We start from the raw sequence: 288,358 nt of genomic DNA, 5'->3' as shown, positions 1-288,358 counted from the left end.
GGCAAACTTAAGACGGGCCTTGACATGTGCTGGTTTAAGCAGGGGAACCTTCCGTGTCATGCATGATTTCAAACCATGACGTCTTAGTGTATTACCAACAGTAACCTTGGAAACGGTGGTCCCAGCTCTTTTCAGGTCATTGACCACCTCCTCCCGTGTAGTTCTGGGCTGATTTCTCACCTTTCTTAGGATCATTGAGACCCCACGAGGTGAAATCTTGCATGGAGCCCCAGTCCGAGGGAGATTGACAGTCATGTTTAGGTTCTTCCATTTTCTAATGATTGCTCCAACAGTGGACCTTTTTTCACCAAGCTGCTTGGCAATTTCCCCGTAGCCCTTTCCAGCCTTGTGGAGGTGTACAATTTTGTCTTTAGTGTCTTTGGACAGCTCTTTGGTCTTGGCCATGTTAGTAGTTGGATTCTTACTGATTGTATGGGGTGGACAGGTGTCTTTATGCAGCTAACGACCTCAAACAGGTGCATCTAATTTAGGATAATAAATGGAGTGGAGGTGGACATTTTAAAGGCAGACTAACAGGTCTTTGAGGGTCAGAATTCTAGCCGATAGACAGTTAAAAAATAATATATTGTGATTTCTGGATTTTCTTTTTTAGATTATGTCTCTCACAGTGGACATGCACCTACGATGACAATTTCAGGACCGCTGCTGTTCACTCTGTACATGCTACCATTAGGAGATATCATTAGGAAACATGGAATTAGCTTCCACTGTTATGCTGACGATACTCAGCTCTATATTTCTTCAAAACCTAACGAAACTTACCAATTCACTAAATTAACAGAATGCATAGCTGATATAAAAAATTGGATGACTCGTAATTTCCTACTTCTAAATTCTGAAAAAACAGAGATTCTAATTATTGGACAAAAAACTTCCTCACGTAATAACCTAGAATACTGTCTAACGCTTGATGGCTGCTCTGTTAAGTCTTCGTCGTCGGTTAGGAACCTGGGTGTGCTCTTTGATACCAATCTTTCATTTGAAAGTCACGTGTCTAGTATCTGTAAATATTCAAATACTTATTTTCCTCACTGTATATACAAGCACAATGCAAAAGAAAAAGCACCCCTGTGTGTTCAGACTGTCCTGCGTGCTTTATGGTTGAAAGAAGCCACTCTTGCGGTGCTGAGATGGTTTTTGGTATTCCATCAGCATATCTCTAGTGCAAGAGCTGAGACTATTTAGACCGTTACAAACACAATACAAAACACACAGAAACAACCCTGGGCTACAACTGCATACAAGGAGCAAAAGATGGAATGACAGAGTGAGATAGAAATCAAGAGAGAGGTAACAACAAGAGATTGAAGAATGTATTTAAAGAGATAGATCATCTAAAAATTTTAATTCTGTCATTTACTCACCATACACACTCATGTCATTCCAAACCTGCATGCTATTATTCTTCCGAATAAGCACCACCGTTCAAAAGTTTAGGGTCGGTAACATTTTTTTATGTATTTAAAAGTCGTCTCTTACGTTCAACAAGGCTGCACTTATTCAATCAAAAATACAGTAAAACAGTAATGCAGTTTAAAATATTGAAATAGATTGCAATAATATTTCAAAGTAATTTATTCCTGTGATAGCAAAGCTGTATTTTCAGCATCATTACTCCAATCTTCAGTGCCACATGGTCCTTCAGAAATCATTCTAATATGCTCATTAGGTGCTCAAGAAACATTTCAAAGAATGAAGATTTTCATTTTTGAGTGAACGATCCCTTTAAGGCAATGTGTTTATATTTAGTCTACCACAGTTTCATGGTCCAACATTAATTATCAAAGAAGGTGTTAGGTTACTGACTCCCACAGGACAGAATATTTCCTGTATTACAATAGGTGCAGTTTAATCACATCGGCTAAAGCCCTAAAACACCTGGGTTGATCCCTGGAGAAAGTGTGTCCTCACTAGATGGTGCCTTCAGGACTTTTCCAATCGCCTCAGCAGGAAAGGCTAACAGCTCAGAGATTTTATAAGGTTTTGGGGTGTCGGTCGTGCTGCTGTCTGAGAAAGGCTTATGGGAGTAGCTTATATTTGGGATGAAAGAGATGGAGCAGCCCAGTCTAAATACCACAGGGCGGTCTGTGAGAGCATATATGTGGATCAGTGCGTGTTCACATGTTTGGACCACAGCATCTCATTTGCTAGTCCATGGATGTCGCTCCCCATCATCCTGCTCTTGCTAGCCATGTGCAGTGAGGAGCAGCCGCCTGTTAAAGCGGTGTCCCCTCAGGCCACGCCAAAGGGATTGCCTTTACCGCGCCACATCACCAGGAGGGGATCAATGTAACCGCCCTCCAAAGAATGTCATCCTCATCAGGCCCCAAGGGGAAAGTGAGTCCCAGTGAAAATGGATCAACAAAAACCTTGCTTTCAGGGCGCAGACATGAACAGGCATATCAAATCACAACCAGGATTCGGCTGGTGAGACTAGAATGAATGAAAAAGCTTATGATGATGTAGGTGTATAATTTACAATACCGGTTGAGTCGTTTCAGTGTTTTCAATGTAAGAATGCATATTACAATACATTGGCACAATTTCTTAAAGTTCTGTCTTTGACATTTATTCCAGTTATGGTATAAATCCTTCTTTTGACCACTGTGTATAATGTTATTATATCTTTTTTGCTCCTTACTCCATCAACCCTTCCTTCCTTCCACCCTTCCATCTTTTCATTCATTCATTCATTCATTCATTCATCTAACCATCCATCATCCCTGCCTTTTTCCATCCATGCAACCACCCTTCCACAAAACCAACCACCCATTCATCCAACCTTCCATTCATTCATCCTATCTTTCTTCCTTCATCTATCATTCTATCCATCCTTTCTTCCTTCCTTGCTTACAACCATCTATCTTTCCTTCCTTCATTCCATCCATCCATCCTCCTTTCCTTTCTTTCCTTTTCCTATATTTCCTTCCTTTATCCCTCTTTATCGTCTGTCTATCAGTTCCTTCCTTTCTTATATCCATCCTTATATCCTTCCTTCCTACCTCTCATCCTTCCGTCCTCTTCTCTTCCAACTCTTAAGCTTTCCATCTATCCATCCAATCATCCATCCATCCTCCCTTCCTTTCTCCATATTTCTTTCCCTTCCTTCTTTACTTGCTTCCTTCTACCCACCCACCTATCCATTCATCCATCCTTACTTACACCCACCCATCCACCCATCCATCCATCCTTCCTTTCTTCCACCCACCCTCTCACCCATCCATCCATCCATGTTTCCTTTCTCGATTCTTTCTTTAAATCTTTCTGCCTTACTCAACCATGACAGACGCATATAAAAGCATTGGGTGTGATCATCAGACTCTTTCTGGAGATTTGAGAGTTCTCTCAAAGTGTCTGGAGGGATTAAAATGGGACGTTTATGCATTTATGCAAATGTATCTAGTTTCAAAGTGGTTCCATACTGGACTGGGCCATGCAAGAGTACCTTGGGAGGTGCGTCAGAGCCGGGGTACTCGCGCTGGTCCAACTTGTTCCAGCGCTGCATGAGTTTAATAACCATGGGATTGCTGAAGTCCACCAGCTGAAAGCCTGTCACATTGGCTCCCCCATGCATGAAACGCTCCAGATTGATGTCCTTAAAACCCTGCCAGAGCAAAGAAGGGGAAATAGTAAGAAATACAGAGAGAGAGAGAGAGAGAGAGAGCGAGAGAGAGAGAGAGAGAGAGAGAGAGAGAGAGAGAGAGAGAGAGAGAGATTATTAAAATGTAGTTGGCAATGCAGCGCTACGATAAGAGAAATTCCACAAACATTCATATCCAGCTCGCCTCTGTGAGCCAATTCCGTGCACAGCCAGAGAGCAGAGAGAGAGAGAGCATGCTCTGCAGCTCCCAGCATCATTAAAACACTGTCACAACCGCTCACTGGAATACGAATTAGTCTCTCAAATTGATGTATCTTGCTTAAAGAAAAGCGAGGATTAAGAAAGAAGAAGAATGAGGGAGGGCAGGAGACAGCAAGGCCAAGACAACTAGAGAGAGAGAGAGAGAGAGAAGGAGAGACCAGTAGAGTGGAATATGTAGAAAGTAAGAGATAAAGCAGAATATGAAAGGCAGACAAGCTGACAGGGAGAATAAGGCGATAAAGGAATAACATTTAGCTCACCAAATTTGCCATGATGTAATGGTAGCCTTTGACATGCTTGCCGACACTCACAATCTGTGGAGATAAACCAGACATTTGTAGTGAGGGCAAATTCTAAAAGCAAATACATTTGTCAGCATTCATCCAGCATATGAGTGTACAGCAGAGCTGTAAGCCATTGGGAAAGCAGAATTCCGCTGTTATTAATTATTTCTAATCAAACACGCTGCCTTTTTCCAATACCACGCTGAAATTTGATGAATATTAACGCAAACACCAGCTAGAATATCTTAAAATGACTTTGACAGCTACAAAATAAAATATTAAGGGATCAGTTTGTAGGGAATAAAGAAATATGCCTGTCTAATTTGCCATTTCTGCAACAGAGTTAGTTGAGGAAATGTGTTGTTTTTTTCCCTCAGGACCTTGAGCATATTTAATTCTCTTTAGTGAACTCTGATGCACAGTGTTCAGTACAGTGTACAGACCTTCAAAAACATTTTTAACCATTCAGGGTATAGTGTTGCATTACCTTTACCTCTTCCTTACAATTCTCTCTGACTGTGCTTTTTATGTAGTATTGTGCTATTTTTACAATGAAATTTAAAACACACATTTCAAATCAAATACAATAAATGTACATCAATTATGTTGTCAACCCCAAATTATTTTCAGGAGATTTAAAGAAATATTTTCATACAGGAATTACCATATTTTTGTAGCTTGAAAATTATGTCCACTCCAATTAAATAAAGTAAAAAAAATAAAAATAAATACATTTTGGTTTGACTCTCTCTCTCTCTCTCTCTCTCTCTCTCTCTCTCTCTATATATATATATATATATATATACACAGTCAAACCAAAATTTATTCAGACACTTTCAACATTTCTCAGATTATCACAGTTTATACGCTATAGTTTAGAAAATGGTAATAAAATATGACAAGAACTCAGAGTTATCAAATCAGTTGATATTTCACTGGTTTTGGCCATCCTTTTGTTAGAGATTCACAAATGAATTAGGTTGAATATCTGTCAGCTGTTAAATTTAAGTACACAATTAGATGATACCAATTTAGGTCAACTAATTACCAAGCAATGCTTAACTTTGTTCAGTCTGTGGTGTAAAAAGGTTGCATTAGCAATTAAAGAAAAAAAAAAAACGCAAAACATGGTCAGGTCAAAGTGTCTGAATTATTTTTGGTCCCAAATTGTCCCACTGTATAATGAATTTTATATGTCACAGGTTACTTTATTTTGCTATCCTCACTTACATAAATGAACTATAGTGTCCTGCACCCACTGGTAAATAAATATCACAAATAATATATGGTGTCTGAATAATTTTTGGTTTGACTATATATAAAATATTAATATATTTCATGTTATTTTACAATAATGCATGCATCAGAGGGCAAAAGGGGACACTTTTTATATCGACCTGAAAATGTCCCCTTATCTCACCTGTTCCAGCATGTTGTTCAGTCTCTCTGCCTCCAGGTCTATGACAAACGTCTTTTCCTGCCTACGGTCCAGGTCTTCGAGAAGCTGTCGGTAACTGGCATCATTAAAGTTCTCAACACATATAGCGCTGACCTGCCAACCGTTCTGGCCAGCCTTTTCCATGATGGCCTGTAGTATGGAATAACCTATGACAAAAAAGGGACAGTGAGGCATTTGATCAGCATGTGCATCAAACCACCGAAGGCTTGAACCGTTGAGCCACGGCTCCAATTTATCTGAAAGAATGTGATTTGTGGCATTGTCAGTGAGTCATTCCTGCACCAGTGCGATGTGAGCGATCACGTGGCACAGATCGTAGGGCGCTGATACCAACCTCCTGTCCTTTCATGCAGACTCATTTTAGGCCTCAATTCCAATCCATGGAAGCTTACAGTCCCAGAAGCCTCAACAGTGCTCAGAGAAATGAAAAAAAAACACCCTTCTTCATGAAACTAATCTCCTGCATCCTTAAAATAGAAGCCAACATCATGCAGGCGTGCCGGTAAAATTGGAAGTCAGAAAGAGATGATTTTTGTCACCTTCTCCAAGGTGTGATTGAGGCTTCTTGAGAGCTCCATTACAGTGCTTGTGATTCCAGCTACAGTCCTCAGTGCTGCTTGTACTAATCAGACAGGGATGGTGTTGGATATGTTAATCTAGCTGTTTGAAATAGGCACTAGGAGCCGCTGAGGCCCACTTGACTCCAAGATGAGCAGATGTCCCTGCAAAACGGACCCTTATGGTCACAATCAGAATTTGGCAACGCAGCTCGCTCAGTTCCACTATTTAATAGATTAACCTGTGCTTGATCTGGCAACTCTTTAGCTCATTCGGGTGTTTGTAACCTAAATGTTAAATGGGAAGGTATTTATGTTAGTATATGGGTCTATCACAGATGACAATAAAGAAAAAGAAAAAATCTTATTTTTTAATCTAACCCAAGCGTGCCGCACAAGCCCTGAAAAGTCAAGCCAAAACGTCTCGATCAATTAATTATTTCACACCGAGAGTGAGGACGGGGCCTTGATTTCGCGGCTTTACTTCCTGCTCACTAACTGCGCAGGTCTGGTCCCGAAATCGCTACTGCGCAGACTCAAGCCCCAAGATGTCAGAGCCATATCGGGACACTGGCGGCTTCACTTCTCACCAATGGAAGAGAGCGAAAGGTCGTCGTCCATATTTTTTTACAGTCTATGATCTAACCCAGTAAAATTTAAAAATGTTTCCTTACCCCTATATACATTTTCACACATCTCAAAGTGATAGTTTACCCAAAAATTAAAATTGTCAAAATTTATTCACCCTCACATTGTTTCAAACCTGCATGACTTTCCATATTCTGTGGAACACCAAATAAGATCATTTGAAAAAGTCTAAAAAGTGTTTTTTTTCCGTTCTTTTTCTACAATTCAGTGTTATTTTGGGCCAAACTGACTTTCACTGAATAGACGAAAACACAAAAATGTTTTTTTTTATATGTATCTTTGTTTTGCATTCTGCAGAAGAAAGAAAGAAATACAGGTTAGGAATGACATGAGGGTGAGTAAATGATGACAGAATGAATCATTATTTTAATAGGTAAAAAGTATTTTTGCAAATTTTATGAAATGCGTTAGTAGCATTACAACCTGAACTAACAAACAAACAAATAAATATATTTATAATAATAATATATATAAAATTGTATTTATTTCAGAAATTAAAAACATGCACCTTTAATGCAAAAAAAAAAAAAAAAGATGCACTAGGATGTGTTAAAACTGTGTATTTAATCCATTCATGCAACTGGCATATACTTTTATCCATAGCATTTCAAGGTATGCGTTTTATCGGCATTTGTGAAAATCAAATCCACAACCCTGTTTGCAGCATCATGCTTGTACCATGAACATTATGCATTAAATGCTGGTTGAGCAACAATGGTGTTTACCAATGCCCTGATGCTCTCGGGACACGTGTAACACAAATAGTCATGAATTAACATATCAAAGCACTGTATATGATGGCTGATGTGGACATTTTAACATGCCAGTGTGTTAAACAAACAGCAATCAGTGAAGTAGCCTGATTACATACACATTCACAAGCAACACACTAAACCTGCACTGCACTCAATATCTGCAGACACCTGCAGTATCGACCACGAACTCGGAGCTAAAATTCATCTGCCATCTATTTCAAATCTCAGCCTCTGCTGCTAATAATTCAAGCCCCCAGTGAAGAATCGAGCTCTGATTAATAGCTGATAAATCAGTAGCTTGGGGTGTCATGTGCATATGTGAAATATCCATGAGTGTGCAAGAACCAACGAGATCCAAAATCAGCTGCCAGCATCCACCCTCCCCCCCCTCATCTTCCATCCAGCCCAGCAGGGGGAAGCAGCCGTGTGTGTGTGTGTGTGTGTGTGTGTGTGTGTGTGTGTGTGTGTGTGTGTGTGTTTGTGTGTGTTTGTGCGTGTGTGCGCATATGGGGTAGGCATAGACAGAGAGAGAAGAGAAGGACAACAGACCATGAAAATGTAGTGAAGTGCCAACCTTTTACACTAAACCATTCATCATGTCCACATCCCAGTCAGATTGTATCTGCTCAGAAGCTCTCACAGCAGACTGAATCTAAAACAACTCAGCCAGTAGTCTAAACAAGGACCATCAGGACAAATCTGTGCTTTTCAAGACCATAAAAGCACTAATATTGGCCAACCAGATTAAAATGATAATCTGAATGTCTTTTCTGACAGTTGTCGCAATCATTTCAGAAGTGACGGGGGCACTGATCAAGTTTTGGAAAATCATTTTCTATTTTTCTTAAAGGAATAGTTCACCCCAAAAGTAACTGAATAATCCATATTACACTATATAATCACTCCAGTACTTTTCAAACACCTTTATCTATCAGTCTTGGTTTATGCCTCACTCAAATGTACCCTTTTATAAGTATAGTTCTCTGTCTCTAAATTATGTCTGAATAAGCTGTTATCAATGCTTGCCATTTTTAAACATTGAAAATATAAATGATTATTAATTTATATGTATATATTTAAAAAAATAAATAAATAATAAAAACACAAGAATAACAAAATTGTTAATAATAATATTAATTTACAATAATAAATTATTGTTAATATTAATACTAATAAAATACTAATATATTATTATTATTATATATGTACACTCACCTAAAGGATTATTAGGAACACCTGTTCAATTTCTCATTAATGCAATTATCTAATCAACCAATCACATGGCAGTTGCTTCAATGCATTTAGGGGTGTGGTCCTGGTCAAGACAATCTCCTGAACTCCAAACTGAATGTCAGAATGGGAAAGAAAGGTGATTTAAGCAATTTTGAGCGTGGCATGGATGTTGGTGCCAGACGGGCCAGTCTGAGTATTTCACAATCTGCTCAGTTACTGGGATTTTCACGCACAACCATTTCTAGGGTTTACAAAGAATGGTGTGAAAAGGGAAAAACATCCAGTATGCGGCAGTCCTGTGGGCGAAAATGCCTTGTTGATGCTAGAGGTCAGAGGAGAATGGGCCGACTGATTCAAGCTGATAGAATAGCAACTTTGACTGAAATAACCACTCGTTACAACCGAGGTATGCAGCAAAGCATTTGTGAAGCCACAAAACGCGCAACCTTGAGGCGGATGGGCTACAACAGCAGAAGACCCCACCGGGTACCACTCATCTCCACTACAAATAGGAAAAAGAGGCTACAATTTGCACAAGCTCACCAAAATTGGACAGTTGAAGACTGGAAAATGTTGTCTGGTCTGATAAGTCTCGATTTCTGTTGAGACATTCAGATGGTAGAGTCAGAATTTGGCGTAAACAGAATGAGAACATGGATCCATCATGCCTTGTTACCACTGTGCAGGCTGGTGGTGGTGGTGTAATGGTGTGGGGGATGTTTTCTTGGCACACTTTAGGCCCCTTAGTGCCAATTGGGCATCGTTTAAATGCCACGGCCTACCTGAGCATTGTTTCTGACCATGTCCATCCCTTTATGACCACCATGTACCCATCCTCTGATGGCTACTTCCAGCAGGATAATGCACCATGTCACAAAGCTCGTATCATTTCAAATTGGTTTCTTGAACATGACAATGAGTTCACTGTACTAAAATGGCCCCCACAGTCACCAGATCTCAACCCAATATAGCATCTTTGGGATGTGGTGGAACGGGAGCTTAGTGCCCTGGATGTGTATCCCACAAATCTCCATCAACTGCAAGATGCTATCCTATCAATATGGGCCAACATTTCTAAAGAATGCTTTCAGCACCTTGCTGAATCAATGCCACGTAGAATTAAGGCAGTTCTGAAGGCGAAAGGGGGTCAAACACAGTATTAGTATGGTGTTCCTAATAATCCTTTAGGTGAGTGTATTTGTTGTTTGTTACTTCAGGACAGGTTGTAATACCGGTATATGTGTGTGTGTGTGTGTGTGTGTGTGTGTGTGTGTGTACAATTATTTATAAATAAGAATAACAATAATACTTTTTAAATTATTATTATTACAAACAACAACAACAATGTATTAATAATAATAATCTAAATAATAATAATAATACATTTTTGCCTTCTTTTATAATATTGCTGATGCTGCAATAGTGCAATAAGCCTCTCAAGGCTGTGCATTACAGTAAGCATCTCCAATAACTTGAACGGAATGTATTTTTCGAGATGACACAAAATCTATTTTAAACATGTTTTTAAAAGAAATAAAGTATATGGATGTGTGGAGGAGGACATAAACTGCAATCTGCAGTTGGTCCATCCTCCAACTATGGATTTTACAGTGTTTACAGGCACAACATAAAAGTGGATGGGTGCACATCACTAAGGCCCATCTTTAAAAAAAAATTCACTGTAACGTGGAGTCTCTCTTGTGGCTTCATTGCTTTATGTAAAAAAATGCCTTATTTACTGTATAAACACTTGATGAAATAGATACAAGGATATTGAATGCTCTGATTTTGCTAACATTTAAAAAAAAAACTTGATTTAGCTCACCATATGGAAACTTTGCAAATAAGTGGCATATGGGATGTGAAAAAAAAAAAAAACATGCCTGTGGCAGATGTGAGAGGACCAATCATAGAAACTCCAAGAAATCTGCATGTCAGGAACATCCGTGATATGACAGAGAACAGCGCATCTTATACTTGCACGGGACAACACAGATCAGTTGTGTTATTTATAGGATATTTTGCAATGAGCCCTTATGAATTACAGTCTCAGATGACAGTAGGAAATTGTGCTCATCTTTCAAAGGAAGTCTGTGCATGCATTTCAGAAGTGTGTTAGACCTAAAGCCACAGCTCACCTCCGAGGCTCCTGGGATAGTCTCAGTCTAACACAGCAGAACAAGACGAGAAAAGAAAAAACATTGATGGAGAGGATAGGGGAGAGAGACATGCAAGCAAAAAAGAGAGTGGCTGTTTCTGGCCAACAAACTGCTCATAAGAGTATCTGTGAGTTTAAGACCTGACCCCATCTCCAGAGAATAAGGCTCTCTTTTAATAACAAGCTCCCTGGAAACAAAATTCTGATCATTTCTAGTCACCTGACTCCATGAGACAACCAATAATGTAGTAGTTATATTGATTTAGGTGAAAAATGCTCTTCAACATAGCTGACTTCTACATTTACATTGCATATCCAATATCATTGGATACACCCACACATTGATCCAAACCTGTATGACTCTCTTTCTTCTGTGAAACATAAAAGGTTTCTTGTGTAAAACATCACATTTCATAAAATTGATTCATATTACTTAAACACTAAATTCCAAGTTCTCTGAAGTCATTTGACATATTTTTGTGAGGAACAGGCCAACATTTTCTTTGTTAGATGTTTTTAAAGTTCAAGACAGTTAATTAGAGAACTAGCAATGACTAATTCAAGAAAAAAAATCATTTTCTTTTGAGTCATATCTTTTTAATGAATCATTTACTCCAGTTCTGAATGAATCCTCATTGATTCTGTTCTCAAATTCAACTTGGACAGACACTGACTCACTTATCCGTTTGCAACAACTAACAGCTGTTGGAGAGGAAGATTATCAGTGAATAAGTCCTTAAATTTTGGTCTGTTCATCACATATGTTATTGTATGGAATTAGAAGACTTTGAATATAGTGCATGATTCATATGGACCACTTTTATGATAACTTTACAATGCTTTTGAATCACATTTAAACCTTGAAATCTCCAGTTCATTGTAACTGCCTGAAAAAAGTGACCAGTCTGATTTGTAAATCAGATCAACTGGTTCATTAAAAGAACTGACTTAATAACTGACTTAAAAGAACGATTTGGTCTCAAAACAGACTGAAGTATGGCTCACTAAATAAAAAACAAAACAAAACAAATTTCAGTCTGTTGTATATAAAATTTGTATAGCTTCAGACTTGTATGGTGATTTTTATTTTTATTGTGATTTTTGTCCTCTTTGGACCTTGACAGACGTTTTCACTATGAACCGCTGCTGTATGTAAAATAGGTCTGTGAAGATTCTTTAAAATGTATCTTAAAGGTGGTATCAGCGATTTCAGGCCCAAACATAAATGATCACATTCATCTAATATTTCGCTAGCTGCACGCCCCATAAGCATGCTGTCAAAAAAACGCGTCTCTCTAGGTAGCCTAGGCTCTGAGATCTGCACACAAAAACAGTTGGTATCAACATCACTCAAAACCAAAATAAATAGTGTTCCAACCAATCATCGACAGGGGCGGGTGTTGTGAGGTTTTGCGCTCGTGCACGGCTGCCTATGACGGCTGCACGCGAAAACCTCACAACACCCGCCCCTGTCGGTGATTGGTTGGAACACTATTTGTTTGGGTTTTGATTATTTGGCCAAACAGACTGAAAACAGCTGTTTTTGTGTGCAGATCTCAGAGCCTAGGCTACCTAGAGAGACGCGTTTTTTTGACAGCATGCTTATGGGCGTGCAGCTAGCGAAATATTAGATGAATGTGATCATTTATGTTTGGGCCTGAAATCGCTGATACCACCTTTAATGTGTTTCATAGAAGATAGAAAGTCATGCAAGATTGGAACAACATGAGATCAGCATATTCATTTTTGGGAAAACTATTCCTTCATGACATTATGCAGAATATTAGTATATACACCTACTGTATTAAACATGGCACTTAATAACATTTCTCTGATCTAACTAGCAAATGGTCATGTGTATTAGTATGAGTAGGTGTGTTTCTGGGCTTTTTATTGTCTTACCCCTGTCGGTATCGTAGAGAAAGACGAAGCGATTCCATTCGTAGTGGTCTAGCAGGCTGAGAAGGGCTCCTCGTATGGATGGCCGCAGCTGTAAGACAAACTGGCTCTCGCCCTCGGTGGGGAAACTGGGTGTGATGAGGGAGATGTGCAGTGCGCCGCAGAAGGAAGTTAGCGTGTGAACCGACCTCTTGTCGTACAGGCCGAAAATGGCGAACACGCCCCGTGAGTACTGCGAGCAGACTGCAAAGCAAAACAAAGAGAAAGAGAGTGAGATGCTTAAAACATTAATTACACAAAACCTGAGGGAGTACTGAACATTTAATTGACTTTAGAGCATTAGGACCCAGCTGATGTTAGTGTTCTGGTACAGGGCTTTTCTGTGGGTGTTTGAAACATTAATGAAACAGCCTGGGAGACCCTTCCACCACCTGAACAAGTACATTTATTGTCTACATGAATTCTATTACCAGGTCAGCTCATTTGAGCATCATAGTTTTGAATGTTACACAAGAATGGCAAATTAAGAAAACAAAATACAAAAGCCATTGTTTAACACAAGGAGGGAAATGATATCTGGAGAAAGTTATGCCTCATCTCAATCTCAAAGGCAGTTTCTCAGCTGGCAGAGAAGCCCTGGAAGTTTGTGATTTGAAATCTTTATCGGGACAATAGGACCAAGGTTATTTTTGAACCAATCACATGAGCTGTAAATATCATGTGAGTAATTACTCTGGGGTAATTAATGACAACACTGATTATATTAATTAGATATTAAAAACCTGGCCAATACAATAACCGAATAATTATTTTCATCTTATAGCTGACAACCAGTAACGGACAATATTCAAATTCTATACTTTTTTAAAAAGTACAATAAAAAACGTATGTGTATAAATAAATATGTAAAAAAAAGTTAAATCGTTAAATAAGTTTTTGCTCTATATTGCTCTATAATAAGTATATTTAGACATCAAAACATTATGATATAAAGTATGATACATTTATATTCATTTTGAGAATTGCTAAAGATTACATTAAAAGTATTATTAAATTATTATAGTTTTTAAAGATTAACTTTAAGACAGCATTACAGGACAGCAAAAAAACTCAATTTATAGAGTATGTAATACAATTTTATAAGTATGTAATATTGGCTAATATAAATCCCAAATGTACTGATAAAATAAAATTTAAAATAATAAATTTCACAATGACATTTGAGTTCATGATTTTAATGTTGTTTTTTTTGTGGAAGACTAAAGACTAATGACAGACTGTTGATCTTTGAATAAAAATATGTTTGTTTCAGGTTTGAAATTCATTATCTTTTATTATAGGATATGTAGTCTAATATCATATATATCTGAACACCGTCCCAAATTTCAGCCAATCGCATCTGGTCACCCTAACCTTGCCCCTTGATTTAACATTGGAAAAGCTACAGGGTGCTTGCTTTCTAAATGGACTTTTCAGAAAAAAAAAAAAAAAAAAAATTGAAAATTGAAAATTGGATCAGTTCTATGTAGACTTGCTCATTATTGAGTCAGAGCTTCAGCTGTAAGTGCCAGCAGTTTCCAATATACACTTTATATGCTGTATGATAATGAGCTCCACGCTGCCTCTCCTTGTGTTTTTGCAATGCTGAGAAACTTAAGTCGCTGCTGAACGAAACGTCTGATCTACTGCCTCAGTCTGAAGTGAGTAGTTAAGCAGGCCCTTCTCTGAAAATGTCTCTCACGTCTGACAGTTTTGCAGTTATTGTCAGTTTTCCCCTTTTCATATTTCTTTCTTGCACCAAGTCCGACTTCTCAGCTTTGAAGCTTAACTGCGTTACGCTAAATGGAAAAACCAATTGGCTTTGATGATTTTTGCTTTCCGGTTTCTGTTCCGAATAAACAGCCAAAAAGACTTTCCATGTTTTATGGGGACTTTCCATAAACATCATCATTTTTAGACTGTAAAAACTAAATATTCCCCTAGAACCCAACCCTTACAGAAAACTCTCTGCATTTTTACATAAAAAAAAAAAATGGACATGGTTTGGTTTATGATATCTATTTCCTCATGGGGCCCAAAAAATGTCTCCAAAAGGTGAAATATTTCTTGTATTACAACAAATGTCCCCACACACAGAGAGAGAGAGAGCTAGACAAGACCATTAAATGTTTCTGAACCTTTTTTGTCTTATGCACATGTAAAGCCATATTTTTAAGGCACAAGAACTTCTTCATTGACAAAAAAAAAATTCAGTAATGTGTTCATACTAGGGCTGGTGCAAATACCATTCTTTGAGCTTCGAAGCTTCGGTAGTAATCAACACCGAATATTCGAAACTTCAGAGGGAGGGGCTGAACATATTCTTTTCTCTAATAAAGGCAGGAATCTCTGTGTGTCTGTCTGTCTGTGTGTTTGCATTTTTATTATGCCGAGAACCGTTCATCCAACCGACTTCACACTTGGCGGGTGTGTTGCTGTGGACCAAAGTGCAGTGTCGCATTTGGTGCAATATGGTTAATAAACAATTAATAAACCACAAAACAGTGCAAACCGGAAGCAGCGCGCCTCACCCTCAAAAATAATTTCTGGAAGCAATTATATTCAGGCTGTATTCTATGGAAGCCCTGAACCGCATGGTGAAAAAAAAAAAAAGAAAACTTATTTTGTTATTTCGAGATATTAAGTCGTTATTTCGACATAAGTCATTTCGACATAATATCTCATTATTTCGACATAATATCTCATTATTTCGACATAACTCGTTATTTCGACATAATAAGGGGACATTCTAATCTGCATTAAGCCACATTAAGCGTTCTTATAATGGTTTTCTATGGGAGGAAAATGCTTAACATGTAATTAAACACGTTTGCGTTCATATTCTGGGCTCATCTGATTTTTTGTACATTGTATAGCCTACTTTATTATGATTTTAGTATCATAATGATTAATAAATGCACGCACAATTATCTGTGAACTTGATAAATGTTGCAGATATGTTTTACTATGCACAAACAAATGCCTTTCAACAATTAAAGGGTTAGTTCACCCAAAAATGAAAATTATGTCATTAATGACTCACCCTCATGTCGTTCCAAGCCCGTAAGACCTCCGTTCATCTTCGGAACACAGTTTAAGATATTTTAGATTTAGTCCGAGAGCTTTTTGTTCCTCCATTGAAAGTCAATGGACGGCATACTGTTCACGTCCAGAAAGGCAATACAGACATCATCAAAGTAGTCCATGTGACATCAGTGGCTCAATCTTAAGTTTATCAAGCGACGAGAATACTTTTTGTGCGCAAAAAGTAAACAAATATAACGACTTTATTCCACTATTCATTTCCTTCTCTCTGGGCCTAGAGCTATTTCACGTAGTGTAACTGCGTAGCGCGTCTGTGTTGTACGTCACTAGCATCACACATGACCAGCGTCGGCCAATAGTGAGCCTACGTGTGACGTACAACACAGACGCGCTACGCAGTTACACTACGTAAAAAGACTCGAGGTCCAGAGAGAAGGAAATGAATAGTGGAATAAAGTCGTTATTTTTGTTTACTTTTTGCGCACAAAAGTATTCTCGTCGCTTTATAAACTTAAGATCGAGCCACTGATGTCACATGGACTACTTTGATGATGTCTGTATTGCCTTTCTGGACATGGACAGTATGCCGTCCATTGACTTTCAATGGAGGAACAGAAAGCTCTCGGACTAAATATAAAATATCTTTAACTGTGTTCCGAAGATGAACGAAGGTCTTACGGGCTTGGAACGACATGAGGGTGAGTCATTAATGACATAATTTTCATTTTTGGGTGAACTAACCCTTTAAATGAATGTGCAGAAATTTGTACAAATAGAGAATCTGTAGGCCTACTATACGTGTTGTAGCCATTAAATAAGCGCATTTAGTTTATTTGAAGAGTTCAGATGCAAAGCCTCTAAGTGCCATCTGAAATGTTCTTCTAGAATGATCATTTTTATCAAGCTCGTATATTTAAGTTCAATAATTTCACTTAAATGGCAATGCAAATTACCTATTAATTGTCATTTAAGTGAAATTACTAAACTTAAATATACAAGCTTTATAAAAATGATCATTCTAGAAGAAAATTTTAGATGGCACTTAGAGGCTTTTGCATCTGAACTCTTCATTTGTAGTCTGCACTGGTGATACAAAACACAGTTGTCTGTTGAGAACAATAATTTTACTAAGGTAGCCTAACATTTTTCTGACAAACAAATCACTCCCAAATCAGAAAGTTGCAGTAATTACTGACACAGTAAAGGGTAGGCTATTTAAAAAAAAAAAAAAACCCAAAACAAAACAAATATTCGAATCCCAAAATTGAAAATTTTGAATGGGTTCAGCCCTTATTCATATGGCACTATACTTGATATAATTTAATATCATCGACAATATTATTAAATAAGACCTTTTAAACAACAGCAACAAAAACATTGTGAGAGGAAAAAACTCAAAGTAGCATAACTGTTTTCTATTTTAATATATTTTAAAATGTAATTTATTTCTGTGATGGTAAAGCTGAATTTTCAGCATCATTACTCCAGTCTTCAGTGTCACATGATCCTTCAGAAATCATTTTAATATGCTGATTTGCTGCTCAAGAAACATTTATTATTTTTATCAATGTTGAAAACAGTCGAGCTGCTTAATATTTTTGTGGAAATAGAAATGTATTCTGCCACAAATGCTATACAAACAAGTTTTAAAATAAATTTGTACATTATTTTCTCTTTCCTCAAAAAAGGACAGAAAAATCATTTGATTAATATTATTTGAATCTATTACCATTCAGTTTTAAATAATTTAATTCATTGTTTCTTAATTATATATTATTATTATTATTATATCCATGGTTGGGAATCACCGCTTTAAGAAAACCATTTTTTTTCTCCTTATTATATTTACCCACCAGTGGAAACCACACACTCACACAATCAGCTCACATCGTCATGCCCTTCAACATCTGAACTCCACTTAAACAATTTTGTCTGAGACCTGCATACCAAGTCACAACGCCATAGGCTAGATGTTTATCCAATCAGAGAGAGAAACAAGATTGCGGCAGATTTTTCACACTGCAGTCTTTCTGTTCCACCTGATTTGCACAGTTAACCCTCTTTTGAATGCTGCTCAATACATTCTCTCTCAGTGCATGCCACACCACACATCCCAAATGAATATCTGCCACAAAATTGAGCACAAAGAGAACAGTATTGTCAACTTCCCCAATTTTACTGTCGGTTTCCTGTCTTCCTATAATCCACACAGCACCAGAACACAGAAACTGTATTCCAGCATTCACATCACTGAATTGATTGTTTGTTTTTTTTAAATGTATGTGTATAAGCCAACCCTATTTCTGAAATTAAATATAGTTCTGTGGCCAATATATAACTGAAAGGTCTATTGTTGTTATCTATGAATGATTGATATGAATGCGATTAAGTATTGTATATAATAGTGTCAGACTACACTAAAATACATCACACTTCTTAATTGGCACCCTTGTTGCTTTAAATTAATGCTTGTCGACTGATCATGACATTACGTGCATTCAAAACAATGCAGGAGCGCTGATAGTTGCTACACTGAATTGCTATCTAACACATATTTGAAATTGCTTATCTTTATAGGGACAATGCATATTTGACATTTTTGACATATTTGACTAGCCTAATTAATCTGGGGCTACTGGAAAATGACATGATGACAACATCGATTATAAAAAATAAGATGGCCAATACAATAACCCGATAATTATTTTCATGTTATGGTTGATGAGCAATAAATGCAAAGTTTTAAAACTCTATACTTTAAGAAATAAAATGTTTTAAATAATTTTAGGCATCAAAACATTACGATGTAAAGTATGAAAACTGATATTCATTTTGACATTCTGGATATTAATTTTGACATTTGCTAAAGAGTACATTTAGCAGTGTTAATAAAAAAAAAAAAACATTTTTTTCCAAAGATTACCTTTAAGAGAGCATTGGATTATGGCAAAATAATCTCTAATATCTAAATACAAACAATATTACAATTGTCTGATATTTATCTAATATCTACCTATAAAATAAGTTTAAAATTCTGAAATTCTATTATGTTAGTTAATAATTGATATTGTAGCACTATGTTGCACATTCAAAATACACCTATATATAAAACTTATGCTCAAACTAATTCTTATTGACCAATCGAGACATGAGTACACATCCAAAACAATGCATGACCGCTTACAGCTGCTGCACTGAACTGCTATATAAAGCCACTAAATGCAATCAATAACAATCATCAAATAAATACAAGAGGAACAGAGACTGGTAAATAATAAATATGAGACCTTTTGTAGAATTATAGCCCAAAAAACAGAGAGGAATTTGAAAGGACAGCTCCAGCCAAGGGAAAGGCCAAAAAATAGGGATGTTTTCTCACCCTAGTGTCAAATGCATCATCAGCGACAATGGGAATTTAATGTTTTTGTAAAGTAGAAGTTTTCTGACCAGACAGGCCTTTGGAGGAAACCGCAGTTAGATGTTTGATCTCGTCTTGGTCTTGAGACTACATAAAAGTGTTACAGTCACACTTCTTCTTTCTGCAGGGCTGGATATCTTCCAAAGTCATCATATATATCCCTGGGGGGAAAGGAAGTGGGGGTGGGGTGGAGGTAGTTGCGCTAAAAGGAACATGGAGACTGCTTGTAGCAATCAAGGCCGCAAATTATGTAAGCAAGATTCGCACCAAACACACCTCCAATCCAGCAACCCCCTCGAAACAACCGAAACTCCAGCTTGGCTGTTTTCTCTGTCAGCCCGACCTTTTTAAAGAGACCACGTCTGTTTAGGAAAACAACCCAAGGAAGGTTTTATTTGACATTTTCAAAAAGCCACAGCTCAGATGCCCTTTGTGTGTACTCAGGATACTGTAATCACACAGCGTTTCAAGCGGAGCCGTATGTTTCCCCTTAGGAGTGAAAAGAAGGGTTGGTATTTAATAGGCTAGATTTTATCAACTGTTCTATTAGAGTTCCGTTTGTGATGATGCAGCTCAGTGATTGGCAGTTTCCCCACTGCAGCGGTCCATTTCACTACGGCCCACACTAACAATGACCCCTAAAGCGCCTCTACCAACATTCCACACAAATGAACAAGCAGGTCAGTGCAGTTATCCCGCACTTCTAAAATCGATGAATGTCTCTGTGTGTGTGGATAGCACAATCTCCATTCTGTTTTATATAACATCAAGCACATTTAAAGGGGAGGTTCACCATAGTCATAATTATGTCATTAATTTATTACCATCATGTCATTCCAAACCTGTATATCTTACTTTCTTCTGCAGAGAACAAAAGAACAGATTCAGAAGAATGTTTTCGTCCATACAATGAAAGTCAATGGGGTCCAAAACAACATTGGACTTTTATTGTATGGTCTGAAAAAAAGCATCTTCAAAATATCTATTCTTTAAGTTCCACAGAAGAAGAAAAAAAACATAGGTACAGAACTACACGAAGGTGAGTAAATAATGACAATTTTTTAATTGTCCCTTTAATCTGACCTTGCCGCCTTTTTCCATTACATTCTTATTTTTATTTTTTTTAAACGACCCAACCAGAAAGTGCATTTAGGACATGCTTAACTCTATTCAGGCTTATAGCCAGATTCTTGACATCACCAATAGCTAGCTTGGATATTTTATAGGAGGGTTTCAGATTAACATCTGTGCATCTGCAAAATGAATGTTCCCCAAAGGTGAAATAAACCTGCTTTGCTTAATTCATTTGATCTATACAGGATTCTCAAACGAAGGGATTTATGACGCAATAACGGCTTGCAGGTCTTGCCTTCTGACCCCCCTAGTTGGACACCTAAAAGCCTAGCATACATAAGTAGGCGAGGGGCGGGGAATAAGTGAGGCTCGACTGGCTCCTGATTCTATGTAAACCATGAACTGCAGAAAAACAGATCCCGCTTTCCGCTTCACGCATCACCGCCGCTGACAGCTTCACTCGCAGTGCGCTTGACGTCATCTCCCACAATGCCTCTGGGACAGAAAAGATGGATTAGTTGTCCCTGTCTGCCTGGTCACTCTTCTTCAGACCAGAACCTTAAAGATTATGACAAAAATGTGGGAAAATATGGCAAAAAAGAAGCAACCATTCAATAATGGAGAAAACTGTAGAAAGGTGAGGGAGGATCTTGATTTCATACCATTTTAGAGGTGCTTTAGTTTGAGGGTAATGGCTCTTATTTCAGTGTGGGAGGCCATGGAGAGCATCCTTCAGTGCATGAGTGCTTTATCAATACTAATAGCCTAACCCATCCTCTGGTCACATAAGGAAAACTAACCTTTCTAAGGGCTAAATGCTGCCAGTCACTACATAAGAGATGTGGATATTCCCACTACAGAATCTGTTCTTTTCCCCCTTATTTTATTGTCGGGTGACTTGGGATTGATATAACATGGGATGACTTGTAACATTATCAGTTTAATGAATTAAGTCACCATCAAATTAAGGAAGTTTTGTGGGCAAAAATGATCCATTGTCTGTTGTCAACAGCGTAGCAATGTATAAAGCAATGTTCACACAGAAGTCACTTTCAGTCTATTTAGAAAAGAGCCACAGGAGTGAAATCACATGATAGTAGAAGGTGAAAGTCTGTGTAAATAAACATTTTGATGAAAGAAAATGTATTTTCATGCTTATAAATGGATGTTAAAAGTCAGAAAAATAGTCATGAGTCTCTTGTTTGATTTGATATAAAACATCCACATAAGCTTTTCATGTACATGCTAAAAATCCAAGTTGAATAGAAATCCTATCTTCTGTTACTTAGTTACACCCACCTGGTAAAAAAGATTAATTTCTCTCCCGAGATTGGCGTGCTCTATATTTATAGATTTTTTTTTTATTTTTTATTTTTTTTAATGGGAGACGTTGAAGCACAACTGCACAGACAGAGACAAGAGAGAGTGTCGGCGTCACTCACGCACTCAAATGCGCACTGTGACTAATGCTGGGTGGCAAATGAATAAACTAACACTTGTCAGTGACATTTACAAAATTCGTCATCACAAGCATTAATGGTGAGAGGCGAAAGAGAGAGAAAACCTTTGTGCAGTCTGTTCTGGAAGCAACGGGAATCACATCAATGAAGCTTGAGGTGTATACCTGTAACATTAAGCACTGCGTTTAATTCCCATGACCTCACATCCTGTTGATGTCACACTCACTGCTGCTATTTGTTAAAACACACAAAACACAAGTGTGATGAAGCTGCTATGCAAGATACCTTGTTTTAGACAAATTCTTAAGGGAAACACAATCCAATGCTACATTAGATGCTATATACAAGGCAGTTGTACTATATATATATACACACACACACACATACACACATCTGCAGTACTCAAGCCTCCTGCAGCAGGTCTATAGCATATTATTCTTTCTTCTGGTGATTTTCAGAGTCTGTGGAAAGGTCTCTTTAGTGTCTATTTGGGGTTGGGTAACTTGGGTTAGGGGTAACTATTCTCAGTAAAAAATTTAAACGTACCGTTCTCCTCCCAGGGTTCGGCACACACTTGCACCGCGGTTCATCTTAAATCTGACGACGCATCTATAATATGGTTTTTGGTTTGTTGAAAACCAAAAACCATATTATCACCGCCCGGGTGTTGATAGCGCGCCAGCGCAGGTAAGACCTGAACAGCACATGTTGCTATCTGTGTTTAAACTAAACTCATTTAAGCCTTGCCAGTTTAAACATTCAAGCGCAACAACATGCGAAAGAGAGCTCGCGTATGCTGTGAGAAGATTTGTGTGCGCTCATCCCAAGCGCGCACACGGACAGCACGCAAATATTGAGTTCTCTTTCAAGTCTTGCGCTTGATTGGACATACCGGTATTCACACAAAAATGATGTCAACATGCCCGTCTTGGCAAGTATCCTAGGCTTGCTGCGATAGTTGGTGTTGCCGGTGTTACATGGTGTTCCATCACTTGCCCACCGCGGCACCACCCCCCACCATAGTTTTGATTTTTTATAGTAATAAAAATGACTTAATTCAGTTAGAGAACAGACAGAATATGTTAAAAAATAATAAACATTTTGCAGATTTTGCAAGGTATATGTAAACTTTTGAGCACGACTGTATATAAACTGTACAAGTCTAAAATACAATTCAGCAACCATCTACCCTCCTAAAAGAGAGACTGGCTGTCCTGTCCCATAATTCAGTCTGTTTTATGGTATCATACACCAGTAAAACAGCTGTGAATACTTTTGGAACTGTGTGTGCTTGTGCTGCACAATATAGTTCTTCCTCTGTTCCGTCAGACCTAGACATCAGTAAATCATTGGCACGCTGATGTTTATCCAAGCAATCAGACGATACATATTCATATCCTTGCAATGCTGACATAACACAAGCAAATGCGCCTGAGATGATAGCTAAGGTTGGCATCTACATATCACAGCTTATTCCTAAAAGCCACTTCCTGTACAGAGTCTCTGAGACGTGTCGTCTCTCTGTCTCTTTTCCTGACACTGCACAGACGCTGTTTCCTCAGTTCTCGACAAATACAGTTCTCTCTCTTTCAACATTTCTCCTGCTCTCCTCTACGGCTGAATGCCAGGGTGTGCCTTGCAGGGGAGAGTTGGCCCATTTCTCTCTCTCTCTTTCCTCTTCCATCCCTCGCTCTGGTCTCGGCCGTGGTTGACGCCTCTCTTGTTCCTTCTGTTGCCTGTCTTGTGTCTCTATCCTTCACTCCTATTCTTTTGTTGTAACTCTCTGTATCCTTTGTGACTCCATTTTTCATCCGCTATCTTTGTGTTCTTTCTGTCTTTTCTTTTGTGCCCGACTGCTCCTCCTCCTCCTCTCCCTTTTTCGCTCTCACTCTCTCATGTTCGCATTCACATGCACTTCCTCAGAGAATTCTCTCTCTTTATTTACTCATTCATACAGCCTTAAACTGTACACTGAGCTTAAGAGAGAGCGAGAGAAGCAGTCGACAAAAATATTACACCTAGTCTGGCCTCTATTTTAACCATGAGTCCATTTACAGACACAAAACACAGTATCAGTGTCCTGCACCTAAACCAGAAGCAGGATTATCTGTCAATGAATGAAAGGAAAAAAAAACAGAGCAGATACTGTTATAATGAAACATTTCCCCAGATAAAACTACTTTTCTAGGAACAGGTAAAATCAAAAGTTAGTTAGCTGATGCATAAAAAAAATCCATGGACATGTTATGCGTCAGCTACTTAACATTAACTTAACTTAAAAATCTGATATGCATTAAATAATAAAATTGAAATGTAAAAATGTAATTCCCGATCAGATGTATTTGGAAAGATTTCAATTTGCTTAATTCTCTCTATAAAACAGATTTATTTTAAAGTGCATCCATTATGCTATTTTAAAGGTTCCTAATTTGATATTGGAGGTACTGTATTCATTTTCTCATAATATACATTCCACATGACCTCATTTCTCAAAGAGTCTAACAACGGTTTGTTTGAAAATTCAGTCTCTCTAAACCCCTCCTTTCCAAGAGCCTACTCTGCTCTGATTGGTCAGATGGCCCATTCTGTTGTGATTGGTCTACCAATCTATTACATAAAGAATAATTGATGATGGACTGTTGAATTTTTAGAAAGAAAAATAATGCATTCCCGAGGTGGTAATGCAGCCATGACGCAAACAGCCGACACACCTCAGGTGTGCATTATTTTTCAATACTTGAACAATAATTAAACAGTGATATGAACATGAAAGATGGCGTCGATTTTTCCGTATCAATTCCAGCGCAAGTCCTGAAGTGGATTTGCAGTCCTGAAAATGGCCTCTTCTCGACATTTCGACAGCACAAACCAAAATCTAAGCTACAATATCAAAGTAGATGTTGTTTATAGGCAGCCAATGAAGGCCAATGAAGATTTTTTCATGGAGCATAAATTCTGAATTATTTAAATTATTATAATTAAATTAGAAAGGAGACATGTTTCATTACATCACCTACTATTTACTACCAACCATTTAGTTATCAAAATGGTAAAATATCATGTTAAATGTTATGCATGACTTAATGCATATTTATAAGACACGTCCACTTTTAAAACAAAGTGACAACTATGATGTCAACTTCTCAATATTATTTAAACTACGCCGCTCCTTAAAAAGGTGCAAGTTGCAGTGTTTGGCAAGACACAGGAGGGATGTAAAAGAACTGCATATGAATATTATTGGTGAGTAAATATGAGAAAGGTTCTTTTAGGATGCCCTGTGCGCCTTTGGGACGTTAGTAATTCAACCCACTCTTACATTAAAGCAGCACAAAAGAGTGGAGGAGGAGGATGTTAGTCTGCAATGCTTTGGGATTTGGGTCCAGACACACACAAACACACACACACACGCACACGCACACACACACACACACACACACACACACACACACACACACACACACACACACACACACACACACACACACACACACACACACACACACACACACACACACACACTCCTCTGTCCGAGGACGTTGGGTTTTTACAACACAAACTGTCAGACCCATTCACCCTCAAAGGTACAACTCCTCTTACACACACACACACTTTCCCAGAGCACTGTAGGAGAAACATTTATGAAATTATTTATGTCTTTAAGAGTAATATGTTAGCATTATGTTAACATATACAGTATATGTTCATCTCTGTCAATGTTCCAAAACAGCCAAAGTGACAATCAAAATGGAATAGATGGTTCAAGTATAAGCATTCAATTACACCAGCAGTATCTACTGCAGTATAAGGTGCTGCTTTTCAGAAGAAACATGGAGAGGTTAAGGCTTCAGTGGCACAAATCAGATCTAGTGTGATAATCTTTTAACCTCATACACAGGCAGTGTTCCATGACAGCGATCAGAGAGTGAAGAACAAATTATACCAGCCATCATGTTTCACAGCCCTCCTCCACCAGCCAATCACTTACCCTCATTCCCCAGAGTCACACGCTGTCATTCTTTTCAACCTGTCAATCAGAACTGCAGTGTGATGCTGCATATACAGTCAGGACCTTGTTATTTTACAGAGACAAATGTAAAACACGCAGACATGCAGACTTTCAGAGACCCAACCGAATCAGAATGACATGGTAAAGGAATCAAACATTCAGATCACATCGTTTTGCTGAAATGTCTGAAAACTAAAAACATTTTGGTGCACATAAAACTAGTATTTAGGTGAGTATAAATAGCTAATACGTTATTTAAAAAAATCCCTTCCAACAGTTTAAAAGAAAAATTATAATAAACTGCAACCAAATATGCCATCATAAGAAATACATGTCTAAAAAAAAGACAAAGTCATGCAAGATTCAAACATGTTACATCTTAAGGCAAGAAATATTCCTCTGAGCTACATGAACGCTTGATCAGGAAGGGGACTGAAAATATTCAGTTATTAAAATATTGAAAATGATTATTTTATTATTTTTATTATTTTATTATAGTTTTGTTATTATTAAGGATTATAAAACTGTGCAAATTCAATCAGAGGCCTTGTTTGAGTCAATTAGTGCAAACATCTGAGCAAAACCTTACTTCATAATAAGAAAGATTAATCTTTTAGGATTATTTCAGTCATTAGATAAAAAAACAGCAGGTTGTGTCTCACCCATTTTTAAACGTGAATAGCAATGCAAAATTCATTTGCGCTTGTGTCACTAATTCAAATAAATCCATGATACTTTATTTCAATCCTTGCTAATTACAGTCACAGTAATTAGCTGGGAATACAAACAGCACAAGGCTGCGATATTTACAAAACCACAGAAAGGAGAACAAAGGGACGCATGGCATTTTTTGACACTGGCACACAGCCACGCTGCTTTCCTCAGCTATCAGGATGAATTTCTGGCCTATTTCTGTCCAGTCTGCTAGTCTTCTATAAAACATTTCTGAGACTGTATATATTTCCTTTCACATCTATCTCTGTGCTTCCTCTTGGCCTTGCCTCCCTCTATATTCTCTTTTTTTTCTGTCATCTTTTCTCTTTCGGCACTCTCCCTCTCTTGTTTTCCATTTCTGCCTCTCAAGTTTAGATAAACGTGACAATCCATGTCAGCGCTCGCTCTCAACCCTCTTATAAACTTCAACCATTCAATGGTCCTCTCAGAGAGAACATCGTAATGGCAGTGGAAACAGAGAGATCCAGGCCTGTCTCGCTCTGTGTGGATCATTAAGGCCCCATTGACACACACCATCCCGATCTACTGATGTACAGAGGCACACAGCCACTCAACGCAGTAGGTCGCACTTAGCTTGATTAGAACTGCCTGTTCTAATTAGCGCAGGAAGAGGGGCAGCGATACACCTCCTGCCTCAGTTTATCCAGCTCAAACTGTAAACTGTGATGCGTCACAATCAAGTGCCAGGGATTACACGACTGATCCAGATATTATTTAGCAGGAGTTGACTGTTACTGCACTGTGCCAACACTTACAGATACATATGAGAGTTGTGCGTCATTTACAATTGGATTTCAATTGAGTAAGCATTGCAACAAGACAGCAGCAGAATTCAAATGAAATCCGATTCAAAGAAAATCACATAACTGCTGTATATGTAATTTGTAACTGGAAAAGTTTGAGACAGAATAATGTCTGACAGTTTACAGATATTTACAGTAAAAATGATTGAAGTATATGCCTTGCAGACAGACAGAATGGTGGACAAAATGATAGAATGATTGAGACAGACAGACAGATAGACAGACTTATAAAATGATAGATAGAATGTTAGAATGATAGAACGTTAGATAGAACGACAGTTAGAATGACAGATACAACCATGTAATGATAGATAGAACGAGAGAATCAAAGAATGATAGATAGAATGAAAGATTGATAAAACCATAGAATGATACATAGAACATTAGACCGATGATAGATAGAACAATAGAACCAATAAATGTCTGATAGAATAGAACAAGAAAGATAGAACTAACCCTAACAATAAAACGAATGAATGATGGAACAAAAGATAATAAGACGATAGATATAAGAATGATAGATAGCATGATAGATTAAACAATAGACAGAATGATAAAATGATGGAATGATAAAACAATAGATATAATGTTAGAAAGAATAATATAACAAATTAATATAATAGATTTACAGACATAAAGAAGGATATGATGTTACGACAGACAGATAGAAAGACAGATAGACAGACACAAGTAAGGTCATTTGTTTAAACAGTAATGAGCAAAAGAGAATCAATGTTCGCTTAGAAGGAAACACAAATATAAATCTAAAAAATCAGATTTATTTTATTTTTTTCTAACAAAAACAGTAAATAAGCAAGAAATAACTAAAAATAATAAAATTAATGGATAACGTAGTAGCAAATTTAGACCAATCAAATCACTTCCACAGTGGGCCCTAGCTATATTTTGATATCAAATGGTGGTTTGCACTTTGCAGTCATTGATCAATTTGATTGGGCTTCAAATTTGATCAATGAGATAATGTAATATTTAAAGGGATACTTCACCTCTGGAAAGATGAATGTGTATTTAAAATTATTTTTGAATTTGGAGCTTTCTAGACTAAGAAAAGCCAGAAAATGTATTTTTGGCTTATGTGGATGAAAGACAACAACTCCCAGAATGCACTTGCTTCGCTGCCCTAGGAGGCCACTCCCAAGCCACGCCTATTGGTAAGAGAGGGCAGTTAAAAACAACAAAGCTAAGCTACTAGCGAGTCTCCGTGAGGAGTTTGCCCTGGATTTCGAGATCGCCCAAAATGTCCGGGATTCGGCTTTTGCGTTCTACAGTCGCCATTCATCAAGAGTCGCGCGGGAGAACGGCGCAAGGCCGGTGGCGTCATTACTGAGACGCACCGGTCTCGCATCTCTCAACGGAGGAGAAGGAATTTTCTTAGCAATGTTAAAACGCACATCAACCGATCACTTGTTTAGCGTTCATGTAAACACTACATTCAGATTCACCAATCGGAATGAATTCAGCTAGATTGAAACAAAAGGTGTGCATGTAAACAATGAATGGCGACTGCAGAAAGCAAAAGCCGAATCCCGGACATTTTGGACAATCTCGACGGCTGGACATGTCCGGGAAAAAGAGGATGGCATTGGAAACGCACTGGCACTGATCTGTGATAGGTCTGTTAGCGCATTAGGTCCAACCCCCTATGGGCGTGTTTGAAAGGGTGGGAACTAGTGCTTGTAGTCTTAACAGAAATCCGCCCCTCTTACACTTCCTCCGACAATGACGCAAAATTACGATTTTTGCGTCATTGTGGGAGGAAGTGTAAGAGATAAATACGGATTTCTCCCGTCTCAGGGGAAAATGAGAGAGTGTTGCACGACCATTCAATAGTATGACTGGGTTTCTAACAATGCAAAGCTTAATGCAAATGGGTGGAGTGTTCCTTTAAAGAAAGTGGAAAGGGACTAAATAATGTTACTTCTCGGTGACAAAATTTAACGTAATGGGAAAAGCTAAATATTTTGTAAGAAGCTACATGTATAATGTATTAAATGTATATTTAAATATTAAAATAAGTAAATACATCATTTCTGAAGTGGGGAGAAAGAAGACCTAATGTTTGGACTGAGCCGAATGACTAAAAAACTGTGACCACAGCCTGACATCAGCGCTCTGATACAGCACAGACATTAGTGCTACTGACTGAACAGACTCCCACATCATTTGATCCCAGTCAGTGAGGGAACATTGAATGAGCATGACCAATAACACATCGTACACAGACACAAGAGAGAGAGTGAGAGAGAGCTGCATCCCTTGACAGCTCTCTTTCTGATTCATAGGAGCCTTTGTAGAACAATATGCACTCCTGCATTCACCAGATTACCACATTAGACAGAGGTATTGTTGAGGAGGTTTTGAATACATTTAAAGCAGAAAACCCCTCTGTGTTCCAATAAAGAGCCAAACAGGCTCTAATCTCTAACATTTCCTCTTTCTGACTCGATGCCTGATTTAATGCCTGACTCCAATATGTTATGCTCTGTAAAGTTGTTGAAGGAACAGCATGTTAAAGAAAGATATGACTGTATCATGTTTGTTATTACATCAAAGTGGTGGGAACTTCTCTCAGTCAGTGCAGAGATAAAGGTTTGAGATTCCTTTGCGTTTCGGTTACAAGCACAGGGGTGCACTCAAGGAATGCAGGGGGAAAGAAAAGCCTCAAATGAATAACCAGAAAAGAGTGCATCATTTATGAGATGAATCTGGATTTCTTGCCCTGTCAACATTTTATATACACTCACAGGCCACATTATTAGGTACACCCTGCTAGTACCGAGTTGGATCCACTTTTGCCTTCAGAACTGCCTTAATTCTTTGTGGCATGGATTAAACAAGGAGCTGAAAACATTCCTCAGAGATTTTGGTCCATATTGACATGATCGCATCACGCAGTTGCTGCAGATTTGTCGGCTGCACATCCATGATGCGAATCTCCTGTTCCACCACATCCCAAAGGAGCTCTATTGGATTGAGATCTGGTGACTGTGGAGGTCTTTTAAATATAGTTTACTCATTGTCATGTTCAAGAAACCAGTTTGAGATGATTTGAGCTTTGTGACATGGTGTGTTATCCAGCTGGAAGTATTGATCAGAAGATGATACACTGTGGTCATAAAGGGATGGACATGGCCAGAAACAACACTCAGGTAGGCTGTGGCGTTTAAATGATGCTCAATTGGTACTAAGGGGCCCAAAGTGTGCCAAGAAAATATCCCCTCACACCATTACACCACCAGCCTGAACCGTTTATACAAGGTAGGATTGAGCCATGCTTTCAGGTTGTTGTTACACGGAATTCTAACCCTACCATCTGAATGTCACAGCAGAAATTGAGACTCATCAGACCAGGCAACATTTTTCAAATCTTCTATTGTCCAATTTTGGTGAGTTTGTGCAAACTGTATCCTCAGAATCCTGTTCTTAGCTGACAGGTGTGTGAAACCAGTGTTGTCTTCTGCTGCTGTAGGCCATCTGCTTCAAGGTTTGACGTGTTGAGCGTTCAGAGATGCACTTAGCTCTCAGTAGTAACGATTGTTTATTTTATTTACTGTTGCCTTTCTATCAGCTCAAACCAGTCTGGCCATTCTCAACAAGGCATTTTTACCCACAGAACTTGCTCACTGGATATTTTCTCTTTTTCTGACCATTCTCTATAAACCCTAGAAATGGTTGAGCGAGAAAATCCCAGCAGATCAGCAGTTTTTGAAATACTCAGACCAGCCCATATGGCACCAAAAACCACGCCACGTTCAAAGTCGCTTAAATCACCTTTCTTCCCCATTCTGATGCTCCGTTTGAAATCTAGCAGATCATATTGACCATAGTTGATGCCATGTGATTGGCTGATGAGTAAGAACACCACAGACACTGTACAATCAACATTGGAAAATCTCACAGTAAAACAAGCAGCTGTAAAAAATATGATACACTGGTGTTTTGCCAGATGAGAAGTTTATCTATGTATCATATTTTTACTCTTTTAATTCCTTTTATAACGGTTATAATTTTCCTTGCTTTTATTTTGTGATTATTTTAATTCCTTTCTGTTTAAAGCACTTTGAATTACCACAGTGTATGAAATATAATAGTGTATGCTATATAAATAAACTTGCCTTGCCTATATATAGGCTGAAAAAACTCAAGCTTCAAAAGTCGCATTCCAAGAGAATTTTTTTTTACTCGTTTATAACCATTTATATTGTATGTTAGCAACAGAGCCAAGTCACCATCAACTGGCCTCAAACTGGCCTGGTAACCATCCATACAGTTTAGTCTTAATATTAGTGCTATATTAGACTCTTTCACTCCATATACTAAAATAAAAAGCTCCTAAACACATGGATTTAACCTCAAATAGTCATTGCCCTGATTGTTCCTCTCATCATTCAGTTAAACACACTGCATGTGTGTCTAATTATCTACATGATCTCCACAGGATTTAATTATGTAGCAGCTCTGCAGGAGAAAACAGAGATATTTTGTTTGTCTGTAGCACCACAGCATAACTAAAGTCGATGTGGGGCTCCTAGCTACTGGCAATCTGAGGCGAAGAATGAGAATAAATCAGGTGTGTCTGGAACACCAAATTAGGCCACAGCAATGACCTAATGAGAGCAACATCCCCCAAAAACATTTTGCTTCATTGTTTCTCTTTTTTAAATCTTAAAATAAGAAGCCCTCATGGGTTTGGTTTTTCAGAGCAGTGCCTTCTGTATTTTAGTATTTGCTTATTTGTGTGTATTGTGCACTGTGTGTAAATAATAAGCTGTGTAGTACACTTGTGTGTATGCGAGTCTGAGGATATGCCATTCATATGATTGATTCTAGCACGCACCAACAGGTTTGCCCCATGGCTGAATAACTATGTGTGTTTCCTCCTGCTGATCTTGGCCCAGTGTGTAGTACATGTGCAGGAGAAGGTGGGGAGCAGCAGCATCTCCTGGCAGTGTACACTGCTGATCACCTCTAAAAGAAGCGCTCAGGGCATTTCCTACATAAAACAAAGCATTTGCACAAACATGAATACGTCCCACTGCAAAAATGTCTGAGAAGGAAATCACACTGGCTTGATGTTAATCCTGCAGCTTTTATTCCAAGCATAATGAGGAAAAGCAATTTATCTTATAGGATCCAATAATACTGGCAGAAGCGGTACTGCTGAAAATAAAGAATAAACACGAGAAATTCAGCAGAAAGCAGAAAATAGAAATGTACAGCTACAAAACCGTATTTATTTACCATATTTACAATTGGTTGTTGACATCAAAATTAAGAATGTTTGACAGAAACTAAAAAGACGCTGGGCTGGCGCGCTGACAAGCTGTTCAGATACTTGCGACAGATTTCATGCGGACACATTGTTCCATCACATCTCTCTCTGTGTGTCACAGATGAGGACTGAACCTTGTGCAGGTTCTGTACAGATCATTAGCTGAAAACATTTCATGGTCAAGGACAGCTGTCTCAACCAAGCAGACTGCTCTTTAGCACAAGTCTCAGGAAACAGCACTCTTAAGCCCCGTTCACACCGCCAGCAACTTTGTCGCTGTATGTCGCTAGTCTCTGTACTGTGAAGTTGCTTGTGGGCGTTCATTGTGCTGTTGCTCTAATGGTATTGGTAGACTGCACGTCTGGCCATATCTATACAAAATACCATCACAAGTGATATATACAACTATAATTTTAATTTAACTAGGAATTAGGCTCACAAGAAACAGTATGATGTTGGGAGTGTGCTTTCCACAGCAGTGTTCAGTGGATTAAATCATTTAGCCTACTAGATTAACGATCGTTCAATCAACAAATTAACTCATACTGTCATAAATTGCTAAAACGTATTTTTCTTGAGAAAATTTTCTTGTCCCTAATAGTCAACATAATGCAGGGGAAACTGTAAAATGAACTGCAGCAGTGCTAAACTTGCATCATAAAATTACAACACTCAAACTAAATGTGTGAATTAAACTCACTGAGACTGTCGACAGTTTCGATCATTTTATTATATCCATGTATGTGGTTACAGTCAAATCATATAAAACAGTGAAATCACCCTAGAACTCTTCTGTCTTGCCTGCACTCCAGACGGTAACGTGAGCTGAGCTCAACTGAAAGCCTTCTTTCCTATTGGTTGTCGCTCGCGAAATATCGCTACTCATTTGCATAAAGTTGAAATTTCTGAACTTTTGTCGCGTCTTGCGTCGCTTGACACCCATTCTGTCGCCAACGGTCACTGTCGCTTGTGTCGCCGGAACGGGGTCTGAACGGGGCTTTACACTACAACTCGGTGGTGTACATTTTCAACATTTTCCACGAATAGGGTATAAATAAGGCCTGAAACTTATGTTTTCAAATTGTCAGTGAAAGGAGGCCCTTAACCTTCAGAAAATCTTGATAATCAACCACAGGACCATGTTGTCATATGAATTTTACATGATGTTTGCCATTTCTGAAACCTTTGTGAGATGTCAACATGCAGATTTCTACATACAGATTCCAATTTCTAGCAATATACATTCAAATTAAAAAAGACAAAAGTTGTATAATATAAATCTGTTATATTTATTATATTATTTTTATATAAATAATTGTATATTCATTCAATTATTATTTATTTTATATATTATTTTATATATTATATTTGAACAAAAATATATAAATAAATAAAATCTTGAAGCAATTATTTTACATTGTAATAATATTTGACAATATTACTGTTTTTACTGTATTTTTAATCAAATAGATGCAGCCTTTGGTGAGCGAAGAGCACCCAAACTTTTGAACAATTTACATTATAATAATAATTTATATAAATACATTTTCAAAACAAGCTACATTTCATGCTTGGTTAATTTTTTGTTATATAATATATCTAGCATGATTCTTAAAAAATAAAATAAAATGAGATTTCTGCCTCTAGGCTAATGCTTTTAAAAAAGTAAAGGGACACTAATTTGGATCCTCTTCATGGAAAGCATCAGCAATAGCACACGAGTTCAATTCCAGCGAAAGCAGCAGGGCGCCCAGCGTGTCTCAGCGAGCACTTCCTGTGTCCAGCGGTGGCAGTGCTGCACAGCACGGGCCGGATACAGAGGGACTCCAATGAGTCGCAGCCTCTATAAATCTTTATCAGGGCCAGACAGTGCGCCTGTGACCTCATTATGGACTGTAACGAGCATTATCGACACCGTTTGGGCCCGGAATTTATCTCTCTCTGTACCGCTGGCCTAAGCTCATAAACACACACAACGCCAGGGCTTTACAAAGACCGAGGAGTGTAAGTCAGCCTTTACTGGAACTCCACTGAGCCAGTAAAGTACTATGTCAACCCCTAACTGTGCGACGACCATTCACGGACCCAGCACAATGAGACTAGCCCTGCTGTTGCCTATTCTTTTGTCTGTGACTAATGATAAAAAACCCATTTATCCGAATGGCCTTTTCTCTTTCGAAAACCGAGCGAGCTGGGCTAAAAATAAACATTGATTACATGAAGCATGGCGAGACTCCTGCCGCTCTGGAATGGAAGAAACGGGAGGCTACATGCAGCATCTCTACTTCCGCTTAGTTTCGAGTCATGCTAACTGGGGTTCAAAGAAGACAAGAAAGAGAAGACAAGAAAGAAAATCGCATTCATACAGAGATGCAATACCTAGGGATCCTCATGTCTTAACACCTGCACTTTACCCCCCAGGCTGGCGAGAGGTGACCGACTCAAACTATTAGAGTTCTCCACCCTCTTTGGTCCTGACCCCATCACCATGGAAACACTCTTTACGGCTCGAAAAGGAGTGCTTTTTGTACCTGTGATTACCCCGTGTGTATTCGACCGACCCACAGCACTCACAACACACAGATTCACACTTGCACACTCACATCATTATTCACGTTCAGCTGCTCTCTCTCACACATACAAATAACACTGTCTTAATATAGAAAAATCACTCTCCTTGCCGTACGTTTTCCACCGCATTTTTGCCAAATGAGCTCTTACATGCACATCTAACAAAAAGCAACATCTGTGTAGCGAAGGCTGAGTTTGAGTAATTGAGAGAGGCAGGCAATGATCTTTGTTTGGAAATTGTTTTTAAAAAATCTGCAAGAATAGATCAAATTTCAAGTGTAATTGTTTGGAATTCATTTTATATAAAGAAAAACTGTTGCTAATAAATGTCATGTAAAACATAAAATTGCGATCTGTCATAAAATATCTTCTTCCTTTAAAGGCCCCCTGAAGTTAAAATGTAAGTTTTTTAACTTTTAGTTTGAATATGTTAGCCTTAAGGTTATGAAAAAGCAGGTGTATTCCAAAACAATGACAAAATTCGCATTTAGGAGATATAAGCATTCAAAACTTAAATCCCTCACTTCCGCTAAAATTGATCACAGATTTTTATTACATCACCGCGGACTTCATCTTCTCATCACATCTGTCCAATCAAATGCTCTCTAGAATCTAAAGCGTCCCGCGACTCCCGCCCCATTATGCTATAAATACCACCTGGTCAAAGCGACCGTTCACACTTCACAGAGCAATATGGGTTGGAGATGTGTGTTTGGTTGCTCAAACGTTCGAGTTTTATTCCGTTTTCTAACTGTACGTTGGTTAAGAATGAAATGTCTAGAATTTATTCACAACTCTACTATTAAATCCAACGTATCATCAGTGCTCGGATTCGCTTCCATGGTGCTGTCAAGTACGAGTTGCAGTTTGTGAGGTAAACTAAACGCTATTGGCTATTTGAAAGGGGGAGGAGCCAATCAATATGTCCCGCCTTAGCTTCCTGTTTCAGAGGAAATTACGTCAACACATCATACAAAGCTGCGCGTTCCAAAGCACTTCAGTGGGCCTTTAAATTTGAAGGGTTTGTTCCTTGCTGTTATCTGCAGGTCAACACTTACAAGCAGGAGAATGACTGAGTCATACAGCGATCTGTCAGGGTAATTTGTCCCACAGGTCGAGTCTTTTTGTACAAATGTGTGTCAGGGAGGCTTTGATTGACAGCTCTTTTCTAAGGGCAGAATGGAACAGAATACTGAAATAGAACGAAGCCCGATTATGACCTCACTGTGTTCAGAGTAACCAGAAGCGTTATGTCCGTTCAAACTGAAGGATGTGAACCACATGCCCCCACAGATTTCTGAGACAAATACACTTTGAAAGCAAATTTATTTTTTAAAAAGTGTCTTTGATAATTATGTTTAATTAAGCTCAATTAAAGTAATTTAAATGGTGTTTTCTAAAATGTTGTGAAAGAATTCAAGTTCATGTGTTTAAATTTGACTTGTCCAATTGAGTTGTCCCATTTAGCAACCCTCTGATTATCCAAAGTATGACCTTATAATATAGTATTTTTTTTTAAATATTTTTTAGAATTACTCTTTTCATATTAAAATAATTAATACACTTGCTAAATATAATGTTTACTTCTAATATAATTTAGTTTTTATATACAATACTGTACGAAGGTTTGGGGTCGGTTTGATTTTTTTTTAAATACATTAAAGGGTTGGTTGATTATGATTTCACTTTTCTAACTTTAGTTAGTGTTTAATGTTGCTGTTTAAGCATAAACAACATCTGTAAAGTTACGAAGCTCAAGGTTTAAAGCAAAGGGAGATATTTCCTTTTAAAGAAATTGCTTTTTAAGGACTACAGCAAAAGGCTGGTAGGGACTACACGACATTCCTCCCGTTAGTGACATCACAAACCCTGAAATTTACATAAACCCCGCCCCCAGGAATGAGATTTATAGATTATCAAGACAGAATATGTTAATCAATGATTAGAAGACAACTACACATAAGCTACATAAAATCATCAACTAACCATTCAGAAATGTCCTGTTGCATTCTATGTTGTCACTTCTTCTTGAGTCTCTCCATCATTGTCTGACTCCGGTTTGAACGTAAAAGGCTAAAAGTTTTTGAAATTTTCAGTGCATGTCTGTGTGAGGTAAAAGGACATAAGCTGTTGTAGCTCCGCCCTCTGTGCCAGGAGCAGCAGCTCATTTACTTTTCAAGGGACAGACAAAAAAACGGTGCGTTTTTGCTCATCCTCAAAAAGTGACATTTTAACATGCTATTTAAAAATATCTGTGGGGTATTTTGAGCTAAAACTTCACATACACACTCTGGGGACAAAGACTTATTTTACATCTTGTGAAAAGGGCATTATACCACCCCTTCAATACTTCTATTCAGCAGGGATGCATTCAATTGAACAAAACTGACAATAAATAAATATATAAAGTTGCAAAAGTTATTTCAAATAGGCTAAATATTTTTTAAACTGCTCTATCAATAAATAAATGTGAAATATATGAAATTTCTATACATCAAAGAATCCTGAAAAAAAATGTATCACAGTTTCCACTAAAGTATTAGGCAGCACAACCGTTTTCAGCATTGATAATAAATCAAAGTGTATCAAATAAATGCGGCCGTTACTCACTTTCTGTGATATATTCAATGGTAGCGGACTGTGCACATTTCAGGATATTCAAATGGACTACTACTTGTCAGGTACCTTCTTTTTTATGTATTTGAAGTTAAGGTCTGCAGTGAAAGTGTATGGTGTGCCCTGGAATTCTGGCTTGGATGATCACCCATTGTTAAAGTGGATCAAACACACTAAAAACTTTCGTGGCACAGTCTCTTTGATCTATAAGCAACTACTAGTACTTGTTCATATAAATCCTTGAAGGTACTAGCTGTATAGGATACAGAACTCTCCTGGTTGGGTTACAGTCCTGATTGGAATAGAGTTTGGTTAAATCTCTGCCTCACCTCCAAAAAACCCTCGCACATTCTTATGCATTTCAAAACTGTACACAAAATGTATAGTACCCCATATAGGTGATACCTGATGAAACTCTCATCAAATCCTAATGTAGTCAATGTAATATTCTAAAGGTACCTTTTTGCATGTGTTTTGGGATATCCCATTTCTGGAAACATGTAGTTCAAGTGCTAAACTACTTCACAAAGTTGCAGTTTGACCTCAATCCTTGTCTTTTGTTTCAGTATTAGTTCAGAGAAGACGGTTAATATTTGGCTTCACTGATGCTAAAAAAAAAAACAATATTACAGCAATGATTTACACTATACATGGACCTTAAAAGATTCTGTCTGCTTTCATTTTATAATAAAGTTTGTTTAGAATGCAACACTTTAAGGATTAATGGGGCTAGAATACATACTGCTACCTATTGGGAGTAAAATAGCCCAAGCTTTTAAATAATAATTTTAAATGTGATCATTTGCTGCCATGGTTTATTTTTATGTTGCTTTTAATTTACTCTGAAGTATTATTTTCTGTACTTATGTGTGTGTGTGTTTTTTGTTTGTCATTTATTATTTTATAAATCCCAAATAAATGCAGCCTTGGTGAGCATAAGAGACTTATTTCAAAAACTTTTTTTTTTTTACTCTTACCGTTCCCCAAACGTTTGAATAGTAGTGTATATTTCAAATATACTGTATAAAAATATTTTACTTATAAGGTCAGAAAGTAAGCCCCCTTACATGCAAAACAAAATACTGTATATATAACAACAAATTATAGATTATATATAAATGCAACAAATAATTTTCTTCCCTTTGGGCCATGTTTTATCTCACTATAGAGCACAGAATACCTTTTTAATTCTGACAAAACGAGTAACCAGTGCTAAGTCGACTATTGAAACCCATTAAAACCACCGGATTAGATCTCCTGTAATTTTCTCCTTTCATAGAATGCAGGGAGCAAGAACCTTAAACTAATCAATAAGCACTCTATAAAGTTTCTCCCTAGTCAGGCTAACAAACCTCAGTAGAGAATCATAATGGCTTTAAAATTCTCAAACACAAACCATCATTTGACACATACACTTCATTAGCTGAGAAAGTGATTACACTGAAAGCTATTCCTGATGTTAAACACATCCCTATAAAGCCAGTTGTGCGATCGGTCACGGCACCCTCGCACGCAAGCCTGTGTGTGGGCTAAAAACGTAAGCGTGCCTGTGTATTCGGCCGAAGCTCATTCACTTTGCAGCCGAGTCCTGCCGTGTAATTGGAAAGCACCCATCTCTACACAGCCTGGCGCCCTGCCCACGGCCCACATAATTGAAAGTGTGCTGTGCGTCGTAAGTCCAGCATGGCTGTGGAACACAGGCCTCTCACAGCAGCTGTTCGTCTGCCTGTACCGTAATGACAAAGCATTGTGGACCTGGAGCGCACGGATGCCGTTCCTCTTCCTTTTGATGTGTGGACTCATAAACTCAGCAATCTAGAGTCATATATACAGTTCTGCCGTATATACACACATTACATACTGAAGTGTTAAGATTATAACATTATTATCTTTATACTTAAGTCCTCATAACACTGTACCTATTAAACAGATCATAAAAACAAGGCATAATTTACAAAGTAATGTAATTGAACAAAAGCCCTAATTGTCTGATAACAAATGCAGCTTAATTATGGCATGCAGATTAATTGTTGACATTGCTTTTATCAATATTTGCTTGAAAATGAAGATAATTCAAATCCATTATTTGATTGTGACAGATAAAACACTTTTACATTTAGAAGTAACATTTTATAATATAGAATATGCTATTCTTCTTTTCCACTTTCCGGTCAAGTTTGCAATATTTTTTAATTGTTGCATTGCATTTTTGTTTTTCATCATCTCATTTAATAAGTGCCAGATTTTTAAGATGCAGTGTGACATTTTTTGTGCTTATTTTTCCACGTTTAAAAAACAACAACATTGCATTACATTATGCCCTGAAAACCCCCAATGATAAATGAGTTGTAATAAAAGGCCAAGTAGAAAATGGCTGCACAGGGACCGAGGTCAAAGTTCAGACCTCACACTCATTTACTACAGTGCCTCTATTTATTGGCTGGATTTAGTGAGAGAAGGACACTTGGGATCGCAGCAGGCCACTGAAGACATCCCGCCAGTCATCCGGAATGTCATGAGATAAAACCATAGACTGTGGTCGTTTATCAATGTAACGCGATGATTTAGGAGTGCAATTCGTGGGATCTTCAAAAGAACAAATGAATTCATATCGCTCAATAAAAGGACATACCGCAATGACCGCGGAATGGATTAGGAAACATCTGAGTTTTCCACAGCAGAGGGTCCAAAAGAAATCATAAATAAAAGAGACAGACGATGCCTTAATATGCTTATATTTAGGATTGCCTATGCAGCATTATAACAGAAGTGATTACCGTGCAGAAGAGACGGTTGCTTTGTGTACAGGATGACACAGCAAAACAAGCTTCTCCCCTGATAGCTTATTTAGCCAACTCTTGAGCGTAGGCTATAAATGTCCATTCTCCTAAGGTCTATTTGAGCTAATCTAGAGTATTTTAAGTCATAATAAGCCAAGATGGATAATTAGGAACCACACTTCCCTGAAGACGCCAGAGGAATAATAATATCTACAGGGTGTGTATACTGTATTAATGCCTTGATCAATACAGCCAAAGCTGGGATAAAATACAACTTGGTGGATGGACTGAAATAACTATATTATAATGTCCTCAAACCCAAATCAATAAGCCACATTTGGTTGTTATTAAGCAATAGGATATTGCTTTAATATAACAAGTCATTAAACAAGAAGTTAATTCTGACTTGAGGCCTATTCAGCTAATACTTTACTACAGAAATTGAAAATTATTCAGTCAAGAGCAGAGAGTGATTATCTCTTGTTCTTTTTTTTTTAATCAACATTATTGACAGAGACTGCAGCAAGTATGTTAGGCTGCCGTCACTTTAATACCTAAAGTACTAATCTAAAATACTGACACACATTCAATTTTCCTAACTGTTTATGTTCATTTAAGACATGAAAACTCGCCAAGTTGGGTACTATTTTTTGTGTTTGTGTGTAACTGACTGTTTAGGTGCGTACCCAAAGTTTAAAGTAGCCTTGCTTGTTGCTCTGTCTCTGACTGCACACAGAAAGCCACCTAGGGAACAGTGTGAGAACTCAGCTTTGAGGGGCAATAAGCCATTTCTGAGAAACACTGTTGAAAGTGGATCGGACCCTGCACCACTAGGGCTGGGTATCATTCAAAAATATTCAATATCGATACCGATACAGATACCATGACTTCGATACTGATACCGATACCATGAATTCGATATTGGTTCCTGAAAGACACTTTTTTCGATACCAATTTTAAGGAACAGATAATGTTATAGCAGAGGCTGTAACATTAATGTGAAGAGGGGGAAAAAAACAAGAAAGCTAAACTGTTAATGCAGCCAACCTTAAGGATAAGCAGACTTTACAAGATTTTTCCCGTTTAAATTATTCATCAAAAAGCATGTGTTATTAATTTAAATCATGAAACTTGTTAAACTTAACAGCATTTTTTTAACAGTTTAACAAAAATTGCATTCTTTAATGTTTTTTTTTTTTTTCAAATTCCATTTTATTTTTACCCAGTTCTGTGCTTTCCGTTTTATTTTGTCTATATTCCATTTTGATGTTTAATCAAAAACATATCTAATTAATTGAATTCATGAAAACAACTTAATTTATTAATTTGTATACAATAATAGGGCCCTAAGAAATGTTTTTAAATTTTTTTTTTGTGTGTGTGTGTGTGTATTTAATTTTTTTTTTCTGGTAATCAAATGAAGGCATAGCACATTAATTTATCTTTTATTAAAGGGGGGGTGAAATGCTCATTTTCACTCAATCTCCTGTTAATCTTGAGTTCCTATAGAGTAGTATTGCATCCTTCATATCTCCAAAAAGTCTTTAGTTTTATTATATTTATAAAAGAAAGATAGGCTGTACCGAGTCGTCCCGGAAAAAAACGAGCGGCTGAAGGCGAGGCGTGTGGGCGAAGCTAAAGCTGTGCTAACGCGCCAAGCTAACAACACAGAGACATTTTTGAAGCAGTTTTACTCACCGTCCGGTTCCAACGCACGACCGCGAACCTTTATCATTGTGACTGCTCGATCCTTAAGCATTAGACGATCTGCAAATCCGTCGATCTGGGCTTTGTTTATAAAACAATCATCGTCGAAATGCAGGGAACAAACAGTCTTGCACAACCTCTGTTGATGCTCTGGAAAAACAAACTCCATCCACTGGTCCCTGTGCAGGGTTGTCTTGCCCTGGCAACCAAAAACCCACTTCTTTGGTGACATTGACTTCCAAAAGCCGAACAGAGCGCTTTGATGGGCGTACTACTTTCGCTCTCTTCTCTCTCTGTCTGGTCTACAAGCGCGCGCGCGCCCGTGGAGAAGTGCCCTTAGGACCCATACAAGGAAATTCCGCTACATCTGACGTCACACATGCCCATACTCGAAAAAAACTTTCCGAAACTTTTGACAAACCGGAAGGAGCATTTTTGGAACAGAAATACTCCTTCAAACGCACAATTTAATTTTTTAAACTTTGTCCATGTTTAGCATGGGAATCCAACTCTTTAACAGTGTAAAAAACTCAGTATGCATGAAATAGCATTTCACCCCCCCTTTAAAATGAAAATTAACCCTCTGGGGACCAAAAACGCGCCCGCGCGTTTTGCTAGTTTTTTTTTTTTTTTTGCAATGAAAATAAACACTAAATGCTCTGTTAATTTTGATCTTTCATTTTCGTGTAATACATCAATCGATCCTGTTCAGTTTCTATTTTTTTCTGTATACTCATAATAAAAATAAAGTGTTTTGCTTTTTGACAAATAAAGAAAAATTTACATGATGCGATTTCTGCCTTCTCTCTGTCAGTAAACTCCCATTTGAAACGCGTTCGAAAATGATCTATAACTCCGCGAAAATTCAGTCAAACAGGCAAACAGACCCACGGGCATAAAGCTTGAGATCGCATCTGTTAAATGAAGTAACTTGTATAAAAAACAAATATTCTCAGCTTCTGTAATCTGTATAAAAAGAGAGCGACTCCAGTCGAGCTCATTACGAGCCATTCAAAAGTAATGTGACCACTCCCCGGAGAGCGCGTGCTATTCAAACGCAAATTCTGAGAACCATTTCACACCTGTGAAACGCCCACATCAGCTGTAAACAAAGCGCGTCGCGATCAAGTGAGGCATAATATAGCCTACCTTATGGAGAAAATATGTTGCTGATATGAGGAGCAATATATCCTGATATGAGGAGCAGATCCCGCTGAGGAGTGAGGTAGGCTGTTTTCTTTTCTCAAGTGTGGAATACGTTAGTGTAGGCCTATGCAAACTGCAAAAAGATGAATCGCATTTCTATAATATGACTCGCCTTTCTGTGAGATGAATGAAGGGTACATATTTGTAAAGACTGTTTAGCCTAAATATGAATCGCGCGTCTGTGTGTGAAAGAATAAACTGCTTTGCTATAGCCTACTGAGATGAGTAAAAATCGACTGGAATATGTTGAAATAAAATTTATTTGTATAAGCAACGTATTAAACTGCAAATTAGCATTTATATGCCCTAATATTTCATAAAAACAACGTTACAGTCAGTCACTTGTTGACTAGATTTGGGTACAGTTTTTAGGCTACTGTAGAATATACTGCCACATCAATTAAGCTTTTGTTTAGCAATTTCTGCTCATATCTAACGCGTTATATATATATATATATATATATATATATATATATATATATATATATATATATATATATATATATATATATATATATATATATATATATATAATTGTCAAAAATAAAGTCATAGACTAAGATGTTAGATGTTCCAATGTTGGCTATATTCAAACTAATGAATACATATGATAAAATGTAGGCCTATAATCTTTTTTCTTTTTCTTTTTTATAAAGAAAGAGTACACTTGAAATATTGTTGAAATTGTAATTATTGTTGTAATTGTAACATTTTTAATAAAATAACAAAACATATTTACAAGAGAGATGTAAGCGAAATCTTAAATGGTCAATATAAGTCTTCTTCTAAATACATCTTTTGTCCTTGCATTTTGGCTCAGTCAGTGTCACACCTGAAAGAATGGCTCATTAGGCAGAGTCATTATGCAGAGTGGGTGGGACATTGAAATCTAAGGTGTAAACTACTCCTCCCCCTCGCATATTGGCTTTCCAAGCAAAACCTGTTTTACACAATTTAAATCAATGTATTGTTTTATGTGAACGATAAAGCAAGACTATTTTCACATAATTTTGAAGCTAGAACTCAAAGGGATAACATCCATTAGTCAAAAGTCTTGTGGACACATATTTAATATGTGTTTTGTGGTCTTAATTCAGCAACTTTCATTTTAATTTTTTCCAATAACCACGCATAGACATTATTCTCTTAAAATTACAAACATCTACATACACGTTGCTCGCATATTATGGTAGCCCTGTTTGTGCTATATAGAGTGAATTTACACCTTTGCCATTAACATGTTTATAAATAACTGAAAAAAGCACAAATCGTCCCCTTGGAATTATAAGGTTCTATCTGACATTTTTGTCAAAATTGAGTTATTCACATATTCTTATCCTGTGACAACTTATTTACATTATGTGATGTGTTTTTTTAAGTTGTGTACATTTTGGGACTTTTTATTGAAAAAACAAAAAGGTTCTATCTACAAAGTCGAACTCTAACTTGGCTCTATAAGGTTCTATCTGCGTGAGCCAATCACTTCGAATGGACAGAAGAGGACCAATCAAAAAATGAGTCATAGAGAGTATAAGTCTGTGTTTTAAAAAATGAGTCACAGAGAGTATTATAGTTCTGTGTTTTAAAAAATGAGTTTTTGAGACCTTGAAAAAAAGAAAAAAATGAGACCTTTTTGTGATTATAGTATAGTCAGTGAATCATTTTTCAATGATTATTAAACTTTATGAATTCATTTGCTGATGCATGTCTGTTTTCTTGCAGTTTTTAAAGTCTTAAAATGTCTTAATTTTTACAATATTAAGCCTTAAAGGTTAAATAGTCAACAATTTAATTGATGGCGTCTTAATTACAACAATAAACCTTAGCATGTTATTTCAGCCATACTGATGTCTCTAGAGAGAAAGCCATTTTACCTGGCCCACTGTAGGTGGAATAAAGTCCTGCTCAGATGTATAACAGTAGCTGCTTTTTGTCTAAACAAAAGAAAGATTAAAGTAACAATTTCTGCAATAATGTGTTTAATTACCCACCCAATTGGTACCAAAAATTAACATCTGCACTGGACAAAATATTTAGACCTACCTTGCTTAATTTGAAATGTCCTAATTACATGGAAGTGCTAAAAATATTAAATAAATGTCATAGAAAGAATCAAATTTTACTTTCTAACACATGTTGAGACATTGTTACAACATTAATAATTTTATATTTAGTGTTCAAATAATGTTTTGGCAGATAGAACCTTATAATTCTAAGCGAAAAGTGTTTTTTTAGAATTATAAGGTTCTATCTGCATTTGACCCATTCCAAAAATCCCCATTTACAAATTTGAGAGGATTTTGAAATTGTATATTTAGAATACATTTAGGGTCCCTGTTATTTTCATGTTTGAAAGAAACTTGTTCCCCATATACATTTTCCTATATGTAATGCAAAAACTTTGAAGCTCAATATCTCAAAACTGCTCAGAACGCAGATAGAACCTTATAATTCCAAGGGGGCGAAATGTGAAGGCATGTCAGAACATCCCAAGGACCCCAAAAACAGCTTGGTCCCCAGAGGGTTAAACAAGCCCTTTAATTTTTTGGCAAACAAGTGTTACACAACAGAGGTTTACTGTTAAAATTATAACACAGAAGAAAATGTGTTTTAATTATAATTGTATTATTATTAGTAGTAGTAGTAGTAGTTAATTTGGGCACATCATACATGTTGCATGCTTAGTTTCACTGACGTTGACAAGATTAACCCCTCAGGTATCGAAATTTGGTACCGAATGACAAGACATTTTTTGATACTCGATGGTAACGAGGCAATTCGGTCGGTGCCTAAAAAGTATCGAACTCCATACCCAGCCCTATGAACCACAACACACTTGTAGGCAATCAGCAATACTCATGACTCACTCATGATGGGGGTGAAGAGAGAGTGAGCAAGAGGGAGATTTGAAGAAAAATAAATGGCTGAGAGACATTACAAAAGAGAAAAGTCAGAGGAATATCACTGGAAAAAGAATGGTTATGAACAGACAAGAGCTATAAGGCTTTACTTTAATTATAGGTGCAGTAAGCAAATTTTCAAAAACGGTAAGGAAAAGTTGTCAGACCAAGCACCACAACAACATACTGCACCTTTTATATATCAGAAAAGCTTAATTTTTCACAAAGCATTATTTTGGTTCGCTTCAGCTATTATAGAGACATCCACTTTTGCATTGTGTGTTTGTGCATTTGGGGGCGGAGCACTGAAGGGAGGGGTGTGTTTGTTGGGTTGATTTCAAATATCAACTGTGTTTCTCAGAAATCGCTTACTGTTCCTTTAATGCACTTTTACTAACTATTTTGTAATACCAAGCACGTCCCGTATTATTACGAGTCAAGTTACATGATTTGACTGATTTGGACGATAAGCGCACCGCTTTATGGGAAAGGAACTTAATTTATCATGATCGTTGGAAGGCGAATTCGATTCGAAATTCATTCAATCACACAGCCCTATAAATAATGTTAATTAATTTCAGAAACCTTGCACTTTTAAATTCCTTTTTAAACACTGAATTCAAATTAAGCATGGTCCAAAAGTCTGTGCACATGAGTTGGATACGATACAAAAGCAGCTGTATCAATATTCATATCAGAAAGGAGTATGTGACGATACATTGTCATATCGAGATTTTTAAAACAGCCCCAAAAACAACTTTGGAACGATACCATTAGAATTGCTTTCAGAAAGAATTTTTTCCAGCTGATGAATGATAAAAACATAGACAGCGAATCAGAATCCACCCAGCTGAACCATTTATATAGGCAGATTGAAGCATGCGCTTAGCCACTTACAAAAAACAGAACATAAGTGTGCTGTGCATTGGTGTGGAAGCTAATATGGTTAGCATTATAGTTATCTTTATAGATTTCGTTCTAGGTGTGAACAAGCCTTAACTCACATTTGAGCACAGAAACATTTCTTAAAACAAGTTTAAGAATGCAGTATGTAATGTGCAAACAGACAAGTGGAGTGAAACAAACAGTGAAACATCCCAGTGCTGTTGCATTGTTATATCAGATCTTTTGGAAAGCTGCTGAAACAATCAAATTTGAGGACTGGAACTAATAGATTATTTTTCAATAGCAATTCAGAAAGGGCCATGTTCAATGAGGTATAGAGAGCCGACAGGAACAGGAACTTCTGTTCAGCCTGATCTGTGAACACGAAAATTCACTAACAGCATTACTGATCAAATCCCATCTTGCATCTCTATTGCTTCGCTCCTTTCAATTAAAAGCTGCAAATTATGTGTCAACCTCTTTGTACCCCCTTTTAGATTACTGTTTCATTGCATCTTCCTGTCTAATTTTAGTCAAGAAATGATGCTGCCAAGGGGGGGAACAGCACAAAAATGAGAAACAGCAATGAGAAAGATTGGGGCAGTACACAAGAGAGGCTTCTAGTCTAACTATCCAAGTAATTAACAGTAAGCAACAGAGTTCACACAAGTCCTCCTCCCGTCTACACCTCCCCCATTAAGAGTGTCAAGGGAAAGGGTAGTTACATAACCAACTCAGCAAGATGGGATAAAAAAAAAAAATACAGCATAAATACAACATAAAAATAAATTAAACACTTCTTCCCTAAAATAAACAGTGGACAACAGTTTAACATTTAATCAAAATGCCTAAAAATGTGCAAGTCAAAACTGGAGTTAAAATGGTTAATAGAAGCAGAAAGAAGTACACAGGCAAAAGCAATCGATAAAATGGGGAAAATAATCTGCAAATTATTTTAAAGGTTATAAAAAAATTGTGATTTTTTTTTTATGATTTAATGTTAAAGGATACAAAAATCTGTTTTCTGTTTTTTAAATCACATTACCGTAACACTTCAATAATAAAATGTAAACATTAGATGAAAAACTTAAACTTGGAAATGTATAAAATTATAAATGTTGTCTTGTCAACTAACTGAAATAAGATTTACTACAAAAATAAAAATAAAACTGAAATAAAAAATAAATTAATATATTTGTTTTTAATGACCCAAATTTGATTAAACCATCAAAATAAGTTGATTTTAAAATCCATTAAATATTAGAGGGAAACAAAACACTAAACTTGGTTTTATTTATCTGACAAAAAAAAAGTAAACTACAGCTACAGGTTTTATTTTACTATATGCAAAAACAAATGCATAGGAAAAACAAAAAGTTCACAGGAAAAGCATACATTGACTACAACATAATCAGAAATCAATCATTTATTTGTTCTCTCTTGTTTTTGCATATGTTCATAATTTCTATCTGTAGGCAGTCTGGCTATGTGTGGACAATTTGGCATGTTTCATTGCATTATTATCACAAATAAAACAATTGACTCCAAGCGCAATTACACAATATGCTTACAAAATCTTTAACAAATTTTGAATAATTTGAATAAAGATGTCTTTGATAAAGAATTTTCTCCAGGCATAACTTTTGGTCACTAATGTAAATAGACATAAAAAAAAGAATAAAAATGACAAAAGCACATACAATTAATAAAAATAAAACAATTTAACTCAAATAAAAAAATAAAATATTGAACTGATTCAAAATATTAATAAATACTACACTGATCTTGACCAAAAATTGATGCACCTCTTGATAGAAATAAATGTTGTGATGTTATTTCCATCAAGAGGTGCATCAATTTTTGGTCAAGATCTTGTATTGACAATGCAAAAGTCAAGCACTCCACACATCCCAAAGACTTTCAATGAATTTAAGGTCTGGACTCAGAGGTTCCAATTCATGTGTGAAAATTATTCTTCATTTTAAGCCTGTTGAATCTTGGCTTTGTCATCCTGGAATATGGCCATGATGTGTCTTCCTACATGGTTGTTTAAGAAATGAAAAGCTACACACTCCATCGATTAGGGTTAGAAGAACTGTTGCATGCTAGAAACATGCTAGAAACATAATAATCACTGCAATAATGATCCAATCATAGACTCTTAAGCATTTGCCAATTTAAATCCAAACAGTGACTTTTTTTTGGCTGGGCAGTGTATAGTATACAGTATAAATAAATAACACTGAATTCCTACAGCCGACACATTGAGCGTTACGGCTTCTCCCATTCAAATTTCTACATTTTCTCCTTCCATATTTACACTCATAAGAAGTCAATGTCACATCCTTGTTTGTTGTTACTCTTTGTTGGTCAAATTTCAAAGGGAAAATATTAAAATTCCAGTGTACATAACAGGGAAATCTAAACAATTCCTGGAATAATAAAACTGTCTGGTCTTGTACTCTGCGCCATTCCTCACCACCAGGCACTTCTTCATCTTTTCTCCTGTGTCAGCTCTTTGTTGCGTTATCCATCCTTCCATCCATAGCTTTTCATTTCGCTGTCTACACCTCTCCATCATTCTGACTCGCTAATACGCAGAGGTGGCTGACTGACTTATCAAGATGGAGGTGTGTAGTGCTGATACAGTCACTGCAGACGAGGTTGGGGCTACAGGCCATGACCGATCAAACGTTTTGGCTGTGCCATATGGCAAATGACAGATCTAACAAACAAATAAAAGCGATCTTGCTTCGTAGCAAAACATGCTGCATATGTGTAAAGCTTTTATCTCATTACCCGAGAAATAAGATTCAGCGCTAAAAAATGATCAGATATGATGCATATATCTTACTTATCAATTGCTGCTATCAGAAGCACAAGGCAAATCGGGACAGCTGGGAATATAAGGAGATCATATTCTTTTCCTAATCCTTTAAAGAAAAGTGACTCAAATGGAGGTAAGTCAGCAGAGGCCATATTTTGTTGAGATTTTTGACTCCATTTTGTTCAGTCATCTTTAGTCATGGAAAATATATTCATAATCAGAATTCTTAATTGCATTGATGATGACAATCCAAAGACCTCATCAAACATGATTTTACCAATCTCATTGTACTGATTCTGCCAAGCTTCCTGGTGTATAAAATGCAAGGAAGGACAAGGACTCATTAAGGAGCTAATGATTAAGGAAGCGTCACTTTAGCAACTTTTATCTAGCATCACCAAAATGACACTCTTTATATTGTGCTATATAGGATTCCATTGCTTATAAAGGCATGTTCGCATTAAGGATGATAACTGTAACTATAAAGTTGTAATAATCATTATAATTGTTTGAGTCCACACTAAGCAGCAGCCATATCACCCAGTAGCCCCAAACTGGTTGCACACTGAAGCTAAGTAGGGCTGAGCCTGGTCAGTACCTGGATGGGAGACCTTCTGGGAAAACCAGGTTGCTGCTGGAAGAGGTGTTCGTGAGGCCAGCAGGGGGCACTCACCCTGTGGTCTGTGTGGGTCCTAACGCCCCAGTAGTGATGAGGACACTATACTGTCAAAAAGCACCGTCCTTCGGATGAGACGTTAAACCGAGGTCCTGACTCTCTGTGGTCATTAAAAAATACCTTCGAAAAAGAGTAGGGGTGTAACCTGGCATCCTGGCCAAATTTGCCCATTGGCCTCTGTCCAAATATATACTGATTAGCTTCATCACTCTGTCTCCTCTCCACCAATAAGCTGGCGTGTGGTGGGCGTTCTGGTGCAATATGGCTGCCGTCGCATCATCCAGATGGATGCTGCACATTGGTGGCGGTTGAGGAGATTCCCTCCTTCCATATGTAAAGCGCTTTGAGTGCAGAGAAAAGGGCTATATAAATGTAACTGATTATTACTAAAGCCATCCACCTATTTTTTAACGTAAGAGTGGACATTTCTAAATTAAATATGCAAGGCTTTACTGCACTTTGTTATTCTTCTAGATATTTACCTATAGTAGCTAATGAATCAGAAGTCTCAAACATTCACCTTGACCATGTACTTGAAAAATTACATGGATGATGATAACAACACAGAGGAAAGATATCATTGGATTCACTTTCAGAATGCTTTTTCCAGGTAATAAATCAGAATCCAGTCTTTTTTTTAAAGAGTTGGGGCATTTAAAGTGGCGGACCCCAATGCTTGTAATTGCATTGTAAATACGCTTATAATAAACAGAACGTTATGGTGCATTGGTGTGAAATATGCTAATATAGTTTTCTTTATAGTTAATTGCATATCCTGCTCCATCCACTAACCCTAACCTTCACTATAACTATAAGCTCTAACTTAAGCTGGGGCAACACTAAAAGATTTTTTAAATCTTATAAGATTTTCAAAATGTGAGAAACCACAAACATGACGATAAGAAATCATAGATTTAATCGTTTTGTTCCTCAAATGTGTGGAGTGCTGCGATGTGTTCAGGAAAGCACACCACACACTAACAGATTCCATTAGCAAACATCCAGAGTCCCGTCTGTGAACATGAGAAATCTCGCAAAATCTCTCGCATCAAATGTGACTTTAAAGTAAACAAACATGGTGGACTGCTTTTGAAACGATTGTTTCGTTTCAACATGTTGAATATTTACGATTCGAGATCAGGACGGCTCCGACGTTCTACAAAGCAGATTTAGTCACTCTTGACAAACCTCACACCACAGGAAAATCTAATAAGATGATCTGTAGAACCATCAAGATAATGGGACTTTACCTAGGATTGTCAGAAGGGGAGAAATCGTCCCAAACTTGCGCTGAATATCTTGTAGTGTGTATTAACGAATGGCCAACCCCACCCAACCGCTAAACCTACCCTTAATGACGCTATAAGCTCCACCCCAACATCGACCTGAGACTGCTGGCCTGGCGCTGCTGTCCTCAGACTGCTTTGACGTATGGCTCTGCGGTTCTGCAGTTGGTTATTATTGCATGAGACTGCCCTGGCCCCTCCTAACATCCACAACCACGTCTCTATTTCCCATGTAGCGGTGGTTTGATCCACTGGCAAAAAATTATGAAAGAAGGCTGACAAAGCACTGGACCTGCCAGAGGAGAGTTGAGGGACAGCCACCCCTTCCCCAGCATCAGCCCATCCCTCCCTGCCTGTCGTCCTTGTGCGTGGGTCTAAGGTGATCCATCATTCCAGCCCCGTCGTGTTTCTGAAGCACAGCTTGAAGGACAGAGGAAGACGCCATAGGTAAGAATCCCACGGGGAGAGAAAGGGACTTTGAAAGAGGTTCAGAGGATTTCCAATCTATCGGCTCTACCTGGCCTCGACGGAGACAGTTGCTCAGTGAAGCGAACACTTTGAGGCAGATACAAAGGCTCTAATCTGTGGAGATATTGGCGCAGCGTTAAGATAGATGCAGCAGAACACATTGAAAAGAAACCATAGAAAATATCTGGCCTCTGCACTAGTTAAAGAATTTCTCGAGAACTCTTTGGTAGAAAACCAAGAATTTTTTTTAAACATGGGGAAAATTGAATTTTGATAAAAGCAACTGCTCTGTGAAATCCAAATACAAGAAAAAAAGGACTAATAATAGTATAAATGTGAAGACATACTGTCCAAATATTTTTTTGTATCAGACCTGAGTAGTACCACCTCTAAAACCTAAACTCATCTCATACAGTACCGTTCAAAAGTTTAGGGTGGGTATGATTTTTGAAATACAATAAGAGCTGTATTACTGTGAAAAATTACAATATAAAATAATTGTTTTCACTTTTAAAATATTTATAAAATTTATTTATTATTGCAATGGCAATGGCTGAATTGTAAGCATCATTACTCCAGTCTTCAGTGCCCCATGATCCTTCAGAAATCATTCTAATATGCTGATTCAGAGTCCTGCACGGGTCCATTTTTGGAGACCCGCCCCCGTCCGTACCCGCAAAGTTCAGCACCAGATCCGTTCTGGTGAAAAAATGAAAAATCAAAATGAAATCCGCACCCGCCCAGACCCGTTAATATTCGGCCCGTTACCCGACCCGTGCCCGCGATAAATCACACACAAGCTAAAATCTATCGAGCGGTGGGGACGCGTTCATAGGGTGCGCTGCCAATAACGCACCTAAAAGCTGTCACAAAGAACTGGGAAAAGTAATGATTATTAATGTCAAATATATCAAGGAGACATTTCATTTTTTTGTGTCAAAGTTGAAGTTGACGATGCTGACTGACTCGCGATCTTCGCAGTAGTGAGCGCGCCAGAGAGAAATTCACATTACGGATTGCATAAGCAGAGAGCAGTCGGGTTTTTTTTTTTTTTTTTTTTTTTTTTTTAATTGTTTTGTTTAAAAGTAGACATTTCATGATTTCTATTTCTCAGGTCTGTGAGGCAAGTAGCTTATACGCTGAGTTTCGGTTCATTTAAGAGACGAGCCTCAAGTTCACGCGCCCGCGCCTCCGTGTCGTGATTATTGCCTGCTATATTTACCTCTTATTTATTTAATTCAAGAAATTGGTTGATGAAACATTGATTAAAATTAAGATACAATTAATACGAAACGAAATTCACTTTAAAGAAAGGTTTTCTACATAAACAAACTTAATGAAATGTTCAAAATCATGTCTGCCCACTGCATTTGTCTCCCGATATTCGGGATCATCTTATCTTATCAAGGGCGTAGATTTGGTTTGAACATTGGGGGGGTTGAAGTTTGGGTTCTGCATATTTTTCATGTGATCATGGTATACATATTGAGGGGGTTGTAATGCATAGATTTAAATATTGGGGGGGTTATCTCCCCCCTAACCCCCCCACAAATTACGCCCCTGTATCTTATTCATGCTTTTCACTTTTCATATTATTAACATGAAATTTTTAAAAAATATATTATTTTATTTAAACATGAATATGAAACTAAATCGTTTTTAATGACAGGGCTACAACACATACAGTACAGAGAAATTTAATGTCGGAGCATTGCCGGTGAGCATGTGGAGGGGGAGATAGGCTACAATTTTCGATCATTTATCTAATATTATTTTGCTTGATATGCCAATTCTTAATATTTGGTGTTTTTAATGTCTGTTTGAGATCTCTGTGAAAGTTTTAATTGTAGGTTCGTGGCCCTGAGTGTCGCGATTTCGGTTTCATTTCGCATATAGCCTACAGCCCTTATAATCATAGATGACGCCACTGGTTTTTATTTAAAAGAAAGACCGTATATGTTTGTATGTAGGCCTATATATGGGCAATGTATATACACAATACTTACTAAAATATAATTAATATCATTTTATTGCATTTGTATTAGTTGTTTGAGGAGTAAAAAAAAAAATCGGTAGGTCTTAACACAAGTTCACTACCGGCAAGTCGGTCGGACTAAAAAGGAAAAAATAAATAAATAATTGGGTCGGTCCTAAATTGACAGGGTCGGTCGGGTTACGGCAAACAAGAATATTTTTAAGGACGGCCTGACTAAAACACATATTTGCGTATGTGTAATGGTAATTTAGACATACAAATATTGCACATATTTTTCATCCGTTACCCGCCCGCAAGGAGTTCATTATCCGCCTGCGTCCCCGCCCGTGAATTTTAGGAATGTCACAATCCACCCGTTTTAGCCACTTTTATGCGGGTACCCGCGGGTCCTTCGGATGCCGACCCGTTGCAGGACTCTGTGCTGATTTGCTGTTCAGGAATAATTTCTAATTATTAACAACATTGAAAACAGTTGTGCTGCTTCATATTTTTGTGGAAACAGTGATACTGGAAACAGATATACTTTATTGTATTGTAAATGTATTCTACTCACTTTTGAACAATTAAATGTCTCCTTGCTGAATAAAAGCATACATTTCTTTAAAAAAAAGAAAAAAAAGAAGTAGTTTATATAGAGCCAAGAAGTCATATTCACTGTACTGAAACTGTTCATGTGCATAGTTTGTGTAAATAAACAACTCAACGATCTAAACAATTTACTGATCAAATAAATGATTCACTGACTCATTTAAGTTCTTGCATCTTCTTTTTGTGACAAAATAAATAAAAAATCACTTCCGTTCATCACTTTTTTAAATAAATTTAGAAAAAATACTCTTATTTAAATCACAATATCTTCATTAATAAATATTTAGATATTGTGCCATTAAATAGCTTCAGTATGGTTAGCATTTTTTGTTAGTAGTTTGTGATGTTTTGGACATCCCTGTGTGTTCTCTTGCACTGTCTGGCCATATTAATGTCTTGTTCAAGGAAACCCTGCACCACTACACACTCCTCCTTCCCAATGGCCCAAACAGTCCCCTCCATCCCTTCATGATTTACAGATCCTAACCGGAACTCATTCAGAGGCAGGAAGATTGAACCTAACCCAAAAATACACCCCCAAGATCCTCAGAGAGCCAGCCGCCCGAGACTTTAAATCAAAAGGTGAATCCCAACCACTCAAAGGGTGTCCAGAGCCCTGCCTCCAGGGGAGAAGAGAGGAAATGGCCCAGCAGAGTGCAAAAATACATTCTTCCACGCATTTACTAAAACATGTTGGCACACTGCAGACTTTTGATGAGGACAAAATAAGTAATGAATACACAATGTAGATATTCTGTCTAAACAACAACATCGACCAGAGGTTTTCAAACTGGGGTTCGAGACAAATGGGTACAAATTGGATACATTTATTTTATACATCTTTTCTCTAAATAAGTTTGCATTACATCAAATTTGACATTATGTTTTCAAAGACTGCTTGGATATCATGAGATTAAATCACAATTATTTTACTCTATTGACTGTACATGTACACTAATGGAGAGTACTGGGTAGAAAAACATACAGTGTCAAAATAATAAAAAGTAAATATTTTTCAGATAATATTGTACAAATTTATAATATTAAAATATTCATAAACACATATTTTGACAGTATAAATGGGCCTTTATATATACAAATACATATGCCTTCATATTTTAGCAAAGAGGTCCCTCGCAAGGAGATCCTCATATTTGAGGCTCCGTAGCATCAAAAAGTTTGAAAACCCCTAATATAGACAAAAGATTTTCTTATTTTGTCACAGCTTCATATTATTGACGAATCTTTGTCAATACAGATATCATTCTGTCAATAAAAGGAGAATTGGAGCTGCAAGTAGGAAGCATGACTCTCCATCAAACAACTCAAGATCACTGGAGATTTTCACTCTCTTTTCACTCTCGCTGCAGATGGCTGCTGGAAACAACTATTGATTCAGGAATTACAGCGAGACTTAGGCAAACACCAGACCCACGCATTAATGAGCAAGTTGGAGGAAAGACAGATAGAAAGTTACCGTGTTGAAATACTCTATCCATGAGATAGAAAGAGTGAGGCAGAGGGAGAATCAGCGATACGGGATGGTTTCTGTTCACAGAGGGATCCAATCTGGAGAAACAGTCCCTACAAGCCCCTGGCTATTTTCGTCACCGCTTGGCTTATGCGGTTTTCTGTCTCTTTTTTTTCTTTTTGGATAGCCAAACCCCTTGGAAGAGAAAGCCTTCTGAGAGAATGATGGGGACAGAGGGACATTGTGGCTTTAAACACACATATGGACACAGCCCTATCTGTTTGCCACATAATCTTCTCTGTTGACAGACCAAACAAAGCAAAGAGACTCTTGCAGTGTTCATAGGGGCCTGATTGAAAGCTTCAAACATTTGAAAACCAGATGGAACATAAAAAAGGCACTAGCTGAAGACATTATTTTGCACACTGTTTCCATACAGCATAATTCCCTCAAACAATCTTTTCTGAGCATCCTGTCTCTGATACGTGCTAATAAAAAACAAAGAGTACAGTGAATGAAAGAGCATACTGTACACTTGAACACAGTATTTTAAAAGTGCAGTTTAAAGTATATTGTGCCACTAGCAAACAGAACTGCAAATTTAATTAGTATGCTGGGCAAAAGGGCGAATCAAGGGCACACTCAAGGGGGTCTGAAAAATAGTGACTCACCCTAAACTCACACCACTGGATGAGCCAGAGTAAGGTAGCTTGTAGTGCTGCTGCTAGTGTTGCAGATGTAAAAATTTTTGACAAAAATCAAGGTTAATGAAAAATTAAGAATCAGTCTATAGGGATCTAGGCTAAAAAGATGGGGGGGGGGGGGGGACCGGGAGCCACACTAGAGATGCACGGTTGGCGGTTACAGCCGCGGACTCCGCAGATAAACCGCGGATCGGGTGGATGATGTAACGGAAAAAAATATTTTAATTAAATTCGGGCGGGTGGCGGGCAGTTGAACCAATCAAATGAAAAATATACGTATACATTGTTAAATATTGTTTTCTGACTATACCTACATCCAAAAAAAAAAATCGAGCACACTTTGAAATAGTCAAATTTTCATCAGGCAGTAATATGGCCTAGTCGAGTCTATGCAGATTGCTTGTTATTATCAGAGATGGCCTGGTCAGACTTTATGTTCGTTCAAAGGGGGATGGCATATAAGGCTTAGCTACGATATGCCGTTTTTTTTTTTTTTTTTTTTACTGTTTGCCAAAACATGCGGCTATAGCCTATGCCTACTACATTAGGATATTTATTTATTTATTTTAATCATTTTTTACTGCCTGTTGTTTCTTTTGGCATATAAAATAGGCATTGTCTGATAGAGATATCAATAAATGTTCATCTGTGTCGCAGAATTGGTGTCCGATTTCTACAAGCTCAATAACATCCACAGCAAAAAAAAAAAAAAAGGAAAATAGTCGGAAACCTGTGCCCATTAATGGGATAGTTCACTTTGAAATTAAATTTTGGTATGTTTTAGCTTACCTCAAGGGCATCCAAGATGTAGGTGTCTTTTTTTCCGCAGTAGTTTCAATTTTTATATTTTTAGGTCAAACCTTTCTTGTCTGTCAGTCATATAATGCAGGTCTATGGTCACTGTCTCAAAGAGCATGCACAGAGTCCAAATTAAAACAATTCCCCATCGTCCTAATTAAACAAATCCCCATCAGGCGCGCGCGCATCCTGGTGTGTGACGTGTACGCAGACTGGTGCATAGATGTATACACTAGATGTCGCCTTAAAGACATTCGTTCCAATGAACTGCCGTAGACAAGGCGACATCTAGTGTACATATTTATGCACCAGTCTGCGTACACGTCACACACCAGGATGCGCTCGCGCCCTCAGATCACTTGGACGTGGCTGTGTATAAGAGGTAAAAACGATATAAATACCGTTCGTTTTCTCACACAAACCACTCGTTTCGTGTCTTAGGCCATCAATGTGTACTTACGATGGGGAATTGTTTAATTTGGACGATGGGGAATTGTTTTAATTTGAACTCTGTGCATGCTCTTTGAGACAGTGACCACAGACCTGCATTAAATGACTGACAGACAAGAACGGTTTGACCTAAAAATATCAAAATTGAAACTACTGCCGAAACAAAGACACCTACATCTTGGATGCCCTTGAGGTAAGCTAAAACATACCAAAATTTAATTTCAAAGTGAACTAGGCCTATCCCTTTAATTAGATGTGCAAGCCAAGCAGGTAAGTTTTTGGGGTTGTTATGGACAATTACAAATGTGAAAATGTGCGGTGGAATTTCATCGAATTTCGGAATGAATAGAGTCGCCGTTTCTTTAATATCGAGGCTCTATAGTTTATTATATGATTGTTAGGCCTGTTGTTGGTATAAAATGAATTGCACTGTGCCTGAAAAAGACGCGCTCTCTGCGCTCTTCCCGTGCATTCAAAATTAACGGGAGTCTTCAGAACAGGCTTGTCCTATAGTCGTCACCCTGACATGACAGTGCGTAGAGTTAATTAGCCTATAATGTAAATGACTTGTTATTTTATTCGAGCTTTCTATCTATTTGCTAAAAAATAAAGTTAAATAGGCATTCATTAGTAGTAGGCTAAATAGCAGCATGTTGAAATGATGTGCCAAAATGCGTTTTCTTTTAGGCTACAATGAAAATATTGTACAGTAGCCTATCAGATAAGGTCAGGTTTGCCGAAGTGCGTTTAATTTAGGCTAGTTATTTATTTTTGTCCCTGTGCGCCAATCAGAGACGGAGTTCACTGCTGATATTCTGAGGTAAGAGCTTTCTAGTCTCGCGGCTGTCATCAGCAGCGCCTTGCAATGCCCAATCAGCGGATGGCGGGCGGGTGCGGTTTTGAAAATTGGTCAAAAACATTGGTGCGGATGGATGGCAGACGGATGATGAGTTTTGTGATGTGGTTGCGGATGAAATAATAGCCCATCCGCGCATGTCTAAGCCACACACTTCTAAAACGAAAAATTGTCAAACTGACATTTTTATTTTTCAAAGTTTCAATAGTGATGAACTGAATTTTTAATTTTTTTTTACAGAAACACTGAAACTGAAATTAGAGTTTTCATTTAAAAATGCAATTGCTTTATATAATGACCATATTTAATTAGGGCTTTTATTTACATCTAAATACCTTTTTGGATCTTCTAAGTTTTGGTTATTCTGGACATTAAATTTGAGTAACACTGCTCAATATGATGTTCAGGTTGTCATGTTCAGAGGTGATAAACTACCTCTAGATATTTCAGACCTGATATTTCAGACTCAATATGTCAGCCCTCCAAAACTATTTTGGCAGAAATCATAAATTCATTATTTGTGCTGTTTCAGACGAATATTTTCGGTTGCCGAAATTTTGGTGCATCACTAGTTTTCAAATTACAGAATCAGTCTAATTCAAACCACTAAGTCAGGAACCTGAACCAGTTTATAAAAGTCAATTGTCGCATTTGTGACCATTTTACTCCAAGCCCTGCTCTAGTGGCACAACAATATTTCAGACATATTTAAGATATCTGATACAACAAGAGACTCTCTGAGGCTAGAACAACTGGAAAAGTAAACATCACAAATGTTTTACTTGCTGACCTCTTAAAAAACGGTTTAAAAGCACCAATATCACCTCATCCAGCTGCCATGCTCCTATTATAAAGCAGCGTTCACTCATGTGGTGCTGTGTGTAAATAGGTTGAGTGTAGCTCTGCGGAGAGGGGCATATGCCCATGTGGCGATGCTATCATGCACACTGATGCGACAGTAGGAAACAAACTTGTCTCGGCTATGACTGAATTACACAAAAAGAGACTTGTATCAGCACTATGCTGCTGAGTTGACATACCCACTGCTGAGAAGCTGAAAACATGCCCACTTGCATGACTGTCCTAGAGGTCACACAAATCCCTACTATGCAAAATTGTCCTTCACCCTCCCCAAAAACACGCATTTGTCATTCCCCGCTTAATTTAACCATTGACTGTGTAAAATAACACTGCAGAACTGAGAGGATGGAGGGAAAGAAACAGGCGGCTGAAGGCAGAAAGATCATTGGGAGCGAATAATCTGTCCTCTACTCATCCTCCCATGGCAGCGATGGCTCCCCAGTGAGGAATAAAAGCCATCATGTGCAACACACTGCAAACAGAGCTGCAGACAGCCACAGAGGAAGGAAGGAAAGGATGAGATGCCGAGGATGAGGCACACCACATCAGATCGCTAGTAGTCTGACTACTATATAAGTAGGGCTGCCGCTCCACTGCAGTGATTTACACTGCACTCAAAATGGCGAGTGACGGACCGGGCGATTAATCTGTTTAACTGAAACCGATTGTTCATACACAGTAATAGGACAGGAACTTATCAGGCTGGCTCAAATTACCACGACGATGCTGCGTTAATCTGCTGAGAAGGTTAAACGGGCTATATAAATTTCAGACAAATTCATCTTTATCATTCAAGGGGCCAACTCAATCATCAGGGAACAGGGACTATCATCAATGTAGAGAACACAGCCTGTTATGATAACAGATTAGGAGTACAAGTGTACGTTTATACGACAATAGTGATGTACTAAAAACTGAAAAGTTCTTCCTTTGCATTATTCGCGTATAGATGACAACATTGTCAAAACGATCGCCATTCACACAGATCCGCGAAAACGGCTAAAACCGCTGTATTATGCATGCTAGGCCAGTAGTTGGCGATGTCACTTTGTAAAGAAACATCACGCGTCTATATACTGAACGCGTAATACGCATGCACATGACATCATCATTTTCACAAATTTGTGTTTTTGTAGTTAACATGGAGACAATAACATAAGCAGTACATTTTTTTCTTCTGGCCCAGTTGGGTCAGTAGTTCAGATTTTCACTGGCATAAAGACACACCCAAAAAATAAATATATATACATATTTTTATACAGTTGTAATCAAAATTATCCAACCCCCATTGCAGGTTTATTGGCAAGATTTACAGACTTTCAGCTCTTTGCAATGAACAAATCAAACAAAGGTAATTGAAATAGCTCAACAAAACAAATGTTTAAAGTGGTTTCCTCAAATTCAACTGAAAATGCAACTTTTAATGACTTCTGCAGTCTCAAAATTATTCAACCCCTTCATGGCAAGCATCTTTAGTACTTAGTAGAACACCAATTTGCTGTTATGACCGGCTGCAATCGAGATGTATGACCAGACACCAGCTTCTGGCAGTGTTTCTGAGGAATCTTTAGCCCATTCCGCATGAGCAATGTCCACTAGTTCAGTAATATTCTTGGGTTTGCGTGCTGCAACTGCCTTCAAATCCCAACAGAGATTTTCTATGGGGTTCAAGTCAGGTGACTATGATGGCCACTGTAGAATCTTCCAAGACTTCTTCTGAAACCAGGCCTTGGTTGAATTTGAGGTATGCTTGGGATCATTGTCCTGTTGGAAGGTCCAATGATCCCCAAGCTTCAGCTTCTTCGCTGACAGCATGACATTTTCTCCTAGGATTTCCTGATACTTTAAATGAATCCATCTTGCCTTCCACATGCTGTGATCTCGATTCAAACACCCACGCGATCTTCCAATTTGTCTGTCTATTAAACCTTTGACAAAATAATATCGCAACATTCAAATCTGCTTTGGCGCTGCCGCTGACCCAGAGAGAGTTGTCATGAAACAGCTTCACAAAAGGTCTTTTCAACCTCATAATAGTATCATTATTTCTGTTATACAATAGTTCAAATTATCATAGAAGAACTTGGATAAAAGCTTAAAGTTCAAATATAAACACTGATGTCTACGGTAGCGATCAAAATAGAGTAAATCAGCTTTTGACAGAAACTTGGCGCTTAAAATAACGCATTTATCGATTACATTGTTTCGTCACTAGGTGGTGACAATTGACTGTTAAAAATGTATCTGTTATTGAATCATTAAAGAGAATGTAGCCTAGTACTGTATGATGCTTCTAAAATAAAAGTCAGAAAGATGTGATGAATTGTTTCTGTAAATATGACTCATCTTTATACATAATGTACAGTCTGTATAAGTGTATTATTTAACTTTTCCCCATGGTCTAGTGTTAAATTTAGTATTTTTTTTAGCGCAATATATTGCAGTATCGAATCGCAATACATATCGTATCGGCACCCAAGTATCATGATAGCATTGAATCGGGAGATAGGTGTATCATCCCAACCCTAATGCTTAACTGTAGACAGTGTTCTTTTCAGCATATGCTTCATTCTTCTTCCTCCAAACATACCGCTGATCCATAGTGCCGAAAAGTTCCCAGTTTTGTTTCATCGCTCCACAAACAGAATCCAAAAAAATCTGTGGCGTCTCTGACATGGAAACCATCTGAGTTTAGTACGTGCCTTACTGTGCAAGCTGAAATCTCAGTGCCTGTTGCCACCAAGTCTTGCTGCAGGTCTTTTGCAGTCACTTGAGTGTTTTTTATGAACCTACCTTCTCAGAAAACCGGTTGCATCCATTGATAGCTTCCTTTTCTGCCCCATCCAGGTAGTGATCCAGCTTTGAACTTGCGAACTATGCTTCCAGCGGTGTCTCTATGACCATTTAGTGCCTTCGATATCTTTTTGGATCATGTTCCTTGTTTGTGAAGGGCGATGATATCTTCTCTTAACTTTTTGGACAATTCTTTTGACTTTGCCATATTTCTAACATGCAGTTAAACGGGACACTCAATAAGCCTAGCCAGTTCAAGAATTTCATGTGTTCTAGCTCAAGCAAACCTGGTGCAACTAATGAAGCCCTTGATTACCGGCATGAAATGTGCTTGAGACAACACCTGTTTTGCAGATTTGTGCTGCTGTGAGGGATTCTATTCAGGGGGTTGAATAATTTTGAGACTGCAGAAGTCATTAAAAGTTGCATTTTCAGTTGAATTTGGGGAAACCACTTACCAGCTATTTCAATTAGTTTTGTTTGATTTGTTCATTGCAAACAGCTGAATGTCTGTAAATTTTGCCAATAAACCTGATTTGCAATGGGGGTTAAATAATTTTGATTACAATTATACAGCATTATACAAAATTATACAGCAAAAACCTTAAATTCATATTTGTATCCAACTGAAAAACAGAGGCATACAGTTCAAAACACTTCTGACATCCTTATTGTTGAGCTCTGCAGGTGATATTAGAGGGAAGGTCATTTTCTCTAGAGATAATTTAATTGGACAAAAACTGTAGTGAAATAGGAGTTATCAAAATATTCGTCCAATTTCCCTGAAAGAGACTGTCAATTTTAAATGTGTGCATCTGCTTCAATCAGTTTTTAAAAGGCTTTAAAAGTAACAGGAAAGCTGCAATTCTCCAATTTTGATTTCATGAGGTTTATGATGCTGTCTCTGTAAGAAGTTAAAGAGAAACATTTCTTGTATAGCATATTTTCAAACTTTCCACAAAGCACAAATACCTGGGAAGCACAGGTCGTCATATCACTTCATCACAGCACAGTAGATAAGGAAGTAGAAAATAAGGAACACTGTATGCTGTGGTTAGATAGCCTGACTACGTCAGACTTCGTATTTCCGCTAAATTTCAGTTCACTTCTGTACTCAGTCTGAGATAGCGACTTACAGTGCTATGCATAAGTTTAGACACCCATGCTAAAGTTGACTAAAAAGAGGAATAAAAAATCATCTTTTGGAAATTGAACTTAATGCCTTAATTTAAAAAATTAGGAAAAATCCAACCTTTAAAGGGGGGGTGAAATGCTCATTTTCACTCAATCTCCTGTTAATCCGAGTCTTTCCGGAAAAAAACGAGCGGCTGGGGGCGGGCCGTGTGGGCGATGTGTTAAAGCTGTGCTAACGCGCCGAGCTAGTAACGTTAACAACACACAGAGACATTTGTTCAACAGTTTTACTCACCGCCTGCGGTTCCAACGCACGACTGCGGACCTTTATCATTGTGACTGCTCGATCCTTAAGCATTAGACGATCTGCAAATCCGTGATCTGGGCTTTGTTTATAAAACAATCATCGTCGAAATGCAGGGAAACAGTCTTGCTCAACTCGTTTTTGCCCGGAAAAACAAACTGCATCCACTATTCCCTTAACGCTGGGTTCTTTGGGAATCTGTGCAGGTTTGTCTTGCCCTGGCAACCAAAAACCCACTTCTTTGGTGACACTGACTTCCCTAAAGCCGTGCAGAGCGCTTAGATGAGGTACTGCTTTCGCTCTCTTGCTCTGGTGTATGAGTGCGCGCGCGCCCGCGATCTTACCGGAGAAGTGCCCTTAGGACCCGTATAAGGAAATTCCGTTACATCTGACGTCACACATGCCCATACTCGAAAAAAACTTTCCGAAACTTGTGACAAACCGGAAGGACAATTTTTGGCACAGAAATACTCCTTCAAACGTACAATTTAATTTTTGAAACTTTGTCCATGTTTAGCATGGGAATCCAACTCTTTAACAGTGTAAAAAACTCAGTATGCATGAAATAGCATTTCACCCCCCCTTTAAGGACACCAATTTTCTTTGTGAATGAATAATGTATCGTAAATAAATAAATGTTCTTCCTTAAAATATAGGGTGCATAAGTTTGGACACCCCTATGTTAAATTCCCATAGAGGCAGGCAGATTTTTATTTTTAAGTATTTTTTTTTTTTTTTTTTTTTTTTTTTTTAGGATACTATGCATCCTGATAAAGTTCCCTTGGCCTTTGGAATTAAAATAGCCCCACATCATCACATAGCCTTCACCATACCTAGAGATTGGCATGGGGTACTTTCCATAAGATCATCTCTCAATGCAAATCAAACTAGCTATTAGGCTAACTGAAATAAAACCATGCCAATCTCTAGGTATGGTGAAGGCCGTGTGATGATGTGGGGCTATTTTAATTCCAAAGGCCAAGGGAACTTTATCAGGATGCATAGTATCCTAAAAAAATAATAAAAAAAAAATACTTAAAAATAAAAATCTGCCTGCCTCTATGGGAATTTAACATAGGGGTGTCCAAACTTATGCACCCTGTATTTTAAGGAAGAACATTTATTTATTTACGATACATTATTCTTTCACAAAGAAAATTGGTGTCCTTAAAGGTTGGATTTTTCCTAATTTTTTAAATTAAGGCATTAAGTTCAGTTTCCAAAAGATGATTTTATTCCTCTTTTTAGTCAACTTTAGTATGGGTGTCTAAACTTATGCATAGCACTGTATGTCCCAGTTTTCCTCCGGCCTCAAAACAGCCGGCCAATCAACAAACAGAGGAGCGGGCTAAGAGCCGTGACGTAGACGCTAAGATTGTACCATGGATGCGTAGATTTACTTCACATAATCTGCTAAAGTCGTTCACAGCCATGTTCACTCAGGTATTTCGCTCGATGGTTTTGTTTTCACATCATACATGTGTTTACAGTGGAAGTTCGATGCGGCTGAGCCGGCGCATAACACACGTCATAACCAAACATTATGTGATTGGCTTACGGGTAACCAATGATTTTAAACTTCAGACAAGCGCCTCCCCGCGAGAAAGAAAACGCTTTTCAATTATGCCCTTCCAGACTCTGTCTACGAAGCAAAGCGAAGTAGCAGAGTTTGGTATTACCAGGCTAGTGGTTAGAGCCGAGCACTGAAAATTACGTGAAGGAAATAACAAGTGAACTGGGCACAAAGAGGAAGTACCAGAAGTCCAGGCACAACGTGGCTGAGCTGCACGATTACCCTCTGACCCTATGTCAAAAAATACTGAGCATGATCCAAGTGACAAAAAAAAAATTCTGAAAGTATGGAGCACCTCAATGTGACATCATCACCTTTATTGTTGTATCCTATACATGGGACCACACAGAAGACATACCAGAAGGGTTTTATAAACAAACTATGGCAGACCTAGACTGTATTATTGCAAAATCCAAACACAATTTATGCAATGCCAGCACATATGTCAGCAGAATGCACACAAATGCATTCAAACATTCACACACATGAACACACAGTGAGAATACCCGGCTCACGGCATTGGGGGAAGGGTGCATACACAAACATATCGTACACTCCCTACATGCACTTAGCCTGTATTTGTGCCAGTTGAGAGCCGGAGGACAGATTTCACAAAGACACACCAGTGCTGACTGGATGGAAGGCCTTTAGTGCTTCTGTTCAGTTTATGTAGCCAGTATGATTCTCATTAGCCGAAACTGTTTACTATTCATATTGGAAGTGGGACTTGATCTGAACCAACTATATTTCCATCAACATAAGCAATCACCCACTATCCTCTCACAACCCTATTTCTGTTGCTAATTAAGCAGCATTCATGTAAATAGCCAGTATAAGCAGGTTGAACTCACAGGCATTGGTCACGGCAAAGCTGTTGGCTGTCTCAATGTTGTCCACGTGGGGTACCAGGTTAAAAGGGGCCTCGGATGCATTAGGGCTTGTGTTGTGAAGAAAAATGGCCAACCGAAATGCAGTGTACTCCTGATCTGTGTTCCTGATGAACAGCCCGCCTGCAGGAAAGAGGGAGAGACGTAGCGAGAAAGAAAGAAGTCAGGAGAAGAAAAATAACACATTGCACCAAAGACGTCAAATAGGAAATCGGCTATTTGATTAAGAGGAAAAAGAGATATATGGGTACAAAAATACACATGGTTCAAGGATTTTGAGATTCAAGTAACATATGCCATGTCAGATGAGTCAAGTGCACACTCTAGTGAGCTTTCACAGGCGAATAACCCCATTATGCACATATACAGTACGTCTCTCTGGAATATTAAAATGTATGTTTTGGACCATAAAAATACTTGACAAAAAAAAAAAAAAAAATATATATATATATATATATATATATATATATATATATATATATATATATATATATATATATATATATATAGAAAAGTAAAAATTTTTTTTTTTTTTTTTTAATTGTCAATTATTTACATTATGGATTAGTCATAGTGGCCCTTTAGGCCTGCCTTCATGTCTAGGCTAATCCATAATGTAAATAATAGGAGGAGAAATTCCATCAGTGACGTCACTTTACAAGAACGCATTTTATACAAAAATGCATTAACAATAATCAATGGCAGAAGAAGCCGCAAAGCAGACAAACCGCTGTGTGGCAAGCGCACGACCTGTTATCCAAAGCACGAGAGAACTCTAACGTTATATTAAACGATTTCAATGAGCTCATAAACACAGGTTGATGTAGCAAGTATTTGGCAGATATTGTGCTGTAACTTGACTCGAGAGTTGTCTTCCCCCGCGCATAACTTGCCATTTGCGATTATATTATTTTCTGTAGATGTCAGATTCAGAAAATAAAATGTATTTCTGTTTTGTTTTTGTCCTGAGAGCAAACGCGACGCTTCTCAGCGTGAAGCCCGCGAACGCATGAAAAAAAAATGCGCATAAACCAGATGGAGTGCAACTGCACAATACTAGACTAAATTACATCCTATGTATGTAGCAAATTATATTTTTGTGAGAACAGTTACTTTAATGGGATTATAACATCCAATATTTAATGAGATCTTAAAATGTCCCTTGATTACATTTAGGGGAGAATGGCGTAAGATGAGCCAATTTTTACTTATGTGGTCCTCAAAATAAGGGAAAATGAGACAGAAGTACAATGAAAGTATCTAAAGTAATTTCAGGATGTTTACCATCATTTTAAATGATCAGAATGCATCTATGACAAAGGATTCTAAAAATACGTCTTCTTATAAAAAAGTGTTCCTGTGGCTCAATTTTCCCCCATAAGGGGTAAGTCAGTGGGTAAGTTGAACATTCTGCACTGACCATCTAAATGAATCTGATTCAAACCCATGTGAAAATTTAAAGAATTTACCTCTTTTAAAAACTAATTTATTAATCAAATTTCCTTTTACAAATAGTCATATTTCTTTTCTTAATGCTAACTTAAACAACATAAAACCAACCAAATTAAGTTTAAATTTCAATATCTTTAATTGTTTGCATTTCTGAAACAATATCTTGAACACCAAAGTTGTAACCTTCCCAAACACAGACTAAATAGAGAGTTTGTTGAGTAAAATTAAATAAAAGATTAATTAGAATGAATAAATGAATGTCACTGAAACAGTCAAAAGATTATTGTAGCTTTTTGACAATGTCGAACATGTTAGGCCATTAGGGACTACAGGTGGAAAGATAAATATGGTTATGGTGAAAAGCATAATCTGGTTCTCATCAGAAAATGATTTGGAGATTTGCTGTCCCTATAAATACATATAAATACACATATTAAATACATATAGGCCTTTATAAATATATATATATATATATATATATATATATATATATATATATATAGGCCTATATGTATTAATAAGGCTTAATTAAGGTTATAATATATATATATATGATAAACTAAAAGATTTGCATAATATTACATTGTGTGTTACCAGTGTTTACATTTCAGAGATTTAATTTAACTTCAGTGTCTAAATGGTGGGGTAAGTTAAAACGCTGACTCAACTTACCCCACAGCAGCATTTGGCTCACTTTGCCCAAAGCTAAATAATTTGCATGGTTTTATACGTTGCTAAATCACCAACATGCATCATAAATATTTTTAGACCTGGACAAATTTGCTTTGATGTAACAGCCATTACATCTGCTATGCTCACATTTTACTTTGACAAGCCAAAAACAGTTTTTAAAGTAAATGGGTGCTTTCCACTCCTCCCAGGTGCTTCTCCTTTTCACAGTCTGGCAGAAATAATGGGTGGTTCCAATAAAAGTGTACAGTTGCCAAGATACAGGCTCAACCCACTGGCTCATCTTACCCCATTCCCCCCACACAGTCCCTCCTCTGAACCTTGTAACGCTCTAACCGTTTTCCTGGGTGTAAAACGGTAAGAGCGTTACAGAGGAGGGACTGTGTGAGTTCCTGCAAAACGTTCTACCTTTTTTTGCAGTCCTTTATAAAACATTATAAAGGACTGCAGCTTTTTAGTGTTCACTGTCCTGCTTTTAAACATTGAATAAGCAGTAGTTGTTTTATGGTGTATTGTTTTAAGCTTTTTCTAAAATGCAAAATAGCCAACATTTATAGGCTACATATTATTTGAAGGAGAACAATGGGCAGGATGCGAAATACAAAAAGTAAAATGTAGCTAACATGGGGACATTCTAAATTTATTTAAAAAAAAATATATATATATTACATATATATGTATTTTATACATATTACATATATTTGTTTGATTGTTTTGATAGCACTGCAGGGTTCAGGATGGAAAGTCCAACTATGATTTATTTGATTTTCTGTTGACTTTTATAGTTTCTGGTGGTATGATAAATAAAATAAAAAGATTTTTGTTATTCAACATTTGTGGGTTTCTCTCACTAGTGGGCGGGAAGCGTGACATGTAAAACCCAGAGTGGAGCTAGCTAGTGATTACAGAATGCTTTGAGCAAATAAATATCTATTGCTCCATTCCACTATAGGCAGCTCCATTCTGGATTTTAGTCTGTGCATTGCTCGGTGACACGCAAGACTTGACACTTTGGCTACTTTTGGAACTATTTTTGTTGGCTAAAAAGAAATATATGTAGACAGCTAACTGCATAGGCCTATTTTCTTTCCAAGCTACTCAATATTAATTAAATAGTTTCAATAATAACTTAATAATAAAACCTATACAAAATGTAAAATGCAACAAAACTCCTCCCTTAATGCCTGAAACGTCACCATATTGAATTTCACAAAATCACAGCTGCTAGTAGTTGCTTTTTTTACTGTAAATTTTATGCAATTTTTACAGTGTTATTAAGGCATTACATTCCTTAGACAATGGCACACTTTACATCATTTCGGTAAAATAACAGGCTAAGAGAGATCATGTATCTCACAGGCACCAGGAGTCTCAGAGCTTATGACACAGGGCTTGATGCAGTATTGGAATAAATTAAGCCACTTTCTATTCACGAGGTGGTGAATTAATATTTAAGTCGCTTTGTGATCATTTATCCGTACTATTTTGATTTCACAAAGCATTCATTAATAAATAAATAAACTTTCATTGCGTTTGTGCCCTTGTTCAGAATGATTCATCTCCAGAACAACATCCCGTTAGAGGCACGGAGAGCACTGCAGTGGTGCCATAACCAAAACGTGGCACGCTGATCTGTTTGACAGCTAAAAACAAACAATCAAAAAGTATACCCCCCAAAAAAACTATTTGCCTCTTAAATGATCCTTTGCTGTCATTCAACAAATCTACTTCCAACCGCATTATTTGCGCACTGACATTCGCAGTTGACCCCCACTGCAGACGGTCTTATTTGTGTCATTCATTTGCCACTGTTTTAAACGTGAAGCGCGTGTCTTTGACAAGCATCGCCGTACTTACCGATTTGAACGCTGCTCGGAAAAGCACCCATAGTGAGTCCCCAAACGCAAGAGAATAGCAGTAAGAGCTGATTACAAGAAATCCTCATTTTGTTAGTTCAAATTTGTGAGAGACATTGAGGATGACGTCAGTTGGGTAAAGGACAGAAAGGAGAAACGTTGTTAGAAATCCATTCTTGCCGGGTTTTTCCCCTGCAGTGGCACGAACCCTGGTGCGACTCCGTCCGGCGGTAGACGGTCCACATGCAAGATGGGGGGAGCGCGACAGCGGTGGGCAGTGTCTGCATACACATACACACTTATCACACATGCGCCTTCTCTACACCATCAAACACACTCTTTCTCGCCGGGGTTCGTGTGTTCTTTCTCTTTCAATGCCGTATTCCGAGACAGCATACTTCTCCTCAGCCGAGTGAAAGCTCATTTATAACGCGACCACCCTTTCGATTGGACTATCCCATTGAAACAAAAGCTAAGTTGGACTAGTCAGAGAAGCGACTAATGTGGTGCACACAGGTGAATGATACGTCGTGTTTTTGCTGTTATATGTGCAGTCCAGAATGTTTTAAGTGCGTTATTTTGCCTTAAAAATTTGTTAAACAAGTGTCTAACAGCATTGGCTAATACTATTAACAGGAGAAAAATACCGTCAGGTAAACAAATTACAGTTAAGGGGAAAACACAACCTCATGAGGTAGTTGAGAGATTTTGCAAAACAGGATTTATGGAACAAACAAACTATTCTGTGGTAAGATAGCCTAGCCTATAATTTCACATTGAATTGGGATCATGCTGAGGGATGTTATTAAATAATCTGAATTAGGAGGGTCTTTTTAATTTTGATATCCACAACATTCACACAAGCTTTTCATTTACATGTTAAAAAAACTAGAAAAATCATGGCTGACCATAAAGGAGAGTTGTGACAGTGTATTTCTACTAGTAGACAATATATCAACGTTTGAGACACAAATCCTAAATGTGCACTGAAACAAGATTTTAAAGGGGAATTAAGCAAATGCCAGACATGAGTCTTTGAAAGAGACTAAAGACATTTAACACATTTTGTTGACATTTAATGAATGACCACTGAGTTTTCATTTTCTGGTATTTAACTCCCATTCTGTTCAGCCCCATTAATCATACTGTTCATCACAATCTCAATTTCCTCCTTTTCTATATCACTCTACGGCTTCAGCCTCTAGTCTTTAAGTTTAAGGAACGCTGTCTGTGAAAAATGAGCAGTGGGTTAGTGACATTTGGTTTTGTACAAATGTATTGATTGTACTGCTGTCAACAAGCGGCACTTTAAAAAAAAAAAAATATTACAGTTAAAACAAAAGGGAGTTTAATGTCACAACTTGTTAAGTTCTAGAGTTCTTTAGAAAACTATTTACTGATGCTTTAGGGAACCCAGAAGCAATACGCTAATCTGGATAACAAAAAGTATTAACTCTTTTTTACAGGTGAATGTTGTTGACCCAATGACCCTCTGATTGTACTCTCTCAAAAATGGTCTATGATGGCTTTAATTTGAGAAAATACTTGCAAAAGTGACTTTTAAATGTCATTTGGTTGTTTGTCCTCTATCAGATTTGAATGGCTGAATCAATTACGCAGCTTTAACCAACCATGGCATTCACTGTGCGTGAACAGACATGAGTGGCGTCAACTGCAGTGTCTCTGTCCAAGGTCCTGGATCTATGCAGCCCCATTGAAATTTAACAGAGCATGTGCAGAAAATACTTCAACCTCTATGTTATCTCTATAAAGAAGCTTACGTGTGTACATTTTTGACACGCTTTTATGTTTTGAAAAGCTGTGGTTTCATATTGTATGTATATGCTCCAAATAACATTTCACAACGTTTAATTAGCAATTATGGAGCAACTCTGTGAAAATTGACTTAACTGGAGCACAGGGCATCTCATTAACAGACACACATTTTCCTAAACAGGGAAAAATATATATTTATACACACACATGTATGTATATATTGTGACTACATTCCCTGCAGGTCATCATAATATTTTTTCCCATGCATGATAGGTTCAATTATATTTGTTCGCAGTTAAAGATCATGGACACAAACTTTTTTCTTTATCAGGCTGGTTGTAAATGAGGTGTCCAAAACCATTAGTCTCTCTGCTTTTTTCATATACCCATATGCTGGTATCTCAGCAACTCTCAGGAAGTCAATTGCATCGCCTGTTTGGTTGAAGTACAAAATTAAATTGGCTCGACTGGGTCGTGAGACTGGGTCAGTGCAACATCACAGAGACTGCTGAAGGTTCATATTATATTCCTCAGTTTTGTTGACTAACTGGCATCCCATTGGCTTCCTCAGACTGAGGAGTCTGTTCCATTTTGGAGCTATTCGTATTGATACAGTGCATTATCTTTTGGGCTCTGTAATGGCTTAGCATCACGATTCCATTTGATCTTGACACTGACTCTCGCACGAAAGCTGCGCTGCGACACAGAGACGAATCTAAACAATTGATGAATCATTGTTTTTAAGGACTTACATCTTTGTCTGAAAATCAAGGCAAAGTGCAAAGCCAAGAGAGATCAAGTGACACTGAGCGCAATGAGTCTTCCTATCTTAAACATCCTCATATTCCTAATATTTAGCCTGCGGACAAACCCAGAACTGAAATGAGATCAGTCAGTTTGCACTGAGAAGGATGGATCAATGATTAATTGAATTTCCTTGCATTTTTGAGGAATGTCTTTAAAAATTCAGGGGTAATTCTATTGACGGCACCCTATTGTGAATGCATGATCAGTTGGGAGCTTGTTATGGGCATATGTGCAATGTCAAGTGTGCTTTAGTCTGAAACAAGGACTTCTGGTGATGAAGGGAGAGTGGAAAAGTCTGCCTGCTCGATCTCAAATAAATCCTTTTGCTGCAGAAAGTACTGATGCAGAAATAGTTACCGCACAACAGAAGCCTTATGGACTTGAGATGGATAATACAAATGGATTTGTACCAACCTGCAACTGATAGGTGCAAAAAACAAAAAACAAAAATGCAATGTTAGTAAGCTGATGTAAATTCATAACCATCAACAGATTCTTTGGAATTACAGTCACTAAAGTAAATCAATGATTGTTGTGGGCCTCATGAGGGTTTCCTCAGTGCAGATGGCTAGAAATGTTGCGGTAGGTCTATGGTGCGGCCCCTCGGGGGCCTGTGGGGGAGCGAGTGGCTTTTGATTAGCAATCGGTGCTCAGGGGTCTTCTCTCGGACATAGGGCAGATTAATATAGGGAAAAGAGCAAACGCTCTAATTTCATGCATTGATCCACTGTAGCCCACTACTGATTCTCACACAAATGAACTTTTTGCCACAACTGCCAATGAGAAACATTTTCAGCCATCAGTTTTTTTGCTGCATCATATACCATAAGCCAATCTCTCAGTGAACCAGCACCTGATTTCCATGTCTATAAAAATGTGTGTATATGCATGTGGGTGTGTTCACATCTGCTCTTTCTCCCCTTTTCATAAACAATAACTCCACGAATCCCTTCTGTTTAGAGAGCCAGGCTGGCCAAGCAGTATTTTAAACACATGACATTTTCCCTGGAAATGTGTTATTGTACCAGTGTCGTCACTCTTCAATTTTCTCGCTCATTTTTGCTGGTTACTCCAAGGGACGAGCTGAGTCAGACGAGGAAAGGGGAGGGATTGGGGGGGTGGGGTATTTTTAGATGGCATTTACCATTTTCCCACCCCACTCAGGGATCAGCACCTGCATGGTAAATACAAACAGTGATGTATATGAAAGGAGGAGCAGTAATCAGTCAAATAAACAAAGAAAGGAATAATGTGCAGGCAAGGGTAAAGAATAACACAATGTATAATTAGGTGGGATGGGAGGTGCAGAGGACAATTAAAGGCCTTATTGAACAGCTACGCAATTCATACATTGAGAACACTAATTCTGAAAACGAGACGAGGACATTAGGACAATCTGCTCATCTTATCAGAGACACAAGCAGTCGTTACCTCATGAACCTTACACCTATTTTTGTCTTGTTCACTGTAAAAAATGGTATGATCATATAACATGTTTTATCATTACTTTCTGTTACCTCATCAAAATAATTAACCAATTTCAACTTATTGTAAGTTATACAAAATTAGACAAGATTAATTTGACAATTAAAAAAAATTGTTGAAAATGAGTAGTACAACCAATTTGATTATACTTAAACGTAAGGAAGCAACTGAACTTATATTTAGTTGAATTAGGTGGATTTTTTTTTTTTTACAAATTAATAGTGTTATTATTTCTTAAAATGAATAAATAAATAATATTCATCAATAAACAATTAATAATATTTGTTATTTATTAAATAATAAAATTTGTTTTATTTCATAAATACAAAAACATTTTTTGCATACATGTAGGCTAATATTTTTTAAAATATCACAATATTTCATGAATATTACATGGTGTATATAATTAACTATTTATTTATGTATTTATTATATAAAATAAAATAAATGTTTCAACATTATAAAGGAAATCATTGAAGAAAATGGTGTATATAATTAACTATTTATTTATGTAATTATTATATAAAATAAAATAAATGTTTCAACATTATAAAGGAAATCATTGAAGAAACTTTTATCATAGCAGTATTTTTTGCAGCTAAAATTATTTCTGCATTCATGCTTAAATTAATTTCTTCTCAGCATAAACATCAAAGCTAAAATAAAATGTGTCAGTATGAAACTTCTCGTTTATCTTCATTGTGATGTCAGTCTAACCCCTTCTCATCTCTGGATCTCTGAGTGAGTGTATGAGGAGAGTTAACGTAGCACTTGCTTGGCACACTTAACGATTTATTGACTGACTGATTGATTGCTTCAGTCTCGCACCCACAGGCTAACACCTGCTATACACGCAGTGTTCTTCTGTGAAGCGTAACATTTTAATTGAAGTCTTTTAGACTCTTGCACTCTCTTTCTTGCACTAACTACCGGAAGCCACCACCGTTGTCCGTCAGCAACCGAGTTCCTCATTCACAGATTTCCATTTCCACACGAATCTGTGGCCTTGTTTTTTACAATGAAAGGAAATAAGGCCTTACCTTTGCTGCCTGTCAGAGAAGCTTACTAGCTTTGTCGCCTCTGAAGACAGGAGATAATGCGCAAGAGAGAATGAGGCAGCCGTGTGTCAGAACGCAGCAGAGACGCATTAACCTCTGCAAGTCACGGGCGCAGCAAAGGCAAGCCTCTTTCTCTCTCCCTCTCCTTGTCACTTTTTCTCTTATTTCCTTTCTATCTCTCTGATAACAAATCAGCACTTCTTGCAAGACTAAAAAGCATCCCCATTGGCACACTGCAGTTCTGTACAATTCCAAAATGACCTTCAAAGGGTGAGACAACATAATCAGCAAGCATGCAGGACGGTGTTTCACATGATGTGATACTCGAATCAGTTCCTTCAAACATGTCTTTCTATCTCCCAAGACTGCCAGACATAACGCAGGGTGGATGAAGAATAATCTAGATATATCTGCTGGCACTACTTCACTTCCATGTTTTTAAGAGTTTTTCTTATCAGCGGACAGCTGGCTCGCCGACGCTCTGCTGCCAGGTTAGTAGACAGTTCAGTGGGGGTTTCTGTTCGCCTCAACCCTCTCTTTTATCTGAACCTTCTTTTCTGTTACAACTTATTTTGAATACTGTGGGCATGTTAACCTGTGACAGACTGGGCAAAAAATGGATAAAGTGCAATGAAAATTTCAAGAAACAAAAGGAAACTGATGGAAAATGGACAGATTGTGCATGATGATTTTTATTCATTTCATTAAGGCTATTTTTCGACCCATTTCATTAAGTAATATTATAGCACTATTGATTACACAGCTATCTAGAAAGCTTGATTCTCATTGCTCAGTCGTGTCATCCATCGGTCTGAAAATGTATTACTCACTGTCATCCATGGCAACAACACTAGCATATCATTCCACTCATCCAAGCTTAAATTGGTGATATAGCGACAGATCTTTTCATCCACACTTAAGTAGCTATATTCGAGGGAAATAGATTATCAAAAAAGAAAAAATGTAGAATCAATCCGCTTGTCAAGCCTGATGTCACGCGTCGCAGTTTCTGGGTCCAAGCCAAAAGCAAACAAATGGTATTAATATACACTCACAGTGTGCTCCAAAACAACTGAAAAAATCATGATCCTAACTGGGAAAACTAATTGCGTTACTTAGTTACTTTTTATGGAAAGTAATGCGTTACTTTTTGTCACCTGGACTGGGCTTGCTTGTTTGTGTTTTATTAATACCCCAGTAGAGGGCGCAGCTCAAACCTTTCTGCTGTGCTGACATTCTGGATCGAAAATGTAATGTTTGGTCATGTGAAGTAATTTTTCATTAAGGAAAAATTGACTGACAGAAAAGCTGTCAGTCAATAAAAAAGAACACAAATAATAATAATAACTTGCGCTACTTATTTGAAAAAGTAATTTAAAAGTAATCCATTACTTTACTAGTTACTTGAAAAAAGTAATCTGACTACGTAATTTGCATTACTTGTAGTACGTTTTCCCCAACACAGATTCTAACCTTTATCTCCATATCCTAGATGGCCAATGATTCATCTTTTGTGAAAGACCCCTAAACTTAACTGTCAGAGTAGCAGATTGTACGAAAATGTACAAATGAGATTGTGCGAATTCAAAGGAATTAGCCATTATGTATCCCAAAATGTAAAATAGTTATGATCCACGAGAGTGTGTTGAATATTTCTGTCATACTGACTTTAAGAAAAGCAGGGCTACAGGTATGTGTGTACAGCACTTGCATACTCTCACAAAATGTACATACGCTAGTATGCTCAAAAACGTCTCGGTTACGTATGGTAACCCTCGTTCCCAGAGGAGGGAACGGAGACGTACGGCTAACTGACAAAGGAGAACCAAAGTATACTTTGAACACTATACTTTCATATCTCTACTAACACACCACGGACTTGCTCTTGTTTCAACTGCTGTCATCTTGCATCTCAATTATTGTACTGTATGTATTGAAAATGACCTTTGGCATTCATATTACTGTAAAAATGTTGCAGTATTTTGACTTTGTCTGTGCATTATAGTGTGGATTTAAGATGATATAAAGATAACACAATAAAATAATTTCAGCATAATTCAACTAGCCATGAAATATGATTAATAATGTACACACAGACAGAAATTATCGCAAAATAAACCCCTTTAGGGCGATAGAAGACCATTTATTATCCACCAGTGGTTTAACTTGCTTCTTAGTTGGCCAGCATCCATTAAAGTTCTCCTATTGTTATCATTAGTATCTTTTTCTCACATTCTCTTTCGCTCCTTGTATTTCTGACCTCAATACCCTCTAATATGCTTTCTATTTTTTAATCACTCATTGCTATTCACTCGGTCTATTAACATTCTACACTTAAAAGTGCTTGCAAAGACATTTTTCTTTCCTTTCATGTTCAAAACATGAACTACAGTCATATGGAAATACATTGCGGATGCACACAGGGAGAAATGCAGTAAAATTGAGGCGGATTTGTCGTGTTCATTTCAAATTCAAAGTAATTTTGCTGATTCAATCAAATCCCTGCGGAAGCGGCGAGCACAGTTTTAGCTATGCATGTCTTCCAGATCTGCAATGGTAATACAAAATGCCACAATTTTTTTTTTAAAAAGAACACATAAGGCACTCATCCTAAAATAGTTGATATTATAGGCAGAATTCACACTCAGCACTTATTACAATGCCATCTGCTGACTGTTAAAACTAATTTTGAAAAATTGCTCATTTATGACCTAACAATTGGGACTAGATGAGGTCATTTCATTTAAGATGAAATACAGTAAGAAATGACTCAGAGGAGATGCAGAAACACACCCTCTATCCTACCAAACGAAACGAAAATGTTTTATTCTACATTATCCTTTACATGCTCCTCTCACAGGGGGTGGTCCTGCTCAGAGGGAATTCAGCCCTGCACTCATTCTTCTTTCTCTTTTCTCATTCTTAGGCCAAAGATGAGATCCAAATAGGTCAATAAAGTACGGGTTTATGCTCCCCACCACCACCACTACTGCATTAATATTCAGACCATCTGCACAGCTAAATGTGCAAACACACAAATGCATATATCCCTTTCCCTCAGATAATCCACTTCTTACCTGAATAATCATGGGCAGATTCAAACAAAAGCTAATTACTTTTCTTCTTCTCACTGAAGGAAGAGTGCTCCATGCAGGGCTTGAATTGATCTTTCAATGCTTTTGTTACACCTATTTCAATTGTTACTCGGTTACTAAAGTAACTCAGTATGTCATTCTGGACCAGTGTGGTTAGGTTCGGCTAAGGAGATGGAGTGTTATGTCAAAAATCACAGAAATGGGATGATTAAATAAATTTAGCTTTCCTCTTAAATTATCAACTCTGGTTTTATCACATTTTCATAACACTCTCAACATCGTGCAAGGTAAATAAGAGGATTACATCTAGTGGAGAAGACTAGTAATACGATTAACGTCAATCAGCTATTATGTTCAATGTTTGCGGAAATAAATACGGAAAAAAGATCGATTCATGGCTTTTGAGATATCGAATCAACCGCCCCCCCCCCCCCCCCCCCCCCAAAAAAAAAAAGATTTGTCGAAAAATTACAATTTTTGCCCAGCCCTAATATATATATAATATTTAGTTATATGCAATGGAGGTATACTTGCGAATGGAGGTTCGGGTTGATCAACTAGCTCTTTCAATGTTTCATCATCGGACTGAATTGATATCTTAAAATTGACGGCATCTGTACTGTCCTTACAGTGTGAACAATAGCTGAGAAATGAGGAGGTCTCCGGAGCTGAAATTCAGATATAGTAATGGCCGTTTCGTTTCTGACACGTGCTATAAGCGGTAGAACAATCACAACAGACTGGGCCATCTGACCAATCAGAGCAGAGTAGGCTCTCAGAAAGGAGAGGTTTAGAGAGACTGAATTTTCCAATTAATCATTTCAGACTCTTTGAGAAACGAGGTGATGTGTAATGTATATTATGAGAAAATTAAAGTGTTTTTTTACCTTGGATGCATTTAAACCTATTGTAGTAGACCTCCAAAACCAAATTACAAACCTTTAAAATAGCATAATTACTTTAAGTTACATTTTTAGAGTGATACACGATGTTGGGTCTCCTTGGCTAAAAAATATGGGAGCTGTCACACACTGCAGAGGTTTATATATGTGTATGTGTCAGGAACGAAGCTGAGGGGACAAAATTGAGTCTTACAGATCTATAGTGGACTACTACTGCAGAAAATGAAGAAGCCACCCATTTCAGATAACACTAGAGCCTCTTTTTCAGTTTGTGTTTTTGTTCCTCTCTTTTCTATATTAAAAGACCTATTTCAACTCGACAATAACACTGCTTTAAAATATGCAAACATCCCCAGACATTTGTTAGACGCAGTGTCGCTAAAGCATAGAGTGTCCATTTGTAATTTTCCATAAACCTCCTTTAAGAGGAGCTTCAATTTGCATTGAAATAGAATTGTTCACTCTCAATGCATTCTAAATGCAATACAGAAGATAAATATGTATGACGTGAATTGTGTGGATTGACAGTCTTTGTAAGTCATAAATAACATTTTCTTTAAGTTTTCTCTCCTAAGGATTTACGCATCCTGTTTGCAAAGGAACATTCATACTATACGTATATGTATCGAGTACACATTTCACATTCACATAAAAGGAATGAGGAAAATAGTGAGCCTGAATCTAAATATTCATGGCAATCTTTTATTTAATTTTTTCAAAAACCTAAAAAGATCACTATAGCTGGATTCCTGTTGAAAAGTAAGTGTGTGTGTGTGTGTGTGTGTGTGTGTGTGTGTGTGTGTGTGTGTGTGTGTGTGTGTGTGTGTGTGTGTGTGTGTGTGTGTGTGTGTGTGTGTGTGTGTGTGTGTGTGTGTGTGTGTGTGTGTGTGTGTGTGTGTGAGAGAGAGAGAGAGAGCGACTGAGAGAGTGTCTGGTCTGGCTGAATTGGACAGGGTTGGCAAAATTGACTACACTGAGTAAATGATGGATGGAACAGAGAGAGGAGAACCTATGAGCTAGACATATGGAGTTGGACAAACAGTGAAGGAAAAGCCAATAAAGAGAAGTATCTATTGGCCACGGCAGGAAATATTATTGGCCTGGATGACCTCTTTATAAAGTTCCCTGCACTTTTGCAACAAGACCAGAGAGATTAGCACAGAGCAATGGTAGATGGTAAAATGCTTATGGTCCAGAAATTGAGATTTTATTGATCTTTCACAATATCTTTCATTTACACAGCTCTATCTTAATAAAACTTAAGCTATCTCTTGATAATATAAATCTCAAATCTGCTGACCTTAAAGCAGTGCACATTTCTCTGAGAATAAGAAATTTGAATATTGTTTACTCTCTATGCTGATGTGCAAGCATGCAGGGAGGAGTTTCGTTGTTCCACAGAATAATTTATTAGGGATTTAATGGAGCCTGTTCTGCTTCGGGGATTTGCGTGAATAGTTGGACTCTTATTAGGTTTTATTTTCATTTTCTGGAATAAGTTTTATGGGAAAAATATGAAAACAGCTAGGGCACGGCTTGTCTGATTTAATTTCCATTGTATTTCCCATTTAGGTTGCTATACAGTGTCCAACACTGGTCTGAAAGTGCTTGAGTGGTAGACTGTTAGTGGACCTCTATTTATTGCATGGACAAACTTTTTACATACATTTTGTGGTTACTAAAATATTTCTACATCTACACCCAGTACCTTCCTCAGTGAGACCCATTGTTATCAAGTAATTTACTTAAATTTAGCACTTTTTGAAAATAGAATGTTTTCATTCTGACTTGCTGTACCAGCATGGCCCCTTTTACCAGGTCTTTTTAATTTGGCTGGAGGTAATTATGATTGTACAGTTAAGAAGCCTGGGAACCCTCTTAATTAATAAGACAAAGTATTAAAGTGGGAAAGCTAAATGTGCATTGTTTAATATTTCATTGTCACTTAAATTGCTCTCTACCCATAAGATATTCCCTTCTTGCTGCTAAAATGCAAGACTTTACACCCCTTGTATCACATAATTATTTTTTGCCTTAAAATGGATAAAACCCCAAAGCCATGGAATAACAACAGAGAGAGAGAGAGAGAGAGAGAGAGAGAGAGAGAGAGAGAGAGAGAGAGAGAGAGAGAGAGAGAGAGAGTACTGAAAATTTGTACTCAAGTACAAGTACCGTTACATTGCTGAAATAATACTCAATTACAAGTAAAAGTACTGGTGTCAAAAAAGTAATTAAGTAAAAGTACAAATTACTCTTCTCAAAAACTACTCAGAGTACTAGTTACTAATTACTTTTTAGCTGGCGATAGTTAATGCATTACCAATAAAAATATACAACCAAATCATAGATTAATGTAGAAAATAGCTACTTTTAACACATTTTTACCTTATTGTCGAAGGACATGAATTAGTGGATACTGGAATTTCTAACTTCAATATGACACCTTGAAATATGTCAATATTCAGTAGGCCTAGCCTATAATTTTTAATACCATCGGGAAAACTACTTAGGCTACTAAATATTTTAATATCTATCTACATTTTTGTCCATCCATTTTGTCAAGGCAATCATTATTTTCAAGAATTGAAAAGCACAACACTCATTGTAGCAGTAATCTATTTGAATGGAAAAGTTTAATTCAAGTCTTCTGAAGAGACACGTCCACTTTATAAGGTGAGATTTTAATTTAGGCTTACATATTTAAACATTGATCAATAACCATTACAATAATCTAATATTTACTCACTCAGTGTATTTGTCTTTACAATAGGATAACGTGAACTGTTGCAGTAGCTCAGCACACAGCACAAGGAAGCTTGATTTCAATTCAAACTGAATTTAATTTGCAAAAAGACTAGATTTTTCATAACTTTTGACAGCGTTTAATTCAAGAGCATGGAGAGATTGGAGCTGGACGTCATTTGAGTCTGCAGTGAGTACCACTTGGAGAGATTCGCGATTGCACATGATATGACACAGTCCGAGAGCGCACACTCAATATCCGAGTCCAGTTCATAGTCTACATTTGAGAGCTCGCGTCCAGTTTTCTGCGATTACATGAATGTGCCCTCGCGTTATAATATTGTTCGTGACATTTGCCATTAAAATATGCCATAGAAACTTGCAGGTATTAATAAAATTATGCGTAATAGGCCTACCTGCAATCCCGCGGTGAGAGGAGGCGGGTGTGTCAAACTCGCTGTCGTTGAGATGAGAGAATGAGAACGCGCAGCTGGTATCGTATTGGTGTATAGGCCAAAATGAGTATTGACAGATATTTCAGTATTGATATGTATCAAAATATAGATATTTTGACAATAGTACTATGTAGTTTGTTGTTCCAAACTTTCAGTCCAGCCATTAATCACTCTGAGCTCCTCGCCTCCTTCATGATCAGCTCTTCAAAACCTGCTGCGACTGCGGCGGCTTTCATTCAGTCCAAATATCAGGGGTTTTATTGGTCCGTTTACGATCGAATATTTTTATTGGCTACCGAAATGCCATTCAAAGATTTGAATATCAATTCAAATTGTACTCAGTAACGAAATGTGATTTTACAAGTAGCGAAGTAGATTACTTAGCTTAATATGTACTTGAGTACAAGTAAAATGACAGATTTAAAAATATACTCAAAAAAGTACAAGTACCCAAAAAAACTACTTAATTACAGTAACGTGAGTAGTTGTAATTCGTTACTTCCACCTCTGGAGAGAGATACCTCAGCTCTTTCCATTGAAGCCTTTGGTAGAACAAACAGGGCCCAGATCTGCTGAGGTGTTACATCTAAAGGTGCTACTTATTCCTATAAATAGGAAGAAACAATCTAAATAATATAAAACTGTTGAAAACTAGAACGTGACATTATATTTCCCTGCCTTTTATTCTTGTATACTTCTGAAAGCGTCTTCAATTAAAAAAGATTGGGGTTTAAGTTTTTCCTCTGTTGCTTTGGAAGAGGTAAATGCAGAAATCCGCAATGCACTGGGATTAGAGCTTGGCAAGAGTAGTCGAATAATTGTCTGTTTCTTAAGAACTCAAGGAACAAACTTGCAGAAGTGCATCATTACTCAAAATCGATGTGCTATTAGAGCGGCGATAACATGATTTATTTTTCTGTTTTTGTCTCTGCTTTGTTGTTGTAATTGTTCTGGAGATCTGCTTTATAAAATTCTCTAGAGAAGGTGAAATGATGAGAGCGATGCCTCATTAAATGAACAAAACTGTTTTCTGTTGTCCCAAACAGCTGTCCCCAAAGACCTTATTGATCGTAATAAGATTATAAAAACACTGCTGTAGTTTCATAAGCTGTGATATCTCACAAGTTATAAAAACAGGCAAATCTTGTTTGGTGGAGAATATAGTTAGGTCTTTTGATATCTTATTGCCAATCCTTGTTAATCAGCTAAGAACAAAAAAAGGACATCAATACGACTTTCAAAAACATTTTTTTTTTAAAATCTTCCTGATCCCAAACCTTTGAATTGTAGTCTATTTCATGAAAAACATAAGACATGACTATTGTACTGTGATAAAAGACTGAGTTTCCATTTTCTCATTGTGAGAAAATCACATTGCAGTGTGCGGCGTACTACATTCAAATACATAAACCAAAACGTAATACACGGCTATGCTGTGTTTCATAATGAAACACATTTTTTAGTCACAGCACAAAAGAATATGTCTGTGTCCTTTGTTGAACTCCTTCAGTTTCACAATGACCGTCTGAACATGTGCCATAAAAGGAACAAAGACTGTTTATTGGTTACATCACGCAATCTGGGACATAACACATAAACTGCAGATCCTTCTTTTCAAAAAACTAAAAAAGGATAAGCACTTTTCCAGTGACCACAACTAAAGTCAATAACAGTTGTGCCATCACCTGCTTGAGGATAAGGTGTTGGAGAATGGCAGAGTGTAATGAAGAACAGCTAGCTTTCTTCAGGTGCAGTTGCACTATCTTCTAACAGAATCAAAAGCCTCTAATAGGCCCTTTTCACATGACGTCACGCAACTTCCGTTCCGACTCAAAGCAGTGTATGGTTACTTCCGCCAGCATAGTGGAACGCTATGGAGTTTACCCAGTCCCTTCTACACCTGCCAGAAATACATCTAGATGATGTACAGCGACTTGCAGACAAATTTTCACTTACGATACATTCCAAACTTGATAAAGGATGCAAATTCTTCATTGAGCAGTACCTGTCTGCATATGAAGGTAAGCATTTTGTATTGTCCTGCCCAACTTACGTTAGCAGAGGAGTTAGGATAATGGTAGTTGTTAGCTTTCTCTTCTGCAGTGAAAGTCTTTAAGTCCATATTCTTGATTTATTTACTGTAATACAGACCTGCAAACTCTTGTTGCAATCGTGTTTATTACTGATGTTAGCTATAGATTGTGTATTGTTAGATAAAAGTCAGTAACACATTCATGGTTAATGTTGTGCCTTTTCTCCAAAACATTGCATTGGAATAGTTTTGAATGTAGTTGTCGATGAGGTGACAGCGAGAGAGCGTCGTCACAGGTCCATGAGGAAAAATGAGGAGGCCTTCAGGTTTTTCTGATTTTCATAACATTCTTAACATTCATTACATTTAATGATGTTGGACTAGAATTTTGTAATGACTTTTGTCAATGAATCATTTATCATCAATATATTACAGGATAGCTCCTGAGGCAACAAATGGCATGGTAGTGTGTAAACGAGTACCAAAGACCAAGGATCATGCCCGAACTGGTGTGAAATGTACACTGTACAGAGCATATGGAGGTAAGTCTGAATGAACACCTGTCCACATATTTTAATTTATAACAGAACAATGATTAGTATCTTTTCCCTTTAAGCCTTCAGTTGATATTATCGTATGCAAATTATGAACATTTCTTAATATAAGGGTTTGGGGCAGCTCAAAGCATTTCCATGTGTAGTTATAGAGAGGTGACGTGTTGGTGTCTGTTAAAATATGAAAGGTCAGGTGACAAGGATATGTAAATTTAACTTGACATATCTCACTTTTTTGTCAGGGCCTCTTCCAGATCCTCACATCATTGCCAGTGGTGAGAAACTGCAAGACAAATGCCCACAACCAGGCATTTGCTGCACGGGCTCGAGGCCCTTAATTTTGTGGACTCTAAATTTGGCCCTGTGCCATTTGGGTCTTTACTCTCTTACCAGTGCCCTCCTGAGATAAGTAGAGACATTATTAAACACGCTGGTGCCCCTGGATTTCCTCAGTTGCCTGTTGAAGGTTACAAATTTGAGCCTAACTACAAGCAACAATGCCACTTAGAGAGCCTTAAGGTGTCAAGGGAGATCTCTGCTGCTATTAAGGCAGAAACACGACTGGAGTCAGAATGTCAGCTGTGGACCCAGGTACGCAAAAACCAACGTACAGCCAGCAGATTTGGTGAAATATGCCATGTCCGTGGAGAGTCTACTGCTAAATCCTTAGCTGCTCGCATTCTGAGAGGAACTCCGCAGACAGCTGCTATGAAAAGAGGGCTGGACTTGGAACCTGATATACTGAGGCAATATTCAGATTTTTGTGATGTCTCTGTGACACAGTGTGGGGTCATCATCGACCCTGATGCACCTCAACTTGCAGTCAGCCCTGATGCTAAAGTCTTCAACCCCAGAGAAACACCGCCATTTGGGTTGGCAGAAGTAATGTGAATGTGAGTTGTGATGTTGAAGATGTTGCTCAAGTTAAACACCTGATCACTGTTCGAGGCCAGGCTTACCTTAAGAAAAGCCACAAATATTATTATCAGGTTCAAGGCCAGCTGGCCTTAAGCAGACTTCAGTGGTGTGATTTCATAACAGATACCCACACTGACTTTACAGTTGAAAGAATATTTAGGGATGAGGAGATCATCAACTCAATACGACAGAAGCTGGATTATTATTATCACAACATCTACATGGATGTATTATTACGTCGAGACAGAATTTTCAAAAGTAAATAGTTCTATATACATCTGTGATGCATGTAATTCCTGTTGTAAATACTTTTCTCAATTTACAGCTTTACAACTAGTCAATGTTGCATTGTATGTAAATATATATGTGCTTTATTGTCTGTCATTGGTCCCTTTTTGCTTATGTTCCATGGTTGCAAGGAACTGATTAAAACCTAAAGGCTCTGAGACTGGTGTCTGTCCATTCTGAGGACCGATTTCAGCTTATCAGGGGACTTCGGTGTCTTTGCTGTTGCCTTCTCTTCTGTTTATCCTCCAAGTTTTTGTACACTCCACCGAGAGGGGGAAAATGATTTAGACAGAGACATGTTGACAACTATGAACAGTGCAGTTCCTCAAAAAGACAGGCAGAGACAACATCACATTTAAGAGTGTGTTTGTAACACTATAAGAGCCCTCTCTTCTTTTCACTAATACATCATCCAGGTCTATCATCCCCTTAGACAGTAACCATTTAAGCCATTCATTTTTACAGTTTAAGCCACAAGAACAGATTCTTCTCACGGATCTTAAGAGCCACCGAGCCATTCTATTCTAAGCTTAAAAAGATTGATTGTCACTGCCTCTGGATATTTTGGCGTGATGCAAGGCTATACAAAGCTGTCGTAACATAAAGAAATGCTACGTGGTAGAAAAGAAAACACTGGAATTGACCTTATTTCAACATCATGAGCAAAGCTCGAACAGTGAGTTTCTTGAATATTGAGAAATACAAAGAGGTGAGAGATACACACACACACACACACACACACACACACACACAACACACAACACACAGCACACACACACACACACACACACACACACACACACACACACACACACACACACACACACACACACACACACACACACACACACACACACACACACACACACACACACACACACACACACACACACATATATGGTGCAAGAAAAACATGCTGTTAGAATATGTGGAGGGGCGTGGAACGCTGCTATGGCTGCCACATAAACCTTGAGCGTGGAGGGAGTGCATCCCTTATCTACACTGTAAAAAATAAAATCGTAAAAAAACAGTCATTGACTGTCAGCTACGGCTGCCAAACAAAAACCGTAAAAATAAAGTAAAATATCCTAATTTAAATTAAGTGCAAAAAACTTTTACAGAAATTTTCCTTAAATGTTTTACGGAAAAACAGTGTTAATTTACAGCTATTTCCTGAATTATTACGATCAAATGCCTTCATTGTAAAAAAATCCCATAAAAAACAGTCAAATGACTGTCAGCAATGGCTACCATACAAAAAACGTAAAATTAATTTAAAAATTCCTAATTTAAATAAGTGCAATATACTTTTACCGAAATCTTCATTAATCTTTTTTAACAGAAACACACAGTTAATTCACATTTTTTCTGATTTTTTACTGAAAAACATGCAGTTAATTATATGCATGATTTGCTGTGACTATACATCACTGCATCAGCAACTACACAGTTACTGTCTGTTAAATAAAGCAACATGCAGCATTTCATCAGTGTTTCTCTGCTCATCCTGGACTGAAGCTCAGGCTCTACTCTTCAATACAATGGTGACACACGAAACACACCATACAGAAACACTTTAAACCCCAACAGAACATTAAACACTATCAGGATCTCAGCATCTTCATTTTTTTTTAACTTTATTTCTTTCATACTAACATTCTTATTGAGAATTAACGGAGGTTTAGAAGTTGAAGCTTTATTGAAAAGAATAAAGTTTGATGTCACCATGATGGAGATTAGTGTTTGTTTTAGTTGATCTCTTGACCTTTTAGTGTTTAACTTAAGTTTTTCTCTCTCTGCCTTAACTGTGTGTCTTTGATGCATATTATGGTAGGAATCCAAGAGAAACTCAGATTAGATAATGTTGGCCTCTTTTTAGTGATAATAGTCATCATGTAGTGTCCTGCTTCATTGATACCACCTGAAGGGTAAATCTGATTAACTAATTAAATATTAGTTGTTAATTTTTGCATGATAAAACTGCTATAGGAGATCCTGCAGTGCTGTGATACTCAGATTTTATGATGTCATTATACAGAAAATGTTTTGACAGGATCATATAGACTCACTCAGACATCAATAATCAGCGTATGAATCACAACAATGGTGACAACGAAAAAAAATCTGAACTACTATAAAGTCACAAAAAGGCTTTGTTGGTTGTCACCATTGCTGAGATTCATATGTTGATTCTTGATGTCTATACTACAAAAAAAAAATAATTAACCAGCTCAAAACTTTTCCCATAAAATATATATGTTTTTAAATTTCAGATTTTTACAATATTGTTGCCAAGGATCATGTGAGAAATTATGACATTATAGACTTTGTATAAAGCTAAATTCCATCTTCATATTATGTAATCTAAACTAATATATTCAGAGATTTGGCTGTCATATCAGTGAATCAGATCATCACGATGACTGTAACATCACTGATGAATGAAAAGATCATCTGATATTTCTCCTGCATTTATTGCTATAACAAATGTGTATTAAACACAGTTAAAGCAGCATGAGAAAACTAAAGTTAAAAATTCACGGGTCATGAGCCCAACTAAAGCAGACACTGATCTCAATCATGGTGATATCAAATTTATTTTAAAGCTGTCAGCTGCGGCTGTTAAACAAAAACCGTAAAAATAAAGTAAAATATCCTATTTTAGAAGTGCAAAACACTTTTACAGAAATTTTCCTTAAATGTTTTACAGAAAAACACTTATTTTATAGCTATTACCTGAATTATTACGATTGTAAAAAATTATATGCATGTGAGAAATTATGACATTATAGACTTTGTATAAAGCTAAATTCCATCTACATGTAATCTAAGCTAATATATTCATATTTTTGACTGTCATATCAGAGAATCAAGCCATCATATGATGACATCATCAAAGAATGACCAAAATCATCTGAAATTTTCTCCAGCAGTTATTGCTATAACAAATGTGCATCAAATACACAGTTAAAGCAGCCAGAGAAAACCGTAAGTTAAAAATTGAAGTCATGAGCCCAACTAAAGCAGACACTAATCTCAATCATGGTGACATCAAATTTATTTTAAAGTTTTTTACAATTTATTTAAATTAGCATATTTTACTTTAATTTTAGGGTTTTTGTTTGGCAGCCGCAGCTGCCAGTCATTTGACCCTTTTTTTACGATTCTTTTACAATGAAGGTATTTGATCATAATAATGCAGGAAATACCTGTGAAATAACAGTGTTTTTTCGGTTTATTTAAATTACCATATTTGACTTTAATTTTAAGTTTTTTGTTTGGCAGCCGCAGCTGCCAGTCATTTGACCCATTTTTTACGATTTTTGTACAATGAAGGGATATGATCGTGATTATTCAGGAAATACCTGTAAAATAACAGTGTTTTTCAGTTTATTTAATTTAGGATGTTTTACAGTTTTTTGGGGAGCTGACAGTCATTTGACCATTTTATCATTTAACTGTTTTCTTTCTGTTAAATTACAGATTATATTTGTAATTTTACATACATTTTTATGTAATTTAAGAAAACAGAAAAAATACTGTATGAAAAATACAATACATTTTCTGTATAAAAAGTGTGAATTACTGTAATTTGTCATTAATGTCACAATACCTAAAATAACAGCTGAATTTTTATTTTACAGATATTATTTGTAATTTTACAGTGTTTTGAGTACAATTTAAAATTAAAGAAAATGATCGTAAAAAAATCACAGTTATTTTCTGTAAAATTAGGATTTTTTTTACAGTGTAGCAGCTCCTGTTGGAAAGACAATATCAGAGATTTGCCGCAAGAGAGGGGGTCTGCGCACCGGGCTGTGCACCAGGCGGATAACACAGACCATTTAAGGGCATAGAGGCGTCGTGTAGATGGGGCTCTAGCCTCGGAAATGGTGTTTAAGACTCTCTCTGGGAGGTTCATAGGCTCGCATCGAAAGGCCAAAGGTGCAGTGCCCACAACTCGGGATGGGGGTGCCAAATCATCCGGTTCGCCTGAGAGAGGAGGTCTCGTCTCAGAGGGATGGGCCACGGGGCTGCTGTGAGCAGCTGCGTCAGTTCTGAGAACCAAGGTTAGTTCCTCCAAAAGGGGTACATGTTTGTATTTCCAGATTCATCTGATGACCTGAGGGATCAGTGCGAACGGGGGAAAAGCATATAGAAGAAGGCTGGGCCAGTCGTGGGCCAGCGCATCCCTGCTCTTTGAAAAATAAGTTGGGCAGTGAGAGTTGTCTTCTGAGGCGAAGAGGTCGACCTCTGCCTCCCCGAAGATCTCCCATATTTTGTGAACCGTGTGGGGATGAAGGATCCACTCCTCCGAGGGGATGTTGCTTCAAGACAGCATGTCTGCCCCTTGGTGCAGTTTGCCCGGCACGTGTGCTACTCTCAGAGAGTGCAGGTTGTGGTGTGCCCATACCAGGAGATGTTTCACCAGTTTGAGCCTGCCTTGGTGATTTATGTAAGATACCACTGTCATGCTGTCCGATCGGACCAATATCCCGGACGTGGTATCCCTTCAAATGTGGTAGGAAAGTCTGAAAGGCTCAACAGACTGCCAGCATTTCCAGGCAGTTGATGTGTAGCCAACTTTCTTCGTTCGACCAGGAGCCAAAGGCCAGTTTGCCTTCGCACAGAGCTCCCCAACCTGTGTTGGAAGCATCTGTCGAGACTACTTTCCTTCTGGTATCCGCCCCCAGTGCCACGCCAGACTGGAACCTATGAGGATTCCTCCAAGGGGCCAGGACTGACACACAGGCCTGACTCACCCTGATACGTAGGCGTCCGTGACACCAGGCATGGGCTGGTACTCGAGGTTTCATCCAGTACTGTAGGGGCCGCATGTGCAGCAGACCTAGCTGAAGTACTGGAGATGCAGAGGCCATGAGGCCCAGCATCCTCTGAAAAGATCTGACGATGGGAGAACCTCCGATTTTGAAGGAGGCCGCGAGCTGCTGAATGGTCAGAGCGAAGCAAAATGAAGACTGTTTTCAGAAATGAAATCCGTTGGCTGGAGGACAGCGAGCTCTTGGCGAAATTGACCCTGAGTCCCAGGCACTCCAAGTGGCTGAGGAGCACGGATCTGTGCGAGTTTAGCTCCGCCTCCGACTGGGCCAAAATGAGCCAGTCGTCGAGATAGTTCAGAATGCGGATTCCCATCTGTCTCAGAGGGGAGAGGGCCGCATCCATGCACTTCCTGAAAGTGCGAGGAGCCAGGGACAGACCGAACGGGAGGACCGGATACTGAAATGCCACTCCCTCGAAGGCGAATCTCAAGAATCGCCTGTGATGGGGGGCTATCTGGATGTGAAAGTATTCGTCTTTCAAGTCCAGAGAGAAGAACCAGTCCCCTGGGCATATTTGCGAGAGGATCTGCTTCAAACTAATTATCCTGAACAGAGGACGAGAGCTTCGTTGCTCCTTACCGAGGTGGGAACCACAACACTGAAAGCAGGGGTCTGCGAGCGAATTGTAGCGAGTAACCTCATTTTATTATCCCAAAGCCCATTCTGACACTCCGGGGATGGCCTCCCAGGCTTCGGTCCGTGTGGCAAGCAGTTCTATTAGTGTGAGCAATAGACCGCTGTGTAGGGGCCTAGGGCTCGTGGTAAGTGGAAGAGGAAAGAGCTCTCTTTTTGAGTATGTTTTGTTTTGTTCGCTATAACAGCGTTTATTTGCATGGGAACATGAAACTGAATGGGCCCAGAGGCTGCAACACACACACTGCCTCCAGCACCGAGAACTGAACTGGGTGCTAGGGGGCATAAATGAGGCTTTCTGGAGGGTGGTCCGGCCACAGCAAGACATAGCCTCCTCCTCTTCATTCCTGGCAGATCAGGACGACTTCTGAGGCACTGGGTCCAGCGTTATCTTAGGCCGGGGTCCCTGGCGCCCAGAACGTGAGCACTGCCAAAGCTCAAGCTGTGGTGCAGGCTGAGCAGTCAAGGGCGCGGGCTTTACAGCATGCTGAGTCGGTGCAGTACTGGGGCGACTCAGAGCAATATGGGAGCTTGAATGCTTGGGCAGGAAGAGTCGCATTGCCTGGGACGACTTCTGTGCCGTGGTGAAGTGCTCTGCGAAGCCTTCAACGGCGGGTCCGAAGAGGCCGATAGGGGAGACTGGACAGTCCAGGAAGGTGGTTTTGTCCGGCTTCTTAATCTCTGTCAAGTTAAGCCACAGGTGGTGCTCCAGCACCACCATGGTGGCCATGGATCTCCCAATAGCCTGTGCCGTCTTTTTAGTAGCGCAGGGCCAGGTCAGTTGCACTGCGCATCTCTCTATATGCGGCCGGGTCGGGTCCAGACTCGTCCATGCTGCGGAGGAGTTTAGCCTGGTAGACCTGTAGCATGGCCATAGAATGTAGTGTGGAAGCTGCCTGTCCACCCGAAGAGTAGGCTCGTCCAGCGAGGGCTGAAATGCTCCTTCAGGGCTTAGATGGATGAACCACCTTCGCTTTCTATCTGATGGCCGTGGGAGGGCAGAGGTGTGCGGCTACAGCTTCATCGAGGAGGGGCAGCTTCTCATAGCCTTTTTCTTCTGCGCCGTCAACACTGGTGAGAGTGGAAGAAGAGGAAGTTCGCAGACGGGCCAAGTAGGGGGGGCGCCATGACTTTGGGAGCTCGTCGTGGACTCGTCGCTGCTCACTGACGAGGGGCCTGATGGCGCCCCATTTGCATCAACATTGCAATTTGCTCTTTTAGAAAAAAACTAAGGCTCTTTTAGACTCGTCGGATGGTGGCAGGGGATCGCTGAATCAGCTGCTTGCAGACGCAGAGCGGCTCGCGAGCAGTGGGCGGGATCGGCGAAGAGCTGATGCCGGCGCGCTGATTCAGCTGGATGCACTGCTTTGGTGGTCAACAGCGAATAGGCTTGAATCCTCTGAGTATCAGTGAAGAGAAGTGTCGTCGCTGAAGGAGAATTGATCTGTGTATCCAATGCCAGATCGCCTGCTTTTATAGCCAGATGCCGCGCTCATATTGCCAATGTCACGCACATATGCCACGCACATATGGCTTCTCTGCCATAGGCTCGTGCAGCTCTGCTGCTTCGCCATTGATTCGTTTTATTACTTTGCACAAACCAATGGCCGTGCAGTTTCACTGCATGATTAAAAAGGCTTCAGAAGTATTCAGAAAAGGATTCAAAAGGAGTTTTCCCCATAACAGCGTCTAGCGACACAGCACAAGTAAAGTATCGAAAGGGAACTTTCTATGTAGGCATGATTTTGCTAAAAAACTTTTTCCCAAATTTGTTTAAACTGTCTTTATATACCAATACATAATTAAAATGTAAGTACTCTGAAAAAGAGATTATAAAAATCGAGTGTCTGTAGTCCTCTCAGGGCTGCAATAAACACAGCTACTTATTCCATTCACTCCCACCCCCTCCCTTCTGGGCTCCTTCCAAAGCCACGCCCCCAAAACACATGCGCGATGTCGACCGCTCAGCTGGAGGAGGACGCGTTAGCCAGCGCCGAGCGGAGAGGAGAGCAGTGCATGTAGAATTTTGACTGCTCTTTCTCTGCCATAATTGTGATTTTTCCTAGCTTCTGTGCCTCTCTCCGTGCCTCTTCCCCTCCTCGAGTCAAACGGGTGCGCGCATGTGGGCAGCTCCTGTAGCGGCAGGGGTGGTAGCAATGGTAGCGAGGGAGAGTGACAGTCGCCCAGCCAATCATTTCATTCGTTCCGAATGGAAATAAGTAGCTGTGTTTATTGCAGCCCTGAGAGGTTATAGACACTCGATATTTATACTCTCTTTTTCAGAGTACTTAAATTTTTATTATGTATTGGTATATAAAGACAGTTTAAACAAATTTGGGAAAAAGTTTTTTTAGAAAAATCCTGCCTACCCTGCCTGGATTCAGGGCTCCCATTTGATTAATCTAAGCATGACTGAAAGGTTATTTAACTTTCATCTTCTAATAAATCTCACTTTCAAATACTTTATCCAGAACATAACTGTGAGATTACAAAGAGATTCATTTAAATCGTTTAATCAAAAATAGCTAAAACTGCAGTCTCGGTCATGCAATATTGAGTAGAGGCAAATTCATCTAAAAATACGAAATGCATTTGTTTGAGTAGCTCTACTGAAGCCGACTTCAATATGACGTAGGAGATTTTTTATGCTCATAAAAACGCTTTGTAAAACAACTGTATAAAGAGCTAAATTAAACAAAAATGAAGTTGTTTTCCTTTTCCGCATACCGAGCCTTCATTCATTCCCAGCATGATTGGAACAACAGCAAGCAGATGTTGCAGTTTGATGAGCAGACACACAGCTCTTGTGGAGGGGGTCCGAGCCCTGTGTTTGTGTAATCAGCAATGAACAAGCGGCTGACTGCTGGAATGATGCTCTCCCAGGCTCACATCTCAGGAAAAAAACCTGAGCTTGGAACAGATGGACGCTTCAGAGAGGCAACTCAGATAGTAAGGTAACGAAGATGCAAGATACTGTAGTCTACATTCTTTTCATCTGAAATTTCATCTTTTGCTCTAAATGAAGAGAGTGACACCAGTTATCAAAGTGTCATGTTGCTTTCAAACATCACAATGCCTGTGGAGAAAATGTGACATTGACAGCAACGATCTTTTATGAATGACAGTGTAACAAAACTGACAGCATTTTATGATGGTGCAGCAACAGACCTTGGAAAAACAGCAAAGGCAAAATCGATCTATTTCCTGCGGGTTCTTTTACTGTGCTCTAGTCAGGGATGGTTGATATTACCTAAAACACAGAGCCACATTGTACTCACAAGTATACAATACATATATATACAGACACACACATGTCACACACAAAAAAATTAAGAGACCACTGCAAAATGAGCAGTTTCTCTTTTAAGTATAAATTGACTATGTGTTTGAGTAAAATTAACATTTTTGTTTTATTCTATAAACTACTGACAACATTTATTATCAAATATTGTCAATATGAATATATATTAGCAGAAAATGACAACTAGTCAAACTAAAACAAAACAAAAAAAGCCATGTTTTTAGACCTTGAATAACGCAAAGAAAGAAAAGAAGTTTATATTAATTTAACGATACAATACTAATGTTTTAACTTCAGAAGTGTTCAGAAATCAATATTTGGTGGTGCTCTCTATCAATCAATCAATCAACATTTATTTGTTAAGCACATTTAAAAACAACACAAGTTGGCCAAAGTGCTGTACATGTCTAAAAATTACTCAATAAACACTCAACAAAAAAGTCGGTCACATTAATGTTGGGTGACTTTATGCCACAAAAATTCAAGCAGCTGAGCTTGGTTTGACGGCTTGTGACCTTCCATCTTCCTCACATTCCAGAGGTTTTCAATGGGGTTCAGGTCTGGAGATTGGGCTGGCCATGATAGGGTCTTGATCTGGTGGTCCTCTATCCACACCTTGATTGGCCTGGCTGTGTGGCATGGAGCATTGTCCTGTGAAAAAAAAAAAAAAAAAAACACTTTGGGGAACATTGTCAGAGTAGAAGGAAGCAAGTTTTCTTCTAGGATAACCTTGTACCTGGCTTGAATCACGTGTCCTTCACAGGCGGATCTGCACTATTCTGATCTTTTTTTATGTGTCCAGCTTTCAGCTTTGCCCAACACATGGTCCTCTTAGACAGAGACCTGGAGAGACCAACAATACACAAGGTCTCTCTGTGAAATTTGATGGAGGATTAGTGATGATCTGGGGGTTCTTCAGCAAGGCTGGAATCAAGCCGAACCATTTTCTGCAAATAACGTTCTAAATGACAATATTTAATTTGAAATTTGGAAGAAATGTTATCAGTAGTTTTAGTTTATAGAATTAAAACAAAAATGTTCATTTTACCCAAACACATACATAGTAAGTAGTAAATCCAGAGAAACTGCAAATTTTGCAGTGGTCTCTTTTTCCAGAGCTATGTAAGTAGTCTACTTGTAATTTGATTATACTACATTTTAAAATACTGGTAATCAGACTACAGTTACTTTTTTGATGACATGATCACAAGTTATTCTCACGTTGACAGTAAATTATTTATAAGTCATTGATTCTCCCTACTACTTTTTTATCTTTTAAATAAAATTTTCCTTTCTAAAAATGCTTATATACGCTCAGAAGTGTTCACTGTATTTTTAATCAAACAAATGCAGCTTTCTGAGCATAAGAGGATGGATGGATGGATGGATGGATGGATATTTTCCATATCTATACGATTAAGACCACAGATTCAAGTGCATAAAAATAAACATACAGTATAGATTTAAAGTGGTTATACATATTTTCTACAATCTCTAAATATAAGTAACTTTCAAAAACAGTGTGATTACAGTCCTAAACTGTCCCAAAACGTTCCCATTACTGTCAGTCAAATAGGCCCAGCTGAGTGTGGGGAAAAACTAACTTTGAGTCTCCTGCCAGGTGAGGCAATACCTCAAACACACCGAGCAGATGGACCGATTACATGCCGACAGTGCTCACAAAGGGGGAACCGACAGATCAGGTGAGCCATCACAACTTACAGCCCAGAATTAAATCTCTACAGGGAGGTGCGAACTGTCCCGCCGAAAGATCCGGAATACTTAAAAATGTCTATCTCTCTCTGGAGGAGGCACCAGACTCACCGTGTAAGTCAGACCTTGATAACTCTGAGCTTAGTTGCACTTGCTGCTCTGCTCATGTTGTTGAGATAAAACAGCTGTGCCTCGGTGTCTCCCGAGACAACAAAACTGTTGGAAAGGTTTATACTGCCTCAAAGGGATGTACACTTCTGAGAAAACGACAATCCCAACCTCGTTAAAACCGTGGCAGTATGGGTAATGATTGAGTAACTGTAGCCTGGAGAAATCATCACTTCCACGGTCTGCAGATGCACGCAGGTTGAGCTGAACTCGCTGCACAGCTGTGGAGTTCATTAGAAAATATGAACAACAATTTTAAGCAAAGTTGCTCTCTATGTTAATGCATGGGTGAAGAAAAAAGTGAATATTTTCTTAGTAGTCCTCTGTAGTGCTTCAATGATGGTTCAAGCTAAATAAATCTTGGAAATTTAAAAGCAATATATTTAGTATGACCGGCAAGATCAGGATGAAAATCACAGCTGTGAGTTAGACCACAAAGCGTTTTGCCTTTATTTCCGAAGACATAGTTTCTTGATAGACACGTTTTTATCTGCAAGTTCCATAATCAATAATGTATAAGCTATTCTAATACTTTACCTATACTGTAAAACCAGCAAATCAATTATTTATTGAAACGAAGCCTGTGCCTGAACCTGAATACCTTATTCAAAAAGACATGAATAATCACATCAAGATGGATAATGAATACCAAAAAATAAATGTCTGACAAAGAATAGGAGTGATTTCTTTCTAAAACAATTTGAAGTCACCCGCAAACTGCGCAAAAAAAAAACATATACTATTATGCCATTAAGAAGCTTTCTTTGTCAGATTTTGTTTTCCAGATTTTTTTTATACTTTATGAATGGAACAGAGTTACATAAATAGGCTCTTCATTCTGTTTCAACACACTTTCCATGTATGCTATCTGAATACAGACACAAATCATTTTGTCATTGTAACCAACACAAAAACAGACAGAGATAATGGTGTCGCTGGACACTCCTAATTGAAACCATTCTTTTTCATAACAAAAGACAATCCATTTCAGACCAGAGACTAGTGGAGTTTTTAAAAATCTGCACTCACAATACATTAATCATAGAGTCAAATAACATGTATACCAATATATTTTAGAGATGAATTTCATGATTAAATGCAAGAAAATTAATTTAGCACATTTCATTTCTCTATCACTGGCTTGTTTTCTACAATGCTGGTTGTGATGGCGATGGGGTTTGCTGTTGGCACCTCTGACTCAGCTAAAATGGATTGATTCTGGGTCTAACAGCCAGATGTTATAATGCCAAGTCAGATCCCTCAATAAGCCAGTGGCTGGAAGGATTAACTCATAATAAGAGAGCATGCAAATTATTTAGAGGGAGCATATTGTGTGATTTGTATAAATCAGTTTCATCAATTTCAATGCACATTACCTCCTGGATTTAGTCAACCCACCTGGAAGGTTCCATTGTCACCTAATAATGTAGTGGGAATTGTTCCTTTTATAAGTGTGACCAAAGCATCCAATAATTTACTCTGAGTCATACGACCAGTGAGATTCATGAGAAAAGTGCTATGTAACCTTTTGAAATGTTTTAAATTGTGAAATTGCAGTGGCATTTCATTCTAGCCAGCAACACTGATTACTCACTGATTCGCTTGAAATTATTATCAGCTTTTTCGTGACCTTATCAGTTTCTTGCACCAGGTTCCAGCTGCTGTGGAACACTATGGCTGGCAGGGCACACTTACTCTGGCTGGATTAATGCTGGTTTTCTAAGCTTGTTCACCACCGCAACTGAACTGATTTCATGGTAGCACACATTTTAAATTAAACATGGCTACTTCTAATTTGCTGTAGGCTTGCTTCTTTATCTGTTCCTTTTCTACCCAGTCTCTAGTACATTCATGGATTCACTTAAACATTCATCATGCCTAAACTGAGGGGATTCTGGCTGTCACTTAATTTGCGTGAGATAAGATCCATTATTCAGGAGCTGATTTAAGAATCATCTAAAGGTAAAGAGGGGAACCGGAATTCGAGGAAAACAATCCTCCTTTGTAGCCAGGTAATCCTGGCAGGTTATAAACTGTATTCCTAAAACAGTGGTTTCTAACCCTGGCCATGAGTAGGCTACCCTCAATAGTACACATTTTTATTTTTAATACTGAAGTACACTAAAAATCAAGTACTTTTGTACTTTTACTAAAATTGAATAGTAGTAGGCCCTACTTAATACTTTTACTGGAGTATTATTTTATTAGGGTATGATCTGTACTTTTACTCAAGTACTCAATTTGGGTCCACCGATGCAGATGGAAATATGCTTCCTGAACAACTCTGAGTCAGCGGCACTGCACATTTTTGGCGCCTTCTACATGAAACTACAGTGCGTACATTACTGGTTCTTTTTAGTGAATCAAACAGCACTACCATTGTGGTCCGTTTCTTAAACGAACGACTTGGTTCTTTTCACTAGACTTGGATTAACTGCTTGATTCTTTGATTCGTTTTAACGAAAACTTATAACCCTTTTGGATTACCTTAGGCCCAGGGCCGGCTCTGTAAATCTGGGGGCCCTAAGCAGGATAATTTTGGGGCCCTGCCTTGCAGTGAATAATGGAGTATTGCCACCGCAAACCAGCAACTGTATACAATCTAACCCTTACACATTTTATCTGTACCTCTTTAAACATGATTGCCCACAATTATTTTACTGCTTATTAAAGTACACTCACTGAAATAGTAAAAGTAAAGATTACAGATTTGCCAAATTTCTACATCTACTTTATTACTCTGAATGCTTTGTAAATTTTAAAACAGCACTAACTGTTTTTGTCCACTAGGCAGCTTAAAACCTTTAGTATTAAAAAAGCTTCAATAAAGTTGTTGCATAGGCCTACTACAGGTGATGCTGGAGTCTCGATCTTTGAACTTCTTTTCCCTTTTCCACACTTTAAAAAGAGGGAGAAGTTGGACCAGTAATTTCTTTGCTTCCTTCTAAAGTGATTTAAACATATTCTTCTATATTGATGTATCAAAGAGATTAAAAATTCTGCAAAAGATTCTAGTTTGAGTTGATATTTATTTTTTATATATCCCAACTACAAAAACACTACTTCAGCAAACAATCATTATCCAAATGTGTATATAAAATGTTTAGTTATAAAATATATATACATAGCCTAAATCTAATAAAAACTCTATGTAACACTTTTCACATTTTACAGAGTCATTGTTGCACATTACTGTACATGTAGTTCATACAAAAATAATTCTACAGTTAAAACTGCTTAAAATGTGGATTTCGTTGGAGTAGTGCCTCTACTATAATATGGGATAATGTCCAATTTAACGCACCCTTCGAGGCTGCTGTTAGCCTGGGAAAACCCAGACAACTTCCGGCAAATTTAGATTTGCTCTGCAAGTAAGTCTGGCAAAGAGCTTATTCAAGTCCATTTCCCCATGCCGAGAAATCAAGGCACCAATCAGAAACGTTGGGGCGGGCTTTACACATGACGATCGCTCTGATTGGTTTTAGGTCTAACCTATCGCGCCCAGAGGCATTTGAGCGACGTCCACTCCGACGTCCGTTGGTGAAGCGCACCAACTTTTAAATGCATTATTATATTCAAATTGCAAACACATGAGGACAGTCTCCATGAAAGACCCACTGGCAGATGAACCTGTTACTACATTTCTCTCTGAAACAGTAGGAAATTAAATTAGATTTAATAGAGGATTTTAACCGTGACAAGATGATTGACAAGGCAGTTTACGTGACAGGATGCACGCGACAGATCCGTCCGTTAAAGATGACGAAGTAGTATGTCCCAAAGTTGCCTACTTTTTTGCTACACATACAAAAGTATGTTTCCTAAATGTTTCCTTTTAGTTTCCTATACTAAAAGTATAGTTTGCTAAACATTTTCTTCACAAAAAGAGTACATATGGCGTAGTGTAACATAGGCGAATTGGACGCAGCATATGGCTTTACACATGACGATCTCTGATTGGTTTTAGGAGTTTTAGGTCTATCCAATTGTGCCCAGAGGCATTTGAGCAACGTCCGTTGGTGACGCCCCTTTGGAAATGAGTTATTAAAGGAGCTTTGCCAGACCATAACTCACTTACTACTGAGAATGGTCTGGTTTTAACCAGGCTAGGTTAACAGGCTAGGTTAACCGTGAATTGTGCAGAAAATGCACAATTTGTGCAGTGTAATGTGCCAAGTTAAAAAATTTATGCAAAAATAATTCTACAGTAAAAACTTCTTAAAATTTGGATTTCGTTAGAGTAGTAGCTCTAGTATAATGGGATTTTTTTCTCCTTTTTTCTGCACCCGATGTCATTTTTTGCGGTCAAATTTCCAAGTCCAGGGAAGCCAACGATTTTACACGGTTGGTTGACTGTTAAGGCCTCATTATACTTCTGCGTCGGACCTACGCCGGAGCCTATACGCCGTAGGCAACGTGTTGGTTTTAATTTATACTTCTGTGTCGTTGTCCGTGTTGACGCGCACCTAGGGAGCATGTGAAACCCCGAGGGAGGGCTTCTGGCAGACCAATCACCGCGCTTGTGTCCGCGTAGAATTGACGCGTTGTTACATTTTTGGAGAGGTGCACGTCAGGGTACGCCGTAGGGTACGCGCGCTACACACAGCCTACGACGTAGCTACAGCGGCAGTTCGACGCAGAAGTATAAAACAGGCTTTAAACTGTGGCGACACCGGTGAGTACCATCTGTAGTTAGGGGGCCCCCTTGTGGCGGCGGGGCCCTAAGCAGCTGCTTAGTTCGCTTATAGGGAGAGCCGGCTCTGCTTGGGCCTATGGCATGATGGTAGTTGTTGGACAAACTCAATCAGGCTTTGTTGGTGTAATGCTTTGAGTTCAATGAAGATGAGAAAAGATCAAAAAAGCTTCGTTTTAATAAACAAAGTAAGGCAGGTAGCCTAATCCATATGAGAGAAACACACAGTGACAGTGTGCTAGCACAAACAATACCGGACAAAGACTGCGCTGAGGAGGAACGTAAATAAACATGGAGATGAACTAATTACAGACAGATGTGATCGTTAATTAATGTCCATGCTGGTGACAAATAGTTCAGGAAACTAGAACAAAGGAAACATGTGACTGAAGACAAACAAACTAAAAGTCCATGAAAATGAAACTAGCTGAACATAAATGTACCCATTCGCTGATCATCAACTTTATCTGTTAACTCAGGCTTTGATCCTGAGTTCATGCAGAGCTTGCACATATGTGACATCAGTGGCGAACAGCCAATCACATGCCTTGAAACATAGAGAATTCACGATTCACCTGCGCCTTGCCTCACCTGAAATGTAGTCGAGAGTAGGCGGCTGCAATGAGGGGAGGAGTGAAAAAAGTGCAGGTAAGAAGGACAGATCTTCTTCTTCTTCTTCTTCTTCTTCTTGTTACTGGCCGCTCACTTCTTAGGAGTATTACCACCACCTACTGTACATCCTATGGTTGATGCATCTGTATATTCCTTTTATTTTATATACATTCTCTCATTTAATTTGTGGATGTAGGCCTAATGCCTCACCCACCTTCTGTTCAGCTCCTCCAACGTCCGCCCTGGGCTCCTCAACCGTCAAGGTGGGCAGAAGCATCACAATCCCCATACACTATATCCTATACTCTAATCCTGTAGGCTACTCTTTAAAAAGGTCAATATAGCCCCATGTATCTGAAAATCTCTCAATCCCTTTCCCAAGAGGTCCGTGATATTTACTGGTCTATCCTTTATTATTGAATAAAAAGACGGGCAGATCTCTCTTCTCGCAGTGGATCAGACACCTGTGAGATATCACGGATATCGCGGGATTCACGCTATTCACGCTCGTGCTCAGTGTTGCTAATAAACTGGATGTGATTTAAGTTCTGTTGCTTTTATATGAAAATAAATATAATGAACTAGACACCCAAAGTGCTTGTTATTTAATTTCATTCCATACGCCTTCATCAATAATTTTTACTTTAATACAGACACATGTTTAGAGTAGGCTAGCCTAACTGTGAGAGAACTTTTCTCTCCTCTGTCGAACGTTTGCGAATATGAAGAATACAAAGTAGCCTAGGCTACATAAATGCATTTACACAACAACAAGAAAATATCTTGTTACATCAGTGCAAGTGAAAGTTGTGAAGTTAGTTTATATAGTTGTTAATGTAGGTATACAATTTTAAATCTTATTTATATTACATATTATCAGTAACCTATATTTATGTTAATTTAAACTAAATGTTTAATAATAATTGTTAAACTAAAATTGCACATGTTGATTAGGGGTATAATAATTATATAAATCCTATAAAATAATTATAATAAATGATCATTGCTAAAAGCCAGGCATTTTTGTATTTAAAAATCTTTTACTACCTTTGTATTTGGAGCAAGAGAAACGGGGAAACTTTATTTTGTCAGGGTGTGTCAATTTGCTCACAGCTGATTGGTCTAATTTCAGACAGAAACCTCTCAGGTTTCATAAAATATATCTAAATTTGTGTTTTGAAGATTAACCAAAGCCTTATGGGTTTGGGATGACATGAGTTATGATGATGACAGAATGTTCATTTTTGGGTGAAATACCCCTTTATAAATCAGTTTTGTTGCTGACTCGTTGTATGACAAGTGTAGCCTGTTAAGATACACAAGTTTTGTTAGAAGTACTATTTTATAAAAAACAAAACAAAAACAAATTTAATTTTCTATTAAATATTTCCTTCTCAAATCAGATCTTTACAATTATATTACAGCTCAAACCTGGCTGCAAGACTGTAAAATTGTCTTTGAGGGCAAGCACGATGCCCTCTCATGCCTTTCAGTGCTACCCTCCTTTCTCTGCTTTGTTTCTGTGCTCTCCTCTCATAATGATCTCCCATGAGGCAGAGTATAAAAAAGAATCAGAACTTGAAGGAAAGAAGGATCAGTATGCAAAAGAGCCTGGTATTCTTGTCTGTTTGTGATTCAGCGAAGAGCTTGTCAACAAAAGCTGGTTTGCTCCAGTAGAGGGAAATCAGAAGCCAGTGAGGAGGTGCAAATGCGTGCCAAAACAGGTTCAACATGACCGACATTTCTGTTCCTGTTCAACCTGAACCCCTTAAAGAAAATATTTCATTAGTTAAGGATAATAAATTACACATTAGGCTCTTGGCAGTGCACATCAAGTGAGACATTAACTCATTGTTGAAATTGTTTTTCTTGCATCCTGATACTTCTTGCTGCTTTTATTATGTGATGCTACGTCCAAAGTGGGAGTATGGTTGAGTGACACTATACGCTGTGTGCTGGTAAAAAATGAATCAAACATTCAAAAATCTGCTGTTTATATTGTGATATCCATGGGACAATTTAGAAATCAAAACACTAAGCAAACCAGTAACTTATTCTCCAAGCTGTTGCAGATGGGCACTTCGTGCGCAGACTACTTTGTTGATTATAATGGGAGCAATTCAGTTGAGCTGTGCCACGCGTGATGCTTCCAGAGGTTACATTTAAAAGCTGAAAATGTGTCATCTGAAAGCAGTATATGGAGGTAGGAAGGTATCAAGACCCATCAAATGTGGCTCAGACAATATTATAATTGATTATTGTTTTGAGTCTTTATAGCTCTGGTGTTACTTAAAGGTGACATATTATGCCCCTTTTCACAAGATGTAATAGAAATCTATGGTGTCCCCTGAATGTGTGTCTGAAATTTCAGCTCAAAATATCCCCTAGATCATTTATTATAGCTTGTCAAATTTGCCCTTTTTTGGGTGTGAGCAAAAACGTTTTTGTGTGTATCCCTTTAAATGCAAATGAGCTACTGCTCCCCACTTCCTTTCAGAAGAGGGCCGATCCCAAGCTTCGGATACAAAACACACAAAGAATCTCACTCATCCTTCTTATGGAGAGACTCAGGAAGAGATTGCAACTTTTAGACTGCACCTGGACATTTCTGAATGGTTAGTGGATACATTTATGTAGTTGTTGTGGAGTTACATTGATTCATCTCATTGACTTGCATGTACAGTCATGTTTAACTTTTACACAAGTTGACATAGTTCCCAGAGGTCTGTATAAGACAGCTCTGACATTATTTGGTCAAATAGTGTCCTGTGCTCATCTGTGCAGCCAACGATAGAACAGTTTGCATGCTTTGCTCGAAGTTTTGCCATTGCGTTAGAACTGGTTACACTGTAGTCGCTTGCGAAAACCAAATGGCGACTCCATGGGTGGAAACGTGCAGATTAAGGGGTAGTAATATTATAATAAGATCCCCTTCCTACATCAGAGGGGAGCGAAATCTGATCGGCTTATTTTTGGACATGCTTGCAGATAAAAGGCGTACCAAAACAAAGTTAATGGGCTGTCATTTTTCTGGGTTGGTAGATGCACCTGGGACCAGATCATAGCACTTAAACACTGAAAAATTCAGATTTTCATGATATGTCCCCTTTGACATGAACATACATTTTTTTAATGATGCTAGACTAATAAATTTGTTATGAATAATATTAATATTCTACATAAAATAACTTTATACACACATAATAATACTCATACCGTGCATGGTGTAAGATTTGGTCATACACCCACCCCTATATGGAGTTGAAATTTGATTTATCATTATGACCATGTCACCACATAAAAGCTCTATAGCCTATAAGTAACCTCACAGGGTTCATGTCATTCATTTAAATCATCCCCTCTTTCCTAAAGGAGGTGTGGTGAAAAGATAGCCCATTGATATTCAAATGAGGGACAAAGAGGCTTCTGTTAGATTTGATGGGCCATCAAACAGCATCAGTGTCTTACAGAAATGTCATGTAAGGCTTTGAAGGAGCAGGCCTGAGCGACGGTTTCACAGCATGGCCGGTGGAAATGCACTGTGTGCCCTTTTGAAGACGCTGACACAGTCCCTGAGCAGTCCGGAGCTGTTTCCACCAACCTGTCATGCTTCTTCTGGATGTTCTCCTGATTAAAGGAGGGGAGTAAGTATAAAAGACAGGGTGACTGCACATACAGTCATAAGCTGTTTTATACAGCAGCCTAGATGGATCCCATAAGTCTCACATTCAGCTCCTTATTAATTTAATCACTGTACAATGTTTAGGCCCGTTTCACACCGCATGTATACAGCCTGTAAGCGGCACATAGTGTAACTGCAACATGCTTTCTCTCTAAGCGTTTCTCCTTTTTCTGTCTTTTAAAGGAGTCATGACCGATTTTTAAAATTATTTCAACAATTTCCCCGCCATTGACGAAAATTTCCGGCTTTCCATGTTTTCACTGTTCTACAGTAGGGAGCGCTGTTACACATCTTCTGATAGAGTATTGAATCTCCTGATCAAAACACATGCGAAGAAGAAGCAGAAACAAGAAATAGCATATGTAATCATATGCATATGTAAAATGACGCGATCATAAACAGCATATAAATCAAAACTGCCTAATGTTACCGAATGAAATGTCGACCCAGGACGAGCTATAGGTCTGTGCAAGCATTAGTTGTGTGGATGGACTCGACCGACTCCATCTATGTTTTGATCATCGTATCCAGATGTAGTCTTTTACAAAAACGTGATTTTCTCAGCTTTTTGCTCAAAATGTAACTTTTTTTATGATAACTTACCCACATTCAAGTGTTACCCACATTCAGGCATCGCACCTTTTTTTTTTTTTGCGTATTCCGTGGTCGGGAATTATCTAAAGGAGTGACGTTGTGACTTCACAAGATCCGGAAAAAACACATTGTAGTCAAAACCATGTTCATTGTAATTCTTGGAAAGTGGATTCTGTTAAAGGGATACTTCACCTCTGGGAAGATGAATGTGTATTTAAAATAGGTCATTTAAGTAGAAGAAATGTGGAGAAATTTTTGAATTTGGAGCTTTCTAGACTGAGAAAAGCCAGAAAATGTATTTTTGGCTTATGTGGATGAAAGACAACAACTCCCAGAAAGCACTTGCTTCGCTGCCTTAGGAGGCCACGCCTACCGGTTAGAGAGCACAGTTGAAAACAACAAGGCTAGCCTAAGTAAGTGATGAGTTTGCCAGGGATTTAGAGACCCAAAATGTCCGGGATTCGGCTTTTGCGTTCTACAGTCGCCATTCATCATGTTTACTGTGGCGAGCAGGACGAGGCTGACGGCCGCGGGAGAACGGCGCGAGGCCGGTGGCTTCATTACTGAGACGCGCCGGGTCTCGCATCTCTCACGGAGGAGCGGAAATTTTCTTAGCAAGGGTAAAGCGCACATCAACCGATCACTTGTTTAGCGTTCATGTAAACACTACAGTCAGATTCACCGATCGGAATTAATTCAGTTAGATTGAAACGAGAGGTGTGCATGTAAACAATGAATGGCGACCGCAGAACGCAAAAGCCGAATCCCGGACATTTTTAACAGTCTCGCCCGCCGGACAAGTCCGGGAAAAGGAAGATGGTAACCCCTACTTACTCAACTTTCTCCTATTATTCAGCTTTCTCCACAGAACAAGAGCATGCTAGCTTAGCTTCCAAAGAAAGACGGCTGATACTGTGTACATTCTGTGAGTGAGATCCCACCCTGTATGGGCGGGTTGTAAACATGCGGAACAACGCCATCTACTGGCTGTAGTCTTTAGCCTCTGGACAGAAAATCCTCCGATGACGCAAAATGACGATTTTTGCTTCATCGGAGTATTTTTTCCAGACAAAAAAATACATAAATCTCTCCTCTCAGGGGGATATGAGGGGGGAAAGCATGGTAATTCGAAAATACTACAGGTTTTCTACTAATACAAAGCTTAATGCTAAATCCTGAAGTAACCCTTTAAAGGGGTCATATGACAGTTCTAAAAAGAACATTATTTTGTGTATTTGGTTTAATGCAATGTCTTTTACATGGTTTTAGGTTAAAAAAACGTTTTTTTGTTGCTTTTGTTGCCCTGCCTTTCTGAAACGTGACGATTTTTACAAAGCTCATCGTTCTGAAAAGCGCGGTGTGCTCTGATTGGCCAGCGATCCATTGCATTGTGATTGGCCCGAAAAGCGTGTGAGGGAAATGTTACGCCCCTTACCATATTTGGAACATTAGCTCCCAAAGCAATAATGACAGTTGATAATGTCGGTACTACCTTATCAATTCGAGCCCGAATCTGATCCAGAAAATCCAGATGACCAAGCTGATCGATCAACTTTGCCAGCACGACTGGACCAGAACGTATCAGATTGTAAAAGTTTTATTTCATTGGGGACATAATTACTGATTATAATGACTTTGGAGTGGACTTAGAGCTTTGTAACCTTGCAGATGTTTTTTATGCTCAAACAGCAACAAAGTGAAAAAGCATAATTGACCCCTATAACTACATCTGCTTGCAATCACATCATACTCTATAGGACACAGCTGATTGGTTCCTGCCGTATCACATCAGTAGCCAATGAAATTGCAGCTCAACTTTCAAATAATTGGTCAACATCTGCTGGAGAATTTTGCAGCATTGAAACCCTCCATCTTCCCCAGCTCCACCTGTAAAGATCTGCTATGGGTAATTCACGTATCCTTAGTCTAGCAGCAGGATGTCGTGTGTGTATTGGCAGTAGCAAGTCCTGTACTTGCTCTGCAGCAGCAATAATCAACAGCAGCAGCAGGGTTGCAGATCTATTCCACCAAGACCAAACATTGTCATATCCATGCCAAACACTCTGAGAGTTGTCATGACAGAAATGCTATGTCAATAAAACTGCATCACCTTTAAGCCCTCGAAAATGAATCATTTTGCGAATCAATTGCTTAAGTTAATTCATATGACTTGCAAGAAAAATATGAAAAATATGCAAATTAACAGGTAACAACGAGTGAATATGCATGTGCGTGCTTGCAAATAAATAAACGCTATGTCAATAAAACTGCAGCACCTTTTAACCACAATCTGCCGCCTTTATTTTGCTGAGACTTCCAGGGGACTTAGCACCTTACCGAAAGACTCAGATCCTGCAGAGAGCTCACCATTACAGCACATCAGTAAAAACTCATGTGCAACTGAACCGCTCTGATTACTGAATGGGGATTGCCCAGTGTGACTGGCAGCTCACATGGTGGTTTGTTAAATAGACGAGAATTATTTGTATAAAAAAGCATAGTGGGGGGTGTGGGGGATGTGTGGTTGTAAGAGTCAAAAGTAACACATGTGTGAGAGATAGAGAGAGAGGAGAGGGAAGGAGTAAGGACAGTAATAACCATGCAGGAAGCATGCAGGGCCCAAAGGATACAATTAGCAATCAGGACATAGTGCTGTAGGCCTGATTACAAATGCAAACCATGTCTTCCTACAAATCCGGGGGTTATCAAACACCATGCAGCCTTTGGTGAAGCCAAAGATGAGCTGTGCCCTCTGCATTGGACACGCTACTAACCGCATTCCATTTTACAAACACAGCTCTTTATAGGGCCGGGTAGACAATGAACATTTTCATTTGTTTATTGCTTGGAGCGGATTCACTACCAAAGGACCGTCAAAGAGTGATCCTCACATTTTTATTTATGAAGGTTAAGTAATAAGAAAGCATATGGGACTAGTGTGAACATAATGCTTTATATACTGCAGATGTTTTATGTCGAAATCAACGCTGTCAATTTAATGTGTTATTTTTGTGATTACTTAAATGTTATTAATAATAAAAAGGATAAAATGTAATTTATCATGCCCCTGACATAATCTTTAAAATCTGTATTAAATGGAAATTCACCGAATCTATCTAAATGCATCTTAATGATCTTATTGTGAACAAGACATCCTTGCATTTGTTTCATTTAAAAAAAAAAAAAAATAGACCACATAATTTTTGATCAAAATACAGTACCTTAACCGGATCTTTCAGGCTTTTCCAATCACAAAATTCCAATTAAAAAAGTCTAGGTGTTTCTCAATGTCAAGGATACTTCCTTGGCAGGACTGGTCCTTCCAAGTCACTTCCTTCAGAGGCTAGGCGAGGCTCCTCTTTAGCATTCGGAGAACACGTAAATGGAACAGGCTAGCAAGTGCACGTCAGTGCGTCATTACGTCAGTGAAAATGAAAAACAGCGTTGCTACGGACGCAGTTCTGTTCACTCAGGCAATATAATCGTTTTTAAATCAATAAACTCCTTTTTAATCCTATTGATTATTTGACTGTCAAGTGTGTTTAAACAGTGCGGGTCAATTTGACCCATAACATAATGGATGTAATTATTTTTTAAAACAAATGTTTGGTAACGTAAATATATTTACATTTGAAAGCATATTGACCCGTTAACGCTCCGACTCCGTTAACGTCCAACATTTTGAATTTTTTGAACAAGATAGCAAAGCTGCGCGCATAGGATTGGGGGTGATTTGAGAGCGCGAAGAGCGCGAAGGCTACACATATGCATCCTTTCCTGTATATGGGATATTTTTCGAACCAAGGACTCAGTCCTTGGTGGAAATTCCGAGGATCCTCAACATTGGAACAGTCCTTAGACGGATGTCGATGACGTAGCATCCTCGAAATTCTGGCTTCCGAGGATCCTTCCTTGACATTGAGAAACGCCTTCTGTTTCACTTGGACGTGTCACAATATGGAAGAAATTATCTGTTGCTACTTCAATTACATGTCACCTTTAAAGTCTAAAATGATTAATTATTATGTTTGAAATTTCACCTTTTGAAACTTTATAGTATACATTTATCTAATATTTTTTAGGCCAAGAACATTTAATTTCCCAGAATGCATTATGTATGTGTAATTTAGCTGTATTTAAAGAATGAATTAGTTCTGTATTATTAATTGGACAAACCATAATTTGTCTTTTAAAGTAAAATCAAATCCTTAAATAATCCCAGTGTACTCTGTTTTTTTTTTTGTTTTTTTTGCCTAATGGCAGATTCCCATAAATACCTCTGAGCATATCTCTATTGGCCGAGTTTCTGAACCCAAGCACAGCTTAATTCCTTCAGTATCTCCCTCCCGAAGAGCCAGTATTTTGACTAATGTCCCTTGACACCTTGAACTCCATATTGTGTGTTCCAAACTCCCTCTTTAATTTGTGAGGGAGGAAAAAGAACGACAGCTCACTAAGAAACATCAAAGCTCTCTTCTGCCCTCTGAGAACCCGAAACTAATTTCTCCATACTTAAATTGCTTAAAATGTAAAATGGACTGAACGTTTATTTCAAATTAGCCATAAGTTTGTTGAACATTCCCGAGACTCAACAGCACTGACCTAGGCAGAGTAGCAGAAACTACGTGTGAAAAAAAGGCCAGAGTTTTCATGTTATTCCATTTTTAACAAAAATTGAATTTGTACCAAGGGGGCGTTATTGCCCCACAGGTGGGGTAAAATGCCCCCTTTCTGAAAAAAACAACAACAATTTGCTTTATACTTTTACAGCAAATTCATAGTGCAAGCAGTTTTAGCTTACAATTAAAAAGACAAGGCAAAATATTGTCTATATATAAATATAAATGTGTCTTTGCAGTGTGTGGACACAACCACCATACAATGAAACAAATCCATTCACTCCTTTTTTTTAATCCTCAAAAAGTCTAAACATAATAATCAGGCCGTTTGGATTTTCTGAGCACTATGATGTCATTATGCTCATGCTCCACCCACGACCGCTTACGGACTGTCCCGTATTAGCATATTTCTGCCCTTAGCCATTCGACACCCCCCATGGAAGAGAGGGATGGGGTTAGCAGTTGCTCATTATCATTCAAAGAGACATGCTCAAACAGGTCACTGTGAACAAAGCTGTTTTTGAGGAGGTAAAAAGGGTGTTGTTTTACACAACCATTGAGGAATTTTAACCAAAGTATATTACAAACTTTACATGAACACCCTAAAGAATCATACCAACTTGTGGAAAATGGACATCCATGACCCCTTTAATGAACCATGCTGAAAAATATTGTTAGTTGATGCTAACTGGCTAGCTAACTTGAGGTAATTTTTAAATATACAGTCCAAATATTTTTATTCAACAACCTAGTTAGATTACATTTGATGGAAAAACAAAGGATGTGATGTTCAGACCATACAGTAATTATGATAGTGGGAAGTGATGCCCCCTGGGGCGTTTTACCCCACAGACTAGGTTGGATTTTTTTTTTTATGTCATTCTAAAAATATAATTATATTTTCCTTAAATAACATGTAATCCCTAACTACAGGCCTTATTCTAATATCATAAACTGTGATGTTCTACAAAACAACAAGCTTTAAAACACTTTTTTTAAAAACACTTACTGCTGAAAATTAGATCACTTACTGTGAAATCTGTTTCTCTGGTACGTCGCCAGTGTAAGCTTCACAGTCAATACTTCTATATCACTCTTGTCAACTTAGTCATAGCAACAAAGTATCTTGTCTTTATCTATTGGTTATTTTGGGAAAAACAGTAGGAAGAGGTTACCCCTAGAGGGCGTTTTCCCCAACTCTGCCTTATATTGCTAATACAGTTTTCTTCAGTCGCTTGACCAGTGTACATTTCTCAAAACAGCACCAATAATAGATCACACACAGCCTGTAACTTGATCAAAATCTCTCAAAGGTAAGTATTTTATTTATGAAAATGAAAATGAAAATGAAGAATGAATCAGAATGAAAAGTCCTTTTGTCATTGATCACAAACAAGATAGTCAAAATGATTAGTCATGTTGTCAATATAACAGTGTACTCTGTCAGTATTTTCAGATGTAAACTATGGCTACGATTTTGATGACAATGATTGAAAATGCAAAAGACTGCTATCTATCTATCTATCTATCTATCTATCTATCTATCTATCTATCTATCTATCTATCTATCTATCTATCTATCTATCTATCTATCTATCTATCTATCTATCTATCTATCTATCTATCTATCTATCTATCTATCTATCTATCTATCTATCTATCTATCTATATATCTACTGTATATAAATTTACACTCTATGTGGGATATTGATTGCAAGAGACTGGACAGGATTCACAGTTACACTTTTACTGTTGGTCTGTCGACAAATTACAGTAAAATGTCATTGTGATATAAAGAAAAATACAAGACTATATATATATATATATATATATATATATATATATATATATACACATATATACACACACTCTCTCACACACACACTGTATATATACGTGTGTGTTTGTGTTACATTGATTTTGTCTCTATAAAGTATATTTACTGTATAATGTAAAATGCAAGAAATATAGCATTACAGTAAGTATACAGTATCACAGTATAGTGAACATTGTCTGACTACATACAGTACCTGTTCTGTCTACGCTTGAATGATTGAGTGATTGTTCTCCCAACATTCGACTGCACCTTTCGACCCGATATCTAGCCCTTTACATTTCCTTTCATTAGTGAAATTCAAAATGCACCTCTTTAATACAACAATTCAGGACACATTACAAAAAAAATTCTCATAGAAATGTGTAGAAAATATGCTTGACAGTTTATGGCAACTAGATCAACCATTTTGCAACTATGTTTTGAGGTGTAAGACTATTGCACAGAGAACTATTTAATATATTTTGAGCAACATGGCATTAGCAACTGATAATGTAGCAAACCACAGACAATTGTACATAATCAATTGCATGAATGTACCAGAGAAATCGCAACTTGTTCAAAAGAATGAGAAACTGCTTTTATTATGTGCACAAGTGACTAGATGATGTGGAGGTTGAACAAGTAGTTTTGAGTATTTCATTTCTGATCTAAGAAATGCACCAAAGCGACTGAGAAAAACTGTAATGACATATTTTGATCAACATGACATAAGCAATTGATAATGTAGGAAACAGCAGACACTTGTACATAGTCTAACTGTACATAATTGCATGAATGTACCAAAGCATTTGCAATTAGTTCAAAAGAATGTGAATTTGCATGCTTTACAAAAACTGCATAGACAGTGGGTCTCATTAACCAATAATTGCGTGGATTATTTCGTATTTGTACGTACAGGAGTACTTCTCACGAAAAATCTCTGCCTAATTCACAACACGTTCGTACACACATTAATTTGTTCTTAAAATCGTTAGTATGCACAATTCACGCACAAATTTGTGCATACACACACATGCTTAGTGAATGAGACCCATTGTCTAAATGCAATGATAGATAGATAGATAGATAGATAGATAGATAGATAGATAGATAGATAGATAGATAGATAGATAGATAGATAGATAGATAGATAGATAGATAGATAGATAGATAGATAGATAGATAGATAGTGTTATCCTTGAATGCAATATGAAAGTGTCAGATGCAAATATTTAGTAGGAGATTTAGAACCGAAAAAAATGATAACAGTAGTGATGATGATGATGCTATCTTGGTGAGAAATTAGAACACTTTCCTGTTAATAGACATCTCTATGATGGGATGCAGTTGTCAGATTATGTAAATCATGCACAAAAGCTCTTGGCTCCCTTGAACACTTCAAAGTAGCAGGGTTAGAGAGGGAATTAGTTTGCTGGCTAATCTCAGCTGAAGGAATGGAAGTTTCACTTTGTTAATATACCCGCATTTAATGGGAGAGAGAGAGAGAGAGAGAGAGAGAGAGAGAGAGAGAGAGAGAGAGAGAGAGAGAGAGAGAGAGAGAGAGAGAGAGAGAGAGAGAGAGAGAGAGAGAGAGAGAGAGAGAGAGAGAGAGAGAGAGAGAGAGAGAGAGAGAGAGAGAGAGAGAGAGAGAGAGAGAGAGAGAGAGAGAGAGAGAGAGAGAGAGTGAGATCAAAGTGGAGCAATATTAATTTTTTTTCAGAGACCTTCCCTTTGATTTGTGAATGAGTTTTCACACGGGCAACACTTCTTATTCTATAACATTAATGCTGTCACTGTTAAATCTAGAAAAATATTATTTTATATACCGTATTTAATGAAGGATTTTAGTCACGGCTAATCTAATTGTTAATCTTACAAATTACTCGTGAAAAGGTCTGGAACGAGAGCCAAACTGATTTTTCCACTGTGTACTAAATATTCATGCTACAAATGTAACCGTTTCCCAAAGTCATTTTCATTTTCTTCTGTGCAATTTATAAAGAGCCCCTAACTGAAATTACATGAAGACCCTAACTGAAATTTAGCGAATCATAATTGCTGGAAGAATACAAACATACAGACCTTTTAGAAGTCGTTTCAATGTTCCTGAGCGTCGTTTTAAGTCTCCAGTAGTGTGATTGACACTTGACATTTTATTCTATGAAGAACATTTCCTGTACAGGTTTGAGGCAGTCCATTAGATAATCATGTGACCAGTTTTAATAAGTTTGACCCTTGAATTCTAGTTCTCTAAATTAGTTATGCAAGGACAGCATATGGCACCTCAATGTGTCATTTCAGTATTATGAAAGTCCAATCTGACTGTGCTTCGAAAATTTATATTGAAATTACATTTTAAAACTACATAGGATGGATGTAACCCCATGCAAAATCCAAATGTAGAAATTTTAGCATTAGGCTACATGTTAGATGACCCAATTGAAGGAATAATTGCTGTCATGTTGATAGAGTGATATTGATTTTTAAGATGATATTGGAGTTCTGACACAATTAAAGGGAACATATACTATTTTTTAATCATTTTATTTTTCCCCTTAGGTCAACATGCTTGTCAAGGGTTGTTTTCTGCATCAAAAATAGATGCAATTTAGCTTTACATGACAACTTTAAGACATCTTTTCCCTTTAGAATTAAAATCAAGACACTACAGGCAACACCATTGTTTTTTGTTTTTCATGCACTGGCAAATTGAGATTTGGTCTTTGCTTCCATAACATGTTTTTCTTTCAGACTAGTGGAAAAACATCCAAAATACACATTTAAACCTTCATTTTATTGCACTTTATCTATTTGCATCTGTAGATTTCAACTTCAATGCATATCTTTAAAAGGCTAGTTTGCCCCAAAAAAATAAAAAATGCACTGATATATATATAATTTTAAAAGTAATGCGTTACTTTACTAGTAACTAGTTAAAAAGTAATCTGATTACGTAACTGAAGTTACTTGTAATGAGTTACCCCATTGAGTGTTTTAGTCCACATTTTCTGAAGAGACACAATCGTTTTTTATGATAAACAGATTTAATTTAGGCTTTTATTCAAACATAAGCATTGATCAGTGAACATAAACAGAAGCTTTGCAGTATTTAGCCTACTATAAATGATTTATCCCGCACAAAATAATAATGTGCCCTCGTAAATCTTTAATAAAATTAACTGATGACGTGTTTACTGGTGCAGGACAACCTGTCACTCACTTGAGATCACAGCAACAGCAAACCTGGGGTAAACATTGTTAGCCAACTGGATGCAACTTCCGTTGAATTGTATTGGTAACAACAGAACTTGTGACAGTAGATAGCTTCGGGAAGCGCAACAATCCAATCAATTCCTGATGGACAAAACCAAGTCTGGCCCTACATTTTTTTCTTGTTTGAGAAGCCGTTTCACTTGGATATGTCACAATAGGGAAGAAAGACTTCCGTTTCATTCGGACTTTAACAACAGAAAGAAAAGAATGACTCATATGATCTAGTCTGAAAAGATCAATGAATATTTGATTATTTATGACATGAACCCAAATATGAAGAGACGTGGGAAGACTGAAAATGAGCAATAGAGACAGTCATCACGAGAGGACACGTCAGAACAACTTTGTTATTGTGTGTTGCATAAAAGTACGTTTTCTGAGAACTTTGAACTGTAACCCAATCATCATTGTTTTGACATTTAACAAGTGCTGCAGGAAAAAAGCTCTGGAGTCAAAACTACAATATACGACAAACCATTCTGCTACATCATTTCATGGTCATAATTACAGCATGACTGACAGGAGGGACGACTCTTTTCATTTGTGGCTGTGTGTGTGTGAGTGTGTGTGTGAACAAAAAGTCTCCCCATGAGTTCATCATCCAACATCATGTCAAAGCACATAGTGGCGATGACGCATTTCAAATCCATCCTGGTGTTTAAAAAAATCACATTTGTGACATTTGCAGAAAATCTTTGTGTCTTTATTTTGGTTTTTATGAATTGTCATTTAAATGTCCTCATTTTGCATCAGACTGTCCTTAGCATCAGATTTGAAGGGGACTTCCGAGTTTGAAAGCAAGGTCAGTTGTGCTCTCATTGTCGTGACTCAAGGCACTTCAACCTTCTCCACGGTATATCAGGAAGCCGTTGGCTCCATTTTTTTCCTCTTTTATGTCGGGCAGTATGTGGGAGATGCAGTCGCCATGGTTTCCCCCATCTGAAATAAAGGTAGACTAAAAACACAGGGAAATGTGACCATTAGCAGACACAGAAAGCTTAAAAGCCTGTCACATTGCATAATTGTCTATTATGTATAATTTTCCTCAGCAGTAAGGCAAAGTCAGAAACAAAGTGTCTGTAACCACATGCGTGTGCACCTTAGAGAAGTTTTAAACCAGTATATTTTTCCCAAACTGAATCTGTTTCAGTCCTTAGACCCAAAAACAACAGTGAGATCAATTTCAAATCTCTCTAACGTTCCCTTCTGTCTCCAGGGGGAATGTTTTTGTATTTGGTCACTCCATAATGGCCTTGTGATGCATTAGATGACGCACATTAGAAAAAGGCTAATAATGCCGTGACCCATTTTCACTCTTTTTAGCAACTTAACTCGCTTTAACTCATACTGTACAATTCCCCATAAGCTGCGCTCTCTCTTCTAAAGGATGTGGTTTTTACCCTCATTTCACTGAACAATGTGAGAACCATGAATAATCTGCTTTAATAACAGATAAGACTGTTTAATTGCTATCATGAACACATCAAGGAAGCTAGCTGAAATTCCTGCAGAAAAAAGAAATGGGAGGTGTGCTAAGATTTGATTTAAATAAAACAATACAGCTTTATTAAAGAACATATTTTGTACTCATATAATTTGTATTCCCATAAATGAACGGTTTTATGAAACATACTGAGACAAAAAGTGAATTTTAAATCCATAATCAATTTAGTGACATTCATATTTGCTCCTTGACTTTTAAAGTTGCAGTGACATCTGCTGGTTCATTCATAAAACACATTTTTCAGGCTAAACAGAGATCATCCAAGAAAGGTTGGCTGATATTAATTCAGTAACTAATTTATCCTTAAAATCAAACAATACATACATTATAAGTCTGTGTGTTTAGGTATATAGGCTATGAGGGACTTAAGTTTACTGGCAGCATGAATATGGTCTCTAAATATTTATTCCACCATATAATTTAGAATGGAAAAGACTATAGCTTTAGATAAAAATTCTTCTGACAATCCTGTACTTTGAATAACACTGCTTTTTTAGATGCCATAGACCTCAGTTGCAGGCTCAGGCCAGCAGTTTTCCTGGACAAAATCTATTCTCCTCATTTTAAGACACTTTTTCTGGAAAGTGTAAAGCTCTAAAGCTCCTCCCCTTTGCCTCAATGTATAAATGAAACATTGGCACTGCCATCAACACAGCCGAAGAGGCTGAGACTGTAAAACTATGAAGAAACTTGCCATGATTCTGTTTGTTACATTGCTTGCACTCTTTGCAGGGAATGGTAGGATTTTTTTGTGTTTTTTTTTTGTGGCTAGGGTGTTTGCATGTGAATCTTTGTGGATTAAAGTGAAGGATGATAAATTTGAATTTAGAATACAGAGAAGATTGATTTTATACATTTATTATAGTAAAATGAATGAGTTTGTAAAAGTGTTGCTTATTAGACACACATATTTTCTTTTCTGGATAACTTCTAATTGGATTTTTTCATAACATTTTTTTGTTTTAACCAATAGCATTAAAACTTGTGTGCACAGATGATAACATTTTATACATGCACAACAATACATTTTGGATATGATTTTGTCTCAGTGCATAATGCTGAAGTGCAGATTCAGAATTGGACTTGTGGCTATGGAGGACTCTGCCGTCGGTTCTGTTTTGACCAAGAATACATTGTTGGTCACCATGCTTGTCCACGCAGATACAGGTATGTTGATATAAGATTACAATAAATTACTGAAAATATATTTTATATTTATATGAAATAGTATATAAATATGTAATATTGTTTATAAATGGTCACCAAGGCTGCATTTATTAGATCAAAAACTCAGTAAAAACAGCAATAGTGTAAAATATTACAATCTAAAATAAATGTTTTCTATGCTAATGTAATTTAATTATATGATGACAAAGCTGAATTTCTGACAAATAATCATTTGCATGTTCAAGAAACATTTCTCATTATCAATCTTGGAATGTTTTTTTTTTTTTTTTGTGGAACCGTGATATATATTTTATTCTTTGATGAATAGAAAGTTCAAAAGAACAGCATTTATTTGAAATAGAAAGCTTTTGCAACATCATCATTTTGATCAGTTTAATGCATCATTGCTAAATTTCTTAATGTATTTTTTAAACCCAAACAGTATTGTATAATACTTTAGGATCCATTAAACAAATGTAAAGGTCATAATTCCTAACAATGATTTATCCATTTTTTTTTCAGATGCTGTGCTGTGCGGTTTCAGCAAAAATAACATAATCTTAGACCTCAACTGATGATTGATTTAAAAGCTACATCCTCAGAAGAATAATGTCATCACCAAAGAAATCTTTATTTGGGTTTAAGTGCTGATATGTGGTGAAAGAAACAATTTCTTTATCATTCAAAGTAGTGAGTCTTTTGACATTTAACAAGGATTTTAAAAATATGAAAATAATGTTCTTGTAAAAATTATTCTTATTTGAAAAACAAAGAAATCATCTGAAAATTGTGAGACACACAAAATAAAAAGCAGATGAAGTAATGAGGTGTGGAACAGTGCAGTTTTAAGTAGAGTAAAGCTGATGGGAGAGCTAAAGCATGCCACCACTGTAAATCCTGGATTACAATTAATACATGGTTCTTTTTCAAGAGAGGCATGCCAAACATTTCCAACATTTAACTCTATTCAGACTGTGATCCAATGAAAGTCAAAGGATGGTCTGGTTTAAGTGGCGCTGGCTTTGCTTTGCATTGTACAGCCACTATAGAGACAATAACACATCCAATGAAGGGTCTAACCCAATAGCACTTGTGGAATGCTGCTTTTCTAAATGAAATGCCAACAGGTTTTACTCTTGTTTACTATCCCAAGCTTTTCTGTTTTATTTATCTACTTTGTTTCTTTATACGACACAATAAACCAGAATATATGGTTTTCAACAATTGCCATTCCCTGTGTGCTCAAATCAGCTTTTATTGTTCAATAAACCCTTATTTTCTTGGGCAATTAGTAGTGAACATATCTACAGCTTGTTTGTAGCCAAGATAGAGGTAGCCTAGTAGGTGCATTTTGTTTGCCTTGTTGGAGATATTCAAGGTATTTTTTTTTTTTTTTACTCTTTTAAACAAATATAAATAAATGATTCTAGATATCAGCCATCTCTATCAAATCATAATTAGGCTATGTTGATTTCCTGACAGGCTGAAGAGGCCCAAACCTATCAACTTATATCAGCCAATGAATGCCTATAAAATTACACCACAAAAGTTATTTTAAGCGAAAACAAAAGTAGAATGAATCATTATTTTGAACTTTATGTTGCTTAAAAATCATCTTTGTAGTGGACGTAAGTTCCTAAACGGAATGCGCGACATTAACCTCGTGCCGCCAGATGGCGGCAAGGCAACACGGACTTTAAAAAACACATCATCAGTAGAAGAACATGTCCCGGAAATATTGTTTTTAAATATCTCCCGATGAATAAACTTAAGGAGGACTGAGAGATTTTTTCTATTAGAATTATTTTTACTTTGTTTTGGAAGTGAACACTCACTGAACATGGACATATCCTCTGATGAAGCTGATGACTGGTTTATGGAGTCTCTAAACACGTGAGTCTGACAGCAGTAGACTAGACTTGCATTTAATTGCCTGTGTAGTGGTTGTCTCAACATTCACTGTGTTCCCTGCCTAGACGGCATGTTTGGGCATCAGGGGCACGTTTCATCATCCGCTAACTCTGCGTCTTCTTGATTTCAGATACAAAGACCTGCATGTGTTTCAACTGGAGCATCCGACAAAAGTAATAGAGTGGACGGGTGACAAAAGTAAAACATCTCTGAATCCCTGAAACATTGTTGACCGTTAAAATATCAAATCCGTTAAAGGCAGTTTTCTTTTTTATATTCCAGGTATTTGTGTTGCAGGATACACTGGAGCAAAAAGTGAAATTTTAGAGTTACTTCTGCCTCTTAAGTTATATGCTGGTGACAACCAGGTGAATGAAGACATCAGAAATGCAATTCTGGTATGTTTTTTGAATGTGCAATTCATTTAACTGCCTATTGGTCACAACTTTAGGGTCTTTGTGCAGAAAGAGACTTCAAAGTACAGCGTGGTGGCTTTTCAGAGGAACCTGTTGAGTGTTTGATACATATCCCTGGAACGAGGTAAGAATTAGATATGCTCAGAACAGAAGTGGTAATGGGATAATTGATAATACTATCAAATAATTGATCAAATCTTATTTATTGTAACTATCTACTTCAAACTATTTATTGAGGCAGAATACTGCTAACTGAGTTGACTGCCTACAACAGCATGATATTGAGAAATGTTCAATTCTTCACAGGTTTCAATATGTATAGGCCTATTTACTTTGCTATGTATGTGCATGATAATATGATTAGTTACATTTTTCTATTTGCATTTAGCATTGTCCCAACCCAACCCCCCGTTTTTCTTTTGTAATATTTTATTTTATTTTATTTATTTATATCAGCTGCTCTTTACAGGTGTGTGGCGACTAGTGGAAGTTCTAGCTCAACGTTGCAGATTTGGGATATTGGAGGCGATGATAGTGGTAGGATATACCAGGATTACCAATAGGAAAATAATGATGTATATTTGTGAATTTTTTAAAGCCACAGTATAGTATTTTTTTCCACTAGGGGTCGCTAACCTCTTTACAATAACAAAGGCGTAGTTTGATGACGCAACATTTGCTAAGAATTATGGATGTTGTCGTCAACGTCAAGCCGACCGATCTAATAATGTTTATGGATGACTGAATACATCGATGCTTTTATCATGACTGTGATATGAAGCAGTTCGGGATTGCTAAGAGACAGCAATCAGCTCCACACGCGACGCGAGCTCCCGCGGATATAAAAGGAATACGGACATTTCATTCTACCGAACTACACGCAAGTGCAGAATTACAACTCACAGGCCAGTTTATTAGACAAATTAAACTTGTGAGGTAACGCAGCGCTGTTTCACTTGGTCTAACATTACACTAGCACACTAAACTGCATTTGAATGTGTTGAAATTTATGTGTTAGTTTGTCTGTATGAGACTAGCAGTAAGCTAGATCAACATTAGAATAACATACAGATCATATTCTAACATTTTATCATTGTTGAACTATATAACATTGATTAGTTTTATGTAAATGTGCTCACCTGTTTAATAAAGTACATGTAGAAGCGGTCGAAGTCTCGGACGTGGAGCTCTCGTTTATATACTGTCTATGGGAGCTCTCGGCATCTCGAAAACACCGCGCTGATATTGATTCTCGTTTTAGTTCTCCTTTTTTATCCAAAGTCTGCTTGCCATGGTCCATAATGTTTGAACAAAACAACAACAGCGTGCAAATAGACATTGCGAACTCCACAGTTGTCTGCGTCTGTCGCTTTGGTTAATCAGAGGGCTCTGCTCATAGCTCTGGTTACCATGGCAGTACGAGCGGAAACCATAGGCGGAAACCAGGGACAACGCGGATATGACGCCATTGACTGCGACATAACGGAAATAAAGACACGGTCCGTGTCTTCGAATTAAAATATTAATTTCTCTGGATTTAGAAGTTAATTGGAACTGTTGGGATAATGTAAATACACAACTTTAAAAAATATATAACATAGATATAGTGATTTTTTATATTTTTAAAGCAAAAAAAAATACATATTGTGCCTTTAATTATTAAATTATTATATAATATTCTTATATTTTTGGATTCATATTACATAGTATCTTTCCATTTTTCAATACAGATGTTATAAAAAGGACTGGAGTCATAAACCTCAAGAGCACATCAGCAAAAGGCATTAAAATAGCACCTGGATTGACAGAGGATCCAACAGTTCTTCATGGTTCTTGTATAAGTGATGTTCAGCTGACAGAGATAGCAACAGGACGGGTTCTGTATACAGTAGGTAATATCAAAACCTATTACCTTTAACCTTTTTCACTGTTGTTTTTAACGAGTTTTAAGCCTGGTTCACACGGGACGATTTTAAAATTGTCGGCCGATTTTCCAAACCTGAGAGACCCCACACACGGCGATAAAAAATCACGGGTCTAACAGTTTTGGTCGTACAGTGTGTGGTGCGCAGCCACACGGCAAAATCAACACATCACACACGAACCGATTTGACTCCCAAACATTCCCAGGTCAGACGGGAAATCTTGCAAAATCCCTCGAGATCAAACGTGACTTCAGAGTAAACAATCATGGCGGACGAAGAGGATGCAGTGGCGATAGTCTGTAGTTTGTTTTTAACCGAAAAAAAAACGTTATCAAAAGAAAAGGCGATGATCTCCGACGTCCACCGGACTTTCTGGTGCGCCATGCCGCCGGCTGTTTTGATTCTGTTTCCCGGTGCTTCCTCGCCGCCTCGTCACCTCGCTTTCTGATTGGCTACACGCCACAGTCCACAGGCTGCGTGCTCGTTTGTCCCCGGGGGACACCACACACGAGAAGAAATCGGGCTTAATAAATCCAACATGTTGGATATCCCCGATTTGAGATCGGAGCGGTCCCGACGTCCTTCCGAGCAGACGAGAGCAGTCTTAACACACACCACACGGCAGGAATATCTGATCAGATTATATTACGATAATCAGAGCATCCTTAAGATTGTCGAAAGGGGTGAATCGGGGCTAAAATCAGCCTAATTATCCTGCCGTGTGAACCAGGCTTTAGTTGAAATGTAAGATATTTATGTATTTATTAAATATTACTTTTTTACATTAGTTAATGAGTTTAATTGAAATATTAGTACTAATATATATATATATATCATATGATTTATGTTTATTTTTATTTTTTACAGGAAATGAGTCCTTAGATTCAGTGAGTGGGTTACAGTTTGTAAATGCTCATGCGTTTCTCATTTGTGCGAGCAATGGCACTCTGCTCATGGGTGACACAAGAGACCCCTCAACTGCTCATTATCCTCTGGAAGAAAGTAAGAGTGGTTTGCACTGGTCATTTGGGTTGAGGAGTGACAGCTCCCTGTCCGAACCTTCTATTGTAGCAAGACTTTCATCCTCCGCTCACATTCTGCTGTCAGACATAAGAGATTTACAGAGTCCAATTTGTCAAACCCGACTAAATGTCCAACACAGTCCACCAAACAATGACTTTCTGAACGTTTCTTGGGCTCCTGTTCTCGACAGTGTTCTGTCGGTGTCTGGTAAGTAGAGCTTTTTTCTTTCTGAAATGAGCTAATATTTAGTCTTGTAAGGTTGAATTGATACAAATTGTTGTATACGTATTTCATAATGTGAACCTGTGTGAAGACCATTGATTACTCGCCAATGACATGACAATTTTCTTTTTTGAAGGGTTTGATGGAACAGTACACATTTATAACACAACAGATTGGAGCACAGAGGCCCAGAGCCCTCAGCCAATTTTTTCCCACAGAGGTCATGAAATGTCACATGATTCAAAATACAGTGGTTCCCCAGCTGTTATCACCACCCATTCTTGGCATCAGTCACGACCAAACACTCTTCTCTCAGCAGCTACCGATGGATCTCTACATGTATGGGACTGGGTGGACATAATCACTGACAGATGATGTTGCTGATCATTAGACAAAACTGTTATGTGATGCATGCAATAAACCATATACATGTTTTTAACAGATTTGCATACAATATTTCTGTTCGAGTATATGAAGAAATATCAAACAATTAAAAAATAACGTCTTTGAGCTTTTACAATGACTGTTAAGTCAATAAACTATATTATTACACAGCTCTCTGGAATACTTCATTCTGCTTCATAAAAACAGCTGGCATCATCTTGCACCTCAATTATCGATTGTAGTGAATCACCTCAGAGGACGTCAGTGTTTGTATCATGTAATATTGTTTCAGTGTTTGTCCAGTGACTGTTTTTACGTTGTTGTGGACTGCTTTTGTTGTTGTGTTGGCAATGGACTTCATTGTCAAGTATGCAAAACAGATGAAAACCCATTATGTGTGGTATTATTTATAAAGTTTAAAAATGAGGAAACCATGTTTAGGTTACATTTGAATGTTTATTCATGTTACATTTGATTGTATATTAATATCTACCACAATTTGTCGCATTTAGAAGTCAGTTGCATTTCGCACTAATCAGAGATGAAACATGAAATATATGCTTTAAATTGTCCATTATTTGAGTTTAGTATGTAATGGATCAGTTCAAGAATTATACACAACACATATCATCTACTATAAGTTGCTGACAGTGACTATTATGTTGAATCTCTGGTTCCAAATAGATAGTTTCCAGAACATTATTAACAGAAGCAATTTGCAGCAACACACTGAGGGGGAGAAAAGTATTTAAAGGATTAAAAAAAAGTATGTAAAGGATATTTATTAGTTGTTTTTTTTATGACATGAAGTATAGGAAATTATATTTTCTAGAAGTTTTTCAGCTTACATAATGTTATGAATGATCAAATTAGGAGATACTGGCATTAACGAAATTAACATTATTTTGTAATAGCTCTATAAAGTATGTAATGCTATAAATGAAAAAAAAAAAGAGGTTACATTAGATCAACAATTCATTTGAAAGTACTTGACTCTTGAGGATTCAATTAATACTAAATGTACACGTTCACAGTCTTTTCTCAGGGAGTTCGAACAGCAAAAAGGCTATTTCTTCATTCTCATGTTCCTTCCCACACTCCAAGAGACAAGCAAAGTGTCCAGGCTCATACTCAACCAGATCTGAATATGCACTGGGACCATGATGTAATATAAGTAAAGGTTCATCTGGCCACCCAGAGGAATCCAATGGGGATTTATTCAAGTAGAGACCAAGATCCACTCTCTTTTTTGGATTGGATGGATGAGAGTAGAGCAGCCATGTATTTGGAGGACTACTCTGTTCAAGAAAACTCAACACACTGCCTTGGCAACCTTTTCCAGTCTCTATTAATTTATTTGAGGTTAAAACTTTGTCAAAATCCTCTCCAGAGTTGTAGCTTAGTGCCTCCGTTCTGTAGCCAAGGCGGGTTCTGGCATTGCAGTACAGAGTACTTGTACCTTTGTCATCTATGATCTCAGCCATCCCACACTCACATGACTCAACATTCATTTGTTTTCCCGCTTTCCATGTGCTTCCTTTATCATCGCTGTAGAACGCTTAAGCATAAGGTGTGAAACAGCAAAATGATAAGCAGCAACATGATGTGCAATCAGGTTTGCCAGTGTATCGATACGCATAGGCCGGGATAATCAGTCTCCCATTCTTCATTTGAACACCATGTCCTGGTCCAACAGCAAAGGGGGCCCAGTCCTTCACCTGCTCACCAATCACATCTGCTGTCAAATCTGTTGTTTGGCTCCAGGTTTTGCCAGCATCCTTACTGGTTACATAACAAAGTCGTCCTTGGCTCTTATTTGTGCGTATTTGTTCGTATTCAGAGACCCCATTGGGAATACATACAAAAAACAGAAAGAGGGTCTTGGAATCTCTCTCATAGACCGGACATGGATTCATGCTGCGGTGGTTTGGTAGACAAGCTGAAGTGAGCAACTGATGACCATTGACCCACTGAAATAAAAAAAGCATCATGACTGTTTTCATGCCAGGTTGTGTAAAGTATCTATGAAATAGCGAAGTTGTTAAAAAATGAATTTGTACCTCAACTTCTTTAATCTTCTTGTCATTATTCCACGTTCCTCTTCTCATCACAAGCACTTCTGCACTTGTGTCACTTAATGTTTTTCTCTTTTCAGCAAAGGCAAGGAAGGTTTGATCGTCATTGAGATACACGAGAGCTGGAATTCTGTATGTCACTTGTTTTTTACAACAGCAACACCAACTTTGAGGCTGTTCCTGTTTGTATATTGTTGTTGTGTTTATGTTTTTAAGACAATCTAAATTGCTTCTTGATGGTGTCTTGTTACCCATTGTTAAAGTTGAGCTCTAGAAAAATAATAAACAACATCAGAATCAGTAACAAGACAGTAGCCAGAAAAGGGGTTGAATACTTATTGAAGTAGAATATATATTTATTTTTATCTATCTTGTTTTTGTTTTATCATTTAATCAAATCTAATAATCATATCTTAAGAAATCATATAGTTTGTTGTGTTTATTCTTAATATCATTTGAAATGTATGTTTAATGCTCATGCTCTTCATCTATTATGTCTCTCTCTAGTTGACATTCTCTCTTGGTTGACCTTTTCTTTTCAGTAGACGTGTGCAGAAGTCTAACAGCCAGACCACAGTTGAAACAAATGTTTATTTTAAATATCATGTTTATATCATGTTTTCAGAAAAAAAAAAAAAAAACATCTAGCAAGTAGAGGAAAGGTGCACAGCTGCAGTTTCTACTAACGTGTAGTGAGACTAATTTCTGTATTTCTGTCGCATATGGTCTAGAACAATATGACAAACTGTACTTTCACCCAAGGGGCCAGATATCTAATCTTGCAGCTGTGTCTGGTGAGGCTAACTTTCTTCAGTAGGCAATTAAAAGAGGATCTTTAACTGTATAAAATATTTTAAACTTTTACTCATGATTGAAATATTATTATTTCTCATTTATAATTTGATCATCTGCTGCTAAGAAATAAAAATAGATTTTATCATCTGACTGTTTCTCCTCGCATCACTTATGCAAGTAGTTTTTTTAGTAAATGTTTTTTTTGATTTGCAAAAATGTCACAATTCTTGTTTTTGCTTTGTCATTATGAAGTGAATGTATACAGTATAGCTAATGCTGCCACATTTTCCTTGCTCCTTCCAAAATGCACAATACTCAATAATAAAAACAGTCAAGAGAGACTCAGCCCGAATGAAAACGTCGTCATGCCTTCCTTCACAGGTAGGACAAAGTAGGAATCATATATCACTGTCTCAAGTCCAAAACAAAACAATGAATCCAATCACTGTACAGACAAAAGTTACACAACTTCAACCTTGCTCTTCAACCTGCAAATTCAATAATGATACTTTTTTATTTTATGTCTTTTTTTTTACAGGGGTGCTTTACTATTATTATTATTATTATTATTATTATCTAATTTAAATTAAACAACATTTTTGTTTACCATAACCTATATGGGGAACTTCCATGGTTTCTGTCCTTGTTGATAATTCTCCAATAGACTATTAGAAAAAATACTCACAGAAAGCAGCAAATGATTCTCACAGCAGGTTTGTCACCACAGGAGCCTCTCATCAGGTCTAACCAAAACATGCCGAGCATCCTGTATTTATAATATCCTATATCAACAAATTGTGAAGCTAGGTTAAACATTAAACATCAGGATAAGTAACAGTTAGCATGTGGTTATTTATAATTATTGATTAGGCTAACTACACTCATAAAACAAAGGTTCTTTATTGCTATCCATGAACAACCATTAACATCCATGGATCCTTTCCATTGCACAACAATATTGTTTCTTTTGCATTATTTTTTTATTTCTCTCTTTATATTTCTCACCACACTGGGACAAGGTGATTCACAGTCAAAAACAAACATGGAAAACCTAGAAAAGTGGTTGCCATTTTTTTCTCAACTAATTTTTTGCTTAATCTTTTTAACTTTCACTCAGTATTTTCGAAGAAATATCTCACCTTTCAATGCTGATAAAGGGGAAAAGTTTCTTTGAACCCTGTTAAGAGATTTAGGATTTTGCAAAAGACACTCAACACATGTTTATCTCTCTCTCTCTCTCTGAAGGGTGTGATGTTCTTGCGTTTTAACATCAGGACATTAGTCTTTTGAGAAATACTCTCCTGGAATGTAAAGTATACGTTTTATTTCTGGAAATGGTATGGAAAAAGACTGCAATGCAAAATAGAGATAAATTGCATTAGTTCTCCTGTTTGACACAATCTTAAATTGGCTGTGTTGGATAAAAAATATGGTTTTGATATGGTATGGATCAGAGAGTTGCCCTCTCTTCCAGTTTCTCCAGTCTTACAGGACTCTCAGACGGATTCATCATGTTTACCGAACTGGGTAGGCAAATCATTGAGATGAGAATCTCTTTTATCACTAAGAACTCAAGGAGTTTAAGACTTCATTTTTCACCACAACCTGTGTAATGAGCTTGTAATGGCAACATTTAGTGTAGGAGAATTACTAAATAAATTAAGAGCCTAATACTTTTCAAATGCATGGCATGAACTATAAATGCTGGGCTAATTTAGTTCATTAACTTTATCTCTCATGTCAAAAAGGATTTATGGTCTCTCCACCCCTTATGTTGACAGCCACACCTCTGCACAAATGTATCAAAACACTAGGCCCTTATCTTAACTGAGCACTCAAATAAAAGTATAAGTAAGTGAAAAGTATAAGGTGTGATACAGCAGAAGCAACAGGATGTGCTACACAATACTAATACCCTAGGGTTTCTAAGGTATTCAGGGATTTCAAGAGTTACAGAAAAATGACAGCTTGCACATTTTACATTGGGATCATAATGGATGCTCAATTATGACAACCTGAGACATTGAAGGGTTGCATTCACTTTAATATTTTTAGAAGTTTGCATGTTCACATAATTAATGCTGTCCAAGATAGAGGGCTTGAGATACAACTTGCACTAAAGGACTACTTAAATAAGTTTGTAACAAATGAACAGAAAAAAGCATAAGAGCAGTGGAACTGTTGTGGTAGTGAGGAAAGCAGCTGGCTATATACTTTACTGAACCCAAACTTTTGAACAGTTTTGTATAAGATCTTCATATTTTGAAGATCTAAACATGTCTAATTTCAGTTTTGTGAGTACATGTCCATTATTTTAGCAGTATTTTAATCATTTACTATCTAAACTTGATTTGCTGTCTCATTCAGCACCTTTGGCCTGGATGACATCACTGAGTTTAAAAAGGGCAAAAGCTATGCCTTCAACATAACTTATCTCTCCACATTCCATGAGACAGGCAAAGTGTTTTCCATCCCCACACTGAGCCAGATCTGAGTATCCACTTGGACCAAAATGGATGATCAATTTATGATCCTCCCATCCAGAGGCATCCAAAGGGGTTTTATTCAAGTAGACGCCGAGGCATGTTCTCTTGCTTAGATTGGTTGGATGGCAATAAAGTAGCCATGTTTTTTCAGGAGCTTTATCAGGAGCAAAACTCAACACACTTCCTTGGCAACCATGTCCAGTCTCTGTCAGCTTATGTTCAGATGAAAGTTTGTCAAAATTTTCTCCATCACTCTTACTTAGAGCCTCGACTCTATGGCCGGATGTACTTCGAGCATTGCAGTACAGTGTACTGTTACCTTTGTCGTCTATGATCTCAGCCATCTGACACTCACAAGACTCACCATCCATACGTTTTCCAACATGCCAAGTGCTTCCTTTATTATCACTGTAGAATGCAAATGCATGCGCTGTGGGTTTACAGTTGAGTGGGTGGCAAGGATACACATAGGCTGGGATAATCAGTCTCCCGTTCTTCATTTGAACACCATGTCCTGGTCCAACAGCAAATGTGGCCCAGTCCTTCACCTGCTCACCAATCACATCTGCTGTCAAATCTGTAATATGGCTCCAGGTCTTGCCAGTGTCCTTACTGGTTATGCAACAAAGTTGTGCCTGATTCTCATTTTTATGTATTTGTTTGTGTTCAGAGACCCCAACAGGAACAGTGATGAAAAACAGAAAGAGGGTCTTGGATTCTCTCTCATAGACCGGACATGGATTCATGCTGCGGCGGTTTGGTTGACAAGCTGAAGTGAGCAACTCATGACCACTATTCCACTGAAAAAAAAAATAAAAAATTATTTATTGATTTTATTTTTTATAAAATAATAAACATTGTGATATTATTCATGTCTTATTAAAAATCTTGTATTAAAATAGAAAATTTATGCTTATTATATATTACTCACCAAATAAATAAATAAATGGACATGAAATACTGATTCGAGTTGAAATGATTTGATAGTTTTACTTTTAGGCTACAGGCCTAATAACTTCTGAAATTCCAGAGAAATGTGTAGTAATGTACAAGACTTACTAAATATTAATGTAAAGTCTCACCTCAACTCTTTCATCTTTCCATATTCCTTTTCTCATCACAAGGACATCTGCATCTGTGTCGTCAGCAGTTTTTCTCTTTTCAGCAAAAGCAAGGAAGGTTTGATTGTCACTGATATAGATGAGAGCTGGAATTCTGTACGTCACCTGCTTTCTTTCAGAGTTTTGACTCTCTTGTTTGAATAATGTTGTTAGTGGAAAGGGTCTTGATTTGCTTCCTGGTTGTGTTTTGTCCATTATTAAATTTAAATCCTAGAAATAGAATAAGCAGTTTTATATTAGCATTCACGTGGTGAAGTCCTATAGAGGGCTTGTTTAAGCTATATTTATGAAAGACTACTCTATAGAATATTTTTGCTGTACCCCGTCCTTCCTTCATTTTGCTATCTCCCCGTATTCATAGAGAGATTGCATTGTGCAGTGTGTGGATTTGTTGGAGTTGGAAAGTGTGTATTTCCCTTACTTAGATCAAATTACAAGCGGTCATAAAAATAACCATACCACGAAGCACGTGCACGACAAATAATGAAACATGAAAGCAAACGTGACGGTTCGACGTCGCCTTGAAAGTTAGCCAACTTTTAGCCAAACTTGTTCCCGTTGTTTTTCAGTGACTAGCTGTAGCTGCCTTTTAAAGCGTACAGTAGTACTAAAGCGTACTAAATAGCAACGTTAAACATGTTGATATGATACCACATGAATGACATACTCACAGAAATGTTCTTGTCTTTTCTGCTACAAAAACGTGAGCTGCAGAATTGACCACAGAGTCAGACTTCCACCTGAAACCAAACTTGATCTTACACACGTGCTGGGTCTTTTTTTTTTTTTTTTACTGCGACAGCTAGACGAATAGGGTAATAGATTTTAGTCACTCCTATCCCCTTGTGCTTACGTGTTCAGAGGTTAAAGCAAATAATAATAATAATAATAATAATAATAATAATAATAATAATAATAATAATAATAAAAAATAAAAAAATACATTTTTTTTTGACTGAAACCTTTTCCTCGGCCAAACCCCATTCCACAGCCACACACCCGGGCAGTTTTTTCTTCTTGTAATTAGGAGTATATAGTGACTTGCTTTACCTTCACAAATGAAATAGCCTACACCAAGAACATTTGCATTAAAAAAAGGCCATTTTGAACTGCGTTTCTATTATTTACACATTTTCTGAAGTTTTCAATCGAATGCTTTTTCAAGACTTGACTCTTTGTGATGTAGTCATAGCCTACAAATTAATTAACCATTTGCATAACTTTAACGCAAGTTTTTATTTCTCAAATAATAAAAGCCAACAGAGCTTTTGCCGAAAAGTGAGCTACTATCACAAACTATACATAATATAGTATCTGTTTTAACCTAGCCATTATAAATAAATAATGTAATTTTATTTATTTTATTTTATCTATGTTGATTAGCCTATATGAGAAGTGAACAGCATGAGCAGGGCCTTACGCAGGATTTTATAAATACGAGGTCCTTGCTATAGTGATCCTGCTATGGGGGTTCGTGGGCATATGAGACATAAATGAACCGAAACTCAGCGATATCCCGCGGGAATGGAAAACCCGGAGTGGATTCAGAGCAGAGTGATTACAGAACGCTTAGAGTGCAGAGAGGAACGTGCTCCACTCCAGGCTTTGGTCACATCCCACTCAGCAGGGTTAATATACACCTCATCTTTCCTTAATTTAAGAGTAAGACCTATTCAAACTGAAATTAAAACATTTATTACACTATTTGAGAAATGTAAGCATATTTACGGCCTATGATTTCAACAAATATCCAGTTTTCAGTTTACTATACAACATCATGGTAACAGGGCTGACAACTTACTGTAATATCGCCCCCTACAGACATGACAAAATATAATTTAATTGTAAAATGAGACACTTTCTTGACGAGTTCACATCCTGAAATGATACTGAATAACGCACAAGTTGGGAGAAAACTTACAATCGTTTTAATGTTATATATTAATACAATATAATGTCCACCTTATATAATTGTACTATTTGGCTGCAGATTATATCTAACACAATCAGTCAATTTTGATTAAAATGATGACCACACTAAAATTATCCATATCATTCCAAAAGTTTCAGTGACACCAGTCTAAAACAGTGAAGTACTTTAAATGAAAACACTAATTTACTAGAACTAAGCCAGATGATTGAAATGAATCTGTGTGGCAATTACAGACGCAATACAGCTATTAGGCTACAATGAAATGAAGAGAAAAAAAGTACACTTTAGTTAGTACATGTAGTACATGTACTAGTTAGTACATGTTAAATTGACGAGCTAAAGTAACTTTTGCACCCCAAGCCAGTAGCAGGTGGTATTGAGAAATATCTTCATTTTTGAAAATGTAATATATATATATATTTTTTAAACATTTTTACATTCAACCAACCAAGTGAATCAATTAAAAAAGATCTACACATGCAGTATAACATACAAATCAAGCAGACTAGAACGGCATCATTCGTTTTAGATTCAGTAAAAAAAAAGTGCTTTAAGGAGCTACCTGGCAACATTTTTTAAATAAGTATTTATGTATATGCAAGTATATAAATAACCTATGTTTTTATTTTCCAAGCATAATCAGTATTTTAGCATGCACAGTTTGACACTTCATTTCAATGAATGCCCTCAAAGAGATTTGACATACAAATGAGCAGTGACCACCATTCACTCCTACAGCTAAAGTCAATGTATATAAGAGGCATTTGTCTTACAATAAATAAATACAAGGTAAAGCATGCTTTACATTATTAAGCCAGCACCAATAAAGGCATAATTAAATGATCACAATAACAGCTTAGTTTTTTATATCATTACAGTTTCATGATTTCAAGAGCTGCTAGGATTCACCTTAGATAAATCTATCTGAATTCAAAATGCTATTTTTTTTTATCCTGCCGAAAGATGTAAATCTAACCCAGAAGCAAATGTTAAAAGATCCCACAGTAAGTCCTAATGAATTTAATTTGCTCTTGTGTAATTTCAAGTGCACAATACATCGCTGAGCTTGAATTCCACAAAGGCTATCTCCTCAATCTCACTTTTCTCTCCACACTCCATGAGGCAGGCAAATCTCTCCTCACACTGCGTCAAGTCTGAGTATCCACTGGGACCATTACAGATGATCCATGGACGGCCCCAACCAGAAGAATTCAAGGGTGATTTATTCAAGTAAACTCCAAGATCCTTCCTTTTCTTTTTGTTAGTTGGATGGGAGTAGAGTAACCAAGTTTTTGTGTTTGACTGTGTCAAGCAATCACTTGGTTTCTGCTCCCCTTCCTCCGATGGCTCGGGCACGGGGAAGCTCAACACGCTACCCTGGCAGCCGTGATGGGGCTCCACTAGTTTCTTTGCAAAGTGAGGGTTGTCAAAATCTGCTCCGCTGCTTTTACTTAAAGCCTCTACTCTGTGGCCTGCACTACGGGCATTGCAGTACAAATGACTCCGATCAGCATAGTCTATTATCTCAGCCATCTCACATTCACAGGATTTCATTTGGATTTTCTCCCCCATCTGCCAGGTGACACCACAATCATCACTATAGAATGATAAAGCATGAGGCCTGACTTTGAGTGGAAAATGAAAACACCTACGGTGTATGTAATAAACATAAGCTGGGATGATTAGTCTTCCGCTTTTCATCTGAATCCCATGTCCCGGTCCTACTGCAAAAGTAGCCCAGTTGCGAATCTCATCTCGAATAACGCTATTTGATAAATCGGTTAAATTGCTCCAGCTCTGGCCATAGTCTGTACTAGTGATGTAACACAGCCGGGCTTTGTTCCTACCCGTAGCAATCTGGTGATGCTCAGTGGTATGGCCCAATATGCAGACAAAAAACAGATAGATGGTTTTGGATTTCCTCTCATAGACTGGACAAGGATTCATAGTGCGATGATCCGGCAAACAGGCAGAAGAGAGTGTTTGAACAGGAGACCACTGCACACAATGACAATTCATTAAATTGCATACAAATATTGAATTATGAAACCATACATTATTGTTCAAAAGCTTGGGGTTGGTAAGATTTTTTTAAAATGCTCACTGAGGCTGCATTTATTTGATCAAAATGCATTAAGAGAAATATTGTGAAATATTATTACACTATAAAATTACTTCTATTTGATTACATTTTAACATTTAAAATGTAATTTATTCCAGTGATGGTAAAGCTGAATTTTCATCAGTCTTCAGTCACGTTATCCTCATTCTAATATTCTGATTTAGTGCTCAAGAAACATTTCTTATTATAATTAATGTTAAAAACATTATTTGTCAAAACCATTTTAATTTTTCAAAAGAAAAAAGTTCAAAAGAACAGAATTTATTTTGAAATAAAATCTCTTTAACAATGTAAAAGCCTTTACTGTCACTGATCAAATGCATACTTGCTGACTAAAAGTAATTTCTTATATACCACCCCCAGCCCCAACAACAACAACAAAAATCGTATTGACCCCCAACTTTTTAACAGTAGGGCCTAGAGTATATGATCAAATATGAATAAATTAAAATATATTGTACAGGAAATATTTTAATTACTTGAAGAGACCCATTTAGCAGTAATCCCCTCCTCATGACTAAGACTTTTGCATCACTGTCCCGTGGAGAGCTGCGCTCTTCAGCAAAAGCAAGGAAAGTCTGACCATCACTGATGTAGACCAGAGCAGGAATTCTGTATGTTTTACCATCCCTCTGCTGGAATAATGCTGTTCGTGCAGGTAGAGCTTGCTGGGGTTCTTCTGGGTAGCTTTTTGACGCCATGCTGTCAATCATTCCTAGAAATACAAGTAGGCAAACATATAGGTATAGAGTATGACACGTTGCAATGCAGTAGACTTTTGGAGTGTTCATGCACATAGCTGGGCACTTCTTCGTTTTGATACGTCTTGAGAAAATACTTGTCCTGCTTAATTAATATAAACATAAACTTAATCATTTAAGTCGACTTAAACGTCCTGAACGGGAAATATTTAGTCTAGTTTCAATGATCGCTTACATATGCATGGTTACGACCACAAACCTTTTTTTAATGAAAATATTAAATACATATATACATATAAATACATAATAACTGTCTGTACAGTTCACCTTTCGTGCATTGCATATCATTAGCAATCCGTTTGAATTAAATTCAATCAGTGTGTGAGGCAGCCCTCCGTCTCCAGCTTCCTCCAGCTGGACAAGAGGAAAGAGGAAACGAAATACACGCTGTGCATTGTGGGACATGTAGTTCCGAACCAACAAGCACGGTGTATCTTTTTACATTCACATGTATGAATTCAGTGGGATCTTGAATAACTCTTTGTTCTATTAATTTACTATTTTCAAACTGTATTCATAGGGTTAAAATAGCAACGATGTCAGTAAACGCTGCAAAAGTACTACATTTCCCATATCGCTTAACTACGGTTGGTAAGAAACAGACTTCGAGTATTGTTTATTCGAGAGACATGCTAGAAGGGTCTTAGTGGTTCCGAGTTAATGTAAATTACGTTTCCAGAGTTACTAAATAGTCCTTATCTTAACGTATCTGATTAACGGCTTAGTTGGTCTGTATTATTCTGTGTAACGTTAATAGTTCACAATCACATTATTGTTTTCTAGGTCTAACGTTAGGAGATAACAGCTCACTAAAGGAGATGACAGGACTGGGGATTTACAAATTTGAAAATGGAGAAAGTTACCCATCAAATTGCTTCCCAACAAGATCATATTTTCATCCAAGAAACGAAGGTGATTATTATGTGATGGTAAAGCTGAATTTTCAGCATTGTTACTCCAGTTTTTAGTGTCAAATAATCCTTCAGAAATAATTATAATATGCTGATTTGCTGCTCAAGAAACATTTCTTATTGTTATCAATGTCGAAGACAGTTAATACTTTTGCTTTATAATAGCTTTAATGTTTATATGATTTGATCTGATTATTTAAGGAATAGAAAGTTCAAAAGAACAGCATTTATTTTAAATATAAATTATTTTAACAATGTGAAAGTATTTACTGTCATTTTTTAATCCATTTAATGCACCCTTGCTAAATAAAAGTATTATTTCTTTATTTTTTTTTTTTATTATTATTTTTTTTTTTTAAATATTACAGACTATGGTGCAAACATGCCTCTGAATATTTAACATTTAAAATAAATAGTTGCATCTACTAAACAGTGCACTGTGGTATTATATATTTTTTAAAGGGGCAGGACACTGGCTCGTAGCACACAGAAATACATTGGAAGAGGGAATATCAAAAAAGAAAAACGTTTCAGGATCATGTTTCGAAGTGCACTCTGGGAAACATGAAAAGGGAAGACCAGAGAGTGCAAGCAGCACTTTAGATGCTCAACTTTTAGTAAGAATGGGTCTGCTATTAATTATTTCATTTATTGGTTTCACATGTGACTCTGATGTTCAATATCTCTTACTAACACACACTTCCACTATACTTCAGATTACACTGCATTGTGTGGATAAACCCTCCGACCTCTGTTCTGTTAACATCAGTGGCAAGCATTTGCAAATGGTAAGCCCTGTGTAAAACACATTATTTAAAGTTAATTTGTTAGTTTAGTGGTTCTTTACCAGGGGGAGTCAGGGAACAAGCTTTAATTTAAGCTAAAACAACTTGAATTTTAGATAATGACTTATGGAGATTGTTATCTATTATTGTGGACAGTGGGGGACCTTGGAGTCAAAATGTTTAAGAACCAATGGTTTAAGCCATCTGCCATTACATCACAAAAGGTTTTTTCTTTTCTTTTTTTAAACAGGTCAAACTTGAGGGTTTGGAAACATTTGATCACATTACTTACATAAATGCCTCTGATAACCATTTAACTTTAGGTAATCAAATTTGAATTTTAGATAATGACTTATGGAGATTTTAGATAATGACTTATGGAGATTGTTATCTATTATTGTGGACAGTGGGGGACCTTGGAGTCAAAATGTTTAAGAACCAATGGTTTAAGCCATCTGCCATTACATCACAAAAGGTTTTTTCTTTTCTTTTTTTAAACAGGTCAAACTTGAGGGTTTGGAAACATTTGATCACATTACTTACATAAATGCCTCTGATAACCATTTAACTTTAGGTAATCAATTTTTTTTTATATATTTCTTTATATTTCTAGTGTGACAAGTGTAAAATGTGTGTATATATTATTATTATTTTTTTCTAGAGCCTTTCGACAGGTTTCCTGCACTTAGGGAATTGGAACTATCACTGAACAGTCTCCATAATTTTGAGATTCATGCTGAAGAATTCCAGAGATTGGAGGTCAGTTTGCTTAAATACTGGGTTGTGATTGTATTCTGCTCTTGAATGATTAAAGCAGATGTGAGTATTGTGATGATCTAAAAAGCTTGACATTATTACTTTGTTTCAGGTTTTGGATTTATCTTTCAATAACATATCAGGAGAAAGTATATTAAATCTAGGCCTTTTAGCACGTCTGAAGGTGCTCCATCTAACTGGAAACCAACTGCAGATGCTTCCACTCAATATGGCTGGACCTTGTACCTGCCCTGGAGAAAAGTAAAAGAGACTTTAAAATCTCTTTTAAAGACTTTATCTAAGTTGCAGATGTGCATAGAAATGCTATGCTTACCCTTTATTTTAAAAGTATGGAACATTAAGTCACAAGTGGCTTTTTGCCTAAAGTTTTGTAAAAGAACTACACAAGAAGATTCAGTGCAGTTTTGAATGTTTGAAATTACCTTAGAACAGTTTTCCCTTTTCTTAGGAGCACACAACAGGGTTCCTTGCTATTTCAAAAACTTGAAGTATTGATGCTTGATGAGAACAAATTATCATCTCCAGGAGTGTTTATGAGTCTTGCTAACTTACAAAGGTTAGTAAGCTTTTTCTAGAGAAATATGTGGCATAAATGAAGTTTCTGAAGTGTTCAAATGAATTCATTTCATGCAACAAGACAGATCATTATATATATGTATATATATGATATATATATGAGTTTATAATCTACATTTATCTATGTAATTATAATTAGCCAAAATAGCAATATTATTTAGCACAAAATCTCTCTTACAAGAATAAAAATTTTAAATAATCCTAATTTTCTAAACAAAATGTGCACTCATTACAATCAGTTATTAGTAACATTAGGTAGCCTATCAAATCAGTCTCAGTTGATTTCATTCTTCTTGGTGGAGACTGACCCCTTGAGGCACAGCCTTTTAGAATTTTAAACCAAACAATGCTGTAGCCCGAGGAAATTACGCGTATTGTAAACATGAAAGAACATGTCTAAGTGATTAGAGGGCTCTGTTTTGTTTTTAAGTTTATAATTTATAAACGTATTAACTACTAAATAAGGAAACTGCAAAAGTATGATGCTTACATTTGACATTTTATTGTTTAGGAACCATTAAAGTGATTCTCACATTTTCTCTTAAATTCGTTTTATCTTACTTTTTGTGCATTTAGGCTTTGTCATCTAAACTTACAAGGAAATTGTATCTCAGGAGTCCCATTCTTGGAACAAATGGCAACATTACAAGATGACCTGACAGGCATTATGCCACAGAGCATCGGACAGAGCGCGAGCCTGACGAATGACAAGAGGATAAAGTGTTGGTATATTTAATAATAATAATAATGAATCATTTTAGGTTGGAAAACAATTTGTTTATCTGTTCATTTTTTCCCCTTTCTTTGCCAAATAGTCTCTGAAATCACCATGAGCCAGCAAAAAACAGAAAAAACATTGGAAGTAGGATCGGAAGTCTATATAAGTCATATCCATTTTTTTCTCAGTATTATCATTGATATTCATCAGCATTTTATAATGTAACTTTTATATGCAATAGGAGGACAAAGCATGTCTTCATTCTGGTCCCTTAAAATACTGTGATGATCAGAGAAAGGAGGATGGATGCTCCATGGACCTCGGTCTACCTTTTCATGAACTTCGTCATCTGAATTTGGCCAACAATGAGGTCTGTGTATTTGTATCTGTGTCTTTGATTTTTAACAAACATAGACAGCTGAATTAAGTCATTGACAGCAGAGCTCTTTGCCAATTTTTCCCTCTAGATAGCTGAGGAAGAGGCATTGTTGCCTGTGGCATTGTTTCCAAAGCTCAATGAGCTTGTTATTCACTCAAACCCCTTGACAACACAGAGAAGTGGTAAGCTCACACATCCCAGGCAGGCTCATTGCTAGGGCATTAAATGAACTAAATCTGACACAAAAAAAAGAAGTACATCTTCTTTCTGTGTTTTTCAATACAGGCGACCCACCAATGCTGACCTGTTTTCTTCAAGACAAGCTGGGTATTAAGATAACGCGAAAAAAGACAACGGATCGCATTAAGCGACATATTAAACTCCCTGTCAATCCTAAAAGAAAGGTGTGACAAACTTAAAAGTTTGGATTTAGCACTTAATGTTTTCAAAGTCTTTTCAGAAGCAGTTTACCTTCACCTTACATTTTCAGGTGAGAACTACAATTCCAAACATACCAAAATTTCCTTCGATCATGGAAAAGCAACATGCTACAGAACCACTCTGCCCAAAGAAATATACTGGAGAAGATAGTCATCAACCCTCAGAGTTTGGCTTATCGTCTCAAACGAGCATTGAAGACGAGGAAGACATTGCGATGGGCCAGGAACATTTAGACTTGGCAAGTGCAGACATATCCTTTGAGGCGAATCAAAATGCAGAGCCGTTCTTTGTGACAGAGGTAATTTTTTGTACCTAAATCTACATAGCAAGACTTGTATGATATGCATGTTAGAAAACTTTTTTTGTTTTATTTTATTTTCCAGATTAATGGCCTACATCAATCTGAATACCAAGAAGAGCTGGATGATCCAAAGCAAACCAGCCTGGAAATGAAAGCCAGTAAAGCATGTCCAGAAAAACTGACTGGTTACGAAATCTTACTTGATGACACATCTGAGCCAGAAATGCCTAAGATTTCTGGTAAGAATTTTCCAGAACTCTTTGTTTGACTCAGTGCCGTTTTGTTTGTTCGTGTGGTCATTGATTTCTCTCGACGCAGGAATTCAACATGCCGTAAAGGTTTTGGAGCACACGCTCAAGAACCTGCTTGTGTATAGAGATTCTAAAGCAAATCTGGACCTTCCTCAGAAGCCGTACGCCGAAAGAGAGAAAAGGGTCTGTGGTCATTCATCAGCTCTATACGGTGCAGTTATCATCTACACCGAATAAGATATTAATGCCATTATTGAATCCTGGGTCATCTGTTATGAATAACACAGCAGGAACATTCTTTTCACAGATTAGAAATCTGCCACCTTTGAGACCAAAGAAGTCAAAGGGAGAAAAAGTTGAAGAACTTCTCGCCCAAATAAAGGAGACGAAAACAATAAGCAAAGTTCCCTTAGGTAACCGATGCTTCCTTTGTCATTTTATGGCAGGCTTTGAAATGTCACTTATTTATTAAAATGACAAAACCGAGATGGAAACCTGTGTCAGATGCTATTTCAGCAGGAGCAGCATTTAAATGTTATCATCAACTTGCAGGTCAACTATCAAGAACACTACTGAGATGTTCTAGTGATTGTGCGGCACTGTTTACTTTGAAATTCTCTATTTGGCTCTGCAGCTGTTCCTCTATTATTTCAACACTTAACAGATTGCTAGTGTGTTGGACTGTGCTGCATAAATGAACTTCAGTGCAGTGATTGTGGATATGCCATCTAGGGAACCTCCAGACTACTGTTAATATGAATAAAATGACATTCAATGCAGCATTGCTCATAGAACGATATTAAATGCAACTTCATATATATTTTCTATGCAGATAATGTACTCAAAGGAGGGAATGATATTTGTAAGAGAGAATATGAAGAAGCACTTACTCTGCTGAAGGACATGAAAAGGAAGTACAGGACGGCCCATTTGAAAAGAGTGGAACAAGCAGCACAGATTGAGACTGTAATCTAAATTAACAGGTGCTTTACTTTCTGCTTTTACTAGAGAAATATCACCATTAAGATATTGGAGAGATGGCGACAAAATGTGATCTTTTGTATTGAATACAAATAAACAGTAAATGTCATTGCTGTCAGAAATATAATGATATTTTCATCATGTATTTGTTTTATCTCATTGCCATTTGTTTTATCTCATATTCTTCTCTGACATAAAAAGTCTCAAATAATCCTTTTTTCACATCAATATTTGGTCACCCTTTTTTAACTTTTACTTTTTTTATGGCAAGAGTTGGGCTGTTAGGTCTTTCAATTGTTTTGACACAATAAAATAAATGATTGGTAATTTGCAGAAAGTATACTTAAAAAAAAGATCTTTTATCTTTACCTGAAATATCTTAGCATTTGTCATGGAATTGTAATGTTTTGAAAGGTGAAGAAAAGAAATAGGAACAAAATGTATTGTAACTCAGTGAGTAGTTTTTTTTTATATATATACCATTGTCAGTTTTTAATGTTAATATATTTACAGCAGGACCAACAATAAAACATTTATATAACATATATAATATACACTATGTATAACATATATCATAGCATATATCAGGATAATGACAGATTTCATGTGATTAACTCCAAATTTGCATTATATTGATAGTGTGCAACAGTTTGCATTTTTTTTAAAGGGAAAAAGGAATAGGAACTCAATGAGTAGTTTTTTATATTACTGTCATTACACACTTTTCATTTTAATATATTTACAATAGGACTAACATTAACAACGGGTTAGCTGCTCCAGAAAATAATTACAAAAAAATTCAATGCTTGTTTTTTTTCTTGATTATATAAAAGCTTTTATTATTTAGTATATTAAATATATATTTTAAAATATCTGATTTCATGCGCGTATGTCCTGATAATATCCAGAAGTTCGCATTTTTTCATAACCAAACATTCCTTGCGAAGTTTTTAAAATAATGTTTGTACAAGACAGCGAACAAGTCGGTTTTCCTGTAGGAGGCGCTTTTGATAAAACCTAGAGGCGCTTCAGAAACTCCCACAGACCATCGTAGTTATAAAGTGCGGAGAAGTTTGAGAAGACAAATCCTGCATGTCCACGGTTTTCTGGAATATGAAGAAAAGAATGACCTACTTGAGACATCTTTTCATTTTGGTCACAATGCGATGCGTCGTTCAGGGTGAAACAGATGCAATACGACCAGGAAAAGGTAAGTGACTCTTTTATTAGTAATATTTTATTAGTAAATGGGCATCACCCTTCGATGCATCATTCTGCCAGCGATGCGACTGTATTGAAAATGCCGTGATTAAGTTATATAATACATACAAGTTCCCTTTTAACGGTCCTTTCGGTGTTTTTAAAGTAATGCAAATTATAGGTCATTCCGTTAAACCGTGACATTGTATCCTACATTAGCATATGTGTAAACAACGAGATTATTATTGACATTTTTTAATGAAACAACAAAAATCCAGTAACCAGTGAAACGTCGTTGTGGTCTCCCCATCCATGTTAGCTAATTATGTATTTATTCTCCCTCACTATAATTGTAGGTTTAATTAAGTGAACATTTAATTTGAGTGAAAAGACTTTCCAGGTTATGATCATAACCCCCCTTAATGTACAATCTGATTAAAATAAAACTGTCCTAATGACATTATCATCCTATCAGGAGATTTTCCATTGTCTCACTTTTTTATCACTAACTAATATTTTAAGGTTTGTTAGCATGGGGGAAATCTTAAATCTAGTTTACTTAGTTTTCTTTACAACAAACAACTGATTTTTATTCTCTTTAATTGTCTTTTTAATAAATATCTATTAGTGTCATGACCTAAAGCTAAAGCTTTACAGGATACATTTCTGGAATTTAAACATTTATAATTGTTGATGTAAATCCCAGCAATCAAATGATCATGTGTTTGTGTTGCATGCAGTGTCAGGTGTGTTTTGCACTTTTAAAGAGAAGTCATACAGGCCAGGTGATAGCTGGCATCCCTATTTGGAGCCCTTTGGATTCATGTTCTGCATGCGCTGTACGTGCACAGAAGTATGTATCCACCTTTCAAGACTAATTTACTGTTTTAAGTTTTAAAATGCCATAGCTTTTTATCTGATCATTCATGAATTACCCATTCATGCTGTAATTGTGTGCATGCACTTGTCATGCACATACTACTGTGTGTGTAATGTGCCAGTGTTTCTGTCTACTCTCATGTGTGTGTATGTATAGTCTGGTCATGTGAAATGCAACAGCATCAAATGCCCTGTTCTGCGGTGTGAAAATCCAGTGACTAACTCACAGCAGTGTTGTCCTCGTTGTGCAGGTATTACAACACTTTTTTTTTAACGTGGGAGTTCAATGAATTTAATTTATATGCATGATTCTGGTACATTTTTATTTGAACCGTCTGACTTATGCATATTATTGTTATTGTCATAATCAGATGAGCACAGAACTCCTGCTGGTCTGCGGGCACCCATTAAAACCTGTAGTTATAATGGAAGCATTTATCAAACAGGGGAAACATTTGCCAACCATGAGCTCTTCCCATCCCGTCAGTCGAACCAGTGTGTCATGTGTACTTGCTCTGTAAGTATATATATTTTTTTGCATTCATTGTTGTTGCATTCACCATAGTACATCTCTCACGAATAACTGACTGGCACCTGCAAACATGGGAATCTAACTTCAAACAGTTTAATAGTTTTTATAGTGTCCTGAAAGATAGTGTGAGAGAGCAGGTAAAAATGCTGTAGCTCAAACAGTAGAGCAAAACGCTCTTTTGGCTAAAATTATCTGCTTTTAAAATGAAATGATAATATAATGCTCAATAAACCATAATGCTTTCACCATTGTCATAACTGCAGATTCATTTCCTAGCTATTCCCCAAAAAACCACATGGTTTCAGTAACAGACACACAGACATTTAAAACAACAACAAAACAATTCAAGTAATAATGTCTTCATTAAGAAAGTTTGGGTTTATGGTTGTAATTTTATGTACAATAAATGAAATCATAATTAATATTCTTTTACATTTTTTATTCTTTTTCATTGAAGAATGGAAATATATTCTGTGCATTGAAAACCTGTCAGCCCATTACATGCTCCTCACCAGTGTCAGTCCCGGATACCTGCTGCTTGGTGTGCAAAGGTAACAATCTATTTGCAATTTCTTTTTTCCAATTTAGAGTATTGTAGCCAATTTCAGTTATATTATAGGCTACTGAAATTGATTTATTTGAGACGAAATTGGATGTTAGAGGCTGTATTCATATTTTAAGCCTCTTATTGTGGTAAAAAATAAATAAATGCCATTGTCTCCTTTGAATAAACAGATAGTGCAATTGATATCAATTCTGCATCGTTTGAGGATGGAGGACAACAATTGAACAGAGGAGTTGTATGTATTTTCTTTTTCAAGAGACTCTTTAAAATGTGTTTTATTATTTCATTCATGCTACTTTTTAATAGGATGATATTTAAATAAGTGCAGTTACAACGTTTGATTTTATATGTCTTGAAACACAAGAGGCATTCTGTGGATCAGTGTGGTGCAGAACATGTCAGGGGTCGCTCAGTCAGGGCCACGCCATCAACACTCCGGGGGTCTCCCAGAGGCCTCAACCTGCAGACACTACACATCAAAGGAGCTGCTGAAACTACTGTTAAAATTCTTCTGCAGCGCAAACATCAGAGAGGTAAACAATATGGCTTTTCACACTTGAACTAGTTAACCCTGGGTCTTTCTACACCCTGTGTATACTGAAGACGGAATATAGTTGTTAACCCTAGGTAAAAAGAATGCTGTAGGCGTGATGTCAAAACTCAGAGGACTAGTTCGCTAGTGGTTCCCTTAAGATTTCCCTATGGGTTTTTACGCTGTAAACCTGAATAAGTTGGCGAAACTCAAAAAATTTGAGGTAATCAGTAAAAAAAAAAGTAAGATAAGAAATTCAACTGGCAGATTTTTGTTTTGTACTCATACATTTTAATTGCTCTTTACTTGAAATATTTTATTAAGCTAAATCATACATTTAGCAAAAAATTATCATGTAATCTCAAATGAAATATTTTTTGTAGTGGAACTTGGCTAGCTTGAACTAGATAATTCAGTAATGCTATCTTGCTAATTAGTAACACAATGCTTTAATAGCATAGCATAGTAATTTCTGTAAACCCGAATAAGTTGGCAATTTATTTTGTACTCATACATTTTACTTGTTCTTAACTACAAATGCTTGAGTACACTATCCATACATTTAACTTAAATTTTTATGTAACCTCATTGAACATTTTTATTAGCATAAACTTAGCAAGCTGGTTCAATAAATGCTAACTTGCTAATTTACTATCATGTTAACAATAGCATAGCACTTGCTTTATGGGTACAACAATATAAAGCTTTTAACATACGTGCTCTCAAACCAAGCCACATGCAACACTTGTCACATGATGGTAACTCTCCTAAAACCAACATTAACAGAAATTCTTCAAAATTAGCATAACAAAACATTTATCACTACTAAATCTCCCACTTAACATTAATCTTGCACAAAAAAAAAAAAAAATTATTATACACTTAATTTGAGCATTTACTCTCCCTTTCGAGTGCTATATGGGCAAAGCATTTTAGTTTGTCTAAATCAAGAGTTCATAAAACTCAAAACAATGAAACGATTCAGATTACTTAAAATGTGTCAGTTTTGTGAACTCGATAGAAAAAGAAAGTTCTAAAGTTAATTTGATTAAACTAATTTGGTTTGAGTAGGGTAAACTTATTTTATTAAAAGAAACAATTAATTAATTTGAGCAATAGTGTTTACTATAATGGTTTTTTTGGATTTATAAGTAAAATAAGGTCTACGGTAAACATAACTTGAATACGTTTTGCTCTCCAACTTAAATTACACACACCCATACCGAAAGCATGGATTTTAAAGCCTGTATGTTAATTTCATAAAAAACGACAGACCTTATTTTACTCATAAATTGAAACACCCCATTATAAAATCCCATAGGAGAATTTTAAGGGAACCACTGGTGAATTAGTCTTCCGGGTTTTGACATCAATGCACTTTATTAACCTGGGTTAACAACTAATCCTGGTTATTTATAAGCTCCTGTTTCGCACTGTACATTCTTAAACCCTAGGTTAACATTCTTATATGCATATTTGCGGTGTCAGTGTCTTTGATTGGACGAGCACATCCTGCGATCTGTTCACATAAAGGCTTTAGCATTGAGCATCCTCATATATTGCCGACTGTACTATCAAGTTTATACTGAATGGACTTTTTGATCTAAAGGTAAGAATAAAATGGCCTCCTCTTCACTCCAATTGTTACGTTTCATGTCACCATTTCCCATTTTCCACCTTAAACGCTGAAACATAGCCTACTGTTTATATAACACGTAGTGTTTCTGTGATGCACAAAGCATGTGAATATGAGGCATGCGATTGGCTGTCTGTTGTTAAGCATCTAGCTGTAACCGCATCACCATTTTACAGGTTTGGCACCGCAATGTGGAGTAAACACCGCAAAAGCGATGCTAACTCTGCATATAACCCCGGGTAAAAAGCAGTGCTAACCCCACTTCTACATTTCAAGTGTGAAACGTTCCTTTACCCAGGGTTAAAAGCGAGGTTTAGAACGACGATAACCCACCCGGGGTTAAGCACAGTATGAAAAGCCCTTTTAATGCACCACTGATTGGAAATGTGAGGAATTGCTTATCAAAATCCAATAAAGTCATATCCTGTCAAAGTAATGTAGGGTTTCTGACTTTGTCTAAGCTTGTGTGTACAGTGGCAAGACCTATTCTCATGGTGACGTGTGGCACCCGGCGCTAGGGAAGGTCTTGGAGTGCATTCTGTGCACCTGCAGGGACGGCTTTCAAGAATGCAGGCGCATCACGTGTCCCAACCAGTATCCATGCCAACATCCCATAAAGATAGAGGGGAAATGCTGTAAGATTTGTCCAGGTAGGCATATCAGTGTTATCATATTTGCAGTGATTTAACTTTAATGTTTTATCAGTGTGTGTTGTTTTTTTAACTTGCATTTCCAGAGCTCAAAGCAGAGAGCAACAGGACTGAGTGCTTTCTTGCTCAGGACAATAACAGTCTCCTGGTTTATAAAGTTGAACCCTCATCAGCGGCTCAGTCGGAAGATAAAGTACGGATGATTGCCATCGAGAGACAAGGAGCCACTGAAGTTGAGGTGCAAGTCTGGAAAACTGTCGAAGGTGATGTTGGTGATTTAAACAAGTTATAATATAGCTAATCATGAGGTTGTTACATTTGTTTGGTAATTCAAGACTATTATAGTGTTAAGCACATCATTTCTATCAGCCCTGGAACAAACTATTGTTGGAGAGCAAAAATAGAGATTCTTTCACTTTTCTAGATTTCATCCAAATTCTTAGTCACTGACCTAGATGTGCAATTTTATAAATCTTTGCCAGCTCTCAGCTGCAAGATAAGGTTGCTTATTTTAACTCTATGGCACTAGAATTAGGGCCCGAGGAGCCTATTGGAATCGCTCCGAAATATGATGTTTATTATTGTAGTGTTATTCCTTTAAAACTGTCTTCCAATCTTTGCAGGTGTTTTGCATCTGATGGAGACAGGTGATGTTCAGAAGAAAGACCTCATAGAGCATCCAGAAAATTACATCTTGCTGACCACATTAGATGAGGGTTTGTTTAATTTTGTGCATTTCACCAAATTAGTTCCGCATTAGTTTGCAAAATGTGACATTTAAACATTCAACTGTGTATTTTGATAGTTAAAATTGAGTTTGAATTGACCACACTGAACATTTTAGGTGAATAAAAGGTAAACTTTTTCCTCTCCTAATACGTGTTTTAAACAGCCATGAAAAGAGACTAGGGACAACATTAAATATTTGAGCTAGGAGTATTTTCAGCTGGCAGGAAATATAATAAGGTAGAGGAGACCAGAGGAAATTGAACGTCTAACATGTAGATTTTTGGTTTCCTTTTTATAAATTTTCCATCTAACTATTTCAGTGAGTCACTCTTGATACATTTTCTGTGCATTGGCTGTTTCAGCTTAAATTCTGTGCCAGACAGACAGAGAGACAGGCCTGATTCACACTGTACGCTAAAGCAATCTGTATTAAACTGTCCTTCTTCTGCTTGCACAGACACTTGGAGAAAGTTCAAAGAAGAAGAGGACAAGCAGAAGGACTTCAGTAAGATTAGGAGCTGTGAAGACGGGATCAAGGAAGTGGTGAAGTACTTAAACCCTGAACAGCTGGACAGTCTTTGCACTTCTTAGTCTCCTCCCCGCTCTAACACTGTGCCATCCCAGTCTGACACTCATTTTATTACAAGAAGAACACACACACCCACACTCACACAATGTGCATGTAGTACAAAACCAGATGCTGGCAGCAGGTAGTCTAAAGATCTTGTTTATTACCATGAGTCGGTATATCGCAAGTCTTTATGAGTTTGACATCCCAGAATTCTTTCTTTTTTTCGGAAGCCTTGAGGTCAGGTTGCTTTGATAAATGCACGTTTGGTAAGAAAAAAGTGGGTGAATATATGCTGTTTGGGCTGGAATTATGAGGAAGAAAAGGTTTAAAGCAATCCTCATCATTAATAAAGGAAATGATGTATGTAATTTTAGCAGGCATCCACTGTATGTACATAAGAGGAAAAACAAAGGATGATATAGACAGCTTATTGGCCGGAATGCTTTTATAAAGTTGACGTAGGCCACATTCCCCTCCCCCACTGTACTTAGTTATTCACTACTCATTTATGTAACATGGGTAAACTAAAAATACACTATTTATTGTAAAGTCAAAGCAGCCAACATCGTCATTATTTCAATAGATCTTTTTTTCTGTCTATCTTCTATGCAGAAAATGTTTTGCATTGTAATGTATGTAGCGTGTATATTGATCTGGTTATGTATAACTCATATGCACTTAAAATGATGACAAATATATTGGGCTGATGACCCTGACTAAACAATATAAAATCGTATTTAGGAGCTGAAAGATTTCTTTTTCTATTAGTTTATAGACTCCTGTTTTAATTATGGCCTAATGCAATATCTATAAAAGGGGATCATAGGGTTTTTTACATGTAGTTTTTACAGGCTTTTAGGTGTCAAAACAACCATGTACTAAAGCAGGTCATTAGTTCACATGATCACTGATACTGATGAGACTCTTTTCATAATGTTGTAAATCTTTACTTTGAGCTGAAACCAACAATCCGTTCCGGCATAAATGAGTAGAAACCTGTTGCGGCCAGTCAACATGACAAGCTCCTGACATCGTTTGTTCTTCGGTCGTGCTAATCACAATGAACCGAGACGGGCCGCCGAACCCAGATTGGGGCAGTTCAGGGAGTTGTGACTAATATCCCTTCTCTCCAGATCCCAAAAGCCCACTTTCCTCTTCTGTCACAATGAGTCATTGTGCTGGCCGCACACAAAGTGCCAGACGGTGCTGCTCATCTCTCACTGAAGGCCTGACAAAATATTTTGAAACAGAAGCCCCTCAGTTGCAGACCTTAATAGTCACACAATGAAGCTGTGAATTATTTCCGCTGGCTGTTGGATCTAACAGTTTCTGGCAATTTGTTCTCTTTGAACGGCTTTGGAGGGAGGACAAAGGGGATTTTACTGTGCGCTCCTATTTAATTTTCTCTCTTTGTGTATGTTAGTTTAAGGAGATGGTCGGACATCCCGTTTGATCAATACGCTGGCCGTCGTTTCACGAAAAGAGCCTATTGTTACGTCGAGAACCTTTCAATTCGTTATGTCCGTGTTGATTTGATGGAGTCTGAAATGGCTTCAGCTCCCCGGGGTTCAACACTTGCGAATTTGATTTTAAACATAGCTCTATTGGCACCTTCGCTTTCGGCTAATGGTTGTGAATTCCCAATAAATAACATTCATCTATGCATGCTTAGTCTTGGCTCTGGCAATCTGAACAGCTGGGGGCAGTCACTGGGTATAAATCAGGTGAATGGGTCAGTTCTCTGTGTGAGTTTTCCTGCTCAGCTTTGCTTCCCATTGTTGCACATAAAAGTGTAAATGGGAGTTGCATTTTATATCGCTGTGATGTTCTGCAGCTATTTGAAAGGCATCTAGTGCTATTTGCTGTATTACTCTTGAATTTTTACTCTTGTCTGAGTAAGCCATGTTGTAGCACATCCTGAGTGAAGGCAGGTGAGAAAACGACAATGTACACTTGAGTAAAAGTACAGATACCCTAATAAAATATTACTCCAGTAAAAATACAAGTACTCCTATTGTATTACACGTAGAAAGTACTAATAGATGTTTATATATTTTGCCCATTTATATATTCCATCTTACAAAAAGGAAAATTAGTGGATGAAGAAATTGATTCATGTATTGGATGTGGTAATGACTCATTTGTATCGATCTGCAAATAACATTTTATTTTATTACCAAAACATACACTTATCAAAACATTAAACTTCAATATACTAAAATATTCAGAAAATGTAAGTATGACAACAAGTGAAAATAACAAAATATGAAAATATATAGTATTTAAAAAAGTTGAAAAACAAAATGCATGTAAATGTGTTGTAAGAAATAGTATAAACATCCAAAATTAAACCAGATCAGTCACGGCATGGAACATAAATAGCTTGATTTTGGCGGACGAGATCTGCTACGCTGCTGCTGCTGCAGAGCAAGTACAATCATTTGTTCAGCTCAGTCAAAATAACAAACAAAAGGAAAGGCTGCTGCAAGAAAATGGTAGAAGCCCCATAGCAGATCTCTACAGGTGGTGCTGGGGAGGAGGAAGGATAACAGAAGCTTTTATAATCGCGCAACGTGCCAATCTCAGGCTAGTGTATAGTATATGGTTACGTGGATTTGGAAGTACTTCTGATTGGCTGGTGCCACGGCGTTAGAAGAACCAATCAGCGTTCGGTTAGAGTTTCATGCCTGAACTATGTATATGTCACGCAGTACAAAATATGGTTGCATGGTATGGTTAAAATATGGTTTAAGAACGGTATGCAAACATACCAATTTTATAGATGCATTAATTAATGTTATTTTTTGTTTTTACATGTTCTTACACATTTTGAGTCAGAAATGAACAATTAAGTGAATTATGTAGAATTGCTCTGACCAGATCATGGAATGTTTAAGAACAGCTGCAATCATTTCGCAATTGTTCGGTGTGATTTGCGAAAATGATTCAACAGGTATTAAAAGAATCAGCTTGTTTGCAAACCAGACATCGCTATTTCGTCTCAGAGTAGGTGACGATTTCCTCAGATCGAACTAAATGTTTTTTTTTTATCAAATATAGTGGAGTAAAGTTTTCTAAATCAAGTAAATAAAGTAGAGATACTTTTAAAAATGTACTTGAGTTCAGTAATGAAGTAAAAATGCTTAGTTAATGTCCACCACTGCGAATACGTAATGTTTCTGCCTCTGAACTGCTGCTCTGCACGGCGCCTGCAGATTCACAGTCTCTAAGCAACTGAAACAAGATTCAAAGGGAGCTAAACTGGGTTAAGGTAATTAACTCTGATGGATTGGTTAGCTTTCGCAGCTGATTAAGGTGTTCATGTAAACTGTGAATTAGTGCGCCATCCAAATACTTCAGAAATATGCACTTTTTTGTTTTGTACACCCTCCTCCCTCTCTGCTTTCTTGAGTTGGCCTTGATCATTTCAGCCAATGATCTGAATCATGTTAAGCAAGCACTGAGCGGCCTGCCATGAACAATCCATGGATCTGCTTTTCCTGATGCCTACTGCTTAAAGTGCAAGGAAACATACGATATTAAAAGCACAGTGTTGTTCCAAACCCGCATGATTTCTTTCTTCCGCAGATCAAGAAAGGAAATATTTTGAAGAATTTCCATGCTGTGCTTTTCCATACAATAAAAGTGAATGGGGAACCATGGGCTCTCGAGCTCCAAAAAGTCACACCATGATAAATGTGCACTAAAATCCAAAATCTCTGATATTTTTGTGAGAGGAACATACTGAAATTTACTAAAAGATTGTTATGCCTTATGACTGCCGTGGTCATCATTTACTTTCATTTTATGGAAAAGAGCTGCTTGGATTCTCAATAAATAATTCCTTTTCATGTTTCACGGAAGAAAGGAAGTCATATGCGTTTGACAGAATTTTCATTTTTGGGTGAACTATCCCTTTACGATTAATGCTTTAGCCTACTGAAACTTTAAGGGTATTAGATGCTTAAAGTTCTGCCAAAATGAAAGTATTTTGAATATTACTTAAATGTATACTTCTAAAAGGCACTAAATTGAGTGAGAACAGACTGCATAGCCTTTGCCACGGAAAACAGTAATTAAGCCACATCAACCAATGATGGATGGGTGTCATATGGCCACTTAACTAATGTGACACAATGATGAATGATGAGGTGAAGTGTTTTAGAGATAATCAGGGCTTGGATTCATGCCAACTGTAGCACATGGGAATTGTTTCGATGCATTTAATGACATTTGCAAAAAGATCACAGGTTCCATTTGGTAATCAGCAAAATACAATTTTTTAGCTTGATTTCAACAAGACAAATCCAGATGTGAGGCACCTCACACCCTAAAAATAACCCAAAGACATCATGTCCCAAAAAAGGTGATGCATGCTCTGCCTTTTCCAATCATGTTCTGCATATTTTCCTGTTTTGACAAAGAACAGTGATCCTTCAGCCAAATGCACTTATATCATCCAGTCAGGCGAGCGTGTGTAAAAATCTGCTTTCAATTAATGCACAATGATTTATTCTTTAAGAACTCTGCATGAGAACAGTGAGGGGGATTTGATAAATAAATCACTGCTGAATGTTTGAGTTATTGCTGTTTGATGTGTTTTGTTGGCGTTGATCTACAAAGCAAGACTCTCTCGTGCCCGCGAGGTCTGCCCGCACTTAAAAGGCATCTTCAGAGATGCAGATTCTCTGTATTAATTGTTTTACACATAATAAACTTTTATGAGGGTCTGTAAAAAACTCAAAAGAATCTTAAAAAATGACAAAACATCTTGAGTGTATGTTATTCAGAGGAATATGCTTAGTGGATTATTGCAACCACAGCCAGGGTCAGTGTGCAAAAGGAAAGAGGGAGGGGTCACATGGGTAAATATGTAACTAATTAAGATTTAAATATTCGGTATTGAGCGGATAGTGTTCGTCAAATACCTGAGTTAGGATAGAAAAACAGTAAACCTCCAAAAGCACTGTAGAAAGCACAGATTTTGTCAGATGTTCATTTTTATATGAGCAGAAAAGACAGCGGAGCAAAAAATGAAGCACCCCAACACAATATTTAATGGCTTTGCAGAGTGCCCAAGGCCATTTTAAATTTAATAATGTGGGTTCACTTGATATATTTTGAAAATGTCTATTGATTTATTCCACCTGGGCTGAAAAATGCATTCTTCTGAGCAGCTATGCAAGAGGAATCTAATTGAAATCGTACGGTGGCCAGGACCGTTAAATCTCATGGATGGACAGAACAAGATAGGGAGATGTGAGAAACTGAAGTGTTACACAAATGGATGTGGTAAATAATGATATATGGAATAACGACTTATTTTATGGAAAATAAACAGTTCTTATATTTTATAAAAGCATCTCACCAGATGACGGAGCCTTAAACTCGCCCTTAAAGGGATATTTCACCCAAAAATTTTTTTTTTATTTTTGAGTTCTGTCATGATTTACTCACCCTTATGTTGGTCCAAACCTGTATGACTTCTGTTGAACATATAAGATATTATGCAAGATGTCTGTTTTTTCATAATTGAAAAAATAAAAATAAAAAATAGAATGGTTGTTATGGACCCCGTTGATGTACATTGTACAGACAAAAACTCCTTTAAAAATATTGTCTATTTTCAGAAAAAATAAAGTCATTAAAATGACATGAGGGTGAGTAAATCATGATATAATTATCTAACAATGCAGCCTGTATTCTCACTGGCAATCAGGCTGGAAATTGGTGTATATTAGTGATTTACATGGAAACCAAAAGGATCCAAACAGGTAGCTGAACAAGTGTACCTTTGAAGACTGAAGGTGAACCTGGAAACAGTTACCCGCACTCTCCTGAAGCATCGACGAGCCAAAAGCATTGGTGCATTTTTCCAACACCAGCTATGCAATCGAGCAAAGGATTTTCTCAGACAACGAGGCACCCAACATTTTAAACGGCTGTTTGATAAGGTATCCAGAATGGGCACCTTACCCCACTCTACATAAATAAGAGGCCTAAACGGGGTGAGCTAAGGGAATGTGCAAACACCTAACTGCACAAAACAAACACAACCAAATTGTTTTCCTTCACAGAATGCAGCTGGATAAGGTAATTAGTGTAAAAACACTTTTTTTTTTTCATATCAAATGATCACAAAGTGACAAAATCTGAATTTTAATACATAAAACAGCCAGAAATTCTCACTTTGCTGGTTTTCATGATTGAAAGCACAATTACAAATGTTTTACAACAATATAAAGAACACTGTTCTTGTGTTCGGTTGCACATACCCGTTCAGGTCTAAGTTTAGGAGCCTTTCCTCAGGGGAAAAAAAAGTGAGTTTATGGGGAATGATGTCTTGGCACAAAACGCTCAATTTCATGTCTGTGGCATTGGATCAGAAGAGCTTGGACTGATTTTGATGTGCATTTCCAGAGGCATGCCATTCCACACAGTAAGTTTAGTTTTGATAAATGGAAATGTCCAAGATCAACACAACTACGGTGCCAGAAACTGATGTCATTTAGTAACATGAAGCTTGGAGGAGAAAACAACTCGACTCACAGGAACCAAACAAGACAGCAAGTGAAAAACATGTTCTTGACCATTGAGCAGCTTTTTAATGGACTTAATAACTCCTTAATGTCAGAGTAATTTCTGGCTAAAGCACTAATATTTCTTTTACAAGAATATTAATACAAACAAAAATAAAAATGATTTCAAACTTTTATTTATTATCCAGCAACATTCTAAAAAATGTCCAGACAATGACAAAATAAACTTTTGTAACATGAATTTGCAAAGAAATAGTCAAGTAATGGAGGTTGGCCATATGCTTTCGGGAAGGACATCCAGCATGTAAAGTTAAGTGATAGTCAGTACATAAATGTTGTTCTTGTAGAAGAAGAAATCTACTCCGTGTCAATGTCTATGGGGAGCCTTTCATTGACACACAAGATATACTTCCTCCTTATAGCATCATATGTGGTTCATAGGAAAGCCACTGCTGAAAACTAAGTGCTTAAAAGGAATATAGTTCACCCAAAAATGAAAATAGTCATTATTTCTTCACCCTTGTTATTTTTGTCCCTTGTTTAGAGAGAAATATTATATTTATGTGTGTGTGTGTGTTTAGGGACAACATGAAGGTGAGTAGTTCACAACGATTTTCATTTACAGGTGAACTATTCCTTTAAAGGTCCATGAAAGAATAAGAAGAATAAATCATTTCTTCTGGAAAAATCCCATAATGGATGGCTGTTTTGTAGATTTGTTAGAGGCAGAGGTCTTCTTCTGACTCTTTTCTTTTTTCTCTTCCTCCCTTTTTCCAAATGACTGCTTGAGTGAGCTTGAGTCCTTGGCTTGACTTTTGGGTTCAGGCTCCTCTTCACTCTCAGAGTAAGACTCGCTCACATAACCCTTCTCGGTCACTAGGACAACAGATACATTTGATATTTATTGTCAGAGAGACACTGTCAAGAAGCATGTGGTGAACTATATCTTGAATTTATTTTTTCACAAGAGATGTTGCCATACATTTTAGCCTAAAGAAAGTTCCTTAGGTGGCATAATTAATATCATTGTTACTGTGCTTATGTATTTAAATACTGCATCTGTAGACAGCACCATACCATTTAGAACCATACACATTTCTAACTGGAAACTCTAAACCTTCATCTGGTCAACCAAGTATGCACCAGCAAATAAATAATAAAACAAACAAACATATGCAATGAGTTTTTACCACCATACAATAAAAAAAGAGTTATACACTTCAAAGAGTTATTGTGCTGAACCGAAAACTGGCATTAAGGAATGTGTAATATTAGACACTGTGCTAAGTACAAAAATAATACCAGAGCCTCGAAGTTCTAGGAATCAAACACAAACATTTATGCTTTTGGTCTTCAAATACAAAGATTTCCTTCGCATGAACAAAGACAAAAATAATCTGGAATAAATAGTTTCAGCACAAACAGTTTGTCAGCACTCTGTATTTCTTTCATATAACTTATGATTTACTCAATGATTCAAGAGTTTCTGTCAGGACTCAGGACGCATAAAATGTGCTTGTAAAAGGAGAGGGTTTAGTACATTCACGGCTATTTAAAGGGATCTTCCTGGTTAAATAGGAAAAAAAGGGTAAGCATAATGCCAAATTACACAGTTTATGCCTTAAATGGGCGTAAATAGATGCCTGCACACTGGTGCATTTACAAATAATTGTTTTACATTTGTTTTGTTCAAACATTGGCGTTTCTTTTGCTATAGATATTTATTTTAAATTTCAGAATATAAAGCAATTTTATTTGTTATTCATTTGTTTGTTTGTTTTTGTATAAAAAAAAGCAAAAAAAAAAAAAGATAAGAATACCGTTAAAGTATCGGATTGATAAGCAGTATCGTAGGAGTAGTAATACCATTAAAACCTTAATCCCTACTCTACAGATGATGATGATGTCTTACTCTTATCTGTATGACCATAAATTATGGATTATTTTAAGTTGTTTCCGCTGTTATAAGGGAAAAATTCAAATGATCACACAGACGCGCCTCACACACAATGCATCAGTTCTCAGTTCTAGCATTGCTAACTTGACATCACAGCCCGTTCGTTATCAAAATAAAATACAATTATACTTTTTTTTTTTTTAACCATGCAGCAAACGTTTTAAAACATCTTGTAAAATTACCTTAAGCATGACTTAAATTACTTTTTCAACCGATTAACTTATTAATCTGTCAATATTCTTACTGTTGTTTAACAGTTACCCAATTAATTATGAGTATCCTCACTTTAAATCCTTGATGTCCATGTCCAGCACAAACTTCCCACTTTACTGAGTGCACTGTTGGCTAGTGTTTACTTCCTTCATTAATGCTTCATTAACTATTTTGTTATTTGTGAAAAATACTATAACAGGATTACAGAATCAGAATCATCATATATATCATATATAGGCATCTGCCATCAAAAAAATCCATACAGGTCAATCACTAATCAAATGTCAACTGGAATTATACTTACCAAAGGAACCGTCTTCATCAACAAATGTGTGAGCCTTCAAAACACGCCTCCTTTTCCTCCTCTTCACCTCTGAGCTCTCCTAAACATAATTAAATGACAGTTATTGCTTTGTGTAAAATACAAGTGAGATGTTTGTGTTGTAAATTAATGTGACCTGTATTTCAATACAGGTTAGTCACAAGGAAATAGCACACTTTTAACAATTTTATTATTTTTTTCTTGCAAAAAAATACATTTTATTCAATGGCTAACTTTGAATGACCATCAATGAGTTTGGTTATCTATCAGAAGGAGCTTAATAGCCATGCTAACCAAGCAAACCTAGGTCAACAAATACCGAAATAAAATAAATAAAAGTGTTGGTAATGCTTACTTGGTGTGAAACAGACTCTCTCTTCACTTGTTTTTTGGGGCTGGGAGTCTGTCTGGTTGGCACAGGTGGAGAATCTGGCACAACTGGAAGAGGAAAAGATGAAAAGACAGATCACATACATACATCAGATAAATATACAGACAGAGGAAAAGAGAGAATGAGAGAAGAAACACAATGAATGTAATCAATTAGCTTTTGTTTGTCAGAGAACAATTTTGATATTTTATTCAGCAGTCTGCCCAGAGGGAGAACCTATTTCTTTGTTTTTCTTCATTTTGGGTCACAGAACGCCTCATCTGGATTGATTCAAATCCACAAAGCATGACGTGAGCCTGTTTTTTTTTTCTTCTTCTTGTTTTCCCCCTATCTCTTTCGTACCTTCATCATCACTGCTGTCTGGCTGGGGCTTCTTTATACGCCGTCTCTTCTTCTGCTGGTTATCCATTTTCTCATCATCACTGTCCACAACCTCAGGACGCTTTGATTTACTTCAAGAAAACAAACATATTTTAGTTCACATTTTTGAGGACAAATATAACACATGCCATAAAATCCACTCTTTAAGGAAATTGATTAAACCTTTAAATGTAGCATTATTTGCAAAATAATGGCTGTGTTTACACTGTATATTTATTTTGTATATAGCCTACTACACACACACACACAATTTATACACACATACAGCTCTGGAAAAAATTGAGACCACTGTAAAATTAGCAGTTTCTTTGGATTTACTATTTATATGTATGCGTTTGAGTAAAATTTTAATTTTATTTTATTCTATAAGCTACTGACAAACAGAAAAAAACATTGTCATTTAGAGCATTTATTTGCAGAAAATGACAACTGGTCAAAAAAAAAAAAAAAGATGCCATGTTTTCAGACCTTGAAGAATATTGCAAAACAACACAATACTGATGATGCTTTAACTTCAGAAGTGTTAAGAAATCAATATTTGGTGGAATAACCCTGATTTCCAATCACAGCTTTCATGTGTCTTGGCATGCTCTCTATCAGTCGGTCACATTGCTTTTGGGTGACTTTATGCCACTCCTGGTGCAAACATTTAAGCAGCTTGGTTTTGTTTGACAACTTGTGACCTTCCATCTTCATCTTGATCACATTCCAGAGGTTTTCAATGGGGTTCAGGTCTGGAGATTGGTTCTTGATCTGGTGGTCCTCTATCCACATCTTGATTGGCCTGGCTGTGTGGATTTCAGAGAATATAAGCAAACTGGTGTGACACTCCACTCAATATTCGGCTCTATGCAAGAGCTCACGGCCCGAGCGAACGCTCCACTCATCCACCTGCTCACGCTCAGCGGTAAAACGACATTCGTTCAAATCTTCACTCATTAAATTTCTCTGTACTATGTACTATTTGTAACACTTGAATAAATGTCTCTCAATTACAGTAGGCCAATACAAAGCAGTTTTGTGGCTTTAAAGCAATAATGTAGTAGGTTATAAACAAACACGACAATGACATATCCGACATATCCACATCACTAAGATCAGATGATTTTTTAACTGCTGTTTTCTCACCGCTGTTATTTTTGTTGTATGTTTATTTTGCTATTGAGAGGAAAGCGTGTCACAAAGAGCATTCTGGGTTGAGTGTGCGGACTTAGCGAGTGGAGCAGAATCTTCAGAAAGCCGTGCTCTGCTCTGGAGGAAATTTGACCACTTCGCACACATGACCTGTTGGCAAGGAACAATGTCTTGCGCGGTAAAACATTGTCAAAGCAGAAGGAAGCACGTTTTTTTCCAGGAATATAGAAACAAAAATGTTAACTTTACTCAAACCCATACATATACAGTAAATAGTAAATCCAGAGACATTGCTAATTTTGCAGTGGTCTCTTAAGTGTCACCGTCCCACAGGTGGGACGTTTGCCCATATATATTTAGAACAACAATATCTTAGTAAAAACCTAAAGTAATATTGACAAACTATATATATCATTTGAAAGCTTATAATCTCTAGTTTTCATATTTGGTGGCTGTTTTTTAAAATAAATTACAGAGGAGCAGTAATTTATCAATTTGCAACAAGAATATTTCATATTCAATAGGTGTGTTTAGGCCTTTTTTTAAAAAATGGAAATAAACATGAAAAATCATGAAAGATTGGTAGAAACCTCAGTTTGATTTCATGCCAGGAGTTCAAAAGATAACACCAATTAAATTTTATGAGAAAAAAAAGGTCTGAAAATGTTTTAAATATAAAGATAAATATGAATTCTCGATTTGTGATGCGGCACGCAGCGGCAGCAAGCTATAACACACATATGTGCTCTTTTTATGTTTATTAGAGGTTGAAATCAAATCAAATACTGCCAAAACACCCATACTATTTCTGAATAGGATGTATACTTCATAAATTGTATGAAATTATGGAAATACAGATCACTCAAAACATATATGAAAATGGAGACGCCCTTATATGGTCAGTAAGGAAGCTGGCTGTCCATCTAGTGAAAAAGTTTGGTACTGTGCCCAAATAAAATCTTATTGAAAGCTCATTTTTTTGATTTACAACCATTTAAGTTTGTATAGTGATTTTTTTGTCTAGGCGAGACATTTAAAGGGTTAATTTTTTTCCAGCGCTGTGTGTGTCTGTATGTATGTACATTTTAGGGGAAAAAAAACTTGTAAAGCTTACTTCCGAGTGTCTTTTGATTCAACTTTCAAAGCACTGGACACCTTAGATTGTTCCTCTTTCATGGCAAACTGAGATTTGGGAGACGGCTGTGACAGTTTCACACTTGCAGTAGTCGATGCTGCAGAGTCACCGTTGGTCTCCTCTTTGATGCATTTGTTGGGTTTTTCATCTACCTTTTCTAAATTTTAAAGGAAAACGTTTTGTTTATTGCTGTACGTTATGGTTTTTTTAGTTTTTTTGATAGTTGAAGACAAAAAAAAACACACACAAAAAAAAAAACACTCACTTTGGGCAGGCTTCCCAAAGAAGTTACTCATAGGGTTCGCTTTGGAGGCCGGTTTGGTTTTTGAGGTTTCAACCTACGACATATGAAACCATTATACATTTTTACACACAATCTTGTGTATTCAACCTTAAACTACAGAGTTACACACTTACCAGGGAAGAATCATCTTTCTGCTCTGTTTTCACCTCCTTGCTGGATTCTTGACTCTTAGAAGCATTTTTGCTTGCAAACATTCCCATGATGCCTGCTGGCTGCTTAGCACTAGGTTTTGAGGTAGCAGAAGTGTTTTCATTCGAGCGAGGTTTATTGATTTCCTTCTCCACTGGAGGGACCAAAGCCACCTCCTGAGCTCTCTGCAGCTCTACAGATGCCATGGGGACCGCCGCAGCACAACGTATGGCGCTGTACCTGACAAAAGAGGAGAAATATCGGACGTGTCAGTACTTTAGTGGAGGGATCGCTCATATGATGCATGCATACAGGTTATATGAGGATCACTTACTTGTTGCTGTTCTTTAGGTTCTCCTTAACAGCATCGTAATCTGTACTATAAAGTGGAGAACTATCCTTCAGCTCCGCTCTCTGCACACTGTAGACATGCACACTGATTGTCACATCCATCTTTGCTTTAACAGCTGTGAAAAAACAAACCAAAAAAAAAAAAATTCTCTTCAACTGAAAAATTTTAATAGAAAATTACATGAAAGCACTTATGGCCTGAAATTTCACTTGGGTTACCGCTAACACAGATTTACATAAGATTTCTTTTTATTTTGCTCCTGATAATTTTTATATAAACAATAGAAATAAAAATTTAAATAATATAAATATAAATCACCCCAAAATCATTTTTATTAACATTTTAATATGTTTTTTTTATATAAAATCACCCCCTCAAACAATTAAAATATATGTAAGCTACCACAAAACATAATTTTTAAAAACCCAGATGAGATGAGATGTGGGAGATTGCGACATTTCTGAGCTAAGAATTATTGAATTTATAAAATGATATTTGTTGTAATTTACAGATACAAATATGATAATCTTACCGTCAAGCTTGTCCTCACGTACTACTGACACTTTATGGCACTAAAAGGAAAGGGAAATATTCATGGCAGATCTTAAAATAATGTTAGGCTAATTCATTTGAAGCAATGATCATATCTCAGTCCTTACCGTACTGCCATTCTCAACAAACTTGCCAGATACAAGGTAGGTGGCATGAAGGGGAGTCCCTGAACTCTCCCTGCGTTTGTGCTCCAAGTAATGATACAACATTCTGCAACAAAGTGATATGAACACTAGTGACTCCAACATTTTATTAAGAAGCAAATTTATGCTTAAATACATTGAAAGTGGCATGAATGGAAAGGACAGGACTTACTGTTTTGCTGTGTTCACGTGGACTCCAAGAGTTAAACTGAGCCATTTGTAGGTGACCTGCAAAAAAAACAAAATATAAATGCTGACTTGTAGTCGTATGCTTCTCATGCTACCTAAATGCAACATAACATAGCAACGTTATGAGTTCTTGGTTCGATAAAAGAACCGAATCATAACTACAATTCTGTCTGAAATCAGACTGCACTGAAGACAACCCGTTAACGGAACCGAAGGTCATAAAATCAGTCGATCATTTGTATTGGTTCCTAACTCTGGCCAGTCAAGTAAACAAGCACTCAACCACAGCATCCACATGTAGGTTATGTGTATTGGTATCTCAACTGAAAATTCACATTTACAAATGACAATAGCGATCTCGTTGTGAAGAATGACTTACGATCTTATTTTGATCATTCACAAATTCATCAATATTGTCTAAATACAGGTCATCCATATCCATATCCATATCCGGAATGACTGGCTGCTGCTAGTACAAGTTGTGAACGTGATTGAAAGAGCTGCCAAAAGCGGGAACTGCTGCTGCTATTTACTTCCGGTCATGTGGGCCAGAGCGTCCAATAGCAGCCAGAGGTACTGTAGTCCACTACACACTTTACAACAAAACATGTGCATTAGCTTTTTATCATGCTTACGCGACATATTTAATCATAGGGTGTTAGTACGAGTACGTTTGCACTGATTTAATTTGCTTGCAGTTTCTTTTATGTTTGTGCGACTTTTGTTCATGAAATATTTCAGGAGCTCTTGTAACCCTTACAAAATTTTCGGATGTCTGTCATCCATATCGGATGTTTGTCATGCCTATGAATAGCTTACTATTATAAACAATGCAACACGCAGTGTTCTATAGGCTAAGTATGACAGTGATGCCTATTATAAGTTTTAAGATTTTATTGTAGCTTATATTATTAAATTATCTTTAATTTATTGACAGGTATTTATAGTTTTATTTAATTTAATTATATTTTATAATTTATGTTAAGTTAAATTTATTTAAGAATTTATTATTATTAGGCTTTTCATGTTAATTATTTAAAGTTATTGGTATTTTGGCAAAAACTGTGCTTACCGTGGTAAAGATTTTTCTATGGTATTGTTTAAAATAGTTTAATTTGCTGTTTCAGCAAAAGTCTGTCAGAAACATAAAATATTTTCTCGATATAGTTATTTAACTGAACTCATTAGTGTAGTTTCTCAAATGAATGATATTACCTGTGCACACACATAAGTAGTCTTTTTGGTTTCAGTTCAAGTTGACAGTTGACAACCACAGACTTATTTATTTTTTATTATTATTATAGTAATAATTGTCTTCAAGGACTATTACTAAGAAAAGAAAATTCACAGAGAGTTAAACAGTAGTTTATTAGTTGTATTATTACATCAGTGCTGTACTGCTGTTAAATATGCAGACAATTTTATGCAACAGTTTATTAGGTTCTTCTTAACATGATGATTTGAAATCCTTGATCATCTGATGCTATTCGATGACAATCGGTGTTATATACACAACCATTTAAAATAGGCCAATCCTTAAGGCATCTCTGACACATTTCTTCATGTACATTATTACAAATTAAATATGTAGGCGTGTGATGAGTTAAAACACAGAATTATCATAGGTAAGACTGGATTCACATGGTGGACTTTTGAGGAACTTCTGCCACATCATTTTCAATTATCAAAGAAAATGTGATACACAGCATCTGAAAAGAAGAAGAAAAAAATACAAGTATTTTAAAAAAGGATATAACTGAAGTAACACTATGAAATAGTTAGAAGAAATTGTTATACAGGTTCATCAAATTAACCCTAACCCATCAAATTTGACAAATGAAAAAGCTCGTAAACATACTTAGAACCTATATCCTATATAGACCCTTTTTGGCATAAAGTGTTCTTTAAAATTGAGTCAAGAACCCATAGGGTAAATAGAGAACCCCATTGGGCCTTTTTTCTAAGAGTCTATTGCTATATGAATGTAACAGTACTTACAAGAATCCCTTGCCACAGCCTAAGGGTCCAAAGTAAAGCTCTGAAGGCAGACACACTCCTTGTCTGCAAACTCCACTGAGACTTGCACAGCTCCAGGGAAATGATGCAGCCTCGTTCTCTTTGCCTTAGACAGAAATGAAATGTTTTAGCACTGTAATTCTACCAAAATGATAAAAAAGAAGCCATGTATCCATGAGTTTTAGCCATGAGTTTTGCTGTTCAAGTTTTTCCATAAACTGTAAAGTTTTAAAGCTTTAAATAAAAAGTAAAAGTCAGTTTAAACACTTCTAGCACCACATGCGAACACACAAAACTTACAGTGCAATGCTAAGACGGCAAGGACAAGCAAGACAAGTATACTCTGAGGTTTCATGTTGGTTTCTTCGGATGATGGCACTCCTGAGACGTTTGCTCAGTACTCTGGTCAGGCTGGGTCTTATTTTCCATGTGTCTCTAGAAGGAGGAGTAACTCATCTGAAACCACTCCAATCAGACTTTTAGTTAAAAATTGAATTATGCAGCAGAATGAATAGACGTACTGTTCTTAATCTTATTTGGTGTAATCAGAAAATACCAAAACGCAAGAGGCATTCACACCATCACGTGTTTGAGGCTGCAGCAAATTATCAACTTAAAAAAATCATCACCTGATCCGAAACACATGCTTATCCAGATGGCTTTAATTTTTATGTGCCTTAATTTTGAGTATCCTGACATTGCTGAGACCCTGTATTTGACTCTTGCATATGCCAATATGGTTTTATTGTGTTCACTTTTGTAGACAACGCTAACTTGGAATTTTAGTTTGGAAGAAAGAATTGACAAAAATAGATGTTTGAAACAGATAGATGTTTTTTTTTTTACTCAAACATTATAGTTATGGCCCTTGTATTAGTTGTTTTTTTACAGGACATTATAGACTGATTTCTACAATAAATACTATTTCATTTCCAATAATGTCCAGTAAATTCCTTAATGTATTTAATTTGAAATGTAGGCTCTTGTTGCAAAATTTAAAAAGTTACTTGGCAAACAATACAGCACAGTTGATGTAACAGAAATTTAGAAGAAGGAGAAAGTCAGAAAAGTGTAATCAGATTTAACTAAAGTGAAATAATGTAAACTTTAAATTAGAAAAATATTTTAAAAGTATATCATCAATGTACATTTATCATTAGTAATTAAATATATAAGTATTATACACAGTATATATATATCAGTTACATTGGGACATTACATTATTTGTTTAGGATATCTTTCATGCAATATCCATATTATTTAAAGTATGATTTGGAGCATCATCTTCTTGCACTATAGCATTTTTCAGATTCAGTTTAATTAGTGATGGGTGTCTGCAAATAACAATATAATAATGGAACAACAGAATAATATTCAAACCTTTGGATTTTGGTTTGCCAGTATTCTTGCAAAAATCATATACATGTAGGTTTTTAGCCAGAAGATGGCACCAAAGCGTTACTTTTGATAATTGATAATGTATACATTGATAATTTCAGTGTTATCATTGATCATGACATTCTATATTGAGCAACTATATTTATGAAAACTAACCACTGTTTTGGGTTATTGGGTTTAATACCACAAAAGACAGGCAGTGTCAAATGCTAAGACACACACACTTTGACAGCATCTGTCAAAAGTTTGGAAACATTACATCTTTTTATGTTTTTATAAGAAGTCTCATATGCTCAACCAAGGCTGAATTTATTTAATCAAAAATACAGTAAAAACAAAAATTTTATGAAATGGTATTACAATTTAAAATAATTGTTTTCTATTTAAATACATTTAAAAATGTAATTTATTCCTCTGATGGCAAAGCTGAATTAGCAGCATCATTACTCCAGTCTTCAGTGTCACATGATCCTTCAGAAATGCTGATTTGATATACTCAAGAAACATTTATTATTATTATTATTGTTTTGGCTGGAGGCAGTGAAATAGAGCTAGTGTGAAAAGATGAGGAAAGAATATGGCTTGCCAATAATCTTACAAATATCCTGTGTGGCATTCAGGTTTATACCAGAAGATGGCATTAAAGTGTTACATTGATATCCGTTTTCTTGTCTGAGATTCAGTGTTTTCATTGTTCATAACATCCAAACATTCATTTTTATTTACTTAGCATTAAAGATGTGTTATATGCAGTGTCAATTGCCAATCCATAAGCAAGGCATATATGCATATATTTCTTAGCTATTAAATCATGTACATTTAGTACAGCTCAAAGAATACATTATCATGTTTAAATAACATTATTTGAGCACACTTGCTTCTGCAGTTCAAAATAAAACTTCAATCATTGTCACTTTTAAAGGGATACTTTTGTTCACCCAAAAGTAAAAAATCTGTAATAATTTACTCACCCTCAAATTGTTCTAAACCTGAGTTTATTTCTCCTTTTGAACACAAAATAAAATATTTTAGGTAACCAAACAGTTGTTGGTCCCCACTGACTTCCATATGAAAAAAAGAAATACTATGGAATTCAATGGGGACCAGAAACAGTTTGGTTAACCCTAACCCTAACCGCAAAATGCTACATGTTTTTAATCCTCGAACTTGAGAAAATATACAGTATTTTTGCCCTGATTGGAGCTAATTTTATACCATATATATTTTATTTATTTATTATTTTTATTTTACCTTTATTTAACCAGGTTAATCGGTTGAGAACAAGTTCTCATTTGCAACCGCGACCTGGCCAAGATAAGGCGCAGGGTACAAGGCGACATGAAATTACACATAACATACCAACATTCAAATACACAGTCATGAATATAGAAGACATTCACATTCAGTTAAAAAGTACTAGACATTGTATAAAAATAAAAAATGAAAAACTTGATAGTTTAAAAATATAAAATGGCAGTGCAAGAGAAATGGCAGTAGGATAATAATATAGTCCAACATGGGTATATTGATAATGTGCAAATAGATGCTATGACAGCCATTTAGTTGAATTTGTGCAACCATACATAAGACTTTGTACGCAAAGAGCATCAACATGTACAGTGGTCCGTCAGTAAATTTGAGAGTAAAACTTTAAAAGTAGAGATTGAAACAATGGATTCTAATTTGAGAGACTTTTGTAAAGTGTTCCAATCATTGGCAGCAGAAAATGTTAAAGAAAAACGGCCAAAAGAGGTGCGGGCTTTTGTAGATACACAATAGGGGGAAGAGTGAGGAATATAACAGACAAAAAAAGTATATAATGATTTTATTTTAAAAACAGTGCAGAGAGAATAAAAAAGACCACAGGTTGTGTTCAGAAAGGAAATCAAGTGTGGCATTGCAGTCCAACCCAAAATTTTCTATGAGCTTCTGCACCAATAAATGGGGCTGGATAGTGTTGAAGGCAGACAAGAAATCCACAAACAGCAGTCTGAAATGGTTTTTATTACCTTCTAAGTGCTTGTATATGAGGTTAAGCAGAGTTATAGCATCCTGCACCCCCCTGTTGGCTCTAAATGCAAACTGCAAGGGGTCGAGGAGATGTTCAATTCTGCCCAGCAGTTCTTTCTTTATCATTTTTTCAAAGGACTTCATAACTAATGAAGTTAGAGCCACAGGTCTATAGTAATTCAAAATTTTTGGGTGGCTGCTTTTTGCAATGGGAATAATTATTGATTGTTTCCATAAGTTTGGGACTCTATGTTGGGACAAAGACAAGTTAAAAATGTGATAAAAAATGAAGCCTAATTGATCCGCACAAAGGGTCAGCATGCGGCTGCTAATGTTGTCGGGGCCAGGGCTTGTACAAGCCTTGCTGTATTTAAAAGTATTCACAACATTTCGTTCAGAAAAAACAAGAGTATTAGACTGTCCCTTAAAGGAGAACTCCGGTCAATTTTAAAGGGGTCATATAATGCCATTTTTGTACAAGCTAATATGTTTCTTTAGGGTCTAAATTAAAAGTTTGTAATATACTTTAATTAAAAATTCTCATTAGTATTGTAAGAAAACACTAATTTTACCTGGTCAAAAACAGCTCTGTTTTCAGCACGCCGTTTCAGTGCATGTGTCTTTAAATGATAATGAGCTTTGCTCACCCCGCCCCTCTGTTCTGTGAGGCGTTCTGAAACAAAGCACGTGGACCGTTGCCTTGACAACAGTTGAGGTTATATTTTGGAACAATAATGGCAACGGGAGTTTCTGGGGATACGTCTTTTCAACCATACCAATTTGAACCTGAGTCGGACTCTGAACAAGATGACGGCCCCGAAGAAGTTCGACCATTACGGCTCAGACAGGACGTTTCTGAATGGTTGGTTAACCGTTAACGTAATGTCATTTTGATCTATTTTTGTATGTAACGTTACTGGCACGGTAGAATAGTGAGATACAAACGCTGTGTTTAGCTTTACTTATGTATAGGTTAGTTCGTTTACAGATTGATGCTGAAAAACTATTTTTGTAAATGTTAGGCTTCTCAATGATGCGTATTGCGTAACGTTATCTCTGTGTTGACTGTTTCTAGCAGTAACGTAGTTGAAAGATACCTAATAATTTGTTGTACAGTTTTTATAACACATTAACCATAACGCGTTCATTATTATACAGTATAGGATTAAGTTGTTTTGAGAACGTTGTTACATAGAAAACATGCAGTAATGAACCATACGATGCAGTAATGAGTGTAGACATTAGCCACATTCATCATAAAGTGCAAGCGATTTGCAAAGATTAATATACAGGTTAATAAAACGTTATACTTACTTCTTCTGGAATTGCAGCAGGCACACGAATAGTTGGTACAGATTCGTTTTTCAGTAGCAGCCTCTTAGCAAACCCAGCTTTATACTGATAACGCTACTCGTTTAAAAAGCAGTCTGGTGAGAAATGATTAGCGCAAACATAATGGCATTTAGATTGATCGTTGGGAATATTTCCTTCAAAAACAAAACTGGGTCTTCAGCGGGTCGGATTTCGGAACAGTAAAATGACTGCTGTGTTCCTTATTACATCTAAGAACTGAACACCACAATCGCTTAGACGCCATTCTACCCAAGCGGGAAGGAAGTCGACCGGAAGTTGAAGTCGGCCGGGTGCCGCCATCTTGAGCGGAACTTCACTTGCGTTAGCAATCCCATTGACTTCCATTCATTTTGGCGTCACTTTGACAGCGAATAACTTTACATCTGAGGCGTTTGAAGACTCCATTTGTCCATTTTTTATTTCTAAAGAAACACGACAATGTATAAAATGCTCCATTACCTTGTAGCTTATGTTATGGCCCCGTAGAAGCAGTTTTTGTAAAAGTAGGCTAACGATTGCGTCATAACCACGCGACTCTCTGTCGCACACTAGAGAGATTACCGTATGGACGGGAGGAGAAGCTCGCGGGCAATCGGGGAGACGTGGAGGCAAAATGACAATATAATTAATCGGAATACCTAGCAAAAGTTGCTCCTGCTCCAAGCTCATGGACAGCTCCTAATCACACTCTCCGTCTCTGCAAGATTCGGAAGGGAATGATTCAGATTTCTCTTGGCACAGCTACTAGAAGACAGACGGGTTACTCACGTGGTCCGTGTAACGCTTTGCTCGGTTTGAGTCTGCGCGTCAGGAAAGGAAGGGCTAAGAAATCGCTGAAAACGGGCTTCACTTGTCTCAACTGAGTTCCAATGGGGTCGCTGTGTCCATTTCTTTTACTGTCTATGCATTCTACTCCAGCATAACAACAATGGCGGACTACTATGACGACAGCTGTCACAGCTCGCTCAGGGCGGGTCTTGTGTTGAAACACGGCTGTCAATCACAATCGCGGGAGGGGCGTTGGATATTATGACGTCACAATATCGAACGGCTTGATTTCAGAGAGGGTCAAACATATAAGGAGATTAAAACAAAACCACTGGATGGATTTTTATCATGATAGGATGGTTGTGTACAGGCACTGCCAACAGACATTTCAGTGCAATCAACTTTGGATGGATTTTTATCATGATAGGATGGTTGTGTACAGGCACTGCCAACAGACATTTCAGTGCAATCAACTTGTAAAAGTGCATGTAACTATGGCAAGCCATTTTAACATTTAACAGCTAGACTGGATATGTGTTGCAGATATCTGTAATTCAGTTTTGCCTAGTCAAAAAGAACATTTCAGATATCCGCAACTACATTCTTCCTATCCATAATTGTAATTTCAGATATCCACAAAGACATTCTTCCTAGGACAAATGACATCACTTTTGCCATTCATTTGAATGGGGTTTATCATTACAGATATCTACAATTCAGTTGCAGATATCCACTATGTGAATTACGGATATCTGCAATTGAATTGTAGATATCTGTAATTCTAGTTTGAGATATCTTCAATTAGATTCTGACTAGTCATAACTCCAGTTCAAGATATCTTTAATTCACCTCAGTTCAAGATATCTACATGTTCCTTTGCAGATATCTTAAATTAAGTTTTGACTAGGCGAAATTACATTGCAGATATCTGTAACTGGAGTTATGTCTAGTCAAAATGGCGTTGTAGATATCTCAAACTGGAGTTAGGGATAGTCATAATTTAATTGTAGATATCTATTATCAAGTTAAAGATATCTTGAAATTAAGTTTGATTAGAGATATCTGAAATTTGAGATATCTGTAACTTTTATTCTGCCTAGTCAAAATGTAATTACAGATATCTTGAATTAGAGTTTTGACTAGGCCAAATGACGTTGCAGATATCTGTATGCATGCATCACACTTTAGGCGGGAGCAGAGCGTGTTGTTCAAATCATCAAATCACATAGCACCTGTTAACAGTTAACTTTAATTAGCACTGATTAGCACCATGTTGGAGCAACCAGAGTTTTTAATCGTCTTTTTTCATGCTGTTTCAAACTGAAAAAATAAAATAAAAAATAAGAACTAATCTGAACTAAGAACTTTGTTTCTCATCTAAGGAAGTTAATGTTATTGTACTTTCATGAATAGCATGCATGTAAGCATCTTTATTAAAGTGAATTAGTGTGAATCTTTTTCATGCATAAATCTTACGGCAACAACAACCTTTTAAGCATGAACATAAACATAGCATTGTAAAAATTATTTTATTTTTTTTGTATATAAAAAACATTTTCTGGTGTTTTTTTTGATTACAGCCTGATTCTTTCTTCTTCCATTCATAGAAATAAAGAAATTAACCCACTTTTTCTTTGATTATGGTGGGGAGGGGAAATGGATATGTAAAATAGAGCAACGTCATGCACAATAATTTGCACTAGTCATAATGACGTTTGAGATATCTTTAACTTTCATTCTGCCTAGTCAAAACTGAATTACAGATATCTGCAATTGTCATTTAAGATGTGTGACGAGTTGAATGTCATTTTCAATGACGTCATTGCAGATATCTGTAATTCAGTTTTGCCTAGTCAAAACTGAATTACAGATATCTCTATCTGTCGTTTCGACTAGTCACAATTACGTTACAGATATCTTGAATGACAATTCCAACTATCCAAAATGTAATTACGACTAGTCAGAAAGACATTGTTGATATCTACAATGTTAATTCCGGATAGTCAAAATTAGCTTTTAAATGTTAAAATGGCTTGCCATAGTAATCTACAATGTTAATTCCGGATACTCAAAATATGCTTTTAAATGTTAAAATGGCTTGCCATATGTACCATTATATGACCCCTTTAACATTGAGCTCATTTTTTTGTACATTTGGAGTGCTGTCAATACAGAGAATATTGGTATATACGCGCATTGGTTTAGTACCTATGATCACGCACGTGAACTCGACAATCGATTACTATGGACTTCGACCGAAAACAGGATGTAAACGCAGGTATTTGCGCTGGCTGAATAAATATCATTTTTATCCCTATCTTTCACATCTACTGCAGTCAGATTGACTCGCGTTCACTCCGAAGGAATCACTCACATGACCTGTGCACTTGTAATGACACATCAAGGATGTTAAGAGGCTAAAAGCAGGTTTAAATATTGCCCACCTGAAGTCAACAAGGTGCAAATTTTAAAAAGAGAATAACACGACACCGATTTTTGTCGTTGTTCTCTGTATTGACAGCACTCCAAATGTACAAAAAAATTAGCTCAATGTTAAAATTGACCGGAGTTCTCCTTTAATGCACCCGTTTCTTTACTAAAATCATGGACATCGAACCTAGAATAAAACTCGTTAAACTCCTGTGCCAGGGTAGAGCCTTAAAACCTTCTAAAAATGTCTTTTTCCTTGATTTGTCATTAAGTCCAACAATATTCTTGACACTGTCCCAGGCTGAGCCCAAATTATTATTACTTAGTTGTCTTTCTAATTTATCTTTCTAACCCAGTTTGCACCTTTTTATTTCCCGTTTGATATTTTTTTGTATAGAGTTAAGTTCAGTAATACTGCCCTATTTAAAAGCAAGTTTTTTTCTTATTTAACAGGATTTTAAGATGTTTTCTCACCCAAGGTTTTCTATTGGGGTAGATCTTTACCTCTCTATCAATTACAGTATCTTCGCAGTATGAGATCCAGGAATGACAACGTCTGTGAGCTCATCCAGAGGGTTGTTCCATAAAACAAGATTAGAATACAAGGCAAGCCAGGCTTATTTTGGTTAGTCAGACTTATTGTCGGTGGATTCTGTTTCATAAAGCAAACTTAAAATAGTTCAAACTCAGTTACCCTGGCAACTTATGCTGGGAAACTAGCCTGGTCCAGGGCAGGCTAACTGTCAGGCTAAGCCTCAGCTGTTACACAGTTCCTCTAACACTGACCGACAAGAACACAATGATATTACCACTGACACTCTCTCATACCATCATTGGACTTTATTAACCACTATTAGTCCGAAAATAAATACACAGTACAAAATCAACTTAAATAAGGCTACAATTATAAATTATACACTATATATACAGTATATAGAGATATAGATATATAGATATATAGAGATATATAGATAGATAAATACAATATATATACTATAGGTTTTCTTTTTTTACTGGCTGAATGTTTTGTGCCCAAGATTTAATTAGATTGTTTTAAAGATTTATGAAGACATTTCTCTCTGGTTTTGTTTGGCAGCTGTATTACATTTTTATGATTATTAGAAGAACATTAAAACACAATCTAAAAAAAAGCTTTTTAAAGCAGAAGTTAAAATCACAAAATTAAAAATAAATAATTACAAAAGCACAGTATAAATTTTAACTGGTAAGATGAATCCGAGCTTAGTAATTGACAGTATATTAGCCTACATTTGATTTACCCCATTACAATAGTCCCTTTACAGTTATTGCTATCATAAAAATACACTTGTAGGTTTAAGATTCTAAATAAGGCACATCTAATGTCCAAATAACAAATATGTTAGCATATATATATATATATATATATATATATATATATATATATATTATGTACTTTATTGTGGCTTTCAATTCAAACACATTTAACACAATTATACAAATGGACAGTTCCTTTAAAGACATCATATTTTCCCCCAATAAATATTCATTTATTATTTATTTTTCCCTCTACTTTTTTTTCTTTTGTGATAATACCCACCAACACATAGCCTAAAAAACACATGATTAGAACAATGACCAAAAAGTACATAGTTAGACATTTTAAATATGATTTAAGGGGGAAAAGACAAAAAACAATAAATAAATATTAATCAGAAATTATAAAAAAAAAAAAACAAATAACTAGAAATAAAAGGGAGGGAGGGTTATATAAAAATTTAGTTAATGTAGGCTAACATATATTCCTTTATTTTATGAAATATTCTTTGATTTTAGAGTTGCACATATCTTTTCAAAATGTATACATTTGCTCTTAATTTCATGTTATCCTCTCCATAGTGTACTTTAGAAACTAAATCTACTTATGATTCTTGCTTTCTCCAAAAAAGTATTGCATTAAAAGCTGTAATTCTCAGCATTCTAAATAAGTATACATCATCTTTATTAAGTAGCATAGGTCCTATACCCAAAACTATATTTTGTATCTTTATATATTTAGTTTCTTAAAATAAACTTCCCTGAATTAGGCTACTTCTGTTCACTGAAGTACTTCTGTTCGCTAGAAGTTCACTGCAACTTATCCAACATCCTAAAGATAAATTATTATAATTAGAAGATATTTCTAGTGTTATAAAATATCGCATATTAATTTTCCAAGCAAAATGTATATTTTAGTCAGAATTATTGCGCTCATTTGGCGCGCATGCGCGCAGCAGCGCTCGTTCAATATGAAGATTAGCAGTAAAATGGATACATTTCCATGACTTTCTAACATTTACAGATGGAGAATATAACTGTAAAATGTAAGTTTTGCACTGAGGGAAAAAAAAAACATATCACAAACGCATAAAACAGCACAAAATATGGTGGATCGATTTGATCCACGATCGACCTCTAGGGCTGCTTCAAAAAACGCGTGCACACGCAATTATCTAGACTTGATAAACCTGGATCAAATTAGTGAGATTGCGTGAACTTCAATGACCTTTTATGGAACCACTTTAGCCCCAACTTATTTGTTGGGCTCATTCAAGTCCGGTTTTGGAGTTTAATCCCCGCTTTTCTAAGCGTCTTTTATGGAACAATCCTCAGGTCCCTAGATGATGTTATGAGCTCCTCCTACACGGTACAGTCCAGGCTGCCTTGCAGTTCTTGTACAGCATCCTCAGACCAAAGTTTCACCCTTTTGGTGAGAACTTTCCCCCTCTGTAAACATGTGCGATAAGCAGGAATAAGATGTACACAATTATGGTCTGCTGTGCCAAGTGAAGGGAGCCATAAACCATAACATTGATCAAGTCAAGTGTCTTGCCATGTCTGGTAGGGCAAGATATATATAAATATTTATAAAAGCCTTTTAAAATTTTGTTTAGTGAGCAATGATTAAAATCTCCCAGAATTACATTGGGGGCATTCTGTACAGTCTGCAGAATCAATTCTGAGGTGGAGCTCTCATTCGCCTTTGGATGAATATACACCACCATAACAAAAATCTGTGGGAATTCCCGTGGTAAACAGGGTGGGCGCATAGATACAGAGAGCAATTCTATGTCCTTGGTGCATACTGACACTCTCACTATAAAGTTTTTACACCAGCGTTCGTTGATGTACAAACACACACCCCCACCTCGCGACTTGCCGGTGATTGCAGCCTCTCGGTCCGTACGCAGCAGCACGCCAAACCCATCGATTGCCATCTCGCTGTCCAGGTCCTTCTCCCCAAACCATGTTTCCGTCAGCGCCAGGATGCAAGCTTCTTTAAACTCGTGCTGATAACGGACATGGGCCTGGAGATCGTCGCTCTTGTTGCGGAGGGACCGGACATTGGCCAGGATGATGGAGGGCGATGCGAGGCCCACAACTGATTATAATCGTGATTATAATCGTGGCCCACAACTGAGTAGCAGAAGTAATAACAGTAATAACGTGAGTTAGCCAGTTAGCAGGAGACCTACACAATATAAAACTCAAAATTAAGTATTTTGATCACCATCTTACAAGAGCCAAGCGGTTTGCGAATCCTGCATTGAACTCCGAGATTTGAGAAGCATGCAGTCGTCAGTGAAATAAAGGGAACACAGCAAAAGTTTGGGATTGTACTGCTGTGATATCGTGAAGATGAACTTAAACCACTGATTCTTCACATGCTCGTCCTTGGGCAGTGAAAAAAAAAAAACTGGCTTTACTTTCACATTATAGAGCACAGCGCCGTCTTCTCGACATGATGCTGTCCAGTATCCACAGGAATCAGATGCTGCATGGTTTAAGGTTCAAGTCCCTGGTGTCTGCGCGTGAAAGACAATAACTTTATATACGGTGCACTTTCAGATTTAAAACTTTGCAGGATGTTTTCATTCACTTTAGAGCTATGTTACTCACTACATGAAAGGGATCCATAATAGGGACCCTTTAAATAAGTTGCATTGCAATCTTTTTATTGATATTTATGTATTTATTGTATTCATATTCAGTATCATACAGTTTTACCACAAACTCATGGTTTTTATTTTGATATTTATCATAACAGTCATGAATCATCAGGGAGCACGCAAACCCTACTTGCGAGCCATGTTATTTTTCCAGGTCTGATGTGTTATGAATCAATAAGCAGCGCTCAGTTTTTGGAATATACACTTTGCTTTGGTCCTAATAGGAGTTAATACGATTCCATATATTATAGGATTAACCAGAGGTGGAACAATCACAAAGGAAACTGACAACAAGTTTTTAAAACCCTGAGGCAGACTGCTAGTTCCAAACACCTCATATAGGGCATTAAAAAGTGACCACACCACATAATTCAAAAAAGCTACCAAATGTGGCAGACATGTGGTTATGAACTTCTTGTGGTTTTGGACAGAGTGCTTACAAGCGATCACTATTTTAATATATGACAAAAACACAAACCATACCAGAGCATTAACAGCAAATGTTAATATTCCATTGATCACATACTGAGCAGTGTCCACCCTGCAGGCAAGTCTCTCCAAGACCCAGGTTTCACAGTACAGTTTATTTATCTGATTCATGCAGATCGGAAACCTGAGCGTCATCAGTATGATCAGTATTGCAGAGCAGCAGGGAAACATCCATATGAAAGTCAGCAGCTTCCAAACAGTGATAGTTGTCATGATAGTCTGGTAGTATAGCGGTCTGCAGATTGCTAAGTACCTATCGAATGCCATTACGCTTAGATTAGTAAACTCCCCTATTGCATAGGTGAAAATGGCAAAACTTTGTATGGCACATTCTTCCAGAGAGATTACATTGGTTTCATTAAGTAAATAATACAGTAGGGGTGGATAAAATCCTGTGGCTCCGTATAATCCATTTATACATAAATTGCACACAAAAATGTACATAGGCTGGTGAAAGACTTTCTCCAGAACAATTATGAAAATCAAGACTGCGTTGACAAAAATGGTCAGAAAATATCCTGGGAGGGCAAAAGAGAATATAGTGATCCTGCTGGTGTCATTCAGAGCTGTGAGAGAGAACAAGGAGAAGGAGGAGACGTTGTCCATTCCACTTGACAAACTAATGCAGACCAGACAAAAATGCATAAACAAAAGCATCTTAGGAAAATTACAATCATAATCAATGCTTATTTTACACTTCCTCACATGCATTTTCTTTTTGTACACACACATTTTGGTCATACACATAATTATTTACAGTCAAATACTTCATGTAGCAGAGAAAATCCTTTGATGAGAAAACTAATAAACTGAATTGTGTTTGTACCTGAAAAAAAAAGAGAGTGTTAATCTTGAGGTTTTCTCGAAAGTTCTTCCTATACCGTTCTGTGCTCTGAGGGAGAGTGCTCCTGGCTGAATCAACTGTAAAGTTTATATAACAGTGGGTCAGAGGATGGGATGGGTTATCGGCCCTTTGATAATTAGGTGGTTCATGCTTTTAGACTGCAAATAATATACAAAAGGGGATGTCACTCCATTATTGTTGTCTATAGCTTTTTGTTGAATTGCTGATATTCCTTATAAGTCACTTTCACGAGTTCACACTTAAATACAATTAGAGGGAGTAAAGTTTAATGCGTATATGGCGTGCTGTCCGGGGGGAGGGCTCCAAGCTCGGATAATAAGCGGGGCAGCCAAAAATCTGCTCCAATGGCTCTCTAAGAGAGTTCACTGCAGTTCCATTTGTCACCACAGATTTACATTGGAAATTTGTGGGGCGCTGTAGAGCTATGGAGGGCTCCAAGATCGACTGAACTAAATTAATATATTCTGCTCACTTTACGACTTAAAACAGTCTAGAAAATCCCCAATATATATATATATATATATTTTTTTTTCAGAATGCTGAACTCATTAATAATTAATCATCAGAATATATTTTCCTCTGTCTCTAAAAATTTCTGGATTTTGAAATCATCCTGCGGATGCTCGTTTTCAGAGGCGTTTATTCAACTATAGGTGATTAAAACACATTGCAAATATACATAACCGAATGAATCGATGCACTGCTTCGATGAGCACTTCCAGTAATCAATTCCGCTGTGCGTCGTGTTCACTAGAGAGTCACGTTTTTGTTTTTTTACAGTCAACTTAAGTAGGCTATATTTTATGATGTTACAATGGTGAAATTACAAACATGGACTACACATTCTGAGATGTGAAATAAAATGAATAATGAGGAATTTTATTAATATGAAATTGTTCTTCTCCTATTTTCCTCCTTAAAATCTTGGGTAGGCAGTGCCTTCCTTGTCTCTCCTGACGAGCTGCCACTGTATGTACGTAATTGTGCAGGAAATATTAAGCATTATTATTTTTCATGAAATTGTGAAGCGTGTATTTTTCCCCCGATGTCTTTTATTTACCAACGTCCAGTGGCGATTCTAGGGGGTGGCCTGGGGTGGCCGGGGCCACCCCTGAAAGCTCATTGGCCACCCCTGTGGCCACCCCAGATCTGATAGGTAGTTGGTCAAGTTCGTCAACACAAGAAATGAGAAATGTTGCCAATCAATGATGACAGCTGATCAACTGATTTAGAGCCAGTTTAAATTTTTTAACTAACACAGTAACGGTCAAACTGAGACTTTGAGAGCTGATTTCTGCTCAGCGGACGTTTGGCCATGCAGGTCAGGTGACTTATGAGATGAAAGTACGTGCGCTGCACGGTCCACCTGCTGCTAGTCCGTGAAACAAGAGGACGGTGACGGTCACACAGTTGCAACAATACAACAACAATAAAAACGCTGGAATCAGTCTATTGAGAGGTATGGTCGGGATCCAAAGCAGCAGAGTGCGGCTCGGGAATATAGATCTGATGGCCGAGTGCGGGCACGGGCGGTAATGCACTCGTGTGTGTGCTGGTTGCGGGGGAGAGTAAAACGATTCGCGGGACTCCCGCAAAATAGAATTATCTATAAACTGAACATCTAAAAACAAATAAATTGTCATTCATCTGTTGCACAAAAGCAACAAGAACAACTAAAACAAAATAGAAACGATTTACAGGCCAGAGTCTCTATGTATAACATGTTTGCATTTGCAACAATGTAGCCAATCACAGACATATGTGTTGATTTCTTGAACGCAGTGGCCAATCAGAGACATTTAAAGTCCCCATGAAATCAAAATTGACCCTATTTACTTTGTTAGCGCATATTACTAGTCTTGTGGTGAACAATTAATCCGTGCAAGAAAATATTTTAAAAAAAAAATTTTTACCATGGTAATATTTAAAGTTCCCATGAAATCAAAATTGACCCTATTTACTTTGTTAGCGCATATTACTAGTCTTGTGGTGAACAATTAATCCGTGCAAGAAAATATTAAAAAAAAAATTTTTTTACCATGGTAATCTTTAATCAAAATCTGAAAATGCCCCTCCCCTCTGCATTGGAGGACCTTCTCTGATGACGTAGGTTTGAGGAATTGGTTTGGGCAACGCTTAACCACTCCCCTCAAACCGTTAGTCTGTTATGAGCAGAGATGGAGAGGAGGAGCGCTAGAGTAAAACCCTGCCCTCTGTTCAATATTCCCTTTCACTGGGAAATACGTCACAACACTGGAGAAAAGTCGTTTGCAACTTCCGGTTCACGGGGACTTTAAGATAGAATCCCCTCACCGCTCAAAATGGACTTTTTGTTCAGTGCTGATTTCTGCATAGGCTACTGGCAAATCATCTGATTATAGCAAACAAAGTGTATATATTATGAAAGATTCATTATGCAGCCAGTTTCATTGATAATAACAGAGATTTGTGAGATCACGATGAACTGAGATGTCAGCTTTTTAGGAATTATTAAGGGAGAAATCCGTCCTGCGCAGGTCTCTAATGTAGACTTTAAAAAGTAAGTAAGAATCTAAGTAAGAATCTTTATTGTCAATGTATATCAAGTATACAATGAAATTGCAATGCTCTACGGCCAGTGCATAATAAATATAAAAATTGTTAAAACAATAAATAAATAAAAAATATAAGACAGAATTTAAGAATATATAAGACAGAGAATTGAAAAACAAACGACTAACATTATATTTACATTAAAAGTAGCCTAGGCTGCAATCTAGTGTATGTGAACCTTTTTGCCGATAAACACAAGTGCATTTTCAGACAAGTTAATGGACAAGTTAATTGAGTAGCCTAAATCATATTCCCACTACGGTAATTAATAACAGACTATAGTAAACACATCTCCTAAATAGGCCTGTGACTGTATCTTACATTTTATGAAATAGTACCATTATTTAAAAATAAAGTTTGCACTTTGTTACTATTATTAAAATCCTCTATTGTTCATAAGAGTTTAAGGGTTTTCATAACATTACTTTATAGTAGGCTATATATGGCCACCCCACTCAAGTTTTGTGTCCCATCTTGGCCACCCCAGTAAAAATGTCCTGGATACACCACTGCCAACGTCCACTTCAAAATCTTGGAGAACTTGGAAACAATGACAGTTAATGGGCTAATGGACCGCGCAAATTCTCTGGCATTTCACTAGCGTGTAAGTATGCATAGGAATGAAGTGTTATTATGTAGGCTATTATATTATATTCATATTGACTGTCTTAAATCAAGGCTGCAAACTCTCAGGCCACACATCCATTTTCTCCCGCAGTAAGAAAAAAAGAACAAAAGGAGGATACAGACAATGACAAGGCAGAGCAGGCCGCACCGTGCAGCAGCGAGTTATTCAGACCAATCAGGTTAAATGCCGAACTTCAATTGGGCATTTACAACTTCGTATGAACACAGGCAGGTCAGAGAGTTATGGTTATGGAGGCGCTTAAAAAACAAAACATAAGTAAATCTGTATTCAGATTTCAGAATGAGCGAATTGCAGTAGGCCTATATGTTGAGGTGTCTTGCTGTCTATCCATTGATCTGTTCACTAATGAAGACGAACATAACTTGCACGCACTTTTTATAAACAGGGAAAATTCCCAACTTTAATTAAATAATTTAAATGTTTAAGACTCTTGAGATGAAATAATGTACAGGGAGACTCGTTCGGTAATGTTATCTCATTCAAATCAGATGATTTCCTATTAATTCAATATAATGTGTGGTAATACCAATATGGCAGTGCAGAGTTATATCCAAAGGTTTCTCTTTGAAAGCAATGAAGTTGCACATAAAAAATGTACGCTACCCTGCATGTTAAAAAGTGACGCCAAGGAGTCCTGACCAAATGTCCATATGTGACGAATTGGGAGCGAGAATGTGTTGCACAATCAGACAGAAAAGGCACAGTGTCTTAATAAGGGAATGTATCTAAAACATAAAGAGTAAACATACATTTACCATTTAATATAAGACATTCAGATGCTTTTAACAAGAACTAAATCCATTATCATGTTATTGCTAACAGTCCACTTATGGAACCCATCTCCAGTGTATATGATCACATGATTTACCTTAACACTAACATGAGAGTCATAAAGGAATGCACACTGGGTTGAAAATGTAACTCAATACATGCAACATTTTTCTCATTATGTAGCATCAACAGTGTTAAATTCGGAGATCGACTACTTTTGACTGACAAAATTCCAGCCACCGGAAACACTAACTGATAAAGTGAGTTGTACAAAACCTTTCTTTTTAGCAAACTTTGTGTATACAAACAATGTTCTCAATGCTCGAGTTCATGTGTAGAGCCCCTGGTGATACTTCAAGCACAGTTTCATGTTGTGTCGAGCCTTCTTAGTGTTTTAAAAATAGCTATTTTGATGCTATATCATTGTAGTGCCCCTAGCACTCCCATTCAAAAGGCATTTTGACCGAATACGAAAATACGGTCAATCTTAAAAGTGGAGTTTCCATTCTAATTATGCTTTTACACAAATGTTTGACTTGGGTAGATGAACAAAAATAGCCTATGCAATAAAGTTACCCTTTAAATAAGACTCCCCAATGTATAGTTTGTAATTTAAAAATATGTTTGTTGAAACATGAATTGTTTTATACAAATAAACGATCTGAATTTGAAAACAGTGCATTTTATTTATTAAAATAGTGTCATAAATAAAAAATAATATTTAATTAAACTGTTGGGTTATTTTAACAACTGGTGTTTAACCCAATGCATTGGGTTAAAATAACCCATCGTTGGGTTATTTTTAATTAGTAATTCATTAAATAACTTGCTTTGCCACTACTTTAAGGTTCTTCTGAGATGTGTAGTAGGCTAGTTTGGTAATCTAAGTATTTAATTTAGGTGATTTAATGGAGTCATATCTTAATTCTCATCTATTCTTTATGGGATCGATTGACTCTTTTGTGTTTAATGGAAGTCATTCCAAAGAAAAAAGTTGCTTTCATCAGTTTGAAATAACTTGCTCTGCCTTTAAAGTTTTGGAGATGTCACTGTCTACAGTCATACATTTTTAACCAACAGCAAAACAGTCATTTAGACAATAGGCAGTGCTTTGGGTTGTTGCAGGCATGGAGCTCAGTTGTAGCTAATGCAGCCTCAATAGACCCGCTTTCTGTGTGAAGACTAAAATGAATTTTGAGGCAACCTTCATACTGCAAAATCCCCTGAGGGAGCGCGAGTAGGCAAAAAAAAAAAAAAAAAAAAAAAAATCACGAAAATTCCCCCCCTGTTGAAATGCAAGTGGTTGGACTATTATAACACACAAACAAATCATCCTCCTAGCGACTTTTACTGGTGTTACTGGTAGTGGTGGGGGAAAAAATCGATTCTGTTCAGTATTGCGAAATTTTGCGCACGCAATTCAATACTGTAGCGCAAAGTATTGCAGTATTTAATTATAAAATTATCTGTTTTACTTTCAGGTTATAGGGCTGTGACGGTGGGAATTTTTTTTACCACCGCGGTGGTAATGGACCAACTAGGCTGTGGTGGTTGGTTTTTTTTTTTTTAGCAAAAAAGTGTTTATTTGAGCAATTCCGTCAAAGAAACAACACACTAGGCCTGTAAAGTATTAAAATAAATATCATTAAATATTGGAAACTTAAATAATATAGGCTAATAAAGTTAAATCTATTTTAAAAAACAAACGTGATGCACTGCGCTTTGAGAGGGATGTGGGACACGAGCAGGAAACATCGATCTCTTTTCTGATATCTTCATGTTTTCTACTTGTTGTAAAAGGTATGAAGAGCGAATTTTATCCTCCACAAGGGCAAGACATTTACTATGTTTGAAATTGCGCTGCCAGAGAAAGCGAAACAAAAATCACCCACGCGTGTGAAACACGCTTTACAAATAAACTTGAGACAACGCATGTCTAATAACAAGCACAAACTGTGTTAAAAAAGATTTTGACGTAGCCTACAAGTAAAAATGTGGGCTATCTGTCCTGCAGCGTTTTTCTACAAGAATACGAATATAATATGCCATTGCCTAATTAAAAGCGAACCAAGGAAGAAACGTTTATAATCCCCTGCGAAAATGGGTGAGACCGTGAGTGAAGATTTGGGAAAAGAAACAAGAGATTCCATACAGGGATGAGTCACGGTTTTTGAATATTCTATTAGTTTATTTAATTATAGAATATCGAATAGGTTGTGCGATTATTCTCTAAAATAAAATCTGCATGTTCTAGATGCGGTGGTGATGCTGCCAATAACGCACATAACAGCTGTCACAAAGAACCAGCAAAATGATTATGAATGTGCCAAATATAGCAAGGAGACATTTTAATTGTTTATTAATAAACTAGTGTTTTCTGTGTCGTTGTCGGGCTGCAAAGATTAAGTTAATTGACGATGCCGTCTCATCATCTTCGCAGTGAACGCGCCTATATAGAGAGATGCACACTTCATACGGATTACATAAGCAGAGTAGGCTAGTCGGTTTCTTTTCGTTTTGAATTATTTTGTTTATAATGGGACCGAAATGAGGATCTTTGCAAGGCAAAGCAGGCTCAGGTCTCACATTAACATCGCCTACCTGCAAGCTTCTCTGAAAAATGCAGATGATATGCCTACTATTAGGCCTAGTAATAATAACAATAAAGCATAAATTCATATCAGAGGTCTGGTGCCAATTCCCAATTATAGCAATAGCCTAGTAATGATAATTACTAGGCCTAATAGTACCCTGGGAGGAGGAGGAGGAGGAGGGGGGAACCCAACTGCAATGAACCAGCTTTGGGGGTGGGGGGCCCAGCTTGCAAAAGGTTGAGAACCCATGGCTTAAAGGGATAGCTCACCAAAAAAATTAAATTATGTCCTCATTCACCTCATGTTACAAACCTGAATGCATTTTATTTTTTCTGTGGAACATAAAAAGATATTTTGAAGAATGTTGGTAACCAAACAATTTTGGTTCCCTTTGACTTCCATTCTATAGACAAAAAAATACAGTGTTGTAATATGATCTTACAACTTGATGTATAAATCAAATCCAATTGACAGGAGGCTTAGGCTGGATGGATTCAAAACGGTTTTATTTTATTTTTTTACAGTTTGTACATACATCACACCAGAAGTATGCATGTTAAAAACAAACATGTGTTTTGTTTTGCCTGTATCAGTTTTTGTACACAATTAAGCTGTGGACCTTTTGTGAAACATTTTCTTTAGCTGCAACACATGAAGTAAAAACTCTTTTGCGCACTGCTCTAATATTTAATCCATAAATTAGAGGACTAAAAATAGGTGGAACTATAACTAATTCTAAAGCCAAAAAATTACGCAGACTCTCTGAAATGTCATTTGAACCATATCTGTTATACATTAAATCAAAAAGGAAAGCAAAAGTGAAATTTATCAGTGATAATATGTGTGGAAGACATGTTTGCCAGAATTTCCTTCTGTTTTCTAAAGATGCTTTACATGCAGAGATCAGTTTTACATAGGACACTATGATGAAAACTATAAAGCTAAAAAATGTGACTGTAATGGCATATCCAAATACATTATTTACAACAGATGATACACAAGACAGCTTTACAATTGACCAGTTGTCACAATATAATTTGTCAATGTGATATTTACAAATAGATCTCAAGTTTGCTAATAGGGTGGCTATAACACCACAGATGTTGGGTACAATCCAAGAAAACAGAATTAATTTGACACAGGTGTTTTTAGTTAATTTTGAATGATAGTCTAAAGGTTTGCATATGGCTACATATCTATCATAAGACATCACTGTTAATATTGTGATCTCAGAAAGTAAAGAGCTGTAGATAACATAGGTTTGCAGAGCACACATATGGAAGGAGATCACATATGAATCCAATATTAAATCAGACAGAATTTTAGGGTAGAATCCTGTGGCTCCATAAACCCCATTTACACACAGATGAGACAAGAATATGTACATTGGTTCATGAAGTGCTTTCTCTATGATAATGACTACAACAACAACAATATTTATAAACAATATAAAGAGAAATAAGGCAAAAAAACAAATAAAATATACATGCCTATATAATTTAGTCTCTTTTGGCACCATAAGAGTCAGTATCAAAGGATAAGACATGTTATCCATCATGGCAGTCAAGGTATGTCATGGATAGTCCTTTAAATCACACGAAACAAACAAATATCATGCAAAACAACCCAATACAAGACAATATTAGTCAATGGTCAGTAAATGAATAACTAAAGCAGACATTTAATTAAGCTTCAATTACCAAAGTTGCCTAAGGAAATAAAGGAAATAAAGCAGTCAGGAAAAAAAAAAAGGAAAGTTAACAGTTTCCACAAATGTGTTTGCAACTGAAAGTGATGAGGTCTTTAGCTTAGTTTTATATTTAGTGATTTCTCATTAGGGAAATCTCTGAGAGATATTCTAACATTCCTTGGGACTAATTATGGGTTCAAGCACAACACTTTGCAAACTTCTTGATCTGTTAAAATAAATGTCAAAATAAAATAAATGTCAGTTTTAGTAACAATACCTGCGAAAACAGCCCCACATTTAATAAGTTTGGAACACCCCATATTTAAAGGATTTTGTTGTAATCTTACTAAATGAAACCATATAATTTGGTTATGTGGACAGCTGAATCTCAAAGTTTTGGATATTCTTCATATTCTGTTTCAGTTTGCAGCAGTGACAGAAATCATCTTTTACAATAAGATTAAATTGATTTGTACCTTTTATGGGCATTTTTTCCTTTAAAAATAAACATTTTAACCTAATTAAATGCATGCAATTTTATTAGTCAAATTCTTAAATTAAATCAAATTCTATTGGAATAATCTATCTATAAATTACAGGAACGTCTGTCTCTCTGTGTGTGTGTCTGTTATTCGCATATCTCTCGAACTGTTACTCCGATGGATTTCAAACTTGACAGGTGTATTGCTACGGGCACAAGTAAGTGCAGTGCCAAGTTTGACGATGTTTGGATGAGAAATGCAAAAGATATCGTTAAAAATACCAGCCGTTTACTTCTGTATATTATCTATCTATATATTATGGGAACGTCTTTCTGTGTGTGTGTGTGTGTGTGTGTGTGTGTGTGTGCGTGTGTGTTATTCGCATATCTCTCGAACTGTTAGTCCGATGGATTTCAAATTTGACAGGTGTCTCGCTACGGGCATGATTAAGTGCAGTGCCAAGTTTGACGTTGTTTGGATTAGAAATGCAAAAAATATCGGTAAAAATATATCTGTAAAAGAAGCACTCTGGCTTTTGCCGCTCTAGCCACTCTGGCTTTTGACCCTCACAGAGAGGGTCGAAGAAAGCAGTGAAGCTTAGCTTGGGGTTCCCTGTGTAACCTGCTCCCTTAATCGTGTAGTTCAATGTTCCACATTTATTGTATATCATTATGTCAGTATCAGTATTTGCTTTCTACCATGCACAAATAAAAATGTCACTGAACTTTTGCTGTGTAATTGTAACAATGAGCACTCAAACACACCAAACCAACAATTACTAAAAACACACACAAAAACTGATTTTGCACGGGCACTTTGCACTGCTCCCTGAATCGACGCGCTTATTCATTTGTGGATGTTAACTGAATCTGTAAGTCAGCTATGCTGTTTACTTCTGAATATTATATTTAATTCTGGTGCGCTTAACGTTATCGCTACTGTGTAATAGTAGCCTATGCTATTCACCAACAAACATATCCTATTCAATGCGTTCACAGTCTCTTTCACGGGCACAATTTGTAGTAGCCTGTTCACAAACTGTTTGCTCAAGCATAGCGTTTTCTCGGAGTTCACTGTGTGCTTTCTACCATGCACAAATAAAAAAAGTCACTGAACTTTTGCTGTGCAATTGTAACAATGAGCACTCAAACTAACAATTACTAAAAACACACAAAAACTGATTTTGATCACGGGCATTTTGCACTAGTAAGACTAATTGGACAAGACAAATAGGGCTGTTAACAATCAAATGAAATCAGTATCAACTAAATTAATCTTGCATTTTCAGCTCTGAGGGTCATGAATGCATTTAACATGCAGAAAATGCAGAAATAATATTTGATGTTTTAAACATAAAACGTTGAATGACAATTCTAATATTGAGATTAGAAATTATTAAAAAAAAATTAAAAGATACTTTAATTGTGAAATTAAAACCGCCAGTAGGTGGCAGCAAATCACTGTTGATGAATGAGTCTTTGGGTGCTATTTTAACAATCTAAGCGCTTGGGTGGGCATACACTGTGCGATTTTCGTCAGATTTTGAGCCGAATTTTGACTCGTGCGATTCTTTTTCGAGTCGGGCCGATTTTCAGCTTTGTCATAGTGCAGTATTCGTGCAGTGTACAGGGGTAAATGAGAGGCGATTAACCTTTCCCGACCGGCAATCGGATGGTCGGATGAATTTCTGGCATGTCAGATATTGGGACTATATTGGGGTGAAGCACAGGCGAAGCACTGCTACCTGGGCGCAGAGATATCACACCACCAGTTAGTGTTGACTCTCATCCTCCTCACGTCCTCAGGCTGTTGAGCGATCGCAACCTCCTCCCCCTGTCGTTCTATTTCCAAAGCACGCAGCTCATCTTCTGAAAACTCTGGTTCATAGAGGTATATGGTTCTGGCTCTCGACTGTCTGAGAAGTCACCCTCTTCGTCTCTCACAAAATCCGCCATGTTCATCGCCATTCACTATGTCTACTGTAGGAAAAATAGCCGGCTACTATTCACGCTGGTATGTTGACGGAAGTTGGGGGATTTCAGGTGTTGCGTGATATCTCTATCTCTGCGCCCAAGTAGCAGTGCTTCGCCTGTGCTTCACCCCAATATAGTCCCATGTCAATATCTGCCTAGGAAATCGCCTAGTCTTAATCTGCATTGCTATTTGTACTTGTTGTGAATACGCAGACCACAAGAAGTAATTCGTTTTTTTTTTTTTTTTTATCACTTTTACTCACGACATGCTAGCTGGCAACAAAGGATTCCATTCATTATGCTAAGCTAAGCTATCGGCGGTGCTGCCAAACTAAAACAGTGCATGCACTGAGACAAAAATGCGTTTGCCCACCTATCTAAATGTAGGAAAAACTGTGAATAAGCCCTATTTCAAAAAACGGTGGAGTGTTCCTTTAAAACAGACACCCAAAAGCGTGCGGTGGGTTTAGTGGGGGGTAACTGAGAATGAATGGGGGAAAGTCACGTGAGAGGAGGCAATGGCTCCATCGCGCTATGATTGGATATGATTGGTTATGATCGTACATGATTGGTTCGTGCAGTAAATCCCGCCTCTTGTTTTCGTGCGAGTTCACGGATCGGCCTGAATTAAGATAATTATGGCATTAATGAAAAATGGAAGGGGGGTCTTTTTTTTATTTAAAAGAAATGATGAACATTACACAAATAATATATATTGTTTAAATTGTTACTGCCTTTGGTTATTATTTTGGAATAAATGTAAAAATACTAACTTGATGAATTGTATACTTGGTTTTAATACATAGAAAATTACTTAGTGTAAAAATAAAAAATAGAACTGTAGACCAGGTAAATTTATTTATTAAGTGTCGACTGTTGACGCTTGGGTGTCGATGCCCCAGGTAATTAGGTCCAGGTACGTAAGAAAAATCACATGTAGGCTATGTGTGCATTAAAAGTACCATTTCAGCAACGAGAACGATGCTGAGCCAAAAGAAGATAAAGATGTGTTCTGGCGACTGGCGTGTTTATTGAACCAATCAGATAAGAGTAAATTGAGAATGATCGAGAAGATCATTTGATTGGCTACATGAAGAAGGTGGACCCGCCCTCCTCCTCTCGCTTGAAAATCTCAATGGGCCCTATGTAACGAGGTATGATGTTGTGGGAAGAAGGAGGCGGGAACCGGCGAACATTCAACAATATTTAATAAATAAAATGACACAAATACAAAATGAAAGTAAAAGCCAGCAGCCCCTCACGGACGACTGCTGGCAGTGGCAACACAAACCAAAAACAAAACATCAACTAAAAATAAGGCCTGTCCTCTCTCGCTCTTCACTGTCGTCGCTCCTCCTTTATGCCTCCGCTCCTCCGTGAGAGATGCGAGACCGGTGCGTCTCACAGGTGTGGCTCATCATAATCACGCCACCGGCCTCGCGCCGTCCTCCCACGGCCCTCGACCTCGTCCTGCTCGCCACATACCCCCATCGCCCCTCGCAGGCCGGGGGTACCACCGAGGCTGCGCCTACTCCCCCCCCCTCCCCGGGGGGGACCGATCACGGCGGCTGCGGTACCTGGGGGTATGGACAGACGAGGTGAGAGTACAGGAGACGGAAGCATGAGGAGCGACAGAGACGAGAGAGGGGAGAGAGAAAAAATAAAATAAAATCTTGATCCGGTTCCCGGACACACTGCCGCTCGGTCCTCAACCAGCTGAGAGTCACTCGCGGTGCCATGCGATGGTACTGGACATCCGTTGGGGAACAGCTCGACGCTCCTCCGCCTCCTGGCGGACGGCGATGGCTCCTCCGGTTGAGGGCAGCCGGCAGCGAGTCTCCCGTTCCCTGCTCCGCCCCCATCATGGCCGACGGCAACAGGCTCCGGCCCACGGCAAACGGGACTCCTCCGCTCCCTCTCGGGGCAGCCACCCCTCCTCGACCCAGGAGCACGGCAGCGAGCTCGAGCTCCGTCCCCCCAGTTCTTCCATCGCTCCAGCACCATCGCCTCGGGCAATCGGCGGCCATCGCTCCCTCGTGCTGCCCGACCTCCTCAGCACCGCGATCCCCCCCAGCAGCGAGGGCTCTCCGACAGCGTGTCCCTCCTTCTTCCCGGGTTTCGGCACCAGTGTAACGAGGTATGATGTTGTGGGAAGAAGGAGGCGGGAACCGGCGAACATTCAACAATATTTAATAAATAAAATGACACAAATACAAAATAATAATAATAATAATTTAATAATAAATTTATTTTATAATGCGCCTTTCTCAAACTCAAAGCGCTACAGGATACAAAGCAAAATAATCAAACAATCAACATTGCATCAGAACAAGTGTAAAATAATAATAATAATAATAATAATTTATAAATTAAAAGCAGTAGTAAAAAGATGAGTCTTAAGAAGTTTCTTAAAACAATCCACCGAAGGAGCATTTCTGATGGGTGCAGGTAAAGTATTCCATAACTTTGGCGCAATACAGGAAAAGGCTCTTCCCCCCATAGTTTTTAATTTAAAACGAGGCTGAAACAGACAGAGAGAGACAGCAGAGCGGAGAGAACGAGCAGGAATGGATGGTGTAACCAAATCACAGATGTAATCCGGAGCCAACCCATGTACAGCTTTATAAGTTAAAATCAGAATTTTAAAATCAATACGTGACTGAACTGGAAGCCAATGCAATTGCTGGAGCACTGGTGTAATGTGATGGCGTGAGGATGTGTGAGTCAAGACGCGTGCGGCCGAGTTTTGGATATATTGCAACCTCTTAATAGAGTTTGCTGGTAGACCCACAAAAAGAGAATTACAATAATCAAGTCTCGATGTGATAAAGGCATGGATAAGCCTCTCTGCATCAGGCCTAGAGAGAAACGGTCTGATACGTGCTATGTTCCTCAGGTGAAAAAAAGCCACCTTCGTTATATTTTTAAAATGTGAATTAAAAGTAAGCTGGGCATCAAAGATCACACCCAGATTACGAACCTGGTCAGAAGGGGACAGCTGGGTATTGTCAACTGAGATTCTAAAATCCTTACATTTACCAACATTCACTGAAGTTCCAATTAATAAGACTTCCGTTTTGGAGCAGTTTAGTTTTAAAAAATTGAGTTTCATCCACCCTTTGATTTCCAGCAAACAATCAGACAGTTTCGAAGAGGAAGAATTAACATCAGGTTGAGAGCTGATATAAATCTGGGTGTCGTCTGCGTAACAATGATAGCTTAGGCCATACTTCTGAATGATCTGCCCGAGAGGCAGCATATAGATACTGAATAAAACAGGACCCAAAACTGACCCCTGAGGGACACCCTGACACAAAGGAATAGTTTGAGACCTAAAATGAAAGTCAAAGCAAGCAGCCCCTCACGGACGACTGCTGGCAACACAAACCAAAAACAAAACATCAACTAAAAATCAGGCCTGTCCCCTCTCGCTCTTCACTGTCGTCGCTCCTCCTTTATGCCTCCGCTCCTCCGTGAGAGATGCGAGACCGGTGCGTCTCACAGGTGTGGCTCATCATAATCACGCCACCGGCCTCGCGCCGTCCTCCCACGGCCCTCGACCTCGTCCTGCTCGCCACACCCTATTTTAAGGATCTAAGCACATGGTCTAAAGAGCACGGCAAGTGCACTTAGGCCGTGTCCAAATCCACTTTTGCTAGTTTAATGGCAGGAAAAAAGGTTGGCACGCCTAAAAGGGTTGTTTCTATTCTCTTAATGAGTAATGGGTGTGTTTTGGGCATAAAGTGCAATAAACCAATCAGAGTGTAATTTCCCATTCCCTTTAAAAGCCAGTTGTGCTCGCGCCATGGCGGATTCGCTATTTACATGGCGCATTTTGCAAACGGAAAGACTGATCTGCTCGTGTGCAAGGTTAAGCAGACCATCCTGGTCAATGGTGCAGTCTATTTCAGTTGCCTCAAAATAGCAACAAGGCAACAATGCGCCTGAACACACCTCTTTTTCAGACCAGCAAGCCCATGGGCGCACAAATGGGCGCAAATGCATTTGCTATTTAAACAACGTGGTGCAGGATGTGAAAATGGTAACCACGTCGGGCTGAAACTAGCAAAAAACACTTGCTTCACGCTTGACACTGCATTGAGCCGGGTGTAATAGGGCCCAATGCGTGAGAAAATCGCACCAAAACTGTACGCACAACTAAAAGAAAGACGCAACAAATGGGGTTATTACGGGAACTTTTTTGCCTCATGTTCACAACAATTCATTTAGACATTTGCAAAAGTTTATTTTTTTACACAAAGGTTGATTTTAAGCGATCAATCTGTTTCGCAGTTCCTGGCTCTGTTGTTTTCGGTTGCAAATTACTGTGTAAGCGCGGAAAAATGGATGTCAGAAGAATACAGATAATATTTATTTTGCATAAGCATGAAGCTGCAGTTTCACAATACATCCATTACACTTACGAATAACAGTAAAATGCTGCAAATATTTTTTTCTTGCACTTGAAAGGCGATTTACACCTTTACAAATCTTCTCTTGCACATGCAAATTTTATTTAGGCTTGCAATCTTATGTACACTTTCACAAATCTTACCCTGCGCATGTGATTCTTTATGGCATCATATTACCTTCATAGGAAGGCCAAATACCAGGGAACCGGTGAATAGGTTCATGTACACTGCCTTCAGGGCTTGAAGGCGGCATATTTTTTAAAACAAAAATGTAAAATAAAAATACACAACTAAACCAATGGTTTAATCATTTATTTTATCATCAGAATAATGGAGGTTCAGAATGAAGGTTTTACGTGAGATTCTATTAAGATTCTATTAAGTCTGATTATTGGCAATAATCACATTATTGGTGTAGGCCTACATGTAAAATAGCAGTATAATTTGAAGTAAAATAATTAAAAAGTAAAATATTTAAAGTAAAATATAAGTAAAAAGGGGTCCACTTTATTTTGATAGTCCACTTTAGACATTCTACTAACTATAAGTAACTTTTCAACTACATGTCAACTAGCTATCATTAAAGTATTAGTAGACTTTAGTAGACTGTTAGGTTATGGTTAGGTGTTAGGGTTCGGGTTAGGAGAATAAGTTGACTTGTAGTTGCCTAGTTACTTATAGTTAGTAGAATGTCTGTTGGGGGACCAACAAAATAAATTGTTAGCAGATATTAAACAGACAGTCTATTAATACTCTGATGACAGTTAGTTGACATGCAGCTACAAAGTTACTTATTGTTAGTAGAATGTCTAAAGTGGACTATCGAAATAAAGTGTTACCGTAAAATGTAAACACATTATACACATCTCAGGAAATTCCCAGGACTTTTCTAATATATTTTTGGTAATTTAGACAAACATCAGCAAATAAATCAACAAAGGATGTAAAATGTTATACAATAAATGTTATAAGTGGATGTGGGAGCAGTGAAAGCATAAAAAAAAAAAAAAGAATAGGCCTCATTTTCTTTTGAATGTTTTATGAAAATATTCAATGATGTACATAAAAATAATGTTGACAGCACATCCTTGTTTTTCTTACTTTTTGTTGTAATTCATTTACTTTTAAAAATATACTATTTTGCATGTCTGTTTGCAAGTACATTAAGTAATTGTCAAGGATTTAAGCCTTTTTTAGCTTCTAAAACATTCACTCTTGCTGAAATACATGAGACAAAAACTCTGCGCACTGCTCTAACGTTTAACCCATAGATTAGGGGATTAAAAACAGGTGGAACTATAACTAATTCTAAAGCCAAAAAATTACGCAGACTCTCTGGAATGTCATTTGAGCCATACCTGCCATACATAACGTCAAAAAGCATAGCAAAAGTGAAATTTATCAGCGATAATATGTGTGGCAGACACGTTTGCCAGAATTTCCTTCTGTTTTCTAAAGATGCTTTACATGCAGAGATCAGTTTAATATAGGACACTATGATGAAAACAACACTGCTAAGATATATAATTGCAAAAATATATCCATAGACATTATTCACAAAAGAAGATGTACAAGAAAGTTTTACAATTGACCAATTGTCACAATATAATTTATCAATGTAATAATTACAAAATGGCCTCAGATTTGATAACAGTATTGCTGGAATCACAGAGAAGTTGGGAACAATCCATGAAAACAGAATTAATTTCACACAGGTGAATTTAGTTAACTTGGAATGATAGTCTAAAGGTTTACATATGGCTACATATCTATCATAAGACATCACTGTCAATATTGTAAACTCACACAGTAAAGAGCTGTAAATAACAAAGGATTGCAGAGCACACATGTGAGAGGAGATCACATATGAATCCAATATTAAATCAGACATAATTTTAGGGTAGAATCCTGAGGCTCCATAAACCCCATTTACACACAAATGAGACAAGAATATGTACATCGGTTCATGAAGTGCTTTTGTCTTGATAATGACCATAACAAGACGAATATTAATTGACAAGATAAACAGATAAAGGAAAAGAAAGCAAGTGAAATAGATATGCCTATATGACTTAGATAATTTGGGCACCATAAGAGTCAGTATCACAGGATAAGACATGTTATTCATCAAGTAATGGATATTGCTTCAAATCACACAAAACAATGATATTCTGCAATAATAATAAAAAAAATATATAAGAATAAAAAATATATGGTAAAAAAAGCTACATTCATTTAAAATCTACTCAATCAGACAATCAAAGATGGAGCTTAGAAAAAAAAGAGCTGTGTATCTGCGTGTGAAGAGCTGAACGTCTTATAAGAAAAAAATTCAGTTGGGAAAAGCGTCTTGGGATTAATTATAAGTATGGTCCTTGCAAACTTTGCAATCCTTATTTTTCTTATTTTATTCAAACCAAATAACATGTCGAATTTGTATAGGATTTAGTTTGAATCATTTAGTTTCACTCATCAATTAAGGAACTACCAACGTCACCCAGTCATAGCAGAAAAACACTAGATAGCTGACCTTCACTGGACCACATCAACCAGAGATGTTTGGCAACTAAGAGGATAGTTTTCACTGTTATGCTGATGATACTCAGCTGTATATTTCTTAATGCCCTGACGAAACTTACCAGTTTACAAAATTAACGGAATGCATAGCTGATATAAAAAAACTGGATGACTTGTAATTTCCTACTACTTAATTCTGAAAAAACAGAGATTCTAATTATTGGACCAAAAACCTCCGCACATAATAACCTAGAATACTGTCTAACATTTGACTGTCTAGTCTTTGTTGTCTGTTAGGAACCTTGGTGTGCTCTTTGATACCAATCTTTCATTTCAAAGTCAAGTTTCTAGTATCTGTAAAACCACATTCTGCCATTGTAAAAATATATCTAAATTATGACACATGCTCTCAATGACAAATGGTGAACAGTTAGTTCATGCTTTCATATTCTCTTATGGGTGGTTGCCCTGCACACATAATAAACAAACTACAGCTGGTCCAAAACGCAGCAGCTCGAGTTCTTAGCAGAACCAGGAAGTATGACCATATTAGTCCTGTTCTGTCAACACTGCATTGGCTCCCTATTAAACATTGAATACATTTTTAAATATTGTTGACTACTTACAAAGCACTAAATGGTTTAGCTCCGCAGTACTTGAGCGAGTTCTTAACACATTATAGTCCTTCACGTCTATTGCGATCTCAAAATTCTGGCCAGTTGATAATACCTAGAATATCAAAATCGACTGTTGGCGGTAGATCCTTTTCCTTTTTAGCACCTAAACTTTGGAACAGTCTTCCTAACATTGTCCGGGAAGCAGACACACTGTCAGTTTAAATCTAGACTAAAAATATATTTTTAACCTAGCATACACACAACACATTATCAACTTCTATAATTAAATGTTAGGCTGCATAAACTAGGTCAGCTGGAACTGGGAAGACTTCCCATAACACTTGATGTTAGAATGGCCAATGTCTAATGGTTAGAACACCATAAGAAGAATGGCGTTTACGCTAAATATTAGTCTCTCTGTTTATCCCGAGGTTTACCATAGTCTGCCAGATCCAGCCGTATCCAGATCTGCTGAAGGACCTGTGCCTGGACACGACGACAACGCAGGCCTGAAGTGTCAACTAGTCTCTTGTAAAGGCCTCCTTCCTTTCCTTTTACCTCTGTACAGATAAAATGTTATCAAAATGATTCCAGTTCGCATGGATACGTGGAAGCAACTAAAGATACTGAGGTCAGTTGGTAAAGAAAGACTACGCACCTGCGCACATATATATTTAAATGTGCATCCTATAGACTGAACACGTAATATGCATGTGCAAGCTGGCACCGTTTTCACAGATTCACATTTTTGAAGTTTGCACAGAGATAACGATTTCAAAATTGTTCAAAACTTGCACCTTGGAACCTATTTCAAAGTTTTCCTATTATTTCCTATCACTGTAAAACTGCTTTGAAACAATCTATATTGTTAAAAGCCCTATAAATAAAGGTGACTTGACTTCACTTGACTTGACATGTCAACTGCGCTTCATTGCTTTATCATGGACAGAACATCCATCATTAAAGATGAACAACAAAATCTGATCTCAGGCTTCACATTTTCCACATTGGAAAATCTCCTCTCATGAGCAAGACTGCTAAATGAAACTAGGATCCACTTGATCTTCATCATCACATTCTTAGCACAGCAGAAGTCTTCTCTTGCAAATGTTTTAACACTTTTTAATTTGTTTCACACATTTTTCACACCCTATGTCAAAACAGTTACCACAGGGGCCGGTTTCACAAAGCTATTTTAGACCGGTCTATAGTGTTAGACAAGTCTAAAAATTGCTCATAGACAGTCTAATGCAAGTTAGACTGTTTCACAAAAATAAAGACTGACTTAATTTAGACCAAAAAAATTAGACACCTTACCCCCAGGCTAACTGAGGTCTAAGACTCTTTGTTACCTTGGCAACCAGCAGTAACAATCAGTTACATTACAAACTGCCAAAAGAAAAGTGAAAATGGCTCATAATTTAAACATTTCTTCTTGTTACTAACGTTACATTCCCAAGTAAAATGTCCTTGTAACTGTTAGGGCCGTTACATAGTCAACGCGAGGCGCGAGCAACGATCGACGCGCTTTCTTTCATACGCAAGCGTCACGGGCGATGCGTGAAATGCAATACACCGTGACTGTTCAACCGTCTATTTCGCTTCAAACGCTCGCTTTATACGCGCGTCCTATTCGCCTTGGACGCGCGAATGGATTCAAAATGTTCAAGCGTCGAACTAGACGCGATAGACGCGAATTTGACGCTCTATTCGCGTTTGGTTTGAACGCTGCATAATAACAGGCTGCGATGTCAAGATTGCAATGCTGGAATGTGTGTGTGTAGGCTATGTCAGAGAGAGAGATGGCACGGGCGCGATCAAACAGTGGAAACATAAAAACATACTCCGTCATTTATAGCCTAACGTTACTCCTCCAACAAACACATATTTTCCGCTGGGGTAAACTGCACTGCAGCGGTTGAATGCGCTTACTCGACCCGCCATGTTATTTGTTTTGAAAAGTGTCTTATTTTACCCAGAATGCATTGCAGTGTAGTCCTACTTAAGATAGTCAGAGTCTTAAGTGCTTTGTGCAACGGTCTGATTTAGATGTCTATCTGAAGTCTGACTATCTACTATATCTAAGCCATAGTCAAAGTCTATCTTTGTGAAACCGGCCCCAGATCTCATTATAAGACCCCAAACTCTATTGGATTCACTGTGTTGAACAAAAGGAAAAATCTATTCACATCTGATAGAAAGTATTTTCATAATTATGACCGCCGCTAGCATAGCTAGCGAAAGCGGTCATATAGGGATTGTCAAAGTTTTTTTTTTTTTTGTTTTTCGTCACCTTACTGAATTTTTCGTCAACGATACCAGGGACACCGAAGCACCGGGGAACATGAAATTTGGTGGGCATGTAGCCCCACTAGACTTCTAAGGAAAAATTTCGTTTGGTCCCCGGGGGCCACTCCCCCCCCGCGCTGGGCACCCCCAAACCCAAAAAAATGCAGTTTTTCCTAAATAACTACCTGAACCGTGGCACCGAGGATGAAGAAATTTTTATGGTATGTTGGTCTACTAGACTTTTACGGAAAAATTTTGTTTGGTCCCCGGGGGCCACTCCCCCCCCCGCGCTGGGGCCCCCGTAAATTTTTCGTCAACGATACCAGGGACACCGAAACACCGGGGAACATGAAATTTGGTGGGCATGTAGCCCCACTAGACTTCTAAGGAAAAATTTCGTTTGGTCCCCGGGGGCCACTCCCCCCCCCCCGCGCTGGGCCCCCCCAAACCCAAAAAAATGCAGTTTTTCCTAAATAACTACCTGAACCGTGGCACCGAGGATGAAGAAATTTTTATGGTATGTTGGTCTACTAGACTTTTACGGAAAAATTTCGTTTGGTCCCCGGGGGCCACTCCCCCCCCCGCGCTGGGGCCCCCGTAAATTTTTCGTCAACGATACCAGGGACACCGAAGCACCGGGGAACATGAAATTTGGTGGGCATGTAGCCCCACTAGACTTCTAAGGAAAAATTTCGTTTGGTCCCCGGGGGCCACTCCCCCCCCCGCGCTGGGCCCCCCCAAACCCCAAAAAATGCAGTTTTTCCTAAATAACTACCTGAACCGTGGCACCGAGGATGAAGAAATTTTTATGGTATGTTGGTCTACTAGACTTTTATGGAAAATTTTCGTTTGGTCCCCGGGGGCCACTTCCCCTCCCGCGCTGGGGCCCCCGTAAATTTTTCGTCAACGATACCAGGGACACCGAAGCACCGGGGAACATGAAATTTGGTGGGCATGTAGCCCCACTAGACTTCTAAGGAAAAATTTCGTTTGGTCCCCGGGGGCCACTCCCCCCCCGCGCTGGGCCCCCCCAAACCCAAAAAAATGCATTTTTTCCTAAATAACTACCTGAACCGTGGCGCCGAGGATGAAGAAATTTTTATGGTATGTTGGTCTACTAGACTTTTACGGAAAAATTTCGTTTGGTCCCCGGGGGCCACTTCCCCCCCCCGCCCTGGGGCCCCCGTAAAATTTTCGCCAACGATACCAGGGACACCGAAACACCAGGGAACATGAAATTTGGTGGGCATGTAGCCCCACTAGACTTCTAAGGAAAAATTTCGTTTGGTCCCCGGGGGCCACTCCCCCCCCGCGCTGGGCCCCCCCAAACCCAAAAAAATGCAGTTTTTCCTAAATAACTACCTGAACCGTGGCACCGAGGATGAAGAAATTTTTATGGTATGTTGGCCTACTAGACTTTTACGGAAAAATTTCGTTTGGTCCCCGGGGGCCACTCCCCCCGCCGCGCTGGGGCCCCCGTAAATTTTTCGTCAATGATACCAGGGACACCGAAGCACCGGGGAACATGAAATTTGGTGGGCATGTAGCCCCACTAGACTTCTACGGAAAAATTTTGTTTGGTCCCCGGGGGCCACTCCCCCCCCCCGCGCTGGGCCCCCCCAAAACCAAAAAAATGCAGTTTTTCCTAAATAACTACCTGAACCGTGGCACCGAGGATGAAGAAATTTTTATGGTATGTTGGTCTACTAGACTTTTACGGAAAAATTTCGTTTGGTCCCCGGGGGCCACTTCCCCCCCCGCGCTGGGGCCCCCGTAAATTTTTCGTCAACGATACCAGGGACACCGAAGCACCGGGGAACATGAAATTTGGTGGGCATGTAGCCCCACTAGACTTCTACGGAAAAATTTTGTTTGGTCCCCGGGGGCCACTCCCCCCCCGCGCTGGGCCCCCCCAAACCCCCAAAAATTCAGTTTTTCCTAAATAACTACCTGAACCGTGGCACCGAGGATGAAGAAATTTTTATGGTATGTTGGTCTTAAGGGCCCACATCAACCTAGCCCATAATCACTCATTTGTGATTTGCGCCCCTCCCATAAAAAATGAATCGCCCCTATCTTTAATCGCCCCTATCTTCAGTGGAGATGTTCAGAACTGCACCATATTTCATGTGTATGATTAACTTGACATCCTCTGGGGGTATCCTCTGCTAAGTTTCGTAGAATTTCATCCATGGGGGGGTATAAAATAAATTCATTTATGTGCACATTTAGTGACTGTACACTCATCGGCCTGTAGATGGTGCTGTTGAGCGAGGGGTTGCTGGTTTAGGATGATACTGTCACACACACACACACACACATGCAGGAATACAAACAAACGCAAGCATGCACACACACTGACATCCACACGCACAGACACACACCCATACACACACATACAAATCCACATGCACAGACACACACACACAAACACACACGCGCACACATGTACGCACACATACATACACGCACAGACACACACACACACACACACACACACACACACACACACACACACACACAGACACACACACACACACATACACAAACACACACACATACACACACACACACACACACACACACACAGACAGACATGCACACACTACTACTTTTTTTAGGTATATACATAAACACGCAATACAGCCAAATTACTCCACGTCATTTATTTTTGTGGAAAGCCAGTGCAGGCCTGAGCGGCGGTCATATTTTGTACCGCGATGCGGTACATCTAGTTATTAACCTGTGTGAAACTCGTTTGCACAACTCTTCAATCAGCAATCAGTCCTCATCCATCCATAAAAGATGCCACCTCTGTGTTGCTATTTGCAAGCAGGGATCAAAGCATGGAAGGAGAGCAAGAGGCCATGGCAGAGGGGCCAGAGGAAGAGGAGTTTACATGCGTGGTGGAGGAGCCACAGCAAGAGGACAAAATAGAGCTCAAGTTTCAAATTACAGTTTTTCCTCAATTGCTAAAACCCAATTTCTGAAACCTTGCTCCTTTTTCTGAAAACATTAAACACAAAACCTCATCTTCAAGCACTATTTACAAAACCTCTGACTCCTCTTGCAAAATTAAACTTTCGCCTCAAAACAGTTTTAGCTGTGTTCAAAATCAAACACTGCTCTCATTTCATAAACAAAGTGATCAAAATGATATACACTATCAAGCAGTCAGTAAACAATACACCAAAAAATAGAAAACACATTGTTCAAAACAAAACATATAGTTCTCGAAAGATATCTATGGACTGCTATTCTGTTTGTAGACTTACACTCAGAAAAAAAGGTGCAAAAGCTGTCACTGGGACAGTACCCTTCAAAAGGGTTATAATATGTACCATTTAGGTACTAATACTTTTGGAACTAATATGTACACTTTTGGTACCAATATGTACCTTTGAGGGACTAATATGCACTCTTTAGGTACAAAGGTGTACCTTTTGAAAAGGTACCGCCACAGTGACAGCTTTTGTAACTTTTTTTCTGAGAGTGTACCCGTGACACCTTACTGTACCATCAAAAAGTTCATTAGTGACATACTGTATGACTGCACTTGATAAAAGTAAAAAAAAAAAAAAAAGAAAAGTAAAAAAAAAAAACGTTTTCCATCATTGTCTTTTGATGAACGAAAACATGTTCAATCATAGTAGCTCAAAATTGATCAGAAATTACAACTCTGTTTTGCTCTTTGCAATTTTTTTTTGTTCTTCCTCCTTGTAGGATTTTTACAGTACTGTACCCTGCATCTCACAAACTTGTCCTTTGTCTCTGTGATACTGTAATTCTTATTCTTTGTTGATATGAACCTGCAACCAGTCAAAATCTATTGAGCAGTCAGTACTGTTTGTCAGGGTTCTGTCACTTCGGTCTAGTTAATTTCTTGGTTTTGTGACAGAGCTCTGACACTCCCTGTTTTGTCTCGTCTCTGTGTGAGTGTGCGGTTCTGAGCGCGCTCGGGCCGTGCACTCACTTGTCTATGTGCCTTGTTATATGTGCGGGGCATGGTGTTTGGATCCCGACATGTCTGTCTAGTTAGGTTTCGGTTCTGTGTCGGGATTCGGACATCAATGCTCCGCGTGTTTGTTTTCTTTTGTGAGCGCACGGAATGAGCTTTCGCTCGTTCTCGTGCGCTCTGTCTTGTCACGTGAGCGCGCGCGGTTTCGAGTTCGCTCGAGCCGCGCGCTCTTCTGTCTGCGTGTTTTTTCTTGTCTTGTGCTGTGTAGCACACAGCTAGTTTTTCACTGGCTGTGTGCTTTCATGTTATGTTTTGTGTGAACACGTGGCCTATGAGTTTTCACTAGCTGCGTGTTCATGTCTTGTTTTGTGTTCTAGTCCTGTTTGTTGTGAGCACATGGCTTGTCATGTGTTTCCTTGTGCCATGTGCTCTCCTGTCGATTGTCTAACCCCGCCCACCTTGTTACCTGATTATTGATTCATTTTCCCCACCTGTCCTCCCTCGTTACCTGCTTTGTTTGCTCTCCCTATTTATTCTCCTTGTGTTTGCAGTTCTGTGCTGGTGCCAACCGCCAATAAAAGAAGAAGAAGAAGAAGAAGAAGTTCTGTGCTGGTTTGTTGTCGTATCTACACTGTGTGTTTCCCTGCCGTCAAGTCAAGTCGAGTCAAGTCGAGTCAAGCCGAGTCAAGTCGAGTCAAGCCGAGTCAAGCCGAGTCAAAGTCAAGTCTGTCTTGTTTTCCCCTTCGGGGTAGTTTTTGTTTGTTCCTGTTTTATTTTATTTTTAAAATAAAGCCCATCAATTCTGCACCTGAGTCCTCGCTTCTTCCTTCACCCCCAACCTGACAGAACGAACCAGCCATCAGAGGACTCAGCAGAAAGATGGTCATCTTCCTGTTTCCATCTCCCAGAGCTTGCCCCTCCACTTTTCTGAAGATGAAGCGCTATGGCATGCTCTTTTCTCTTCGCCAAGGGGTGTCTACAGTGAAAGAGTTTGCCCACCAGTTTGTCATCACTGCGGAGGGGCTTGATATTAACAACACTGCGCTCAAGGACATTTTCAACAACGGCCTCAATGAGCCTGTCCCTGCCTGGGAGATGGGGATGCTGGGGATACTTTCATTCTGGCAGTTTGTGGGGTTTGTATACAACCGTGGGGAGGAGGGTGGCCTTCCACCTCTTGGTCCACCTCCTATTCACCTCACAAACTGCCAGGTCCCCAGTCCTCCGATGACCCCTTCGGGGAGAGGGAGGAAGAGCAGTTCTGCCTCCTACCCACTGGCGGCTGAAGAGGCTGCAGCACCCCCACTAGAGGCCGCAGAGGCTGCAGCGCCCCCACTGGCGGCCGAAGAGGCTGCAGCGCCCCCACTGGCGGCCGAAGAGGCTGCAGCGCCCCCACTGGCGGCCCAAGAGGCTGCAGCGCCCCCACTGGCGGTCCAAGAGGCTGCAGCGCCCCCACTGGCGGTCCAAGAGGCTGCAGCGCCCCCACTGGCGGTCCAAGAGGCTGCAGCGTCCCCACTGGCGGTCCAAGAGGCTGCAGCGCCCCCACTGGCGGTCCAAGAGGCTGCAGCGCCCCCACTGGCGGTCCAAGAGGCTGCAGCGCCCCCACTGGCGGTCCAAGAGGCTGCAGCGCCCCCACTGGCGGTCCAAGAGGCTGCAGCGCCCCCACTGGCGGTCCAAGAGGCTGCAGCGCCACCTCGCTCTCGGAAACGGAGGAGGAGAAGGAGGAAGGCTTCCTCCATACCCCAGGACCAAGAGGTCGTCCCAGAGCCTGCTGCGGGTCCAGAGGCCATTTCCAGGCGTCCTGCCCTGCCGGCCCCGCTCAAGCTGCTCGCCCTGCCGGCCCCGCTCAAGCTGCTCGCCCTGCCGGCCCCGCTTAAGCTGCTCGCCCTGCCGGCCCCGCTCAAGCTGCTCGCCCTGCCGGCCCCGCTCAAGCTCCCGGAGGCTGTCCCAGAGCCCGTTGCCAGCCCGGAAGCAGTCGCCAAGCAGCCTGCTCCTGCTTATATGGCCTTCCTCACTATAGTCCCTGTCTTTCCCAAGCCTGGCCAACCTGCTCCGCCTGCCCTGATGGCTCTGCCCTTGCAACCTGTCCTGTCGACGCCACCCAAGGCCCCTGTACTGTCCTGGCTCTCAGCTGGGACTCCTGTCCCGCCGGATTCTCCCTGGTCAGTCCCTCCGGCACCACCCTGGCCCTCAGCCAGGATTCCAGACCCGCCGGAGTCTCCCTGGTCAGTTCCTCCGGTACCGCCCTGGCCCTCAGCCAGGATTCCAGACCCGCCGGAGTCTCCCTGGTCAGTTCCTCCAGCACCGCCCTGGCCCTCAGCCAGGATTCCAGACCCGCCGGAGTCTCCCTGGTCAGTTCCCCCAGCACCGCCCTGGTCCTCAGCCAGGATTCCAGACCCGCCGGAATCTCCCTGGTCTGTCCCTCCGGTTCCACCCTGGTCTTCTGCCATGACCCCAGATCTGCCTGAGTCTCCCTGGCTCAACCCGCCCGTCCCTCCCTGGTCCCTCTTTTTGACTTTGTGGATGTTCCTGCTGGCTCTGACTTGGCTCCCCTCCCTCCCTCCCCACTTTGTCTCTGTGTCTTGATCTTCCTGTCTTGTATTGTCTGTTGGTGAGTTGTCTTGTCATGTTCCTGTCTTGTTTTTGATGTCCCGCTTTGGGACGCCAGGTGGCGTCCCTTGGAGGAGGGGTAGTGTCAGGGTTCTGTCACCTCGGTCTAGTTAATTTCTTGGTTTTGTGACAGAGCTCTGACACTCCCTGTTTTGTCTCGTCTCTGTGTGAGTGTGCGGTTCCGAGCGCGCTCGGGCCGTGCACTCACTTGTCTATGTGCCTTGTTATATGTGCGGGGCATGGTGTTTGGATCCCGACATGTCTGTCTAGTTAGGTTTCGGTTCTGTGTCGGGATTCGGACATCAATGCTCCGCGTGTTTGTTTTCTTTTGTGAGCGCACGGAATGAGCTTTCGCTCGTTCTCGTGCGCTCTGTCTTGTCACGTGAGCGCGCGCGGTTTCGAGTTCGCTCGAGCCGCGCGCTCTTCTGTCTGCGTGTTTTTTCTTGTCTTGTGCTGTGTAGCACACAGCTAGTTTTTCACTGGCTGTGTGCTTTTTATGTTATGTTTTGTGTGAACACGTGGCTTATGAGTTTTCACTAGCTGCGTGTTCATGTCTCGTTTTGTGTTCTAGTCCTGTTTGTTGTGAGCACATGGCTTGTCATGTGTTTCCTTGTGCCATGTGCTCTCCTGTCGATTGTCTAACCCCGCCCACCTTGTTACCTGATTATTGATTCATTTTCCCCACCTGTCCTCCCTAGTTACCTGCTTTGTTTGCTCTCCCTATTTATTCTCCTTGTGTTTGCAGTTCTGTGCTGGTTCGTTGTCGTATCGTTTCCCTGCCGTCAAGTCAAGTCAAGTCAAGCCGAGTCAAAGTCAAGTCTGTCTTGTTTTCCCCTTCGGGGTAGTTTTTGTTTGTTCCTATTTTATTTTTAAAATAAAGCCCATCAATTCTGCACCTGAGTCCTCGCTTCTTCCTTCACCCCCAACCTGACACTGTTAACAAATGGAAAGCACAATGTTCAGGGCCATACAATTTGTTTATTGTACAGTATACAGCCTACAATGCACTGTACTACAGTATACAATACTTAAAGGGGCAAAAATCAAAGTAAACGTGATCAGTGTGCTTCTTCTTGTCTTTGGGCATCATTTGAAACAGGTTAAATCAATTGTGAGTGGTTGTGTTCAATCAATGACGTGTTCTCTATTTGTATTTGCTTTACAGCACTTGCAGTGCCCTCTACATGCTGTCTTGCAGCCACAGTGGAGGAAAATGGTGCAGACTTTACTGGCGTCTCCGAGATTAGTCCAGTAAGGTTCCCAAGTCTTGCTCATAGAGTCCCGATACCATCCCCATGCATTGCACTCTAAAGGAAGTAGTTGGCTAAACACTGTTGTTGTCCATCTTGCTCACAAGCATGGTTTAGCACTAAACAGCTGCTCCACCACAGTCCATACAGTCAACTAGTATTCTCAATATTTGCTCAATATTGCCCAAATCTATGCTGGAATTCTGACTCTTACTCATTTATATGCCTTACATTCTCAATTAGAAAATTGGTGGGAATATTTGGAAAGTATGAATTATCAGGTAGTTGCTTTCTTGTAAATACAAATGTGGGGTCTAAACATAGGCAATCACAAATGTAAGCATTCCCGTGTGTTTGTCATGGTAAACAAATTAAATAGACATTTAAGATTTCATCTGTAGCTTATTTGGTTCAAAAGTTGTAGTCAAAAACTTTTTTCGGACAGTAGCCAGATTGGATTTGGGGACTTTGAGGGTCCACATATACCCAATCATAAATATAAATTTTTTTTGTGTTTCCCATAGCCAGAAAAGGTGAAATATATATCAACTTTACATTTGTATCTCATCTGGTTCAAAATATGCAGCCGAATCCATATTGGATTTGGCAGCCATCTTGGTCTCAGGGATCACTGGCTCGGGCGCCCTGGCTAAATCATTTCAGTATGCCGTCAGCTTCATCCGTGCCAAATTTGGTGCTTGTAGATAAATTGGTGCAAACAATGGGGTGTAAGGCCCCATAGCCTACTACAGTCAAAACTGCTTTTTTGGACAGCGGCCATATTGGAATTGGAGGATTAAGGGGCCCAGATATACTGGGTCATAAATATAAACATTCCTATGTGTTTCCCATGATCAATTAAGCTGAAAAAGACATCAAGTTTGTATTTGTAGCTCATGTGAATCAAAAGTAATATTCGGAACCCTTTTCGGGCAGCAGCCATATTGGATTTGGCTGCCATCTTGGCCCTGAGGGTCGCTGGCTCCGGCGCCCTAGCTAAATCATTTCAGTATGACCTGAGCTACATCTGTGCCAAATTTGGCGCTTTTTAGATGAATTTGCACGAAATTACCTATTTATGTACTTAAGGCCCCCAACCAGTGCCTTCCTTGTCTCCCCTGACGAGCTGCCACTGTGTGTACGTAATTGTGCAGGAAATATTAAGCATTATTATTTTTCATGAAATTGTGAAGCGTGTATTTTTCCCCCTGATGTCTTTTATTGACCAACGTCCATTTCAAAATCTTGGAGAACTGAAAACAATGACAGTTAATGGGCTAATGGACCGCACAAATTCTCTGGCATTTCACTAGCGTGTATGTAAAGGAATGAAGTGTAAAATATATGTAGGCTATTATATTGTATTTTATAGGCTGCAAACTCTCAGGCCACATCCATTTTCTCCCGCAGTAAGAAAAAAAGAACAAAAGGAGGATATAGACAATGACAAGGCAGAGCAGGCCGCACCGTGCAGCAGCGAGTTATTCAGACCAATCAGGTTAAATGCCCAACTTCAGTTGTAATTTATTCTTATGCATTCTGAGTCATCAGCCTCTCTCCCTCATCCTGCACTGTGTCAGGCAGGTCAGAGAGTTATGGTTATGAAGGCGCTAAAACATTAAAACATATTTATGTAATATATTTACTTAAGTAAATCTGTATTCAGAATGAGCGAATTGCAGAATTCAGATTGAAGTAGGCCTACCAATATGTTGAGGTGTCTTGTTGTCTGCCCAATGATCTGTTCACTAATGAAGACGAACATAACTTGCTCACACTTTTTATAAATGGAAAATTCCCAACTTTAAATAATTTAAATGTTTAGGACTCGTGCGATGAAAGAATGTACAGGGAGACGCGTTTGGTAATGTCATCTCATTCAAATCAGATGATTTCCTATTAATTCAATATAATGTGTGGTAATACCAAGAGGGCAGTGCAGAGTTATATCCAAAGGTTTCTCCTTGAAAGAAATGAAGTTTCCTGCACATCAAAAATGTACGCTAGCTACCTTGCATGTTAAAAAGTGACGCCAAGGAGTCCTGACTAAATGTCCATATGTGACGAATTGGGAGTGAGAATGTGTTGCACAATCAGACAGAAAATGTACAGTGTCTTAATAAGGGAATGTATCTAAAACATAAAGAGTAAACACACATTTACCATTTACAGTTTTTCTCGATTGTTTACACACATTTTCTGAAAGCATGCCTCATATTCTCAGAACTCTACACACAAATCCAAAAACACACACACAATGGGCAAAACCCCTCAATTCTCCTGCAAAATGAAACTTTACATTCAAAACAATGTTATTTCTTCTCAAAATGGTATTTTGTTTTCAAATGACACAAACCATCACATGAATAGACATTTATAAGAACCAGTTGAACACTGATATGCTCAGTGTAAAACACTATGATGAATGGAAAACACTTCTTCTCCATTCATCATAATGACTTAGGCTTTTTTTTGTTCAGTGTTACACTTACTACAGACAGTACATACATAAGTGTGTTGTAAAATATTTGAGAATATTGTTTTTATACTCAACACACAAATACACGGTAACAAATATGTTTTATTTTTCCCACAAAAACAGTGTACACAGTGTACATCCCAACCAACACAAAGTTGTACATACAGTGATCTACATACAAAACAACAGAAGAATTGACTGTATACAGTTACAGTAAAAAAAAATAAAAAATCCAATGTTGGCATCCATTGAAGAGCTGACCTGTTGCCCTTTTATGCTAAAGCTCTGATTGCTAATTGTAAAACTGTGTGACAGGTGTTTGCCCATGTGATGAGTCAGTGTGAATATTTGAATGGCAGTGTGTTCCTTGTGAAAACAAGAGATTTTCTGCATGGAAATTGTGCCAAAAGCAGAGAATTGTGTGTAGTGTTTTGAAAAAAGTGTGTTTTAGAACTGCAATTTGAGTGTAAAGCAAGAATTGTGCTTGTAGTTTAGCAGAATTAGTTCAGGGGGTTGGTGAATGAGTTACATGTTGTGGTCATTGTGTCTCAAGTACCAGGAAATGTGTGTAAACAATCAAGAAAAACTGTAATTTAAGACATTTCAGATGCTTTTAACAATAATTAAATCCATTATCATGTTATTGCAAAACTTCTACCTTACACACATAACACAAATGAGGTATACTTTTTGTTGCTTGGAAAACATTTAGCCTACTCTTGCTGCAAGACATGAAATAATAACTCTTTTGCGCACTGCTCTAATATTTAACCCATAGATTAGGGGATTAAAAACAGGTGGAACTATAACTAATTCTAAAGCCAAAAAATTACGCAGACTCTCTGGAATGTCATTTGAACCATATCTGTTATACATGAAATCAAAAAGGAAAGCAAAAGTGAAATTTATCAGCGATAATATGTGTGGCAGACACGTTTGCCAGAATTTCCTTCTGTTTTCTAAAGATGCTTTACATGCAGAGATTAGTTTAACATAGGACACTATTATGATAAATGCACAGCTAAGCAATATAATGGCGACAATATATCCATAGACATTATTCACAAAAGATGATACACAAGACAGTTTTACAACTGACCAGTTATCACAATATAATTTATCAATGTGATTTTTACAAAATGGCCTCAAGTTTGATAACAGGACTGCTATAACTGAGACGCAGTTGGGAACAATCCATGAAAACAGAATTAATTTCACACAGGTGAATTTAGTTAACTTGGAATGATAGTCTAAAGGTTTGCATATGGCTACATATCTATCATAAGACATCACCGTTAATATTGTATACTCACACAGTAAAGAGCTGTAAATAACACAGATCTGCAGAGCACACATGTGAGAGGAAATCACATATGAATCCAATATTAAATCAGACATAATTTTAGGGTAGAATCCTGAGGCTCCATAAACCCCATTTAAACACAGATGAGACAAGAACATGTACATTGGTTCATGTAGAGATTTCTCCTTTATAATTACTATAACAAGAGAAATATTAATTGACAAAATAAGCAAATAGAGGGAAAGAAAACAAGTGAAGTATAAGTGCCTATATGATTTGGAGTCTCTGGGCACCATGAGAGTCAGTATCACAGCATAAGACATGTTATCCATCAAGTTATGGGTGGTCTCAAATCACAGTCTCAGTCACAGTCACAGTCACAGTCAATGACTAACATAGTTCAAAAGAAGGCAAATAAACAGACCCATCCAGATATGAAGAGCTGGGTGTTCAGAACTGGAACAGACAAGGTGTTGCTTGGCTTTATATTAAGTGATTTGTCATTTGGGAAATCTGTAAAAGAAGTTCTAAAATCTCTTGAGAATAATTATTCACTCCTCAAAAAATTGCAATCAATCTTAATTACTGAAATGAACAACTAAATGATTTTATTCGTTAAGTCTCTCTTTTTGCTATAAAGGTAAGCTGCAATAATAACTAAGTGGTATTATTTAGCATTCATGTCAGTATTTTTTTCTAATTCTCTATGGATTTTCTAGCTTCAAAACAACATGACAGCACACTGTAACAAATTCAGGGAGGACTATGCTAAAATTCTAGTACTAGTACTAGTATTATTCTATACTACAGTAAAAAACAAATAATCCAACGTTGTTTTTTTTTTTTAACCCAACCATTTGATTACACATATTGGGTCAATATGTTAGGTTATTTGCAAAAAAATTCAGGTCATTTTAAACAATCGTTGGGTCATTTCTAGTAATAACCCGGCTGTTGGGTTATAGGGTTTTTTGCAGCGACGATTCACATTTTAACGGTCCATTGAATTTTTTTGTGCTATATGTATACATTTGATGTATTTGTATTATTGTGTACATTTTTGTGTAGATTTAAAATATAGGTTTTGAATGTGTAATGTTTGTATACATTTGCATAGATTTTGAATTTATTATGTGTTGTATGTACACTTGTGTATTTTGAATTTATGTACACAATTATGTATATTTACATTAAATGCTAGTATAGTTTGTAATTTAAAAATATATTTGTTGAAACATGTATTGTTTTATACAAATAAACAATCTGAATTTGAAAATTCATTCAAATCCACATTTTATTTATTAAAATAGTGAAATTAAACTAAACTGTTGTTTTTTAACCCAGCTGGCATTTAACCCAATGCACTGGGTTAAAATAACCCACAGTTGGGAAGGTGCAAGACCACCCCATATAGTTGGGTTATTTTTTAATTACAGTTTTTCTCGATTGCTTAAACACTATAACCAGGCTTTTGAACTAAAATTTCAAAACCATAACGCCATTAATCAAAAAGCACACCCATTTCACTAAACTATAAACACTATTCCCTGTTTTGACACATGAGTCAGATTTGTTGAACGGTCACTGCAAAACTCTACACACAAATCCCTTAATTTCTCATTGCTTAGACCATGTTGTCATTTAGAAAGCACTAGCATTCAAAACTGTTCACTCAAGTCAGCACAGCTTCAGCTCAGTTAGCACACAATTACCCAAGTGGAAACACTAAGAGTCAAAATTTAACACACATCAATCAGAACCTTCAATAGATATATAAAAGGGCCCAAATCAGTTTATTGCGTTTTGGAACAATGGATCCAGAAAGACATAAAGGAAGAGGGATAAGAATGAGGAGGAGGAGGAAGGGCAAGGACAAGACGACAAGCAGTGTCAGATGAAATTCAAGCCACTCTAGTTGCCCATGTCTTTGTCAATGGTATGACTATGAGGGAGGCTGGGCTACGAGTAAGGCCAAATTTGAGTCACTTTACCGTCGGCTCGAGAACCTTCAGGGAGGTGTGGTGGCAAACAAAATTCTATCACTGAATAAAAGACAAACATTTCCAATAGTCTTTGATGAGGTTTATTTTCTTGCAAGAAAAGGCCAGCAGTCATACAGTCAGACAGTGTGGTTGCAGAGTGTGACAGTGAAGGGAGGGCATCCTTTCTCCTTTATAGTCTTGAATCCCAGAATGTTATCTTTCTAGGCAAATGATGGTATTTCAACCAAATGTGGAACATTCTTAGACGTGTCCATCATATTGTATCCTTGAGTGGAGGCCCTCCTGTTACGTCCCAACACTCTTTACCATTCCAATACAATTCGAATTCCATATTAGAATATGGTTTGTGTGTGCTCTTTTACTGTCATGTCATGTTGGTCACACACATCTTACTGCAAGTAAATATAAAAAAAATTAGAGGTGAGAGTAAAAAAAAAAAAAAAAAAAACCACGAAAAAAAAAAATAATAATAATTGTGTGCGTGTGTTTTCTGTGTATGAATAAAAATGTGCCAATGTATCCACTGGTTGTGTCTTTTGTGTTCATCATGTGAAAAGGTTTGTGAGGGGGGGAACCACAAGCAACATAACTTACCAGTTTTGGAAATGTTGTTTTGAATTTATTGCACCAGTGTCTTAGTGTCACGAACCACACCGAACAGAAGACAGGTAGATCCAAATGCAGTAAGTGAATTTTAATGGGGAAATCCGTACTCAAAATCCAGTCCAGGCAGGGGTCATAATCCAAACAAGCAATCCAAACAATGAGACACAAAGGCAGGAACAGGCAGGAACAGAATACAGAAGTGCTGTGATATCTTACAATGACTCCGTGACAAACACTAAAACAGACAGGGTATATATACACAAGTGCTGACAAGGTGACGAGAAACAGCTGAAAGACAATGAACAATTAGTGACAGACAGGAATTGTGGGAAATGCAGTTCAGAATTGTGACAGACACCGTGGGGAAGGAGGACATCTAGTGGTGACCCAGGGAACATAAACCAGACGACATGCCGAAGCGACACGTATGTGGAGGTAGATGGCGGTACGGTACTAAGTTACACCAGAAGAAGATCATTCCTTGAAGGGTTTTTGTTTTTGTTTCGGCTTTCAACAAGTTTCGGAGTAAAGTTATATTCTTCGGAAATAATAGGCGGTGGAGCACGACTGCTCCGTGAATGGATCAGAGGAAGGTAGGGGGGAGAAAATGGAGAGAAACGAAGGAAGATATGATGAATGGGGGGTGGTTAAGAGGGGAAGATCGAATGATAAAGATAAAAGAAATAAAAGAGTAAGAAGTGATAAAGATGAAGATTCTGAAAGTGATGAAGAAAGACAGGAGACTCATTTTAAAGAAATTGAGAAATATGAGGTTGTAATACGATTTAGTGAAAAGAGCCAGGCAATCATGAAGAAGGTTAGCCCGTTTGTGCTAACATCAACTCTGGCATCTAAAATAGGGGAAATTGAATTTGCAAAAATCCTTAATGATGGGAATTTGTTTGTGAGATGTGCCAATGCAGGACAAATGGATAAAGCTCTGAAAATTAAGGATATAGCAAAATGTAAGGTGGAAAACTCAGGAAGGGTGGGAACAGGGAAAAAAGATGGAAAAATAGGAGTGATTACAGGGGTACCATTGAGTGTAAATATGGAGGAATTAAAGAAGAATATTAAGGGAGCAAAAATTCTGAGTGTACAAAGAATGAAAACAAAAAGGGATGGAGTGGTAAAGGACAGTGAAACGGTGTCAATAGAATTTGAAGAAGAGAGTGTGCCAAAGAAAGTATTTCTGGGGTTTATGAGTTATCCAGTGAGGATGTTTGTACCAAAACCAATGAGGTGCTTCAATTGTCAAAGGTTTGGCCACACAGCAAAAAACTGTAAAAGGCAGAAAAGATGTGCAAGATGTGGAGGGGACCATGACTATGGACTGTGTGGTTCAGGGATATCTCCAAAATGTTGCAATTGTGGAGGAGCCCACAATGTGGCTTTTAGTGGGTGTGAAGTAATGAAAAGGGAGACAAATATCCAAAAGATAAGAGTGGAAAAAAGAATTACTTATGCAGAAGCTGTTAAAGTAACAAGAGAGAGGGAAAATAAAACGCACAAGGAAGTAGATATGGTTGTTCAAGAGCAAAAACAAAGTGTCTCTGAAGGAGTGTATGTGAAAAAAATCGAACTGGTTACTTTTATTGCAGGTGTAATAAATAGTACAGCAGAAGTAAAATCCAAAAATGAAAAAATCCAGTTGGTGGTCAAAGCTGCAGTGAACCACTTAGGATTAGAAGGACTGACATGGGAAGAGGTGAGGGAAATCCTTACTAATCAGTCAAGCCAAGAAGTGTCATGTATTGGATAATAACAATAATGGTTCTAATATTACAATGGAATGCCAGGAGTTTATTGACCAATGGACAGGAATTTAAACATTTTTTGAGTGAGTTGGATGAAAAGCCAGATGTAGTGTGTACGCAAGAAACTTGGTTGAAGCCTAATTTAGATTTTAAAATACATGGATATACAGGAATAAGAAGAGATAGGAATACTGGAGAGGGAGGAGGGGGATGTGCTATATTCATAAAGACGGGAATTCCATATAGAATACTGGAGATAGGGGATGAACAGGAGTACATAGTGATGGAGATGTGGGAAAGGGGAGGGGAAATTAGTATTATTAATTACTATAACCCATGTAAAAGATTGGAAATAGACAAACTACTAAGGATATTAGGGCAAGATAGACCAAAAATAATATGGTGTGCAGATTTCAATGCGCATAGTGCAATATGGGGAAATATACATACAGATGCTAACGGTAAGGTAATCGAAGAATTGATGGATGAAAGAGAATTGGTCTGTTTGAATGATGGGAGAGGAACCAGAATAAATGTATCAACAGGGAAAGAGTCTGCATTGGACTTAACTTTAGTGTCTAATTCACTGGCTGGAAATAGTAATTGGGAAGTTTGGACATCTACTACAGTGGGGAGTGATCACTACCCTGTCTTTTGTTCAGTGGGTCAAAGATTGAAAGTAGGTCCAGAAGAGATAATTCCTAAGTGGAAGTTTGGGAAAGCTGATTGGGATAAGTTTAAGAATTTGAGTGATGATTCCATGACTAGGGTTGAGGTTTCAGGAAGTATAGATGATGTTAACAATCAGATAACTACTGCAATAATAAAGGCAGCAGAGGAAGCAATTCTTAAAGGGAGGAACAGGGTAAATCGAAAATTGGTGCCTTGGTGGAATGAAGAGTGTTATCAGGTGGTAAGAGACAGAAACAAAGCTTTCAGGGTGCTTAAAAGAACACATACTATGAATAATTTAATTCAGTATAAGAAAGCACAGGCAGTGGTTAGAAGAACAATTCGACAAGCAAAGAGGACGAGTTGGAGAAATTTCTGTGATGAAATAGGAAGAACTACACCGGTGGGAGAAGTATGGAGAATGATTAAAAGGATGGGGGGAGACAGGAGGCAGTGGGATTATCCAGTTATGTCTTTTGAAGAGGAAACAGCAGTTTCTAATAAAGAGAAAGCAGAAATTATGGTAAAATCATTTATAAAGGTACATAGTTCTGAAAATTTGGAAGAAGAAGGAAGAAGAAGAAGATTGGAAACATTTAATAAGCATAATCATAAAATAAACAGAAAGGAAGATACTAAAAATGAAATAGACGAACCATTTTCCATGGCAGAGATGGTAAGAGCAATAAAAACAGCAAAACCTACATCTCCAGGTAAAGACCAAGTTTGTTATATTATGTTAAAACAACTGGGGGAAAAATCAAAGTTGAAGCTGTTGGAGGTGTATAATAAAATATGGAAGGAGGGAAAGTTACCAAATACATGGAAAGAAGCGGTAGTGATTCCGATAAGGAAACCTGGTAAGGATCCAACAAAACCCACTAGTTACAGACCGATAGCTCTAACTTCTAATTTATGCAAAATTATGGAAAGGATGATAGTAGATAGACTGACCCATGATATTGAAAAAAGAGGATTATTGGCTAGCTGTCAGAGTGGTTTTAGGAAGGGAAGAAGCACAATAGACTCTGTGGTAAGAATAGAGACGGAAGTAAGAAAGGCACAAGCAAATAAAGAGACCTTAATAGCGGTATTTTTTGACATAGAAAAAGCCTACGACATGATGTGGAAGGAGGGGTTATTAATCAAAATGAATAAGATGGGTGTAGAGGGGAAAATGTTTAACTGGGTAAAGGATTTTCTTTTCGGACGGAAAATACAAGTGAGGATAGGAACAGACATGTCAAATCAATACATAGTTGGAAATGGTACACCACAAGGGAGTGTGATAAGCCCATTACTCTTTATTATTATGATTAACAATATATTTGAAAGAGTTCCAGAAGACATCGGAAGGTCTTTGTTTGCAGATGACGGGGCGTTGTGGAAGAGAGGAAGGAATATAGATTATGTAGTCAGGAAAATACAGGAAGCAATTGATAAAGTGGTGGAGTGGGGCTATGATTGGGGATTTAGATTTTCTGTAGAAAAGACACAGTCTGTCTTTTTTACTAGGAAAAGAGTTCAGGAAGCTGTAAAACTAAGAATGTATGGAAGAGATTTAGATAGGGTTGGAACTTTTAAATTTTTAGGAGTAAGTTTGGATTCACGATTGACATTTGCAGATCATATCAGAAAAATGGAGGAAAAGGGGAAAAAAGTAATAAATGTGATGAGATGTTTACAGGGAAGAGAATGGGGAGCAAGTAGAGCATCACTGAAAAGAGTATATGTGGCATTAATACGATCAGTGCTAGATTATGGAAGCGTAGTAATTGGATCAGCAGCTAAGTCTCAGTTAAAAAAGTTAGATGTGATCCAGGCTCAGGCTCTGAGAATATGCTGTGGAGCTTTTAAAACAACTCCAGTAGCAGCCATACAGGTAGAAATGGGAGAATTACCACTAGAGTTAAGGAGGAAACAGTTAATGGCAAATTATTGGGCTGGTCTACAAGGGCATAATAGTACTCATCTTACTAAAGCAGTATTACAGGAAAGTTGGGAGTATGGGAAAAATTTAAAGGAAAATTTTGGACGAATTGGAAATGATATAGCCAAAGAATTAGAAGTGTATAATTTGAGGATAAGTCCCACGATAGTGTATCCAGAGATTGCTCCATGGAAGATAGTTTGGCCTGAGATAGACTGGTTTGTGTTACAGGAAAAAAGGAAGGATCAGGAGGATATTAATTTAGAAAGAGTGTTCAAAAATAGGTTATTGGAAAAATATAATGAATATATCCAGATCTATACAGATGGAGCTAAGAATCCAGAGACTGAAGCAACAGGATTGGGGGTAGTGATACCGGATAAAGGAACAGGAATCAATAGGAGGACATCTAATAAATTAGGGGTATATACAGTGGAAATACTGGCAATATTAATTGCATTACGATGGGTAGAAAGAACGGGACAGAACAAAGTTTTGGTATGCTCAGATTCATCATCAGTATTAACAAGCTTAAGATCATTCAAATCCAAAAGTCGTCAAGATATTCTGTTTGAAGTACTCCAGTCAGTAACAAGAATAGTAAATCAAGGTAGACAGGTAAAGTTATGGGTACCAGGACATGTAGGGATAAGGGGGAATGAATTGGCAGATAAATTAGCAAAAAGGGCATTAACAAAGGGAAATATAGAAATGCAAGTTAGTATTAGTAAAGCAGAGGTTAAAAGTGTGATATGGGAGAAAATAAATCAAAAGTGGCAAGAAAGTTGGGATAGAGAGGGGAAAGGGAGACACTTATATCAAATTCAAAGGGACGTTAAAGATACAAGGGTTGGAAGTGGAAATAGGAGAGAAGAAATGGTGATATCTAGATTAAGATTGGGACATTGTTTACTAAATAAAACGCTTAAATTGATAGGGAAACATAATACTGGACTATGTGATGGATGCCAGGAAGAGGAGTCTGTAGAGCATATTGTTTTGAGATGTAGTAGATATGGAGCTCAGAGAGAGATGATGAGGAATAAGTTGAGGGAGATGGGAGTTCAGAACATTACATTAAAAGGGCTATTGAGCAGTGATAGGGTTCAGACTAGAATTCTTATGACTTTCTTAAGAGAAATAGGGGTTTTTAATAGGATATGAAGAAATGTAGTATTGAGGAGGGTTAAAAGTATAAATATTGTTGTTGTCATGATTATAATAATAATAATTATTATTATTATTGTTTTGTAGAATGACTGGGAAGTGTGTGTGTGTGTGTGTGTGTGTGTGTGTGAGTGGGGAAGGGGATTTAGTCTGTAAACCTATTTTCTGGTTCACACTCCGGAGCAGAAGGTGGCGGAAATGCACCAATAAGCTGGATGCCAACCGCCGTTAAATAGTAACAAGAAGAAGAAGACATAAACCAGACACTGTGACACTTAGACTATGTTGTAGTGTGTGTGATTTTGAGGGCTTGTGTGTCCTGTTTGAGGGCAAAGTTTGGTTTTTCAGCAAGAGTGAATGGTTTTGAGTGTAGAGCTTCATTTTGACCTGAAAATAGGATGTTTGGGGAATTGGGTGAGACGTTATGGATTTGTGTTTATAGTTTTGAGAATACGAGGCATAGTTTCAAGAAATGTGTTTAAGCAATCGAGAAAAACTGTAATTAATTCATTAAATAATTTGCTTTGCCACTGCTTTAAAGGAGAACTCCGGTCAATTTTAACATTGAGCTCATTTTATTGTACATTTGGAGTGCTGTCAATACAGAGAACAACGCCAAAAATCGGTGTTGCCTACACCGAGTTATTCTATTTTTAAAATTTGCACCCTGTTGACTTCAATGGGGCAATGTTTAAACCTGCTTTTAGCCTCTTAACATCCTTGATGTGTCATTACAAGTGCACAGAAAATGTGAGTGATTCCTTCTGAGTGAACACGAGTGAATCTGAATGCAGTAGATGTAAAAGATATGTATAAAAATGATGTTATTTAAGCCAGCGCAAATACCTGTTTACATCCTGTTTTTCGGTTGAAGTCCAAAGTAGTCGATTGCCGAGTTCACGCGCGTGATCATTGGTAACTAAACCTATGCGCGTGAACTTGGCAATCGACTACTTTGGACTTCAACCGAAAAACAGGATGTAAACAGGTATTTGCGCTGGCTTAAATAACATCATTTTTATACAAGGATGTTAAGAGGCTAAAAGCAGGTTTAAACATTGCCCCATTGAAGTCAACAGGGTGCAAATTTTAAAAATAGGATTTTTGTCGTTCTCTGTATTGACAGCACTCCAAATGTACAAAAAAATGAGCTCAATGTTAAAATTGACCGGAGTTCTCCTTTAAGGTTCTTCTGAGATGTGTAGTATTTTGGTAATCTAAGTATTTAAGTTAGGTGATTCAATGGAGTCATATCTTAATTCTCATCTATTCTAAAGTTTATGGGATTGATTGACTCCTTTGTGTTTAATTAGTGGAAGTTATACCAAAGAAAATCAGTTTGAAATAACTTGCTCTGCCTTTGAAGTTTTGGAGATGCCACTACGGTCATACATTTTTTAACCAACAGCAAAACAGTCATTTAGACAATAGGCATTGATTTGGGTTATTGTTGCAGGCATGGAGCTCAGTTATAGCTATGCAGCCTCAATGGACTCGCATTCTATGTCATAAGCAAAGACTAAAATGAATTTTGAGGCAACCTTCCTACTGCAAAATTCTCGCACATGTGTATTATTACTTTTGGGTTGCTTAAAGGGATAGCCCACCAAAAAATTTAAATTCTGTCCTCATTCACTGTTACAAACCTGAATGCATTTTATTTTTTCTGTGGAACATAAAAAGATATTTTGAAGAATGTTGGTAACCAAACAATTTCGGTTCCCTTTGACTTCCATTCTATAGAAAAAAAATACAGTGTTGTAATATGATCTTACAACTTGATGTATTTAAATCAAATCCAAATGACAGCATGCTTTGGCTAGGTGGATTCAAAACGGTTTTATTTGATTTTTTTACAGTTTGTACATACATCACACCAGAAATATGCGTGTTACAAACACATTCTTAAAGTTTGACATAATTAAAAAATAAACTTTTTTTGTTTTGTTTTGCCTGTATCAGTTTTTGTACACAATTAAGCTGTGGACCTTTTCTTTTGCTGCAACACATGAAGTAAAAACTCTTTTGCGCACTGCTCTAATATTTAATCCATAAATTAGAGGACTAAAAATAGGTGGAACTATAACCAGTTCTAAGGCCAAAAAATTACGCAGACTCTCTGGAATGTCATTTGAACCATATCTGTTATACATGAAATCAAAAAGGAAAGCAAAAGTGAAATTTATCAGTGATAATATGTGTGGAAGACACGTTTGCCAGAATTTCCTTCTGTTTTCTAAAGATGCTTTACATGCAGAGATCAGTTTTACATAGGACACTATGATGAAAACTATAAAGCTAAAAAATGTGACCGTAATGGCATATCCAAATACATTATTTACAAAAGATGATACACAAGACAGCTTTACAATTGACCAGTTGTCACAATATAATTTGTCAATGTGATATTTACAAACTGACCTCAAGTTTGCTAACAGGGCGGCTATAACACCAAAGAAGTTGGGTACAATCCAAGAAAACAGAATTAATTTGACGCAGGTGTTTTTAGTTAATTTGGAATGATAGTCTAAAGGTTTGCATATGGCTACATATCTATCATAAGACATCACTGTTAATATTGTGATCTCAGAAAGTAAAGAGCTGTAGATAACATAGGTTTGCAGAGCACACATATGGAAGGAGATCACATATGAATCCAATATTAAATCAGACAGAATTTTAGGGTAGAATCCTGTGGCTCCATAAACCCCATTTACACACAGATGAGACAAGAATATGTACATTGGTTCATGAAGTGCTTTCTCTATGATAATGACCACAACAACAACAATATTTATAAACAATATAAAGAGATATAAGGCAAGAAAACAAATAAAATATACATGCCTATATGATTTAGTATCTTTTGGCACCATAAGAGTCAGTATCAAAGGATAAGACATGTTATCCATCATGGTAGTCAAGGTATGTCATGGATAGTCCTTTAAATCACACGAAACAATTACCTGCGTAAGCTTCAATTACCATTGTTGCCTAAGGAAATAAAGCAGTCAGGAAAAAGCAAATGGAAAGTTAACAGTTTCCACAAATGTGTTTGCAACTGAAAGTGATGAGGTCTCTAGCTTGGTTTTATATTTAGTGATTTCTCATTAGGGAAATCTCTGAGAGATATTCTAACATTTCTTGGGACTAATTATGGGTTCAAGCACAACACTTTGCAAACTTCTTGATCTGTTAAAATAAATGTCAAAATAAAATAAATGTCAATTTTAGTAACAATACCTGCGAAAACAGCCCCACATTTAATAGGTTTGGAACACCCCATATTAAAGGATTTTGTTGTAATCTTACTAAATAAAACCATATAATTTATAGCTCTCAAAATGTCATGTTAGGGTTGTGCGATATTGACAAAAAAGTATATCTCAACATTTTCTTGGATTTTATCGATAACGATAATTAGATGATATTTTGCTGAGTGCTTTTATTGTGTTGGTACCTTTGCAGGTTTAGGACTGTCGTGGACAGCTGAATCCTAAAATTTTGGATATTCTTCATATTCTATATCAGTTTGCAGCAGTGACAGAAATCATCTTTTCCAATAAGATTAAATTGATTTGTACATTTAATGGGCATTTTTTCCTAGGAGAACTTGGTAACTTTTTTAACTTAATAAAACTGTCTAGAAATCATTTGGATGGTTAAACAACCTGTTCTGGTGATATTGGTGACTTTCCCCGCTCCCCCCAGCGTTCCCAGGCGGAAAACCAGCCTTGCAACTTGGGGACTACCGTCCCTGCAAAATAGAAATTGGAAGTCTCGTGAGAAACGAGAACGAGTGCGAAACACGAATCGCTTTACGGCAATTCAACATAAACACACACGCATGTATGATGTATTACCAGATTACCCACCTCGGTAGACAAAGCTCCACACGATTCAGTTGGCTTGCTCCGATCAAAACAAACGCACATGAGCAGCGGTAGAGAGGGGGAGGAGGCCGCCGCAAGTGAGTTTTTTACGACCGTGTTGTGACATACGCCCACCCACAGCTGTAGGGGGAGCTCGTGGGGAAAACATGCGACAACAAAAGGGAAAATCAGCGAAGAAGTGACTAGAGTTCGCTAGAGTTGCCGAGTTCTCCTTTAAAAATAAACTTTTTAACCTAATTAAATACATGCAATTTAATTAGTCAAATTCTTACATTAAATCAAATTCTATTGGAATAATAAGACTAATTGAACAAGACAAATAGGGCTGTTACAGTTTTTTTCAATTGTTTACACGCAATTTTGAAAACCGGGTTCTTTTTTTCAAAACAGAATCACAATTATCCAAACACCACACTCAATTTGCATAATTCCTAGATTGTTTGCAAAATGACACACTTCAGTCAAAACATACACACTTCAGTCAAAACATATAGGCCTACACATATTTGTGAAAATGCTATTAGTTTTCATTTAACCAACACAGTCCTCAATGATCAGACACTATTGCAGCCAGTTACACACAGCTGTGATAAATATAAAACACATTTGTAAAAAAACTAATTTTAGGAAATAGCATGTGCTAGATTTTTGGCCAGACATTGTTATGTAAGGGATAATTTAGATGACAAAAAAAAAAAAAAAAAAAAAAAATTAGTGACATACCCACAACATTCTTCATGATTAGTTTGAGCCCATTTTATTTACCTCATTTTATTGTAAATTTGGAGTGCTGTCAATACAGAGAACAACGCCAAAAATCGGTGTTGCCTACACCGAGTTATTCTATTTTTAAAATTTGCACCCTGTTGACTTCAATGGGGCAATGTTTAAACCTGCTTTTAGCCTCTTAACATCCTTGATGTGTCATTACAAGTGCACAGAAAATGTGAGTGATTCCTTCTGAGTGAACACGAGTGCAGTAGATGTAAAAGATATGTATAAAAATGATGTTATTTAAGCCAGCGCAAATACCTGTTTACATCCTGTTTTTCGGTTGAAGTCCAAAGTAGTCGATTGCCGAGTTCACGCGCGTGATCATTGGTAACTAAACCTATGCGCGTGAACTTGGCAATCGACTACTTTGGACTTCAACCGAAAAACAGGATGTAAACAGGTATTTGCGCTGGCTTAAATAACATCATTTTTATACAAGGATGTTAAGAGGCTAAAAGCAGGTTTAAACATTGCCCCATTGAAGTCAACAGGGTGCAAATTTTAAAAATAGGATTTTTGTCGTTCTCTGTATTGACAGCACTCCAAATGTACAAAAAAATGAGCTCAATGTTAAAATTGACCGGAGTTCTCCTTTAAGGTTCTTCTGAGATGTGTAGTATTTTGGTAATCTAAGTATTTAAGTTAGGTGATTCAATGGAGTCATATCTTAATTCTCATCTATTCTAAAGTTTATGGGATTGATTGACTCCTTTGTGTTTAATTAGTGGAAGTTATACCAAAGAAAATCAGTTTGAAATAACTTGCTCTGCCTTTGAAGTTTTGGAGATGCCACTACGGTCATACATTTTTTAACCAACAGCAAAACAGTCATTTAGACAATAGGCATTGATTTGGGTTATTGTTGCAGGCATGGAGCTCAGTTATAGCTATGCAGCCTCAATGGACTCGCATTCTATGTCATAAGCAAAGACTAAAATGAATTTTGAGGCAACCTTCCTACTGCAAAATTCTCGCACATGTGTATTATTACTTTTGGGTTGCTTAAAGGGATAGCCCACCAAAAAATTTAAATTCTGTCCTCATTCACTGTTACAAACCTGAATGCATTTTATTTTTTCTGTGGAACATAAAAAGATATTTTGAAGAATGTTGGTAACCAAACAATTTCGGTTCCCTTTGACTTCCATTCTATAGAAAAAAAATACAGTGTTGTAATATGATCTTACAACTTGATGTATTTAAATCAAATCCAAATGACAGCATGCTTTGGCTAGGTGGATTCAAAACGGTTTTATTTGATTTTTTTACAGTTTGTACATACATCACACCAGAAATATGCGTGTTACAAACACATTCTTAAAGTTTGACATAATTAAAAAATAAACTTTTTTTGTTTTGTTTTGCCTGTATCAGTTTTTGTACACAATTAAGCTGTGGACCTTTTCTTTTGCTGCAACACATGAAGTAAAAACTCTTTTGCGCACTGCTCTAATATTTAATCCATAAATTAGAGGACTAAAAATAGGTGGAACTATAACCAGTTCTAAGGCCAAAAAATTACGCAGACTCTCTGGAATGTCATTTGAACCATATCTGTTATACATGAAATCAAAAAGGAAAGCAAAAGTGAAATTTATCAGTGATAATATGTGTGGAAGACACGTTTGCCAGAATTTCCTTCTGTTTTCTAAAGATGCTTTACATGCAGAGATCAGTTTTACATAGGACACTATGATGAAAACTATAAAGCTAAAAAATGTGACCGTAATGGCATATCCAAATACATTATTTACAAAAGATGATACACAAGACAGCTTTACAATTGACCAGTTGTCACAATATAATTTGTCAATGTGATATTTACAAACTGACCTCAAGTTTGCTAACAGGGCGGCTATAACACCAAAGAAGTTGGGTACAATCCAAGAAAACAGAATTAATTTGACGCAGGTGTTTTTAGTTAATTTGGAATGATAGTCTAAAGGTTTGCATATGGCTACATATCTATCATAAGACATCACTGTTAATATTGTGATCTCAGAAAGTAAAGAGCTGTAGATAACATAGGTTTGCAGAGCACACATATGGAAGGAGATCACATATGAATCCAATATTAAATCAGACAGAATTTTAGGGTAGAATCCTGTGGCTCCATAAACCCCATTTACACACAGATGAGACAAGAATATGTACATTGGTTCATGAAGTGCTTTCTCTATGATAATGACCACAACAACAACAATATTTATAAACAATATAAAGAGATATAAGGCAAGAAAACAAATAAAATATACATGCCTATATGATTTAGTATCTTTTGGCACCATAAGAGTCAGTATCAAAGGATAAGACATGTTATCCATCATGGTAGTCAAGGTATGTCATGGATAGTCCTTTAAATCACACGAAACAATTACCTGCGTAAGCTTCAATTACCATTGTTGCCTAAGGAAATAAAGCAGTCAGGAAAAAGCAAATGGAAAGTTAACAGTTTCCACAAATGTGTTTGCAACTGAAAGTGATGAGGTCTCTAGCTTGGTTTTATATTTAGTGATTTCTCATTAGGGAAATCTCTGAGAGATATTCTAACATTTCTTGGGACTAATTATGGGTTCAAGCACAACACTTTGCAAACTTCTTGATCTGTTAAAATAAATGTCAAAATAAAATAAATGTCAATTTTAGTAACAATACCTGCGAAAACAGCCCCACATTTAATAGGTTTGGAACACCCCATATTAAAGGATTTTGTTGTAATCTTACTAAATAAAACCATATAATTTATAGCTCTCAAAATGTCATGTTAGGGTTGTGCGATATTGACAAAAAAGTATATCTCAATATTTTCTTGGATTTTATCGATAACGATAATTAGATGATATTTTGCTGAGTGCTTTTATTGTGTTGGTACCTTTGCAGGTTTAGGACTGTCGTGGACAGCTGAATCCTAAAATTTTGGATATTCTTCATATTCTATATCAGTTTGCAGCAGTGACAGAAATCATCTTTTCCAATAAGATTAAATTGATTTGTACATTTAATGGGCATTTTTTCCTAGGAGAACTTGGTAACTTTTTTAACTTAATAAAACTGTCTAGAAATCATTTGGATGGTTAAACAACCTGTTCTGGTGATATTGGTGACTTTCCCCGCTCCCCCCAGCGTTCCCAGGCGGAAAACCAGCCTTGCAACTTGGGGACTACCGTCCCTGCAAAATAGAAATTGGAAGTCTCGTGAGAAACGAGAACGAGTGCGAAACACGAATCGCTTTACGGCAATTCAACATAAACACACACGCATGTATGATGTATTACCAGATTACCCACCTCGGTAGACAAAGCTCCACACGATTCAGTTGGCTTGCTCCGATCAAAACAAACGCACATGAGCAGCGGTAGAGAGGGGGAGGAGGCCGCCGCAAGTGAGTTTTTTACGACCGTGTTGTGACATACGCCCACCCACAGCTGTAGGGGGAGCTCGTGGGGAAAACATGCGACAACAAAAGGGAAAATCAGCGAAGAAGTGACTAGAGTTCGCTAGAGTTGCCGAGTTCTCCTTTAAAAATAAACTTTTTAACCTAATTAAATACATGCAATTTAATTAGTCAAATTCTTACATTAAATCAAATTCTATTGGAATAATAAGACTAATTGAACAAGACAAATAGGGCTGTTACAGTTTTTTTCAATTGTTTACACGCAATTTTGAAAACCGGGTTCTTTTTTTCAAAACAGAATCACAATTATCCAAACACCACACTCAATTTGCATAATTCCTAGATTGTTTGCAAAATGACACACTTCAGTCAAAACATACACACTTCAGTCAAAACATATAGGCCTACACATATTTGTGAAAATGCTATTAGTTTTCATTTAACCAACACAGTCCTCAATGATCAGACACTATTGCAGCCAGTTACACACAGCTGTGATAAATATAAAACACATTTGTAAAAAAACTAATTTTAGGAAATAGCATGTGCTAGATTTTTGGCCAGACATTGTTATGTAAGGGATAATTTAGATGACAAAAAAAAAAAAAAAAAAAAAAAAATTAGTGACATACCCACAACATTCTTCATGATTAGTTTGAGATATAGGGAGAATTTACACAAATAGGCTATAAACTATACAAAGCACTGCACAACACTGATGCTGCAGACTGAATATTTCAAGTATTCATTTCAATACTTACACAGTATTTCTTACCATAATCAGTTACAGTAATCAACCAACAATGAAATCAGTGAAACAAATAAAATCTGTAGACAAATACAAATTACTGCATGAAGTACATACACTTTGACTCTGAAGAAAAACTACTGTAAAAGCAACAAGAATACTGTAACTATTCATCATCTCTCCATCTGGCTGGATCAGGCCATAAGATTTCATCCACATCACAGGCTATGACTTCAATGGCATAAGTCCTTCCCTACCTCTTCCTCTACCTAGGCCTCTTCCTCTACCTCCTTTTCCTCTTCCTCTACCTAGGCCTCTTCATCTATCTCCTTCTTCTCCTCTTCCTCTATCTCCTTCTTCTCCTCTTCCTCTACCTCCTTCTCCTCTTCCTCTACCTAGGCCTCTTCCTCTATATCCTTCTTCTCCTCTTCCTCTATCTCCTTCTTCTCCTCTTCCTCTACCTGGGCCTCTTCCTCTGCCTCCTTCTCCTCTTCCTCTACCTCCTTCATCTCCTCTTTGAGCTCCCCCTCTCATTCTCACTCTTCTTCTTTTTCTTCTAGCTCCTTCCATTTTTGTTGAAGACAGGTGAACTCACCTGCTGCCTTTTATAGCACACCTGAATGTTGCGTTTTCAAATTAGCACGTGTGCTTCCACACCTGGTGGTTGTGTTTATCCAATTCGTTCATTAGTGTTGTCGTTGGCAATCCAGGGCTTTGTAATGACAAGGAAGTAACCTCACAATCCTTAACTGTGTCTAAGATGTGAAAATGTGTGTAGAGTTTTACAAATCACTGTGTGTAATGTTTTGCAAAAAGGGTGAAGCAGACATTGTGTGTAATGTTGTGCAAATCTGTGGAGGTGTTTTGCTCCTTGGAGTAGAATTTTGCAAATTGTGTGGAAATTTTCATTTTAGTGTGTAAACAATCGTAAAAAAAACTGTAACAATCAAATTAAATCAGTATCAACTAAATTGATATTGCATTTGCAGCTCAGAGGGACATGAATGTATTCAACATGCAGTTACAAATACATAAATAATATTTTCATATTTTAAACATAAAACGTTGAATATCGAGATTAGAAATTATTTAAAAAAATGAAAAGATACTTTAATTGTGAAATTAAAACCGCCATTGGGCGGCAGCAAGTCACTGTTGATGAATGAGACTTTGGGCGCTATTTTAATGATCTAAGCGCTTGGTCTAAAGCAGGGCACAAGTGTACTTAGGGCATGTCCGAATCCACTTTTGCTAGTTTAAAGAGCAACTTGCAGGTAAAAAAAAAATCTAAATGAATATATAACCGTGTATGAAAATACCATATGAAAAGATAATGCAGGATTTAAAATGTTTTAAAATGACATAATGACACCAATTTAGTAGATAAAGTGAGCGTTTCTTTGACTGCTCGTACAAACCGCTTTTTTTTCAACATCGCGTCATTTTACGTCACACGAGGGAGACGTGTGCTGTGCTCTACCGCAGCTCAGTGCAGAGTGGGTTGGTATTCAGTAAGAGCGGTCGTGAGACAGTGTGTTTTCAGTAGTTTTTGTATTTCAATTTATCATCGTCATGGTAAATGTATGTGTTTGTGGAGCTTGCAAAAACTCCAGCCTGTCAGGACATCGAGTCCACCGGTTTCCTAACAGGAAAAAGGACGGTGCTATCTTTCGTGCCTTAGTGCGGGTTGTGCAGGTGAAGAGACGGGATTTCTCTTCCGCGTCGGCTTCTGAAAACGCGGTCGTGTGTAGCGTTCACTTCAGATCGGAGGATTATCGTCCCGGCGATATGGAGTTCAACATGGGATACCGAAGTAAGAACCGGGTGAGACTCAGAGCTGGTGCGGTTCCTTCAGTGTACGCATCTTCGGGTTCTCCCGCCGGATGTAGGAGCGAGCACAACATCAACTGGCAAACGCAATGTAAATGGAACGAAACTGAGCTAACAGTTACTCGTTATTGTGTTTGTGTGGACCGTTTATCAGTTTGGACCAGTGCAGCGCGAGCCTGATCAAGCAACACTGTAACTGCGAGATCCAGTAAATAAAGAATTCGCCACTGAAGTAATAACATCGCTGCGAGATCTAGTGAGAAATATTCACATTTCTCCGTTATTAACGGATCAAACAGCGCTGACGTGAAAACCAGGAATAAACACTGTGCAATGAATGAACGAACTATCCAGTGTCCATAGATCAGCAACATTCACCATGGCTTTACTGTAGTAACATTAACTGCAACCATGGAAGTTTGGCATTTTCCACTAAGGCCCAGTATGCATCCACCTCCCTGCAACACTGACTTTCCTCAGCTGTAAACATTGCCTCGCATTTCCCACACAAGCACCTATGGAACAAAAAATGTATCAGGAATAAATATCTCTCTGTCTCTCCATGAGAAACTGCTAAGTTATATCACGTAACGTTAGTCTGGGCGGATATTAATGAGCATGACAAACGCCTGATCAAAGCTTAGTTTCTGTTATTGTAAGTTCCAATATGTTCTGTCTATCATTAATCCTGGCCTGTCCCTGCTCTCTTGGCAGCCTAGCAGGCTCATAATTGTATGGCTGTGGTCCGTAAACAATTTCCTCAGCGTCCGAAATGTCATTGCAATCCATATTTCCCTGTTGTTTGAATCGACCGCTCTCCCTCGTGCTACGTCACGACTCTCGCCCGTCACGCCCATTTTCAGATGCGGAAGTAAAATTTTCTCACAAAAACGACTCCAGAAGCCACTGTAGCAAATTTATAAGTTTTTTTTAAAGAAAATCTAGTTCCTACATTATTTTTCTATACATTGACTTGTTGGGTCTTCTAACCTGCAAGTTGCTCTTTAACAACGGGAAAAATGGTCAGCACGCCCAGCGCATGGTCTAAAAGGGTTGTCTCTATTCTCTTAATGAGTAATGGGTGTGTTTTGGGCTTTACATTCAATAAAACCAATCAGAGTTTGGATTCTGTTTTGTATCGAGCTAAGGCAAGCAGATAGTTTTGAACACTGGCTGGTTATGTACTTGCTCAAAAATTTAGCAAGAGATCCTAAGGATCAGGAAAGAGATCCTCTGCCTGGGCAGCAACGGGCTCTTGGCTGTGTTTATCCTGAGACCCAGGCATTCTAGATGACTGAGGAGCACAGATTTGTGGAAATTCAGTTCCGCCTCTGACCGGGCCAGAATGAGCCGTTGTTGAGGTAGTTCAAAATGCACATTCCCATTTGTCTTAAAGGGGAGAGTGCTGCATCCATGCACTTTGTAAAAGTGCGGGGGGCCAGAGACAGTCCGAATGGTAGGACTGTATACTGGTAAGCTGTCCCGGCTTTAGAGTTATCATTCTGAAAGACCGTTTGATAAGGGCCTTGTTCAGATGTCTGAGGTCTAGAATGGGCCTGAGGCCGCCGTCTTTTTTGGGAACAAGGAAGTAGCGGCTGTAAAAAACCCGACTCGCTCTGGTCTGGTGGCACCGCCTCTATAGCCCCTTTTTTCAAAAAGCTCACCACTTCGGAGTGGAGGACATGAGATGCGTTACTCGTTAATGAAGTGTGTTTTATGCCCGCGATGCAGGGTGGGTTGCGAGCCAATTGGAGCGAGTAGCCTTTCTCTATTGTGTTTATAACCCATTGTGACAAACCAGGGATGGCTTTCCAAGCCTCTGCCCAGTTGGCCAGGGGTTTTATAGTGTTGAGAGGTGGCGCGCTGCGTTTGAGCTGGGTGCCGATGCTTGTATGGTGCAGAGGAGAAAGAATGCTCTTTTGTTGAATACGGAACTGAACAGGGCTGCTGGGGGGAAACTCTGAGCACTTTGGAAGGCGGTCCGGCCTTGGCGGGACTCGACCCTCCCCTCATCCTGTTCTGCAGGTCAAGAAGACTTATTTTGCTCAGGGTCCAGTGCTGTCTGGTAGTCTTTTTCCTCAGCGCCGTTGATGATTGAGAGCGCAGACGAGGAAGAGAGACGTAGGCGTGTAGAATAGGGGTCGCGCCACGATTTCGCCAGCTCCTCGTGGACTTCTGGGAATAACGGGGCGGTTCTCTGGCGAGGGGCCTTATTGAGGACGCGGATTAGATCACGTCCACATTTCCCGCCTTGGAGTCACTGCAGTGCTGAGACGGAGAGGGGACGGGGTCCTCGACATGGCCCGACCAATCCTCAGCGTCAGATGCCTCCAATGACACGGAGGCATCACACGGCTCCTCATCAAATCCCCCAAATGAGATGAGACCCCCAGTGTCGAGCGGGGGAGTGCTGGTCCTCGCTGGAAAACATCACAGGTGACATCTCTCTCTGAGGAGACGGTGATGCATGCGGGAACCGGGCCAGCGTGAGCTCACCGACCTCCTGATACTCATCCCTCTGACTCTGCCGTTTTTTCTGCCGAGGTTCGGCAGGAAAAGGGAATGGGAGAGCACGAGGGGGGGGGGGGGGTCGCGCTCTGAAAAGAGCGCTATCCGTGAGCGGAGAGAGGCGAACGGCATACTCTCGCAGTGAGAGCAGCTGGACTCGCTGAGAGTGGCGTCAGCGTGGGGCTTCCCCAGGTAGGCAACACACTCGCCGTGACTGTCGTCATCATGCAGAGAGGCTCTGCATGTGCCACAAGTGTGGCGTGGCATTACAAGCCGTTTGCTCTTTTCTGTGAAAGCTTATAATGAAAAAAGGATGTTTTTACGCCGGTGTAAAAGCGCAGGGGATACAGTGCGACAGCTCATGGGATCACTGGAGATTGAGCGCACTGATCAGTAGGCCGCTGGCTTGCTACTGGATCAGGCCAGCTGCTGTCTCGCTGCTGTTCCGCTGCAGGCTCCACTTGACTCTGCGAGAAGGCGTATGCTTCGATGTAGAGAGGATCAGCAGGCTTCGAAGATCGTCGCTGAAGGAGATTAAATCTGAATCCATGGCAATTCGAGTGTCTTTTATAGGCGAATTCCCCCTGGAATTGCACTCAGTTCGGCGGGCTTCGCGCCGCTCTGCCATTGGTTCGTGCAGTTCCCACTGACCAGCCAATAGCGTGTGAGTAAGCCTCAGCACTGTATGGCTGTGCAGTAGCACTGCGTTATTTTATAAAGGCTTCAGTATTTCGGAGAAAGGAGTTTTCCTCTAGCGTCTTAAGCTAAGACGCAGTACGACTGACCGTTCGAAAGGGAACGCATGTACATTCTGCTTATTAAACACACAGGGACGTGCAGCAGCGCACAAACATGCCAAATATTAAAAATAAAAGGATTACAATGTAAAATATTATCCTTGTGTACATAAAGATACGATGGAATCCGGCTTGTCCCGTAGATGGTCTGCTCGCGCATTCAGACATGCCCTAACTGCACTTGCACCCTGCGCTTTTATACAAAGCGCTTAGATCTTTAAAATAGGGCCGATATGTTGACCCAGGAACGTGTCTAACTTGGCAAAATCATCTGCACAGTGCACATGACTAAACACAATTTCAGAATTAGCAGTAAAATGACTGCATGTAACATCACTTGATGGAAAATGGCAATAACATTTACATTTAAGCATGTGGCATTTAACACTTTTGTTGCATTCTAGGGTATACATTTAATCAGTTCATGCATTCCATGGGAATTGAACCCAAGACTTATTGTTTTGTGGTTTGTGTATGTGTGAGTCACTCAAATCACTATGTACTCAAATGAAAGAGATAGTCCTACATATGAATATATTGCATACATAACGCTTATCGCATAAGTTTTATCGCGGTGGAAATTGTAAAGTTTATATACAGTCATACGTTTATCTAGCAAAAGTTAAGAGACATAAATCAAAAACTTAATTTGGGAACACATTCAAGACAGGGTTTAAAAGAAAATTAATATTCAATAATATTCAGAAATATTACCCATTTGACTGCACTGACAGATGAGAACAAAACTTGAACTTAAAGCGATAGAAGACCAAGGTGGAAACAACAAATATGAATATGCGAGGAAGTCACTGCCAAAAAGTTTGGCAAACTCCTCTTTTTGTTTATCTCACCATTTTAAGACACTATTGAGGGGCTAAAATAGGCTTACAGGAGAATAAAGAGCAAATGCAATAACCTTTCTTAGACCCAGAGGTCATTATCAATCTGAGTTGGATAATTGTCTCCTGAGACATATTCTCTGTCTGGCTGTTCATGGTGAGGCCTTTCAGGCCAGTATTTTTGAATATTATGATTTTAAAATATAAATATATATATATATATATATATATATATATATATATATATATATATATATATATATATATATATATATATATATATATATATATATATATTTCTAGGCTATAACATTATGTAGTATGACTCATATTCATGTTTATACATACAGTACTACATTAAGAAAACAAATTATTTAGGATGTCTAGGGACCTGTAAAGAACTCTGGGCTGAAAGCAAAACAACTTTGTATCACATAATACAGTTACACCTTATTAATTAAAAAACATTTAAACTTATAAAGGCACTTACATACAAGGTATCTGCAGTATTCCAGTATTCATTGCCATTGCCAAAGGTGCAATAACTTTGCTTAGAGGCCGAGGTAATTAATCTTACATTAATTGAATATAATTTAATATATCAAACAATATCATCTTTAGGATATGGTGGATGATAACTGAAATTGCATTTCATCATTGACTTCAGGTTGTATGCACAAGTTCAATAAATGACATGACACACGAGTGAGAAACTTTGCTTTGTTTACATTATTATCAACTGATTGATGATGCTTAACAGAGAAAACATCATATCACTGAAAATGAACTGAACCGAGCATATTTCAGAGTAATGAAAATTTTAACTATGAACACTTTAGCATACGTTTTTCAGCATAGTTAAATGAAGCATTCATGCTTTAGTTGTTTACTATAAGAGTTCAATATTATATAAAGACTTTTTTTTTTTTTTTTTTTTGGTTGAGATAATACAATACAGTAAACACAGAAAAAAAACTTTATCTTGATTTTTTCAAGAAATTTATGCATGATTTCAAGACTCTATTGCGGACTTCTTTGAGTTTTAAGCCATAGATTACAGGATTAAAAAGAGGCGGCACAATAATTATTTCTAAAGCCAAAAAATTTCGCAGGTCATCTGGGAAATTGGTTGAGCCATATCTGTTGTACATTGTGTCAAAAAGTATTGCAACACTGAAATTTACTAATGAAAGTATATGAGGCACACATGTCTGCCAAAATTTCTTTCTGCACTCTAATGATGCTTTACATGCAATGAGAAGCTTTATATAGGATACAATAATTACAGCAAAAATGCAACAATAAAATGAAATGCTTATTAGTCCATAAACATTATTGGTGACTGTTGATTCACACGAGAGCTTTACCATCGACCAGTTGTCACAGTACAATTTATCAATGTGATTTTTACATAATACCAGCTTATTTGATAGGAGCAGGGCAATGAGTGTTGAAATTAATGGCACAGTCCAACAGAAGAAAAGTAACATGACACAAGAAAATGTGTTCATCTTTGAGTGATAGTCTAAAGGTCGACATATGGCCACATGTCTGTCATATGCCATCACTGCTAATGTTGAATATTCACATTTAACTGAACTGTATATAACAAAAGATTGAAGAGCACACATGTAAGAAGGAATTACATATGAATCCAGCATTAAATCATGTAAGAATTTAGGATAAAATCCAGTGGCTCCATATATTCCATTTAAACACAGATTACACAAAAAAATGTACATTGGTTCATGAAGGGCTCTCTCCAAGAAAATAACCACACAAAGGCAAATGTTCAAAAACAATATTAGACAATAAAGAAAGAACAAGCATGTGAAATATATATGTCTATATGATTTAGAACCTTTTGGTTCCATCAGGGTGTAGGTTACAAAATCAGTTATATTATCCATTATCTCTGTATGTTACCGCAGAATTTAAATTTGTCCCTATAAAAAATAATTGACATTTAATTATTTATAATCACAAATATGTTGCAATTAAAAAGAACAATTATATCTCAAGTAAATTGATGTCTTTCATCAGGCCTAAAAATATAGCACAAAGATGCTAATATTAGTCAACTATCACCATGCCAGAGTCATCATCTTGCATGTTCACAACCATGAAGAGGCTCTAAAGGCAACTGACATGCTTATAAATACCCCTTTTTTCCCCACAGCAGATTCTCTGAGAGACTCGAGCACATACACCTCGGGGATTAATTTATATACTGTTTGTCATAAAGATGTGATTTTCAATATAAATGAGTATTTTTAATTTCTTTCTGTATATAGTAAGAAATGTAGAAGTGAACAGTCCGAAAATGTACAATGAAGACTTTGACGAAAGGAATACACATTCAACAAACTGTTCGATGAAAATGCATGTATCTGTCATTCAATCCATTTGTAGTTAATACATTGAAAAAGAAACAGTGTATATTTTCATTTAGTGATATTGGTTATTATTATTATTATTATTATTATTATTATTAGTAGTAGTATTAGTTATAGTTTTAATTAAATTGATTCTAATTATAATTAATTATAAAATGTAATTTTATTTAGGGTTAATTATATTATATATTTTTGTCTTTGGGTATCTACAATTTTTTTAAAACACAATCAGGACTGAGTCTGGTTTTCATCCTCCATGCTGAAATCTCTCTGCTGTATGTGTTAGAAATCTCCCCTAGGTGGTGGTAACTGTTTTTAATGCCTGATCAATTACCTACTACTACTACTACTAACAACAACAGAACACATTACAAACATCTGGACATTTAACACTTATTTAATAACATTACAGATTGATCTGAATAAACAGGGTATGTGCAAAGAGTACCCATTAAAATGTCTTTACATGAATGACCCGATTATGAAACAATGCACAGTACAAGTGCAGCGTTGAGCTTCTTGAGTCTGTTCAGTAAGGAGCATTTTGATTGGTGGATTAAAAGCTCACCGCGATTGGCTAAACAGAATACTCAAAAAAAAAAAGACATTTCAGAATCTTAACCTGTCAGGAACATAGACAGTAAAGATTGACTTCGCAATGCTGGGTTCTTCGCGCTGTCTGGATGAAGATACGGCAAAGAGACATGCGAGTTGTGTTAACAGAGTTTTTGGAGAAGAGAAAACTTATATATGTCAATAATGAAAACAATAATGTCATGGAGTTCATTTACGAAGTTCAGACAGGACCACTTTGGCAAGTTACTTGAGTTTATTAAACACAATTTATCTTTGGCGGTATGGTTCCTTATGGGGGTTCTTGCTCCATGATTAATGACATACAGAGCTTAAACATTAACCCCCCATAGAACCATCCGCTTGAGTGATATACAGATGATTAAAACACTTTAGAAATGTCTTGAAAGCAAAACAGTGTTAACGTGTAGACGTGGCAGTAAATCCTGGGACGTTTATACTGTAGCTTGGCTATGAGGATGAGTGTCTCTCAGCACTCATGTCTGTGACAGCTAAGACTTGAAAGCCTTGTTGGTAATCTGAAACAAAAGAAGACGACAGCCAGAAGGTGCACGGTAATATGCGTGATACTTATAGTGGTGTGGGCGGGAGGGTTGCAAGCAGTTTGAGCATGCTTACCGAGCAGTAATGACACGTGTATATATTCTCTCGGTCAAATAGGAGAATGGTAGTGGTTGGAGCGATTTGACAGCTGACCGCATCAGCTGATAGCAGCCTATGCCTACGTGGCTTTCCTGAGCTAACGCTGCACTCGATTTGTGTGAACAACAGATGGCATTCGTGTACATCCGAGCACATGCGATTAAATTCATGTACACCACACAGCTTTATGCGAATATGGTTTCTACAATTATAATCTACGATTAATTACCGCTGCCTCATTCGACCTCAAGCGAGTATCTACTGCGGCTACTCACAAATCAGGTAACAAATTGGACCTTATTTACAAACGCTACTGCTCCACTAACCATACACTGGTCACTCCACTGCACACCTCAGATCACTTCCTCCTCACTCTCAACCTCAACCTGCCTCAGAACACAACACACACACCTCCACGGGTCACCTTTTGGTGAAACCTACGCTCATTCTCACCCTCTCGCCTATCCTCTCTGGTCTCATCCACACTTCCTCCACCTGATCAGCTTTCAACACTAGATACTAACAGTGCAACTGATACTCTTTTCTCCACTTTAACATCCTGTTTGGACAACTTCTGCTCCTTTTCCTCCAGGCCAGCCCACGCCACACCCTCTGCCCCCTGGTTATCTGATGTTCTCCGAGAACATCGTTCCAAACTCAGGGGTGCAGAGAGGAAGTGGCGCAAATCGAAAGGTCCTACTGACCTTGGTCTTTATCAATCCCTCCTCTCTTCCTTCTCTGCTAATATCTCTACTGCTAAAATGACTTACTATCACAACAAAATTAACAATTCTTCAGACTCTCGCATGCTTTTCAAAACCTTCTCCTCTCTTCTCAACCCTCCTCCTCCTTCATCAACCCTAACGGCTGACGATTTTGCCACATTCTTCATAAATAAAACCACCACCATCAGCGACCAATTTACCAATCCATAAACTGACACACACATTTTACCAGCTAACACACACATTCTACCCTCCTTCTCTCTACTTTCAGAGGCAGAAGTCTCCAAACTCCTCCTTTCCAATCGCCCTACCACCTGTCCACTTAATCCTATTCCCACTAACCTACTTCAAGCCATTTCATCCTCAGTTGTACCCACACTCACACATATCAATGCCTCTCTTCAAATGGTACCCACAGCATTTAAGCAGGATCGTGTAATCCCACTGCATAAGAAACCCACTCTAAATCCAGCACATCTGGAAAATTACAGACCAGTATCTCTTCTTCCATTCGTCACGAAAACACTTGAACAAGTTGTTTTCAACCAGATCTCTTCCTTCCTTACACAGAACAACCTCTTGGACAACAATCAGTCTGGTTTCAAAAGCGGACACTCAACTGAGACTGCCCTGCTCTCAGTAATTGAAGCTCTGAGACTGGCAAGAGCAGATTCCAAATCCTCAGTTCTCATCCTGCTGGATCTGTCTGCTACCTTTGACACAGTTGACCACCAGATCCTCCTGTCAATCCTAAAGATGAAGGGCATCTCAGGAACCGCACTCCAATGGTTCAAGTCTTACCTCTCAGGTAGGTCCTTTAGGGTATCGTGGAGGGGTGTGGTGTCTCAACCCAGCATCTAGCCACTGGACTCAACATCTAGCCACTGGAGTGCCTCAGGGCTCAGTGCTTGGACCACTTCTCTTCTCTACAATGACATCACTAGGATCTGTGATTCAGAAACATGTCTTTTCCTATCACTGCTATGCTGATGACACACAACTCTACCTCTCATTCCAGCCTGACGATCCGACGGTAGCTGATCGTATCTCAGCCTGCCTGACAGACATTTCTGGCTGGGTGAAGGACCACCACCTTCAACTAAACCTTGCGAAGACTGAGGTACTTGTGGTCCCGGCTAGCCCAACACTTCATCACAACTTCACCATTCATCTAGACTCGTCATCGATAACTCCATCAAGGTCAGCCAGGAACCTTGGAGTGGTAATTGATGATCAACTGAACTTCACAGACCACATTACTAGAACTGCCCGGTCATGTAGATTTGCCTTGTACAACATTAGGAGGATCAGGCCCTTCCTATCAGAGCATGCAACACAACTCCTTGTCCAAGCGCTAGTTCTATCCAGACTGGACTATTGTAATGCATTGCATTTACATGAGGTAAAGTTTAATCGCAAATATTGTCAAAAGCGCATTATGAGGGTGCATATAAACGTACTGAATGTCTTGTATGTCTGGGCCGAAAACACGCTGAGGCTGTGTTTGTGGATGAGAGTCATTTCGGGAAGATGACCATCGCGAGCATGAGATCAAGACTGGAGTTACTCGAAAGAGGTGGAGTGCCCTCTGCTATCGCCCAATCTAGTTCTTCTGCCCAGCAGAGGGCTACTTTGGTTGATACACAGGGTGATCTGAGGGTTAAAGTTGGGTTACAGTTACTTTTTGAGTAATAGGCATGCAAACTTTTAGGTCATTTAGTCATTTTGACACCCTTCCACAAAGTAGTGGATAACTCAGCACATATTTATCCATGGCATTTAATATTTTGGCTTTTATCACTATTTTTGTTAGTCTTTCCTCAGAAAAAATATTAACAAAATTAAACATTTGAGCGGGGGACCTCTGATTGAGTTGACAGAATTACACAATAGTTTTTTTTATACATATAATCACTCACTAGCATCATCACATTCATGGTTTTAAGTCCTTTGGTAGTGGACCAAATTATATAAAATAGCAAAAAAATAAATATAAATAAAATAAAGAATAGTTAAAGACTTCATTGAGAACATATTATCCAAGAAAATGAAGGCTTTATGATTAAAAACTACTACAGTAAGTGACCATGGATTGCAGTTCTTTTACTCTTTGAAAGCGTTTACAGGGCTTTGACCTGCATTCTTTTAGAAAAAGAACATAATATGCTCTTTTGATATAAGATATACGATACATGATATAAGATGTTTTAAGAACATAAATTGACCATAATGTTTCACTCATTTACTGTACAAGTCTGTCTAGTTTTTCCTAAAGCATGACTGTTTCTCAGCAATGTAAACAAATCATTTGCTTTAACATTGCACATGCATAGAACAATAGAATGAGAAAGAAACAATAATATGAATATGTGTATTATTTATTGTTTTCTGATACTAACAAAAGATTTCAAGATTCTTTTGCGTACTTCTTGGAGTTTTAATCCATAGATTATTGGATTGATAAGAGGTGGCACAATTAGCATCTCTAGAGCCAGAATATTTCGCAGATACTCTGAGACATCACTTGAGCCATATCTGCTGTACATGGAATCAAAAAACACAGCAACAACATAATTTAACACTGTAAATATATGAGGCACACATGTCTGCCAGAATTTCTTTCTGCATTCTAATGATGCTTTACATGCAATGAGAAGTTTAATGTAGGAAAAAATAATAAAAACACACAGGCAAGAATAAAATGAAATTACAAAAATTCCATAAATATTATTGATGAGAGTTGATTCACATGAAAGTTTTACTATAGACCAGTTGTCACAGTACAATTTATTAATGTGATATTTACACAATTTCAGCCTATTTGATAACACAACACTAATGATCATGTAAACTAAGGGTAGGATCCAACAGAAGGCAAGTAAAATGCAGCATGAAAATCTGTTCAGTTTTATATGATAGTCTAAAGGTTGACATATGGCCACATGTCTGTCATATGCCATCACTGTTACTGTAGTACAGTCACACATAACTGAACTGTAGATCACAAAAGCTTGAAATGCACACATGTAAGAAGGAATCACATATGAATCCAGCATTAAATCATGTAGGAATTTAGGATAAAATCCTGCAGCTCCATATATATCATTTACACACAGATTACACAGAAAAATGTACATTGGTTCATGAAGGGCTCTCTCCAAAACAATAACAACACTGACCCAAGTGTTCACAAAAAGTATCATAATATAGAGCGCCAAAAAGCACGTGAAATATATATGTCTGAATGATTTTGAGTCTTTTGGTTCCATCAGGGTGTAGGTTACAAAAAAGGTCATATTATCCATGTTCTATTGATGTGACACAATTTTAAAATGAATTGTGATTTGATTCTTTACATTCACCAACTGACAAAAAAAAAAACAGTTATATAAAATAATTCACACAAAAGACAAAAAATTTTTTTTAAAGACAATTGTTTCTAAAACCATTCAACCATTACCTTACGTCAAACTTCAAATCTTGCAGTATATGGTCTCAGTCAAGATTTGGGGGCTGTAATGATCACTGACATGCCTATAAATAATGTCTGCTAATGGCAACATGTCTGTGAGTATCTAGCAAATAAACCCTAGGGGTTATTCCAAGAACTTAGTCTTTCACATGTTTCTTTGCAATTGCAAGTGTTTTAAATCTCAAAATTGTGACTTTTTTCTCTCACAATTCTGAGTTTATTATTTATACTATGTAAGCTTGTTTCTGCCATGGAATAAAAAATAATAATAAACTCGAGATTTGGACTCATTTGCGATTCTGACTTTATAATTCACAGTTTTGAGTTTATATCTCAGAATTCTGAGAATGGGTAATTTTTTTCTCAGAATTGTGATATATAAACTCACAATTGCATGTTATAAAGTGTGAATTGCAAGATAAAACCTTTTTTATTTATTTTTTCCATGGCAGAAACCAGCTTCCTGTCATGATTAGTCTTGTGGTCCCTTGTTGTGTAAATAACTTTTATGTTGAAGTGGATGCTTCTCAATTCTCAAATTGATGCTTCCTCGTTTCCGCGCTCCTCCAGAGATTGTATTATTATAGGGAGATGAGAGGGTCTGTATCTCTTACTATTGAAGAAAAAGCGTAACGGCTAACTTGGATCAGAGGCACCTCAGCCTATTGTGTAATGGCAGTGACATCAGTGCCCGCAGTTCAAAGTTTTAAGACAGTCAGTTAGCCTACCTTAACCAGTTTCTTGTGGATTATTAGCGCGTTTGTCTAGTGAATAAATGTTCTATATTTGGTGTTATATGGCTAGTAAAGGTACAGTAGGGGCCCTATTTTAACAATGTAAGCACATGATCTAAAGCGCACGGCGCAAGTGTACTTAGGGCGTGTCCGAATCCACTTTTGCTAGTTTAACGACGGGAAAAATGGTCAGCGCGCCCGGCGCATGCATAGTCTAAAAGGGTTGTCCCTATTCTCTTAATGAGTAATGGGTGTGTTTTGGGCATAACGTGCAATAAACCAATCAGAGTCTCATCTCCCATTCCCTTTAAAAGCCAGCTGTGCTCGCGCCATGGCGGATTCGCTATTTACATGGCGGTTTGGGCACATGGCTATTTACATGGAATTTGCAAGAAGAAAGACTGAACATTTCTCCAGAGAGGAAACGGATCTGCTCGAGCTTGTGTGCACAAGCAGACCATCTACGGGACAAGCCGGATTCCACCATATCTTTATGTTCACAATAATAATATTTTATTTTTAATATTTGGCATGTTTGTGTGCTGCTGCGTGTCCCTGTATGTGTAATAAGCAGTGTACCCGCGTTGTGTACCCGCTAGGCTCATATTACAAATGCGCCCATTAACAGTAACAAAAAATTTGACTTTAGACCAGGTTTTTGGTGGTCAGTGGTGCAGTCTATTTCAGTTGCATCAAAATAGCAACGAGCCAAAATGTGTTTGAAAACACATCGTTTTTTTCTCTCACCAGCATGCCCATGGGCGCACAAATGGGCGTAAATGCATTAAAAATGACCAAATCTCGAGTTTATTATTATTTTTTATTCCATGGCAGAAACAAGCTTACATAGTATAAATAAACTCAGAATTGTGAGAGAAAAAAGTCACAGTTTTGAGATTTTAAACACTTGCAATTGTAAAGAAACATGTGAAAGACCAACTAAGTTCTTAGAATAACCCCTAGGGTTTATTTGCTAGATACTCACAGACATGTTGCCATTAGCAGACATTATTTATAGGCATGTCAGTGATCATTACAGCCCCCAAATCTTGACTGAGACCATTTTGAGACCAGCACTGACTTGCAAAAAACTTGAAACATGAAATATTAAATACACATTGTTTAATTATGAACTTTTAAATAAACACTTCACTTCTTGTTTTTCTCACTGCTTTATTCGCAAAAGATTCAGATAGCTTGACAAGAGAATAAAGAGATGGTGCAATAATCTTTCTTAGAGCCAGAGGTCATTAACTATCTCAAGTTGTATAATCATCCCACATGGGACATAATTTCTCTGTGTGGCCATTTTTCCCAGGAGACCAAGAAATGTGCTATTCTTGGTGATGGCATAGTCAATCCACTTTTTAACCAAAATTATTATAATTATAGAGTAGTATGAACTCCTAAAAGTGAATGTGGGACATTACATTTTTGCTTGCTTCATCTCATAGACCTTATTCAGGGTAGCGACATTTTCATTTTTGACAGGAATGAAACTAACATGACTAAGGTATGTAAGAAGCCAGTATAGCTGTCATGAACTGTGGCTGTAATCAAGAGCATGACGAACGGATAATATAACAAACAGTCTTTAATAAATCTAACAGGTAACACTCAGGAGATCACATTGTAGTTAAATACACCCAATATATAGTGTGACTCAGGAAATGTAATAAAATTTCTAGTCATATCAATAATATAAAATAATGAGCATTAGTAAATCCAGCAGATGAGATTTGTGAAGCAGAATGAACGACTTTATAATACAACTCAAACCATAAACATTAATGTGAGACAATGAACAGGAAAACTGAGGGCTTAAATACACAAGGAAAGATCATAAAAGGAACAGGTGACAGGTCTGAACTAATCAGGAACCATGACAACTAATGAATGTATGAGAACTCAGGCAAAACAGTGAGAGTAGAGGAACAAGGAAGACGACTTGGAACTGGGCTTAACCAGCGATGATGAAGATGACTTGGAACTGGGCTGAACCAGCAACAAGGAAGACGACTTGGAACTGGGCTTAACCAGCGATGAAGAAGATGGCTTGGAACTGGGCTGAACCAGCAACAAGGAAGACGACTTAGAACTGGGCTTAACCAGCGATGAAGAAGATGGCTTGGAACTGGGCTGAACCAGCAACAAGGAAGACGACTTAGAACTGGGCTTAACCAGCGATGACGAAGGTGACTTGGAACTGGGTTTAACCAGCGATGACGAAGATGACTTGGAACTGGGCTTATCCAGCAATGACGAAGACGATTTGGAACTGGGCTTAAACAGCGAGGACAAAGATGACTTGAGTCTGGGCTTAACCAGTGATGACAAAGATTGTCAGGACCCGGTTACGAACTCGGGTCTCCGGTGTGAGAAACAATCACTTGTACTGAGCCACTAATAGTCGGCAGAACCCAGAAGATGAGGCAGACACAGCAGTACTAGAGACGGTGTTTTAATAATGTAAAAAAAAGTAAAGTTCTTCAGACAAAAATATAAATCCACAACGTCAAAAGTAATTCCAAGAGAAAAAAGGGTAATCCACCAAGTAAAAAGGTAAATCCAAAAGGTAAGTAGGTAGCCTACAGCAGAAAAAGCCTCATTTGAACCGAGGCGCTGGAGCTTGTGTCGAGAAAAAATGGGCGTGCCAGATGAAGCCGCGATTCGAGGCTTGTGTTGTTAACGTGAAAATCACGTGACCAATGACAAACGAGGCCTCGGTTTGTGTGGATACGTCAACGGTTCGGTCTGAGTGTCGCTTCTGGATAAAGGGGGTTCGAAACTCGCGCCACCTTGTGAGTGTTGTCAGGAGTAGCAGAAGCAGTTGTAGTGGTGTCAGAGAGTCAGAGAGTTAGATAACTATCTTTGTCATTGTCGTTATTGTGTCATAGGCCTATACAGATATGTGTTAGGGCTGTATATTATTACATTATATCAGATTAGAATAGTTATAGTATATTGTTATTATTAATTATAGTAGGCCTTGCTATATTATAGTCTTGTTATATTAATTAGATAATATTATTTGGATTGCTTTGGATTTTTGGATCTGGACTGGATTGCTTTTTGATTTGGATTGCCATTTTGGATTTGTTTGCTTTTTGTGACCTCTTCCTTTTTCCTGGTAATGGAGCCAGCAAGAAAGAGGGAATCCTCCCCTGTCTGGGCTCAACAGAAGCATCCGTATCAGTATTGTTATGTTCCCCTGCATCCTCTGTTCCTTGTGAAAGGATCTTTTCCAAGGCTGGAGAGATTTTGTCTGAGAAGGGGAATCGTCTAAACCCCAACACACTTGAAATAATTTTGTTTCTCAATAAAAATCTATTGTAATCCTTCCTTCCAGACTATTCTGTTGCAGTTTACTTTATTACACTCCCTCCACCATAAGCACTGCACTCAACACAGTGTCACTTTTGTTGTTCATACTGTCACTATCCAAACAATTTATGAATAATAAGTACAAAATAAATAAATAAATATTTTTATTTATAAGGATCTTTTCCAAATAAATATTTTTATTTATAAAATATACTTTTTTTATATATATATATTTTTTATAAAATTACATTTCGAGTAATGAACCTTTGGCTAAAGCAATGGGCTGCAAGGTCTCTGTGGTTGAGGAAGCCTCGTTTTGCCATCACTACTAACATACAAACACAGAACAAAGAACTGAGGAAAACTAAGGGTTCTCTTACGAGAGTCCTCTCGTACTGCGTTTTATCAAAACGCTACGGGAAAAGTCTCTTTTCACGAAACACTGAAGCAAAAAATTATCCTTTAATTTTCATATATGTAAAACGCGTTGCGGCAGCAGCAGACAGCTATGGCGAGACGGCTTGCTCGCTCATTGGCTGCTCTGCGGCAACTGCTTAAGCCTATCGAGCGAGGCCTGAGATGACATCAGGCCAATGAGGGCGCTTCGCGCCCTCCTCGCCACTTCCCGCCGAAACGGGCGTGGCTTACCTCTATAAAAGGAGCTCGAGAAGGCTGACTCACTTGATTTTAATCTCTTCAGCGAAGCGCACGCATCGCTGGATCACGGAAGCAAGCGTCGTTCGAAGCAAGCACTTCAGCGGGACGAGCCCTCGAAGCCGCTGGCCAACGCCGCCTTCTACAGCCGTACCTGCTGCGCTTTCCGACGCCTATATCCTTTATTGCTATATTGCTCTGTTTTCTGTGTGTGTGTGTGTGTGTGTTCGCTGCAACACTCACCCCTAAAAGAGCTGCGTCTTTTTCAAGACGCCTTCTCATGCAGCGCTCGCGCTCGCTGACGGCGAAATGCCCTTACTCCGAGCCAATTGCCTACGGTGACTCTGAGGACTCGCCAGGCATCCTTCCGAGGCTGCCCTTCCTGGAAGCGGACGGCGTGATTAGTTTTTCTTTACGTTACAAGAAAAGCTACCCTGCCTCCGCGCGCGTCATTCACCGGCGAAGGAGAAAAGAGTGTTCTCAGTCCCACCATTGGTCGGTCTCACCTCTTTTCTCTCATATTTCTCAGTTCCCTGTTCGGCGACTGGAAATATTATTGCAGCAAGTGAGTGTGTTATAGCACGCTTGCCTGCCAGCAAACGCCGAAGAATACATGTTGTTGCCGCCTTTGCCGCCAATGCTTCACTCTGTCAGTCCCCTGAAGGCGACTGCAGAGATGCATTTTGCAGCCAGCGAGCGCGTAGTACCCGCTTGCCTGCAACCGAACACCGTTTCTACGGTTCCCGTGCGTCACTGGCGAAAGGAGAATGGAGTGTTTTCAGCCCCGCTGAAACTGGGCGATATCCACTCTTCTCACATTCAAAGCCTACATCCCCCTGTGGCTCAGTGGCGGAGTTATAGGTTTTCCGCATGGGAGACCGGAGTTCTAATCCCGGTTTAGCGGCATATATTTTTATGCCGCCAATGCTTCGCTCTGTCAGTCCCCTGAAGGCGACTTCGGAGATGCATTTTGCAGCCAGCGAGCGCGTAGTACCCGCTTGCCTGCAACCGAACGCCGTTTCTACGGTTCCCGTGCGTCACTGGCGAAAGGGGAATGGAGTGTTTTCAGCCCCGCTGAAACCGGGCGATATCCACTCTTCTCACATTCTGGCATATTTCAGGCGTCTGAAAATGTTAGTATTGCATGTCGTGCTAACTCGCATGCCTGCAAGCAAACGCCAGTGTGGATAATACTCGCGCTGACTTTGTCTATGTATCTTCACTGTGGTCCAGTGGTAGATTATTAGACTCTCGCGCGGGGGATCCGAGTTCGAATCCCGGGTCTGCCGGCAGAAAATATTTTGCCGCCGAATGCAAATCACTCTGTTTGTTCCCCGAGAGGCAACTGCAGAAGTGTTTGTTTTCGCAGCCCACGAGCACGTGGTACATGCCTGCAAGCAAACGCCAGTGTGGATAATACTCGCGCTGACTTTGTCTATGTATCTTCACTGTGGTCCAGTGGTAGATTATTAGGCTCTCGCGCAGAGGATCCGAGTTCGAATCCCGGGTCTGCCGGCAGAAAATACTTATGCCGCCGAATGCAAATCACTCTGTTTGTTCCCCGAGAGGCAACTGCAGAAGTGTTTGTTTTGCAGCCCACGAGCGAAGTCCCGGCCACGGCCGATGATGCTATATGTGTACAGAAGATGCCCACTGCTTGTGCCCATCCCTACACATTAGCACAGCCCTTCACACAGGGCCCGCGCTCATATATTCGACTCGGGTCGATCACGCACACAACATAGTGAACGTGCCCACTGCCTAGTGCCCACAAATACTATGTTCTGCATGCCTTGTGGTTTCTGTAAAGACGAAACCTGTGCATTCACACTGCTCAGGCAGACAGTGCACTCATTGCAGTAATTGTGCCCGCTCTCCCGCGCCCACACTTACTAACGGTCATTATATGTCCTACGGGACTCGCCCAGCCCTCCCTTGCTCGGTTAAACACTGCAGCGGGGTCGAGCGCAGGCATTCTGCCCGGCCACGGCCGATGGTGCTATAAATGTAGTCTCGATGCCCACTCCTCAGTGCCCATCACTACACATAAGCACAGCCCTACACTTAGGGCTCGCGCACATAAAATCGACTCAGGTCGATTGTGCTTCCAACATAGTGAGAGTGCCCGCTTCCCAGTGCCCACGAACACTGTCTAACAGATCACAGGCTCTCTGTAAAAACGAGACCTGTGAGCGCGCGCTCTGCTCAGGCAGACACCGCGCCCAAAGCAGTAAATGTGCCCGCTCCCAGCCCACATCTACTCGCTCACATGAGTCCTATGAGACTTTCTCAGTCCTCCCTCACTCAGCTAAGCACTGTAGTAAGGTCGAGGACGAGCGTTCCGCCCGCTGTATTAAGCGCGCGCCCCGCCTCAAATGCCACAGGCATAACGCCTATGTTTTTATCCCCCGAAGCGCCTCTGTCGCACAGCGAACAGAGCGCGCTCCGTATCCAGCCCCTAGCCAGCCATGCAGAAGCATGGGCAGCGCTTCCAGGGGTTTCGGACTGGGTGCTAGGCATTATAAAGAGAGGCTTCTCGCTACAGTTTTGTCGATGCCCTCCCCGCTTCACAGCGCGCGTCGGAACTACGGTTTCGTTGGAAGTAGCTCACCTACTTCGAGCCGAAATATCAAAACTGATAAGCAAAGGGGCGATAGAGCGCATTCCCCCAGCTCTAAGCGAAGGGGGACTATACAGCAGATACTTTCTAGTCCCCAAAAAGGACGGCGGTATCAGACCCATACTGGATCTAAGACGGCTGAACAGAGTATTATTGAAACGCAGTTTCAAAATGCTCACAACCAGCAAAATTCTCGCGCATGTTCGCCGAGAAGACTGGTTCATGTCGATAGATCTGAAGGACGCGTATTTTCAAATACAGATAGCGTCACACCACAGGCGATACTTGAGATTCGCCTTCGGGGGTCAGACATACCAGTATACAGTCCTGCCATTTGGCTTGTCCCTAGCACCTCGTACATTTACGAAATGCAGGGACGCAGCGCTCGCTCCTCTCAGACTCAGAGGCATGCGAGTGCTGAACTATTTGGACGACTGGTTGATCCTAGCTCAATCACGATCACAGCTCGTGGAGCACAGAACCATTTTACTCGATCACCTCGAGAATCTTGGTATCACAGTCAACTGGACAAAGAGTTCATTGAACCCCAGTCAAACGATTTTGTTTCTGGGCGTCGTTCTGGACTCACAGTCTATGACAGCGCGGCTGTCACCACAGCGCGTGTTGATCATTCAGCGCGCGGCGAGGTCTTTCCGCCGCGGCGCTGTCACCCCGCTCAGGAAGTTTCAAAAGATGCTGGGTCTCATGGCTTCAGCATCGTCAGTTGCTGCTCAATAATAGAGGGCCTAACACAGATCCCTGCGGCACTCCATAGTTTACTGGAGTTATGATAGATTTTTCTCCATTTAAATAAACAAAATGGTAGCGGTCAGATAAATACGATCTAAACCAGCTTAATGCTTGTCCTTGAACACCAGTATAATTTTGTAGTCGATCTAAGAGTATTGTATGATCTATAGTATCGAACGCAGCACTAAGATCAAGTAAAACTAATATTGAGATACAGCCTTGGTCAGAAGCTAAAAGTAAATCATTTGTGATTTTAACGAGCGCAGTTTCAGTGCTATGATGCGGCCTGAACCCAGACTGAAACTTTTCATAGGTGTCATTTTCTTGTAAGAAAGAGCCCAGTTGAGCGGACACAACTTTTTCCAGTATTTTAGACATAAAAGGTAGATTTGAAATGGGTCTATAATTTACTAGATTATTCGGATCTAATTGTGGTTTCTTAATGAGAGGTTTTATAACTGCCAGTTTAAATGTTTTTGGAACATAACCTAAAGATAAAGACGAGTTAATAATATTGAGGAGAGGCTCTTCCACTACAGGTAACACTTCTTTCAATAGTTTAGTTGGTATAGGATCTAGTAAACATGTTGTTGTTTTAAATGAAGTAAAAAGTTTATTTAACTCTTTTTGTTCTATAGTTGTAAAGCACTGTAATTGTTCTTGCGGGGTGATAATTGAGGCTGAATTATAAGGCGCGATTGAGGATTGAACGTTTACAATTGTGGTTCTGATGTTTTCTATTTTCTCAGTGAAGAACTTCATGAAATCATTACTACTAAACTGTAATGGAATATTTTGTTCAGGAGACATCTGTTTATTTGTTAGTCTCGCCACTGTGTTAAATAAGAACTTAGGATTGTTATGGTTGTTTTCTATTAGTTTGCGTAGATGCTCAGCCCTGGCCGCTTTTAGGGCCTTTTTATAACGTGACATACTGTCTTTCCATGCGATTCTAAAGACCTCTAAGTTGGTTTGTTTCCATTTACGCTCTAAATTACGGGTTTCTCTCTTTAGAACACGCGTAGTATTGTTGTTCCATGGTGCTTTACTTTTCTCTCTGACCTTTTTTAATCTAATGGGCGCAACAATATCCAATGATCCAGAGAGAATGGTGCTCATAGTGCTAGTTAATTCCTCAAGTTCATCTGTTTGTTTGGGTTCACTGAGCAGCTGAGACAGATCCGATAAGCTGTTTGAAAAATTATCTATGGTGGATGGAAGGATTGTTCTGCCTAATCGATAACCCGGCGCAGCATGATATATTACAGGAGTACGTAATATGCAAGTTACCATGTAATGGTCAGTGACATCGTCACTTTGTGGAATGATATCTATATCGGTTGGATCGGTTCCATGTGATATAATTAAATCGAGTGTATGATTAAATCGATGAGTCGGTCCGGTAATGTTTTGCTTGACCCCAAAGGAGTTTAATAAATCAGTAAACGCAGCCCCTAACGCATCATTTTGATTATCTACATGGATATTAAAGTCTCCAACAATTAATGCTTTATCGAAGTTAACTAATAGGTCTGAGAGAAAATCTGCAAACTCTTTTAGGAAATCAGCGTAAGGCCCAGGCGGTCTACATACGGTAGCCAAGGCTAGAGATAATAGGGATGTTTTTCGAACATCTAAGAGCGTAACATTTAGTACAAGTACTTCAAATGAAATAAACTTATAACCCGTTTTCTGAGTAACATTGAGAAAATCTCTATAGATTGTTGCAACACCGCCGCCACGACCATTCAGACGGGGCTCGTGCTTATAGGAGTATCCTGATGGAGTAGACTCATTTAAACCGAAATAATCATTTGGTTTAAGCCAGGTTTCAGTAAGGCAAAGTACATCGAAGCTATTATCTGTGACTATTTCATTTACAATAACTGCCTTAGGTGTGAGTGATCTAATGTTTAGAAGACCTAGCTTTAAAAATTGTTTTTGATTACCAATAGCAACATTTTCTGGTTTAATAACAATTAGATTTTTTCTAGATCCTGCAGTAGATTTATGATTTGATCTCACTAAACGAGGAATAGACACAGTTTCTATGCAATGTTCTAAACTATTTATATCAGTTAAATTGGTGCAGCAGAGACTATGATTTGGACTTTTGGTTACTAGTCAAAAGGTATTTAACATTTTGGAGATGTTATCTGACAGAAGATCCGATCCGAATCTGCTTGGGTGTAAGCCATCAGCACGGTAAAGCCTAGGACGCTCCCAAAACAGATTCCAATTATTTACAAAGAGAAGTTTCTGCTCATTGCACCATGACATTAACCATTCATTAAGCGCAAATAATCTACTAAACTTTTCATGACCTAGTCGGTACGTGGGAAGCGGTCCTGACACAATAATCGTTATATCAGGCGATGTGCTGCGTACCGTATCGATCAGATTCCTGAAGTCTTTCTTCAGAACTTCCGTCTGGCGCAGTCTGATGTCGGCCCCTCCCGCGTGCAGGACAACAGTTCCGACGCGCTCGTTCAAAATCTCGGGAACGTGAGCAGCGATTTCAGAAACACGAGCACCAGGAAAGCAGTGACTATGCACCTTACTTTTATTTAACGTAGCGTGTACGTGTCGAACGATGGAATCGCCGATGATCACAGCATCGCGTTCTGTTTCGCGAAGAGGGGAGAAGCGGTTTTGTGTGGATATCTCGAAAACCGGGAGGGTCGGAGAGAGTTTTCTTGGTCTAGACCTGGCTCGCGTCTTCCGCTGCGGAAAAATCCAGGCTTCGTGATGGCATGTTGGAGCCGGAGTGAACGAGACCATGGCTGATCGCGACCTCGACGTTCGGGACCGATGTTGAGGAACGCACGGAGTAGACGAGGTCGGAGTCATCGGGTTAGTAACGTTAGTCTCTGATTTGTGTGCCTCGGCACGTGATGTTTCAAGAGCTAACCGCCGGTCTATCAGCTCGGCTTTTCTTACTAAAAGGTCGTGGATCTGTTTCTCAACAGCTTCCAGCTCAGACTGCACCGCGTGCAGCTCAAATGTGTCCTCACCTGCACCAAAAGGTAGACTACTTACATTTGATATATTCGCCATTTTAACAGATGGACAGTAAGTTAAGTTAGCAACGACGCTACCAGTGGTGCTATCAATATTAATACTAATTTATGGCTTAAGTCTTGGATATAATCCATCTTTTCAGTGGTACGGGTGTAGAGTAGACGCACGATAGGCGAAAAAATGTTTGTTTGTAAATGAGTGCGGAGAAGACGCGTTCAGCCGTGATCCACGGACGTAACCTATAAGAGTATCCAGCGTTGGATCACTAGGCTTGAGACGCGTCTGCTCAACAATCCGCGTTATAACTATGAGGTGAGGAAAAGTAGAAAATGTTCGTTGTAAGTGAGTTTAAAGAGAAATCAAGAATTATAAATCAATCGATGGAGCTCCAAAGACAACAACGCGCTCAGACGCGACGCATGCGCATTCGAAAAACCCAAACAAAAGATCTCCCGACATTACCAAATCCCGCGATAGGTTAGATTATCTCACGAGATGTTAACGCGTTTTCCCCATAGACTCACTCCGGAACACTGAAGTTTGAACAACCACGAAGAGAGGAGGAATAGGGCTTGGGCGTCGTGACGTCATACTTGGCGTGGCGGCCATGTTGATGGCCTCGCGAATGTAAACATACAGCAAGTCAACGAGGAGAAGCAGAGTTGGGAGAAAGAAAAAAGATGTTAAAATCCCGAAAAGGATGTGGAATTTACAGGGATACGTTAAATAGGGAAACCAGGGACCAGTAAGTTATGTGGACAAATTTTCCTGTAAAATATCCCGTATTTTAATACTATCATAACTATCATAACATTAATGATTAATGTTAGCCCTTCCATCGGATCTGTCAGTCTCTGTACTGTTGTCCTGTTGCTACCCCCTTGCCCTTCCAGAAAAACAGATGTTTTCAAAGCATCGTTTTGCTTACTTGAAGGCAACCTTAGCGTGATATTGGCCTTTTTTTAGATAACAGCGTGGTTGTTGTGAGAGCACGATTTCACGCCAATCTGCAAGCAAAGTCACGTTAGACCTAGCTTCACAACTCGCATAGTTAATGCTGCAGTTTTGCAGAGGGATAGCAACAGAAAGATGAATGTTGAAATTGTAATTTTTCGGGATATTTTATAGGTAAATACTGAAACGGGAAGACAGCGGGAAAAGAGCTCAAATACGTGATAAACCCGGAAAAAACGGGAGGGTTGACAGCTACTAACTACACTTTTTTTTTTGCCGATTTTGTCCACATACTGGTCCCTTGCTTCCCTATTTAACGTATCCCCGTAAATTCCACATCCTTTTCGGGATTTTAACATCTTTTTTCTTTCTCCCAACTCTGCTTCTCCCCGTTGACTTGCTGTATGTTTACATTCGCGAGGCCATCAACATGGCCGCCACGCCAAGTATGACGTCACGACGCCCAAGCCCTATTGAGGTCCATATTATTAGAAATCTACTGTTGGGTACGTACATTTTGTATTATTAGATTCACGTGCTAGAGTTTTACTTGTTTGATATGAATGAACCGAAAGAAATGATGCCCACATTGTCAACTGAAATTGGCTAACTGAGTTTGGCTAAAATTAGCTAGTAGGCTAAAAGTTAATTTGAACTTATACAACAGTATACCATAGTATAAAGTATGTTTAATGATACATTCAAAGTTATTACTGTAAATTATTAATGTAGCCTTTTGAGAGTTTCTTTCAGAAAGTAAATTATCTGAAGTAGAATGAAATGTTTAGCTGGATTTGAACATGTATGTTTTCAGTAACTTAACTGCTGTAATTTTAGAATAGCTAAACATGTCTATTCAGGGGACATCACAGCCCACCTGTCTTTATCAGAAATGTCCTGTTCACTTTCTCACTGTTACACACCTAGTTAAGGGTCTTTCTCAAGGGCACCACAGTGGTATTGAAGAGGCAGGGGACAAATGCTGTTCCCCCCGCCCCCCCAACTGATCTAACACCAATTTAAAGCAGAACATCTTTTATACAACAAAATAAAATGTAATGCATGTTGATTACCTTTTTCTAATGTTTCATTCATGATTCATTCATCTTGTTCCATGTTTTTTTTTTTATTTAGCTGAAGACCATAAAAATATTTTGAAAATAAGTGCATGTCATTTACCTCAAATTTTTAATTTCATTTATTTTAAAAAGAAATATATTCTCTTCCCTTAGATGCTGTGAAGAGGTGGAGCCCACATGCTACAGACACTGAAATTGATGCAGCAATGGCAGAACACCTGAATCACGCTCCAGGAAGAGCTGGGGGTGGTGGATACAACAAATGAGCCAAACAATGTGTTTAAGGGATAGTTCACCCAAATTGTCATCATTTACTCAACCTCATGTTTCAAACCTGTATACCTTTCTATGTTATGCTAAACACAAAGATGTTTGGAAGAATGTTTGTAACCAAGCAGATGTCGCTTCCCATTAACTACCATAATCATTTTTTCTCCAATAATGGTAGTCAGTGGATGCTCTATTTGCTTGGTTACAAACATTCTTCAAAATATCTTCTTTGGTGTTCAGCAGAAGAAAGAAACTCAATACAGGTTTGGAATTTGGTGAGTAAATTACATAATTTTCATTTTTGGGTGAACTATCTTTATATAATAATTCAGTATTTTGCAATTGGTATTTTAGTTTGGTTAACAAATCGAGAGCTTAGAAGTATAAGGTTCTATCTCCGTTTATTGTAGTTTATTCATTGAGGATCAAAGTTTTTAAACTCGGTTTATGTTTTGTGAGATGGAACCTTTTTATTTTAGTAATAACTACTAACAAAATATTTTTTTACAAAAATAACACCACACAGGCATTAATAAACACCTAATGAATCAGATTGTCAAACTCAATTTCGACCAAAAGTGGAGATAGAACCTTATAATTCTAAGCTCACGAAATGTTAAACATTGAAAAAAATAAAGAGAAATTTTGGCTGTTCAAGATCAATAAAATGTTGTGCTTAATCAGAAGAACATGCTTCTTTTTTTGCTTATGTCCACGAATAATGTGTTATTGTTTTTGATGTACACGTGATCAAAACGTTTTATTGACGTTCAGGTCTGACTGGACCAATTTTGGACCTTTTTAGAACCTTTGTCAAGATGTGTAAACCTCAAGACTTGATTGCCTTTCACGAAGTTATACAATAGGTGTGTGATTATTTTATATGCAGGCTTATATATACACTTAAATTATGCAGCAACACATTTAAACACATGACGACGCATTTAGACGTCCAGGGACGCGCAGAGGAGACGTGGAATTCACGGCCAGAAAAGACGTGGAATTCACGGCCAGACGACGTCAAAGACGTCTTTGGAACTATTTTTCAACCATAACGGGACGTCTCTGTCGGACGTCTTTTCAACGGTCATTAAACGTCCAAATGTTTGCTGGGATGTGTGTGTAATAAGCAGAGTGTATACGTGCGTTGTGCACCCGCCTATAGGCTCATATTACTAATGCGCCCTTAAAAAAACAATATATATACTACGCCACTGACTTTAGACCAGGTTTTTGTTGGTCAATGGCAGTCTATTTCAGTTGCCTCAAACTAGCAACGCAAATCCTTTTCAGACCAGCACGACCATGGGCACACAAATGGGCGCAAATGCATTTGCTATTTAAGCAATGTGGCGCAGGACATGAAAATGATAACCACGTCAGGCTGAAACTAGCAAAAAACACTTGTGTTGCTCCTGGCGCCGCATTGATGATGGGCCCAAGATTGTCAAGATGTATTTTGTGAATCTGAACGCTCAGTGTACATTAGCACTTACTAAAATATTAATAGGATTTGCAGCATAATGAGAAGATAAAAACATCACTCATTTTACTTTTATTTATTCTTGACTTGTATCTTTACACAAAGCAAGGGCAACAGTTAATAGTTGACAGAAATACACTACAGAATACACTACAGCGTATACACAACATACTGCATACTGTCATTTTTTTGTACAATTCATGCATAATTTTAGGATTCTTTTGCGAACTTCTGTCAGTTTTAAGCCATAGATTACAGGATTGAAAAGAGGTGGCACAATAATCATTTCTAAAGCCAAAAAATTACGCAGGTTTGCAGGGAAATCACTCGATCCATATCTGTTATAGATGGTATCGAAAAGTATTGCAACAGTAAGATTTATCAGTGAAAGTACATGAGGCACACATGTTTGCCAAAATTTCCTTCTGCATTCCAATGATGCTTTACATGCAATGATAAGTTTAATATAGGACACCATAATTACAATCACAAGGCCAAAATACAATGAAATAAAAATAAATCCATAAAGGTTATTGACAAAGGTTGATCCACATGAGAGTTTTACAATTGACCAGTTGTCACAATACAATTTGTCAATATGATTTTTACATAGTACCAACCTATTTGACAAGAAAACTGCAATGAACATATTAAGAGATGGTATGATCCAACATAAGCCAAGTAATATGCTGCAAGAATATTTGTTCATCTTTGAGTGATAGTCTAAAGGTCGACATATGGCCACATGTCTGTCATATGCCATTGCTGCTAATGTAGAATATTCACACATAACATAAGTATAAACAACAAAGGCCTGGAACGCACACATGTAAGATGGAATAATATATGAATTCATTATTAAATCATGCAATATTTTAGGATAAAATGCTGCTGTTCCATAAAGGTCATTTACACAGAGATTGCACAGAAAAATATACATTGGTTCATGAAGGGCTCTCTCCAAGACAATGACCACAATGAGCCAAATGTTCACAAACAGTATCATAACATAGAGGGAAAAAAAGCATGTGAAATAAAAATACCTGTATGATTTAGCGTCCTGTGGTTCCATCAGAGTGTAGGTTGCAAAATTTGTCATATTATTATTCATCATATATTTAAGTTTTTTAAGCTTACATTTGTCCGTATACAAAATGCCCTCAAAATCTGTATCTGTTTAATTTGAAAATATAAATGTAAAGATACGGCATACATGCTTTTAACATACAATAAGAGTAAACACCACTCAACAATTATCACTGACTTGCCTTGAGTTGTGATCTTGCAAGCTCACATTTATTAAGTGGAAGTACTATGGACTCACCTACTTATAAAGAACTTGAGCAGTTTAAGTTCTCTGAGGCTCTACCAAATAAAACTTAGGGGAATTTAAATAAGCTCTGGAGGCCTTTTTTCTTTTAACTATATAGCTCAACCAAGATGAAAATCACAACAAATGTACAAGTAAACTGAAGAAATGATTGGAGTGTTTTTAAAAATAGTTTGTCTACAATTTTACATCAACTGTCAAGTCAAGTCAAGTCACATTTATTTATATAGCGCTTTTTACAATACAGATTGTTCAAAGCAGCTTTACAGAGATAACAGGAAAATAATGCAACAAAGTTTGTTTTCAGAAGAAAATAGCGTCATATATATATATATATATATATATATATATATATATATATATATATATATATATATATATATATAATGTATATAAATGATAAATTTAATGTCCCCAACTAAGCAAGCTACAAGCCAATGGCAACAAAGGTGAAAAAGGCAAAAAAGACAAGAGTGGCAAGGAACCAAAACTCCATCAGATGGCAGAATGGAAAAAAAACTTGGGAGAAACCAGGCTCAGTCGGGGGGCCAGTTCTCTTCTGGCCAACGAGCAAACAGTGTATGATTATAATTCAGGCAGCATTATAGGTCAGAAGTCAGATTGGATTGGAACAATCAGAATATTATACAGTTCCATCTGGTTGAAGGCAAGGAGACGGGTTTAGGATCAGTGCCGATGGCTATCGTGTTGATGAGGCTTTCACAGGGGAGAGTCTAGTTGACATAGCCTCTGCTGACACTTCAGGGATGCGTTGTGGTCGTGTCTAGGCGCAGGTCCTCCATCTGATCTGGATATGGCCTGGAACCGGCTGACTACATCATGCGTTGTGGTCGTGTCTAGGTCCACCATCTGATCTGGATATGGCCCGGATTACAGTAAACCTCGGAATAAGCAGAAAGACTAACTTTAGCGTAGATGCCATTCTTCTTATTATGTAACGAGTACATCGGGTGTTATAGGAAGTGTTCCCGGTTCCGGCTGACTAATAATCATTTAACTGATTTGAATAATAGAAATGTATAATTTTCTATGTGTCTGCCAGGTTAAAGAAATGTGTTTTAGTCTAGATTTAAACTAACAGAGTGTGTCTGCTTCCAAGACAATGTTAGGGAGACTGTTCCAGAGTTTATGTGCTAAATAGGAAAAGCATCTACCGCCAGCAGTTGATTTTTGATATTCTTGGTATTATCAACTGGCCAGAATTTTGAGATCGCAATAGAAATGAAGGACTATAATGCGTTAAGAGCTCACTCAAGTACTGGAGAGCTAAACCATTAAGTGTTTTGTAAGTAATCAGCAATATTTTAAAATGTATACAATGTTTAATAGGGAGCCAATGCACTGTTGACAGAACCGGGCTAGTATGGTCATACTTCCTGGTTCTAGTAAGAACTCGAGCTGCTGCGTTTTGGACCAGCTGTAGTTTGTTTATTATGAGTGCAGGGCAACCACCCAGTAATCTAGCCTTGAGGTCATGGACGCATGAACTAACTGTTCCGCATTTTTCATGTCGTAATTTAAATATTTTTTTAAGATGGAAGAATGCGGTTTTACAGATGCTAGAAACGTGGCTTTCAAATGAAAGATTGATTTCAAAGAGCACTTGAATTGGCAAGTTTCGTCGGGGCGCGAAGAGATAAAGAGCTGAGTATTATTGGCATAACAATGAAAACTAATCCCATGCTTTCTAATGATATCTCCCAAGGGTAGCATGTACAGAGTGAACAGCAACGGTCCTAGTACTGAGACTTGTGGTACTCCATACTGAACTTTAGATCAATAAGATGTCTCTTCATTTACTGCTACAAACTGATAATGGTCAGATAAGTATGATTTAAACCATTCTCATGCAATTCCACTAATGCCAACATAATTTCCGAGTCTATTTAAAATAATGTTGTGGTCAATGGTATCAAATGCAGCACTAAGATCGAGTAACACTAATAGAGAGATACAACCATGATTGGATAAGAGCAAATCATTTGTAACTAATGAGAGCAGTCTCAGTATTATGGTACGGTCTAAATCATGACTGGAAAACCTCGCAGATTCCATTTCTTTCTAAAAAGGAACATAGTTGTGAGGATACCGCCTTTTCTAGTATCTTTGACACATAGGGACGATTTGAGATCGGCCTGTAATTGACTAATTCTCTAGGATCAAGTTGTATTTTTTTAATAAGAGGTTTAATAATAGCCAGCTTAAAAGTTTTCGGTACATATCCTAGTGACAAAGATGAATTAATGATATTAAGAAGAGGATCTATGAACTTTGGAAAGCATTTCTTTCAGTAGCTTAGTCGGTATAGGGTCTAACATACATGTTGTTGATGTAGATGATTTAATGAGTTTAGACAATTCTTCCTCTCCTATTACAACGAATGAATGGATTTTTTCCTCAGGGACACTACAATGCACTGCCTGATGCAATACTGTAGTTGACAGTTGCATTATAATTTTCTCTCTAACATTATCAATCTTGTAAGTAAAGTAGTTCATAAAGTCATTACTGCTATGCTCTTTGGAAACTTCAGAAGTAGATGCTTTATTTCTTGTTAATTTAGCCACTGTATCAAATAAATAAAATGCCTGCAACATTGAAAGCTCCGGTACTGTTTCGAGCGAAAGCTCACGTGATTGCCGCTGGCTCGGGATAAAATTCGTGCAGGACAGTCGTGCCGTGTACCAGCTGCTTTGACGCGATTATCAGGTTAACTGACTCATAACGTGTGCAATATCTCACAACCTCCTGAGTGTCCGAACTGGCACCGTGTACGCCCGCCTTTAAGGGCCAGAGTGTGATCGTTGTACCATGGCATTGGACTATTTTCTTTTATCTTCTTTTAGCGCAAAGGAGCAACTGTGTCTTCAGTCCTGGAAAAGAGAGTCAAAAGTTTCTGTTCTTCTAAGCTATCTGGGATGCTGAGGAGATGAAACTGATCAGGAATATTATTAATAAAGCTATCTTTAGTGGCAGAAGGGATAGTTCTAACATATTTGTAACACGGAGTCGGCTTTGCAACCTTGGCTAAATGGAGTATACACAAGACTAGATAATGATCTGAGATGTCATCGCTCTGCTGCAGAATTTCAATGGCATTAACATTGATTCCATGTTGAACATGTCCATGTTCATGTTAATGACATGTGAACTGTCATATTTAATCTTTGAAATTTGATAAAGCTTAGTTTTAGGCACAAATCTAACTGCTGAAGAAAACTGAGTTTGTGCTGAAAACGCCTCGGTTACGACTGTAACCTCGGTTCCCTGAAGAGGGAACGAGCGTTGCGTCGAGAATGACGCTATGGGGAACGCTTTGCGTGATGACGTCTTGAAGCACATGTAAAATCAGTCCAATGGTGTGGCGGAACGTCAGAGGCGGGTGACGTCACGTACCAGGAAGCTATAAAAGCCGGCCCGAAACAGAAAACGAAAGCTTCGTAAAAGTCTGAAGTCGAGCTGACAGGCATGAAGGAGATATGGCAAGGCGACGCAACGCTCGTTCCCTCTTCAGGGAACCGAGGTTACAGTCGTAACCGAGGCGTTCCCTTTCAAGGGAACTCCCGTTGCGTCGAGAATGACGCTATGGGGAACGTCTATACCAACGCCTCCATAGCTACGAATGTCTGTCCTGTGTGAAATCTAGTAGAGCAGCACTAGGAAGACAAAACATGAGACCCTGGAGCAGAGTCTAGATCCAGAGAGTAGAACCTGACGAAAGTGTGCGGTGAGGACCAGCCTGCCGCATCACAGACGTCCTGTAAAGAAACTCCTGAAATAAGGGCCTTAGAGGCCGCCATACTCCTCGTCGAGTGCGACCGGACAGCCAAAGGAGAAGGCTGCCCAGCCGCTTCATAAGCAAGTGAGATAGCCTCGACCACCCACTTGCTCATCCTTTGCTTAGACACTGGACCTCCTTTGTTAGGGGACCCAAAGCACACAAATAATTGATCACTTTTACGCCACAGGGCAGCTCTGTGGACATATGCGTCTAACGCCCGCACAGGGCAAAGCAAATTATTAGCCTCCTGGTCAGCATTTTGAAAGGGAGGAGGACAGAAGGCCTGCAGAACAACAGGTCTGACCACATTAGTGGGGACCTTGGGGATATAACCCGGTCTTGGATGAAGAAACGCTTTAACCATACCCGGAGCAAACTCTAAGCATGACGGAGCAACTGACAATGCTTGAAGATCCCCTATTCTCTTGAGAGAAGAAATAGCAAGGAGAAAAAGAGCTTTCAGAGTTAAAAACTTCTCAGGAACCTCCTCAATGGGCTCAAAGGGGGCCAGGGACAAGCCTTGTAATGCAATGGACAGGTCCCATGGCGGAACCCTAGAGCGAACTGCAGGCCTCAGCCTCCAAGTGCCACGAAGGAAACGAGATATCAAAGGGTCTTTCCCCACAGACATTCCACCCAAAGGAATGTGGTAAGCACCTATGGCCGCCACATAACTTTAAAGTGGACGGGGTCAGACCTGCCGTGAACCGGTCTTGCAGGAACTCCAGCACTGTACCAATTGGGCAGTTAACTGGGTCCAACCGACGGTCACTACACCAAGAAGTGAAGACTCTCCACTTCAGGGCATAAAGTTTCCTCGTGGAGGGAGCTCTGGACTGTAGAATGGTCTCAACAACCTCAGTTGAGAGACCTGACTCTATGAGCTGGGCCCCCTCAGAGGCCAAGCCCACAGGTTCCACAGTTCTGGGCGGGGGTGATATATTGAGCCCCCTGCCTGGGACAGAAGGTCTCTCCTGACGGGTAACTCCAGAGGATGCCCGTCGAGGAGGGAGACCAGATCGGGAAACCATACTCTGCCCGGCCAGCGCGGGGCTATCAGAAGCAGGCAAACCCGGTCCCTGCGAACTCTCTCCAGAACTCCCGGGAGCAGAGCCACTGGGGGAAAGGCGTACAGACGTAGCCTCGGCCACGCCTGAACCATAGCATCCAGTCCCAGAGGAGCTGGATGCGTGAGGGAGAACCAAAGTGGACAGTGAGAAGTCTCTCGAGACGCAAACAAATCTACTTGTGCTTGGCCGAACTCCCTCCATATCAGCTCCACCACCTCGGGGTGGAGCCTCCATTCCCCGGGCCTCGGCCCCTGCCTCGACAGAGTGTCTGCTCCTAAATTCTGGACCCCGGGGATGTAAGCTGCCCTGAGTGACAGTAACTTCCCCTGGGACCACAAGAGGATATGGCGTGCCAAGTTGGATAACGGGCGCGAGCGCAAACCCCCTTGGTGGTTGATATAGGCGACTACCGACGTGTTGTCCGTATGTACTAGCACATGGTGTCCCCTGAGATCTGTGATAAAGCTCCTCAGAGCCCGGAAGACAGCTAACATCTCTAGGCGATTGATATGCCAGGAACGATGATGGTCTTCCCACAGACCTTGAGCTGAGCGACCCTCCAGGATCGCTCCCCAACCCGTGAGGGAAGCATCCGTCGTTAGCAGTTTGCGACGACAAGGAGCTCCCAACACTGGGCCCTGGGACAGGAACCAAGGTTTCTTCCACATAACCAGGGCACGTAAGCATCGCCGCGTGACCCTGATTGTGCGAAATGGGTTGCCCCTCGGGGAAAACCCCCTGGTCCTGAGCCACCACTGCAGGGGCCTCATGTGCAGCAGTCCAAAAGGTATCACGTTGGAAGCTGCTGCCATGAGACCCAACAGTCTCTGGAACTGTTTGACAGTGAGTAGCTGGCCTAGCTTTACACTTTTCACAGCTGCAAGAATTGACTCTATACGTGGCGGTGACAGGCGCGCCTGCATCGACACTGAATCCCACACCACGCCTAAAAAAGTGGTCCTCTGTAGTGGAGAAAGCACACTCTTCTTGGCGTTCAGCCGTAACCCCAGCTCTTTCATATGGGCGAGAACAACATCTCGATGTTGAACCGCCATCTGCTGCGACTGAGCTAAAATCAACCAATCGTCGATGTAGTTCATAATGCGAATGCCCTGGAGGCGCAGTGGCGCCAGAGCTGCATCCATGCATTTGGTGAAAGTGCGGGGTGATAAAGCTAGGCCGAATGGAAGAACACGATATTGGTATGCTTTGCCCCCGAAAGCAAACCTCAGGAACTTCCAATGACACGGACGGATGGAAATATGGAAATATGCGTCCTTGAGGTCTATCGTGACAAACCAGTCCTCGGACCTGATCTGTGGCACGATCTGTCTCAATGTTAACATTTTGAACTTGAGCTGCATGACTGACTCGTTCAGAACTCGAAGATCTAAAATGGGACGCAATCCCCCGTCCTTTTTCGGAACTATGAAATACCGGCTGTAAAATCCGGTTTCCCTGTTGGAGGGAGGTACATATTCTATGGCCCCTTTCTCTAACAGAGTGTTTACTTCCTGTTCCATAACCAGAACCTGCTCGGGGCCCACCACTGTGGGCAGGACCCCCATAAACCGAGGTGGGCGTTTTTTGAATTGTATCTGATACCCTTTTTCCACGGTCTGCAGGACCCAACGAGAAACATTCGACAGTAGCTTCCACGCTGTCAAAGATTCTACTAGAGGTACCAGCCTCTCGAGACTGGTTTCTGGATTTCGTTGTTGTTGAGTAGTCAATTCGTCGCCCTGTAACGGCGCACCGGCAGGGAACGACCGAACAGACTGCTCTAACACCCTCCTCGGAGGGGGCGGGCATCCCGAGGCCACTACGTTTCCGGGTGGTCCTTGAGATATGTGCTCGCCGGAGACCGCTGCGCCCTGTAACACCGGAGGCGGCAGGGTTGGCAGAACGGTCCCCTGAGGGTACCGAAGAGAGACGGGCACCGTAAAAAGAGGTGTTAACCGCTCTGCTTCGGGGGGGACTACCCTCATTTGTCCTGAGCCCTCGGACGTCAGGACTTTTTCCCAGCAGCCTTCTTGGCGGTAATGACGGTCCGCAGATCCGTCCTACCCCTCGAAGACTGCTGGGTTTGAGCGCGCCCTCCGTGTCCCCGAGATTTTTGTGGGGGAGCACGGGAGGACACGCTCTGCTTCTGAGTGGCACGGTGCTCAGCGCCCTTTTTAGAGGAGTGAGGCTGCTCCCGCTCAGCAGCCTCATAGAATGAACGGCGGGGGAGAAGTCTTTGGAGTGCAACTGCCTGTTTAGAGGCCTCTTGTGATTTAGCTATCGCACTGTTCACAACATCACCAAATAGACCATCAGTGGAAACCGGAGCATCTAAGAGAACATGTTTTTCTTTTTCTTTTATGTCGCTCAGATTGAGCCACAGATGCCTCTCAGTGGCCACCAGGGCTGCCATAGACCGCCCGATTGATTTAGCGGTCTCCTTGGTGGCCCTGAGAGACAGATCCGTGGCTCTGCGTAGTTCAGCCACTGTGTCTGGACCAATACCCCCGCCCTCCTCTAAATCCCCCAATAATTCAGCCTGATAGGCCTGCATGATAGACATCGTATGCAGACACGCTGCAGCTTGACCAGCGGCTGCATATGATTTATGAACCAGCGAGGAAGTAAATTTTACTGGTTTAGAGGGAAGAGAGGGAGCCTTCAAGGAAGATGCCGTCGCTGGAGAGAGATAGCTCGCGAGCGTCTCTTCCACCTTCGGCATCTCCCCATAACCATGCTCTTTATAATTGTGAATGGAAGAGTAGTGAGAGGTTTGTGTTGTGTAAACTCTGTAAGACATAGGTTTCCCCCACGATCTCGACACCTCGGTGTGGAGATCGGGGAAAAACGGAAGGCTTTTTCTCTGAGGCTGTGCACGAGATGGCAGGAAGCGTTCGTCGAGCTTACTTTTCGAGCGAACGTCCTGCCTATCCTCTGGCCACTCAATAGATAATCTGTGAACTGCTCTCGTGACAACATCGAGCAATTCCTCAAAAGCATGAGACTGAGGTGGCGAATCCTCAGACTCAGCTTCAACACTAACAACGTCCAACTCCTCAGAGCTGGACAATTGCAGTATTGGTGCCTCCATCGGGGGGGAAGAAACCGCAGCGCGTGCTTCCACACCCTGATGAGAGGCACTGGATCTATCAGAAGGTTGCTGAGATAAGGCAGAGCCCGTCTCAACATCCACTGATAGATCCATTTGCGAACCCCAGGTCTGAGATCGACGCTGTGCCTCGGCAGCAGCGGGACCAGAGCCCTGGGGAACGTGATCGGGATTGAACCGTGCCAACCGGGATCGGAGCGTACGCAATGGAAGCGCACAGCAATGCACACAGTCACCACCCTCGAGTGCTGACTGGGCATGCTCCTCTCCCAAACAAACAACACAAAGAGTGTGTGTGTCACCTCCCGTTAAATAACGCGGGCAGGGATGGACACACACTCTAAACTGCTGCTTGCTCGCCATACTGAATATATATATATATAGACAGACAACACCAAATAACAAGGACAGATTCAACACAGAGCGCGACTGAAGACTCAGAAAGCTTTCGTTTTCTGTTTCGGGCCGGCTTTTATAGCTTCCTGGTACGTGACGTCACCCGCCTCTGACGTTCCGCCACACCATTGGACTGATTTTACATGTGCTTCAAGACGTCATCACGCAAAGCGTTCCCCATAGCGTCATTCTCGACGCAACGGGAGTTCCCTTGAAAGGGAACTTTGCGCAACTAGCCTGGATGCCAGCCGAACTTAGCCCCGCCCACAAAATTTTTAGGTCAGGAAGTTCGGTCTGGACTTGATCCGTTGTGGAGCTATTATGCCCGAACAAAAGCTGTACGTAATCATCCACATCACCAAAAAGCGCTTGGGTTGAATTCGTTTACAACAAAGATGACTGCCGCTGGAGAATTGAGATTTCATGAATTCACACTTACAAATAAGTCAGATAGAATAAATGCATATTTGGCTTGTTGCCCGAGGAGAGGGCTCCGGGCTCAGTATTCGGCTCGAACCCAAAGTACTCCCCCCGTATTCCTGGCTGGGGAAGAACAAGCCAAGAGTGAGTGGAGGGATGCTGAAAACTGTCAAGGAATGTTAGGTGAGTTGACAGAGTGAATAAATATATGCTTCCTCTCATGCTGATAGGGTAGACATGGTAATTGTTTGATTTTGATTGGATTGATTATTTGAACGTGCTCCTCCTGAACTTTGTTTATGAAACATCATGTGTAGATTCCGCCATCGCTTCTGTTATAGAAGATATCGACAGCGCATTAATTTTAAAAGAGGAACAGAGAACCGCAATCAAGGCATTTGTCGATCGGAAAGATGATTGAAGAACATACGTCACTTACTGCTCTGGGTTGCGTTTCCCGAAAGCATCGTTGGCCAACTATGGTCGCAAGTTCATCGCAATGTCCTTTGAACTCTATTGGTAACGACGGAACTTGCGACCATAGTTGGCCAACGATGCTTTCGGGAAACGCACCCCTGATTGGTTGTAAGTCTATCCAATTGAGTGCAGAGGCATTTTCTTTCCTGGTTCGGTTGAAACACACCCAATAATCACAGCCTAATGGAGCAGTTTCAGACTTATATTCTGACTAGAATGTGAGTATGACGAGGTCAGGCTAGTAAAGCTGCTTTCAACAATCTGTATTGTAAAAAGCGCTATATAAATAAATGTGACTTGACTTGACTTGACAGTTGATGTAAAATTGTAGACAAACTATTTTTAAAAACACTCCAATCATTTCTACAGTTTACTTGTACATTTTGCTGTGATTTTCATTTTGGTTGAACTACAGTGCTATGCATAAGTTTAGACACCCATGCTAAAGTTGACTAAAAAGAGGAATAAAAAAATCATCTTTTGGAAATTGAACTTAATGCCTTAATTTAAAAAATTAGGAAATATCCAACCTTTTAGGACACCAATTTTCTTTGTGAATGAATAATGTATCATAAATAAATAAATGTTCTTCCTTAAAATATAGGGTGCATAAGTTTGGACACCCCTATGTTAAATTCCCATAGAGGCAGGCAGATTTTTATTTTTAAAGGCCAGTTACTTCATGGATCCAGGATACTATGCATCCTGATAAAGTTCCCTTGGCCTTTGGAATTAAAATAGCCCCACATCATCACATAGCCTTCACCATACCTAGAGATTGGCATGGAGTACTTTCCATAAGATCATCTCTCAATGCAAATCAAACTAGCTGTTAGGCTAACTGAAATAAAACCATGCCAATCTCTAGGTATTTTTACCTCTTTTACCTCTTTTTAGTCAACTTTAGTATGGGTGTCTAAACTTATGCATAGCACTGTATATAGTTAAAAGAAAAAAGGCCTCCAGAGCTTATTGAAATTCCCCTAAGTTTTATTTGGTAGAGCCTCAGAGAACTTAAACTGCTCAAGTTCTTTATAAGTAGGTGAGTCCATAGTACTTCCACTTAATAAATGTGAGCTTGCAAGATCACAACTCAAGGCAAGTCAGTGATAATTGTTGACTGGTGTTTACTCTTATTGTGTGTTAAAAGCATGTATGCCGTATCTTTACATTTATAATTTAAAATTAAACAGATACAGTTGTTGTTTTTAATTGCAACATTTTGAGGGTATTTTACATACGGACAAATGTAATCTTAAAAAACTTAAATATATGATGAATAATATGACAAATTTTGCAACCTACACTCTGATGGAACCACAGGACGCTAAATCATACAGGTATATTTATTTCACATGCTTTTTTTCCCTCTATGTTATGATACTGTTTGTGAACATTTGGCTCATTGTGGTCATTGTCTTGGAGAGAGCCCTTCATGAACCAATGTACATTTTTCTGTGCAATCTCTGTGTAAATGACCTTTTTGGAACAGCAGCATTTTATCCTAAAATATTGCATGATTTAATAATGAATTCATATATTATTCCATCTTACATGTGTGCGTTCCAGGCCTTTGTTGTTTATACTTATGTTATGTGTGAATATTGTACATTAGCAGCAATGGCATATGACAGACATGTGGCCATATGTCGACCTTTAGACTATCACTCAAAGATGAACAAATATTCTTGCAGAATATTACTTGGCTTATGTTGGATCATACCATCTCTTACCATGTTCATTGCAGTTTTCTTGTCAAATAGGTTGGTACTATGTAAAAATCATATTGACAAACTGTATTGTGACAACTGGTCAATTGTAAAACTCTCATGTGGATCAACCTTTATCAATAACCTTTATGGATTTATTTTTATTTCATTGTATTTTGGCCTTGTGATTGTAATTATGGTGTCCTATATTAAACTTATCATTGCATGTAAAGCATCATTGGAATGCAGAAGGAAGTTTTGGCAAACATGTGTGCCTCATGTACTTTCACTGATAAATCTTACTGTTGCAATACTTTTCGATAACATCTATAACAGATATGGATCGAGTGATTTCCCTGCAAACCTGCGTAATTTTTTGGCAATAGAAATGATTATTGTGCCACCTCTTTTCAATCCTGTAATCTATGGCTTAAAACTGACAGAAGTTCGCAAAAGAATCCTAAAATTATGCATGAATTGTACAAAAAAATGACAGTATGAAGTATGTTGGGTCAAGAAAAAATAAAAGTAAAATGAGTGATGCTTTTATCTTTTCATTATGCTGCAAATCAAATTAATATTTTAGTAAGTGTTAATGTACACTGAGCGTTCAGATTCATAAAATACATCTTGACAAGGGGCCCTATCATGCACCCGGGTGCAATGTTGCGCCTGGCGCAACACAAGTGTTTTTTTACTAGTTTTAGCCTGACGTGGTTATCATTTTTACATTCTGTGCCACGTTGTTTAAATAGCAAATGCATTTGCGGCTATTTGTGCGAATGTGCGCCCATGGACGTGCTGGTCTGAAAACAAGGCGCGTTTCTAGTTTGAGGCAACTGAAATAGACTGCCATTGACCAACAAAAACCTGGTCTAAAGTCAATGGTGCAGTATTTTTTATTTATTTATTTATTGTTATTTAAAGGGCGCATTAGTAATATGAGCCAATAGGCGGGTGCACAACGCGCATATACACTCTGCTTATTACACACACAGGGACACGCATCAGCACACAAACATGCCAAATATTAAAAATAAAAGGATTACGATGTAAAAGATTATTATTGTGTAGATAAAGATATGGTGGGCTTTAACCCCGCACATGAGCAGATCTGTTCCCTCTCTGGAGAAGCGTTCAGTCTTTCCGCTTGCAAATTCCGCCATGTATAAATAGCAACCCGCCATGGTGCGACCGCAACTGGCTTTTAAAGGGAATGGGAGATGGGACTCTGATTTGTTTATTGCACGTTATGCCCAAAATACACCCAATACGCATTAAGAGAATAGAGACCAACCATTTTTCCCGTCATTAAACATGCCCTAACTGCACTTGCACCATGCGCTTTGTACCATGCGCTTAGATCGTTAAAATAGGGCCCAATGTATTCATCAGGACTTTTAGTATCCTGAAGGGGTTTATTTTGTAATGACTGTCTGACTGTATTTTTTTTCCTAACTTATTACACAACTACTTATCAAATACACACACACAAAAATTCATGGATATGAAATATTTGAGTTTAAATAATAATAATAATAATAATAATAAAATCTTACTTGTATATTATACCGCCGGCATTTTGACAGTCAAAAATAGTCTCCGAATGCAACGTAACAGGGAGGAGAGTAAAGATAGAAAGCTCCTAAAGCTTAGTTCAATATAAATTCACTGATAATTTGTTTTGTCGTTAGTGAAAATCAATATTGACCTTGTATTTGAAAAAGGATGCTCATAAAAGAAGCAATACAGCAGCAGTTCATTCACATTCAGAGATCGACTATTTTTGACTGTCAAAATGCCGGCGGACACAGCTACAGTGAGTTGTTCAAAATCTTTTTTTTTTTAAACTCTGTGTACACAAACAATGTTCTCAATGCTCGAGTTCATGTGTAGAGCCCCTGGTGATACTTCAAGAAAAGTTTCATGTTGTGTCTAGCCTTCTTAGTGTTTTAAAAATAGTGATTTTTGATGCTATCATAGTAGTGCCCCAAGTACTCCCATTCAAAAGGCAATTTGACCGAAAAACGAAAATACGGTCAAACTTAAAAGTGCCGTTTCCATTATAATTATGCTTTTAAATGAAAGTTTGCCTCAGGTAGATTAACAAAAATACCCTAGGTTGCATTTTGGCAACAGTTATCCTTTAACTCCCAAAAGGCTCACAGGAAACACAGCTTCAAAAGATTAACATGGCAGAGCATGGTCTTTGTCCTACGAGCTGGAGTGGAAATTATATAGTTTTGATCAGAAAGCTTCTTTAATACAGAAAATTGTCCAGAATATTTTGCTTGCCATGGAAAAGTAATTCGAGGCAAAAGAGCTAAAGCCTGGTCACCTGGTTACCCAAAGCACAACTGTACTATATGTCAGCAACTGCCCAGTTGACCAATTGATTGGTATCCGTTTTGTAAATATTAGAACCTCATTTTGTAAGAAAAATGGGGGGAACAGAATGTGACGGCAAACAATCCAGCTGTCAGAATCCGTTCCCCCACCCCTATGATGTGAGACGTTGATGTAGTGGCTTAAAGAATGCCGAATCTATTTTGTGTGTGGATGAAACTTAACCAGCATCAGTTAAAATTATTTTTTTTTGCATATTTGCCTTTTATCATGACAGGACATTATGTAGACAGGAAGCAAAATGGGAGAGAGAGAGAGATGGGGACAAAATCAGGAAACGTCCACTAGCCGGGACTCGAACTCGGGTCACCCAAAGCACAACTGTGCTATATGTCAGCAACTGCCCACTATAGGCTACCAATACATCTTTTACTTTGTAATCCTTTTATTTTTATTTGGCATGTTTGTGTGCTGCTGCTGTATCCTGTGTGTGTAATAAGCAGAGAGTGGACCCGCCTATAGGTGTACACGCTCTTTAAATAACAAAAAAATATTGCGCCATTGACTTTAGACCAGGTTTTTGTTTGTCTATGGCATAGCCTATTTCAGATGCCTCAAAATAGCAACGTGCCAACAATGCGCCTGAACACACCTCTTTTTTAGACCAGCACGGCCATGGGCACTCAAATGGGTGCTAATGCATTTGCTATTTAAACAACGTGGCGCAGGACGTGAAAATGATAACTATGTCGGGCGGAAACTAGCAAAAAACACTTGTGTCGAGCTTGGCGCTCCATTGCGCCTGGTGTATGATAGGGCCCATTCTGTTGACTATAAGTAACGTTGCACCTACATGTCTACTAACTCTCATTAGAGTGTTAGTAGAGTATTAGTAGATTGGTAGGGTAAGGGTGTGGTGATAAAAATATTTTATGTAATAGGTATTTTCAACATTAAATGTACAGAGAGGCAGACTACAGATGCTCAGGTCAAAAACCATATATACTTACTCAAAAAGTGCTTGACACAGTAGAACCAACAGTCTTAGATCATTACAAACCAATTACAAGAACAAATCACAGTGAAGAGGACTTGAGTGACATTGATTTTTACTTAATTGTATGATTTAAATGTACATGTATCTTTCTATTCAGGAGACTCACTTGGTTGTTGTGTTGTGTTGTGTTGTCTGAATAAAACTTCAGTTCTACAAAGAACTTGGGAGTCGAGTCGGGTATAAGCTGCGCAGCTGAAAAATAGATTCTTCGCTCAAAAGACAACAACAGAACAACTATGTGTGATTGAGGCAGTAATAGAAGTACTAAAGATTCTACGCTCAAAAGACAACAAAAGAAACAGCTCAAGTGTGATTGAGGTAGTGATAGTAGCTTCTTGAAGGGACGCTGTCACCTGTCTTCAGGGAAGTATTGTTGTTTTCTCGTGTTGGCTTCTCAGTGTTCGTGGAGGCGTGAAGAGAAGCACACAACAAAGAGAGTCTGTTCAGGAGCTTTACTTATTAAGACACAACTTTACATCAACAGGGATTTTATGCTCTTGCCCAGCACTGATGGGTTTATATACAACCATCCGCACCGGACACTGCGAGCATACTGACGCTAAACGAAAACAGTGAACTAATCCCTACGTAATGACGTACCCACATCTGATTTGCTAATAAGAACACATTATGTATACATGTGAAATAACTGTAACAAACAATGTATTTACTGAACTAACACTATAACACCCAACCTACCCCCCCCCCTTTTTTTTTTTTTTGGCTGTGCAGAGTCCCTTCTGCACTACTGAAGGTGAACAGTTAACTTTTTGTTGCCTTCTATTTTCTTCTTTTTGTCCATTTGGCTCGAACAAGTCACCTCTTTTTGTCTTCGTCCCCTCTTTTCCAGAGGGATTAGGGTCACAGTTAGAGTTCATTACAAGAAGGGTCAGAGGTTCTTTCAAGAGGATGTCAGAGGATGAGGGGTTTGGTGCTTCTGCCCCTGTCACTCTTGAAGGACCAGCAAGACTCACTAATCTGTCTGTCTATAAAGCCTATAAAAAAACAGTCTTCATGTATTTTACTACACTTCAGCTTGTGATTCTTATTAAGTGGGGGTCATTTTTTAGTATTCTTTACCTAACCTAAAAGTCTCTGAGAGCCTGACACCTTGCACATCTGGAGACTCCAGGTAGGTTGCAGTTCTGGAAAATGGTAGCCCTGGAGACTTAAGGGTTCCTGATGGTTTCACACTTAATTCTTCACCTTAATTCTTAATTATTTTGCAGTTAACATGTGTCTTTTCTTCTCCACTTGTTTTTGTCTGACCCTGCTGACCCAATGAGTATTTCACTTTCCAATGGTCATGCCTTAACTGCAATTTTTAGTATTGCATTAGTATTGCATCCTTCTCATGGGGATTTAATAATTTTTGACTTTTAAGTCTGAGTTAAATCTCTTTTTTGGCTTATTTTATCTGTAAAGAAAAACGTGCCTAATAATTATGCACACCTGAAAGGCGTTTTTCATTTCCAGCCTTCATGAACAATTATATACAGTGGGGCAAAAAAGTATTTAGTCAGCCACCAATTGTGCAAGTTCTCCCACTTAAAAAGATGAGAAAGGCATGTAATTTTCATCATAGGTACACTTCAACTAGAGAGACAAAATGAGAAAAAAATCCAGAAAATCATATTGTACGATTTTTAATGAATTTATTTGCAAATTATGGTGGAAAATAAGTATTTGGTCAATAACAAAAGTTTATCTCAATACTTTGTTATATACCCTTTGTTGGCAATGACAGAGGTCAAAACGTTTCTGTAAGTCTTCACAAGGTTTTCACACACTGTTCCTCCATGCAGATCTCCTCTAGAGAAGTGATGTTTTGGGCAACACGGACTTTCAACTCCCTCCAAAGATTTTCTATGGGGTTGAGACCTGGAGACACTCCAGGACCTTGAAATGCTTCTTACGAAGCCACTCCTTCGTTGCCCGGGCGGTGTGTTTGGGATCGTTGTCATGCTGAAAGACCCAGCCACGTTTCATCTTCAATGCCCTTGCTGATGGAAGGAGGTTTTCACTCAAAATCTCACGATACATGGCCCCATTCATTCTTTCCTTTACACGGATCAGTCGTCCTGGTCCCTTTGCAGAAAAACAGCCCCAAAGCATGATGTTTCTACCCCCATGCTTCACAGTAGGTATGGTGTTCTTTGGATGCAACTCAGCATTCTTTCTTCTCCAAACACGACGAGTTGAGTTTTTACCAAAAAGTTTCATCTGACCATATGACATTCTCCCGATCCTCTTCTGGATCATCCAAATGCTCTCTAGCAAACTTCAGACGGGCCTGGACATGTACTGGCTTAAGCAGGGGGACACGTCTGGCACTGTAGGATTTGAGTCCCTGGCGGCGTAGTGTGTTACTGATGATAGCCTTTGTTACTTTGGTCCCAGCTCTCTGCAGGTCATTAACTAAGTCCCCCCGTGTGGTTCTGGGATTTTTGCTCACCGTTCTTGTGATCATTTTGACCCCTCGGGGTGAGATCTTGCGTGGAGCCCCAGATCGAGGGAGATTATCAGTGGTCTTGTATGTCTTCCATTTCCTAATAATTGCTCCCACAGTTGATTGGTCTTGGCCATAGTGGAGTTTGGAGTGTGACTGTTTGAGGTTGTGGACAGATGTCTTTTATACTGATAACAAGTTCAAATAGGTGCCATTAATACAGGTAACAAGTGGAGGACAGAGGAGCCTCTTAAAGAAGAAGTTACAGGTCTGTGAGACCCAGAAATCTTGCCTGTTTGTAGATGACCAAATACTTATTTTCCACCATAATTTGCAAATAAATTAATTAAAAATCCTACAATGTGATTTTCTGGATTTTTTTTCTCTCATTTTGTCTCTCATAGTTGAAGTGTACCTATGTTGAAAATTACAGGCCTCTCTCATCTTTTTAAGTGGGAGAACTTGCACAATTGGTGGCTGACTAAATACTTTTTTGCCCCACTGTATCACTTAAAAATGATTAAATACAAAATTAATTGTAGTTATTAAGATTAATGTGGTTTGGAATTGGTAAAATGTGCCTGGAAAATGTACCTAATGATTCTGCACGCACTGTATAACGAGGATGTACCTGTTGCCTGACTTGGATTCTGGGAATGGTCCTAGGACATCAAGGTGGAGTCGGTCCATAGGTGCTCCAGCCTGGTAGTTCTGAAGCTTGGCCCTCCCCATCGGACTGGTTGTCCTACAGGAACTACACTGTAGGCACTTCTTCTACACAATATTAATGTTTTACATTAGAAACCTTTTATTTTTATTTGGCATGTTTGTGTGCTACTGCACGCCCCTATGTGTGTTATAAGCAGAGTGTAAGCACGTTGTGGACCCTCTAATAGGCGCACATTACTAATGCTCACTTTAAATAACAAAAACAATATTGCGGCATTGACTTTAGACCAGGTTTTTGTTGGTCAATGTTGCAGTCTATTTCAGTTGCCTCAAAATAGCAACACGGCAACAATGCGCCTGAACAGACCTCTTTTTCAGACCAGCAAGCCCAGGGTGCACAAATGGGCGCAAATGCATTTGCTATTTAAACAATGTGGTGCAGGACGTGAAAATGATAACCACGTCGGGCTGAAACTAGCAAAAAACACTTGCTTTGCGCTGCATTGAGCCGGGTGTATAATAGGGCCCAATGAGTGAGAGAAGCGTACCAAAACTGTAAGCACAACTAAAAGAAAGACGCAACAAATCGGGTTATTACGGGAACTTTTTTGCATGTTCACAACAATTCATTTAGACATTTGTACCAGTTTATTTTTTTACACAAAGGTTGATTTTAAGCGAACAATCTGTTTCGCAGTTCCTGGCTCTGTTGTTTTCGGTTGCAAATTGCTGTGTAAGCGTGGAAAAATGGAAGTCAGAAGAATAGAGATAATATTTATTTTCCGTAAGCATGAAGCTGCAGTTTCACAATACATCCATTACACTTACGAATAACAGTAAAATGCTGCAAATATTTTTTTTCTTGCACTTGAAAGGTGATTTACACCTTTACAAATCTTCTCTTGCATGCAAATTTTATTTAGGCTTGCAATCTTATGTACACTTTCACAAACTTACCCTGCGCATGTGATTCTTTATGGCACCATATTACCTTCATAGGAAGGCCAAATACCAGGGAACCGGTGAAGAGGTTCATGTACACTGTATGGGCTTGAAGGTGGCATATTTTTTAAAAACAAAAATGTAAAATAAAAATACACAACTAAACCAATGGTTTAATCATTTATTTTATCATCAGAATAATGGAGGTTCAGAATGAAGGTTTTACGTGAGATTCTATTAAGATTCTATTAAGTCTGATTATTGGCAATAATCACATTATTGGTGTACATGTAAAATAGCAGTATAATTTGAAGTAAAATATAAGTAAAATGGTTTCCACTTTATTCTGATAGTCCACTTTAGACATTCTACTAACTATAAGTAACTTTTCAACTACATGTCAACTAGCTATCATTAAAGTATTAGTAGACTTTAGTAGACTGTTAGGTTATGGTTTGGTGTTAGGGTTCGGGTTAGGAGAATAAGTTGACTTGTAGTTGCCTAGTTACTTATAGTTAGTAGAATGTCTGTTGGGGGACCAACAAAATATAGTGTTAGCAGATATTAAACAGACAGTCTATTAATACTCTGATGACAGTTAGTTGACATGTAGCTGCAAAGTTACTTATCGTTAGTAGAATGTCTAAAGTGGACTATCGAAATAAAGTGTTACCGTAAAATGTAAACACATTATACACATCTCAGGAAATTCCCAGGACTTTTCTAATATATTTTTGGTAATTTAGACAAACATCAGCAAATAAATCAACAAAGGATGTAAAATGTTATACAATAAATGTTATAAGTGGATGTGGGAGCAGTGAAAGCATAAAAAAAAAAAAAAAAGAATAGGCCTCATTTTCTTTTGAATGTTTTATGAAAATATTCAATGATGTACATAAAAAATAATGTTGACAGCACATCCTTGTTTTTCTTACTTTTTGTTGTAATTCATTTACTTTTAAAAAATATACTATTTTGCATGTCTGTTTGCAAGTATACATCAAGTAATTGTCAAGGATTTAAGCCTTTTTTAGCTTCTAAAACATTCACTCTTGCTGAAATACATGAGACAAAAACTCTGCGCACTGCTCTAATATTTAATCCATAGATTAGGGGATTAAAAATAGGTGGAACTATAACTAGTTCTAAAGCCAAAAAATTACGCAGACTCTCTGGAATGTCATTTGAGCCATACCTGCTATACATAACGTCAAAAAGCAAAGCAAAAGTGAAATTTATCAGTGATAATATGTGTGGCAGACATGTTTGCCAGAATTTCCTTCTGTTTTCTAAAGATGCTTTACATGCAGAGATCAGTTTAATATAGGACACTATAATGAAAACTGCACTGCTAAGAAATATAATTGCAACAATATATCCATAGACATTATTCACAAAAGATGATGTACAAGAAAGTTTTACAATTGACCAATTGTCACAATATAATTTATCAATGTAATAATTACAAAATGGCCTCAGATTTGATAACAGTATTGCTGGAATCACAGAGAAGTTGGGAACAATCCATGAAAACAGAATTAATTTCACACAGGTGAATTTAGTTAACTTGGAATGATAGTTTAAAGGTTTGCATATGGCTACATATCTATCATAAGACATCACTGTTAATATTGTAAACTCACACAGTAAAGAGCTGTAAATAACAACGGATTGCAGAGCACACATGTGAGAGGAGATCACATATGAATCCAATATTAAATCAGACAGAAATTTAGGGTAGAATCCTGAGGCTCCATAAACCCCATTTACACACAAATGAGACAAGAATATGTACATTGGTTCATGAAGTGCTTTTGTCTTGATAATGACCATAACAAGATGAATATTAATTGACAAGATAAGCAGATAAAGGAAAAGAAAACAAGTGAAGTATAAGTGCCTATATGACTTAGATACTTTGGGCACCATAAGAGTCAGTATCACAGGATAAGACATGTTATCCATCAAGTAATGGATATTGCTTCAAATCACACAAAACAATGATATTCTGCAATAATAATAAAAAATGACATAAGAATAAAAAATATATGGTAAAATGGTTACATTCATTTACATTCTACTCAATCAGACAATCAAAGATGGAGCTTAGAAAAAAAAAGTCAGATCAACAAATCTTGAGCTGTGTATCTGCGTGTGAAGAGCTGAACGTCTTATAACATTTTTTTTTCAGTTGGGAAATTATTTGAAGATGTTATAAAGTGTCTTGGGATTAATTATAAGTATGGTCCTTGCAAACTTTGCAATCCTTATTTTTCTTATTTTATTCAAACCAAATAACATGTCGAATTAGTATAGGATTTAGTTTGAATCATTTAGTTTCACTCATCAATGAAGGAACTACCAACGTCACCCAGTCATAGCAGAAAAACACTAGATAGCTGATCTTCACACTGGACCACATCAACCAGGGATGTTTGGCAACTAAGAGGATAGTTTTCACTGTTATGCTGATGATACTCAGCTGTATATTTCTTAGTGCCCTGACGAAACTTACCAATTTACAAAATTAACGGAATGCATAGCTGATATAAAAAACTGGATGACTAGTAATTTCCTACTACTTAATTCTGAAAAAACAGAGATTCTAATTATTGGACCAAAAACCTCCGCACATAAGAACCTAGAATACTGTCTAACATTTGACTGTCTAGTCTTTGTTGTCTGTTAGGAACCTTGGTGTGCTCTTTGATACCAATCTTTCATTTCAAAGTCAAGTTTCTAGTATCTGTAAAACCACATTCTTCCATTGTAAAAATATATCTAAATTATGACACATGCTCTCAATGACAAATGGTGAACAGTTAGTTCATGCATTCATATTCTCTTATGGGTGGTTGCCCTGCACGCATAATAAACAAACTACAGCTGGTCCAAAACGCAGCAGCTAGAGTTCTTAGCAGAACCAGGAAGTATGACTATTAGTCCTGTTCTGTCAACACTGTGTAACCACACTGGGTAGTACATTAATATTAGCTCAAATGATCTATAGGGAATTTTAATAATTAATCATGAATATGATTAATATATTGCATATTACAGTTACATTAAATTATGGAAGTTGAAAATAGATTGATTGTACAGTATATGAATAATCAATCACAACGAATTATAATTCCTCATTCATATATCAATAGTCTTATCTCAGATCGATTCTATGAGATAACCCTTAATGGAAATTAATGTAATTATCAAACAGTTGTTTGTCCAGCAAACGGCCGTAAGATTAACTTATCAACTTCTCAATATAGTTATCACTTCTTATAATTTCAGGAAAAATAGTTTCTGGCCCTGAAACTATTCTCCTGTCCTTATAAAATTTAGGTTATTGAAAAGTAACAAATAAGCTTTGTCCTTATAACAAATCGTAAAGCTTTGTAGCTAGATCGAAAACATTTCATTGACTTTTAGTAATGTGAGCAGGAAACAGTCAATCGAGGATATATTGGGTTTTAATAATTGAACTAAGAATACATCGAACTACGAGTATAAAAAAACACTACAATTTACACGAGTATGCATACACAAAATACAGAACACATACACAAATACAAGACTAAACGAATAACGAAAATGAGAGAGAGAGAGAGAGAGATCGGAAAATGAGAGAGATGAGAGAGAGAAAGTGAAAGCAAAATGTGCGATCAGAGAGAGATCACAGTATGGCAAAAATAACATTTTGAAAGACAACAAGGAACCAAATCACCTTGAAAAAGGGAATAGACAACCTTAAGCAGCATTTACATCGCTATAGAAAATAATACTTGCATGTGGTTCTCTTTGTGACTGCGAAAGACGAGCATGCGTGTGTCGTTATTTTGGAGCTGGCCGTGTTCTCTCGTGTCTTCCGGGGTGAAGTTTTAAAGGTTCACTGAAAGCGAAGTTACTAAAGAAATAATTCAGGCTAAGTTCATTTTCCCTCGTAGGTGGAAATGAACAAAGGAGAATATGAAAAAGAAAGACAAAAGACTAAAAGAAAAGAAAACGGAGATGAGAGCTCCCTAAGGAGCCATGGAACCAGAAATTCTCTCAGACGAAGTGCTCGTGCGTATGTCCTTAAGGAAGAGGAGCTTGCACTTCCATCTCTTCCGTTGAGCGCCGTCGCGGGAATTTCAAGAGTCTTTTTCTTTGAGTTTAAGTTGCCGGCTACGTTCGCTTCACTGAACGTAGGGAGAGTCCGAAGACGAAAATAAAGAAAAGACTTAAAGAAAAAGAAAAGAGAAACGGAGAACGCTTCCTAAAAGGGAGCCATGGATCTTCTCACTGCCGAAGTGTGTTCGTAACAGTGCAACGTTACCAAAGAAATAATTCATAGTTCATCTCCCTCGTGGAGGGACAGGCAAACATAAAAATAAAACCTAATAAAGAAAAGAAAAGAAAGGTCGGGAGTGACGCGGAGGTGCGTGTCCGAAGACGGTGGCCGAAGCCCGTCCGAAGTTGGTGTTTTCCCGAAGTTTTGACCGAAGAGGAAGAGAAACGGGTAAGTTCCGTCTTTTGAGGGAATCCCGTCCACGCCCCTTTTTGCTGGGAAAGCAAATCATCTCCCGAGATTTTCGAGCAGGAAGAAGTTTCTTTTGTCCTGTGGGCAACGCCCACTGGAATGAGTCATGAGGAGATTGGGTTGAGCCGTTCGGCTCCAGAAATATGAAATGTGTAAAACAATGCACATTAATGCATTCTGCTATCGGAATTCGACTCCGTTAGATTGAGAGAATTACAGAGATATCAAACACGTCACATGAAGATTATAGGAATACAAAGTTACATAAGATATGCATATTATAAACATTATAAAGTTCGTTCCTTCAAATAAACGTCATAAACGAAGTGAATATAAACTGGGAAACACACAGGAGTATATGAAATATGACATGCTTATATTCTAAGTTTAATGTTCAAAGTTCGTGTATGTGTGTGCGTTAATGTGTGTGTTGGAATGTTGCGCTCCCCATTATCTCTCTTGCAGAGGAGCTGGATGAGCTGCTGAAGCTTGGTGGTCATAAACTTTATGACCTAGTCCGAGGTAGGGTTACAAGAAAATATTGGGGAACATTCTTACAATAAACACTTAGAATTCAAAGCTATACACCAGAGAATCACACTATAGAATCAACAAAAACTAATCAAGCATGCATGCTTTAATATGTCATACAGACTCTGAATCACTTGTATTCTGAATTAAATGCAAAGGGATGTTTGCGTGTATTTGGAATGTCTATAGAAGGTTTCGTTATCTCTCTGGCTGAGGGAAAGGGTGTTTGGAATTCTTTGAGGCCTGTGAAGCCTGGAGAAGTGTTGTTCTGGAGTGTGTCTAGGGTGCTATAAAGTATCGGGGGAGCCGTAAAAGTTGACACAAGCGCAGACCTAGCGGCGCCAAGGCTGTGAGTTACATTTACAGGTTAAACGTTAAAAGTTTTCCCAAAATTTATAATGACAAGGCTTCTGGAGTTTTGTGTGCAGGGAAAACAGAATCATGATTCTTGCATATTCGCTATAACTGCTTTGGCTCCCTATTAAACATTGTATACATTTTTAAATATTGCTGATTACTTACAAAGCACTAAATGGTTTAGCTCCGCAATACTTGAGCAAGCTCTTAACACAATATAGTCCTTCACGTCTATTGCGATCTCAAAATTCTGGCCAGTGGATAATACCTAGAATATCAAAATCGACTGCTGGTGGTAGATAACACCTGATGTACTCGTAACATCATAAGAAGAATGGCGTCTACGCTAATATTAGTCTCTCTGTTTATCCCGAGGTTTACCGTAGTCTGCCAGATCCAGGCCGTATCCAGATCTGCTGAAGGACCTGCGCCTGAACACGACGACAACGCAGGCCTGAAGTGTCAACTAGTCTCTTCCTTGTGAAGGCCTCCTTCCCTTCCCTTTACCTCTGTACAGATAAAACATTATCAAAATGATTTCAGTTCACATGGATACGCAGAAGCAACTAAAGACACTGTATTATGAGGGCCAGACAGGTAATTTGGTGAGGTCGGTTGGTAAAGAAAGACTACGCACATGTATATTTAAATGTGCATACCTATAGACTGAGCACGTAATATGCATGTGCAAGCTGGCACCGTTTTCACAGATTCACATTTTTGAGGTTTGCACAGAGATGATAACGTTTTCAAAATTGTTCAAAACTTGCACCTTGGAACCTATTTCAAAGTTTGCATTCTTGAGCCACCTGGCGCTGTTGTCGTGCTGATGAAACAGCCAGAACACATTAAAAGTTTTCGGTTTTCAGTTAAAACACTGTTAGCGCCCCTAAGATAACAACTATTGATCTTTGCAATGGAAGTGAATCAATCAAAACTAACTTTAGCTGGACAATAACTTTATTCAAGAGCTGCTGTAAAGCCAAAATAATCTCTGTTACACTCTCAGAAATAAAGGTACAGTGAGGGTACAATTAAGTACTTTAAGGTACAAATTTCACAAATGTGCCAGCAAAGGAACAAACATGTATTCAGCTGAGTACCAAAAAGTACCTTTCCAAAGAAAAGGGGTACACAATGAAATATGCATGGTGAAAGGTATATATGTACCCTTTGAAAAGGTACATTGTCATATAAAGTAATAGTTAAGGTACAACATTCACAAATGTACCATTAAAGGTCCTATCGTGTTCCCATTGGGTACTTAGAAGTACCTTTTGGGTACACATCCTGCAGGGTACAAAAAAGTACCTTATTCAAGTCAAAGGGTACACTTCATGTGGGGTACTAAGAAGTACTTTTCAAGTTACAGGGTACACAATCCTCTGGGGTAGCAGCTACTTATGTGTGCCTTTTCTAAGACTGATAGAGCCTTTGTCATAATTTGTAAATGTGGTATGCTGAATAATCCTCTGTGATAAGTGCATAATTATTATCACTATCAAGTTTCGTAAGTATTTTCATTCGTTTCTGCTAAGGGATTATTTACAGATTTATACTCGATTTTTATAATTATTATCATTATTGTTTTCATTTAAATAATTGTTGCATATATTGTGGGTTCTATTGGTTCGAATTAATTCAATAATATATTATTATAGTTAAGATAGATGTGTGTGCTTGGTTGTGTGTGCGTGGGCGCGGCTTGCGTGCATTTAGAGAAGGAGTTCTTCTCGCGATACGTTTCATTCAAGATAAAGCAAAGCTGATGGTCGCATCATTAATTAATATCATCCTTTACAGGTAACGAATGTATAAAATGTACACCATCATTGTTTTAGATCTTCATAAGAAGGACTGTTAATTGTATTATTTCTTATGTATATGAGACTGTTGAGTCTGTAAACTATAGTGTTAACGATCTGTGCTGCGAACATTGTTAGCAAACCTGGTGTGATTAGCGCGCGCGCGCCGCGAGTTATGCAGAGATAAAAATGTGGAGATAAAGTACCGAGTATAGTGTTATTCTGCATGTTTTATGTTTTCCTTTATTCATTAATTCTGTGATAAGTTTATTTCATGCTGTTTCACTGATAGTGAGTATGTATGTGACGTCATGAGTATGTAGGGTGAACTTGGATGTCAATGGCATGAATGGAATTTGAGTGTTTACAAGAGCAGCATGTAAACAAACTAATCTTCAGCGGCGAAATAAAAGCCTTTTATTGACGAGACCGGTCTGCGAGACCTCCAGCTCACAGCGGGGTCTCTGAGCAGGACTGGCCGAGCGACGAGCTAGCGGCTGGGGCAGGCGCCTGCTGGCTGTCACCTCACATTGAGCTTCTCAACTCCGAAAACTTTTAAGCAAATTGTCAATTTGGCATCAATTTTCACAAGACTGCCTATATTCGAAATCTAAACAGTTCTTTTCTCGCCTAAAACGTTCTCATAAGTGAATTTAGTGATGAATAAGATGGCGAAAATTGTTAAAATTGTCCTGTTGTTGGTCTGTCTAATATTATGACTGGCTGTTTTTTTCGCGCCGTTATTCGCGTTCTACGTCAGCGGTCACTTGACGCCTCTTTCTTTCACTCACTGTCAGTCGCTGGAGCCTGCAGGACCCTTTGCAGCTCAACAATGGCCCTGCCAACTTTATCATCAGATGAGCTGATCCAAACTTTAAAAGAAGATGGTTTAACTATGACAGAGATTGAAGTGCAGAAATTCAGAGGTGAGTACTGTCGTTAGCTAACGTAAAGTTACATTTAAGTGACACTTGCTGATTAAAGTTGGCTGCACGTTAGCTACAGTTAGATCGAACTAACATTTATATCGGGACTTATTTGTAAGTTTCCACTAACGTTCGTTAGCTAGTTGTAAAGATTGTAAAGAAAAAAGCATAATATTAGCTGACCTAGCTAACGTTTGCCAGCTTAGAGTTGGCTCGTTAGCTCGAGTTCCTCATACAGAAAAGTTGAGTTAAAGTTAAGTTGATGTCCAAATAGTGCTGCAGCTATGTAGATAATCAATTATGTAGGTGTTTAGTGTACGGGTATTGTATATTTATATGTTGAAGATGTTGGATGATGTTCGATTCCATTTGTGCACGTGGAACTCAGTTTAACGTTAGAAGATGGCGGCTATGTTGTGCACGTTAGAATAGACTAGTTGCATGTGGCCGCCATTTTGGACATCGGATCAGCGAGTGTGCGGTTAGACACTTCCAGTTTCGCGTTACGCCCGGTGCAGGTAGCCGGATAAAGCCGAAATGTATCTTTTATAGTTGTTTATAGAATCAATTATCACTTAAAATACTTCTAAGATCCATATTACTATCACACGAGCGAGTGGCAATTAAATGCACCGGCGTAATGCGACACACTCGCTGATCCGAAATCCAAAATGGCGGCCACGCGCAACTAGCCTATTCCCGGGTCTTCTCTATAGCAGTGTTTCTTAAACGTTTTTCAACATTGTAACTTACCCCCTTTGAATTGCTTTTTTAAGCCAAGTATCCCCTAACCAGTGCAAAACATTTTTGGTAGGACTTTTTTTAAAGAGGAAGAATACAAACAGCCTTTTTAAACAAAAACAAAAAAAAACATTTAAATGTTTTTTTTTTTCAAATGTAGAATCCATCACTTAATTCATTCATTAATATAGTATAATTATTGTAGGAATTATGCATGATGTATTTTTAAATCAGTATTTTTGCAAAAAAATTCACGTACTCCAAAGTATCCCTAGGGGTACACTACCAATATTTGAGAAACACTGCTCTACGGAACAAATGAAATCTGTGGGAATTTCTGAAATGTGGACAACCAGTTACTGTGTATATACCCATAATGCATGAGTAATGATCAAATTCCAATGTGCTATTTATTAATAGAAAATTTACTTTTTACTTAATAGAAAATGAAGTGGATGGAGAGACGGTACACCTGGGCTTAACTGACTCAATGCTGGACCATCTATTTAAAGGCTCGTTCAAAAAGCAGGCCAAGTTCCTTCAAATAGTACGAAAGATGCAAGAGCCTGGACACAGAGAGGCCTGTCCCACTCAAAGGAACACACAACCCAACATGGGTAGAGACTGTCCCGTAACGGCTACTCACAGCACAGGTAGCCCCCCCCCCCCCCCCCCCACCCCACAGCACTTCAATGTTATTAATGGAGAGTAGGGCTGGGCGATAAAACGATAGCGATAATTATCGTGATATAATTTTTCTCGATAAAACGATATCAAGAGGTCGATAAATGTTCGATAACGTTTTTGCGTTCCAAAAGCGTAACGAAACTCATTTGAACCGCGCGCCACACGGACCATTTATCCGCTCGGCTCAATGTCCAAACGGCAGCGTGAGCTCAGTAGAGCCGATGCGTTTACTCTGATCGGTCTCGGTCACGAAATCCAGTGAAAAGGAACACAATATAAAGGCAGATGAAACAGCGCTGACAAACAGGAGAAACACTGCGCAACGATAGTCATTTTCCGTCTACAAATTCCCATCATTTACCATGGATTTACTGTAACATTAGCCTAGTAATATTAACTGCATCATGAAAAGTGGGATATACATATTGAATTGTATTATATTATTAATGTAGACAATGTATTAAAGGACTAATGGAATATAATTACAGTATTTAATGTATAAAGCTATTTAATGTATATAAGTATATAAGCTAATGTATTTACTGGCTACTGTTTTTCATACAAATACCATAGAAACAGACCTGCCAACCTGTACGCATTTTGCGTAGCGGATACGCATTTTGACATCAAAGTACGCTGGTACGATTTGTTAGTCTAAACTACGCAAAAACCTGGTGACGCCTCTGCACGCGCAGTCCTCAAATCAAGCAACAGCAAAAGAAGAAGAGTTCGACCAATCATAGCGCTGGATTCATTCCCCAAATAGCAAGCGGGGATGATTGACAGATGCGTAAGGCCTATCATTAAAAAGAGACTGAAAATCGACACCAATAAAGAATCCCGCTCGATCCGCCTTCTTCTACTCCCGCGGCCCGCAGTCTGACTGATTTCATAAGCGAGGACAGTAACGTTACAGTAGTCACTGTACATCTGACTCCTGAAGGTAAACGGGCTGGGCTGGGCTCGATATGGAAAGTTGAAATATTGTACTGAGTTAACCTAATACTATGGATTCGATGATCACACGGATCGCATGGATTATTTTACTAATACTCCGTTCTTCATGGTCACTCAGAAAAAGAGGAAGACATCATTCAGCCACGCAAATAATAAAATGCTCAAGAAATACTGAACAATAAATCTTAATAAACTTGAAATCGCTATGGCTTCGTGATTATGAAAGTGATGTGATCATTTGTGGATTACGGATAAGCGCGAGTCTGGAGAAACAGGCGTTTATTAATTAATTCTCAGTGCTAAGTAGGGTGACCAGACGTCCCGAAAAATTCGGGACAGTCCCGAAATCTAAGCTGTTGTCCCGAATCCCGAATCCGGCCCTAATTGTCCCGAAAATTATACTAAAGCAAATTCTTGAGTAGTTATTGTCTGATAAAACATTAAAAACTGTCCGTGGAGGTTGAGTCGTCCTGCAGCCAGCCCCCGCCGGCTGCTTATTGGCTGCAGCATCTTTTTCTTTTTCTTTTTTTGAAGTTCAACAAAGATACCGTAGGCGCGAATTAAAATGCATTGATAAGCGAGCGCGAGTTGCCGCAACCGCGAGGACAGTGAATGTGCAGGAAAGGAGTGATTGATTGGTCGCGGCACTGTGTGCAAAAAAAAAAAACTTCGGCCTAATGTCTGATGTTGGGTTACACAAAGCAAATCATCTACACAATTATTTAGTTTTCTTATTTAATGACCGACAATTTCGTCATAATAATAATTTTGGCATAAGGCTTATTAG

The 288,358-nt window shown here is 38.3% G+C and overlaps 19 protein-coding genes and 1 pseudogene across 26 annotated transcripts in view; 6 read left to right on the top strand and 14 right to left on the bottom strand.

Moving 5' to 3' along the window:
- The window catches only part of gria4b (glutamate receptor, ionotropic, AMPA 4b), a gene marked incomplete at both ends in the record, with an annotated part of 110,391 nt that extends 39,215 nt beyond the window's left edge, over positions 1-71,176 (bottom strand). For both annotated transcript variants that reach the window (XM_081390169.1, XM_081390170.1), the window contains 6 exons: positions 3,467-3,625; positions 4,144-4,197; positions 5,588-5,772; positions 12,880-13,119; positions 67,054-67,212; positions 71,089-71,176. In XM_081390169.1, coding sequence (XP_081246295.1) covers positions 3,467-3,625; positions 4,144-4,197; positions 5,588-5,772; positions 12,880-13,119; positions 67,054-67,212; positions 71,089-71,176 — 885 coding nt within the window. The remainder of the gene's footprint in view (positions 1-3,466; positions 3,626-4,143; positions 4,198-5,587; positions 5,773-12,879; positions 13,120-67,053; positions 67,213-71,088) is intronic.
- A 48,152-nt stretch (positions 71,177-119,328) lies between these two features.
- On the top strand, positions 119,329-120,368 carry defbl2 (defensin, beta-like 2; the record flags this gene model as incomplete). The annotated part of the gene is made up of 3 exons (XM_081391460.1): positions 119,329-119,386; positions 119,698-119,815; positions 120,338-120,368. 3 exons carry the CDS (start codon positions 119,329-119,331, stop codon positions 120,366-120,368), a joined length of 207 nt encoding a protein of 68 aa, XP_081247586.1.
- Positions 120,369-121,436: 1,068 nt separating this feature from the next.
- Positions 121,437-126,570, top strand: wdr73 (WD repeat domain 73). The gene is made up of 8 exons (XM_081390768.1): positions 121,437-121,708; positions 121,857-121,924; positions 122,009-122,094; positions 122,178-122,266; positions 122,612-122,679; positions 123,873-124,034; positions 124,935-125,297; positions 125,449-126,570. Exons 1-8 carry the CDS (start codon positions 121,656-121,658, stop codon positions 125,685-125,687), a joined length of 1,128 nt encoding a protein of 375 aa, XP_081246894.1. The 5' UTR covers positions 121,437-121,655; the 3' UTR covers positions 125,688-126,570.
- Positions 126,571-126,724: 154 nt separating this feature from the next.
- Positions 126,725-128,026, bottom strand: LOC308705652 (sialidase-3-like; annotated as a pseudogene). The gene is made up of 2 exons: positions 127,757-128,026; positions 126,725-127,666 (listed from the first exon to the last, which is right to left on the bottom strand). The product of its transcript is annotated as a sialidase-3-like (transcript).
- Positions 128,027-130,592: 2,566 nt separating this feature from the next.
- LOC308705653 (sialidase-3-like) lies at positions 130,593-132,973 on the bottom strand. Of its 2 annotated transcripts, none has more exons than XM_081390766.1 (3): positions 132,845-132,973; positions 132,135-132,383; positions 130,593-131,852 (listed from the first exon to the last, which is right to left on the bottom strand). In XM_081390766.1, the coding sequence occupies exons 2-3, from the start codon at positions 132,366-132,368 to the stop codon at positions 130,926-130,928; spliced, it is 1,161 nt and encodes a 386-aa protein (XP_081246892.1). In that variant the 5' UTR covers positions 132,369-132,383; positions 132,845-132,973; the 3' UTR covers positions 130,593-130,925. The 2 variants fall into 2 exon arrangements, with proteins under 2 accessions (XP_081246892.1, XP_081246893.1); XM_081390767.1 differs by having other exon boundaries at positions 132,495-132,883.
- Positions 132,974-134,080: 1,107 nt separating this feature from the next.
- Positions 134,081-137,402, bottom strand: neu3.1 (sialidase 3 (membrane sialidase), tandem duplicate 1). The gene is made up of 3 exons (XM_081391406.1): positions 137,257-137,402; positions 136,708-136,943; positions 134,081-136,104 (listed from the first exon to the last, which is right to left on the bottom strand). The coding sequence occupies exons 1-3, from the start codon at positions 137,270-137,272 to the stop codon at positions 135,148-135,150; spliced, it is 1,209 nt and encodes a 402-aa protein (XP_081247532.1). The 5' UTR covers positions 137,273-137,402; the 3' UTR covers positions 134,081-135,147.
- On the top strand, positions 137,387-143,335 carry xrra1 (X-ray radiation resistance associated 1). 5 transcript variants are annotated; one of them, XM_081391400.1, is made up of 18 exons: positions 137,387-137,580; positions 137,773-137,901; positions 138,363-138,517; positions 138,617-138,688; positions 138,936-139,008; positions 139,347-139,444; positions 139,554-139,702; positions 139,911-140,018; positions 140,615-140,760; positions 140,854-140,900; positions 140,998-141,126; positions 141,224-141,317; positions 141,421-141,539; positions 141,626-141,874; positions 141,960-142,116; positions 142,196-142,311; positions 142,436-142,541; positions 142,961-143,335. In XM_081391400.1, the coding sequence occupies exons 1-18, from the start codon at positions 137,526-137,528 to the stop codon at positions 143,101-143,103; spliced, it is 2,145 nt and encodes a 714-aa protein (XP_081247526.1). In that variant the 5' UTR covers positions 137,387-137,525; the 3' UTR covers positions 143,104-143,335. The 5 variants fall into 5 exon arrangements, with proteins under 5 accessions (XP_081247526.1, XP_081247530.1, XP_081247528.1 ...); XM_081391404.1 differs by having other exon boundaries at positions 137,392-137,439; XM_081391402.1 differs by having other exon boundaries at positions 137,393-137,576; positions 141,388-141,539; positions 142,961-143,226.
- An 814-nt stretch (positions 143,336-144,149) lies between these two features.
- Positions 144,150-152,398, top strand: chrdl2 (chordin-like 2). The gene is made up of 11 exons (XM_081390452.1): positions 144,150-144,319; positions 145,050-145,162; positions 145,346-145,439; positions 145,560-145,705; positions 146,178-146,271; positions 146,456-146,520; positions 146,650-146,818; positions 148,915-149,103; positions 149,190-149,366; positions 149,727-149,819; positions 150,290-152,398. The coding sequence occupies exons 1-11, from the start codon at positions 144,202-144,204 to the stop codon at positions 150,421-150,423; spliced, it is 1,392 nt and encodes a 463-aa protein (XP_081246578.1). The 5' UTR covers positions 144,150-144,201; the 3' UTR covers positions 150,424-152,398.
- Positions 152,399-156,547: 4,149 nt separating this feature from the next.
- pold3 (polymerase (DNA-directed), delta 3, accessory subunit) lies at positions 156,548-164,691 on the bottom strand. The gene is made up of 12 exons (XM_081390091.1): positions 164,524-164,691; positions 164,128-164,183; positions 163,920-164,022; positions 163,793-163,832; positions 163,243-163,375; positions 162,893-163,148; positions 162,741-162,813; positions 162,455-162,632; positions 160,168-160,277; positions 159,790-159,872; positions 159,417-159,495; positions 156,548-157,818 (listed from the first exon to the last, which is right to left on the bottom strand). Exons 1-12 carry the CDS (start codon positions 164,590-164,592, stop codon positions 157,613-157,615), a joined length of 1,386 nt encoding a protein of 461 aa, XP_081246217.1. The 5' UTR covers positions 164,593-164,691; the 3' UTR covers positions 156,548-157,612.
- A 12,086-nt stretch (positions 164,692-176,777) lies between these two features.
- Positions 176,778-179,182, bottom strand: LOC308706074 (olfactory receptor 2C1-like; the record flags this gene model as incomplete). The annotated part of the gene is made up of 4 exons (XM_081391459.1): positions 176,778-176,864; positions 177,062-177,118; positions 177,236-177,519; positions 178,291-179,182. The coding sequence occupies 4 exons, from the start codon at positions 179,180-179,182 to the stop codon at positions 176,778-176,780; spliced, it is 1,320 nt and encodes a 439-aa protein (XP_081247585.1).
- A 7,454-nt stretch (positions 179,183-186,636) lies between these two features.
- LOC308706073 (olfactory receptor 5K1-like) lies at positions 186,637-187,602 on the bottom strand (the record flags this gene model as incomplete). The annotated part of the gene is made up of 1 exon (XM_081391458.1): positions 186,637-187,602. One exon carries the CDS (start codon positions 187,600-187,602, stop codon positions 186,637-186,639), a length of 966 nt encoding a protein of 321 aa, XP_081247584.1.
- An 8,176-nt stretch (positions 187,603-195,778) lies between these two features.
- Positions 195,779-196,732, bottom strand: LOC308706071 (olfactory receptor 1G1-like; the record flags this gene model as incomplete). Its single annotated transcript, XM_081391456.1, has 1 exon — positions 195,779-196,732. One exon carries the CDS (start codon positions 196,730-196,732, stop codon positions 195,779-195,781), a length of 954 nt encoding a protein of 317 aa, XP_081247582.1.
- A 14,300-nt stretch (positions 196,733-211,032) lies between these two features.
- On the bottom strand, positions 211,033-211,959 carry LOC308706070 (olfactory receptor 5G26-like; the record flags this gene model as incomplete). Its single annotated transcript, XM_081391455.1, has 1 exon — positions 211,033-211,959. One exon carries the CDS (start codon positions 211,957-211,959, stop codon positions 211,033-211,035), a length of 927 nt encoding a protein of 308 aa, XP_081247581.1.
- Positions 211,960-221,720: 9,761 nt separating this feature from the next.
- On the bottom strand, positions 221,721-222,674 carry LOC308706069 (olfactory receptor 5K1-like; the record flags this gene model as incomplete). The annotated part of the gene is made up of 1 exon (XM_081391454.1): positions 221,721-222,674. One exon carries the CDS (start codon positions 222,672-222,674, stop codon positions 221,721-221,723), a length of 954 nt encoding a protein of 317 aa, XP_081247580.1.
- Positions 222,675-225,799: 3,125 nt separating this feature from the next.
- On the bottom strand, positions 225,800-226,753 carry LOC308706068 (olfactory receptor 5K1-like; the record flags this gene model as incomplete). The annotated part of the gene is made up of 1 exon (XM_081391453.1): positions 225,800-226,753. The coding sequence occupies one exon, from the start codon at positions 226,751-226,753 to the stop codon at positions 225,800-225,802; it is 954 nt and encodes a 317-aa protein (XP_081247579.1).
- An 8,772-nt stretch (positions 226,754-235,525) lies between these two features.
- Positions 235,526-242,210, bottom strand: LOC308706067 (olfactory receptor 4E1-like; the record flags this gene model as incomplete). The annotated part of the gene is made up of 2 exons (XM_081391452.1): positions 235,526-236,244; positions 241,997-242,210. The coding sequence occupies 2 exons, from the start codon at positions 242,208-242,210 to the stop codon at positions 235,526-235,528; spliced, it is 933 nt and encodes a 310-aa protein (XP_081247578.1).
- Positions 242,211-257,447: 15,237 nt separating this feature from the next.
- Positions 257,448-258,365, bottom strand: LOC308706066 (olfactory receptor 5K1-like; the record flags this gene model as incomplete). Its single annotated transcript, XM_081391451.1, has 1 exon — positions 257,448-258,365. One exon carries the CDS (start codon positions 258,363-258,365, stop codon positions 257,448-257,450), a length of 918 nt encoding a protein of 305 aa, XP_081247577.1.
- Positions 258,366-269,148: 10,783 nt separating this feature from the next.
- On the top strand, positions 269,149-270,075 carry LOC308706065 (olfactory receptor 5K1-like; the record flags this gene model as incomplete). Its single annotated transcript, XM_081391450.1, has 1 exon — positions 269,149-270,075. The coding sequence occupies one exon, from the start codon at positions 269,149-269,151 to the stop codon at positions 270,073-270,075; it is 927 nt and encodes a 308-aa protein (XP_081247576.1).
- A 7,984-nt stretch (positions 270,076-278,059) lies between these two features.
- Positions 278,060-279,013, bottom strand: LOC308706064 (olfactory receptor 5M3-like; the record flags this gene model as incomplete). The annotated part of the gene is made up of 1 exon (XM_081391449.1): positions 278,060-279,013. One exon carries the CDS (start codon positions 279,011-279,013, stop codon positions 278,060-278,062), a length of 954 nt encoding a protein of 317 aa, XP_081247575.1.
- Positions 279,014-285,092: 6,079 nt separating this feature from the next.
- Positions 285,093-288,358, top strand: part of LOC308706063 (sterile alpha motif domain-containing protein 3-like) — a gene marked incomplete at both ends in the record, with an annotated part of 11,632 nt that continues 8,366 nt past the window's right edge. The window contains 2 exons of the mRNA XM_081391448.1: positions 285,093-285,186; positions 286,371-286,580. Coding sequence (XP_081247574.1) covers positions 285,093-285,186; positions 286,371-286,580 — 304 coding nt within the window. The remainder of the gene's footprint in view (positions 285,187-286,370; positions 286,581-288,358) is intronic.

This window comes from Scardinius erythrophthalmus (assembly GCF_964197995.2).
Source record: "Scardinius erythrophthalmus genome assembly, chromosome: 17".
Classification (NCBI taxonomy): domain Eukaryota; kingdom Metazoa; phylum Chordata; class Actinopteri; order Cypriniformes; family Leuciscidae; genus Scardinius; species Scardinius erythrophthalmus.
The sequence above is the reverse complement of the archived record's forward strand: the minus strand, read 5'-3'. Positions and strand labels throughout refer to the sequence as shown.

What these genes read in the sequence shown, in the direction of transcription:
- wdr73 (XM_081390768.1), top strand. Translation starts at nt 121,656, where the DNA reads ATGGACATATCCTCTGATGAAGCTGATGACTGGTTTATGGAGTCTCTA. An exon ending in TTTATGGAGTCTCTAAACAC is followed by an intron (nt 121,709 to 121,856) that starts GTGAGTCTGACA and finishes TCTTGATTTCAG; the next exon opens with ATACAAAGACCTGCATGTGT. An exon ending in CAGTGTTCTGTCGGTGTCTG is followed by an intron (nt 125,298 to 125,448) that starts GTAAGTAGAGCT and finishes TCTTTTTTGAAG; the next exon opens with GGTTTGATGGAACAGTACAC.
- LOC308705653 (XM_081390766.1), bottom strand. Translation starts at nt 132,368, where the DNA reads ATGGACAAAACACAACCAGGAAGCAAATCAAGACCCTTTCCACTAACA. An exon ending in GGAAAGATGAAAGAGTTGAG is followed by an intron (nt 131,853 to 132,134) that starts GTGAGACTTTAC and finishes TTTTTTTTTCAG; the next exon opens with TGGAATAGTGGTCATGAGTT.
- neu3.1 (XM_081391406.1), bottom strand. An exon ending in TGCTAAATGGGTCTCTTCAA is followed by an intron (nt 136,105 to 136,707) that starts GTAATTAAAATA and finishes CATTGTGTGCAG; the next exon opens with TGGTCTCCTGTTCAAACACT.
- xrra1 (XM_081391400.1), top strand. Translation starts at nt 137,526, where the DNA reads ATGTCAGTAAACGCTGCAAAAGTACTACATTTCCCATATCGCTTAACT. An exon ending in AAACAGAAAAAACATTGGAA is followed by an intron (nt 140,901 to 140,997) that starts GTAGGATCGGAA and finishes TATATGCAATAG; the next exon opens with GAGGACAAAGCATGTCTTCA. An exon ending in TGAATTTGGCCAACAATGAG is followed by an intron (nt 141,127 to 141,223) that starts GTCTGTGTATTT and finishes TTTTCCCTCTAG; the next exon opens with ATAGCTGAGGAAGAGGCATT.
- chrdl2 (XM_081390452.1), top strand. Translation starts at nt 144,202, where the DNA reads ATGTCCACGGTTTTCTGGAATATGAAGAAAAGAATGACCTACTTGAGA. An exon ending in GTGTTGTCCTCGTTGTGCAG is followed by an intron (nt 145,440 to 145,559) that starts GTATTACAACAC and finishes TGTCATAATCAG; the next exon opens with ATGAGCACAGAACTCCTGCT. An exon ending in AGTCTGGAAAACTGTCGAAG is followed by an intron (nt 149,367 to 149,726) that starts GTGATGTTGGTG and finishes CAATCTTTGCAG; the next exon opens with GTGTTTTGCATCTGATGGAG.
- pold3 (XM_081390091.1), bottom strand. Translation starts at nt 164,592, where the DNA reads ATGGATATGGATATGGATGACCTGTATTTAGACAATATTGATGAATTT. An exon ending in AGACAGCAGTGATGATGAAG is followed by an intron (nt 159,873 to 160,167) that starts GTACGAAAGAGA and finishes TTCCTCTTCCAG; the next exon opens with TTGTGCCAGATTCTCCACCT. An exon ending in GAGAGTCTGTTTCACACCAA is followed by an intron (nt 159,496 to 159,789) that starts GTAAGCATTACC and finishes AATTATGTTTAG; the next exon opens with GAGAGCTCAGAGGTGAAGAG.